At 37.4% G+C, this 228,933-nt stretch overlaps 16 protein-coding genes and 1 long non-coding RNA gene across 21 annotated transcripts; 10 read left to right on the plus strand and 7 right to left on the minus strand.

Moving 5' to 3' along the window:
• The first annotated feature begins 14,009 nt into the window (after positions 1-14,009).
• Positions 14,010-117,582, plus strand: LOC121732782 (thrombospondin type-1 domain-containing protein 7A-like). Its single transcript, XM_042122757.1, has 29 exons — positions 14,010-14,116; positions 59,568-59,658; positions 89,544-89,637; positions 91,525-91,632; positions 93,513-93,655; positions 95,007-95,132; positions 95,473-95,672; positions 102,978-103,083; positions 103,567-103,775; positions 104,184-104,379; positions 104,921-105,075; positions 105,657-105,769; positions 105,950-106,059; positions 106,481-106,663; positions 107,128-107,272; positions 107,534-107,632; positions 107,774-107,874; positions 108,125-108,305; positions 108,661-108,822; positions 109,109-109,253; positions 109,789-109,942; positions 110,246-110,334; positions 110,516-110,655; positions 111,744-111,867; positions 112,227-112,391; positions 112,814-112,965; positions 114,527-114,648; positions 115,692-115,782; positions 117,336-117,582. Exons 2-29 carry the CDS (start codon positions 59,568-59,570, stop codon positions 117,376-117,378), a joined length of 3,747 nt encoding a protein of 1,248 aa, XP_041978691.1. The 5' UTR covers positions 14,010-14,116; the 3' UTR covers positions 117,379-117,582.
• On the plus strand, positions 50,688-58,042 carry LOC121732733. Its single transcript, XM_042122687.1, has 3 exons — positions 50,688-52,038; positions 52,864-53,158; positions 57,199-58,042. Exons 1-3 carry the CDS (start codon positions 51,105-51,107, stop codon positions 57,902-57,904), a joined length of 1,935 nt encoding a protein of 644 aa, XP_041978621.1. The 5' UTR covers positions 50,688-51,104; the 3' UTR covers positions 57,905-58,042.
• Positions 117,583-121,018: 3,436 nt separating the features above from the next.
• LOC121732792 lies at positions 121,019-128,790 on the minus strand. Its single transcript, XM_042122770.1, has 9 exons — positions 128,746-128,790; positions 127,931-128,074; positions 127,129-127,200; positions 126,683-126,763; positions 125,810-125,936; positions 124,886-125,072; positions 124,200-124,373; positions 123,982-124,054; positions 121,019-121,299 (listed from the first exon to the last, which is right to left on the minus strand). Exons 2-9 carry the CDS (start codon positions 128,063-128,065, stop codon positions 121,138-121,140), a joined length of 1,011 nt encoding a protein of 336 aa, XP_041978704.1. The 5' UTR covers positions 128,066-128,074; positions 128,746-128,790; the 3' UTR covers positions 121,019-121,137.
• LOC121732788 (NADH-ubiquinone oxidoreductase 75 kDa subunit, mitochondrial-like) lies at positions 121,693-123,768 on the minus strand. Its single transcript, XM_042122765.1, has one exon. The coding sequence runs from the start codon at positions 123,619-123,621 to the stop codon at positions 121,693-121,695; it is 1,929 nt and encodes a 642-aa protein (XP_041978699.1). The 5' UTR covers positions 123,622-123,768.
• A 2,323-nt stretch (positions 128,791-131,113) lies between the features above and the next one.
• LOC121732781 (protein shuttle craft-like) lies at positions 131,114-143,982 on the plus strand. Its single transcript, XM_042122756.1, has 17 exons — positions 131,114-131,236; positions 131,334-133,190; positions 133,769-133,945; positions 134,252-134,471; positions 135,015-135,178; positions 135,466-135,670; positions 135,947-136,071; positions 136,670-136,791; positions 137,252-137,405; positions 137,723-137,919; positions 138,615-138,739; positions 139,609-139,794; positions 140,411-140,500; positions 141,209-141,407; positions 141,800-141,952; positions 142,305-142,441; positions 142,641-143,982. Exons 2-17 carry the CDS (start codon positions 131,480-131,482, stop codon positions 142,744-142,746), a joined length of 4,071 nt encoding a protein of 1,356 aa, XP_041978690.1. The 5' UTR covers positions 131,114-131,236; positions 131,334-131,479; the 3' UTR covers positions 142,747-143,982.
• Positions 143,983-146,403: 2,421 nt separating this feature from the next.
• On the minus strand, positions 146,404-149,927 carry LOC121732793. The gene is made up of 5 exons (XM_042122771.1): positions 149,816-149,927; positions 148,891-149,478; positions 147,377-147,460; positions 146,872-146,981; positions 146,404-146,619 (listed from the first exon to the last, which is right to left on the minus strand). Exons 1-5 carry the CDS (start codon positions 149,838-149,840, stop codon positions 146,431-146,433), a joined length of 996 nt encoding a protein of 331 aa, XP_041978705.1. The 5' UTR covers positions 149,841-149,927; the 3' UTR covers positions 146,404-146,430.
• A 490-nt stretch (positions 149,928-150,417) lies between these two features.
• LOC121732795 (serine/arginine-rich splicing factor 2-like) lies at positions 150,418-158,673 on the minus strand. Of its 4 annotated transcripts, XR_006036434.1 has the most exons (6): positions 158,389-158,673; positions 158,168-158,308; positions 155,380-155,553; positions 152,572-152,647; positions 151,094-151,185; positions 150,418-150,780 (listed from the first exon to the last, which is right to left on the minus strand). XR_006036434.1 is itself a non-coding variant. In XM_042122774.1 (4 exons), exons 1-3 carry the CDS (start codon positions 158,568-158,570, stop codon positions 155,385-155,387), a joined length of 492 nt encoding a protein of 163 aa, XP_041978708.1. In that variant the 5' UTR covers positions 158,571-158,673; the 3' UTR covers positions 151,807-152,647; positions 155,380-155,384. The 4 variants fall into 4 exon arrangements, 1 of the variants encoding a protein (XP_041978708.1); XR_006036435.1 differs by lacking the exon at positions 151,094-151,185; XR_006036433.1 differs by having other exon boundaries at positions 150,418-151,185.
• Positions 158,674-170,741: 12,068 nt separating this feature from the next.
• On the plus strand, positions 170,742-174,068 carry LOC121732794 (serine/arginine-rich splicing factor 2-like). Of its 2 annotated transcripts, XR_006036432.1 has the most exons (5): positions 170,742-171,074; positions 171,155-171,295; positions 171,655-171,836; positions 172,371-172,429; positions 173,484-174,068. XR_006036432.1 is itself a non-coding variant. In XM_042122772.1 (4 exons), exons 1-3 carry the CDS (start codon positions 170,893-170,895, stop codon positions 171,827-171,829), a joined length of 498 nt encoding a protein of 165 aa, XP_041978706.1. In that variant the 5' UTR covers positions 170,742-170,892; the 3' UTR covers positions 171,830-171,836; positions 172,371-172,733. The 2 variants fall into 2 exon arrangements, 1 of the variants encoding a protein (XP_041978706.1); XM_042122772.1 differs by lacking the exon at positions 173,484-174,068 and having other exon boundaries at positions 172,371-172,733.
• A 3,886-nt stretch (positions 174,069-177,954) lies between these two features.
• On the plus strand, positions 177,955-179,593 carry LOC121732798. Its single transcript, XR_006036436.1, has 2 exons — positions 177,955-178,988; positions 179,407-179,593. It is a non-coding gene; the product is annotated as an uncharacterized LOC121732798 (long non-coding RNA).
• Positions 179,594-182,833: 3,240 nt separating this feature from the next.
• LOC121732796 (protein C1orf194) lies at positions 182,834-183,699 on the plus strand. Its single transcript, XM_042122775.1, has 3 exons — positions 182,834-183,099; positions 183,231-183,399; positions 183,479-183,699. The coding sequence occupies exons 1-3, from the start codon at positions 182,918-182,920 to the stop codon at positions 183,617-183,619; spliced, it is 492 nt and encodes a 163-aa protein (XP_041978709.1). The 5' UTR covers positions 182,834-182,917; the 3' UTR covers positions 183,620-183,699.
• Positions 183,700-185,058: 1,359 nt separating this feature from the next.
• LOC121732790 (U3 small nucleolar RNA-interacting protein 2) lies at positions 185,059-186,520 on the plus strand. Its single transcript, XM_042122768.1, has one exon. The coding sequence runs from the start codon at positions 185,139-185,141 to the stop codon at positions 186,486-186,488; it is 1,350 nt and encodes a 449-aa protein (XP_041978702.1). The 5' UTR covers positions 185,059-185,138; the 3' UTR covers positions 186,489-186,520.
• A 161-nt stretch (positions 186,521-186,681) lies between these two features.
• On the minus strand, positions 186,682-187,279 carry LOC121732797 (INO80 complex subunit C). Its single transcript, XM_042122776.1, has 2 exons — positions 186,995-187,279; positions 186,682-186,912 (listed from the first exon to the last, which is right to left on the minus strand). Exons 1-2 carry the CDS (start codon positions 187,140-187,142, stop codon positions 186,713-186,715), a joined length of 348 nt encoding a protein of 115 aa, XP_041978710.1. The 5' UTR covers positions 187,143-187,279; the 3' UTR covers positions 186,682-186,712.
• Positions 187,280-189,104: 1,825 nt separating this feature from the next.
• LOC121732582 (ribosome biogenesis regulatory protein homolog) lies at positions 189,105-192,085 on the plus strand. The gene is made up of 5 exons (XM_042122513.1): positions 189,105-189,315; positions 189,451-189,729; positions 190,877-191,096; positions 191,389-191,651; positions 191,884-192,085. Exons 1-5 carry the CDS (start codon positions 189,167-189,169, stop codon positions 192,029-192,031), a joined length of 1,059 nt encoding a protein of 352 aa, XP_041978447.1. The 5' UTR covers positions 189,105-189,166; the 3' UTR covers positions 192,032-192,085.
• A 3,279-nt stretch (positions 192,086-195,364) lies between these two features.
• On the minus strand, positions 195,365-197,832 carry LOC121732346 (DNA fragmentation factor subunit beta). The gene is made up of 4 exons (XM_042122200.1): positions 197,576-197,832; positions 197,269-197,404; positions 196,563-196,751; positions 195,365-196,232 (listed from the first exon to the last, which is right to left on the minus strand). The coding sequence occupies exons 1-4, from the start codon at positions 197,678-197,680 to the stop codon at positions 195,589-195,591; spliced, it is 1,074 nt and encodes a 357-aa protein (XP_041978134.1). The 5' UTR covers positions 197,681-197,832; the 3' UTR covers positions 195,365-195,588.
• A 1,832-nt stretch (positions 197,833-199,664) lies between these two features.
• On the plus strand, positions 199,665-202,083 carry LOC121732347 (thymidylate kinase). Its single transcript, XM_042122201.1, has 6 exons — positions 199,665-199,909; positions 200,250-200,350; positions 200,446-200,593; positions 201,047-201,164; positions 201,427-201,513; positions 201,902-202,083. The coding sequence occupies exons 1-6, from the start codon at positions 199,831-199,833 to the stop codon at positions 201,999-202,001; spliced, it is 633 nt and encodes a 210-aa protein (XP_041978135.1). The 5' UTR covers positions 199,665-199,830; the 3' UTR covers positions 202,002-202,083.
• LOC121732345 (protein penguin) lies at positions 202,073-207,851 on the minus strand. Its single transcript, XM_042122199.1, has 8 exons — positions 207,268-207,851; positions 206,755-207,160; positions 206,389-206,516; positions 205,835-206,000; positions 205,171-205,353; positions 204,535-204,766; positions 203,645-203,838; positions 202,073-202,262 (listed from the first exon to the last, which is right to left on the minus strand). Exons 1-8 carry the CDS (start codon positions 207,654-207,656, stop codon positions 202,089-202,091), a joined length of 1,872 nt encoding a protein of 623 aa, XP_041978133.1. The 5' UTR covers positions 207,657-207,851; the 3' UTR covers positions 202,073-202,088.
• A 10,249-nt stretch (positions 207,852-218,100) lies between these two features.
• On the plus strand, positions 218,101-221,219 carry LOC121732518 (DNA excision repair protein ERCC-6-like). The gene is given in 2 exon segments (XM_042122433.1): positions 218,101-220,579; positions 220,582-221,219. Coding segments are annotated over 2 exon segments (2,997 nt in total). The 5' UTR covers positions 218,101-218,143; the 3' UTR covers positions 221,143-221,219.
• The last annotated feature ends 7,714 nt before the right edge of the window (positions 221,220-228,933 follow it).

Below are 228,933 nucleotides of genomic sequence, written 5' to 3' on the forward strand. Positions count from 1 at the left end.
AATAAAACTACCCTTTGTCCTTTTCCGACACTTAAAGTCATGAAAAAATCGACACTTTCACATTCATAATATGGAGTATGGATTTCAATAATAAAGTATGAGGAAAACGATTCCATATAACGTACATATTCGATCAGCAGATGTGTGTCAGGGGCGGGCAACTGTTGGCACGGCCGCTAATACGATGTAAATGACGGTTTTATAACTTGATTTGCAGTTTATTTAGCTTATGTAATATTCATCATGTTTTAGAAGTATTGTGAGAAGTTGGATCTGAGGATTTTCGAAGAGACTATCCTGTTATATTTATGGAGTTATGTATTTTTTTCACGATTCTTCAAAAATAAAGTCTACGAATTCAAAACTGAAAGATAAACTCATAACGATTCATAACTTGACGACATCTGTGGCTCAGTTGGTGGGCTGATGGTAGCTCAAGCCGGGGGTCGCGGGTTCGAATCCCGCCGACGGAACAAAAAGTTTTCAAAGTCATGGATGTCATGGAGTCATGGATGTGTATTAAATATGTGTATCATATAATAAAAATCTTAAATATAGTATAAAAATAATTATTAATATATTTCCGTTGTCTGGTACCCGTAACACAAGTCCTTCAGGTACTTACCACGGGGCCAGACTGACGTGGTGTGAAGCGTCCATAAATATTATTATTATATTATTATTACTAGCTGTTTGACCGAGCTTTGCTCGGTGTTCAATGAAAATGACGTTTTATAAAAATGATTCCTAGCTAGATCGATTTATCGCCCCCGAAACCCCCTATATACTAAATTTCATGAAAATCGTTGGAGCCGATTCCGAGATTCCAATTATAAATATATATATATATATATATACAAGAATTGCTCGTTTAAAGATATAAGATATGTTATACTTAGATTTAGGTCTACGGCCGCACCCAGAGACTAATTTTGATAACTTAACTATAATTTAATTAAAAGTTTGACAAAATATGTTTTGGGCTTAGGTAAATTTCTGTTCAACATAGCGGGCAACATCTATAATTATAAAACAAAAAAACGCTATAAATACGATTGAACGATAAAATATAATTGACAGAGTTTTTTCATCTTTAAAGCTCAAGCTCACTTAATTTCCATTTAAACTTGAAAGTACTCCGAAACCCATGCACCCATTCAGGCATTTAAATAATCAGTGGGTTTTGCAGTTCGTTTGTGATGCTAAACGGCACCCTTTGTCATGAAAACGCTTTTGTGAGAGTTCCAGCGAATTTATTTAGTAGCTAAGTCACCGAGTCTGAGTCACACTGAGTCAACTGAGTCATTGGGCTACTGATTCATGAGGTGAAGGTTGTGTCCTTGAGTTTAACATAATGGTAGTAAGCTTGGAAGTAAGCGTAACTATTGTTACCCGATTACGAATAAAAGAAAGGGATAATGATTTTGTGAATATATGATGTGTAATCTGTGAATATGCCAAAACTTTGCAAATTACAATAGGTTTTCTTAAATAGACTAAGTACAAAAAGCTGGTTATAGTTTTAAGTTTTTGATTATGTTTTTTTCTCATTATGGTCATGGGACAAGATGGTCTCCGGGTAAGGATAGGTCTTTGTAATAGATACACATATAAATACGAAAAAAAGGATTTCTTAATCGCACCTCTTAATTTTCCTTTAAAACTTTCAATCATTGAAAATGATAATTAGCTTACTTAAAATATTTGTGTAACTAAAAACTTTGATTAAACGAGTATTTGTAAAGCTAATAGGTACACCGTCTAGGCTAAGTTATTCAAAGTCAATTAGTTATTCTCCACAAACTAATCAACAAACTTTAAATGGGGATTTTTCTCTGCTATGCTACACCATAATTGATTTTGTCATAGGTTTCTAAAAGATATTTTTCTAATTTTATAAACATTTTACCTCGTGTTCACCGCAACTTTGTTATTTTTATAGCGCGGGAAGGACAAAAGATGGTTTTAGCCTCGGAAATATTACAACACAAAAATGTACGGTACATTTTTGTGTTGTAATATTTCCGAGGCTAAAACCATATTTTGTCCTTTCCTGGGACTAAAACCATGTCCATACTTTTCATCAAAATCGTTTCATTGGTAAAGACCTGGAAATGTACCATGTAACAAACATATAGACAGATACACTTTCGCATTTATAATATTTTTATGTATTTACTCTTTATTGCTACAGACAGCAATTTCCTTTCTTTTTCATTCATTCTACGCCAAAGAATTTACCGACAAAACGGCTTACGAATGCCAACATCTAGACTATCGACAAATACTAGAAGAGAAATAAAAGCTTCTATTTCTCTTCATTTTGTGAGATAAAATGCTCATTTGTTATAACAACAGCGCGGCAGGTATCCCGGGGAATTTATTTTGTCGGCGCTCACAAACTGCTCGTCAAAGGAGCGAGGCAGAACGCTTCAAAGCCTGCGTGCAACTACGAGTTTGAAAATCTCGAAATTGAATTTTAGTAAACGAAATTAGAAAGTTGAAGAAATACAGCAGTGACCTAAATGATGAGAGCGTTAAAGAGTTCAATTCATTCATTGAATGAAAGGTCCTTGTACGCAACTTTAAAACAAAAAATACTTGAGAGGTATCAAGGGACACCCGAATGGAACGAAGTTATTTCTTATGTTCAAAAAACCTGTATACATAATATATTTCACTAAAAGAAATATTGAAAACGCCATCTACTGACGCCCAGGAATACTAACGACGCGTCGGTTTATTCTCAAAAACCGCCATCTAGTTGACGCACACGAATAATATCAACGCCCTTTGCCCCTACCATGCAATAATAAAAAGCAATAATAAAAAAGTGTCTTTACAACTTTTTCAGTCTAGCCCAAGGTGAAATGCGCGATAAGGAACTAGGTTCCAAAACAAAACGTGTGGCACTCGGGGTGGTAAAGCGGCGGTTAAGCTATTGTATAGCATTTATTATCAACTTATACAATTATGATTCGCATAAGTCTAGTCACACAAACACCGTGCCGAAGTCTGGAAACGCCGCACCGCTCTGCCGGTCTGAGTGGTGGGTGTTAGGTTTTTTTCGTCACGCAAGTTCTTGATTCGGTCGCCGCGCTCAAAATCCGTGATAAAAGCTATCAAAATCGGTTCTTGTCTCTGGGAGGTTCAATATATTTATATTATTATAGATATTTATATTACGTTGTTGTCACTTCCGGCAAGGTACTTTTGGAACAGTTTACGCTGACTTCCAAATTTAGACGTGGGAGATCCATGCTTCGGCACGAATGAGCCGGCTCGACCGGAGAAATACCACGTTCTCACAGAAAACTGGCGTGAAACAGCGCTTGCGCTGTGTTTCGCCGAGTGAGTGAGTTTATCGGAGGCCCAATCCCCTACCCTATTCCCTTCCCTACCCTCCCCTCTTCCCTTCCCTTCCCATCCCTATCCTCCTCTATTACCCTATTCCCTCTTAAAAGGCCGGCAACGCACCTGCAGCTCTTCTGATGCTGCGAGTGTCCATGGGCGACGGAAGTTGCTTTCCATCAGGTGACCCGTTTGCTCGTTTGCCCCCTTATTTCATAAAAAAAAATCTATTTATAATAATCAGCTGTTGCTTAGAATGTAAGACACTCTCAGCGTCCAAAACAATTAGATCACCCAAGTGCTATAAGATTCTAGGATTAACAAAATACACCTCTCCTTTATGTCGGTATTTAGGACGTTAAAAATATTTTATAACATAATCGAGAACACCATAGTAGAGCTAGATAAAATCGCCATTCTATGCATCTAATTTCGCTGCAGACTGAAAAGGTCTAGAACGTTTCACAGAATAGTGGAAAATGGCGGAAAAAACTTGCTATCGGAGCCGAGGGAATTCCCATCGTACAGCTGATTACCATTACTGTCTGAGAGAATAGAATTCTTCAGTTTTAACTATTCATAAAATATTTCAACCTCTATTTATAATTAAATGGTGAAAAATATAGTAGGGTGAACATGACTAGCGATTGGACAGTACTAGTCATTGGACAGAGCACAAAAATACTAAATGCCGCACTCAGAGTGTAACATTAATTAGTTAAATGTAATTAATTCAAAATTTTGACATAAGCCCCATACATTATCTTTTTTTTTATGAAAGAAGGGGGCAAACGAGCAAACGGGTCACCTGATGGAAAGCAACTTCCGTCGCCCATGGACACTAGCAGCATCAGAAGAGCTGCAGGTGCGTTGCCGGCGTTTTAAGAGGAAATAGGGTAATAGGGGAGGGATGGGAAATTAAGGTTTCTTTCAAAACTACCTGTTTTTAAAAGCTTTTTCTTTAAAATCACGCGTTCTATTACTTTTAAAAAAGGCAGTTTTTAAAGCAACCTTATTATAATAAATATTGTGTTTTTGTGCTTTGTCAAATGAGCGGTACTGTCCAATCACTAGTCATTTACCCTTTGTTAATTAAAAGTATATAAATACATTATATATTTACCAACAGATAATAATAAAAGTCTCAACAAAGAATTCCCGAATTACGTAGCTCGCTACGAGACTCGTAGCCCGGCGTAGCTCGTCACGTAGCTCGTAGCAGCTCTACGTAGAAGTGGTTTACTGCAATTTCAACTCAATCTGACCTTTTACTATAGATATATAGAACCATAGATCTATTTATTGAATCCTATCTATAGAATCTATAGATATTATGATTCAATTTTTATTATGGGTTCCGTAACAAAAGGTTAAAAACGGCTGACTACACACATTTGCTATTTATTTGTCCATAAATGATTCACCATTTAAAAAAACCTAACCTAACTAATATGTATTTAGAAAATGTTTAATATAAAAAAGTATACCTTGTCTGACGGAATCGCAGTCATCTTTTTTATGCCACAGTTTCAAATTCTTAATTATTATTTATACGACGCAAGTACTTTAAAACAACAGAACCGTCAATTTACAGTTTTTGTCTAGACGTTTGAAAATAACTCTCTATTTCTTATTGTAGTTTCTTTCTTTATCAAGACGCTTAAAATAGTTTTTACAACTTTGAATAAAATACACTTTTATTTTAAAACGTTGGTATTTTTGTAATATTGAAACTTACATTAAGTTTGCAATAATATTGAACCATACATTTCGTTTGCAATAACAATGTTTAAACAGAGGAATTAAGTTACTGTAACAGCGAATACAGGGGAATGGGGATAATGAACTTACACGCGGCTGCCACGTGCCATTATTGTATTACGTGGAACACAGTTAAATGGCACAGCATTGTAATAAGATAAAATTAAGTTTAATACATTTTGTTTATCAAAAATGTTTTGGCTGCCAGACTGGCTATCGGTAGCGCAGGAGCGAGAACAGTGGAAGATCCTGGGGGAGGCCTTTGCCCAGCAGTGGGAAACTATAGGCTAATTAAGATAACTAGAGATCGCCCAATGGTCGAAATTCGACCTTAGTTTCAACAACCTTAGGACTACTACCTACATTTTGTAAAAAAAATATTGACTTTATCATATTTTTTCCAACTCTTGTCTCTGGGACTCAGCTGATCTCAGACTGGCCATGTAAGCATTGTATAATAGTATTTAAGATTCAATTAAAAAAACTATAATCCATTTTAAATTTGTCAACAGACTTCAACCATAAATAAAAGAGTATAATTCGTATGTATAAGCTTGTCACTCAAAAATCTGTCATTTTTCCTAGTGTGTGTGTTGTAGTGTTTGTAATCTTTTATTTGTTAAAAAAATGTATGATAAAATCATAATTTCAAAATAATATTAGCTCGATGCACTCCTTCACCATATAAACTATAACTGTGCAAAATTTCATTCGACTACGTTTCTCCATTTTTCGTCAAAAGGGATACAAAGTTTTTGGCTCACGTATTAATATATAGATAGATAGATTAAAAAAAATGTTTTGGTAGATAATGTTGTCGTGGTGCATGGGAAAAGCTGTCACTCAAAATGTTATGATAATTCACAATAAGTCACTGTAAAGCATTTGTGTACTAACCAACAATTTTTTTGTTGGATTTTTAATTCTAATTGACCTAAAGAACATAACTGCATTCATAACCCAATACGTATTTTTTGTGGGATAACACACACAGTACAGTAACAGCGTCCACTTAGGCCACACGCAATATAATCGTTGGATGATCTTGGCAGAAAGGTGTAGGACTGGTGTGGAAAAGCGATTGCTTAAGTTACAATTTACAAAGAAGAAAAAGAGAACTAACCCTAATGTCGGCCACGCACCGTAACATATCCTTGTATGTTTGTGATATTGACACTTATGCTAAGTACTGACATACGGTTTTGATCGATCAAGCAATAACGTCGAGCAAAACCCGCGGCTCGGGATTTCGTCCACACATTCAACATTGCTCGATAGTTTTATTCTAAATCGATATATTTAATTCCATCGAGCCGGCTCGATGCGAGCCTTCGAGCTGTGAGTATTGCGGTCCACACAGTAATTATTACTCGATTTGGAGTAAAACTATCGGGCAAAACCGCATGTTAGTACTTAACATAACATTCAGCGAAAATGCGCAATGGTAACAGCAGAGTAGATAAAACCAGGTTAAACAGCATACAGTATAAATGGATTAAGTCATATTATATTTTTATTTATTTTTTTTATTTTTTTATTTTTGGGAAAACTTACAGCTATTTACAACTCCAATAAGATACATATTACACAGCGATATGCCAATTAAAAGTTTCCACTAGTGTATAATAGGTTAGAACTTAAATGTAACATACTCAACATCAAATCATGACAAACACAATGATCTAAATTATTATGCAACATAATAAATTAAAAAAATTTTAACTAACAATAAGCAACAAAGCTAAACTAAACCTTATTAAAGCACAAGAAAAGGAATATAATATTATTATGAATTCGCAAGCGCTTACTCGTTATGCGTTTATACAGTCTATGGATATTATTGTTATACTCGCTGTGAATAAAACTACTTATATAGAAAGGCGTTTACTGAATAGAATTAAAATAGGCATCAGTCAAAAGTTTTCTGATTTTATTTGGTGTAAGGGAGGATATGTCTTCAAGCGGATTTGTATTCAATAATTTGTTAAATCGTGCACTCGACCTTAACACAAACGAATTCCTACGGTAATAGGTGTTGTAGGGTGGGACATATAGAGGCGTAAAATGACGAGCGTTTCTAAAGGGGATATTAATATTAAATCTACTGAGTAATTCGGGTGCATCTATTTTACTATTCAGTACTTTACTTAGGTAAGCAAGGTCACTAATGTTCCTTCGTAGGCACAGTGGAAGAAAATGGAATTTTTTACATCTGGCATCGTAGTTAGAAAGAAATTGATTACATTTAAACTGGAGATATCTAAGAAAGCGTTTTTGGATAGACTCTAATCTATCTATGTATATATTGTAAGCAGGGTTCCATAGCTCCGAACAATACTCCATGATACTGCGCACATAGGCACAATACAGGATCTTGACCACTTTAATAGATTTGAAATTTCTGCACGATCTAATTACAAATCCTAAGGCTTTCGAGGCCTTGTTAATAACGTAATCTATATGCTCATCAAAAATTAGTTTTGAATCTACAATAACTCCCAGATCCTTTGTAGATTTTTTGAATATAAGAGCCTTATTCTTAAGCTTGTAATTATACTTGATTAAATTTACTTTACGACTAAAGTTGATAGCAAAGCATTTAGATACGTTAAGGTCTAGCCTATTACGCACACAATATTCTTCAAATCTATTCAAGTCCTCTTGCAAAAGGCGGCAGTCATCAAAAGAGGTTATGTTTTTTAATATTTTGGTGTCGTCTGCATATAAAAAGAAATAAACATGGTGGAAGCAGGAAGAAATATCATTTATAAAAATAGCGAATAGCAAGGGCCCCAGTAAGGAACCTTGTGGGACACCAGAAGGTACAAACATCCACCTAGAAATGAAACCATTTATAGTAACGGCTTGAGACCTATTGCAAATATAAGATGTAAACCAGCGAAGGAGATTTCCATGTATACCTGCATTGGATAACTTCTGGAGCAATATACAATGATCTATACGATCAAAGGCCTTGCTAAAGTCGGTAAATATTAAGTCCACTTGTGCGCCTGAATCCATCCCCGAACTTACATGGTCATAAGTTAAGAGGAGATTTGAAGTTGTTGAGCGACCCTTCAGAAAACCATGCTGCTCTGGTATAAACCAGCCTTTGAGAGCAGTATAAACTTGTTGATGCACAATTCTCTCAAATAGTTTAGCAAATATACAGAGTTTTGATATTGGTCTGTAATTTTGAATATTGCCCTTGTCCCCTCCCTTGTGAATAGGTGTAATAAATGCTGACTTCCACATACTGGGCACATATCCTTCCATTAAGGATCTTGAATAAAGAATGGTAAGTGGGAGAACTAGGCTAGTGGCACACTCAACAATAAACAGGGGAGAAATATCATCGGGCCCCGCTCCTTTATGCAAATCTACTAACTTTAGCAATTTCAGTACCTCATCAGGATCAATCGTTATATCTCCCACGGAGTTCTGATGAACGGTATGTTCTTCAGTACATGTTTCATCAGGCGAACTAGTGGAATCAAGAAAATTTGCCTGGAAGTAAGTTGCAAACAAATTGCAAACTTCCTCACCTTCTTTTGTAACCTTACCTTCAAAGCGCATCGAAGAAGGAAACGTAGTAGAAGTTTTGCGAGTACTTTTTATAAAATTCCAAAAGAGTACAGGGTCATTAACTATCGAGTTCTCTGTATTACGAATATAAGACTCATAACACTTGTGCTCCATTGATTTGGCTCTACTCCTAAGCAGTGAGAAAGTAATGTAATCGCTATGATTTCCGTACATTTTAAATTTACGATGAAATTTGTGTTTCTCCCTGATGACTTTCTTTAGGGCAGAGTCATACCATGGCGGGTAACTGTTTGGGGAAATGACCTTATGTGGTATATGAGTGTTCCGAAGGAAGGAAGATATGATTTCTATAGACCTGATAGGTAGTTTTGTGTAACAAACGTCCATTCATTCAAACCTCGCAACTAAAAAATTTATAATAATAGTTTAGTAAAAAAAAAAAATGGCCATAAATGAGAAATAATGAAGTTTATCCAATCACATAATAATGAATGCAATGAACAATGAACAGTTTAAGCCGCACTGTAGTGTAGGGTGCTCCATCGTAACGAGCGCGCGAGGGCCCTACACCTACTGCAGCCCGATAATCGATATCGTGCATAGTGCTGCCACAATCGGTGATAATGCTATCGGAGAAGTTTATTCATAAGCAGATGACTGAGTAATTTGGTCGCGTTACGTCAAACTCAGCTGATAGATTACTACTAAGGATCGCACATTTATCAGATTCTTCGCACATTCTAGACTCTCTGGGAGAGCCATGCTTTGGCACGAATGGGCCGGCTCGACCGGAGAAATATCACGTTCTCACAGAAAACTGACGTGAAACAGCGCTTGCGCTGTGTTTCGCCAAGTGAGTGAGTTTACCGGAGGCCCAATCCTCTACCCTATTCCCTTCTCTACCCTCCCCTATTACCCTATTCCCTCTTAAAAGGCCGGCAACGCACCTGCAGCTCTTCTGATGCTGCGAATGTCCATAGGCGACGGAAGTTGTTTTCCATCAGGTGACCCTTTTGCTCGTTTGCCCCCTTATTTCATAAAAAAAAAACATTTATCAGCACGCACGCGGCGTGCGCGCCGCATTGTATAAAATGATACCGTACGCGCCACATTTCTTGATCTATGCGGCGCGTTCAGCCCGGACGGCGCGTATGGTGCTGACATACGTGCGATCAACTTAACACTGAATAAATGTAACCGGACCGAATGACGTTAGTCCACCACCTGCCTCTATAAGGTGTAGAGTTTTTGTAGACATCTGTACAGTTTTCATAGACACCAACAAAGCTTTCGTAGACACCTGTACAGTTTCCGTAGACACCTACACAGTTTTCGTAGACACCTATACATTTTTCGTAGGCACAGTTTATTTAATGAACAGTTTTGAGTCGCTCCGCATTGCATTATCTTGCATGTCATCACGTTGTAATGTTAACTGATCCCTAGACCAAACAGAATTAAAATTATGAAAGCTGCCCCATGTCTGTGCTGTTGAATATTTCATACATTCGCAAATTGTAGGAACGAGTGCTAAGAACTTGCCAAGAACTCATTACATGTTATAATGGGACAAAGTTTGAGCTGTCATACGGTCCTGCTGTAGGACTTCTAGGCTTTGTTACCTCGTAATAAGGCTTAAAATTGTCGGAACTGTCGGTGACCCGTGTACAATGGAATTAGTTTGAGCCGGAACATTGCTTTATGCTAAGCGTATGTAATGCTCTGTGAATACTGGTACAAGAGGTTTGATTTTTGAAGTGACTACGCGTTGATTTTTTGTAAAACCATACAGGCCACTGGCCAACTAGCACCATGAAACATGTATTACTCTCATTGATATAATAGTATTATGTACCATCGAGGAAATTGATTCCTAGGCAATAGACAGACCAACGTCATTTGGTCGGATCGTGTCAATTTAATGTTAATTGTGATCTGTCGGCTGGGTTTGACATAACGCGACCAAACTACGTAGGTAAGAACTAGGACCCACTTGCCTACGAATCAACTTCTCTGATAGTACTATCAGGGAAATTGATTCATAGGCAGATGGCGGATCTACGTAATTCGGTTGTATTATGTCAAACCCAGCCGACAGATTACGATTTACGACCAAATTTGAATTGACATAAACCAAATAAATGACATAGGTCCGTCAACTGTCTAGCAATGAATACATTTTTTCAATGGTACAATAATGAACCGTTAAAAACAAACTATACGGTTGCAAGCCGGAATTCATCCAGCATACATAATATTTGCCTCTCGGTAGAAAGAAAGAAAGAAGGATAATATATTATTTTTATCCTACATCGAGGCGGTCTAATCTCACATAATTTTATGAATTCTTGATCTGATGATGTGTCCTGATGCAAATTAAAGTTCACAACCTCGCTTTACTTAAAAAATAAATTTGCTTGTTAATTTACAGAATATTTTAACTAAGATACAGCACATAGTTACATTCTTTAGGAACATATTTATGGTTCATGTAGGTGACGTAAATGTACCCCGATTCGACTACTTCAATGCAACATTGATGCAGCAATTCGTTTCCCTTTAAAACTATAAAATTATAATTTGATGAAATGTCAACCCGTAATTGCCGCGCAATCTTGCGCTAGATTCATACTGGAATAATGTAAACGGGTAAGGGAAATGAACTACAATGCAATTCAGTCCATTCCAGTGCATTTATGTCCCCACACACTACCGAAGAAATCTCGCCCAGTGCGCTAGTAGTGCTAAAACCGGCACTACGACGTAGGTCGTAGGTATATAAAATACTTTAGCTGTTTAACAAAAATGCACTGGATCAAACAAAGAAAGTAGCTGCATCAACGTTTTGTGACATTATTAGAATCAGGATATTTCCGAGCAAGTAAGTAACTCATTAAAAAGCGAGTCCCGAACTATTTATTTCCGCGCATTCACTGAGACAGTTTCAGTCGGCTGATGTATGAATATGTAAACTTCCTGCAGAGCTAATGTGCTGTTCTGAAATATTGCGATTTCTTTTTACATACCTGTAAAAGACCGGCGTGCCTTTGACTAGATGATGGAAATTGAATTGAATTCATAGCCGTGCTTTTATTTAATCCTACGAATATTATTATTCGTAGATTTAATCAGTATATTTTATAGTGTGTTTATTTAAAAGTACTTACGACTGCACACAGTGATTTAATGATATTATTTAAGTTTAATTAAGATTTTAACACATATATATTAACTACCAAAATTTAAGACGTGAGTCGAAAAATCGAACAAGTAACATTTCGTAACATACGGACAATAACTCATTTTTTCTCTAATTATTTTAATAAAACTTGTAACTTATCTACTTCATAACCTAGCTATACATATCTATATATATAAAAATGGATTTTCAAATATGTTAGTCGCGCTAAAACTCGAAAACGGCTGAACGGATTGGGTTGATTTTGGTCCTAAAATATTCGTAGAAGTCCAGAAAAGGTTTTTAAGTGACACGAAATTCACCGGGACAGCTAGTAATCCATAGTTTTTCTATTTTAAATATTTTTTCCGGCCCTAAAGCCTCCATTTAACCCGTCGATCGTGGAAAAACGAGACACAATAGTTTATCTATTGGTATCGCGGCCGGATGTGGCCGCTTGGGGCTATAGCAAAAAAACGGGAAGTTTTTTCATGTTACTTACCTTATTCTTCGACTCACGTCTTGAATTGTAAATTATCTACCATATACTTCATGAAATTAAAGTAAGGTGGTCATTAAAAGGCTCTGAGTGCGGTTGTTACAAATTTTATTTCATTATTAAATGCGTCTCCGTGGTCTAGTGGTATAGAGCGTGGCTCTTGACTCGGAGGTCGCGGGTTCCATTCCCGCGTTGGAAACATGTTATTTCCAAGTTCGGTTAGGACAATGCAGGCTGATCACCTGATTGTCTGACAAGTAAGATGATCCATGCGTCGGATGGGCATGTAAAAAGTCGGTCCTGCGCCTGATCTCTCGCCGGTCGTGTCGGTTCCGTCCCACTGGGTTAGCATGCACAGTACACAAGAGAGTGCTCTTGTGTACTGTGCATATACCTGGGCACTATAAAATTACTCCTGCGTCACCGAAATCGGTGTGGGGAGCTATCTTATATATATCTTTAAACGAGCAATTCTTGTATGTATATATATATATATATATATATATATATATATATATATATATATATCGGCTCCAACGATTTTCATGAAATTTAGTATATAGGGGGTTTCGGGGGCGATAAATCGATCTAGCTAGGAATCATTTTCAGAAAATGTCTTTTTATTCGTGTTTTATCGATAATCGATAAACTGAAAAATATGACTCTTCCTGACATCTATTGGCGAATAATAATACTATTTTGTTAGCAACTAATTGTTTTAACGACCAGCAGATGGCGTTATTAAGTAACACTATACTTAATAACGCCATATAATACTGTATAAGGTACTCTATTTAGTAAGCGGTACTCTATGTTTACTATACAATTCCCTTACTGATCAATGATAATAATCAAACTAATGAAAATCCGAATCCCTCAGTTTTGAATAAATTCTACCTACAAATTTAGTTTCTCAAATTCAAATTACAAACAGATAAATCTCAATACAGAAGGGACTGTAAGGGCCAATCATTACGAAGGTACTCCACCTGTCATCGCAATGATCTGGATGGCCCTACGTTGTGAAACAACGGTCGAAAGGGCTAGCGGTTTCCGGAGAGCTCGCGCAATATCGAATCCGCCCGCCCTCGGCGAAGGGCAAAGATCATGTGCACAGACGCGACTGTTCTTATTTTATACCTACGTGTAAATGAAAATGCTAGTTCGTGATGTGAATTAACAATAAAACTATCATTAATCAAAGAATACTATAGATTAAACATGAATATCGTAAAAAACGAGATACAATAGCTTATCTATTGTTATCGCGGCCGGAAGTGGCCGCTTGGGGCTTCATGAATTAAAGTGCCTATTTAATATAAGTGGATGTGATATCTTGAATAAACAAGTTTCTAAAACACTTTGTTCAAAAGTACACAGTGTGTAAGAAGCTCAAAAGAGTAGAAAATAAAATTATTAATAATATTTTTTAGAAATTATAAATAAGATAAATATTTAGGACCAGAATCATCCAAATCGATCAAATTTTAGCGACTTTACCGATTTTACCGAATTCGAATTTTACCGAGACATAAATTATCCATGTTTATATATGTACAAGAAGAAGATTGTACCTAAATACCTCTTCTTTCAGCAATAGTGTCGCCTCTGCGCGAAGGCTTCTCTGACGCAGGGCGGCGCGGGGTTCGCTCAGCTTGGTCAGTGCCCCGCGCGTCGTCTCGCAGTTCGCACGTCTGAACGCCGAACTGATCTATGATATTGCACTTTGTTATATAAACATTAGCGTTTCCAGACGATGAAGGCCTAGAGGAGGATTCAAGGTAGGTAATAGATAATAATGTTAAAACAATCTGCGAAAGAAATTGTTTTTTTTTTCTAATTACTTACATAAACTGTTGCTGGTATCACAAAACACAATATCTTTATATTATGGCATTTAACGATTACATGAAATAATTGCTATTAAGATTTTGCGTCGTAAATGTTTAGTTCTTACTATGTTGTAGTGTTTGAATTAAATTTCAAATTCGATACTGATAAACATGTCGAATGGAAAGTGATTTATAGATTTCCGACGTAACATGTGAATTGAAACGCGAAAAATAATCTATTGTTTCAGTTAAAATATTTTGTTTTACTGAAATAATAAGGTAAACGTTTATTGTCAATTTGAATTTTTTTGGTACTAAATTGTATGTGTTTTTATTCATTTCATACGGAAATCAGCAACTAAATAAATAAGTACGAAGGATACTTATCTCTTATTTGACTTATTATGTTTATTTCGCAAAAAGAAAAGGAAATAATACATTTGTTTAATAATAAAAAATCTAGCCTAAGATAATAAATGCATTGCTGTGTGGCTTAATTTCTTAAATTGCTAGCTTAGTTTACAGTGGAAACGTACTGTCAAAGCCTAAACCCTACATTTTGCCATCGCCGTAATCGGGTAAAAAGGTTGTATTTTATTGCCGGCGGGCACGGGGCACGAAGCGGACTTGGGGCTATTTATATTCGATCGATTGCGGATGGGCGGCCGGGGACAGGAGTCTTTGTTACCAACAAATACGGGGTAGCACCACAACATTAATACATATTGCCCGCAAATTCGTTACAGGAATTTGTTTACAGGAACAATATAACTACGTACATGTTTTAACAAATTTTATTTTACTAGATAACGCCTGCAACCCCGTTGCGCCAAAATTCGTTTTTGGCGCGGAAACCGTAAATTTTTTCGGGATAAAAGGTATCCTATGTCCTTTCGCGAGACTCAAAGTATCTCTATACCCAATTTCAGCAAAATCGGTTCAGCCGTTTGGGCGTGAAGAGGTAACAGACAGGCAAACAGACACACTTTCGCATTCATAATATTAAGTAAGTATATTAGTAAATAGTAAGTATATTGTGCGCTCCTGGGATCTAAAATTTCATATCGTAATTAAAAGCTTAGCGGACTGTATTTTACGAGAGCACGACGTGATACTGCCTTGTTATGATCTCATCTGAAATCACAAGTATGCGTGTGGCGTTTCTGGAAGTCTAGCTACGTCTCTATCTAGTCTGCTGAATATATTTTTACTATACGAATTATACGATACGATAACAATTAAAATGTTGAATAATAAAAGTTAATCAAGGTAGTGGTATTTTATTTAACTAACGCCGTGATACTAAATAAATCATTTAAATAATCTGTAAACCTTTTTCAAGTTACCTATTTTACTATCATGAAGAGTTCTTGTTTTTCGTTTGTATGAACGTATTATAATGTTCTCTTCTATGTAAGCTTTTATTTAAAGAGAGTTGGTTTTACTTCAGCCTCGAGTATAATTATGTTAGTTATCAAGGTCTCTACATACAAACACGTTTGCGGTTTTTGGCGATTTTAAAGCAACTATTTCGCTTATATTAGACGCTTTCGCTTAGACAGAGCTATCGGATAAAAGACAAAATGGTCACTCCTTGCACCCATGAAAATTTACGACCACGACCGTAAAGTCTTATCATTTAGCTCGCCTCTCAGAAAAATGTCTTTCAAGGTTTAATGTCGTGAATTTAATTTTTACAGGAAATACGGGGTGGTTGGCTATTCTTTTACGACACTTTGCAGAATGAATACTCTTGAATTTTGACAGTTTTGTATGAATCCTATTTCAACATCATCGTAGCGTATAAATTACTGACCCGATGTTAAATTAAGTTGAATAATTGTATATGTCTTATTTGGTAAATAAATAAATAAATAAAAAATGTCGTTAATCAATTCGAAATAAGAGCTAGCTAACAAAGACTATCTCTAGACTCTAATATATATAAAATCCTCGTGTCACAGTGTTTAAGTGCGATTGATTGAATTTTTTTTTTTTTTTTTTTTTTTTTATCTATGGACGCTTCATTGAATTGAATTGACTCCTATATGGGGGACCTACGTAGTTTGGTCGCGTTATGTCAAACCCAGCTGACAGATCACAATTACCATTGAATTGACAGATCCGACCAAATGACGTTGGTCTGCCAATGGCCTAGGAATCAATTTCCTCGATGGTACATTCGTTAGGCATGAGAATAGGTTTTATCTACTTTTTATATTGGTATTAGAAATAATTTATATGGCAAAAACAATGTTTGCCGGGTCAGCTAGTAATGGGTATAGAAGGTTTATATTAAAAAGCATGCTCATAAAGGTTATACCGTCGTTTGTACCAAGCGCACATTAAGGGGAGGAGTTCGGATGATCAAGCCTTAATGCGATTACACCGGCTCTTGAGTTTTCACCAATTACCGATGCCTCGCCTTAACGAGCACAATATCGTTTGAAGCTCACCCACCAATTGATTTTCTATTTGTTATTATTTATGGGGAAATGAGCCGTTATCCATACTAATATTATAAATGCGAAAGTGTGTCTGTCTGTTTATCTGTCTGCAACCTCTTTGAACCGTTTTTATTGACATTTGGTATGGAGATATATATAGTCATGAAAGGACATAGGATAATTTCATTCCGAAAAATGCGGTTCTGCCCTAGTAGACAAGTGGCAAGCGATTATCGTAAACGCTAACAAAATGTATGCGATTTGACATAAGCCATCGCTTCGTTAGCGAATACAAATGTCAAATCCCATACATTTTCTGGCGTTGGCGTTAGCAGCCTACTCCAAAAATTTTTTATCATATGCGACGTTTGTCTTTTAAAGCCATACACCCGGTTTCTGAAAGGCTGATCAACACTAATATTAACTAATCGCCTGTTAAATCTCTTTTCAAGTAACAATTGGGTTGCTAGAAGCACGGTTAGTTAGTTTAATTTGATGAGCGCGTCAGTTGACGGTAGCTGTTCAATTTGACTCGAGAACGATATGTCAACCGCCATTTTGGGTTTCCGAAACGCTTGTCAAGCCGTGATCTTAGATTAAAAGTTTGTCAAAAGCTGTGTCAACTAATCGGTAATTGTGGGTGAATTAACTTGTGAATTCAATTTATTTTTTATGTGAATCTACATTTTTTCTTTGAAACTACGTTACTACAAGGTTCGTAAACACATTTATTATGAAGTTTTAATAAAAATTCGTAAGAAATACGTTGATTATGCAAATAAACTGTTTATTTGCAGTACTCGTTTTATTTGCAAAAAATGTATATTATAATCAATTTCATTTCTATAATGAAGAAGAATTTAGGATTCGATATCGTCTGAAAAATTGAAATTCGGAATTCTGACATAAGAACGAAAATAAACAAATCGCATGTCAAATCAAAATGATCACAGATTAGTTAATTTTCGTCTGATCAATGTTTCAAAAAGTATCAGATTTGAAATTCCCAGAACATTTTTGAAAGACAAATAGAAAATAAATAGCCCTGATAATGTTAGGGGGACGAATTAAAAAAAAAAAAAAAAAAAAAAAAACATTTTTGAAAGCAATGACAGTCTGCAATTCCTTCTTTTGACATTTAATTTGCATTTTTGATAGTTAATAGTGAAGCAATGAACGAAAACAAACAAATCACTAGTCAAATTAAAAATGATCATAGCTTAGTTAATTTTCGGCTAATCAATGTATCAGAAACTCAAACTGATTTGACATCCATGCAAAATTAACAGCAGTGTTAGTTGATCAGTGATTTGACAGACCTTTCAGAAACCGGGGGTCCGTCTAATAGAATAATTTTATCCCAGCCGCTAATTTCTGCTATTTTGTTAGTGATAAAAGGGTAAATTTATTCTTTTGTATTTTAAGTCTTAACAATGGTAGCAAGAAAGGTAACTTTTTTCTAAATGCCTAAAAAACATTTGTATAGAGGGATTTCCTTGCACGCACGAATTTGCAAAAAGTATTTTATAACGAAAAGATTTTTGAATTCTGAGGGGTTAGTGCGAGTTTTATTCGATCATACGCATCGAGCGCGGAAACGCGAATTTATATGGGATCAAAGCAGCGCCATCTACTGGCTAACGTGGATACTGCTTTGATCCCATATAAATTCGCGTTTACGCGCTCGATGCGTATGATCGAATAAAACTCGCACTAACCCCTCTGACCCAAAGCCAATCCATAAAATTAGGAACTGGGATAAGAACGTTCTGAATCTTATAAAAGATATTTAATTTAGTCGAGGGAATCGGATTTTGTTTGGAATTTTCTGGCCTCTCGGATCAGATTTTTGTGGATACCATTAATAAAAGATTGATTGAACATTTTGCGTACTTGTACTTGTATTGTAAAAAACTAAGTGATAATACTTTAGGGTGTGAATGTGTTCCTTATACAGAGTTCACTGTGATAGTAGCAGCGCTGAACGACCATTTGATTTCACTTTTTGTATGGGGAAACTCGTGACGCTCTTGCCCATACAAAAGTGAAAAAAAATGTCTTTCAGCGCTGCTACTTTCACAGTGAACTCTGTACAAGGAACACATTTACACCCTTAAGTGTTATCACTTAGTTTTGTTACACCCTGTACACATTTCATATTTTGGATATTTAGTTTTTTTCTACGAATAATAAAAACTATAGGTTACTACTAACTACTAACAACTACTAGGTTATTTTAGTATAAGTAAGTTGTTGTTACTTTTTGCTGCTAATAGTTTTGCTTTTTATAGTTTTATATTTAAAGTTTGTATATATAATATATCTGTATATTTTAGATAGTATTTTAGTGTTTACATTTCTATCATATATGGACAATAATATTATGTTAATTGATCTTAAATAAAACTTATCCTTTTTGCTGCTTTATAATTTATAATTATTGCAGAATAAATTTACTTATATTACAAAATACTCAATTGAAATAATAAATTGATTATTCATTTAATACATTTCATTTGTAACAAAAATCATTGTAATCATTTGATTGTGTACAAAAATAACTTTATTACAGTCATTAATTGTATTGGCTGGTAATCACTGATGACGTACGATTGAATATTTGGTTGATTTTCACGTTACTGCGCTGAATAATTTATGTTGAAACGTAACGACTCCATCGGCCTAATGATTCGAAATTACTGTTATAACAGTAATTTTCGCTTTATTAACATATCAATAGTACATTGCGTGGTTGAAATATAAAAATTATTGTGCTTTTAATTAGTTTTTTCCATAAACCTATAATACGACAGTATATATTAAGTCTTTGGTTTTTTCTACTATAATACAGCTTTGATCCAGTTAGGCTGCTATCAAAATAAACGTCAATAACGACATATTTTCTGGAGTTTCGATCAATTTAGAGAGCCTTTGACGTGACTTGGAAGAACTTTATATATCTTGGATGTTTTCGCACTATCGCTTAATCGTGTATTTAGTATACCAAAAGAGAATACTCATCTAGAATTTGTGTCTATAGACTATAGCTATAAGCTATGTATAAAGTAATCAGAAGTCAAGAGATTCCGATAAACTGTTCGTAATTTTTAAGGCGCTTGTGTCAGTGATTCATAATGTTCTTACTTTCTATTTATAATCCTTGATAGCATCAAAAAAACCGGCCAAGTGCGAGTCGGACTCGCGCACCGAGGGTTCCGTACAAACCTGCAAGGTTTACAAAGTTCGTCAATTAGATATGATATGAATTTCAACTTGATAGCTCTACGCGTTCATGAGGAAAAAAGTAATAAGTTTATATTTATTAAAAAATATATATTTTGTAATGTAACTAAAAATTTAAGGTTTTCGGAATTTTTCCTTTATGTGTGCTATAAAACGTTGCTTCATGCCAAATTTCAAGATTCTAGGTCGACTGGAAGTACCCTTTAGGTTTTGATTCCCTTGCGAGTACTTGCGAGTTTCAAAATATGCAGCTTAAATTGCTGTTTCTTTTGATTGCGTTGACATAGAAGTTTGATTTTGTTACAGCTTAAAGGTATTATAGACCTGAGTATTTGGTATGAATTTCAATTTAATACCTCTACGCGTTTATGAGGAAATGGGTAGTAAGTTTAAAATTATTAAAAAAAAATATATTATGTGATGTAACTAAAAATTTATGGTTTTCGTAATTTTTCCTTTATCTATGCTATAAGACGTTGCTTCGTACCAAATTTCAAGATTCTGAGTTCACGGGAAGCACCCTGTAGGTTTTGATTCCCTTGCAAGTGTCGAAAATTTGCGGCATAAACGGCTGTATCTTTTGATTGCGTTGGCTTAGAAGTTTGATTTTTTCACAGCTTCAAGGGACAGTAGACCTGAGTAATTGATATAAATTTCAGCTTCATACCTCCACGCGTTCCTGAGAAAAAGGGTCTTGACAGACGGACGGACGGACAGACGGACAACAAAGTGATCCTATAAGGGTTCCGTTTTTTCCTTTTGAGGTACGGAACCCTAAAAACCTTTCTCCTTTTAAAAATAATTGAGGCATTGTTAATTATAGATATTAGTTACTCGGTACAGATAAGAATTTTTCACCTTAACAATACATTAGGGTTAAAAGTTCAGGCCCCCAGTAATTACTCTAAATGTTTCAAAGGTTGTTTTATAATATTTGTGTTTTACTAAAATTGGTCTTAGTTGTGGTTCCAATATGGTTCTAATCTTTATTTCAAAATGCTCGATTTCTGGGGTTTTTTGAGCGGCGTTTATTCCTTCACTAGCGCTTTTAATTTCTACATTAACAGGTTGAGCTCTTGCTAAAAACCCTCAAAAAACAGGGCATTACTAGATGAACCGGTGAATACCGTATTGTTACGGTACATGGTATACGGACACGTGGTGCGCAAGTACATACTCGAACCTTCTAGAAAGGTCTAATGTTTGTTTACGCGTTTACCCTTTATTTGTTAGCGTGTTTGAATTTAGACCTTATGACTGAGTCCATAAGGTCTAAATTAAATTCAACTTACTGCACTTATCGCAAGGACGGCAGTTTTATTGTGGTACATGCCCGAGCCTCCTAGAAATTTCCCACGGTTGTTTACTTGTTTACGTGAATCGGGAAATTTCTGGAATTCGTCTCGCCATATAAAAAGAGCCGCAGGCAGGCCCGGGAATTCAGTTTGTTTCGAGCTTTCATCAAGGCGATTTCGGAGTGAACACAAGTGATCAATAGTGAGTGAACCAGTGAAACCTGTGACTTGGCTACGACCTAGGACAGTGATAGTGCTTAGTGATTGGACCTAGTGATTAGTGTTTGGACTTAGTGCTAAGTGTTGTGACCTAGTGTTTAGTGCAGTGTTAATAAAGTCTTCAAGAGAGTCACCAGGTCTTTCTCTCCAAATCCTCGAACCCTAGCACGTAACAGTATCAATGCCCTCCTAATATAAACCTTCCTTGAACGTACGAATATAATTATCAAGACCATAATAGCCAAATCGGTTCAGCCGTTCTCGTGTTTTAGTGAGACTAACAAAATTAAAAATTCGTTTTTATTTATTTATATTTTACTAAGCGATACTAGGGAGCGGTGCAGCGAAAATATAAAAACAAATAAAAATATGTAACACAAATATTAAGTGTTTCTCAGTCCTATCTAGATTATATTTATATCCCAAAACTACTTAGTTTTATGTAAATACAGCCGTCACAATCGATTATATTAAACGTAAACAAAAGAGTAGGTACTTCCTAATAACTAATTATAATAAAATAAACTCTTCCTATAAAACGAGGAACCGCAATAGGAATTTGCAAAACATAATTAATATGAAACAACAATGGAATAAGTAGAAGCTCTCCCTCGGATCAATACCACGACGGAGAAACTCTCCTCAATGGACGGAGTTTATAAATAGAACTTTGGTCGAAATTAAATAAGAATCGAATTACAGATGTGAAAGTTTCTGGGGATATTTGGTGCCTTTTCACTTTAAAAAACGACCTAATTGGATTGACTGTAGTACTCTATATATTATAAGCTACTTTTTATATTAAGTACGACAGTAGGTATTTACTATACTGCGTTTAGGAAATTTAATTGTGGTATAATCTTGAATTATCAGGTTCAGGTTGTGGCATATACCTAGTATATGCCACAACCAACATTTTGTTGTATAGGTCTTCCGGAAACTGATGGCAAATTTTGATCCTTGATCATTCGATAATTTTTTTATATAAATTGCATGTTTCACACACAGACTAAGCCGTTATAAGGAAAAAAAGGATCAAAATGTTTTATTCCAATTACCCCGGTATTGCTAGAGTCAATTTAATTACGGAAGACCTACACTTTACGGAAAAGCTATCAAGCCTATTGATTTGTGCTTCAACATAGTAATTTTTATTTATATGTAGATGTGTTACCATCAGTCAGTCAAGGTGTGACGACGCGAGCCCTCACAAGGCTCGGCTTTTAGCTTACTAGCTAAAAGCCGAGCCTTGTGAGGGTCGTTACAAGAATAGATTTTTGTGATTAAATTTTGTTATTTATTTAGATAATATACTTATTATCTAAATAAATAACAAAATTTAATCACAAAAATCTATTCTTGTAACGTTATTGCAAGGAAATACGTTAAAATTACCCTGCGATAAGGTTATGCAACCAAAGAAATATGCTCAACCAAAACGTTGAATTTGATGAACATCGAAATACAGAGCCTGCGAACACAGAGGCATTATCATCAGTTCGGTCGTTAGAGATTAGACCTGTCCATTAGTTATCAGACGTACAAACCATTCAGAATTATTTCACCTCTTACAGGACCTTATTACCTGCCGTGTAAGGATCATTACGACACACTCCGAGGGGATATATCCCTGAACAGAATAAGGGTAGCGTGACTAGTCACAATAGTTTGACGGATTAGTTTGTCCGTCTGATAATCCCGCTATTAGGACAGTCGATGGATAAAGTTCGTTATTATGTCTGGTTTTATATCACCCAGATGTTCTTCAAGTGTTGTTTTATATAGGCCACGCACAATATATAGATCGGTCGTCAAAACAGTGTTCTTCTTTTTTTTTTCAGTGTTCTTCATTTCTGACTACCCTACGATGTAAACACATACTGGTGATTGTTGTCGTAGTGTCATTAATGTTATGTCATAGTTTTAAATAGTTGCTGTTTCGTATATTTAATTTTACTTCTGGGAGCAATCACATAAAAAACTTGAGAAGTGTTAAGGGACACACGGATGAAACGAAGTTATTTCTTATGTACAAAAAACTCAACAAAAATAAAAGACAGATAGAGTGAGACAGACAGAGAAACACGCGCTACCGCACGGCTTACAACTATAGCAAATAGCACACACATAGGTCAAGATAGATACCGCATGTCCCGCGAAGTACATACACATACGGTATCTATCTTGATCTATGTCTGTCATCTGTGGCAAAAAGTGTCTTGGGTTTAATTTTTTCCGTCTAGCCCCTTTTCGCAACGCGCGCAAAACGAGTATTTATTATTTATATTTTATTCATATTTTATTTTAGTCTATTTAAATGTTTCAATGTAAGGGTCATATTGCATTTATTAGAGGACGCAATTTTATTTTTGGGATATGTGGGGGAGGTCAGTAGAAGCTTAACCTCAAGTTTGTGAGGTCGCCACCCTTGTCCCCCGGCCGCCATCTTGTAAAAACGGGTGACAACATTATTTTCGCGATATTTCGGAAAAAATACGTCTTACAAATAAAGTGCAAAATCATAAATTGTTGCAAATTACTTTGCCTACAAATATGTTTATATAACTTTTTACCCTAAATCAATAAGAAAAAAAGTGACAATTTATCTACATGTCCCAAAAATAAAATTGCGTCCTCTATTAAATGCAAAGATCATGTAACATTTCAATGGACTATTTTCACAAAGAAACATACCTACACTTGAAAATTTACCTACTCTCTATTAAGCTACAAAGGATTGTCCGGAGTCTAATGTGAGTAATACACGCACGTAATAATTATTGTAGAATTCAATAGGTACGTATTTTCCATGTACGTACTATATTTGAATATCTATATATTAATACGTGAGAGAAAGACATTGTAACCCTTTTTACGAAAAATGGGGAAACGTAGGTGCATGAAATTTTGCACAGTTATAGTTTATATGGAGAAGGAGTGCATCGAGCGAATATTATTTTAAAATTATGCTTTTATCATATATATTTTTAACAAATAAAACGTTACACACACTACAGCACTACTACTAAGGAAGATGACAGATTTTTGAGTGACAAGCCTATACTTACGAATTATACTCTTTTATTTATGGATGAAGTCTGTTGACAACAAGTTGACAAATTGAAAATGGATTATAGTTTTTTTATTGAATTTAAGATACTGTTAGACAATGCTTAAACGGCCAGTATGAGATCAGATGAATCCCAGAGACAAGAGTTGAAAAAATATATTATGACAAAGTCAATATTTTTTTACAAAAAGTTATAGTCCTAATGTCGTTGCAAGTAAGGTCGAATTTCGACCATTGGGCGATCTAGTGCACATGAATAACGCGATTTTCCGCCGCCTGGCAGCCATGTTCCCGTATCATTTTCGTATCAGAAAATGGCTGAAAACGTCCAATACTTTTCTCGTTAGTTTTACTCGGCGCGTCGATCAAGCGTCAATTTTCAAATATCGCTTATAGTGCTTCGCATATTAAATACTTTTTGATGGACTTTACAAGGGGAATTTTGTAGTTGGTTCTATATTCACTATTCAGCCATTTTGAATTTTCCTAGTATGCAGCGTATGTTACAATATTATGCCATATTTGATAGATAGGTAGCGTAGTTAAATTATTTGATTGTATGTTTTCACACTTTAATATTTGTTATAAGTTACATTGTACATTGTATAATAACAATTAATATTATACAATTAAATCGTTTTTCGCAACAAAAACTATCCGATGTCCTTTACGCCTGTACAGTATGTACAATGGCTGGGCGAGTGAATTAAACACAGATTACTGTATAACTGAACACTGTACTACTCTGGCGACGGCTGGTGAAGAAGTGATCATCAGACCGAAGTCGAGCGACCACTCCAAGCACCTCCCACTACCTAGTAGGCATCCATCTTTATTTATCAATACACTACAACGTCTATTAAAGTATTTCCATGCCAAATATTACCTAAATCTGTGAAGAGGTAACAGACACCCTGTCACATTTATAATATTAAGTAAGGATAATTCAAGACGATATATTATTGTATAGCTCAACAGAGGTGCGTATAATCCGATACGAGTCTCAATTAAATGTGTTGTGCAGTAAATATACAGGCTACAGCGCAATCAGCCACCAGCGTATCGCGTTGACAGCTGTGACTCATCAGTCATCTAACTCTAAAATACCAACTCTCTAGCTATGGTTTGGTTCTTGAGATAAGTTTTGAGACAGACAGACGAACGGACGGCGACGACAGAAAAGTTTTAATATTTTTTGTGTAAAAAGGTATCTGCTTTTTTCTTAGGTACGGAATTCTGACCAAAATTCGTAGAGCATTTTTCAGAGCATTGTGTAAAAACTAAAAAGGTATCTGCCATAATATTTAGCCGCGCGCGGTTATTTTACAACATTGTACGTCGAGATAAAACGCGTTGTCATAAAATGGCGCCCGCCTTCCACAAAAGGGGTGAGATAAAAAACTTAAAAAGGATTTTAATTAAAAATTCGTCCAAGTGCGATTCGTACTCATGCGCGAAGGGTTCCGCACTGATTGTTTATAGCGAGCAAAAGTGGTCAAACATTCCATATTTTTGTATGGGAACAACAGAAATACCTAAATTATTAATATAAAATGAAAATTTTAACTGTCTAGCTATTGCGGTACTTAAGATACATACAGACAGTCTAGTTTAGTAGTGTCCCGTTTTTACCCTTTGGGTACGGAAACCTAAAAACGGGCTTACCCATGATTTAATGCAAAATTTTTCAACTCGAAATTGCAGGCAAAACAATCTGCGACGCGAGAAACAATTGATTTATTTTGTTATCGCACTACTACTTAGTGGGCAAGTTTGCAAACTGAGTCGAAGTCAAAGTTATGTAGACTAGAGGTATTTGAACAGAACCTCCGAGGAATTTCTCTAAACAAACGATCCGAAATTGCTTGTGGAACCCTTTGTTATGTGAACGGTGTCTTTACGAATCGCTTCCATTTTGTTGAAGTTATTAATTTAAATTATATTTGGAGCAGTTATTTATGAATCTCATTGGATTAAAAATGTCTTAAAAAGAATTGCTCGCTCATCTTTATTTTTTTTATACATTCATATGGTATTCATATGCAACTAGTATACTAGAACACAATTTTTAACCGACTTTCAAAAAGGAGGAGGTTTCTCAATTCGAGCATATATATTGTTCTTTTTAACCGACTTCCAAAAAACGAGGAGGTTATATATATTCGGCTGTGGATATTTTTTTTGTTATTGGTTTACATTCATTTACATGCGATGGACAGGTACTTTATAGTTGGTAACGTAATTTTTTTGTTAAAAAATAATACCACACAGCTAAAGCCAAGCTATTTGACCACGCCTGAAAATAAAATTTTATAAACAAAGTAAATAGGTTGTAATCCATTATCGAAATTAATTTCAGAGTAAACCTTTGTAGCGTTCGTGACCCCAAATATTGAATCGATTAGGTTCCGTTCGTGTGCTGTGTCATGTATCAGTTATTGGTAAACGGTATCTATACGAGTACACGATAAATATAACCCCTAACTAAAAACAGGACCGCACTGTGTATACGTTAGAATTATGGAGTGTTTGGTCTTTAATAGTCCAAGAGCCCGTGAGGGCCAGACCTTCGTCTTTTTATAAAACCTGAAAGTTCTTCTGTGTATATCCCCAATACAGGTAAGAATGATCCCCACCCATGAAACCTGGGTAGTGGTGGCTTTGGCAGGTAATAGGTAGCAAAGGTGTAAAAAATTCCGCCTCAAATTTATCAATTTATAAAACTCAATTTCTTTATATTTTATTCATAATAATATTAAAACTCGCGTTGCTCATTGCCAGACACTTAGTATGGTTACAACCCCCTGCCGGACACCCCTAAACTATTATAATTTGTAATTATACTTACGTTATATTATAAAAGCTAAATTTTACATATGTTTTTTGGAGAACTATTTAATAATGTTTCCTTAGTAGCCGGACAGTTTCGAGGGTTCTATCGTCCTGCCAGACGTATTGAATGTGTACAATACTTGTGAGCGCGAGGAGCATATATAGCAACGGGTGCGAGTGAAATAGAGTGTTCGGTCTATTGCGATCCTTTAGTGCACATCTACTGTTGTTTACTCCGAATTATCTAGTAATCTTTTTTCTAATTTTTTGAGAAATTTGATTGAATAAAATTATTACAGTCTGAGCAATAAATTTTTAAAACAATATTCTGTAAAATTTTACAATAAAATATCAATCATATCAAAAATCTAGTAACTCAATTCATATTATTTCTAAATTTTATGAAGTTTATTATATTTAATTCAACTGAAATTTCAAAGTCATCAAAATCTTATTGTTTATTATACGGAAGAACAATTTTTTTGTTAATAAAAAATTTAGAGGAAAATGAATTTATTTAAATCAAATATTTAATCTTCTTCATTGTCATCGTAGTTGATATCTTCATTTTCGTCGTCACTGCTACTCCACTCCCTAGATTCATCGTTATCAACATCGTCTTCTTCGCCTGCTTCTGCAATAGTAAAATAAAACCAAGTTAATTTAATTTTAATTAGTTACAAATGAATGTGAAATAATTTAACATAATTATTATATACCTGATACGGTTTTAAGCGATTCACTGACATAATTCGGTAGCTGATCCCCTTCAAACCATTTAAACTGGTAGTGGTCATCTTCCAAAATCCAACCATTATTTACTGGTTCATATGTTGTTTTTTCAGAACTTAAAGGTTCAGAGCTGAAGTATTTTTTCATTAGACCTGTAAATGCTTTATAACATGTTCTGTGATAACCACTCTCTGTATATTCACTAGGTAAAATAATGTCTTTATATTTAAGTTTGTGTATTTTTCTTAATTTTAGAATATTCTGACATCTTTTTAAAGTCTCCTCAGAAAACATTATCATATCTTCACCACTTTTTTTGCAAACGAAGCAAACTACTTTCACTTCTTCTTCACTCATGATAACTTTCAATTACAACTAGATCACTTTTATTTTATGAATTACACAGAAAAATAATACAACTACAATAAACGTTCAATATACGTTTACTATCAGCATAACCGCTCACTGCATAATACACAATAAGCAGCTGATGCGCAGTAAAGGATCGCAATAGACCGAACACTCTATTTCACTCGCACCCGTTGCTGTATATGCTCCTCGCGCTCACAAGTATTGTACACATTCAATACGTCTGGCAGGACGATAGAACCCTCGAAACTGTCCGGCTACTAAGGAAACATTATTAAATAGTTCTCCAAAAAACATATGTAAAATTTAGCTTTTATAATATAACGTAAGTATAATTACAAATTATAATAGTTTAGGGGTGTCCGGCAGGGGGTTGTAACCATACTAAGTGTCTGGCAATGAGCAACGCGAGTTTTAATATTATTATGAATAAAATATAAAGAAATTGAGTTTTATAAATTGATAAATTTGAGGCGGAATTTTTTGCACCTTTGCTACCTATTACCTGCCAAAGCCACCACTACCCAGGTTTCATGGGTGGGGATCATTCTTACCTGTATTGGGGATATACACAGAAGAACTTTCAGGTTTTATAAAAAGACGAAGGTCTGGCCCTCACGGGCTCTTGCTCTATAATTTTTTATCGAATACATTAGGACTTAGGAGAGTAGCTTTACATATTATAAGTACACTAAACATACAGTATAAATTCTTTTTAACCTACAACGAAAACAGTGGGTTCGTCAAATCGTAGCAATTAATCTAGTGCAGGGGTCCGTCCGTAGGGTTCATCTTAGGACTTCAACATCTCCAGGATTTAATATCAATATCTATAGCTTGCACCAATATTTCACTCCAAACTTCAGAGAGATAATTAGCTACAAAAAATTGTTCTCATTGATATCTAAAAAATACCTTTGTAATTTCCGTCTTAATTACCTTTTTTTTTTTAATATAAAATGTGTGGACCGCGAAGGTCATTTCATGTCTTAAAACGGACCCCGAGCGAAGCAAATTGGTGACCCCTGATCTAGTGGGATGATTTTGAGCTATTTTTTTATTATCAAGAGTGTTCCCACAATTCATCATCACCTCACTCACTGCTGTGCACATTTTCGTACTAATTCAATGTTTTCAAGAATTGTTTTCGGTACCTTCCTACCGATAATATTTGTGTCTGGCACTTTTTTTGGGATTACATACTATACTAATCTCGCGTCAGAAAAAAGCCAACACAGCTGAAGAGGGCGACTAACCCAAAAAATCAGACATCGTCCTTCTCTCTTCACACTCACGCCCGTCTTTCATATGCCAGGTGAAAAAGGACGACGCGGATTTATCGCCAAATTAGTTTTTTCTCAATAACTCGATAAATATACAACATTTTAAAAATTCGCTAGGTCGATCTCTCAATGATAGAATATTATACAATGTGTTAAAATATTAACTTAACTTACTTCAATGCACGGTTATGGCAATAAATGAAAAATTCGTGAAAATGAATCTTTGTGATTTTTTCTATCGAGAAAATTTTAAGGTATCGTGCTTTTGCTCAGATCGAATTTTCGAAAATATAATGTAGTATCTAATTTTAGAAAATGAAACAATGCGGGACTTATTTTCAAGTATAAAAATGAATTATAAAATCGACACTTTAGGGTTAGTCGCCCGCTGAACCCACATGAAAATAACAATAATTTTCCTACTTTTAATTAACGCTGGCAAACCCTTCCCACCACCCGATCGATTAAAAAATTTTTGGGTGCATAAGAAGTACAGAGCAACTGTTTGGAAAAAAAATTAAGTCGCTGAACCTACATTTTTTCCCCACCCCGCTACACCCACACCCACGGCCCACGTCCTGCCAGCACCCAGATTATCAGAAAATGTTGTTCAGGGAAGTAGCACACGGAGTTTTAATGCAGCTGAAGCCACATGACCGATTTGGTCGCCAGCTGTCCGTCAATTATGATGTTTCACTGTTGGCTCAAATAAAAATGCGTTCATTCATTCGTAAAGGCATTACAAATAAATATTTTTCCATCGTTAATACACAGAGGGGAATATAGCCTACATACTTAATACATACAACTGATCATATATCAGGAAGTATTAAATTTAACGAGGAGCCAACGAGCTACGAACATTTCCGCTGACGCGATATTTACCTGAAACTGTATTCCGAAATTAACATCAGTTTTCCGAATCGAAACTCCACGAGCAATTTGAATGCCAATTTAACCTCGAATTTCCAGGAAGTGACTAAATGTTTAGATGTGGTTTCATTTTGTAATTATATATCTGTATTTTCTGAAGCTAATTGAAAAGTTAGTCGCTTTAGTAGCAAACTTGAAATTGGTCACGTCGATTGATTATTTTTGTAATGTAAATAATTAAATTCAGACCAAGAAGGGTCTGGCAAGCAGACTTAATATTCTTTTCTGGGTTTTTTGACACTAGTTTATTTATTTACATCGCGCGTTTGATTGGCTATCGTCAAAACATTAACTACGACAGTATATATTAAGTCTATGAACTAAGTATTGAAAAATTTGAAAACATACACTTCTGTCAAAAAACCCTGAAAAAACGGGCAATAATCTTGTAGTGTGGACATACCACACTATGCAATTTCATCTTCAATTTTCGTCATCATATTTTTAATAATAATCATTTATTTGCAAAGAATATTGTTTACGTTTTCAACTTTCGTTTGGCATATTCAATAATTGAATGCGTCAAAATCCACCCGCGCGCGCATTGGAAAGAAAAGTGTCATAGCGCGTCGCGGGCATGCCTCAACGCATGCCCTTGATGAACAAAAAAGGCACAGTGTGGACAAAGCTAATAGTTTGTAAAACAAAGTTCTTTCATCAAAATAGAAAAACAAAGATTGTCGACAACTATTACCTAAGTTTGCCGCTCTTCTGTTCACAATAACGGCCATTGAGAGTCTGCAGTGAATGCGCAGGGCAAATGACGTGCGGTCATGTCATCGACAATGGACACTGGACAACAGCGCGGCTCTCGGCCGGATTGCCCTCAACCAGATAATTATTGTTCACTCCTGACTTCGTATTGCTGTTTTTGAATAGCTCTAGCTTTTTCATTTTTGTAGCGAGCGTAATGTTTTATTTTTCCATTTTAAAAGTAACTTTCGAATTGTAGTCTAGTAAAATAGTTGATATAGCGTAGTTAAGTATGTTATATAAAAGTTGGCCCCTAGTATAATTTTCTAAATATGCCAATATTATGTGAGTCAAACAAAGTTCACTAGGTTGCTGCACTCTAACAGAACACTGCGCCTTACCGTACCATTTCTGCCAAGCAATCTTTAACTATATTTCTGTCAAATTTACATCGGGGCCATAACCTAGCCTTGCTCGTATCATTAGAAGAGTAAAAACATAATTTTCCCCGAATAGATATAATTATCAAAATAAAGTTCAATATTGCTTATCACCCGGCACCAGCCAATAGTGTAAAAACTGGGGAGCAGACAATTACGACCATTGATCAGATTACGGCCGCTAACTGCCTCTACGTCCAGCTCAGCAGCTAACGAAAGGAGAAAACTAGAAACATTTCCTTCGCAATTACCTCCGATACAATTAACCGTGAAGACGTTATTTATATGTGTATTGCTTTTTAGGGTTCCGTAGCCAAATGGCAAAAAACGGAACCCTTATAGATTCGTCATGTCTGTCTGTCTGTCCGTCTGTCCGTCCGTATCATGTCACAGCCACTTTTCTCCGAAACTATAAGAGCTATACTATTGAAACTTGGTAAGTAGATGTAGTCTGTGATCCGCATTAAGATTTTGATACAAAAATGGAAAAATTATTAAAAATTTTAGGTACAACTGAAACAAAAAAAAAATTCATCTAACCTATGCGTGTAGGGTATCTATGGATATGCCTTCAAAAATCATATCAATGAGGTTTTTAAAAACATATTTTTCTAACCTGAATAGTTTGCGAGAGAGACTCTTCCAAAGTGGTGAATGTGTGTCCCGCCCCTCTAACTTCTAAAGTAGGGCGTGATAAGTGTTAAAAAAAATATATGACGTACATGACTATAAAAACTACCAACGAAAATTGGTTTGAACGAGATCTAGCAAGTATTTTTATACGTCATAAATGGTAAACCTTAATTTAACTTTCATTAAATCAACTGAAATATAAAAATAAATCAAAAACCTTTTAATTTCATGAAAATAAACCTTATTGCTGTTGCGAAACCCTTCATACTTCATAGGCGAATTCAACTCGCACTTGGCCGATTTTATTTCGTATAAAACTAATGAGACGTTTTGGACGTAGGAGAGCCATGCTTCGGCACGAATGGGCAGGCTCGACCGGCTCACAGAACACATCGTTTTCTGTGAGCTCGACAGGCTCACAGAAAACGATAAATGAAATAGTTTTTTAAGCTATTGCATAGCTTTATCGCGGGCTTTGAGCACGGCAACCGAATCAGGAAATTCCGTAACGAAAAAACCTAACACCCCCCTCCACTTCGACTTACTCCCCGAGTGTCCACGTGTTTTTTCCTTCAAATGATCTCACTTCAAAGTAAGTTAAAGTTATTCCTGACTTATAAACAATACCATCTTTATTATTCTTGGTATGGATAGCTACGAAGGAAAATTACGATATTTTAGACCTAGCACGTAAACTTATCTTTGAGCCCTTTTGGACTTATCATAAGAGTAAGAGGTGCGGGCACATTTGTCAAATTAAACTGAAAAAAATACAATTAGAACATTTTAACGCAACAAAAAAGGATTCATTTTCAAGTATACAATAAAAAAATACAAACAAAACAAAATTAGAACAATAAAAACACTGCAGTGTTCTAATCAGCCCCTTGACCCGGCGCTGTGGGTCGAGACTGTAATTGTCACTGTAATCCGCGACGAGGTCAACAGCCGCAGTCCTCGTGGACGTGGAGAGCTCTCACTGTTCGCCACTTCACCCCTAAATTTATACTCCATTTAGGCGCATATTAGCTCACAAGCTACTCCTGCCTGAATAGTACTGAGCAGTTAGACAGTACAATCAGCAAAACCAGCAAAGGTATTGTTTTGTAAGGCATCGCAAGCGCAATGCCACTTAACAAGTAAGTGTCTAAACACACCATGTCGAAGTTCCGCGGCGGAAGTTCGGCATGATTACGTCAGCAATGTCAAACGCATACAATATAACGGACGGAATTTCGGCATGATGTGTCATCGTTAATGTAAAATACATTGCAGGCGGAATCATACCGAACTTCCGCCGCGGAACTTCGGCATGGTGTGTTTAGACACTAACAAGTTAGTTGAAAATGTATCGGATTAGACGAAACGCATTGGCGTTTCGTCTAATCCGATACATTTTCAACTTCGCTGCTGAAAGTATGTGAATAGAGATCTCCGTTTTAGACGTACAGATATAATTTAAAAAAAGTCTTACTTATTAGATGCTTAAAACATAAAATTCATCTGTCAATCAATCAGCCGTCCCTATACATTAATCTACAGTTAATATTAATAATATAGCAGCTGGATTAAAATATCTATATCACGTCTTTATGTTCATAATTCACAAAATCAATTCCCACTGCGTTAAATCTTCGAATTAATTTTCTGAGATTTTTTTTCTGATTATTATTTTCCTGAAAGACCTTACCATTTTTTTTATTAATTTCTCTACGGAATACTTATAACTTCGTAGTAGTCCCTCCGGCACCCCTGAAATTATATTATCAAGATGTTTGTTTCATGTAAAGGTTCATTGCTTTTAGTCATAAACAAGTAGAGATAGTTTATACTTTATAGTATACGCTAGTCTAGACTGAAATAAGTCTAGTATTTATTAACTCAATTATTTTAAAAATTTAAATTGCATACAGAAGTAAGATTCTGGATTACAATGCGTTTACCTATGTGGTTTTTGTTAGTGCAAATATTTTTGCACTTTTGGTTTCAAGTTACTAAATAAATAAATAGAAAATGTCTATATTCCCAATTTTATTACACTGTGTACATTAGCACAAAACTACATTATCGTCATAATCAAGCTATGCTATCTCCAATAACTTCTACATGATATAATATGTATATAACAAAGGATTTGCTTATTTAGCACTCGAAATATTGCCAGAAGTTTGTTACATCCCTCGAGAGTCGAGACTGTATGGCATCGATCGTGTAGTATCGCTCACTTCCGAACTTGAGCTCAATAACACTCTGTTACGATGGAGATAAGCGTCTGTTGGAATAGGAGTAAGATATTATGAATTATTTTATTTTGAATACTTACAGCTAATTTAAATTGCTAGAGATACAAGAGCTAATAACAATTTTTCACTAGTAGTAGTAGTCAAAATACGTTTATTGCGCGGGAACCGCACATTTTCCCGGGATAAATGGTATCTAATGTCGTTTCCAAATGTTAGCCAAATCGGTTCAGCGTGGTTTGGGCGTGAAGAGGCAATAGAAAAATAGACGGACACACACATTTCTACTTTTATATGTAAGTATAGATTTTGAATTAATAAATCCAGAATACTCACAGCTAATTAATTACGTCATAGTAAAAAAAGAAAGCAAAATGCATGTATACATATTACGCTTTTTATTGTACGGCCACGGAAACGGTAATCTAACAGCAAAAATTAAAAACTTGGTATACAAATTGTAAACAAAGATAATATGAGTTGTTCTTTGGAAAATTCTGTAAAAGAGAAAAATATTTCAGCTATCATACTTCTCTAAGATTACCAAGCTCTCAACCGCTTGAATACGGATTATAAGCTCAGGGCCGAGATATTATGCCGTGAAGGCCAGACATCTGTTGGAGCATCTTATGCATCTTATTTTCTTCATAAGGGGTCATCTATAAAGTATGTCACACCTAAAGGGGGTTGACGAAGTGTGACATGGTGTGACAAATAGGGGTTCCTAAGTTTTGTGACATCACTTCTATAAATTTAAAGAATTGAATAGCAACATTTCATGTATCGAAGTTTTAATTTTTAGATGAAAAATTGCAAAAATATGAAGTCACATTAGGAAGGGAGAGTCTTACAAATATGACCACCTCTGACAACTCCTTGTCACTTGTTGGGGAGGGGTCTAAAAATCATTAAAATCGTGTGACGTACTTTATGGATGATCCCTAACATGTGAGCTTGAAGGTTAGTATTGCATAACACCTAGGAGTCCCCGAACCCAACCCAAACCGCCTTGACACACTTGCGGGCACTCCAGCAGTGCAGATCCGACCTGACACCTAAAAATACGAGATGCACTTACTGTGTATATTGGCCCGCTTGCTTCAGTTTGTACCCCGATTCGGCTTAATGTAACATTGATGCTGTTTTTTGTTCGAACCAGTCAGTTTCTTATCCATACTAATATTATAAATGCGAAAGTGTGTCTGTCTGTTATCTCTTCACTCCCAAACCGCTGAACCGATAGATAGGATACTTTTTATTCTGAAATAAAAAGGGACGGTTCCCGCGCGATAAACGAATTTTGGCTTAACGGAGTTACGGGCGTCATCTAGTCAATAATAAAGTGTCTTTATTTTGACATAATTATCACGGGAATGCCATTTTGTGGTTCGACGTATAGCTTGACCGCTGTAAAGTCGACCCTCGTGGCATACTCGTAGCATACTAAATGTATGCTACGAATATGCTACGAGGGTCGACTTTACAGCGGTCAAGCTTTAGTATTAACAACGCCTGCGCTACGTTCATTCTACGCTAGTGCTACGCTTCATAGGTCTTGCTACGATGTAGATACATCGCGTGCTACTTTGTTGCTACGTGATAGCACATTCCTAAATAGTAACTATGTCGTCTACGGTTGTAGACGAGCCGTGTTGTTAGGTAATAAGACAAGAGTTTCAAAACTTTTTCAATGTTTTTTTTTTTTTTTTAATGAAATAAGGGGGCAAACGAGCAAACGGGTCACCTGATGGAAAGCAACTTCCATCGCCCATGGACACTCGCAGCTTCAGAAGAGCTGCAGGTGCGTTGCCGGCCTTTTAAGAGGGAATAGGGTAATAGGAGGGTAGGGAAGGGAATAGGGTAGGGGATTGAGCCTCCGGTAAACTCACTCACTCGGCGAAACACAGCGCAAGCGCTGTTTCACGCCTGTTTTCTGTGAGAACGTGGTATTTCTCCGGTCGAGCCGGCCCATTCGTGCCGAAGCATGGCTCTCCCACGTATAAATACAGTACAGTGTACACACACGAGACACGAGAATGAGTAGATAAAGAATGCGATAGTGTTAGTATTCGAAAGCTAATCAACTAAGGTCTAAGGTATTCCGCACTGCCAGTATAGTTTAAAGGTATTTTTTATCGTTATTGAAAAAAAATGTTTGTATGGATAGATTATGGATGTTTATTACTATTTCACAATATGAACCTACTATTGATGGAATTTAATAGTTTTGACTCTGAAACAAGCTTCCATTACATAGCTTAGTTCCATAACATACATTTTACTTCTTCTTAATTCATCGAGCCCCATACGCTCACCGGTGAACGAGACACAATAGAATATCTGTTATGTCTCGTTTTTCCACGATCGACGGGTTAATTTATCTCATAGTAAATATTTCATAGCCTAGTTACAAAACTTTCGCCATGAGATTATTGACTGGAAAACTTGGGCGAACTTTTCAATTTTCATATAAGTACTCTGTGGCAACGAACGACGGTAGTGACTGTGAATTAAATGACTTCATAATTTAATTTTAAGTCTTCAAGTTTGATCAAGTCTAGCCATTTATATCTTAAATATAAAATTCTCATGTCACAATGTTAGGCCGCGTTAGATAGCGTACTCCTCCGAAACGGCTTTACGGATTTTAACTGGGTACTTTTTATATTGATAAGTGCATTTGTTGAATAAATAATAGTAAATTATTACAACTCGAGACTGACGGCGACCATTGTTTGTGCGACGGGATAGCGATGGACGTTGCCATGGTTGCCATACTTATTTGGTCACTTCAATAAAATAATTGCTTTGCTTGTGTAATAATTAAAATAATTATTTTATATAAAATACAAGTAGTTCAACTTTTTTAAGCTTAGGCCAAACCTACGCGACCAGGCGACTGCGAAGCGAAGCGTCAAGTTGTCAAATGTGTGTTTTGTATAAATACAAATTTATTAAACCCTCGTGTATAAGCACTATTTTGGGATTAAATCAGCTTAATAAGTGTTAATCCAGAGAACAAATTTTTAAAACTAATTTGATACTATAGGGTTATAAATTGATGTGAAATATAATAATTATTATGTTTGAAAGACTACACCAACTTTAATACTAGACCTAACTCCATTAGAACAAAGTTTTAAAATTCTAGAACATGTTCAAAATGGCGGCCATTTTCAAGCGCACCGGGTGTCCGAGCAAACAGATTACGTGGCACTGACGGATGGCGACAAATACTTTAATGCTCGTTACTGAGTACAGCAAACAGTGGGATATTGCTAGAACCATTGTTCTAACAATGTGTAAACCGAAGACTTCGGAAGCGAGGATGTGGCACATAATATTTGATAGCAAAAATGGACCTGCCTGTGCTGCCCTTAAAATACGGCTTATATATGTTTTTGCGTTAGTCTGGTTTAAGTTTTGATCAATCTGTCTCTGTCTCTTTCTTTCTTCGTGTTTGTGTAAAAGATGGTAGGTATAATATAGTACTTTAAGATAAAAATATGCTACAAAGAAAACGTAACCATTCAAAAGTTGGGTCATTCCTTTTTCATATCAGGTATGTCATAATTTGAACATAGTACAGACTACTCATTATCTGGCTAGTATAAATCTAGATAGAATGCACATTTTTTTATAATTTCCCGAGTTCTAAAACCTCTGAGTAAACCTTCCGGGTCCTCGCATAAATGCGAAAAGGGACAGTTTTCAAATTACTATTTAACCGCTATATCCAGTTATCCACCCATGTCTTCAATTATGAGGTGCGTTGTAATTGAAGTCAAATTATAACATTAACATTTTTTGTTTTGGTTCGATCCTAACTAGCAAAAAAAAACCAACCAAATAACTCAGTTAGCGAGGTAGGAGTGTTACAACAATATTATGTAAGAATCTTTTATGAGTTTTTAATGCGTTTTTGTAGTCACACGTAAGTTTGAGGCTTTTGTACGCACGCACGGGGTATGAAAAACCCGGATGTGACCTAAAGCGACCCAAACTTAAAATATAACACATGACGCGGTTTGGAAACTCCTTAGGGTTTATATTCTCATAAATAATGTAAAAATATTATTTCTATTGCATGACATTTTGTACACTTTTGCAAGTTTTTGTTGTTATGAATGTTCCATGAGAAAAAAATATGCATAGGCAAATAGACCTACGCAATTCGATCATGTAATCACAAGCCCAGCCAACTTGGCCAAATAATTTTATATATTTAAACGAGTAGTTCTTGTATATATATTTATAATTGGAATCTCGGAATCGGCTCCAACGATTTTCATGAAACTTAGTATATAGGGGGTTTCGGGGGCAATAAATCGATCTAGATAGGAATCATTTTCAGAAAATGTCATTTACATCGAATACCAAGCAAAGCTCGGTCAAATAGCTAGTTTTATTAATATGTAACGCGAGCGAAGTAACTATAACTAAAATTTACTATAAAGCTAAGAAGTAAGAACCAATATATAAGAGAAGTGAAAATTAAAGTATACTTAGCTATAACTTTAAACTTTATCAAAACAATCATATCTGGATGGCTTGATGATTGACTATGGCTAAATAAGAGTGCAGTAGAGAAAAAATATATAGGTAATACTGTCCCGGCAAACGTTGTATTGCCATAATATAAAACATTTACTATTATTTATTTAACAAATGCACTTATCAATATAAAAAGTAGCCAGTAGCCGATTCTCTGACCTACTGAATATGCATATAAAATTTTGTGAAAATCAGTGAAGCCGTTTCGGAGGAGTACGGTAACTAACATTGTGACACGAGAATTTTATATATAAGATTATATTATAATCACTGCAAAAATAGAACGAAAAATTTGTTACAAAGATAATTATGAATAAGCTTTGTAACAAGTCATTAAACCATCATTAACTGTGTCCATTAGCGGGTTAATAAAGTGGATGTAAATATACAGGTATAAAGTACTTACTTACCTGATTAAAAATCGCGACCGAAGCCACCGAAGGGCTAAGAGGATTAGCGCGACTTCACCCCGCCTTTTAGTATTAAATTATGTCAACGGGTAAAAAACTGTATACTACCCGATGTTGCTATTCGAGATACGTCTTTGATAGAATGTTAATGTTACTTACGGCAGCTTTTAGAGTGGTTTAAGAATTACTTAATGTTAATTTAATACAGATTTAGATTACAACTCAAACTCTTTGTTAAATTAAAGCTAAGCAGTCATTAAATGACTTTGTATGCGACCGTACGTTATAATAATGATCTGCTCTTACTTTGGTGACTGCTGTATTTTCGTCATTCGTCAATGACTGCCCATGATCGTTGTCGACTATATATATTATGTTATATATAGCTTCGTAATTGAAAACGTGAGTGAATGAACACGATAAATAAAATATTTTTGTAACTTACAGACATTTACTCATCTTTTTCCTTATAATTTGAATAAACATTATAACTTATCTATTTCATCACCTGGCTAATATATCTGGCTACACATAAAATGCACAGTTTTTGATTTTCAAACCATTTTTCGGGCCCTAAAGCCTCCATTTATGCAAAAACGGCAATTTTTTTACTGTCAATTATCGTGTTCATCCACTAACGTCTTCAATTACGAGAATGGTGGCAATAATGGTTACTTATCAGTCATCATGGTCAAACGTCGGGAGGGGTCCTAAAATGCAAACATTTGATTGAATTCCATGGGTCTTAAAAGAATATTTACTAAGCTCAATTTATCAGGGCGAGCGAGCCCTAGTATATCCCACAATCGGTACATTTTCTGGTACACTTTACGGAAAAACTATCACGCCTATTGATTTGTGTTTTATTATAATATATGTAAATGTGTTATCATCAGTCAGTCAAGGTGTGAGGACGCGAGCGCTCACAAAACTCGGCTTTTAGCTAGTTAGTAGACTTTGTATCCTATCGTAAGCTTGATACTCGTGTGGCGGTACACACAATTCGCCTAACATTCCTGCATCGCGCTATTGAAGATCTCTGAGCGCGTCGGTATATAATTATATATACGACAGCTCAAATGTATCACGTGGGCTCCGGCCTGACCGAGCATCACCTCGCTCGGTCGGAAGATCTTCCTTTGCGGTCACCACGCTTCATATTCCCATACTCGATTATAAATGCTAATAAACTACGCATGTCATATATCCCTTTTAAGGCTTTAAATATACCAAATTCAAAACAAACCCTAATGAATAACCACATAGACAAGCGAAATACTAAATTAAATTTAAACTGAATATGAAATGTTAACGTAATAAACTCGTTGTTGATAAAACGGGAATATCAAAATTAGTAGATTGGTAGTGCTCACAAATTGAATTGTGCGCCATTTATAAAGCCCTCCCCCCTCCCCCCTCGGCCGCGCTAATTCAGTTATGGCGGCGCTGATGTTTCCGTGTGGCAACACAGTTTGCTTATCAACAACTAAACGTTTGTTGAATGTTTCCCGAGTATTGGGTATTTCGTTGTTGTTTTTTATAGATACGTACAGATCGCAGGTTATATTATATGCGTATGGAAAACATTATTATATTAGTTTTTAATCTAATATATAAAAAAATGAGGCAAATAAAAATGAATTCTCAACTTTGTTAGTCTCGCTAAAACTCGAGAACGTCTGAACCGATTTAGCTAATTTTATTTTTGAAACATTCCTGGATGTTCAGAGAATATTTGTACGTGAATAAATTAATATGTTAGGACATAGGAGCTACTATTTCATATTTTTCTACCGATGTTGCCTGATTATCTGTTATAATATTTTGGAGGGTTTTATATGAAAATTATTATAGACAACTTTAAGCACAAAAATAATTTCGTTAAAAGGCTCTTCATTAAGAAAATACATTTCTCTTAATTGAGAGCTACTTATTTGATACTTACATCAACTCGTTCATAAATCAAACAAAAATATCAATTACTGTAATTTAATAAAAACATAATAAAAATAAATATATGTTCTTTGTCACACCAGTCCAGACGGAAAGTAAACATAATTATCTGCATATTACTTTTTCATGTTTTATTATGAAAATCCGTCTCAGGGAAAACGGTGGAAAAGTAAAATAAGTCTTCGCGTTTTTCCCCCATTCCTTCTCCCGTTGCTTATTGTTTTGCCATCGAGTTGGAGTGGAATCGAGTACCATTGAAACTTCATTATCAGATATCCTTGGAAGGGACCGACATTAGAGACTGTTTGACGGTTTTTGTTCCGTTTATCGATAATCGATAATGTCATTATCGATATATTATGGACTAGATGACACTCGTAACTTCCTTGTACCAAAATTTATTTTTCCGCCTTTGTGGCGGAAAAATAAACTATCCTATGTCCTTTTCCCTCTCTCAAAGTATCTCTGTAACTATATCGGTTCAGCTGCATAAGCAGTCCAGTGAAGAAGTAACACTTTCGACTTTATCGCCCGTTCTGTTGCACTTGCACCAAAATTCATTCATCGAGAGGACGTACATTTTTCGGGGATGAAAATCGTCTATGTCCTTTAATGGGAGTTAAAGTATATCCACGCCAAATTTTAGCAATATCGGTTCTCCGGTATGGGCGTAAACAGTTTACAGACAGACAAACAGGCACACTTTCGCATTTATAATAGTAGTATGGGTAAGGATAATGATACACATGACAATAATTGCTTGTAAGTGTAAATTCCAAAACATCCTAAATCTTTTTAATATATCGACAAAAAGTCGACACATCACTTCGCTCTTCAAACCCCTTCAAAATACTTTACTATCTTGGTATGGAATATTAAAATGTGAAGTAATATTAAATCCGATATACGAGTAGAGCTAAGCTGAGTATTATTGAATTTCATTCAACGTTTAAATCACGTTCCCGCTAGCGATGGGCCATAATATATCGGTAATGCGATATTGATAGTCGATACAACGTTAAAACTAGATTTAGTACCTTAAAAGCTAACTTTAATGTACCATCGAGGAAGTTGATTCCTATGCAATTGACAGACCAACGTTATTTGGTCGAATATGTCAATTCAATGTTAATTGTGATCTGTCAGCTGGGTTTGACGTAACGCAACCAAACTACTTAGGTCCCCGATTTGCATAGGAATCAACTTCTCTGATAGTACCTTAAAAAACTTGGCCTTTCTTTAGCATATTATTTCAAACTATTGTGATTTGCTTACTAAATATTGTATGACGAGAATATAAAAAATTAATTGCCAAAGTATAATCATTAAATATATGTGACTACCGGGCAATCAAGAGCTGAGCGGAGCTGTGTTGCGGGGAATGTGTTATTGAGAACCATTAATAGCATCGCCACGCTGAGCGATGTCAAAGTCATGTCAATGAAGCAATTCTATTGGTTCTCAAAAACACATTCCTCGCAACACAGCTCCGCTCAGCTCTGGTTGTGCTAAGCTGCGTTGCGAGGAATGTGTTTTACAAGAACCAATTATAGAATCGTTGCGCTGAACGTGGTCAGGCAAATGAAGCGTTTCTATTGGTTCTCAAAAACACATTCCTTGTAACGGCTTAGGTTAGCTGCGGTGGAAAAGCAGCCTAAACAAGGAAATAAACGTTTTAAAATATATTATCTAAGATGCGGCTGCAAAATCTCGACGAATCAAAAGCGTCGACAATCCTGAAGACACTTTTATTTCGTCGACCGACCGTGACGAGATCAAAGTAATTAGACGAGTCAAAATATAGTCTGAGAGGTGGTGGCAAAATCGTCGACAAATTATAGCGGTGAATCGTGTCGGCACAATCAGCTTTAAAACGTGTACATTAATTACTAGCCGAGCCGCGCCGGGGCACCGACTAGCATTAATTAAAGGCAAACACTCACAACAATAGTCTGGAGCGCCGCTCAAAAAGTCAACATTCATTCTTTGAGCCATATTTACGGGTCAACGGACACTGGTTTATTAATTTTGGCACAGCCGAAAAAGTATTTTTGTCGCTGCCTTTTTAAAACCTTTTAGCGGTGACAAAACGTTATATTTTTTCTATTTCGCTGCTTTTTAAAGGATATTATAGGACGTCATTTCCGTAATTTCTTCTAATACCTTTTATTTGCTAATGGAACATTTCATCAATGCTTAGATATATTCTAAATATTATTCCATTTCCTATCCTCAATACTCAATAGTAAAGTTTTCAAACTCCGACTAAACAAACATCCGACGAGTTCGGAAGCCCACACTGACCCCGCTACATTATTAACTGAAATCAAACATGGCGGATCCGAAACAAATAAACTTGGATATTTCCAATAAGGTTACATAATTGCGTGAATCTCAGTGGTAATGGTAGTTTAATTAAAGTTGGTCGATGCGCTGCCAACTCCCGCGGCGCTCGATCATAATTGCGACTGCCAACTGTGCACGTATTACATTTACATATTCGCCGCCACCTCTTGTACTATAACGTAATTGTATGTTCGATAGAAGTCATTTACTACAATAATTACAATCTAGGTCTGCTACCATCCAGAGCTTTTCAGATTTTGCAGGAATGTCAGTCACATCCGCCTTCTGCCAATTAATTTCGCTGGTATATACAACGTACGACGGTACGAGTTCACAAATGGAAGTCATTTGAGAACAATATTATTTTGCATTGGAATTTTCCGTGGCTGTATCTGTACTCATTATAGAATTTATACTATTTCAAATTATCCTATAGTCCTATACTAACAAACAACAATGTTTATTCGTATTGTTTATGTATAAAATCATCCCACAGTTACCGGACGAAGTTTAAAATTATCATTTTACCCTTCCACGATAATTATACAAACAATCTGAAATGAGTTTGCGCTTCGTTATTAAGAGGGTGTAAGGGGGTAAACACTTCCCCCTACCAAGTATAAAATGCTGCTTCTACACTTTATTACACAGGTAATGCACAGGTATCACACAATATATTTTATAATGTGTGACGCATGTAAGTACTTTGTAAATTGCATTAGATAGTCTTGACTGCAGAGTTCAATATATAAGAAATAATTAATTTGGGCTAAGTAATTTGGAATTACTTAGCGATAAATTATCTGAATTTTTGGCGTGAAATTTAGGCGGCCCGACTGCGCGGTTCGGCCTATACTTATACCGCGAGATCACAAACGATTATTTTATTTTATTTTAAGATACATGGAAAACTTACAGCTATTGTTACAATGAAATTAAAAAAAAACGGAATACATAATAAGGAGCCAATTAGAAGTTTTCACTAATAGTAATAGTTTACAGTATATTGGCTTAAATATTTTATGAATACCTAGTACTACTGCAACACAATTTACACTTTAGACAAGAATATCAGTTATTTATTTAGTGTTATCTTATTTCTTACATTACAATACAGAAGAGATAAACATCAACAATCAATTATTTTCGATCGACAAAGTGCTTGCATAACGATCTTTTTAGAGCTGAAACATTATAATTGAAAATATCAAGATCCATATTGGAACAAATCGAGTTAAGTAGGTTGCTTGCACGATACATGAAGGAGTTCTGTCTGTAGTAGGTGTGGGTAGTGGGTAAGAAGATAGGGACATGACGACGGTAGGACTTAGTAGGAATTTTAAAAGACAACTTAGATAATAGGTTGGGATAAAAGACAAATCAGCAATATCACGACGGTCCTCTAGGGTAAGTAGGTGGTGTTTAGTATAGACAGACTTATAATTGGAACTACTAAACCGTTGATTAGTCTTAAAACACAGGTAACGTATAAATTATATTATTATTAGGCATGGAATAAGGGGGGTGTCCTGGGGGTCTGGACCCCCCCATTACTATCCATCTTACTATTCCAATTTCGACAATATTATATGTACCTCGCCGATTAAAATCGGTGTGGTACATGTGTAAAAAATTGATTTCCTAAACACGTTGCCTATTTGCTGTTGCGGAAATTCCAACTCGCACTTGGCCTCTTTTTTACGTTAGGGACCTCCCCCCTTTATCAAAGCTATACGCCATGTATATACGCCCGTGTATGTAGGTAACGATTTATTTAAATATACGAGGTCACGTTGTTATTTACATAAGATTGCTTGAGATCTCGCGGTATAGTGGCCAAACCGCTCGTTCGCGCGAGCGGATATAAATTAAGCCTTAGGTGGGATTTCACCAGTCACACTTTATAAAACTTCGTTTTATAAAACTTAGTTCTCACTGAACGCGGTCATGCGGCGACGTAAATCTCGTATTGTCTCACATGAATTTTACAAACTCCTTTTGCGCGATTAATAAATCTAAGTTTACGTGACGTCACACAGATGATTTAACATGTTTTCATCATTTTTGAGCCTCGTCACGTTAATTTAACAACAAAATAGCAAGAAACAATACAATATAACTCACGATACACATCTGTCCAAACTGTCATCCTGACATTTCTTTCGGCTATGACGTTTTTCCTTCTGCCATGATACTAAACTGTCAGGCTTCAGGACTTGAACGGGTTTTATGAAATAAACATTGGGCGTTCAGAAGAAAAAACTCGGATTTGTTATGAACACGTTCAGTTTATGTTGGCGAAATGCAATTCGATGTTATAATCGCATTTGTACGTTTTGAACCGGTTCAGGGTGCATTGAACGCATTCCATTTCTTTGGTGAAATCATCCCTTAGATAGATTCAACTGTTAAGTTTAATATATAAAAAATATATTGACACAATCTATCGGTTATAATTATTATTTGACTTATTTCCCAGATCTTTCTTTGTATCAATTAAGTTTTGCGAATCACTGAATTATTTGTTTTATTTTTATGTGTAACGATCCTACAACAAATTTATTTCCAAAAGGTCTTCCAAGGTCTGATGGTCGTCCCAAAACATTTTATTATTCAAAGTATTTTGAATATCCAATTAAAAGTTAAGAGTCTGGAAGGAAAGCGGATTAGGATTTTAGCGGAATTTTAAATTTAAATAATAAACAGCCTCTTATTCCTCGCTCTGTAATCTCTTAATCTGTAGTCTATTAAAGCTCTCCTCAGCAGATCCTGTATATTCTGACCCCCGTCAAACTTAGTAATTGACCGGACTACAAAGGTTCCCATTACTGATTAATTTCGGTTAGCCATCATAATATTAGGGTTTAAACTTTTGAAGATGCTGTTTCATAATGAATATTTTTGTAATAAATAATTTTCGTGTGAGCCACACTATATGCGCATTAATATTTTTACATATTTATTTTGTAAGCAGGAAAGTATTAACGGATTTAACATAACCTAACATAAAATGTAAATGATATTACCTTTTTCTTGTGACAAAATAAAGGTAGGCTTATGGAAATAGTTTTTTTTTATTTATCATGCAAATAGTAAACAGTAAACACACAAAGTTTTTAGCAGATAAGGATTTGACATTGTAACACAACACGTCGCTACTCGCTACGCATAACGCAGCACACTAAAATATATGATAGACTATTTATAAATCTGTGCTAGTTCTACCTACTTAATCATCGTGCTAGAAGCGTCTGCCTAACATGGCCTTGCTTTGAAATCTTTGCCTACACGGTAGTCCTAAAAAATCAACTTCAAACTCCATTAGCAAATTAAAAAAAATACATTAGAATTTTTATGCGATGAAAGTACAGCCTACGTCCATAAAATGTTAATTGGCTACGAGTTAATTGAAATAAGTTTACTGCTTACGTAACGACCGGCGCCATGATGGATTGTAACAATTTAAATAAAGAAGCATTTGAAGTAGCGGGGTCGGTGACCTCATTACCGGGGAACCCCCGGCGACCATGTGGAGCCTTTTAATTAATATCTCCTGGAATACGTTTTAATTACGAGTAAAAACTTTTTTGTGCTCCATTAATTTGGACTAGAGATCGCCCAATGCGTCAATCGCAAAAATGGTCGAAATTCGACCTCAAATAATATTTTTAGTATATGAAAAGTACAGTTTTCACAGAGCAGCAAGTACTGGCTCTGTGAAAACTATACTTTACAAATTTCAACGCTTTTTTATTGATATTCTATTGTCAAAATATTGACTTTATTTATTTTTTTGAGATAATTCCTGCGACAGGCTCAGATTAATAAAGTCAAATGATGACAGACTGGCCGTGTAATAATTTTCTAACAGTATGTAAGATACAATAAAAAAAACTAAATCTATTTTCAATTTGACAACAGACTTCAACCATAAATAAAAGAGTACAATGCGTATAGTCCGTCAAGAAAGTGAAGAAATTAAAAAGTGGCTACATCGTAGTGTCATCCCTTTTTCTTCGATTGATTTGAAAGGGATGACACTAAGATGTTGCCACTTTTTAATTTCTTCACTTTCTCGACAGCCTATATACAGTATAGTCTTGTCAATCAAAATCTCCTAGTATAGTGTGTGTGTTGTAGTGTGTGTAATGTTTTATTTGTTAAAAAAAATTATGATAAAAGCATAATTTTAAAATAATATTAGCTCGTTGCACTCCTTCACCATATAAACTATAACTGTGCAAAATTTCATTCAATACATGCATACTTTATGCACGTATTCGGTACACAATTTTGTGTAAATATAGAAGTGACAATTAATGTCAACGGCTTTATTTCGTAAATTTGATTGTTAGTGTTTCGTTTGCCATATTTTAGTGTGCGAAAAGGAACCAAATTCAAAACGGTTGAAATATGGGAGTTACGTTTCCTTAGTTTTTATTATTCGTACTTTATTAGAAGATTCACGTGTCTGTTAACGCAAAAAGTCTTGCAGAATTTATTTTATTATCCCGTGTAAAAAATGATGGATATCTACTCTATATCTCTGTAAAATTTCACACAAAACATTACTTTTGACTAGAAAGTCGTAGGTTCGATTCCTGCGTTGGAAACGTATTATTTCCAAGTTTGTTTAGGACAATGCAGGCTGATAACCTTATTGTCTGACAAGTAAGATGATCTATATGCGTGTAAAAAGTCAGTCCTGCGCGTGATCTCGTGCCAGGCATATCAGTCGTTCGTCCCTCTGGGTTACGAGAGTAAAGGAATAGAGAGTACTCTTGTGTACTGCGCACACACTTGGGCGCTATGAAATTCCTCCTGTGTAACTAGCCTGATTGATGATTCGAACTAGCAAAACCGGCCACCATCACCAAAACTGGTGTGGGATTACAATTTCATACTTAATAATTATTTAATCAAGATTAAGAATTTAAGCAACATATTATACAAAAATCTAAAGTATGTCTAAAAATACCTAGTTGTGTGTCGTATTTGTTCATAGAGTATTTATTGTACAACGCTAAGTTCTATACGCTAACGAACATAAAATAATATCTTTGTGTGTCACACCGCATGTTTGCGACACTTTTAGAACTAGGCTAGCTTTAATAATGTTGATTTTCCTGCATACAATGAACAAACGTATGTAGAGAAAATGGGGCGCGTCCGTAGGCATAAGGGAAAACTGTCAAGTACTACACAGGGCTAGCAATTACGTTGCCAACTTTTGAATAATGTACCTATGCGTCTTAGTTTTTATTGCGTGACATATTAATGTAGCTGATAAGGGTAAAAATGTTTCAGGGGAAGGAAGAAAGATTCGACGGACATTTTACATATTGTAGACAGGGGAGTGAAATTGGCGTTCGAAATTTAAAGATGTGCCGCGTTATCCATATAAGGACTTACTCTTGTCTCGCTCTTTTAATTGCTTGAATTTCGAACACTGTATGTACTATGTACTGTGTGCAAAAAAAGCAAAAAACGGCAAACAAGGTGTCTTTTGTTGTTACTTACAACCCAAAAACATGCTTGCAACAAACAATACAACCAAAAAAAGTATGTATGTAAGTGAGTATGTTTTTATTTCAGTGGGTCTCTATTTATTAGGTAGCATATAAGTAGTAGGTATAACTTGTATAGAATTGCGAAATAAAAAACGGAAAAAACATATTGTGAAGTAGCAGCAAACTTAAGTTAATAAAATAATATGTGAAGTGGCAACACCGCGCTTCCGCCCGGCGTAGGCGCCATCATCTGTGTCTTGCATTGACATTGACCTTTTCGTTTCCGCGCTCTGGCTGGTACTTGTGCCAGCCAGAGCGCCGCGTGTGAACTCTCTCTCTCTCTCTTTCCAAAAATATATTTTGTCAAGTTCCTAATTAATTATCTTTGTTATTGAATACAAATCGTTCTATAGGAATACCTTTTTCATTTAACGCCTTTACAAGGTTTCACACGCGGCGCTCTGGCTGGCACAAGTACCAGCCAGAGCGCCGCGTGTGAAACCTTGTAAAGTTTCACACGCGAGTTATACACGAAGGCGCGGCGTGGCGGAAGCAAGCACGCCATTTTGTTCAAATTCCACTATCTACTTCGAGGGCGTGGAGGCGACGGGCAATAAGCGGCGGAGGCCCATCACGTTGCCGACGATCACAACCGCACCAGTCCAGCTAAATGGAATAAAGTGGCGTGAAGAAAAGAGGTGCACCGGGACGCTGAGACACCGCGTGGCAACAAGCGGCGGAGGCCCACCACGCTGTGCAGGCGCATATCCACATCCACAACGCACGACTCGGAGGCATCGGGACGCTGAGACACCGCGTGGCAACAAGCGGCGGAGGCCCACCACGCTGTGCAGGCGCATATCCACATCCACAACGCATGACTCGGAGGCACCGGGACGCTGAGACACCGCGTGGCAACAAGCGGCGGAGGCCCATCACGCTGTGCAGGCGCATATCCACAGCCACAACGCACGACTCGGAGGCACCGGGACGCTGAGACACCGCGTGGCAACAAGCGGCGGAGGCCCACCACGCTGTGCAGGCGCACATCTACAACGTACGACTCGGAGGCACCAGGACACTGATACACCGCGTGGCAACAAGCGGCGGAGGCCCATCACGCAGTTAATTTGGTCAGTTTGTTCCATTTATTCCGATGTTCATTCACTTATCCATTCCATATACATATTCCAATCCTAACACCTAGAACTGAGTACTAGATTGGTTCAGTTTTGGATTTAAATACTGATAAACACGTTGCATATTTTGTGCCTAGTTTATGCACTAAGCACATATTGGTTCTACATTCTAATTAAAGGGTAAACAATACAAAATACCTTTCCATAATACAAAGTAGGTTACTTAGTTATTATTGAGTGGTTTAGCACAAATTTCAATATTGTTTCATTAAAATCATTGAGTATTTGTAAGCTCAATCTAATTTTATTATAAATATTGCATTAATTGCATTTCTTTGTCGAGACAGCGGCTGCAGTATAAAGTTTGCATGTCAATTGCTGTAACAAATATTATACACTGGGTAACTGCTAATTCCAGTTGTGTGGCATACGTGCGAGACTGCACCTTTGTGCGGAGTGAGACTGCAACAAGTCTACAAGCTTCGTGTTCATATCTTGCTGCTACATCGGGCACCTCATCAACATCGGTCATCGTCATCACTCGCATTTAAGTATTGTTTTGATTTTTGTTGGCTGCATTATTATTGGTTCCAAATATGTCAGTTTCATGTGAGGATTCTAGTAAGCTCACTGTGGAGGAAAATGAAAGGAAACTTATCAGGAAGCGAGGTATTTGTAAACAAAAATTAACACATTTTAAAAAATATTTAGAAACATTAGAGTCATCTCTTTCAGCTGTAAAGATTTGTGAGTTAAATTTGAGATTATCTAAAATAGAGGAATTGTACACAGAATTTGATCTCATCCAATCTGAAATCGAAATTATCTCCCAAATTCCAGAGCATCAGTTCACGGAGCGGGAGGAGTTCGAACTCACTTATTTCGAAACATTGGCAACTGCACGCGAGCTGAGCGGCCGCCATGCAGAGGCTAATGCTACGAGCAACACTACGGGCAGCGAGACGGGTACAGTACTTGCCGCACCAACAGGTCTGAAATTACCCACTATTAAGTTGCCTACATTTTCTGGTCAGTATCAAGATTGGCTTGAGTTTCATGACACATTTACCTCCCTTATACACAACAATAACACAATACCAAATATCAATAAGTTTCATTATTTGAGGGCTGCATTAAAGGATACAGCGGCTTTAGTTATACGTTCTCTTGAATTTTCCTCGGAAAACTATGAAGTTGCTTGGGACTTGCTGTGTGATAGGTTTAATAATGATCGAGTGTTAGTTAACAGTCACATCACTAATTTGTTTAATATGCAACCAATTTACAAGGAATCAGCCCAGGCTTTGCGGGGCATAATTGATAGTACTAATCGAAATCTCAGGGCTCTGAATACCCTGAAGCTGCCTACAGATCAGTGGGACATACTCATTATTCATTTTGTAGCTGCTAAATTGGACCCTAGCACAAATAGGGAATGGGAGGAAGAGAGAAACAAAATGAAAGTTCTTCCGACCCTTAAAGATTTTTATGAATTTTTGAAATCTCGTGCGGACATGCTGGAGGCTATGGGTGAGACAAACCTCAAACCTAAACAACATAAAACGTTTATTACCTCTCTGCAGCAGAGCAACGCTAATACTAGTACTAGTAGGTTTGCTTGTCCAGTATGTAAAAACAAGCACTCAATTTATAAATGTTTTAAATTTAAATCATTTTCCACTCCTATGCGAATTCAAAAGGCTAAACAATTAGATTTATGCATAAATTGTTTGCGTTCAGGACATAAAGAAAGGGATTGCAAATTAGGGCCATGTCGTATTTGCTCGCAACGACATAACTCGTTATTACATGGACAGCAGCCAAGTTCTACTTTGGATTCAGCTGCAAGTACCTCGTCCAGCGTAGTCCTCGCAGCGGCTGCACCACAGCCCGCTGCCCCTGCATCGTCGCTCGCACCCCCCGCATCTGTCTCGTCTCATAGTGACATAACGCTGTCGAATACAGGAGGTAAAGTTGTTTTGCTTTCGACGGCTCTGCTAAAGGTTAAAGACAAGTATGGGAAGGAACACCATGTGCGGGCTTTGCTTGACAATGGAAGCACGGCAAGCTTCATAACAGAAAGCTTATGCACTAAATTGCAATTGCCATTTTATTCTACTGCTGCGTCGGTAGAAGGATTAAATTATCAGTCTTCACGTATAACTAAACGTTGTGAAATAAATATTGCTTCACGCATGTATCCATACAATGCGAATGTCAGTTGTTTTATAGTCCCTCACATAACTCAAAACTTACCTACTATGATAATTGATGTCTCATCATTCCAAATCCCCTCTGAATTGAATTTAGCTGACCCGATGTTCCACACCCCTGAAAAAATCGAAATGCTGCTAGGTGCTGATATATTCTGGAATGTTTTATTGAACAACAACATTTCTTTGGGTAAGCACAAGCCCACACTTAGCGATACGAAGCTGGGATGGTTGGTCTCAGGTTCTGTACCGAGTTATCAAGGTATCCCTAAGCACTTCACCGTCCACTGCCATCATTTGTGTGAGAATCAACTCCACTTTGAGATGTCTAAATTTTTCGAGTCTGAAACAATTAATAGTCCTGAGAGTTTAACTCCTGAACAGAAACAGTGCGAACAAGATTTTGTTGCCAATACAAGGCGAGATAGTGAGGGCAGGTTTGTGGTAAAAATACCTTTTAAAGAGGATCCAGATACACTGGGTGACTCATACATTTCTGCTAGGGCTCAGTTCTTAGCAGTAGAACGAAAGATGGCGCGACAGCCGATTTTACAGGAAAGGTACAAAACCTTTATTAAAGAATACTATGACATGGGTCACATGAGTGAGGTAGGTCACGATATTACTAGGCCCACACAATATTTCATGCCTCATCATGCTGTGTGCAATGAGGAGAGCACTAGTACAAAACTAAGAGTTGTATTCAACGCTTCAAATCCCACATCAAATGGGAAATCCTTAAATGATTTACAAATGGTAGGGGCAACTGTCCAAGATGATTTATTCTCGATTCTAATCCGATTTAGATTGCATAAGTATGTTCTTTGTGGGGACATTGAAAAAATGTATAGGCAAATATTAATTTGTCCTTCGCAGCGTCATCTGCAACATATATTATGGCGTTTTAACACGAACGACCCAATAACAAAATATACCTTGAATACTGTCACATATGGCACAGCATCGGCTCCCTTCTTAGCCACAAGGTGCTTACGAAAGCTTGCTGAGGAGTGCAATGACCCTCAAGTTAGCAAAGCCATTGCGAATGATTTTTATATAGATGACTACATTTCGGGTGCTGACTCCATAAGTCAGACGGTAGATATAGCAAAGGGTGTAATAAAAGAATTAGAATCCGCAAAATTTAAACTAAGGAAATGGCGGTCTAATAGCCCGCAAATTTTAAATATAATTCAAGGTGCAATTGGAGCGAACGAATCAATCCAATTTCATGATAATAGTACAAAGGCTTTAGGCTTGCGTTGGGCATGTGATGATGATCAATTGTATTTCACAACTTCTGACATTTCACATAGTCAGTCCATGCCGACGAAGCGGACAATCTTGTCCACGCTAGCTCAGATTTTCGACCCTTTGGGGCTTATAAATCCATATATATTACAGGCAAAACTTATTTTAAAAAAGGTCTGGGAGTGTAAAATAGGCTGGGAGGACCCACTACCTCCAGAAATTCAATTAGAATGGTCAAAATTTCTTAAAGCGTTGCCAGACTTAAACAATTTTAAAATACCTAGACGTATGTTAGGGAATTCGGCAAAAATTGAACTTCATTCATTTTGTGATGCATCTGGTCAAGCGTACAGTGCATGCATATATGTTCGCACACTCTCTGGTGATCAGACATTCTCTGTTCATTTAGCTGCCGCTAAGAGTAGAGTTCAGTCAGCTCGAAAGACTACTATACCTCGGTTAGAGCTCTGTGGAGCTCTACTGTCGGCACGACTTACAAAAAAGGTGAATAAGGCGCTCAGTTTGTACAGGGTCATTGACCGGGTGGTATTCTGGTGTGACTCTACCATTGTTATTAGTTGGATTAAAACAGAGTCTTCAAAGCTTAAGGCTTATATTAGGAACAGAGTGGACGAGATAGCTGAATGTTCTGATCCTTTGTCATGGCGTTACGTGCCTACAGCTCTCAATCCAGCCGATATAGGGTGTAGAGGCCTCGATGCCACTCAGCTTCTGCACGAGCAGAGGTGGTGGTCCGGCCCGTCTTTCCTTAAATACGACGAGTCAACATGGCCAGAGAATCCTGTAAAAATAAAGGAAGAATTACTACCTGAGGTAAATAAAAGAAATTTAGCTTCGTCCATTCCTTGCGATGTCGCACTGTCATCTCAAGTAACTTCCAGCGTCTCTAGTGAGATGGGAAATTGGATAGAAAGGTTTTCAAATTTTTGCAAACTACAGAGAGTCATGGCATATATTCAGCGCTTCATATATAACTGCCGTCACTCACACAATAAATACACTGGACATCTAACAGTCAAGGAACTTGTGTCCTCTAATCAAACATTATGTAAATTAGCACAAATGGAAATATTTCCTAAAGAATATTCCACTTTATCAAAAAATAATAACTTACCTGCAAAAAATTGTTTACAGAATATGCGACCGTTTATGCATAATGACGGTCTGATACGCGTCGGAGGACGACTATCAAATTCGGAATATTGTTACGATACCAAGCACCCTATCATACTTCATGCTTCACACCATCTTACGAAATTAATCTTCCAACACTATCACATACTCACTATGCATGCGGGACCACAGCATTTATTATCCACTATTCGTCAAAAATACTGGCCAATCGCAGGTCGTAATCTAGCAAGAAAAACAGTTCATGATTGTATTAAGTGCTGTCGTTTCGCAGGTAGATCAATCCAACCAGTCATGGGTAACTTGCCAAAGGAACGTCTTTCTATGACGTATCCGTTCTTAAATGTAGCAGTCGATTACGCAGGCCCAATCTTGATTGCTGACAAGAAAGGTAGAGGGTGCAAATTAATTAAATCGTGGATTTGCGTTTTTGTTTGTCTGGCGGTAAAGGCTGTACACGTTGAGCTGGTGACAGACTTGTCAAAAGATGGCTTCCTCGCAGCGCTGCAGAGATTCGTTGCTCGTAGGGGAAAGCCCATCAGTATCTATTCCGATAACGGAACCAATTTTACTGCGGCTAGCAGGGATCTGGCTAGGTTCTTGAAGGCGAGTGGTGAGGAGATAGGTGTCTCGGCATCAGAGTTAGCGATTAACTTTAAATTTTCTCCCGCGTATTCACCACACTTTAACGGCTTAGCAGAAGCAGCAGTAAAGTCGATTAAGCATCATCTAAAAAGAGTTTTAACACTTACCAATTTAACATACGAAGAAATGTACACTCTATTAGTAGGGATAGAAGGCATACTCAATTCTAGGCCCATAACTCCTCTTTCTTCCGATCCCACTGACCTAATCCCACTTACACCGTCCCATTTCCTGATCGGAAGAACAATGACCAATATTCCAGAGCAAATAGATGATCAGAGGCCATTACACCTACAGACTAGATATGAAAGAATAAGCACATTAAAGGGCCACTTCTGGAAACGATTCTACAAAGAATACTTTGCTGAGCTGCAATGCCGCCAAAAATGGAAAGGTGATCACAGTCAACTTCATCTAGGCGAGATGGTGTTGGTCAAGGACGATCGATTGCCTCCGAACCGCTGGCTGCTTGGACGTGTGGTCCACCTCTACCCTGGCTCAGATGGCATCGCGCGAGTAGCAGACATCCAGACGACCTCAGGGACTCTACGGCGCGCCTACAACCGGCTCTGCCCGCTACCTGTTTTGGAATCTTCGCTTCCAACGGGGCCAGCATGTGAAGTAGCAGCAAACTTAAGTTAATAAAATAATATGTGAAGTGGCAACACCGCGCTTCCGCCCGGCGTAGGCGCCATCATCTGTGTCTTGCATTGACATTGACCTTTTCGTTTCCGCGCTCTGGCTGGTACTTGTGCCAGCCAGAGCGCCGCGTGTGAACTCTCTCTCTCTCTCTTTCCAAAAATATATTTTGTCAAGTTCCTAATTAATTATCTTTGTTATTGAATACAAATCGTTCTATAGGAATACCTTTTTCATTTAACGCCTTTACAAGGTAATGACGACTATCAAATTCGGAATATTGTTACGATACCAAGCACCCTATCATACTTCATGCTTCACACCATCTTACGAAATTAATCTTCCAACACTATCACATACTCACTATGCATGCGGGACCACAGCATTTATTATCCACTATTCGTCAAAAATACTGGCCAATCGCAGGTCGTAATCTAGCAAGAAAAACAGTTCATGATTGTATTAAGTGCTGTCGTTTCGCAGGTAGATCAATCCAACCAGTCATGGGTAACTTGCCAAAGGAACGTCTTTCTATGACGTATCCGTTCTTAAATGTAGCAGTCGATTACGCAGGCCCAATCTTGATTGCTGACAAGAAAGGTAGAGGGTGCAAATTAATTAAATCGTGGATTTGCGTTTTTGTTTGTCTGGCGGTAAAGGCTGTACACGTTGAGCTGGTGACAGACTTGTCAAAAGATGGCTTCCTCGCAGCGCTGCAGAGATTCGTTGCTCGTAGGGGAAAGCCCATCAGTATCTATTCCGATAACGGAACCAATTTTACTGCGGCTAGCAGGGATCTGGCTAGGTTCTTGAAGGCGAGTGGTGAGGAGATAGGTGTCTCGGCATCAGAGTTAGCGATTAACTTTAAATTTTCTCCCGCGTATTCACCACACTTTAACGGCTTAGCAGAAGCAGCAGTAAAGTCGATTAAGCATCATCTAAAAAGAGTTTTAACACTTACCAATTTAACATACGAAGAAATGTACACTCTATTAGTAGGGATAGAAGGCATACTCAATTCTAGGCCCATAACTCCTCTTTCTTCCGATCCCACTGACCTAATCCCACTTACACCGTCCCATTTCCTGATCGGAAGAACAATGACCAATATTCCAGAGCAAATAGATGATCAGAGGCCATTACACCTACAGACTAGATATGAAAGAATAAGCACATTAAAGGGCCACTTCTGGAAACGATTCTACAAAGAATACTTTGCTGAGCTGCAATGCCGCCAAAAATGGAAAGGTGATCACAGTCAACTTCATCTAGGCGAGATGGTGTTGGTCAAGGACGATCGATTGCCTCCGAACCGCTGGCTGCTTGGACGTGTGGTCCACCTCTACCCTGGCTCAGATGGCATCGCGCGAGTAGCAGACATCCAGACGACCTCAGGGACTCTACGGCGCGCCTACAACCGGCTCTGCCCGCTACCTGTTTTGGAATCTTCGCTTCCAACGGGGCCAGCATGTGAAGTAGCAGCAAACTTAAGTTAATAAAATAATATGTGAAGTGGCAACACCGCGCTTCCGCCCGGCGTAGGCGCCATCATCTGTGTCTTGCATTGACATTGACCTTTTCGTTTCCGCGCTCTGGCTGGTACTTGTGCCAGCCAGAGCGCCGCGTGTGAACTCTCTCTCTCTCTCTTTCCAAAAATATATTTTGTCAAGTTCCTAATTAATTATCTTTGTTATTGAATACAAATCGTTCTATAGGAATACCTTTTTCATTTAACGCCTTTACACATATAAAAGAAAAAATGATCTACGTTGAAAATCGAGCATTCTTCACATGAAGAAAAGCACAAAGGGGTATATTTTAAAAATAGAATCCGGTATTTATACGTCTGGCAACAATAGGCATCAAGTTCTCGGGACTCGCATAATAAATTCACTAACAAAGAGATGTACAAAGTTCTGAGTTTCCAGCATAGAAATTAATTTGAATGCGCTCTCTAGAAATTTCGAATTAGTGGAGCGCATTGTTCGCGTAGGCTGTTTGTATTGTTTGCTTTTGCTTTACTTAAGGTTATAACAGAAAAAGTTGATGGATATCCTTAATTTAAAAAATACAGATTTTAACTTTCGTCTAAATACTTTTGCCCCAAAAAATAAAAAAATAATAAAGTATTTTAGTTTATTTCGCTTTATTTTATTAATGACGAAGAGAGAGTTTTGCCGGGAATGTGAAAGAGTGATGTTGTGTTTTTATGTTATTTTCCTTAAATTGTGTTAACTGGGTTATTAATGTGTAACATAGGTAGGATATTAACCATTAGATAATTGATATAATATGCACAAGTATAGGAAAGTGATACAATCAGCAATATCCAAAAACGTGCTAACTATTTTGTGTTTCCTCCAAAACTCCGTCGACAGTTTCAGTAAAGCGTCTACCACTTTACTGAATCGACTGACTCGAATCCTTGACTGTATTGACTTTTACTTAGACTTTGACGAGACTTTGGACCTGACGATATAGAAAAACGACGCTGAAAATTATGAAGAAGATTGACTACCCTTGTATGTGGCAAAGTACACCCCCGGAGTCAGTCAAACCAAAAGCCAACAAAAAAAATGACGAAGATCAATACAGTAATTTCCAAAGTAAGCAGCTATAAAAATGAAACTTAAATACGGTTGATGGATTATTATCTACAAAGGGAGATTATATTGAGAACCTCTTCAATAGACATTGTACTGAACTAGATGTTTCAACGAGCTTAAAATGGCTTACATTCACATAAAAGTATTTAATTAGGTATTACAGTATAAGACTTCTCTACTTTCAACTTAATATTCATGGACTTATCTTAATTTATTTCAACATTAATATTATTTCTAAGAAGATATATTTAATCACTTTTTCACATTGTATGAAAGTATTAGACAGATGAAAAACATAATATTATTTCAAAATATTCACTTAAAAAATTGTGGTGGGTGCTAAAATGGGGTTTCTTTTACCTTTACTAAACGAGAGCAATATATTTAATCTTATACATAAACTTCTCAAAATTGGTTCGGCCGTATACTGAACCAATTTTGATAAAAAATATCTATCGAATTAACATGGCATAACAGTATTCATTGTCGGGGCAGCATATATTAAACTTTTATAAAAATCTTATTTTCTGACTTACACATTTTTTGTTTCAGAATGTCGAAGCTCTGGTTCCTTTTCGCGCTGGTGGTGGTCACCAGCGCCGACGAGGCCACAGACCCACAGGGCCTTGCAGAACCTGTCCCACGTAAGTGATAATAGACTCTATGGTGTATGGTGGAGTAGATATTACTGTACTTGCTGATTTTTGTCTTATGTGTATTCGTATACATATTATACATATTGTTGTTTTTTTTTAATTTAGTTGTGATGAATATTTTTGCCACTTTCATATATCAAATAAAGTGACCTTAATTAAAAAGACGAAAAAGAAAAAAAAGTATAATATTCGTAGCGGCGTAGCACGTACGCCGTAGCGCCGTAGCACCGCCGTAAACTGCTACGAGCTATATTAAAACTTCACAAACGTGAAGCTATGCAACTTTTTGCGTTCATTTTCAGAAGATTGGAAAATTCCAGTTCAGTTGTGTATGTGTGTGTATTGGGGGATATGTTTCATTTCAATGTCATGTAAAAATTAAAAATCTGCAATTCTTTCAGTTGAAATAATTGCAGAGTTGTTTTCTATATAAATACATATTACTAAAAATACTTTATTACAAAAAATACTACATTTACCCCTCTGCGCTTATCTGCAAAAACGTAAGTCACAAAGTCGTTGCCATACCTAAATATTCTATAGTAAACATACACACATCATCTACATTTATTTTTAAAGATAAAATTAAATAATTATAATTCTCCCAAACATACATATTATTAAAACAATAGTTACAATTACCCAAGGACAATTACAGAAAATGACTACGTAATACCACATTTAAATGAAGCCGTAAAATCTAGGACGAACACAATTACACAGATAGAATAATGGGCGTTCATTAAAATAATTACTGTGTGGCGTGGAAGGGCACTTAGCCCAGCAAGCCTCGGCTGAACAGGGCCCTACACGCCTCGACTGGGCCCTACAGGGCCCTTAGTAACGCGCGACGAGAGGATAACGCGAGGGATTTGTTTTTTAAACGCTGTCACTTTTGCTCTAAGGCTCAACTCACACTAGACAGAGTCGAAGCGACGCGTCATGTTTTTCAGCAAAGCACATTCATCTCTATTGTTCTATTATTTAAGTACAAATTCTGAGCGAAGAGCGAATGCGCGTCGACGCGTGCTGTAGTCCAAAAAAAATACTCCTCGCGAATCTACGACTCTGCCTCAGTGTAAGTTGAACCTAACATAATTGATATTTGCGAGAAAGAGATGGTGAATTGAGAATATACAAGTTGTTGTTCTTAGTTTTTTGCTCACGTAAAAGGATTGCTAGTATTTTGTTATTCTAAACAATTATAGAATCTCTGTTTTAACATAATATTTCTACCAGACGTTTTGACAGTGGCTTGTATCATTATAATAGCAGTAGTATATTACCAGTGCAGTAAATAGCCTTTTTTGCCGAGCAACTGCACCCTTGTTTTTTAACTGGCTTCCAAAAAGGAGAAGGTTTTAATAAAATGTTCGGCTGTAGATTTTTTTTACTACATCGGAAAACATCTCTGGGGCGCAGCGGGAAGTACTTATCGGGAGCAATTCGAAAAAATAAGAGTCTGCCTGGTCTGGCCAATCTTGCGCCCCCCCAGAGTCTACGCCCTGTGTCTGGGCACCGGTGGCACCACCTTATTTACGGCACTGTAATATTACTTACATTTTCTTTAACAGTTTCGGTGGTTTTGGAGCATGGAAGCGAAATATAGTAAATAGATTTAATTTTGTCCGCAACTTCTTTTGCCCAAAATATTTATTTCTTTTGTAACAAAAATATATTTGTCTTTACCTAAGACTCAAAAGTCAAAGTGTTTTCGCACCGTATAAATTAGTTCAGCGTTTACAACAAGACAAGCCGACGGAGAGACAACCTCGCATTAATTATTATTAATACTATAATAATTGTTATTACTAAAGTAAAAACTAATAAATAATTTACGTACCTCTAGTTTTAAACTTTAAACCATTAAAACCACCCAAAATTTCGTATTTGGGGTGTACGAAATAATTAAAGTTCTCGTATTTAAATGAGTAACTTCCGCTGCCCCGAGGCTGTTTCACACATCATCTACTTCACATAAATTACACACATGGTGCACCACTTCCAACCTTATTGCCATAGCAGTAAGATCGACTATAGCCTAAATACACAGTAGTGTATTTAGGCTTAAAACAAATGAAGTATTAATTGAATGTATATTGACTTTAGGAAATCATTCATATTTCTGTCTATAGAAAAATTGTTGTTTAACTCGTATAAATAGATATTCAATTTGAAATCAAAAATGGAATATGATTGGTTATATTCGAGATTTAAAAAAGCTATTTTTGATTGCTGTGAATGAACTGTAATAAAATTGAGGGTGTGAATCTTTTTTAGGGTTCCGTACCCAAAGGGTAAACACGGGAACCTATTACTGAGACTTCGATGTCTGTGTGTCTGTCTGTCTGTCTCCAGGCTGTGTCTCAAGAACCGATATAGCTAGACTTCTGAAATTTTCACAAATTGTTTATTTCTGTTACCGCTATAGCAACAAATACTAAAAATGGTGTAACAAAAATAAGTGATAATACTTTATCACTTATTTTTGTTACACCCTGATAGTGTAGTGCTGATACTTTCACAGTGAACTCTGTACAAGGAACACGTACACACCCTAAAGTATTATCACTTATATATAATACGGGATTTTTTTCGCCTTTTTTGCTCGGTATAATAATGGTAACATGTAGGCACTTGAAATTTTCACAAAATCTTCAATTATATGTTTACTTTAATAATTAATAATAAAATAAAAATAAATATTTAAGGGGGGCTCCCATACAAAAAAAACAATTTTTGGCCTATTTTTGCTCTATATCGGTAGGGAACCCTTTGTGTGCGAGTCCGACTCGCACTTGGCCGATTTTTTAAATTAAGTAATATTTTCCTTGAACTTCAATTATATTTGGTTGGCTTCCCCTGGCTTAATCTAAAATGTTTTCTGGGCACATTTTTATGAAATACTTGATGTTGCCCGTGGCTTAGTTGTATCGAAATTCGACGTACTCTCTAAGTTTTTTCCGGGACAAAAAATAACATATTATGTCCTTTAGTCGGTTATATGCCGACATAAAGTCCAAACGGCAAATTGAGGTACAAAATTTCATTTAAAATATTGAAATTTGTATGAAATTCACTAAATTCATTACCTCGGTTCGTCTGTTTGCTTATGGCTTCAAATAAAATTCACCTTTAATCGTGGACTAGTTACTGGTTCCATAATATAGACTATAGAGAGCTCAGTCGTTTGTAAACACAACTCATGGTATAGGGCAGGGATGTCGAACCAATGGCACGCGTTCCACTAGTGGCAGGTGACATAATATATAGAGCATGCTACTGGTCACAAAACTATAGTATCGAAATAATTATTTCACCAACAATGAAGATCATAGATTCACCTAAGCATAGTGAGCACCAAATTAGGCAAATTTTGAAATACGCACTGAATCACAAAAAAAAACTGAATGGCTACGTTTAATTTATGACTTTTTAGAAAAAGGCACTTTGGCACGAAAAGGTTCTCCATCCCTGGTGTAGGGTTATTCGTAATAATTTATCCATAAATCATAATAATCAATAAATTGGTAACTCACGATGATCGAGTATATTTATAAAAGCGCTCGGTTGGGTTCATTGATAGCATTCATTAAAATTCAAATCGCCTGGTTTATGCTAATAGGACCTTATTAACCGGAGGGTTTTATTAATACACATTAAACCTTAAAACTACTTAGATGAGATTTAAATTTGGAATATTACAATTTATATCATTTATACTTTGTTTACAAGAAAAATTATTACTATTGGTACATTTTATTCGCGATAATGTGACCATGAATTGAATTTTTTTATACTTTAATTTGCAACAATGAAGGCATGAAATTAAATGAACATCCAAAAAAAAATTAAAATATTATGTTAGAATTTAAATATCATTTATACATATACTATACACAAGAAAATTTACTATCAAGCTATCAATGTACATTTTAGTCGCGATAATGTAAACATAAACACGAATTGTTTTTTTATTATTATTATTAAAATTTAAATTGCAACAATAAAGGCATGTTTACATTTGACAGTTAGCTATTAGGATTGAAATATGGCTGTTATTAAAGTCGACTAGCCTGACGCAGGATTGTGACGTCATGAGAGTGATATTACAGCTTAATACAATGCGTGCAGTGACATTCTGCGACAGACACGAAGGTAATTAAGTTCTTAAATTAATAATTACAATTTAATAAAGAGTGAACAATAATTATAATATTTATACAAAGTCTTATAAACTCAAAATAAAACTAACTTTTTTGTTTTGCGCGCTGTGATCGAAATTATTTTGATGACAGCGCGTGAGGTAATAAATATCTATATATTTATAAGTTAGGAGGCCAACCTCCTAACTTTAATTCATGATGGACTTATATAAGTAATTACGTACAAACAGAGGAAAATATTCGTCTATAATCGCACGTAATCAACATCGATGGTACTAGAGGTATCAAAAAATCGATTCATAGGAAAATGGCGGACCTACGTAATATAGACGGATTTTGTCAAATACAACCTTTACTTTTCATCTAACTTTGTCTTGACTTAACCGGACCGTATACAGTAGGTCCACCATTTGCCAATAAATAAATTTCTCTGATGGTAAATGCTAAAAGCAGCTTCTTAACGGTAGCAATCGTGGTTATAAATAATGTCCTAACATGGAGAGATACGTTTAATATTGAAATCGTATTATTTTTGTCCCGAACACAATAATTCCATGGATTCTTCTCAAGTATAATATAGAGCGCTTATTATAAGAGTAATTTATAGAACCGGGGGGAGATAACAGACCATTTATTATGTCCATAACAATTCATAGATCGTTAAAACATGTTTTATGTTAATCGCGGTACCTTCATACCTGTGTTCTAATCCGCTTACTATGATCGGCTTACTACAGTTGTTTTCTTCTCCGTTTTCTCTGCGGAAAACAACACCTTCGCGTGAAGGCTCTACATTATACAAGAAAACTCCTTCGAAAGTGGCGCTTAGAAATCGGATATACGAGTGTATTGTAAATAAAACACTCATATTAAATTCATTCGATACGTTTTCATTCGTATTCTAAATGTACACAAATAATTGAAACTCGCCAGTTACATTACAATCTGTATTTACACAATGCCAAATACCTCTACCGTCTAATGTTTTTAGTCCGAACTCTAAAGATGCGACTTAATATTCTCTTGTGTATATATCTTAATTTAAGGGTCTGTTTTACCACTACCTGATAAGGTGCCGGATAGGCTATCCACAATTTATTTGACAGATGCTCCATACTATATCTGTTACAATTGACATAAAATGTATGTCTCTAATGTCTAATGTGAGCTATTCCTATCTTTAGTAGGGCAAAACCAGAGATAGATCAAATATTGGGAACGGCCGTAAGTTGTGGATAGCCTATCCGGCACTTATCAGGAAGTGGTGAATCAGGCCCTAAATCTTTATAATCTTTATTAAATTTAAGTTAACCAATAATTTTCTCTGATATGAAGGCCAACGTTAGGTTAATACATTTGTCATACCAATCTGTAACGATCCAATCAGCACTCGCCCGTATAAACCTTTTATCTATTATGTGTTATGTAGTTTATTCAATTACATAGTGCGGCTTCACGCCTAGAAATAGAAAAGAAAACATAGAATAGGGGAAAATTTACAGAAAAGCTTGACTTATAGCGATTATAAATTATTATCAAAAAAGTAAAAAATGATTGCTAATATAAAAAATGTAAAAACGTATAAAATATATTTCCACATACGGGAGCAATAAAAACAAAAAGCTGTTGTTTTATTCCTTAACATAAAGGGAAGTCGAGTAGAAAAGTTATAAAAATATAATTCCCAATAAAAATAGCACTTTCCTTTGTTCCCGAAAAAAGTGGTTCGTTTATTATTTACGTTCGGGATCACGGTAGTTCCCTTATGATATGGTACGAAATGATATTGTACGAAAAGATATCATATTTTAGGACATAGGTAAATTAAGTTGGTTTTCATATTGTACTATTATAAAAAACTTATGTAAATCTTTAGGACTAACAGCAAGATAAGGATAGTATTACATCCATCCTTATCCCCCATACGAAAAAATCCTTGTGGAAGAGAGTGAAAATAATTATATCGTAGTATACCTATTACAATCATTAATCGGAATGTCAAGGATTTAAAATAGTCTTGAATTTTAAATCCAGCCAGATAAATGATATTGGGAGTTTGCCAGGCTGTATTTTTGTTCAAGACAGAAACCAAGATAGATTAAAATAAGATTAATCTTTTGGATAATTATTATTTTTCCGGGAAATATTCCTTGAGATATTTACATTAGTAGAAGTTACTTTTATGTTTTGTAATGTATGTTTAGTTACATAAGAAATGTTTTACTTTGTTACAACCAAGTTACAACGAAAATTGATGTAGTCGACAAAACTGCCTAACAAAAAAACATCGAGAAGCTGATTAATTATCATTCTAATGCCTTTGAATGTGTAACCATTTAATAAAATAAAATAGTCTGTCAATAAATACCTTTTTTCACACTTCTCCAACAAAACATCCTGTAAATTAATTATGGAGTTTTGACAAATTGTTCAATATTGTAATTTTTACAGTCGAAGTGCTATTTTAGCCGCCATTACCGAGGTATCAGATGGCGGTAAGCTGTTGATCGTCACAATTAGACCTTCCCTCCGCCTGGTCCCCTGCTCCCCCTGTAACTCCCCCTTTAGGACTGTCAAAACAAAGCAAATTACTCCCATCGTGCATTAGGACAGAAATATGTACGGTCGTGTAACCGGCAACTTTAGATCTTATTACGATGGTGTTAAAGTCCAAAAGTGTTATCTTTGGCTCCCTACGTGCAAATATTTTCGTATTTCGTTTAAATGTTATTAAATGATATATTTTTTATTAAATCAATTTAATACTGAATTTCACTGGCATGGTAATGAGATAAACCGGATTTTTATTGGACTTGCACGGACATGACGGCTTCTGTTTTGATTGGCGATAGCTTAATGGCTGAAATCACTCTAATTTGCAAGTAAAATAACGAGTTTCAACTGAACTCTACGCATACTTTAAGCGACTAGCCTGTCAGAATAGTTCTAACTAAGCCTGATTTACACTAAGCCAGTAATTTAGTAGATCCGTATGTCATTTGGGCTAATTATGTGTCAACGTATTCCTATGATTACTAATTAATCTATTATATGTAAATAACCTCTTCCAGAGCTATTTTGTGTTTACTTTGTTGTCATTAGAATAAAGTACTTAACTAATTGAAAATGTACGAGTATACTGTATAATAAAACAAGTCTCTCTATTTATCTCTAGAGAATAAAAACCTAAACTATACACTGATTTAGATGTTTACCATAATATTCGAATTTCAAAAAAAGACATGAAAAAGAAAAGTACTACTTAGTAATAGTCTATAATTTAGATAACACAGTATATATTTTTCCGCGATCGCAAAAAAAATGGCATGCAAATGATTAGTATTTAAATAATAGCTACCTACTGCACATTTCATGCAGTGAATTATTCAGCAAAAAATAAGCGGTATATTTATGGCGCAGGCAGACAGGCTGAAAGTGACAGAGAAATAATGCCATGTGAAATAAGCGGAAGCGCGTCTGATAATGAAAACGGATGTGAGAGCCGGGGAGCGAGTATGTATAGTGTGTATACGGCTTCACAGCGTCATAGTAATATTTATGTAATTAAAATATATTCTTGTGCTCTAGTTATCCATACTAATATTTTAAATACGAAAGTGTGTCTATCTGTCTGTCCGTCTGTCGTTTCAAACCGCTGAACCGATTTTGCTGAAATTTGGCATGGAGATATTTTGAGTCCCGAGAAAGGACATAGGATAGTTTTTATCTCAAAAAAAGTACGGTTCCCCACGAGAAACGAATTTTGGTGCAACGGAGTTGCGGGCGTCATCTAGTCGAAAATATTTCTAACTAAGCTAGTGTTGTAAATGTAAAAGTTTGAAGTTTCAAAGCGTTTATGTTTATTATTTCTTTACACACAAATTTATGAATAGATTTTGATTAAAGTTTTGCTTAGTAGCGCCTAATTTAGGTTCTGAATTAACAAAACATGCAGAGTGCTTGATAAAACTTTCTACCAGGCCACGCACAGTAAAACTCTGGAATGAACTGTCGCCAGCAGTATTTCCAGACCACTACGACCTGCAACCATTCAAGAAGAGAGCGTATTCCCTCTTAAAAGGCTGGCAACGTACCCGCAACCCCATGGGCTACTATAGTTGCTTTTAATCAGGTGACCCGTTTGCTTGTTTGTACTGTAATTTTATAAAAAAAGAGCATTTTCTACTGCCCAGCAGTAGTAGCTAGAGCAAATGGTTTTTACACTAAGAAGTTAAATATGTATTTCCATACGCTATACACGACACTCGCCGAAAACAAAGTTACGGGACGCAGCTGTTCACTTTTCGCTTAATGTCACTTTTAAAAATGCAAACTTACTTTTTATTTTACAGCGATATAAACACTGTCTACTTCATCTTTTGTACTAGTAGTATTAGTTAAAAATTTTGCTGAAAGTATACGACTACATACAGTTACAGACTTTATTTTTAAAAAAGAATTACAATAATTCACTTACTTGAGAACTTTGACTAATAATAAGCAAACTTATTCTAGCGCAAGACACAGCTTATATATAACATAAATAATACTTATACTTACAGTTATTATAATTTGAACACATCTTTCTGCAATATAGGCCAAAGAACTTCGTTTAACACACGGCACATCACAGACCGGCGCGGCCGGCTTACTACACTGCACAACCTACCTATCTATATTTTGGTACTTCTGTTATACATTTCTGATATCTTCAGAGAACATAACAAAGTCCAAAATATTGTCTCAATACAAGTTTATAACTGTTCATTACATCGTTAGCAGTCAGTCCATTATTGGCACCTCAGATTTTAGTTCCAAAATACTAGGAATGCCGAGAATAGGAAGTTTTTAAGTATAACTTCTCAAAGTGTCAAAGTTGTTTTACTATTAGAGAGAGCTTAATAAGTTATATATTAGGGGGATTTTTTTCTAGTTCCGAAACGCATAAATACAAATTGCAAATATTTAAACTATGAAGAAAATAAAATACTGCAAAGATTCCTGAAATTATTTAATTAATAGCTTTGTCCACACTGTGCCTTTTTTTTATCAAGGGCATGCGTTATAGCGCAGTCAACAGCGAATTTGAGGCATGCCCGAGACGCATGCCCTCTGACCGTATCCAAAACTTCAAAAATGACAATGTTGGCGTTGCGTTCGTTGACGCATTCAAGTTGAATGAAAGAAAATGACGAAAATTGAAGACGAAAGCACATAATGTGGACATAGCTATTGGGAAAGATTCTTTCATTATTTCGAATCTTAACTGTTTGTATTTAAAAAATCGCAATTCTTTTTATAGATTGGCTAGTTTCATACAATAAATTCTAATGTTCTTACTGCTACGAATTTTTTATGAGGATTATGACCGGAATTTTGGTTGACCTAGATTTTTGTATTACGCACAACACTTAAAGGTAAAAGAGCGGTGTAACATGATAAGATCTAACAAGTTTTATGACGAATAAATAGAGTAAAACGACGGTTTATCAGAGTAATACCTTTTTTATCAAGAGCTCTACCAAATGTATAACCTAATTCTTTCAGGCCTATGCCGACAAATTACACTGAAAATTATCAGAGACATATGATTATTAAACTTAAACTTGAGTTTTACAGAAAATGTGCGGATAAATCACATATCATAAAAAATGCACTTTTTTTATGCTAAATCGTATGGTTCAAAAGCAATTGTATAAGTATAGAATATTTATTTTTACAGCTAAGCCTACCTTTAGAAGGTATTAAAAAGTACTTTTCCGGATAAAAACAAAAAGTGAAAACACTTATTTTAAGACCGATCCGGAAATAAAAACTTTTTAACGACCAGTCGTTAGAGAAAAGAGCAATAAAAGAATTGCTTCCGCCATTGAAATGGAAGCACTACAACATTCACAAGTTTCTAAAGCTTCGATTACATTTATCCTTTTTGCTTATTAGTAACAAGTGAAAGACGTTATCATGTAGACAGAGCTGAAACAAAAACTTTTTGAAATAAGCTGTCGCAATTTGGACCATACAATTAAATGAAAACACTTTTGCAGGTGACCCAATTTAAAATCTAAACCATTGTCGAATCCACAAACAAATATAAATATAATCGATTTAGCCTAAAGAAAGAAACTTTGATGTTAAGATATATAGAAAGTAAACAAGTAAAAATGAAGTACAAAACTATACTCATTTTACATGTTATACTACTCGAATATACAGCATGACTGGTGAGACATGTTCAATACTTAAGGAGAGTACTCTGTACTTGATTCTCATTATTATTATGTAATACAATTAGGTACTTAATTTTGACCAAATTTCCCTTTAAATAAATGACTCATGGACACTTAGTAAATTACTATGCGGCCGGCGCGGCGGCATGCACCCCGTGCTGCGCACTACCCATGTCATGTATACATTTACTCAGTGATCAATTGATTGAATTTTTTTTTTCAACTAATATAATTAATAGCCAAATATCACGTCCTCGAGTATTGAACATAATATCTCACCAGTCATGCTGTATAGCGCCACACTAAGGTCACAGTTTCTGATTGGTCGTTAAGTATAAAATTTGTATGAGCTACTAAGTTTTGCATCTTGGAGCGGGGAAATTTAAAGCCGCAAGTTTCATTAATAACAAAATGTATATTATATTCGTCTAGTAAATTGCTTTGAAGTTGGAATGTTCCTTTATTGTGCACTCAAATTGAATAACTGCATAAAACTATTTTATGTGTAGGGCTATAAAACCGTAAAGTTCTTGCAAAGTAGTTTCATCACTCATGTAGACGTGTCATTCGTTTTTATTTACTTTTCTGAACATAATGTGCGCTTTTATAATTCCGGACGTCACGTTATCGTGGACGCCGACTTCCAAAATAAAACGTTGGGTACGTTAAATGCCCTTTTGATTTTAGGCACCGCGGACGTTTTGTGCGGTTCAGAAGAGTGTAGACGTCATGATGTCCTCTAACGTGCACGTTAAAATGTTATCGTCGACAGAAATTCAAAATTATCTTCATATAATATATTTCCATACATTTTAGTTCCCTATGTTATCGTTTTACCGTGGACGTCCACGATATTACCACCACGGCCAAATTTATAAAAACGCACATTGTCAGAAGACTATTTACCTCTAATTACAACAACAATAATAATTTGTTACATACTATATTCTAGGTGAATAAAGTATTTTCCGGTAGTGAATAAACAATAATTCTAATCTGTGCCAAATATCATCAAATTCGGTTCAATAGTTCATATTCACAGTAAAATAAACAAACAACCTGTCTTTATCATAATATTGTCATACAAACGATTATGTACTTTGCATATTAACCCTATAACCCTACAAGCTTCATTGGGGTAAAACTGGCCTTGTTTACGATACGTTATACCCCGTACTCGGTATTGCACTACAAACAGAAAGGTCCTTCACAGACGATAAGTGAGTCGGCCCTAATGAAGGGAAACGCGAACAAAAGCGTTTTGATGTTCGCGCCCGTTTCCACACAAAACGGGAGAATTTTAACATATCTTCCTTTCGTGGAATTTAACTTCCCTTGGCCTCATTTGGTTTAAAACGAAGCTCATCACGGTTGGTTTTAGATTGTATCTTTTGTATTTGCATTTTTACTTTAACTTTCATTAAAACACTGCACGATTATATTTTATTTGGAACACAAAATAGAATACATCCCATATAGTACCATAAACAATGTAAAAACTTATTGTTAGACTATGTTCCTAAGTATGTGAACGTTACACAATATGATATTAATAATACCTCCCACATCGGTTTCGGTGACGGTGGCTGATTTCATTAAAACCAGGCCAGCTACGCAGGAGTATTTTTATAGTGCCCAAGTGTCCGTGCAGTACACAAGAGCACTCTCTATTCCTTTCACTCTCATAACCCAGTGGAACGGACGACCGAAACGACTGGCGAGAGATCCCTGCACCTGTGCAGGACCAACTTTACATGCCCATCCGACGCATGGATCATCTTACTTGTCTGACAATCAGATGACCGGCCTGCATTGTCCTAACCAAACTTGGAAATAACTTGTTTCCAATGCGGGAATCGAAATCACGACCTCCGAGAGTCGAGAGCGACGCTCTAAGCCACTGGACCACGGAGGCGTCACATGATATTAAGCAGCACTAATAACTAATAATATTCCTAAAAGAACACACTTAATGATAAAACCCTCTGAACAATAAAAAATACATTCTGTGTATGCAGACTACTTTAAGTTATAATGTGTTTTGTCGTTGTCTGTTAAGCCACTTTTTAACGTAACGGATACAAACTCGAATATTTACACTAGTAAGGACGTGTATAATTATTATGTTGCTGTTGAAGAAACTACAAATATTGATGATCAACATTTTTTGTAACTTTTAACGAGATGATGATAGTAGCATTAAATTACTTTTCGATTTATTTACAACACAAATAAAACCGCACCAAGCGATTGCCATTAAAAATCACTGTGCAAGAAAAACTTCGCCGAGCTTAAAAGAATTCTGCCTTTGAGCTTTAAGTAGATGCAGTTTTTAATTATATTGCAGGTTAATGCGTTAAGTTCTATTATTGGAATAGTTTTATTTAACTCAACTCAAACTCAAAAATTTGAAAAAGTTGTTTAACGTTGGAGCATCATGTTGTTTGATTATGTTGTTTGACTATGTTGTTTAATATGAGGGAGTACTATGTTGATTATTATGATTGTTGAATCAAGTATTTATCAATAATTTTAGTGGCCCCGTACGATTTTTTACGCCGGTTCTTCTCGCCGGTTTAGTTCCCGAATTGGTAGTAGATCAACAAGTAAGACAATTCTGAAAACATTTGTTTAATATGTTTTTAGAAGTAAATTATTACTAGTAATGAGTTTTTATACTTTGTAAGTATTTTATAGCGATAATTTTTGGAAAAGTAAAATGTCAGAGGCAGAATAAAATATCACACGAGTCGCAACCCTGGGTTTTGGACAAATATTTAATTTATTACCCTATATCATTATAATACTTTATAGAGGGTGTAACAACACTAAATAATAATACTTTAGGGTATGTATCTCCTTTAGAGTTCCCAGTATTGAGTTGACTGTGAAAAGCAGCGCTGACTGAGTAACAATTTTTTTAACTTTTGTATGGGAAAATCCGCGACTCAGGGGCGCTTCCCATACAAATCACAAAATAGTTGCTCTTTCAACGCTGCTACTTTCACAGTGAACTCTATAATATAGTTAAGGGACACATATAAGGCTGTATACTTATCATGTATACACCCTAAAGTATAGTTTTGTTACACCTTACCATCTTTGGTCGCTTTTATAATTTGCCCTTTGAAAAATCTATTACGACAATATTTATAAATTCTTCATTTTCAAACAATCTGAAATTGAAATCTAACATCTATCGTACGAACAAAATAATATTTTCCATGCATATTCCGCAAACAATGAAATATGTTATGCAATATATTCAATTATATTATTGTGTTTGGAATACAATAGATTTGCATAAAAATAACTATTTGATATGGATGGAATCGATTTTGTGTAACCACTTACATCGACCCGAAAACGTAGAGTAAGCCAGCTGGGGCTAACCAGACCCCATGTGTTATCAAGTGTCACTTGTCTAGTGCTAGTGCTAGCTAGTGTCAAGCTCACGTGGATAACATAGTATATTTGGCATCTTGAATAAGTACTTGACATTACAGAGAAAGAAATTGACATTACAGAGAAAGAAATTGACATTACAGAGAAAGAAATTGACATTACAGAGAAGAAATTCAATAAAGCAAATTACTATGCATCGCAATTCGCAATGCATAGTACGTCAAGATCTGATAGGACGTTTACATGTGTGTTTCCTTTTTATTTCGAGAGTTTGTTCATTGGTTTAAAGAGGTTCATCCCTTATAATTTAATATACAACCCAAAGTAGGTATACAACTATGTTATTAAAAATGTAATCTGCTTTTTGCCGCTCGCACAAAGCGATGAAATGAAGGAATCATTTAACCCTAAAACATCAACGCTGGCCGGCAAATGACCCGTTCGAACAAAAAGCGGGTCAAGCCACGATTTCATACACGACACATTTCACAAGGAGCCATCTCGAGTGGCCTGAAATACGAGGGTCGGGATATAAAACGAATTGGACCGGCCAACAATAGCTTGAAATATTGCTACGGGGCCGTTTAACAATTTTAAAAGTTTTCCACCAAATGCGTGGGGCTTTTATCTTTTATTTTACGTCAACTTTTTCGGTTTTAATCGAGATATTTTACTGGAAATGTTACCGAAAAGGTTTTACTGTTGTTGAAAATTAATATTGGTGTAGTTCCAGCTAAGTTCCTGCTTACACTTTAACCTCCATTGTAATAAAAATATTTACACAATGTAGTGTAACAAAGTCTTTGTATGTCGACTCTTATATTTTAATGTGCCAGATAAGCACGTATATAGCAATTCGATGTGCAAAATTATATAGATACGTGGCTTTTAACCATCATAACTAATTTAAATTATAGAGAACATACTGTAAACCGCTTAATCTTTGCACTCAAATACTATTATATAAAAACAAGCTGTCCCGGCAATGTTGTTTTGCCATATAAAGTATTTCGCCCATAATAATAATATTTTATTGAAGTGACTAAATAAGATGGCACCACACCACCACTGATTTTTACCAAATTTAACGGAGGAGTACGGTAACTAACATTGTGATACGAGAATTTTATATATATAGTATTTCCTGGAAACTGTGATCGAAGTAATAATATAAATAATATGTTCGACTAAAACATATTATTATTATAAATATGCTCAGCTTAGCCTGTCAGAACCCAGCAGCCGGGGCCATATTTAATCTTGACGTTTTACATGGAATCGAAGCTGAAATTGTAGACAGGAGGGCTCCGCGGGTACTTAATATTACGCCCCTCCTCGCCCCCCTCACCGCCCTCGACGGTGGGGAAGCGAGGGAGGAAAGTTGGGGTGGCGTTTGATACATGCTCATAATATTGTGACATAATTCATCCCAAGTTTGGATACATTATTTATCATTATTATTTAATACGTGGGAGAGCCATGCTTCGGCACGAATGGGCCGACTTGACCAGAGAAATACCACGTTCTCACAGAAAAAGTTCGCCGAGTGAGTGAGTTTACCGGAGGCCCAACTCCCTTCCCTGTCCTCCCCTATTCCCTTCCCTTCCCATCCCTATCCTCCCCTATTACCCTACTATTCCCTCTTAAAAGGCCGGCCTTCACCTGCAGCTCTTCTAATGCTGCGGGTGTCCATGGGCGACGGAAGTTGATTTCCATCAGGTGACCAGTTTGCTCGTTTATTTCATAAAAAAAAACATTATTGCTATTAATAGCAAACTTTCATTACATTCTACAGATTTTTGAGACAACGCTTGAAAAATATAGTAACAGAATACTAAATAGTTACAACGTAAATTAATTATAGTAGTTTAAGAGCCCAATCAATACAAATATAAGTACTGACATAAAATCATTCGACCTGCTTCTCTCCAAAACTCATTTATCGCGCGGTAGCCGTTAATTTTTTTGGAATAAAAAGTATCCTGTGTACTCATTTCAAAATGAGTTCAGTAATTTGAGCGTAAAGAAGTAACAGACAGGCAGTCAGACAGAAACACTTTCGCATTTGTAATATTTTATATTAGTATGTATTTAGAATAATTTATTATTATTGAAAATTAACTTCTATCTATAATAATATTATGTTACATACTGTGTAGTCTGTTGATGGTAAAATCTTCACAGTTATCTAATAAATATTCTCTAAATCAGTGGTCCTCAACCTTTTTTTCAAACGGGCCACAAACATGTTTTAGTCTTGGTGTCGCGGGCCGCAACAAAAATTTTTGGGGTAAAAAGTAACGTTCTTAAAAATGAATGATTTAAAAGTGGAACAAATTTCACGACGGGCGTGAATTTCAAAATGGTTTAAAATCATGGGGGCCATAAATAAAGTCCTGGCGGGCCGCAGGTTGAGGGTAGCTGCTCTAAAGGTTTTTTTTATGAACAAAGTTAATAAGAAATAATTTAGGCTCGTTAACTTATAAATGTGTAAATTCAATTTGCAAGTCGTTAAAGTAACGTTTATTTAATTTCGAGGCAAAAAAATATTCTTATTCCAGTTGAAACTTTCTATAAAGACACACAATGCCAAGATAAAAGAATACCAAGTGAAATTTCTTTAAGTGTTTTGTTTCATTAATTTTGATAATAATTTATAAGAAACTAATGGTATAACTTATGATACTTTTTCCGGAATAAAAATTTATCTTCCTCCTTTTTCGGGACTTCTTAACAAGTTGTATGTAATTCGGTCCGGAGGTTTGAGCATGAAGGTTACAGACAGACAGCCATGGACATCGTCATGACGATATCCGTTTATCGTGTGGAACCGCACATTCTCTTTGATCTTTTGATTCGTATTTATATGAAGTAAATGAATAAGATAGCGCCAAGCTTTTGAAATCAATTTGTTGCCGATATACAATAATTCTTCTAAGAAATTCAAGAACACTCACATAATTTATTTAATTATACTAGTATTGGATCCGACCGTAAAATCCTGCAGGAATCGTTTTTTTCGATCAAATATATTTTATAATAATCTTTAGAACATATAGAATGGATTAATGTTGGGTTGCCTTGTCAAAAGTAGCCGCAAGTACCTTTAATTAAGTTTAATGTTCATGAGATAAATGCATAAATTGGCATTTTTTCAGTAAATTTTACATCATTTGAAAGAAAATGACGTGACAAAATAAGGTATAAATGGTTGCCAGCTCTAAGTCGGCCGCAACCTAGGGTTGCCAGCCCGTAAACAGACATAGTTCTTCATCAAAATTGAAGCTTCGATTTTTTTAATAATTTTGGTACAAAATTAAAGTTTTACGCATTTTGTACATGAATATCCATGGTTACCAGTTGCACGATAGCCGCAAACTGGGGTTGCCATCACTTTTGTATATGACAAATGTTCGGGCCTACAATTATTATGCCTAGCTGGATTTTTGAGGACGTCGAGAACCCACAGGATTGCTATTTTTATTTAACAGGCGTTTTTATTTTTATGCGTAGTGTCCTGTCATTCCTCAATGTCATTCCTTCTTAGTTCTTACTTTTCTATTGAATTTCATTTTACTCAATTAGAAGTACTTGCGGCTACTTTTAACAAGGCAACCCAACATTGATCCATTCTATACGTTCTAAAGATTATTTTAAAATATATTTGATCGAAAAAAACGATTCCTGCAGAATTTTACGGTCGGATCTTAGGATATAAGTATAAGCCTACAATATTCTAACACATATAATAGACCTTTCCCAGTACTGAGCACAAATATCACACATAATTCTTAATAATTCGGGCTCAGAATCCGTCGCCCGGCAACCACAGAGAATGTGATACGTCATACGAGATATAGCGACTAGCGGCCTTTGTGAATACGACACATGTATCTGATATACTTATTGTATATCTGGTAATACCAGCTAATATACAGGAATACATAGATATGGTTTTATACTTATGCAACGTGACACCGTACACTTAATAATAAATATAATATATTTAACACTGCGATTATCAATTTAATTATCAGTACTTTACTTAGTGTAGTGACTTTATTTTTGTTACATAGCTGTACTTACGCTATGTAACAAAAATAAAGTATGAGAATTGCTTACGCTGGTTCTTTTCGTCGCTAGTTCACGACTCGGTGTTAGGCGCCGTAGTCACGATGTTCAAAAAGTGTATTTATAATACCTATTTTGAATAAAAACATATTTTATTCATACTTACCTCGTACAAGGTCTACTTTGTTAATAGACTGAGGCTAGGTTCGTTCCCTCTTCCGCTAGTTAGATTTTAATTTTAATAAATTTGTTATTATTTTAGTCAATGATATAATAATAAAAAACTCAAAGCAGATATGTTACTACCGCGCGCGTTGTGAAGCTTCAAATACGACCCAATTGGGCCGTCTTTTATTTAGTCTGTCTCTTTTATGTAAATGGCATTTCGAATCTTTTGTTTCACTTATCTGTCCAATTTGTCAATGTTGTTCGGAAGAGATTTAAGCCGGAAAATAGTATGAACGTAACAGATCTGTATAAGTAGAATATCATTGATTTTAGTCATCTTTTATTTATCTCTATAAATTTATTGTCCCTGTCCGGGCACAGGTGACAACTTGTCTTTGTCTGGCATATTCAAAACGCCACACAATAGATAAAGACAACGGACATTAAATTATTATGTGTTGCTGAGGAATATAATATATAAAAACTGTAATGTTTTGTTACGCTTTTTACATAACAGTTGGCCTCGATTTTGTAAACACTTTTTAATATTCGGTATTGTCAGGAATTCGGGACAAGGGTTTAACGGGAAAGTTTGGAAGGCTATACGGAAAAGTTTCAATCCCCATGACCGTGCGAAGTGGCGGCCATTTTTTCATGAAAACTAAGTTTTTTCCCAAAGGATACATTTTCTAGGTTAGTGTGTTAGATTATTTAGAATACACTCAGAATACTTAGAATACAATAGAAGAGAAAATGATTTATTTGATCAACTTTTTTAAACACAATATGTACTATCAGACAAGTTGATTCCTATGCAAATCGGGGACATAAGTGGTTTGGTTGCGCTACGTCAAACCCAGCTGACAGATCACAATTAACATTGAATTGACATATTCGACCAAATAACGTTGGTCTGTCAATTGCATAGGAATCAACTTCCTCGATGGTACAAGAAAAATATGTAAAATGGGCGGTCTTCCTGCTAAAGGCAGTTTCTTTGAGATAACCTTGCAGACTTCATATATGACTATACATTATTATTTACTGCCTTTTTATCTGTGTAATAAATTTTATTTTGATTTTTGTGGACAAGGTAGCAAGCCCACATCATCCTCAAAAAAAAATCTGTCAAAGTGGCAGACTGACCGAGTACACCAGTTCGTTCGGTCGGAAGTTCTTCCTTAGTTCTAACTTACTCTCCCACAAAAATTGAACAAAATAGACAATAGTCTAAGATATAACACTCGAGGCGACAACTGCCAGATCTAAAAAATTGCGTGCCACAAAACACTTCGTACAGGCGACAACACACAGTTTTATGTTTGAAACTTATCACCAAGTAACAAGGCCTGAAAGTGGTTATTTACATTTGTCGTCGACTGTACAGTATACAGCCTTATCTCTGTCTCATTCGTTTAAATTAACATACAAATGCATATGGGCGTGAAGTAACGTCGGCAAAACACTCTGATTGTCAGTTATTCTGTCCGCTGCCGTGGCGTGCTGAATTACTTGTGGAAAATTACAATTTAACACTATAGTGCTATTTAACATTACCATGTTAATTATGTAAATAAAATAAGGGGGCAAATGAGCAAACGGGTCACCTGATGGAAAGCAATTTCCGTCACCATGGACACTCGTAGCATTAGAAGAGCTGCAGGTGCGTTGCCTGCCTTTTAAGAGGGAATAGGGTAATAGGGGAGGGTAGGGAAGGGAATAGGGGAGAGTAGGGAAGGAAGTAGGGGCGGGTAGGGAAGGGAAAAGGGTAGGGGATTGGGCCTCCGGTAAACTCACTCACTCGGCGAAACACAGCGCAAGCGCTGTTTCACGCTTTGGTATTTCTCCGGTCGAGCCGGCCCATTCGTGCCGAAGCATGGCTCTCCCACATGTTTTTAAATTAAATGAATTAATGTCCAGTTTCCAAACTCTTGTGTCAGTAGTTTATTTATTTATTTATTCACCAACAGAATCACATTTAACAAAATACAAAATAACACAGCACAGTTTTTATGGATGAAATGTGTTCCAACAAAAGGTGAAATACAACATGAAATATTGTGAATGAAATGAGTATTATATTAATTAAACAATATTATGTTTAAAATATATAGTAGGAGACAAGGAAAAATAAAATTGAAAAAAGAAACAATAACTTCTTATAAACTAAATAAAAACATAGTTTTAACGCTATATAGTTTTAATATATAGTTTATATATTAAAAACATGACTTGTTTAGTAGTTAATAGTAATTTAACGTCAGCCAATTAGACATAAAAATGTTTAGAATATGACTAACAAATCGCTAAATGATAACGATTCCTTAATTATTTTTTTATTTCTAACCTTGCTTCCGCTAACGACATTACAGAAGGCAACTTGACTAAATGTCCCGTATGTTAATCTCACATTTCCATTAATTTCATTGAGACGAGCAGATCCGCTCTGAGCCGTATCAACAATCTAATGAGGTTTCAAGCTCATGCTCGTAGCATTACGTAGCACTTCCACGATTGCTACGCCGTAGCACTTCTACAGGAGCTACGGCGTAGCACATCTGTTAGTGCTACGCCGTAGCAATCATGACGTAGCCGAAAAGCGGTACCGATTTACTGGAAATAATAGTTTGTCGTTAAATGAAATGCTCCAGTTGATGGTTAAAATGGAATTTACATATAAATAGTAATGAATTTAAAAAATCAACTTGGAAATAACATGTTTCCAACGCGGCATTCGAACCCACGGCCTCCGGAGTCGAGAGAGACACCACTTAATAATACAATACAATACAATACAATAACACTTTATTGCACACCAAAAAAATACAAAATAAAATCATTTTACATATGACAGCATATACTGATGATGCACAAAAGGCGAACTTATTGCTAACAAGCAATCTCTTCCAGTCAACCTTTTGCTTATCGGATTGTCTAAAAGAGATTGCAAATATCGTGTAGGTGTACAAAACTAATAAACAGAGAAAAGTTTACTTAATTAACAATTAACTTGAAAAACAATAATAATAATAAAAGTAGCAACAAATTTATGTCTTATTTAAGAAATGGTGTCTTAACTTATTTTTAAAAATATTAATCGTATCAGCGCGACGAATTTCCAGTGGCAGTGAGTTCCAAAGTACTGCAGCACGAACAGTAAAGGATTTGGAAAATAGGGAAGAGGAATGGGAGGGGATTTCAAGGGTCAGATTGTTAGAAGAGCGTAACGATAGTTGGTGGGTGTCACGTAGGAAATTAAAGCGTTTTTTTAAGTATAAAGGTGTGGAAGGGTCAAACAGGATATTATAAAGGAGTGAAAGAGTGTGAGTGTCACGTCGGGATCGAATAGGAAGCCAGCAAAGCTTTCTGCGGAATTCCGAAACATGGTCATATTTCCGTAATCCAAAAATAAATCTAATGCAAACGTTTTGAAGTCTTTCCAGTTTATCTAGTAGCTCTTCTGTTAAATCGATAAAACAAACATCAGCATAGTCCAATATAGGTAACAGTATTGTGTGCGCCAGAGCAATCTTCGTAGAGATTGGCAGAAAGTTACCAAGTATACGGAGAGATGCATTAGCCCGAAAAACTTTACAGCTAAGAGCATCAATGTGAGGCTTCCATGATAAGTTAACGTCAAATGTGACTCCTAAATTTTTAACGCTATCCACAAAAGGAATCGGGGAGCCATCGAAGCTCAGTATGGGAAGTTCCTGCCAAATTATTCGGGAGCGAAGCTTTGGACTGCCAATAATAATAGCTTGGCTCTTGCTGGGGTTAACACTTATACCAAATGATTTGCACCAGCTGGCTAAGTAGTGGAGGTCTTTATTGACGCGATCAACAGCCTCCTTCAGATCCTCGATGAGAGAGTGCGTGTATACCTGGAGGTCGTCAGCATAAAGATGATAGGATGATGTTAAGCGGCAACTGATCGAATTAATAAATATGGCGAATAATAAAGGAGAGAGTACACCTCCCTGTGGTACACCAGCGAATAGGTCAATCCAAGAAGAAAAGCTGTCATCGCTGCGAATACGCTGTCTGCGGCCCCTTAGATAGCTGTCGAACCATTTTATAACACACGGAGAAACGTTTAGTATTTTCAAAGCGGCAAGTAATATGTCAACATCAACTGTTCCAAAAGCATTTGTGAAATCAAGAAGGGTTAGGATGGTTAAGAGACGTTTATCCATATTATTGCGTATGTCCTCTGATATATTTAGCAAGGCCGTGGTTGTGCTATGACCTGAACGAAAACCGGATTGATAGGGATTAAGGAGATTGTTAGTACATAGGAAACGGTTAAGTTGATTGTAAATTAAACGCTCGAAAACTTTGGACAGGAAGGGAAGGATGGATATAGGACGGAAGTCCGTAAAAACGGAAGGGTTAGACTTTTTTGGGATAAGAATAACATCTGCATCCTTCCACATAGAAGGGAAGGTGCAAGTACGGATGGAGGTATTAAAGATACAGGTTATCGGAAAAATTAAAGAGTCGAGGATTGGAATAATCATTTTTCGTCCAATGCTATCACAACCTGCGGCATCAGAATCAATAGATTTAATCGCACGCTTTGTATCGTCTATAGTAACGTCATTGAAGGTGAACATAGGGACATCGTGGACAGGTGTATTGGATAAAGACTGAAGTGTATTGCCCTTTGTTGCGCTGTCAAAGGAAGGAGGAGATGAAAAATGACGGATGGCTGCGTCAAGGTCCAGGTTGGTCAGTGGAGAGCTGGTGCTATTTTTACCTATACCAAGTGACCTCAGAAAACGCCAAACGCGTGAGGGATCTTTTTCTTCTATAACAGCCTTATGATAATATCGCCGCCGAGCATCCCTGCATGCTTTGTTGCAACGATTACGAATGAGACGATATGTTTCCTTATTTGCATCAGACGGTTCCTTCCTGAATTTAAGTCTTGCGTTATTTCGTTTTTGCTGCAAAGATTTGATCTCCTCCGTTAGCCAAGGCGCTGGGCGATGCCGAATTTTAATGGGTTGAACTGGAGCATGAGTGTCATACAACCGCATTATTGTGCTATTTAATAAGCTCACTTGCTGATCTACAGATTGAGCTGCTAGAAGTAAGGACCAGTCTACATGCTGTGCATCCTCCTGTAGCATTGCAAGATTAATCTTAGAAAAGTTACGTTGCATGACCATTTTTGATTTACGCTTGGGAGGGCATATGCAAAGAGACGCATAGATCAGATCATGGTAAGAGAAATCAATAGCATTGCATTGACCATGCTTTTCAATTGCACAAGAGGAAGAAACCAGTATAAGGTCAAGAAGTGAGGGTTCGCAATTGGGAAAGAAATGCGTAGCGGACGATGGTAAAATTTGCAGATTTGCTGCAGTGGCAATGGATCTAAGTCTTGACGCCCGCCAGTCATTTTTTATGAGGCATGTATTAAAATCGCCCATTATTAAGACTTTGTCGTATACAGGGATTAACTTGTCAGTAATGTTCTCTAACTCTGCAAAATAATTAATCTGAAGCGAGGGACTGTAAAACACTCCTAGAAGGGATTTGGTATTTGCAAGGGTGACTTCGATAAACAAGTACTCGGGTCCATTTTCGGGCTGTGGAGAAGTTAGAGCAACATTATAAGGTATGTTGGACTGCAGATAGATGGCAACACCACCGCCCGTTCTGCTAGAACGGTCATGTCGGATTAAGGTATACCCCGGCAGTGAAAACAATACGGATGGATGACACGACTTAAACCATGTTTCGGACACTAAAATAGCGTGTATATTTTGATTATAAAAGGAAGAGGCAAATTCATTATAGTGTCCTGGAATGCTTTGGGCATTAATATGAGTCACGTTAAACTTTTTGGAAAGATTTGCGAAAGTGGACGAAAGAGTTTCAGTAAGAGAGGGAATACTTTGGAAACTGTCGTTACTGGATAAACTCTGGAACTCTTCAGAACTGGATTCAAAGCTATCGCTCAGATTAATATTATTTGCTACTGCCATTGAGTAAATAATAATAAGTATAAAAAATAAAATAAAATACACAAAGAAAGCTACTAAGACTAAAACTATATTGTATTCTAAATTAATATAAAAATCTACTAAGTACATATTACCATCACCGACAAAAAGAAAAAGAATGATTTGGATGAAAACAAATAAAATCAAATAACAATAGTACAAACAAGAACATCACCAATACTAAAGCACCACAACTCAAAGGCAACTAAAAGCATAATAATTAAATAAAAATAAAAAATATTACAAAACAAAAAATAATAAAAATCAACCTTATTAGGTATAACACATTACTGTTGATCAATATAATATAAAGTACATAATATTAACTGATCAGGAATATTAATATTTAAATGAAGGCGTATGATCGTATCACAAACAACAGTATATATTAAGTCTATGCAAACAACCCTCAAGCCAATGCCATCGTGATTACCAACAAAAATAAAAAAAACTTCAAATGTCATGACTGGTCATGACAGTGATCGACTTGTCAGTTGTTGTCAGTGTCAAAACTCAAATGTCGTATACCTATTTCAATGTGTTGGAGCTTTCAAAATCAAAATAAAAGTTTTTAAACATACCTTGGGTAAATGGAAACACAAAAATTGGACTTAAGATGCAAACAGCTAGAGAGTATGATACTAATAATGTGATATATAACTAAAAGGCGTTATTTCTTCTGCTTTCTTGCACGAGTTACATTTGTCTTGTCAAGTGGGAGTTGTTTCGAAGTCGACGGTACAGCAATACCTGAGTTAGGGACTTGGTCGAGTTCAGTCAATTGCTCCACTCGATGCCGGTTTCCCTCGTGGTCAAGTACATAAATGTAGCCGTCACGGGACCATGTCTTTGAAATTCCAAACCGCTTTCTGGCTTCAAGAAAGACTGCATGACGAGGCTTGGTTAGATACTCGGACTGCGTAACACCAGAACCCTTCAACTTGGTTTTGGAAAACCAAACCCGATCACGAACAGTCTTATTTGAGAATTTTATTAGTAAGGGCCTGGGTTTACTACTCATACGTCCCAACCGATGGCATTGACTAATGCAGGAACTATCAAAGTTTGGTACCTGAAGTTTGGTGCTGATGAGGTCAACAGCCTTACCACTTGCATCTTCTGTCTTCTCTTCTGGCACTCCGTGAAAAAGAAGAGTCTTACGGCGCCTATACAATTCTTGGCGTTCGGCTTCCCTACCAAGTAACAGTATTTGCTGCTGGATGGTAGTCAAGGCAGAGAGTATGAATGTCCTGAATGATTTAAAATCTTCTGGAAGGGCTGGAGAGATCTGTGCTGTTGCTGATGCTTTCTGTAGTTCAGCTTGGAAGGAATCCATAGTTTTGTGGAAGGCTTCGGATAGAGAGTTAAGTGTCTCCTTAACTGACTCCATAATTTTGTAGTGAATTACCGGAACTTATAAAGGAATTTAGTGCCGGCGATGTGTAAATTAAAGAGGTTTGTAAATTGACATTAAATTTGATTTATATTTAATAAAAGAATATTTAATTTAAACTTAGATGTAAAATTGCGTATTCACTGTTTGGCACCTACCCTCACTCACTCACTCACTCAATAATAATAATACATCAATAAAATATATACATGATACTCGTATGAATTGTATAGTACAAGTAAGTTAGGTATAAAAGTGGAGATGAAGGTTTGAATTTCAGATTCAGTATAATTTGAAATGAAACTTGACATGCACATTACAGGGGTAATTCACAAGTGACGTCAGCGTGTTATCTCATTCCGGACGGAATTGGGACATTCCGGAACGGAGCAACTTCAGAGCGGAGTTAGAATACAGAAGTAACTTCAAGAATGCACGACACGTAACCTAAATTAACTTTATCTATAACGTAGCACCGTGTGGAATACAGATGATATTATAATTTATAATTGGGTAAAATAAAGTTTTTTAGGTTACGTCAAATTCATTTTAATACCTAACGAAAGAACACGGGAGAACAAAGGGAGTTACAGGGGACATGGGACATCTAGGTTATTACTTAATATGTTTGTCTGTTATTGACGACCTCTGTGGCTCAGTTAGTGGGCTGTTGCCGGGGGTCGCGGCTTCGAATCCCGCCGAGGTAATAAAAGTTTTCAAAGTTCCTGGGTCATGGATGGTGTATTAAATATGTGTATAATATAATAAAAATATATGTATAGCATAAAAGTATCAAATATATTTCCGTTGTCTGGTACCCGTAACACAAGTCCTTCAGGTCGGGGCCAGACTGACGTGGTGTGAAGCGTCAATAGATATTATTATTATTATTAAAACTTTTAGTTATCTCACTTAATTATTTTAAATAAAATAATGCATTTGTTGCTTTAGATTAAACACCAATTACTGCTATCCATTATTATTCTTAATCAAAATTTTGCTCGTCGTGCCATGAAGATGAAATTCATTTTATTGAGTTTTGTTTGTTATTTATAGCTTTTGGGCCAATATGATCAACTTTTTGTTCGACACCTTTATTACTTTCTACCAAAGATTCACATAAAATGGGAACGGGATATTCATATTAATTGATTTTTCACATGATATGGATATATTATATTACGTTAGTTTTAATAAAAAAAAACTCCGAAGGAGGACTTTTATCGCTCTGATTGTACATCGTATTATTAGTTATTACCAATATCTTTTGTTCACAACAAGTTGAAGATAAATAAGAAAGTAAATATTATCAACAAGCATTTTTCGACGGAAAAAATAAGAAGCAGCAATCTCTACAATTGTTATAGCACGTATGTTTGTGTCACGGAGTTTCCCTTACGTAACGTAATATTGGGGCGCCGCAAACCGCTGATTGTGTTACAGTATTCACAGTTATTTTACCTTAGAACTTGCGAAATTCGCTCTTATTTCGTTGGCATACGGTTTTAAGCTATCTCAGCTGGGGCCGGAAGGTGCACCTTCCGCTCCTATCATTTCAACACCAAATGACAGCGCCATATCTATAGGGAAGTATACTTGAACGGTTACTAGAGAATACGCTTGTAGATTTTGCTTGCAGCTTCATTGCGCAATATATATATATATAGTACGAGTAGATACTTCTAGTTTTCAGTTCTATTTTAAACAGCGTATTAACTTCATATAAAAGCTTGCTATCACGAATAAAAGGCTAAAACTGTACTTCCTAGTTCCCTCTACGTAATCCAAAGCCTAGAGAGACCAACTTTGTTTGTTTGTATGAGGACTTCCGGACTTAGTAGAAAACTAGTTTGATATAGCTCTCTCAGTGCAGTATAAACTTACATATACCGACTTGGAATATAATATTACGGTGGTTAGTACCCTTAAAATAAGAACTTAATTTTCTTTTTTAATACACGTTAAACAAGCCTAATTACTTTATAAAGTTCCACTTAAGAAAAAATATTTCATGCAACAATAATTTGTTAATGGTTGTAAACCTTTTCCTTAAATGAAAGAACCTTTGGATTAAAAAGTCTTCACTTAACTCAACACTCACATTATGTCGGTGGTAACTTAATTGATAATCATTTTTTAAATTAAGGATTAACCAACACAAATTATTAACATCATAAGCTCAAAGAGTAAGAATTCTTACTGTAATTAAGTTATTTGAGCATGACAAATATAACATCACAGACCCAAATAACTTGATTACAGGTAAAGAAAACATAAAAAGTGAATCATAATAATGAAGTTATCAGTTGTAATTAGTGAAAATTGGAAACGCCCGAATTGATTATGTACTTGTCCGGCTTCCGGCTTTCATCCACCTTCCAATTATATGATGAAACCATTCAATCTATAATTAAAAGTGATGTTTCAAAAGATGTAATGCCTTCTTTCACCTTGCCCATTATATTATCAGACAAATTGAGGCAGAGGACCTACGTTGTTTGGTCGGGTGGTGTTAATTTAATGTGGTCAGTGTATAATTTCTGTACTTTAACCGTTGATTGGCTTGAGTTGTCATTACCCGATTAAATTAAGTAGGTACGTGATCATTCTACAAGTGAAAATACTTAAATAATAGCTCCCACACCGGTTTCGGTGACGGTGGCCGGTTTCATTGAAACCAGGCCAGCTACGCAGGAGTAATTTTATAGTGCCCAAGTGTGTGCGCAGTACACAAGAGCACTCTCTATTCCTTTACTCTCATAACCCAGTGGGACGGAAGACCGACACGACCGGCGAGAGATCAGGCGCGGGACCGACTTTTTACATGCCCATCCGACGCATGGATCATTTTACTCGTCAGACAATCAGGTGATCAGCGTGCACTGTCCTAACCAAACTTGGAGATAACATGTTTCCAACGCGGGAATCGAACCCACGACCTCCGAATCAAGAGCCGCGCTCTATACCACTAGACCACGGAGGCGTGAAAATACTTTAGAGTGTATAATATATGTGTCCCTTATATGGGGTTAACTGTGAAACTAGCAAAATTTTTTTGTGATTTGTAGAGGCAGGTCCACGTCATGAATTTTTCTATACCAAGGTGGAAAAAAAAGTTACAAAGAGTAACAGCGCTGCTAATTTCACAGCGAACTCTATATAGGAAACCAATACACACTTTTAGTATTATCACTTAGTTTTGTTACACCATGTATAAAGCAACTTGTCTGATACGACTTATTTACTTTTAATGATAACAAAATTGAGAACTGTTTATTCTCTTTTTAAGAAAATGTTGTTCATTTCTTTCATTTACTTAATCTTGTTTACCAAAATGCTCTAATGACTTTGATCCTCTTAACGAATTTAATTAAAATCACTTGAGGAGATTAGGTGAAAATTATGCGTTCCAGGAAATAAGCGTTTGCCGTTACGGAGTACTCGTTAAGTCAAAACAGTTATTATATAAAAATAAAATTTTAGACTGTCTTAAGATTTGACGACCTCTGTGGCTCAGTGGTGAGCGCGTTGGTAGCTCAAGCCGGGGGTCGCGGTTCAAATCCCGCTGACGGAACAAAAAGTTTTCAATGTTCCCGGGTCTGGATGTGTATTAAATATGTGTATGATATAATAAAAATCTTAAATGTATGTATAGTATAAAAGTATTAAATATATTTCCGTTGTCTGGTACCGGTAACACAAGTCCTTCAGGTACTTAGCACGGGGCCAGACTGACGTGGTGTGAAGCGTCCATAGATATTAAGATAGAAGGACCTGTTGCGTAGTGTGATCCATACTTCCATACCATATACTTATACTATATAATATATACTATACTATAATATTATAAACGCGAAAGTGTGTCAGTCTGTCTGTCTGTCTGTCTGTTACCTCTTCACGCCCAAACCGCTGAACCGATTTTGCTGAAATTTAGTATGGAGATACTTTGAGTCCCGGGAAAGGACATCGGATACTTTTTATCCCGAAAAAATGTACGATTCCCGCGCATTAAACTAATTTTGGCGCAACGGCGTTGCGGGTGTCATCTAGTCTTTTAATAAAGTTACTTTAAAGATTATAATAATAATAATAATATCTATGGACGCTTCACACCACGTCAGTCTGGCCCCGTGGTAAGTACCTGAAGGACTTGTGTTACGGGTACCAGACAACGAAAATATATTTAATACTTGTATACTATTACGACTAAGGTCATACTTTTTATAGAACTCTATAGAATTTAATATTGATTCTGACTACCTTATTTTTACGCATGCTTTGTGCTTTGCAATGATAAAATTAAGGTTACCAATTTATTAAACGTATTTTAAATAAAAAAGGTGATTATTATAAACAAGATCATTGAGAAAATATTGTAAGTCTGTATGATTTCTACGTGCCGTACCTAACGTCGGCCATTTTGTTTCAGTGGCGGTGGCAAACGACAGCGAGTATACCGCGCACGTCGGCCGCTGGACAGAGTGCGTTGCCGGTGACCTCGACCATGTCAACTCCGTCGACAGGTAACTATATGTTGTACAATAAAAAAGCAGAAGTCTAGTTATAGTGAGAGTGAGTGTTCTTGAGATACAGCCTGGAGACAGACAGACAGACGTACAGACATCGAAGTCTTAGCAAAAGTGTCCCGTTTTTACCCTTTGGGTACCTTAAAAAGACTTTGATCAAAGCCACTCATTATATATCACAAATCTCCGTTGAGTCGTTGGACTCAGTGTTGTGATTAACGATGGAAATGGGAGGATAACGACGACGTCATATTATGCTTCGGTTGAAACAAACCAAGATTTTTTATTGCTTCTTTATAGAATCGTCGACCAAAATGTATGGAATTGACATAAGACGAGTCGAACATTAACGTCATATTAACGAACGCTTATGTCAATTCCATACATTTTGATCGGCGATTCTATAATGAAGCGAAAACGAAAAAGTTTCGGCTAAATGGCCTGATATATTATTATCTACTTTAACTTTCTATTTCATAAATACCCAGAGATCGCAGAAACCGATAAAGTATCTCGCACAACAATAAAATAAAGTGAAGAGTGGAAACATAGCTAGAAATTCCTGAAGTAAAAGTTCGACCGATCAATTCAATAGTTCATTCAAGCTTTGACTCTTACAGTTTTTGCATCGAATTGGATTCGTTGGCAAACTTAAAAAGAATAAGAATCGTTGATTTTCCTTTAAATTCAGTGGTTTTTAAGACTTTTAACAAGAACATTATTGTAAAGACGATCGATTAGTTTGCACTGAATAGGTTGCAATACTACTCGTACTTACTAGCCTGGTTTTAATTCAATGTTACTTAAAGTGTTCCCTCACCGCAAGCATTCACTTGTGATGTAACATTATAGATTAGTTTTTGAGCATTACGTTACACATCTAATGTAACATTAAAGATTCGACTTTGAGCAGTACTTTACAATACTATCTCCCAGACTAACGAGCATTCGCGTATAATGTAACATTCGATTTCGAGCATTCCATAGCTAGTTGATGTTACAAGTTGTATCAAGATATTACACACTTTATCATTGTATAATATATTGTTACGTGCTAGGGTTCGAAGGATTTGGAGAGAAAGACCTACTGACTCTCTTGAAGACTTTATTCACTAAGTCTAGTTCACACAAGCACACACTAGGTCACAACACTTAGCACTAAGTCCAAACACTAATCACTAGGTCCAATCACTAAGCACTATCGCTGCCCTAGGTCGTAGCCAAGTCGCAGGTTTCACTGGTTCACTCACTATTGATCACTTGTTGTCACTCCGAAGTCGCCTTGATGATCGCTCGAACCGAACTGAACTGCCGGGCCGTCTACCTGCGGCTTTTTATATGGCGAGGCGAATTCCAGAAAGTTCCCGATTCACGTAAACAAGTATGGAAACTTCCTAGGAGGCTCGAGCATGTACCACCTAGCGCCATCTAGTTTCGAGTAGGGGATTTATGTATAGTGTGTCCCTTGATCAGTTTCGCTAATTTGCCGCTAGATGGCTCTGTGTGTCCGTAACAATATTTAGTGTACAAGGTGCGTATTGTAATGCTTGGTTTTGTATCATTACAATTGTGCAGTGTAATGCTCGACTCTATAACGTTACATTACAAGCAAATGCTTCCGGTGAGAGGGCACCTTTAGATATATAGAGTACGGGAAAGTACATAAATAGTTTATCCCCGAGTTTTGGTTCCTATATACATCTATGTATTCTTAAATTCGTAACATTAATGAATATCGGATATGAAATGTATGGTAAATTTTTAATATGTTACGGTTACTTTACATACTCTATTCTCAAGTTTCCTGACAGCACTAAGCCCTTCGCAACATAAAGTGTGTGATGATTGATGAATATTCTGTGCTAAACGTGTGATGTGTTGCAGGCACACGCAGCAGCCCGACACGGACTCGCTGGTGCACACGCCGCGGCTCGGCCTGCAGCGCCGCCAGGTGCAGTGCAGACATAAGGATGGACGGTTCGTCGAGGCCATGTAAGTAACTAAAAATTTTAGTCAAAAAACGACGGTAAAAACTGTATTTCAATATCTTCCTGTTTATATTTTGTGTATGTACGAGTTATATAATATGTTGACTGCATCTACGATGATTTTATCGTAACGCTAAAAACACAAAACGGGAAAGATAAGTTTTTGTTGTGCACAAAATGTAATAGAAAATGTAATAGTAAAGTATATAAAAATAAGTCGGGTTTTCCTTCCTGACGCTATAACTCCAGAACGCACGAACCGATTTCCACGATTTTGCATTCGTTGGATAGGTCTCGGGCTCCGTGAGGTCTATAGAAAAAAATCAGAAAAAACTTCTAGAGAAAAGCAAGAAAACAGGGAAAATCCTTTTATGGCAAAACAACGTTTGCCGGGACAGCTAGTATTTAATAGATACGACAATATTATTGTTAATAAAATTTCTTGTCAATTAAAGAATCCAAAAGGATTTAATGTTTCTGTAGTCCTCGGAAAAAAGATTTCAGTTGGTCAAAAAGCCAGTTTATTATTTAGAACGATTATATTTGGCAGTGTAAAGAAAAATTGTAGTACGTAATCATATTTTAATTTTTACTCCTAATAATTACTTGTTAATACTTGCAAATCGTGAGTGATCCTTAACTCACAGCAACCCGTGGGATAAAAAGGTTTTGTGTTTACGCAAACAAACTTTTTAATCATATTAAAATGTAATTCCGTTGTTTGGTCACACGTACGTGTATCTCGGACCGCTGTAACTGGGTCAGTCATATTGATCGATTGACTGTGACAAGCTAATATCCGTTTACCGCCATTTTTCTCGTTATATTCCGCGAGTAAGATGTTGCGATTTACCTTTCTATTTTCAACGTTTAAATGGATGTTACTTCTAAGCGATTGCTTTTAAATGTTTGTTTACTTGGTATTTTCTTGACTTTATTTCAGTAGTGATGCAGTGCTTTCTTTACAACTTAGGTAAAGAAAAACTAGACGATATAATTTTGTTGCACTAAAATTTGTTTGCCTGCGAACCGTACATTTTTTCAGTTTTAAAACGTATGTCCTCTCGGGGGACTTGAAAGTGAAGCTGACAATTTTTGGCAAATTGATTATTTATAGGGACATAATATTATGAGGACATATTTCTACCATAAACAACCTAAGATGAAACGCAAAAACCACCCTTCAACTTTAACGATTTTAATTACATATTAAAGGGAAATTTTTGTATCATTTTTATACCCTCGGGCTAGAAAAACAAAAGCCATTGGCTTTGCAACTGCGTTGCAGCTGACGCCTCCGGTTTTGGGTCACGGCCGGCACGCGAGTTCTCTTTAACTTCGCCTAAACAATTTCGACTTTCGTTTTTAATTAGATGTTTTGCATATGCGGCTGGCCTTTGTTTATTGTCATCATCACAAACATCACTGTATTTTTTGACTATAATATGATGATGACATTATATAGCCAAGGCTACGGTATGGTTTTCAGTTATTGGTCAAGCTGCCTGACTTGTAAATATAATTTTTATACCTGTCGTTGACGAAGTATCGAACGCAAGTAAAATTTTAGCAAAGTTACAATGCAATAAACGTGACTATGATATTGTTATCATGCTATGTCACTTAGTTATGAATAGTACATGAAATCCTGTACATTTTCGTTTTCGAATAGCATCATCTTAATAAGCGATGTCAACGCATCTTAAAGTTCTGCATAAAACATGTGACTGGTGGTAATCGTTGACCTTAAGGCGATGTTTCGGCTCGTTTGCTGTTATTAAAGCAAAACATATTAAGGTCCAAAATTTTACAGAACAGAAGTAGATAGTTGTATTTATATTTTAATAAAACTCTTTAAAATACTTATAATAAACCTCTCCGCAGCTACTGTCCGGGTCTAGCGGACGTGGGCACGACGCGCGTGTGCGTGGTGCGCGAGGACTGCTCGCTGGGGGAGTGGTTGCCATGGCGACCGCGCTCCGACGGCGCCCTCGTGCGGACGCGCCGCCTGCGACGACTGCCGCAGGGTATGTCATTACAACATTTTTTTTCAACATTTCGTGGACTTCAAACCAGATGTACGTATAAGCGACTACTTTTCAGGAAGCGACAAAAACTTTAATAACTTTTTGTTTAATAATTCATCTCTACAACTGAAAATATGCATGTGTCTATGAAAGCACTTCCTTAATTACGTGAAATGATCTTTTGTACTTGAACTATTCTAAAACTAATATTGCACTTACATCTATTTCCTTTAAAAAAAAAATATACGTCCTTCTGACTTGACGCCCGCGATTTGTATTCACGCACTACATGAAAAAAGATTATTCAGACAAAAATACTTTACTAAACTATTAATTATTATAGTTACTGAACAAACAGTAATGTTGTAGATATAAAAGACACCAAATAAATAAATTTAAACTTATTTATTCATTTTAATAAAAAATTTGAAGTTCTGTTCTGATCCGTAACGATGCTACTCGGCAGCTCATGTTCTACGGTGAAGCGTACATACGTTTTACCGAGACCGAGAGTAGCTAAAGTTCTGAGTAGCTTGTAATATTTAGTGTAGCATGCAACATATTCTTCCACCTTTTTTTTTTACGTTGGTAAATGCTTGATGCATTCCCGATGGCCTGGGGGGCCGCCAGAATATGTGGGACTCCTCGGGTGCTGCGGCAAGGAGGAGCACCCTTGGTTACCCGCCAAAACCCAACGGTGCCTCCTCTCCGCGTGTCGCTGGGCCGCTGGACCCGTCTGAGGCGATAACTGCAGCAGCCCAGACAGTGGCATCTGCTCTGCCAGCAGAACCATCCGCGCGGCTTTGCTAATATTCCTCCACGTTGTCAAAAAATATGCCCTTAAGTTTTTCTTTAGTAACTTTATGCTTACAAACGCAACTAAGTATTCGTATGTACTAAGCGATTTTTTAACTTAAATAGCTATGTACTTGTAAGGCTCTCGTTATTTATTGTCATTGCGAGAAGCGATGTCCTTGGGCAGACAAGTTTGTGGCGCAATGCAAATCCTTAGCGTGTTCGCAATCTTACGGACTTTGCCTCATATATTTTAAGTTTTATCTTCATATTAAGTATTCAGTTTACAACCAGTATTCCCAAGGATCATGCAAAGGATTTTATGCAACGTTAAAATACCTACTTCAGACATTGAAGCCATGGAATATTATCTTATTAGAATAAAAATAGAAAAAAGAAGTTTTGGAGATGCCATACTGCATTTTCGGCTCTCACGTTATTTAAATACTTAAAGCTAATTGTATCTTATTAAGTCTAAAGATGGTCTACTCATCTACTGTGTATTTAAATACTGTCCTATTGCTGATTAGCTTAATTGACGTGGTTATGTTATCAGGCGGCGGCGCGGAGTGCGAGGTGGTGGAGGAGGTGCGGCCCGCGGTGCTGGAGGCGAGCGCGCACTGGACGCCCGGGCCCTGGGGGACCTGCAAGGTGTCAGTGGATCATCCAGCTGTTGCTACCAGTGAGTTGATGAAATAAATTCTGAGCTATTGCATAATAATTTGCTACACTCAACGGAAATCAGATCCAGAGGCGAAACAGAAATTTCGATATTCTAAAAATAAAAAGTGAAAAGCAAATACAATAATAAAAAATATACAGGGCGTAACAAAAATAAGTGATGACTTTTGCATGTGTAAATTTTTTTTTCACTTTTGTATGGAGAAACTTGGTCTTTCAGCACTGCTACTTTCACAGTGAAGTCTCTACAAGGAACACGTACACACCCTAAAGTATTATCACTTATTTTTGTTACACCCTATATATTCTGTGCGTTTAAATGTCTATTACTTTTTACGTAGCTAATGATGACGATGATGACGCCGACGACAACGACGCGATATACGAGGAGGACGATGACGACGGCGACGACGACAATGTCGCCAGCTGCGGCGGCGGCGTGCAGCGACGCGAGGCCACGTGCGTGCGCGCCGACGGCCGCGCGCTCCTGCCCGCACACTGTGCGCACGCGCCAATGCCGACCCTCGTGCAGCCGTGTGAGGTGAGGCGGGTGATGTGTGATGTATCTGGTATTCTATGCTGTCTCGTAGCATTGCTACGACGTAGCTCATGTTCTAAGACTCGTAGCACTGCTACGACGTAGCTCATGTTCTAAGACTCGTAGCACTGCTACGACGCTTATGTTCTACGTTGACTCGTAGTATTGCTACGACGTAGCTGATATTCTACGCTGACTGGTAGCTCTGCTACGACTTAGCGCATGATCTATATTCTATGCTGACACGTCGCACTGCTACGACGTATCCTATAATAATAATATCTATGGACGCTTCACACCACGTCAGTCTGGCCCCGTGATAAGTACCTGAAAGACTTGTGTTACGGGTACCAACGGATATATATTTGATACTTTTATACTATACATATTGTTACGGTACATGGTATACGGACACGTGGTGCGCAAGTACATACTCGAACCTTCTAAAAAGGTCCAATGTTTGTTTACGTGCTTACCCTTTATTTGTTAGCGTATTTGAATTTAGACCTTATGACTGAGTCCATAAGGTCTAAATTAAATTCAACTTACTGCACTTATCGCAAGGACGGCAGTTTTATTGTGGTACATGCCCGAGCTTCCTAGAAATTTCCCACGGTTGTTTACTTGTTTACGTGAATCGGGAAATTTCTGGAATTCGTCTCGCCATATAAAAAGAGCCGCAGGCAGGTCCGGAAGTCAGTTCGATCAGAGCGATCTTAAAGGCGACATCAAGTGATCAATAGTGAGTGAACCAGTGAAACCTGCGACTTGGCTACGACCTAGGACAGTGATAGTGCTTAGTGATTGGACCTAGTGATTAATATTTGGACTTAGTGCTAAGTGTTGTGACCTAGTGTTTAGTGCAGTGTTAATAAAGTCTTCAAGAGAGTCACCAGGTCTTTCTCTCCAAATCCTCGAACCCTAGCATGTAACAACTGGTGTCAGAAGTGCGATTTGGAGATGCCATTGACTCCGAGAGAGGACTTCAAGGGGAGTGTCAGGACAAGGGCGCAGCGAGCTGCTGCCATTGACTTCGAGAGAGGAGTTGCGGAGGCCACACCCACTGGGGACCAAGCTCCGCCCACTGAGGGACAGGCCCCACCCACTGGCCCCGCCCACATGGCTCCGCCCACTGGCCACGCCCACCAGGCTCCGCCCACTTTGGCTGAAGCCACGCCCGCTGACTCCGCCCACCGGGACACGCCCACTGGCCACGCCCCTCAGGCTCCGCCCACTTTGGACATGGACACGCCCACTGGCTCCGCCCACCGGGACACGCCCACTGGCCACGCCCCCCAGGCTCCGCCCACTTTGGGCATGGCCACGCCCACTGGCTCCGCCCACCAGGCCACGCCCACTAGCTCCGCCCACCGAGCTCCGTCTGCTCAACCCCTGCCTACTGGCTCCAGCCACCATGCATCGCCCGTAGCTTCTGCGGCCCCTCAAGTGGCTCCCCAATTACAAAGCCTAATTGAGTTAATTCAGGCTCTGCAAGAATCACAAGACCGCAAGTTCGGTGCTTTGCAAGAGGCACAAGACCGCAAGCTCGGTGCTTTGCAAGAGGCACAAGACCGTAAGCTCAGCGCGTTGCAAGAGTCACAAGAGTCACATGATCGCAAGCTCGGCGCTTTGCAAGAGTTACAAGAACGCAAGCTCGGCGCTTTGCAGGAGTCACAAGAGCAACAAAACGACCTCCAAGAAAAAGCGCTTTTGGCTATAAAGGATGTTAGTGACACGGTGACTAAGCTTCGTAAAGATGTCGACATAATGGACGAACGCGTTACCGGGTTAGGAGTGGATGTGGAAAATGTAAAAACCGGCCTCACTGAACTTCAGAAGAAAGTAGTGCGCCTGGAAACCACAGGAGTCGCGGCGTCTAGTGGAGCTTCCGTAGTGGTACAAGGACCAAGAGTTAAAGTGCCACCATACGACGGTACTACTTCTTGGAACGCTTATCGTCAGCAATTCCAGACGGTTGCTTCTGCCAACGGATGGACTGACGAACAATGCCTGACCGCTCTCACTGTCGCGCTCAGAGGGCAAGCCTTGTCAGTCCTGGAAGCACATACAGGAAATGGGTTCAAAGACCTGATGGAGGCCCTTGAATCCAGATACGGGGAGCGACACCTGGAGCACGTGTTCCGTGCTCAACTTCGTGACAGGGTCCAACGCTCAGGAGAGGGACTGCAACAATGGGCGTTGGAAATTGAAAAACTGGTCAAGAAGGCAAACCCAGGAGCCGATTCCAAGATGGTCGACACGAATATTGTGCAAGCATTTGTCGACGGAATCAAGGATCCGGAGGTCAGAGCTGAAGTGAGGCTACGTCACCACACCTCGCTTAAGGAAGCACTGGCACATGCTTTGGAGGTCGAGGCTGTCCGGCGTGACATACGGCAGACCTATAAGATCCGCGATGTCTCTAAAGAAGTCAAGGAGGTTAAGGCTCCTATAAAGAAAAGTTTTGGAGCCATGTGCTACAAGTGCGGCGAGAGGGGCCATCTTCAGCTCAACTGCCTACAGAAGGAGATTAAGGCTCCTACGAAGAGAAGTTCTGGAGCCATGTGCTACAAGTGCGGCGAGAGGGGCCATATTCAGCTCAACTGCCCGCAGAGGGAGACCCAGATGGCAAGGATGAAAACGCTCGAGGAACAAGTAGAGGAGCTGAAGAAGCAAGGAGCCGAAGAAGCAAGGAGCTTCGTCCCCTGCCCGGGAGCAGGGAAACGAATAAAAGCCAGGACTAAGGGGCGAGTGCTGGCTGACACGGAGGAAGCCCCAATAACGGTTGTCTCCCAAGCAAGTAGCGGGAATAGTCTGGTGATTCAGGGGACTATTAACGGGATGGACTGCAAAATGACTCTAGACACAGGAGCCTCTAGAACAATAGTGAACCCAAATTTGATAAAAGCCGCAAGGAGGCACAAGAGGAGAATTAACTGTCGGCTTCTTACCGCCTCCGGTCAGCCAATACCCGTCCTGGGAGAAATGTCAGTTACGATGAATGTGGGGGAGTCCTCATACCCTCATGACGTTATCGTGGCTGAGATTATGGATGATTGCATCTTGGGTTTGGATTTCATGAAGAAGCACAACTGCAGAATTAATGTCGCTGACGGAGTTTTCAAGTGTGGTGAAGAAGAAATTTTCATCCTTGGAGGCGCTTGCGGGAAAGTTGAATGTGTAAAGAAAGTCATAATACCTGGACGAGCGGAAGCTAGAGTGCTGGTGAAACTACCGCCAGCTGGAAAGAAGAAGTTAAATAGATGCGTGTTGATCGAAGACTTACCTACCAAGACATCAGCGCAAAAACTAATGACGGCGAGAACCCTTGTTAGTGGTAGCAGTAACGCTGTGGTCAGGGTTTTGAATCTTGGTGATCGCGAGATCTGCTTGAACAAAGGTGACGTCATTGGAAAGTGCGAGGAAGTTGTCTGGATGAGAAAGTGTAATTCGATCACAGGCTCAGACTCAGCAAACACCAGCAACTATGGAATAGTGACTGAGCTACTCGATGACTGCAAGAGTAATCTGACTTATTCGCAGAGCATGAAAGCTAAGAAGTTTTTACAACGCCACGCGAAAATCTTCTCCAGTCAGGAAGGCGACCTTGGAAGAACGTCGATGGTTCAGCACAGGATAGATACCGGAAGCGAGAACCCAATTCGTCAACGAGCAAGACGGATACCCATTGCAAAGGAAAAAGAAGTTGAAGGCCTTTTGGAGGACATGAGAAGGAATAAGATAATTGAACCGTCTGCAAGTCCGTGGTGCTCACCGGTTGTATTAGTGAAGAAGAAAGATGGCAGCACAAGATTTTGTGTGGACTACAGACGTCTCAATGATGTCACTAAGAAGGACAGCTATCCATTACCTCGAATCGACGACACTCTGGATACCTTGAGTGGCATGAAATGGTTCTCGACCCTGGACCTGAAATCTGGATACTGGCAGGTGGAAATTCATCCAAAAGACAAGGAGAAGACAGCGTTCTCCACCGGTAAAGGTCTATGGCAGTTTAACGTCATGCCCTTTGGATTGTGCAACGCACCTGCCACATTTGAGCGACTCATGGAGTGTGTACTGGCAGGCTTAGTTGGAGAGGCTTGCTTAGTCTATTTGGACGACGTCATCATTGTTGGCCGCGACTTCGAGGACCATTTGCGAAACTTAGAACGAGTTTTCGCCAAAATAGAGGGGGCCAAGTTAAAGTTGAATCCGAAAAAGTGTCGTTTATTCAGGAGTAAGGTGAACTATCTCGGCCATGTTATCTCCAGTGATGGAATTCAGACGGACCCGGAGAAACTAGAAGCAGTCCAAAATTGGCCAACCCCTAAGAACAAAACCGAAGTGCGGGCATTTCTCGGCCTGTGCTCCTACTACAGGCGTTTTGTTAAGGGATTCTCAGAGATAGCCAAGCCATTACATCGGCTGACAGAAGATAAACGACAGTTTATTTGGGACGAGACTTCCGAAGATTCTTTTCAGAAACTAAAGAAACATCTGTGTGAAACACCAATCCTGGGGTATCCACAACCTGAAGGTCAGTTTATTGTCGACACGGACGCAAGCAACACGGCCATTGGAGGGGTGTTATCTCAAAAACAGGGTGAAAGAGAAGTTGTAATTGCATATTTCAGCAAATCTTTATCTAAGCCAGAGAGAAACTACTGTGTGACAAGAAGAGAACTCTTGGCTGTCGTAAAGACGCTACAACATTTCAGCAAGTATCTCATTGGCAGACAGTTTTTACTGCGAACTGATCACGCAGCGTTGAAGTGGCTACTACAGTTCAAGAACCCAGAAGGTCAAGTAGCTCGATGGATTGAACAGCTCCAGGAGTATGACTTCAAGACCGAACACCGCAGCGGAAAGTCGCATGGGAATGCCGACGCACTCTCACGAAGGCCGTGTTCGGAAGACTGCAAACATTGTGTTAAGCAGGAATCTAATGAAGTAACATTAAAGTTAACGAAAACAAGTCCTTTGGGCCCATGGGAGAATGATGCTATGAGGGAGGCTCAAGAAACAGATGACGACCTTCGGCACATCATCACATGGAAGAAACGGCGTGATGAAAAACCAATCTGGAGTGAGGTAGCACCCACTGGCGCTGTCACTAAGGCGTACTGGGCGCAATGGGACAGTCTGATACTTCAAAACGGAATACTCTACCGGAAATGGGAGAAGACCAACGGCAGAGAGTTCCATCTTCAGATAGTTGTCCCAAGAACGAGAGTACCGGATGTTCTCCGTGAAATGCATGATGGCGTATCAGGAGGTCATCTAGGAGTAAAGAGGACGTTAACAAAAGTGCGAGAACGATTCTACTGGTTACATTGTCGAGACGATGTACAGGATTGGTGCCGCAAATGCACTACTTGCGCTGCAGTGAAGGGACCACAGACAAGGAGCCGTGGGAGCCTGCGCTTGTATAACGTTGGCGCACCGTGGGAACGAATCGCAGTTGACGTAGCTGGGCCATTTCCCGTGACGGAATCGGGAAACAAGTATTTTATGGTCGTCATGGATTACTTCACCAAATGGCCCGAAGTGTTCGCCATACCAAACCAAGAAGCTACAACAGTCGCTTCTAAATTAGTCGAAGAAGTGATATCTCGGTTTGGTGTGCCTCTGGAAATCCATTCTGATCAGGGCAGGAATTTCGAATCGCAGGTCTTCCAGGAAGTGTGCAGAATTTTGGGAATGCATAAAACGAGGACCACCGCGTACCATCCACAGTCTGATGGAATGGTTGAGAGATTTAACCAGACCCTTGAGAGGCATTTGGCGAAATTGGTAGATGACAAACAAAAGGACTGGGACAAGTATATACCGCTCTTCCTTCTGTCGTACCGTACCGCCGAGCATGAGAGCATAAAAGCTACCCCGGCGTATGTCAATTACGGTAGAGAACTGCGAGTACCAGTAGACCTCTTGACAGGAGGGTCACCGGAGGAACCGAAGACCGTACCAGATTATGTCTGCGATTTAAGGGAAAAGATGCGCTATATACACGCCATGGTTCGGGAAAATGGGTTACAGTCAAGTGAGAACATGAAGACCAGATACGACCGGAAATCGAATACAAGCGGTTTCGAAGAAGGGTCACTGGTGTGGCTGCATAACCCAACTCGCCGAAAAGGCAAATCTCCAAAGTTGCAGACCAAGTGGGACGGCCCATACAAAGTGGTTACCCGATTGAATGACGTGACTTACAGGATTCAAAAGCAACCAAGAGGGACATTCAAAGTGGTACACATAGACCGTCTGGCGCGTTACCATGGCAGTAACAATGATGCTCGGGACGAGCATCTCTAAGAGGGGAGTAGTGTTACGGTACATGGTATACGGACACGTGGTGCGCAAGTACATACTCGAACCTTCTAAAAAGGTCCAATGTTTGTTTACGTGCTTACCCTTTATTTGTTAGCGTATTTGAATTTAGACCTTATGACTGAGTCCATAAGGTCTAAATTAAATTCAACTTACTGCACTTATCGCAAGGACGGCAGTTTTATTGTGGTACATGCCCGAGCTTCCTAGAAATTTCCCACGGTTGTTTACTTGTTTACGTGAATCGGGAAATTTCTGGAATTCGTCTCGCCATATAAAAAGAGCCGCAGGCAGGTCCGGAAGTCAGTTCGATCAGAGCGATCTTAAAGGCGACATCAAGTGATCAATAGTGAGTGAACTAGTGAAACCTGCGACTTGGCTACGACCTAGGACAGTGATAGTGCTTAGTGATTGGACCTAGTGATTAATATTTGGACTTAGTGCTAAGTGTTGTGACCTAGTGTTTAGTGCAGTGTTAATAAAGTCTTCAAGAGAGTCACCAGGTCTTTCTCTCCAAATCCTCGAACCCTAGCACGTAACAATATATTTAAGATTTTTATTATATGATACACATATTTAATACACATCCATGACCCAGGAACTTTGAAACTTTTTGTTGCGTTGGCGGGATTCGAACCCGCAACCCCCGGTTTAAGCTACCGACAGCCCACCCACTGAGCCACAGAGGTCTTATGTTCTTCGGTAACCCGCAGAACTGGTGAACCGAGTGATGTTTGAAAATTGAAATAGATTGCAATAACAGCATTAGAAGCCTGATTTATCTGAACGTTTTGTTGCGAGTTTACGTTGACCAAAATATGTGATAATTTTCGTTGCGAGTCAAAGGGAAAGTGTGAACTGTGAATACACAGTTGACGCACACTAGTACAATATTTTATCTCACATATTGTGTTGTATAATATTTTGTATTTTGTTGTTTTAAAAGGTGTTCAACTTTATTATATCGTTATAAAGGTACCGTGTCCGCGAGACTGCGAGGTGGGTGAGTGGAGCGAGTGGGGCGCGTGCCAGCCCGCTGACGGGTGCCCGCTATACCCCGTACAACAGTTGACTACCACTGGTATGTTTGACAAAACGGTGTCAAAGTCCCTATATTACTTCTAAAATCATAATAAACAGCTTGGAATTGTAACCCTCTGCAATTCTATCAAGCAATTAGTAAGGCAAAGATAAATAAACTTGAATTCTTTAAACTATTAGCGAATAATATTATTTAGACAGCGGCTAACTTAGACAAGGTGTTTTTGATACTTTCGAAAACTCACTTGACAGACAGCATTACTTCAACATTGCTTTGAGTCTTGTTAAATTATGCTGTGTGTAAATATTTCAATTTTTTTTTACTTTAATACAATGGGAATATGCCAAAAAGTAAGATCCCACAGGCCGAAGCGAATAAGAAGACAGCCGTCGTTTTTCATTTCTTCATTTTATCTCAGAAACTTAGTTTCATCCTATCTCAGAAACTTTGATAGCGCGTTCTAGAATTGTGCACTGTTTGGTCCATTAATAGGGTTTGGCTCTAATTTCTTATTTATTTCAGGCTACAGCGTGCGTCGTCGTCGCGTGACGTCGGCAGCATCGGGCGGCGGCGCTCCGTGCCCCCCGCTAGAGGAGAAGCGCACGTGCTCCACGCCGCGCTGCGCCGCGTGGCGCGCGCTGCCGTGGGGCCCGTGCGTGCTGAGCCAGCCGCACGCTGCATGCGGACCCGGACGACGGACGCGTGAGCTGCGCTGTGTTGGACACGATGGGGTAAATAATTAATTTTCGTGGAGATTCTGTTAGCATCACCCTTATGTTGTAAGCATAAAGGTCCTGTTGTTATGAATTAACTCTGAACTTTTTATTTATGACTCCTATAGTTAGCGAATTATTCAAGCAAACTTGTTTTAACAGCAGACTAAGTATAAGTAAAGTTAATCAAATTATTTGCTTTACTTTATGTTGTATGACTTGCGCCATTAGTATACCGACGCTTCGCGACGCGACGAATCGTAAAAAAGCGGCAGAGAGATCTACTACGGGTAACAAGTTATTTTATTTTGTATCTTGTTATCGCTTTTGTAGATTTTTCGTGCCTTTAAGCATCGGTGTACTAACGAAATTATAGCGCAAAATATGAGAGATAAAAAAATTCAAGTTTCTATGCTGTCTACGCAGAAAGAAGCCCAGCGCGCGTGGTGCAACGGCAGCGGTGCTCCGCCGCGCAGCGAGCGGTGTCGGATCGCGTGCGCGGGCGACTGCGTGGTGTCGGCGTGGGGCGGCTGGTCGCCCTGCAGCGCCCCATGCGCCGCCCCCTCCCGCCCCCGACCCACCAGAACACGACGCAGACATATACTGGCACACGCCACGCCAAGTAAGTGAATACTAAAATATAGAATGATCTACGGAGGTGACTGTTAAAGAAAACTGACAATATAATTAAAAATACGTAAAAACGACAACATAAAAAACAAAAACTTGACTGCGTTTTGATATACCAAATGGCACTGTTGAGTTTAATGACAGAGAGATAAAATAAACGCCGAGCCCCGGATAAACTATTTATTGCCTTTACAAAACACAATTCATAAGTTCCTCATACGGAGGCTAGAAAGAGACTAAATATAAAACACATAACGAAAGTAGTTAACACGTAACACAAGTTAATAATGCCAGCATGCACTTATGTGTGGTCCCTACAGGCACTAACACAGTTACACGAATCTAACGGCAGCTCCCAAGGTAAAAACTGTCAAGCCGCTTAAGCTGCAAAGCAAGCGATAGCCAGCTTACATATAAACTCATACATACTGTCAAAACTCATGAGCCCCTTGACGCAATCGGAAAATGAAAAATAATGATTTAAGTCAATTGTATGCAAAAAAAAACCTTACAAACCATTTGGGTTCTAACAGACGGCTGGCCGTGTCCGTCAGAAGAGCAGCTGGTGCAGAACGAGACGTGCAACAATCACGCGTGCGCGTCGTACTCGTGGCTGGCGACGCCGTGGGGGCCGTGCGAGCGACGCAAGGACGACTACATGCCCGCCAACAACTATACCGACTTATTAGTGAGTGCTTAGTACAGTAGCATTAAGACAACAGATTGTATGGATGGTTTGACTGTGACGCATCGTGATGCCAACGGCTTGAAAGATAAGCTGCTTACAAGTAGCTTGCGACAAATTAATGTATTTAGACAAAAATATGTGATACTTTTTAATCAAAACTTAAGCTGACTTTGCATTTGGCATACGCGTTCCTCGGGCGTGTGTGTATCGACAGCAAGCGCGCGAAACGCGCTGCGCAAGTGTCGCGTGATGCTGTCGTGAATCGTGCGGCATCTGTGTAACGCCAAAACTAACGCCAGCTGCTCACACGCCCCAGAAACGCGCATGCCCAATGTGGAGAATGTCTCTTATACGTGGGAGAGCCATGCTTTGGCACGAATGAGCCGGCTCGACCGGAGAAATACCACGTTCTCACAGAAAACCGGCGTGAAACAACGCTTGCGCTGTGTTACATACTTAATGTTATTTTGTTGGCAGACTATATTGTAGTATGTAGTAGTTACTGTTTCATTTATTGATTTTATTGTATGTTTGTGGTAATAAATAAAGTAGAATATATTTTAAAGTGATTCCATCTTTAGGACACTGACCCTTACAACGAGAGCGACGACGAGGAGCCGTGCGTGGAGGAGGGCGAGATGACGCGCGATGTCATGTGCGTGCAGAACAACGCGGACGTCGTGCGCGAGGCGCTGTGAGTATTGCAGACCTAAAATTTACCCAAGGATTAAACCCTGTTGATACCGAATTTTAGTAAGAACAATGAGTTTGTAAACAACACGGTATTATTATACAAATGGCACGTCCAAAAAAACTAACACTATACAGGATTGAAAGTAAATGTTCCGAAACATGAAGATTTCTATCTGTGCAGCTGTGCGCCGCTGCGGCGGCCGTCGTCACGTCGCGCGTGCACCATCCGCTGCCGGCGCGGATGCCGCGTCGAGTCGTGGATGCCGTGGTCGCCCTGCCCCAATACTTGCGGTATTTATATTTTACAAGCTAATATTCAATAGCCGCTGACGTACCTATCTGTATGTTTCTTAATAACATCGTATATTCAGAAATTAATTTTGATAAACCAATTTTGATATATTTTTTTATTAGAAATCCAACTTGATAAAACGTTTTTAAGTATAATTCATCACCAACCAGCACACTTCCTCACATTAGGTGCCTGAAATATACATAATTTCGTTTTCTTTTTAAATTGGGAAAACTACTGCATCATTGGTAATCATCAGCCGAAATTCTATGATATCAATAATCGGATTCTATGGAGAATCTATGAACTTCTAAAGTACCAATAATAATTATTGGTTGTTACCTTATAACCCATATTTTTTCTATTTTAATACATAAGAAGTTTTCCTTGTATTCTAGTCTTATATAGTCTACCCTACAGATCCAGGCAAGCAAGTCCGCGTCCGTCAGGTGCGCGGCGGCCCCAACTGCGGACCGCTGCAGGAGGCGCGCGACTGCCCCGTGCCGCGGGCGTGCCGCGCGCGCGCCGCCTGGGCCGCCGGCGACTGGAGCACGTGCCGTCTGCCGCCGAGAGAGACGTGCGGCGTTGGGTATAGGACACGAAGTGAGTATTGAAACAAATTACAGCAACACAAATGTAAAACATTTGGTAGCCAATTATAACATAGTTGTATTGTGGCAATGCAAATCATACTAACAAAAGACGGTGGCAGCACAATACTCCTTTATAGCCTGTTGTTCCGTCAGACGACGCAAAACGTATCATAAAATATGTTTGCAAACTGCGACGACGACGGACCGCAACTGTAACAAAGCAATGTGGCTTCGCTCTAATATCGGCTAAGAATATAACTTAACATACATTTTTTGACGTAACGCAACCAAACTACTTATAGTTTGGTTGCGTTACGTCAAACCCAGCTGACAGATCACAATTAATATTGAATTGACATATTCGACCAAATAACGTTGGTCTGTCAATTGCATAGGAATCAACTTCCTCGATGGTACGATAGGCGAACATCATCATTTTTGGAAGTTGGTTATAAACTCACAACACTATTTCAGGCATCTGGTGCGGTTCGGACTCGCACCGCGTGGAGGCGGGCGCGTGCGCGGGGCAGCTCGTCCCGCCGAGCGTCGCGCCGTGCCGCGTGCCGTGCGGCACCATCGCGCCGCTCACGTGTGACGTCATATGTGCTGATCCACTCAAGTTAGTGTTTTTTTAATTCCCAATCTTGCAATAGTTGCCAAAACTAATAATTAAGTTATCCTTTATTTAACAGCAAATAATGTTCTGTTCTTAGATATATTTTTGACAATTTACACAAATAGAAAAAATCATCGGTACATTTGGCTTTACAAAATCAAAAGTGGACAGAGTTATTTTAGCATTATATATTTCTATTGATTAATATTTAATACTTCCAGAACTGGTCTTTTCTAGATTTCTAATAAATTATATTTATTTCAGATACTTGGACGCTTCGGAGCCAGATGTACCTGACTGTGTTTGTAAAGATGTGACTTTGGAACTTCTTCCAGCCGATTCCGACTGTATACTGCCTCAAGGGTTAGTTTTTTAGAAATTTTAGACCCTCTTACACCAATCAGGAATAATATAACATCATTTCCTCTATTTTATAAACACGAAAAACGTACAAGATAAATAAATATTGCAGACTCAACAAGTATTATTTTATTTATTTTTCAGAATGGAGTGTGGTGAAGGCAGACTGTTGAGAGCCGCGCGATGCTTGGTCAAAGACAAGGACGTTCCGATGGACGTTTGCAAGAAATATCATCCACTTACTGGTAAGAAATTGGAATAATTATACATAGTGTGTACAAATAGCATGCCGAAAATACGCGGCGTTATAACGTACAACCGAACGAAATTCGGCGAAAATGTTTTGTATAGCATTATACGCAACTGAATTTCAGCCGCGTAATTTCGGCCTAATGTGTTTAGACCCTAAAATAGGTGTAAAAAAGTTTTTGAACAACAATACGAACATAAGTTTATTACAGCGCAGTCATTATTCAATTGTGGCCCCTGTTATAGGGCCGCGACGCGTGCGAGAGGCCTCCACGGACGGTCTGTCGTACGACGAGGAGTTCAAGTCACTAGTGCGCGGCGCGTGCTCGGTGCGGTGCGCGCGCGACTGCGCCGTGGGGCCGTGGGCCGAGTGGGGGCCGTGCGCCGCCGAGCCCGGCTCGAGGGCTGCTTACCGGTTCAGGACCAGGTGAGAGTTTAGGCTATAGCAATCTTGTTTAATGAAATGGAACTTTTTGTGTTTTATTATGACCCAAATATGTGAAGTTAACTCGTGCCGTCGACAAGTGCCGTTCGTCTGTAAGAAGCCTTAGTGCTTACCCAGTTAAATAACGAAAATGTAAACTGTAAAGATATTGTAACGTATCTGACAAGGACAAAACGAACAATATCCATTGCTTTATAAATAAAACGTCTTTCTAAATAAAACGCAAATCTTTTAATTAGTAAGGAGATTTTTTTTTAAATAATAATCTCATTCTTAACATTTTATTAGTGCTTAATTCAACAATAAAACAACAATACAATTATAACTCATTTAACAGGGAAGTAATAGAAGAGGGTTCAGCCGGCGGTCGCGAGTGCGGCGCGACGCTACAGCGCGCGACGTGCGCCGTGCCCGAGCCGCGCTGGCGAGCGGGCGAGTGGGCGGTGTGCGCGCCGCGCCGTGCGCTGTGCGGACGCGCGATTATCAATAGGACCGTTGAGTGAGTTCCGAGGCTAATAGAACGAAATTAATGGTTTCTTCGTATAATATTTTATTAATATAATAACTAAGAAGAGAAGGAAAAAGACCTTGAAAAATGTATGGTTATTACTTATTAATAGCAAGATATGGGAGAAAACGCGGGGCTGCAGACTCATGCGTTGGTTCAACTATATCCGCAATATACTTGAATCCACCGTCTACTAAGTTCTGTCAGTAAGAAAGTGACTATACTATATAGTGAAGTCTTCTCTCTTACTAAATATGTTCAACATATACATACATAGATGCGTGGACGGGTCCGGAGCCCCGTTGTCGGAGGAGTCGTGCGCGGGCGCGGGCCCCCGGCCCGTGCACGAGGCGGCGTGCCGGGCGCCCTGCCCCGGAGACTGCGTCGTCAGCGCCTGGTCAGACTGGAGCCCCTGCGATCAGGTGCGGATATACGTTTATCCTTTAACAAAGTTAGTAAAAAAAGAAAAAAAAGAAGAGGAAAATCACACAAAAAATAGGAAATTAGGTAAAGAAAAAGTAAGTAACAGAACTTAGGTAAAGTGTTTTTTGCTTTATAGATTACGGAGTAGTTATGGTAAACAAAAATTGTTTTACATATTGACTGGTATGAAAGTTAGCTCCACAAGGAAGAAAACTTTATACGTTCTAAAAGTGTTAACTTTGTTAACCTATATTTAGAAATAAATATTTTTATTTCAATTTAATTTCATATAATATAATTATAATTTTTAACCGACTTCTTGCCCAGTCTTTTTAATTCTAAAAAAACCTACGGTTGATTTTGTGTGTAAATATATTATAATAGGTAAGTTAAATTATGTTTTAAATTTGACTCGATTTCCTACTTCCGATTACTACAACATATTTACTTCATCATATTTTTAAATGCTATACACTAATAAATAAATTAGGACAGGTTCCACATTGGTAAATAATTAACGTAATAACCCCTCAGACGAAGTGGGGCGGGCGTCGCGACCGCACCCGCGTGGTGCTGCGGCCGGCGGAGGAGGGCGGAGCGGCGTGCCCGCACCTGGTGGGGGCGGAGCCCTGCGCGCCGCACACCTACTCGTGGCACGTCGCGCCCTGGGACGACTGTCAGCCGCTCGGTGAGAAATAATGCTCAACTTGTTTTAGTTAGTACACAGCATAAAAAATGCGGTCATATTTTTAGTACTTAATACTTTTGTAAAGTTAATCCAAAATAAAGTTGTAAATGCGTAAGTATGTCACTCTATCTCAGCTATGTCTTTACGCTTGGCTATGGTGATATTTCAAGTCCCATAGAAAGGAGTTTTTTTTATCCCAGCAAAATAAGGTTTCAATGACAATGCAATTTGTTAATATTTAAAATACTTGTTCAACATAATATCATATTATATTATTACAAACTTTATTTATTTAATTGTCAGGTGGATCGCCGTGTGGTGAGGGAATCAAGAAAAGATCAGTCCGCTGTCTCCGCAGCGACGGCGTCTTCGTCGAGGACTCATTCTGCCCGGTACATACCTTTTTTACTTTGTTATCACCATAACGCTTGGTTGTTGAATATCATAAACCTCTGCATAATTTTTATTAAAATTTGGTATGAAAATTCTTTGAACCTCGGGAAAGAACATAGCATAGAATTCCTGCGTAAGAATGTTGGGGACAATATTTAGTTACACTAACACGTTGTCCAGAACGTGACGTCGTCGGAGGCGGCGGAGTCGTGGTGCTACGTGCCGTGCGGCGTGGACTGCGAGGTGGGGGAGTGGGGCGCCTGGGACGCGGCCGCCTGCAGCTGCGGCGACCCCACCGCCAGGCACATGCGCCGCATACGGTACTCTAGCATTCAAATACAACCACCTCACTGCTAACCCAATCCAACATAAAATACAAGCCTTCCATAGAACTGGAGTGCCATGTCGCATGCAAGGAATATTTGACAGTGCAGTATCGCGTTGCGACGTGTATAGTTAGGTTTAATACAGTCATAACTTAATACAGTCTCAAATACACCGAAGCAATACTGCAAACCATACTAGCACACCGCACGCTTCAAATGGCAATACGTTTTATGGCATCACTCTATTACAATTAAACTTTTTAATCGGGACTTAACGCGACTTATTTAAGGCTAGGTTATTCCAAATTCACGTTTCTAGAATGAGTAATTTTTAAAGAAAGCGTCATTAAAAAAAAACTGAAAAATATATACATGTATAGATACATCTTTTAACTAGTGACTTTTATGGTTAGAAACACAATACAGATAATTTTACTCGATAAAAAAATCCGAAACAACCTCGGTTTTAAAAACATTTTGAGTTTTATATAGCTTACAGGGACTCAATCAAAAAATAATTTGGATAGTTCGATTACTATTAAAATTTTACAGGGAAATGTACGGATGCATGTTTAGTTATTCTATTTTTAACTAAGTAAAAAGGTTTTTTCTCCTATTTCGCCCTATCATGGACGCGGCGAGCGTCGTAACCGCCACTGTACAAGGCGCGCTGATATGAATGTTATTTTAATGTCATTTACGTCGATATTCGCACTGACAGACATCGGCCTGCTAATTTAGGAATAACCTCCCCTTAAGTAGTAATGCTACTACGAGTTTGTACTCGTAGTAGCATTACTACTTAAATAAGTCGCGTTAAGTCCCGATTAAAAAGTTTAATTAAAATGCAACGCGAAAGTTTAAAATGTTATCACTCTATTACGTTTTTGACGCTTATTCAACGTTTACGGCATCGGTCTGCAAACAGCCTTAAACTATGTTACTATACAGTCATTTCATAATGCAACTCACGAAATCTTTTTCCAAAAAGACTAGACCCCCCAATTTATTAACGAAGCAAGGCTTGCTATGCAACTGATTAGATTGTAGCAAAGTACCTTATCATAATTTTGTACCCCCAGGCAACACCTGACCGCGGCGGTATGGCCGGGCCGCGCGTGCCCGCCCACCGAGCAGCGCGCGCCGTGCCCTCGCGAGCCCTGCCTCAGGCTCGTAGCTAGACCACTGCTGGGGTGCCTACTCAGGGTAAACAGTCATTATAAGTTTTTAACATTTGGCGCATGTTAAAACATAAAAAAAAGAAAATTTTGACTTTGAATTAAAGTTAAGCTCGAATTATATAAATAAGAAATGTCCACTTAATTTATTTTATTCTGGGTGATATAAAAAATATCATGATATTTAGCAAATAATTAATTTTACCCAGATTTGCGCAAATAGGCCATAAATTGGTGATTTTTAATCCCAAATGAAGGGGCAAATGTAGGAGTGACAGCTTAGTATGTTTCTTTAGAAACACCAAGGGGCTGCCGGTCGCGTTCTCATGTAACTCTTGTTTATTAATTACATATTTATGAAAAATGCCATTTATTTTTCGTTTGTAGACATCATCGGGCACACCAGCGCCTAACGCGTGCGGGTGGGGCGTGCGGGTGTCGAAGGCGCGGTGCGAGCTGAGCGCGGACGACGGTGCGGACGTGTACCTGCAGCCCTGGCGCTGCGCCGCCGCCCTGCCCGGCCGCATCGCCGCGCCGCCACCCCACGATCAGGTGAGAAACGGCTCATTTTTATTTTTTTCAATTTTATTTATTGATTTCATCAGGTGCACCGGTGCCAAACGTAAGCTAATCAACAACCAGTTTATAGTTAATTGACCTTAATGTGAAATGCTGCTCTATTTTTTTTCAAATCAGAGGGTTTCAATCTTGCGTATAAAAGTTTCCTTATTTTAATTAATTCTGCCTTGAACATAATTATGCTTCATGCAAACTTTACATTTGATAAATCGAATAATTGATTTAATACATTTGCGAGCAACAAGACACACGTCAGAGGGTGGCTACTGGCTGCCAAGTTCAAGCTCAAAGAACTGACACTTGGCAGGCAGCACCCGCAGTATTAGACCATTTGGCAGTACTTTTTTATCTATTATTTTATATATTTTACAACTCATGTCATTAATATTTGTCAGGAGGACGAGATCTGCGAGGTGGAGTGCGGGTGCCGCGCGGAGGTTGGGCAGGCGGGGCCGTGGGGGGCGTGGGGGCCGTGCCGCGGCGGCGCGCGCTCCCGCACCCGCCAGCTGCTCGTGCCACCGAGACAGGCTTGCAATACCTCGTCCAGGTAGGGGCTGTCATGCGATCTCAGTAGTAAGACATAGGTTACACGGTCAGTCATGGCATCAGTTCAGTCCATGAATCTGAGACTGACGCGAGAATGTTGACCGTAAAAGTACATAATAAAAAAATGATCAATCCGTGAACACTGCTAGGTAGATTCCTAGCGAATCCGTAGACGCTGCTAAGTCGGTTCGTAGCTTATCCGTAGACGCTGCTACGTGTTCGTAGCTTATCCGTAGACGCTGCTACGTGTTCGTAGCGAATCCGTAGACGCTGCTACGTGTTCGTAGCGAATCCGTAGACGCTGCTACGTGTTCGTAGCGAATCCGTAGACGCTGCTACGTGTTCGTAGCGAATCCGTAGACGCTGCTACGTGTTCGTAGCGAATCCGTAGACGCTGCTACGTGTTCGTAGCGAATCCGTAGACGCTGCTACGTGTTCGTAGCGAATCCGTAGACGCTGCTACGTGTTCGTAGCGAATCCGTAGACGCTGCTACGTGTTCGTAGCGAATCCGTAGACGCTGCTACGTGTTCGTAGCGAATCCGTAGACGCTGCTACGTGTTCGTAGCGAATCCGTAGACGCTGCTACGTGTTCGTAGCGAATCCGTAGACGCTGCTACGTGTTCGTAGCTTATCCGTAGACGCTGCTACGTGTTCGTAGCGAATCCGTAGACGCTGCTACGTGTTCGTAGCTTATCCGTAGACGCTGCTACGTGTTCGTAGCGAATCCGTAGACGCTGCTACGTAGGTTCGTAGCGAATCCGTAGCGGCATTGTAAAAGTTTTCGGTACAGAAACTAAATCAAAACGGACAAAGTTAATATAGTCTAAGCGATAAGTTGAGAATGGCGAAATATAGAGATAAGGGTCATTAAAATACGTGCGATAGCTCATTAGATTCGGGAAGACGTCTAGAAAAATGTATCGGAAGCGTGTATTAGCACACAAAAAATTGCAAAAGTTATAAGCAAATTAGGTTGCAAAAAAAAGGTATTATGTTTTTTATTAAAAACTCCGAAACTATTAACATTTAAGAAATTTAAAAAAAAGATTCTTAAAAAGAGGGAATTTCCATACAAAAATCCCAACTCCCGGAATTCCTTCTCTATTATTCATAATTTTAATTTAACGCTGAAAGTAAGCCTCCGCGCGGCATTTTTAGGTAGCGCGCATGGTTTCAAAACCGAGCACGTCACACTGATTATTTTTTTAAAGGCATTAAATATTAATTTAAAATTTTCAAAAACTTATGGTGTATTCCGAACACTTCAAAGAATTTGCTTCCGTTGGGAATTTAACTAAAAGTTAATTTTTCAACAAATTAGACAAATGTTAACTAACGAAATTTTTTTGAACCTTGACCCTTTTGAAACATGACCCTTATCTCTATATTTCGCCATTCTCAAGTTATCGCTTAGACTAATATAATTATATGCCTACTCTCTCAGTGATATATTTTCAAATACATAAAAATGTTTTTCAATCGATATCTAAACTTTCAAGCTAGCGTTGGGTCTGATTAACATTATCTATCGACAGTATATTATAAGTTTATGATGTAACAGATACGTGACGATCGAGTGGGCGAACTGCAGTGCGTCGGAGGGCCCCGAGCTGGTGGCGGTGGAGCCCCCGCGCCGCGCCTGGCTAGAGCGCGCCCCCACTGAATATCACGATGGATACATAGGTACGCCACTGACAAAGTGCTAACAGAAATTTATTGCTAAGCAGTAATTTTTACCTGTGTGTTTTGTTGTCCTCATGTTTTTCTTTCTCTTTGTTTTAATATAGTGTAATGTGTAGTTGTTTCTGAATAAATTTTAATGTTATGATTAATTTTCTCGTGATTTATCGGCTCATTCTAACATAACCCGATCAAATTGCGTCAGTCCACAATTAGCTTGTGAAACAATAATTTATCTGCTAGTACAATTAGTTGCAAGACTGTCATTGGTGTTTAGTTTTTAAATATTAACATGTACGAGAGATCTTAAAACAGTCAATATTTCCGTGTTTCAGCATAAAATATGTAAGTTTAAAAACATTTTTTTTTTACTCGGAGACTCGGAGATTAACTTTAAAAGTCCTGATAGACGTACGAACTTAAAGCACGAGGGTTTTAAGTTCGCGAACTTACTCGGCTCGCGTCGCTGACACACGAGAATCGCTCACACTGGATTACCATGCCCCCAGGCTCGCGGCTCGCGGCTCTTTGCTGACACACAGGCGATTAAGATCGTCGAGCCATAAGTCCGCGTACTTACTCGCACGTCTGTCACCCCCTTAATGCTTCAACCCTAAAGCGGTCACATGCGACCGCGATAACAATAGATAAGCTATTGTGTCTGGTTTTTCAATAGATAAGCTATTGTGTCATATTTAAGGAATATGAGCTAATTATCACTTTTTAGTAAATGTAAAGTATAGTTTTCATAGAACCAGTACTGGCTGCCAATAAGACTGGCAGCCAGTATTGGCTTGGTATATGCCGCGTGTGAACAGTTTTTCAAGCCAGGCCAAACTGTTTACACGCGGCATATACTGCTGCCAGTCTTATTGGCAGCCAGTACTGGCTCTGTGAAAGCTATGCTTTCCTGAGTACAACCGTAAGCTTATTTATATGTACTTTTTTTTTCTTTTTGATTCCTCTTTATTGCTTAACTCTCTATATGTATAATTATTAGGACCACAACGTTTCTATAATTGATTTGACCAAACCTTTTGTATTAGAGGGCAGCACGAGCGTGCTGGCGGTGGTGTGGACGGCGACCATCTTCCTCAGCCTGTACGGAGCGTTCATGGTCTACCGCGGTATTATAAGGTCAGTATAATATGGCTTGGTATTGCGTAGCCTATCGGTGAACATGGACATAACGACAAGATTTCTTCAATATTTTTTACAATAGAATTTATGTTTAATACTTAAATAGCTATATCGTGACCACCTTAATGTTGATAGTAGATATATGCTAAGTACTCACATTCGGTTTTGCTCGATCGAGCAATAACGTCGAGCAAAACCCGCGGCTCGGGATTTCGTCCACACATTCAGCATTGCTCGATAGTTTTATTCTAAATCAATATATTTAATTCTATCAAACCGGCTCGATGCCAGCCATCGAGCTGTGATTTTTGCGGTCCACACAATAATTATTATTACTCGATTTGGAGTAAAACTATCGAGCAAAACCGCATGTGAGTACTTAGCAATAGATAGTGTTGTTTAAATATACGCTCTGACTAATAACACGTTTAACACTGTGTTTTAGTTATTAAAATATTGAATTTTACCCGGCCTTGTATGCCAAATTTTTTTTATTTGCCCAAATATACCTACTCATAATATAATATGAGACCTACAGCTAAAGTGTATGTAAACTTTTCTGTAAAGTGTATGTATACTTGTATAGCTTGCACCACTTCATCATACGCACCAATCATACGCATACACACGAACAAACACACACACACCCATGCTTTCCCGCTAGACAGTATCATGTACTGAACCCAATACACTCGTGTTGTAGGGCTAGGACACCATAAACACTATCACACACACACACACACACACACACACACACACACACACACACACACACACACACACACACACACACACACACACACAGACACACACACACACAGACACACACACAGACACACACACACACACACACACACACACACACACACACACACACACACAGACACACACACCCATACACACACAGACACAGACACACAGACACACAGAAAAGACACACAGACACAGACACACAGACACAGACACACAGACACAGACACACAGACACAGACACACAGACACAGACACACAGACACAGACACACAGACACAGACACAGACACACAGACACAGACACACAGACACACAGACACAGACACACACACAGACACACACACACACACACACACACACACACACACACACACACACACACACACACACAGACACACACACACACACACACACACATATAATATTCCCATTTATCCTTAACTCTTGCCTATGTTTTTATATTTAATATAAAATATTTAAAAGTCTTTGTTTACTAAACCCAAAAACAAGATAGATTATTGATATAACATGGATATTGTTTTGTACTTTATTTTTACAACCGCCTCAACTCAACTGTGAGAATCACTGACACCGATATCACATTATAATAGTTTCGAAGTCAGAGATCAACCAATCTGTGCCATCCGAGTTTAAATCCTAAATCCTAATTTTTATACAAAATTCATACAAGCAAGATGTTTTTAGGATGTCAATAAACGTATTATTATTATTATTAATATTATTACTTCTTGTGTTTTTAATTTTTGCCTAAACCCTAATATTATTTATATTTTCCAGATGTCTAAGAAGCAGACGTTTGAAGTCGATCACCAAGGTGTAAGCCAGCGACATTCAGCCATGTTTTGTTGTTGTTTGATACGTCCCTGTTTTGTTGTTCCCGTTAACCTAAGGTTTGTTAATTTACTTAAGCTCTCCTAGGAAAGCGGTGCCGTTATATAGCGGCCGTTATACAGCGGTTAATAAAATTTTGCTTAGATCAAGATTTCTTACATAGCGGTTAAAAACCGGTTTGAAGGCCAGACAACAAAAGAAGGGTGTTTTAGTTCGTGTGCGTCTGTCCTTTACATCATAGCTCTTAATAATGCGAAACATCCATAATCTATGTCCACACTGTGCACATTTATCTTCAATTTTGGTCATCAACTTTCATATTGGCCCATTCAATAGTTGAATGCGTCAAGGAACGCAACGCCAATACTGTCATTTTTTATGTTTTGCCTTTTGGATACGGTCAGAGGGCATGCCTCGCGGGCATGCCTCGCGTGCGCTGTTGACTGCGCTATAACGCAAGCCCTTGACGAACAAAAAAAAGCACAGTGTGGACAAAGCTATAGACTGCTGTGTTATGGCCACTACTCTTACAGCAACGTAATATAAGAAAACCAAAGCTTTAGATGTATAACATCGTACATTCCGAATCATAAAACAAGTCACAACATTTTATATAATGGTAAAATTTATGTGAAATTTTATGACTCATGGTTAGGACTATAGTTAGTTGGTGATTTGCTTAGTTGTGTTAAAATATCGTTGCTAGATTTAGTTTCCTTGATTCATATCATTCATCATTTCTAAGTCATCATTTATAAGTTAAGTTTTTCTGTTATGTAATTCATATATACATTTTCACCAAATAAGTATTATAAGGATTTACTTTTCAATAGTTTCGGGACAAAAGAATAGCCGATTAGGTATACTGAGGTAACTAGTAACATCTAAAGCTGGCTTCATACGTTTTTGTCGCAAACAAACGCTTGCTCTATCGTAATATATTATTATAGAACAATTATTCTCATACTTTGGACCACTCAAAGCCTCCAGTCAGTGTCATAAACGCGCAGCTAGAGCTACGCAAATTGTATGACCGACAACCAACTTGTTTCACCACTTCCTGATAAGGCTAATAATCGTTCCTAAAGTGTGCTCAACCATAGTGTGGTATTTCGATGTTGTTTCGGCCGCTTGTTTGCGACAAACCCTGAAGCCGGCCACAGTCAACAGTCTGTCCGCAGAGTGCTTCCATGTTTTTACGACATATTTGATAATTTAGACGGTTTAGGAGTTACCTTGCGATTAGCCACTGAGTTGAAAGACTTTCGGATTGACAATATTTCTAGCTGTAGCTACATTCAAAAATCGATTAATTTATATTCCCTAATATAAATTTATCGATTTTTGTCGAAAAAAAAGGAAAGTATGTATTATCGCCGAATTTTTTGTAGGTTATTTTTGTTTTCTTAAAAGTAATATTGAAATATTGTCAATTTTAATTTGATTTGCTAAAGTAAAGTTTGTAGTGAAGCATTCGTGAGTCGAACCGACGAAATCGAGTGTAGGGCCGAAGGACGAAAAAAAAAAGTCCTTCTGAAGGCGTGCCATAACATTTTAATTTAATCATTAAACATAATTTTGTATAAGGGACATAATATTCACTAATATTATTGAGAATTTTTCAATGCTTTTGTTTCGCGTGAAATATTTTTACATTTAAAGTTGTCTGTCTAGTTCTTATGACAAAAAGTTAGCTGTAGAGTGTAGCCTGTATCTTACGTGATTACGGTGAAACTAAAACATTTACTTAAACCTGTATAACAAAGAATAAAGTCACATAATCTTACAATATTTCACGCGGGAGATGAGCTAAGGCCTTCAGGCTTAGAGCGAAAACTTACCAGTATAAGTTCATAGCGTGAAAATGTCTGTGCTAAGGAGGCAAGTTGTCTCTAGGCTTGTCGTCGAGAGTCTGAATGCGCCTTAACAATTAGGCAAACTGCCTAATCGTTGGCAGTCATCCTATTATTGGCATTGTGTTTAAAAGTACCAAATCAATAATAGGACTTTCTGTAGTATGAACTCTTATGCCAATAATTGGGTGTTTTACCTTAAATACGACTTGTTTTGACCCAACATTATTTGTGGAATTGTGTAGTAGCGTATATCTAGTACTGCCCGCGATACTAGGGCTCGTAGCGACCAAACGACGTGACACATCAGACCACATATCAGTCAAGCCCTCGGTGATCTCTGCAATCGACTTCGCCGTAGCGCGAGCTGTGGGGCCATATTAAACTGATCGGAATATTTATTCGTAGAGCGATTCACATCAAGCGGTTTTGATCTTTAAATCGGGAGCCTTATTTTCATGTTTCGAATGTCGCTTCACGCGAGAAACATCAAGAGTGTGGATGAGCCTGGAGCTCGAATCGAGTCATGAAAATAGACACCCAGATGCTTAACTTGTGTTGTAGCTAGCAAGACTCCTAATAACTTTCTAGATAATCCTTGTGTTAAGAGCACTCGTCAGTAGTTTATAATGCTTGATGTGAACGTCCTGTCGAGTCCATTGCAGACGATTCTCGCTTACGATATCATCAAAGACTTAGAGCTTTGGCGCACAAAATATTTTAATAGATAAGTACGTAAGGGCAAGTATTAATCCATTGAGTAACCGTATATAACTTTTTGTAGATTTTGCATAAGCTCATGTATTGTGTCCGATATGTGTAACTTCTTCTTTCTTCGTCCGATTCTAAATTATGTTGTAAATAACATTTTAAACTGTTTAATATGATGTTTTAAAGTCTATTTTTATGTACGGGTACTATTTATAAAGCTCGTTCCTTCGTGACAATATAAATATATCTTTTTATATTCTGATGCGACTGTCGGGATGGATTGGGCTGGATTTTAACTGAGATGAAACTGAGACTAGACGATAGTTTCCGACCAAAGATTGACTCTAAAAAATATTTAAAAAATATAAATAAAGCAACAATGTAGACTTGGATAAAAACTCATAAATTGAAATAAAATAGAAGAAATAGCATTAATTATTCTATTTTATTTCTAGTAGTTTTGTGCCTATATTCTAAAGTCACTCTATAACATTGACTACATATCACTAGAGGTTTTAACATATTATGCTAAGAACTAATACATCCCGATCGTCACTGATATACAGTTTATTTGAAAAAAAAAAATAGTTCTCGCTATTTTCAGCTTTTTCTGTCCTGTTCACTCTTTGTCTGTACTTTAGTACTTGAAGTGTATTCATCCATATTATTATAATTATCATTAAGTAAGCAAACCCTTGAGAAGCAACACGCATCTGAAGATATGGTTTCCTGCACGAGCACAGAAATATTCGTTGCATTGCGTAAACTATTCGCATCTGCGTTCACTGACCACCTGTACTTTACGCAATATAAAGAATATTTTTAAAGTACTCACTCTGTCATTTAGCTACAATATCATGGTAGAGGTCGTGTTGTTTTCAAGTGTTTGCATCGACTCTATTGATGTGAAACATGATAGTTATGAAATCGTGTTAGACAATACAATATTTGATATTTAATAAAATTTGATTGTGTTTTTGTATATTTTTGTTTTATTCAACACCTCATAATATCTTAATTTACCCAACTTTTAGTCGGCCGATAGTTTGACCCAATTTGGGGTTTCAGTACATTATTATTGGCTGATACAAATTTTTTATTGTGCGCACCTTCATACATCTTCGTACTGATATAATATACACGGTACTGATGAGTCTGCGGGGGCTCTTAATGCTTATTAGTTATTACATTTTATACAATTTAAATCTACCTACAACTTCTTCATATTGCAAGTCACTGAAACCTTTTCTAACAATATCGTTTATTCTGGCAGCTAGCAACTGTTTCCTTTTCTCTTTGAAGTCTTTCTCCGCTACTGCTAGACTTTCTATGTTATTCATGAGCACCTGTAGAAAAGTAAAATTATAAGTTAATGGCGTCACAATATGGCCTATGTATTTTAATTCAAATTTAAATACACCCTGAAATCACAATTAAATCACACTAATATTATAAAGGGGAAAGTTTCTGAGTTTGTATGTTTGTTTCTTCTTTACGACTAAGCGTTTGTAGCAATATTAATTAAATTTGGTAAGTATGGAGTTAGTGGATATCCTGGATTATCACATAGGCTACTTTTTACTGCAGTAAAATACCACAATTTATTTTTCCTAATAAACCGCGGGTAACATCGCGGGGCAACAGCTAATGTATAATAGATTTCTTAGTACACAGCTTATTTACGATACGGTACTTAAAAATGAAACAATAATATTGTTTGCGCATTCTTTTATTCATAATCATATTCTGGCAAATGCAGATCGTTCTAATTGCTTAGCAGCTTTATAAGCTTTTACCATTGTCGGTGAATTAGATGAGAAGATATCTGAACAGTAGTAATCTCTTAGCGTCTTCATTTCTACTTTAAGAGAACCAGGGGCGCACGATTCTAGCTTCTCACATGGAATTAAAGGCAGTAGTAAATCTGTGAACAACTTTGGTTGATATTTGTCTACGTTGAGAAGATTAGGACTGATCTCCGCGAGCCTCCTCCATAGTTCTGTCTCGTCGCTATATTTTAAGTCAACTCCGGTATATTCTGCAATCGCTCGTACGATCTTCCAATCGTGCCGAGCTTTCCCTGGCGGCGTGACTGCGCGCTGGGCTAGTTGCGACCGACCTTCCATATTCAGGAAGATCCCTCCAGCCTCCGTGTATGCGCTACCAGGCAGAACAAAAGACGCGAGATCGGAACATTTGTCCCCTTGAAATCCGATGTAGATTATCTTAACATGGTACCCGGGATCCCAAGTATGAAATATCTCATCTGCTCCTAGCGATATAACTACGACTGGGTTAATGCTTTCTAATGCCTTTAATGCTCCCGGCTTCCATCCACATTCTAGAGCTCCAGCGAAGCTCGCTTCTTTTGTGACGATGTTTATCACCTGCCAGTCTTCTTCTACTTGCAATGATGACGTCAAGGTCATTACTTGGTGCATAATCTGTGAGGCGTAAGATGTCCCGAGTTGATCCACACCTACGAATATCAACGGGTGCTTACTACCTTGGATATACTGCTGGGCACACGACAATGCCTCTAGATCTTCTCCCAAGTAATTGACAGGATAATTGTAATCACAGTTGGGACCGACAACGTATACGTCGCACTCGTTTTGTAAATACGCTTGTCTTATCCAGGCATTTAGTATCGGAGCTTCAAATCTTGGATTAGTGCCTACGAGCAAGATTTTATCGGCTTCTGCTGTATTTTTCATTTTGTTGTTCAAACAGAACCCTGCTCGTATGTCGACGTCCGCTAAGGAGTAACTGAAATCGCGTTCAACATACGTGTGTTCACAACCCAGTGCGTTCAATAAATCCTTCGTAGCTACCAGCGTCTCTACATTGGTATGGGGACCGGCGACTGCCATGATTCTTGTTGGATTGGTACAACACAGGACATTCCCAATCTGTCGCAAAACAACTTTCCAGTCGGCTTCAAACAAACTGTTACCACATCTATACATAGGTGTGACCAACCTCTGCATTTCAACGGAGTCGACGGCCCAACGTCCTTTGTCAGAAAGCCACTCCTGGTTCACTTCCTCGTTTTCTCGAGGCAGCACTCTTAGGACTCTATCACTTTTATGGTTCAATATTATATTGGTTCCTGTCGCGTCTGTAACGTCTATGGAACCAGTTCTTTTGACTTCCCAGGGTCTCGCCTTGAACATGTAAGGCTTGGACGTCAGCGCTCCCACGGGACATAAATCGATAACGTTACCAGATAGCTCGGAGAGGAATGATTTATCGACGTAAGTTCCGATCAGCATATCACCGCCGCGTCCAGTCGAACCCAGCACTTCCACCCCACACATCTGCGAGGCGAATCTTATGCAGCGGGTGCAGTGGATGCACCTAGTCATTTCTGTACGTATCAACGGACCTAAATCGCAACTTTCGACCGCCCTCTTTCCCTTGAAATGGATATCGGTGAAGCGTGTTCGATCGCTGCCGAACCTCATCGTCAGATCTTGCAAATCACATTCCCCGCCCTGGTCGCATATAGGACAGTCGAGAGGATGGTCTATCAGAATAAATTCCAGCACTCCCTCCTGAGCTTTCAGCGTCATGTCGGAGTTCGTTCGTATTTTCATTTTGTCTGCTACCGGAGTCGAGCACGCTATCTGCGGTTTGATCCAACCCTCTATCTCTACCAGGCACATCCTGCAGTTTCCGGCGATGGACAGGCGCTCGTGGTAGCAGAACGTCGGTATCGTTACACCTTCGCTGCGTAGCGCTTGAAGGACGGTGAAGTATTTTGGCACCGATGTTTGTTTGCCGTTTATAAAAATGTTAACACACTCATCAGTAGAAAAGTTTTTATTTGCGACTAAAGTTTTAATTATTTTTGACCACAGTCTTCTCGTAAGCATTTTTTTCATTTCAAATTACTTACCAATTGTTAACGTACTATACAAATTTTAAGCAATGCTTGTCAAAACTTTCATTTAAGTGATTGTCATGCTGCTGACAAGATATTTTACAAAAACTATGACGTGGCCTTTTTAAAAAGAGAAACTTACCTGATGGATAGACTTCACGAGCTGAACAAGAGTCTCTTTGAACTGCAAAAATATTTCTGTAGCCCTTTGGTACCTGCAACATTAAAAATATGATTGACTTTACCAGGCATTTTATTAGCCAATACATAGATAACAACCTAATATATTATATTTCAAGAGCATTAAAAACCGAAGCTGTGTAGCGTTTTCCACCGCCAAGTTACAGTTTAACACTTTACCTGTGGTCATGCATGGTGTCAGTGAAAGCGTAGTCTAGAGCGAGGCGGAGGGCGCGGGCGGCGCGGGGTGCGGCGGGGGTGGCCAGCACCCTCCGCGCGCCCCGCTCCCCACACCGCCCCCGCACCAGCAGCCCGCACGCCTCGGAGCAGGCTAGCGTACGTTCCCAACCACTCCTAAGCAAAAATAGGATCTGAGTAGCTGTGACTACCTTTTATTTTTATGGCAACTATAATGTAATAACTGCTGGATTGTGGACATCATTGAAAAGCAGTAATACTAGTCAAACTGCAGTGAAAAACTTGAGTCTTGAAGAGAAAATAAGCATTCACCTTAAAAGCCGTCATGATCCGTAAATACCGTTGTCGACATTTGGCTTCTAAAGTTTTACTGTGCGTATACTGTACTCAGAAGACTTCGGAAAAAACGTTAAGTAGAGTACCTTCCTTATTTTCCTGACGAAATGTTGCAGGAGTTAATAAAAGTCCAGACCATCTTTTGCAGCCTCTTTTTCTAAAGAACCAATGTATCACCAGGGCCGGATTTATATTTTTATGAGTATAGTCCACCTTAATTTTGCCGCCCCTATATGTACGCCATAGGATAGGACGCTGCCGCCCATAGGCCATGGCCTATACTGCCTATACATAAATTCAGGGCTCAGGGCTGGGTATTGCACTACACTCACCTGCCGACAGCCGCGTACTTCCACGCAGCGAGCGCGTCGTCGAACAACCTCAGCGCCGCGCGCGCGTACTCGCTGGCAGCGCGCAGTCTCGCGGTGGCCAGTGCAAGGCCGTCACGTAGCGACTGTGCGCGTGCTAGGTCTGACTCCAGCGATAACCCTGGACGCGTGCTCCCGGACCATATTCTCTCTATAATAGGTACAAAGAGACAATGTAGTCTATTAGTTACATTAAGATGGTAACATCAAACATGTAAAAGAGTAGGATACGCCACCCTGAAAGAACAATAAAAAGTTAAAAGTTAGAACAATACGATGATATATTAATATTAGGTATGTTCGAACTTCGAATCTTCCATCACGCATTTCTACTTACCACTTTTACTCACAAAAAATTCCTGAATATTATGTCATTAATGCTAGAGGCTCTGTAATAGGTTACCGAAATAATATATTTATTTTATGAAATAAAGGGGCAAACGAGCAAACGGGTCACCTGATGGAAAGCATTTTCCGTCGCCCATGGACACTCGCAGCATCAGAAGAGCTGCATGTGCGTTGCCGGCCTTTTAAGAGGGAATAGGGTAATAGAGGAGGGAAGGGATGGGAAGGGAAAGGAAGGGAATAAGGGAGGGTAGGAAAGGGAATAGGGTAGGGGATTGGGCCTCCGGTAAACTCACTCACTCGGCGAAACACAGCGCAAGCGCTGTTTCACGCCGGTTTTCTGTGAGAACGTGGTATTTCTCCGGTCGAGCCTGCCCATTCGTGCCGAAGCATGGCTCTCCCACGTTTTAAAAATAATTGTAATGTAAATGGTCAAGAATCATCAACTTTTCATGCTAAGTCACTCATTTTAATAGCAAAACGAATAATATCTAGCGCCATTAACGGTATTACTATACTGGCTAATAAGTAACACAATATTACCTAGCATATGCTGCAGCTGTCGGTACAGCGCTCGGACCCTCAACACCTGGGCGTGCAGCACTCGCCTCTCTTTCTGCAGCTCCGCCTCGCGCCTCCGTAGCCAGCCCTGCTCCAGGCGACGCATCTCCTACATCGAGGGGATTTTAGATTAAGTACCATCAGAGAAGTTGATTCACAGGCAAATGGCGGGCCTACGTAGTGTGGTCTAGCTAGGTCAATCCCAGCTGCCTTCAGATTACGACGGACATATTGTACCAAAATTGACATAATCCAACTAAATGACGTAGGTCCTTCAACTGCCTATGAATCTATTTCCTCGATGCTACAAATTAGATAGACATAATTTTTTATACGTCCATCAAGACGTCCATGCATAATATTTTATTGTCATAATTTTTTGGAGTGTCGATTCTGCCTGCCTAGCATACGCCAACGAGATATCTCACTCTCGAGATAATTAAAAACTACTCGTCTCATAATGTCAAAATCTCGACATTATCTCGACAAAACTCTATAAAAATGTATTATTTCGATGATAGATCTACGCGAAAAAAAATGTTTGTATGCTAGGGTCAATAGAGATGAAGAGACAAACCATCAAACGTCGAGAAAACATGTATAGATATCTCGTTGGCGTATGCTAGGCAGGCAGGTGTAGTTGATCCAGTGTATATTATAATGTATAGCTGAGCATATACAAGACCACAGTATAGCAATATGACATAGGGACTAATATTGCTATACTGTGACAAGACTGTCCTTGATTATGGGCATGTTGTACGCTTGTTTTTAATCGCGCGATACTGATAGGCATAGCATAGTGTTTTTCAAATAATTAAAAAAAAATAAGACTTTCATAAATATGGAACTTACCTTCCTATTAACGTTGGCAATAAAATCTTGGTTATCTAACGCTAGGATAGGTGTTTTGTACAAGTCGAGACTCACAAACATCTGAAAGAAAATTTTCCAACATAATAATCTTTTTTTCTTCTATGAATTGAGACTAGTATTTGCCATTAACCCATTATTACCCAAGCGGCAGCCGGCTGCTGCATAACAATTATTGAAAATCTATTGTCTCTGCGATACCCACGATGGAGGTGTCTGTTACTGCTGAATATTACTATCGTAGGAACTTTATGATGTCACTTATTTTATTTTATTTTTTATTTTTATTTATTTAGGAAAACTTACAGCTAGAATAACAAGTAGTTTTAAAATAACACAGGAAGGCCAATTACAAGTTTGCACACACATAAAATACGCTAGAGAAGTTAAACAAAGAAACAAACAGCAAACAAAGAATAGATGCTTACTTGATGCATCGTCTTTGCATATTCTTGTGGATTACTCATAGGCTTGGTCGTTTCTTCAAACTCTTTTAATTCCTGAAAGCACGAAAACTTAAATACAAAGAACGAGTGAGATAGAAAACATAATAAGTTAGGTAGGTAGTAATTTTTAAGCTAGCGTAAGCGGGCCCCTAGACGATCAATAATTTTACTGTGCAATATCACGTATTGCGCAATATTATTGACCATCTAGGGTTGATATTGAACATCGCGCGCCTTCAATCTAATTGTCAAAAAAATGTTCAATAAAATTGAACCGTGATATTGCACAATAAAATTGATCGCCTGGGGGTCCACTTCCTGGCTGACAGAAGACATTAACAACGCGATGGACATCCACAACAAAATTGTCGTGGATGTCTATTAGACATCCACGGCGACTTATAGGCGACAGTAGTAAAATTTCTATTCCAGGCTGATTTTGCTGACCACTCGCAGACCATCGGCGCCGACACCAAAATGTATGAATACGCGTTATGTTCAAAAACGATTCCTATACAATTTCATACATTTCCGGACATCAGCGATGCGTGTACAGTCTGCGAGACTATGGTGCGATTTAACCAAAGAAATTGAACGCGATAAGTGAATACTGAACCGGTTTTACGTATAAACGTGTTTATAACACCGAAATGCGAATTGCATTTCACCAACATAAACTAATCGCGTTCACAGCAAAACCGAGTTTTATCAACGCCCAATTTTCGAGATTTAAATTAGTCTTTTCATTCTGTCTGTTCTTTTAAAGCATTATTTAAAAAAACACCTGCTGAATGCTAGCCAGCTCGGCCGTGACCACGGCTAGCCTCTGCGCCGGATACTGTCTCTCGGCGCTAGACACCTCCTCCGTCAGTCTCGACAGAGCCGCCACCACCGTCTCCCGTCGTTGTGACTTGGACATGGCTGAGGGCTAAAATATAGGCTTAATTTCTTACTTAGACTGCTTGTAGTAGCACAATATCATGATTAAATTAATAGGCATAGTATTCGATAGTCAAATAAAACATTCAACAATCAACACTACGACCGGAGGCCCAATCCCCTACCCTATTCCCTTCCCTACCCTCCCCTATTCCCTTCCCTTCCCATCCCTACCCTCCCCTATTCCCTTCCCTTCCCTTCCCATCCCTACCCTCCCCTATTCCCTTCCCTTCCCTTCCCTTCCCATCCCTACCCTCCCCTATTGTCCATGGGCGACGGAAGTTGCTTTCCATCAGGTGACCCATTTGCTCGTTTGCAAATGGGTCACCATTTTTATTTCATAAAAAAAAAGTTGCTAAAGGCCGTCGCGTCGGCAGAAGAAATAAATGAATAAACGTTTAATTAGTAATCTGGACATTACACAAAGTTCTTTACATTTAAATTTTAAAACACCACACAATACAAGTAACACAAATAAAAGATTTAATATACATAATACACTTTTCATAAACAAAATAAATAATACTAGATCAAAACTAAACATACTGGCGGCAACGAAGAGATCGTTGAGAAGCTAGAGCCGCAGCCCATCACACTACGTCCTGGGAACTTTAGAGTATGAAGTGGCCGTGAGCCTAATGATGCTAACGTGATACTCACCTTGTGAATTGTGAACTATGAATACGAGAGAGCACGTGGTGGTACGAGGGACGATAATGCGTAAATCTATTTACCGACTGCTCTAAGAGGGTTATACTTCGAGTGTATGTAGATTGTGTTATAATCATAAAGTTAATATACCTAGCGGAATATACCTTTTCCGCTAATATACCTATTTCGCTAGGATAGGTATATTAACTTTATGGTTATAACTTAAATATTTTTTGTAAAGGGGAGACCCCTTAACAAACATGAAATTTAGGCCGGCCGCAAATTGTCCGAAATTGTCCGAGATTGGTCCCAAGTAGGGAATGCAATCCCGCAAGATAATTTCAATCCCGGTATTTGCGGAATTGAACCATCACAATCCCGCTGGATTTGCGGGATCCTGCAGGTTAATTTTAAACTTTTAAAATAAATCGTTATAATGATACTTGATATACCCCGTTTTATGCTCAGAAAGTCAAAGAAAACAAACTTTGTAGAATATTTTTTACAGGGGTATATTAATAAAAATAAAAGAAAACTATTTTTTTATATGTCTAGTGTCTAATCGTAATAATAATAGTTAAAAAAACTCATTATTATTATCTTATAATTAGGTTTTTTTTTTAATATAAATATAAAATTGAACTCAAAGAGTCCGCTACATACATACAGCCCAAACTTATAAAAGTATGTTAAAAAAGTTAAGGTATTAATTTTGTGTCGTCTGCCAAACGGCTCCGATATTCCACACTAGGTAGCCAGTAGCTGAAAAAGTTAGCTCTTTTTTTTTTATCTAGTTCCTCCCCCTAATATTATCAGGGCTTGTTAATTCACATAATACAATTTTTCCCAAATACTTATGAACTAATTATGAATAATTTAAAATTACCAATTATATTACAATGTTATACTTAATTACAAATAAAATTTCTAAAGTTAATACAATATCAATAGTAAAAACTCAATAAAACAGTGACACGATCCTAATATCATAGCTGTTAACTTATCAATAGAACCTAATTATTAGTATCACAGATTATAATATTGCTATTTCTCTTATAAACTACACCCACGATCGCCCTGCAAAAAGCTAGGAAGATGTCCTGCTTTTTCCCCCCCAGGATGGATGGCAGATTCTCACCCGTTATCGATGTGCCCAATTTTTGTTCAATATCGTATCTATTGCCAGTAAAAATTGGACACTCGAGTAGCAGGTGAGGAACCGTCTCCTCGACTCCGGGCTGACACAGACACGATGGATCCTCCTTCAGCTTGAATCTGTTCAAGTAGAAGGCTAATCCGCCGTGACCGGTCAGTATCTGCGAGGTGTAAAGTGTAATGTCTATCTTTTTGACTATTTTGTATGCAGCAGCAGCGCTTGGGAAAAAGAGCTTCGTGACTCCGGCCGTACCTCCCACTTCGTATCTCCCATCCCATCCCTCAATCGTATCCTCTCTTAAAATACGCTTGACGAAAGACACAGGACACAGATCGTAGTCGGGTCTCCTTCTCAACCCCAGGGCGGCTTCTTTGGCTAACTCGTCAACTCTCTCATTCCCCCTCAACCCAGCGTGCGCCTTTATGCAAAACAAGGAAATCTTCCGCCTCTGCAATGTAGCTTTTCGGAGAGCCGCCCTTGTTTGCACAGCTAGGGGATGAGGGGAATTAAGGGTGACCGCCTGAAGAGCCAACCTGGAGTCGCTCAGGATACCGACCTTCACCTCTCCACTCTTGCAGGCTATAGTTACAGCTCTTTGGAGCGCTAGAAGTTCGGCCTGGTAGACGGTGCAATACGGCGACAAAGCAAACTTGACGGCCTTTGTCTCGGCCTCACCCTTCCATACGGAGAGTACGGCCTCAACTTGGCCCTCAATCCTGCTGCCGTCCGTATAGATCCTATGGACGTGGCTGTTGACCACGTCAGCATACGATTCCTCATCTACCATCCCAAACCCCAGCTCTACCTGCTCTGCCGGATGTGGATCCTCAATCGCAAGAGCCATTCGTTCCAAAAAAGTTAGCTCAGCTTCCACGCTGGTTGGTACAATTGTCATTAAAAGTGAATCGAAGGTAAATAATTTTTTAGTGGGCTGCTAGTAGCCAGTTCACGCACCTCCGCCTTCACATTCCTGCATCGCGCTATCGAAGATTTCTAAGTGCGTCGGTATCACAGTATACAAATTACTCACGGAGGTCGGTATACTGCATAAAGTTAAAATATTAACTTTATGGTATACTGCGAGTTGCGACAACATTCACAATCCTGCATAAACCGGCGGATGGCAAAGACTATTTGAAAGCCAAAAAATGTATAAAAAGAAAAAAGTATAACTGTCAAATTAGTGTCAACCATCTCTGTCAACGTCATAGATTTCTACCACTGTCGGTTTGTCTTGTCATACAAACTTATTTTATTAAATTTTCATTTTTAGCTGTAATTTTCTTAGTTTTTTGTTACTGTAGAAGATTTTATTATATCTTTAAACTGCACAAATACGGAACCGTGAGTAAACCTTTTAAAAATCTGCCCAATCTTGCCACATGTTCAAAAAAGTCTGATCAATGTTTTACTTACGTTATCTTTTACTAAACATTTTCAGAGTGCATTAGGGTAAACCATCCCGAAGGGCCGTTGGTCCCGGCCTGGGCCTAGAAATCCTGGGACACCAGCAAGCGCTTGTAACTAGGACAAACAATATTTACATGACAAGTGAAATTTCACCATACCTTAAATTTTTCATGCAACATGTCTCAATGGAACAACTCGTATAGCTATAATGGTCAGCAGCAGCCGACCAATTCGTGGGATGGTGATGTAAACAGACAATACATGAATCAGGCTTACTACACAAATGAGCAATATGATACCAGCAACCAGTATGTCAGCTTTAATGATTTCATCTCCCAAATGCGAATTCCAAACATGCCTGCCGCTAACTCGACCAACTATAGTAACATCCAGTATCAAAATTATCCAAATGGTCAGTACACTAACATGACGAACTACCAAAGTGGACCATCACAACCATCTTCTCAGCTAGTTTATGGATACCAAACGAACACTGCCAATTTTTCGAATAATCCAGAAGTTTACCAAGATAATTTGCCAAGCCAATATAATGTGCCAGACCAGAATGGGTACACTAATGTAGTTTCAAAATCCAGGTTGACACCCACTGCTAGTGAATTTATACCTAAGAGTGCTATAAAAAGTACCGATGATAGCCAAGGACAAGAACATAAACCTGAACCGCAACCCTCCCAACCAGTAGGGCCAAAAGAAACATCAAATCGGAATCCAAGACCTTCCAGCTCCACGAACTGGCGAGAGAGACCGCAGAACTCTAACCAAGATGGTAGTGCACCTAGTGAAAACAGTCAAGTACAAAAAAGTGACAAATCTCAAAAACCCAGTGAATATAAAAATAAGCAGGAGGAAAGTAGCACATACTCTCAAAACCCTAATTTCAGAAAAGAACCAGTAAATAATCACAATGATTACAACAACAGAAGTAACAAAAATAAAAAGTCCTATGACAATTCTTCTACTTCTAAAACCAATTATCGTAATGAGCATACCAATCAAAAGACTAGCAACAATTTTAGAAACAAAAACAGAAACAATCCAGAGCCTAAAGGAAGTGATTTCAATAGTGAAAATACAGATAGTGAAAACAGGAACAATTCCAGAGGAAACAAAAATAGACAAACTCAGGACTATGAGTCTAGTTATAATAGTGAAAATAATAGTCAAAAGTCAAATACTTATTGGAATAAAAACAGAAGTAATCAGGATGGTAATAATTATGAGGGTGGACATGAGGGCAATGCAGATGACTATAGAAGTGATGCTAATCCTAGTAAAAGTAAGCAGACCCAAAACTCAGACTCAGGCTCTGAGGCTAGTTATCCTAATGAGTGCAATAGCCAAAGGACTAACAACTTTAGAAGTAAAAACAGGAGCAACCAAGGCCCTAACTATGACAGGTATAATGATGACGACACCGAATATAGAGACAGTCCAGAAACAAGCAGTAGACACTCCCAAAACCCAGGCTACGACTCTAGTTACCGTCATGAATACACAAATCAAAAGTATAGCAATAATTTTAGGAATAGAAACCGGAATCAGGAGTATAGTAGAAATTCTGGGTACTACAATGATGATGTGGATAATGAATATGATTACAATAGCCACAAGTCCAATAGATATAAGCAGGATATGGATACAGGGCGGACATACTATAATAATTCTAGACCAAAATCCACTCAGGATGTTCGGGCCAAGAATGACAACCCCAGAGGTAGAAATTGGGCTGGCAGTCAAAGAGTGAGGACAGATTATACAAAAGCAGAAGATGAGGAATTTGCTAGTTCATACATTTCATACAGGGAGGACAAGGAAAATAAAAGTCCAAAAGGAAAAGGGAAGGGAAAAAACTCCATGGCAATTACAGGTAAAGATTAAATAAATAATTTTTTTCTTTTACATGTCGAAAATCTGCAGATGACAATTAAAAAATAGTTATCATCTTTAATTACAAAATTCTTTATCTAAATTCTATATCAACATTCAAACATATTGTTTGTATATTTTTGGTTGAAAACACTGATTAGTGATTACGTAGAAGTGATTTTTAAATGTAAATACAGCCAGACAAGTTACTTGTTATAAATATTGAATTTTATTACTTCATTTATTTTCTTGATCTAATTTGATAAATTTGACAACATTTCAAAGTTTTTAAGCCTTAAATTAAAAATACCATTTCTTTAGTTTCTTCTCCTGTCTCGTGTCGCCTTATTTTAAGTCTACTTTCATATAAAAGAATAAAAAAGCCATGTTAATCTTTAACAATATATTTTAACAGTCACAAAAATTTAAAATCTTTTAAATAAAACTACTTAATATAGTTTTCATTGAATCCATTGAGTGGTAAAAAACATAGACAGCCTAAGGAACTATCATCTACCAAAATAATAATAATTAATCATTATTTTTTTTAAATCCTTTGTTACTGTTATATGCTTTCAGATGGCAAGGAATTGACACAAAGAGAGAGACTTAGTGAGCAATTAGACAAAGGAACATTGGAGTGTCTGGTTTGCTGCGAGCGTGTGAAGCAGATTGACCCCGTGTGGTACTGCGGCAACTGCTACCATGTGTTGCATCTGAGGTGCATCCGCAAGTGGGCCGTGAGCAGTATGGTTGGTGAGTCTGACCTGCCTTTTTAAATCTTTTTTAAATAAACATTTAAAAAACAATATTTTATGGTGTACAAATGTTTATAATGATGAAAGTTAAATTATATTTTAACTCAATTCTTAGTATGAAATTTAAAACTTGTAGCACCTTAAGTATTTTTATTGTGTTCATATTGATGATTTCTTCACAGTGTGAGTTTGCGAAACATGCCTTTCTTTCATACAATCTATGAATATGTGAAAGATAATAGTAAAGTCATTGACAATTTTAACAGCTTTATTCCTTGCACCTAATATTGTTTTCATCCTGTAGAAAGCAAATGGCGCTGCCCGGCGTGCCAGAATGTGAGCCAAGACATCCCCACCGAGTACCGCTGCATGTGTGGCGCGTTACGCAACCCCGAACACCAGCGCGGTGCCAGCGGTGCGCACACTTGCGGCAAAGCGTGCAAACGCACCCGCACTTGCCCGCATCCGTGCACGCTGTTATGCCATCCCGGGCCTTGCCCGCCTTGTCAGGCTACTGTTACCAAGTAAGTTTCATAGCAATAGCTACCGACTATTCGAGCGCCGCAAGACATGCAAGCGGGCGCAAATGACGGCATCCGTGCATACTGGTACCTGTCTATGCCTTGTCAACAGTCAAGCTAGTAGCTTGACAAAACGGTCTCCAAGTAAGCAAAATCTAGCAATGGATTAACATATTATTGCAGCTATTTGGCACACAAATCCATTGTGACTCACTCACTTCGAAATATTTTTCTAATAATAAAACTGGGTGTGATGCATAAATACACTTTATCGCAAACTATTATAAGCAAAATACCTCGTTCAATAAACTTCTTAAAATGTATGCTTATACTTATGAAACATAATTTTATAATCATATTTGGACAAAAATTATTGATTTATAAAATAATATTATCTTTGAACATTGTTTCCAATACTATGTTAATATTTGCGAGTTTATTACGCCAGTTTAGCTTCCGAACTGGTGGAATGTCAACACGTAAGACTTTCTAAAGTGTTCGAATTTGATCATAAATATTAATAATAATGTTTTTTTTTTTTTCTAGACAATGTGGGTGTGGCGCGGAGACTCGCACGGTGCTTTGCAGTAGCAAGCTGCCGCAAGTCTGCGGACGCGAGTGCGGACGCAAACTCGAGTGTAACGTGCACGCGTGCGCCAAGGAGTGCCATGAAGGACCTTGTGAAGCGTGCAAGGAGATTGTGACGCAAGGTTAGTGACGCAAGTTGGAAATTGTAGTACTAAATGTTAACCGCAACTTCGCTGCTCCAAAATTAGTTTACCGCGCGGAATGCGTTTGCGAGGTTTAAACTATTTTATATCCTCTCCTGGGACTCAAGTATCTTCATAGGGTCATATTTCAACGTGACGCTCGATGCAATTCAATCTATTTTTAAAAGACCCATTCAGAACTAACTTTACTACACAAGAAGTTCCAAATTTAAACGACACATCGCAACGTTTCAATGTCAATTAACCCTATGACGTTATTTATTCAGTATGCTTCTGTCCGGCTGCGGAGTCACGTACAGTACCGTGCACGGCGGAAAGCGGCGCGCGCACGCAGTGGTCGTGCGGCGCCGAGTGCGGGCGCGTGCTGGCGTGCGGCGCGCACGCGTGCCGTACGGCGTGTCACCCGCCGCCCTGCCCCGCCTGCCCGCTCCGTCCCGAAAATGTGCCCACGTGCCCCTGCGGGAACACCAAGTATGAATTTGAACCGAGCATATTAAAGCTTCTGTCACATGCAGGCTTAGCTTTCACACTAGTGAAAAAAAAAAATTGTATTAGAAAAACTGATGTAAAGAAATTAGATGTCTGCTAAGATTGAGGAATTTTAGTGACGTATTTCGTAATTAAAGTTTCCAAAACAATGTTACGCTGGTAAATTGTCATAGTCAATAATAGGTTACATAAACAAAGTCAAGTTAAATATGTCTTGTAAATATTGACTAAACATTAAAGAGCTTTACATTTTCCCAGGCTAAGCCCGAGTCAGCGCAAAACGTGCAGCGACCCGATCCCCCTGTGTGACAACATTTGCGCCAAGCCGCTTCCCTGCGGACCGCCCGGCGACAAACACTTCTGCAAGGAGAAGTGCCACGAAGGTAAATAAATGACGTCACCTTATTTACTTAGATTTGAAACTTAAGAAACTGAACATTACTAATTATTTTCCCCGCGTTCCATTTGATGTTAAAAACGATCAAAACGCTCAAAATGGGAGGCATTTTGAGCGTTTTGATCGTTTTTAACGTCAAATGGAACGCGGGGTTTGCTAGTAAATAAAGCCAATCTGGACCTATGGCATAGAAATGTGGAGCTCCGCAAGAAACTCAAACATAGAAAACCTGCAATGGTTCCAAAATAATGTGCTCAGAACTCTAACAAATGCGCCATAGTTTATCAGGAATTCAGTAATCCATGAACACCTGCAAATAGATACAATAAATGAAACAGTAAATTCATACACAACTAAATATAAGAGCAGACTTTAAAAACTTTAAGTACTTGCGCAAAATCTCCTCAATACTACAGGAGAAACTGTTCGCCTTAAAAGGAAACTTTTATACTTGGAATGTGATGTTCAAGGGAACATCATCCACTTACACCTATTAAAAGCGACCTCATCTGCAGATTATAGCTTCCATAAAGCTGATTGCTGATAGCAAAAACGGAAAAAAAATATTCTATTTTATGTTCTAGGACCGTGCCGCATTTGCCCGGACAAGACAGTACTGCAGTGCCGCTGCGGACACTCGAGCCGCGAGGTGCTATGCGCTGATCTTCCAGAAGCCAATGTCCTGTGCCAAAGGAAATGTAATAAAGTAAGTTTATAATATTATCCTGAAGAATATTATGTAACTAGCAACAGCTAAGTGGCATTTGTCAAGAATAATATGAAGTCAAGAATCCCCAATGTGGGGGAAGAGAAATATGTCGTAACTTGCAAATGGCCGCTTAATCGCTATTGGTTGTAGAAACTAGAATTAGTTCCAAGTACTCCCACTACTGCTATCAGCGCCAACATGGCGACTTTAAAACGTCAAATTTAGTTCTCTCCCCCGCATTGGGGGCGCTGATTTCGCTTCAAATAGGCACAAAAACCAGCAGTCATTTCAAAGGGTATCGTAAGTCCAGCGTACTTGTATAATGGAGGTCAGTGGTCTAAGCCCTCCCAAATGTGTTTATAAAATTAAAATGCATGTACTTTATAATAACATAAATTGAAAAAAAATAATTAATTTCATATAATATTGTGTATAATTCGCTACACTTTTTTCTCAGAAAATGTCGTGCGGTCGTCACCGGTGTCGCACGGTGTGCTGTGACGCGGCGACGCACCGTTGCACGCTCGTGTGCGGGCGTTCTCTGGCGTGCCAACTGCACCGCTGTGAGGAGTTCTGCCATACGGGACACTGTGCTCCCTGCCCTGTTGTCAGTAAGTATCGTTGTGTGGGTTGATAGATAGTTTTGTTATTATTTGGTGAGAGTTGTCTTTAAGTTGTATGGCATCGAAACAAGACCTAATAACTATGGTAACTAATTTGATGACATACAAATTGTAGTTACATAATTTCTTCACATTTTTTTACAGTATTTTATGTGTTATGAAAGGACAGTGAGTACAATCCTCGTCTGTCTACAACAAGATTAGAAGCGTGACTCTAATGATTTTTTTTAAATGTTAATTTAATAGATACCCCAGCCAATGCCTCTTTAATTAGTTAAATTATAGTTATACCCAATTGCGTGCAGGTTTCGAGGAGCTAACGTGCGCATGCGGCGCGGAGGCGGTACTCCCGCCTGTGCGGTGCGGGACGCGCGCGCCACTATGCTCCGCCCCCTGCCGCAAGCCCCGCCCCTGTGGACACCCGCCCCACCACTCCTGCCACTCCGGCGATTGCCCACCGTGTGTAGTGCTCACCACCAAGTCCTGTCATGGCCGCCATGAGGTATAATGACTTTTCGAGCGCTGCATAAAGCCATTTATCTATTGCTACCGACTACCGTCAACGTTAAATAGTCAGTTGTTCCCTAATCTGTAGAGTTTTTAAAATTCCTTTTATAGTGGATGCCAACCCCATAACAGGAATATGTGTGCGAAATTTCAAGTTTCTGGCTCTAAGCGTCAAGTTAATATTTGCCTCTTATTTAATTACACAGACAAAAAATAACGTAAATGGCAATGCGGTTATAAAAGAGTAGTGACTTTTCTAAGTATAAACCATACAAAAACAAACAAAATTCTCAATTTTATAAGTATGAAGCCCTTTCAAATAATTTCCCCCCGTTTTTTCCACATTTTCCTCTATTTCTTCGTTTGTATTAGTCTTAGCGTTATAAAATATAGCCTATAGCACTCCTCCATAAATGGGCTATCTAACACTGAAATAATTTTTCAAATCGGACTAGTAGTTCCTAAAATTAGCGCGTTCAAACAAACAAACAAACTCTGCCGCTTTATAATATTATTTTAATATAGATTGATTATTATTATTTTTTTTTATTTTATATTCAGAAGGCTTACAGACTAATAACTTAAATGGCTAATACAATAATTTAGATAAACAAATAGCTAATTACATTATTAGCTTTTTGTTTATCTAAATTATTGTATTAGTCATTATGTTATAAATGTATTTAACAGGAGCGTAAAACAATACCGTGTTCGCAAGAGGAGTTCTCGTGCGGTATGCCGTGCGGCAAACCCCTGCCGTGCGGTAAACACACCTGCATCAAAACCTGCCATAAGGGACCATGTGATGCCGGCAAGTAAGTAAAACGTTTTCAATCGTTTTATTTACAAGTTAGATAAGAAATAAGAAAGATAATTTCTTTACATAAGTATTTAAAGATAATTTATTTCACTTTTCAGATGTCAGCCAAAAACAAAAATTGTGTAAAATATTTTCATAATCATAACGCTCACTTATTGGTTAATATCTAGTTGCGACCATGTGTTTACCAATAACCTCGCCTTATAAATCGATTCCAAATATCAAACTAGCCTAACTTTAAGACTATACAGTGACAAGTTATTCAATATTCACACATTTTCTTCAACAGTTAATCACTAAAATATTACTTATTCGCGTGGGAGCCGTATATTTTTTCGGGATAAAAAGTATCGTAATATGTCCTTTCCCGGCACTCAAGTATCTCCATAGTCCATACCAAATTTCAGCAAAATCGGTTCAGCGGTTTGGTCGTGAAGAGGTAAATAAAAGACAGACAGACACACTTTCGCATTTATAATATTTGTATGGATAATGGTCCTGAATTTAATAAAACATTAAACATTTAGCCTGCGAAACCCTAAACCATCGGAACATTACTGAGAAGTTGGTAACAAAAGTTTATAAACATTAACGGCCGTTCCCAATATTTGATCTATCTCTGGTTTTGCCCTACTCGAGATAGGAATAACTCACAATTGACATAAAATATATGTCTCTAATGTCTAATGTGAGCTATTCCTATCTCTAGTAGGGCAAAACCAGAGATAGATCAAATATTGGGAACGGCCGTTAGAACCTCTTTCGTTGACTTTGATATATTCGAATTTGGAACAAGTGAAGTTCGCTGATTGAAATAAGTGGCTTATTGATAAAACCTTATGTCAGTGTGGATTTTACAAACAGGTGCACGCAGGCGTGCCGCGAGAAGCGTCCCGGGTGCGGTCACGAGTGCGCGGCGCCGTGCCACGCGGGCGCGGGCGGGGCGTGTCCCAGCGGTGCGCCGTGCCGCCGTCCCGTGCGCGCGACGTGCGCGTGCGGACGACGCTCCATGGATCGCGCGTGCACTGACAACGCGAGGGATTATGCCAAGTACGCCATTTTTCTCTGTACATTATTCTTTTACTAATAGAATTGTTTCCACAACGGATATGTTTTTTCACAACTGCTATTTTTGTCTGTCATGTGACATTTCAGTGTCTAAACATACTAGGCCGAAAATACGCGGCCATAGTTCGGCATGATTACGCCTGCAATGCGCTACGCATACAATATAACGTGACCTAATTTCGGCATGGTGTATCATCACTCATCAGTAATTTAAAATAGCTGATGAGTGATGACTGATGATACACCATGCCGAATTGCTGGCGTAATCATGCCGAACTTCGGCCACGTATTTTCGGCCTAGTGTGTTTAGAGTTTTAGATACTCAAACGTAAAGTAGCTTTATATAACTGCCGCACTCACTACTCATTGTGGATCATTAATTTCTTATATGTAATTAATTTGAAAATTTTACATAAGCCATACATTATCTGTCAAACTCTTCATTAAATTAAAAATTAATCATAATAAAATGTCTCTGGGTGCGATATGTAAATATGCACTTATTATGCAGTAAAAGAGCCACTGCCTCATTTTGTTTTTTCATATTTTCATTGGAAACTGTAAGTTAAATGATGTCTAATGAACATATTTATTTCAGACTAATGAGCACGCTAGCGGCTTCCAAAATGCAAGAAGGTGGTTCCGTAGACTTGAGCGACGTGCAGCGCCCCAGCAACATGCTAAAAACGTGAGTGGTCTGGTTATTGTTAAGATGAATTTAAATATTTTTAATGTTCTGAAAATTAGGGTCTACTGAACACAAAGTTACAAATTTTAAGCAACCTTCTTTTCGTCAAGCGGTTAGCAAACTCATAACTTTTAGTCAAGAATATTCAATCACGTTAAACTATAAACATTGAAATTATTTACAATTATATACTTTAAAAATTAAATCCCCTTACAGCTATTAGAGTTTCATCCTGCTTTCTTTTTCATATAAACGAAGAACGAGAGAAATTTATACATTACTAATTACTATACACACATATACATCTTATTTATTTATATCTTTAAACGAGCAATTCTTGTATATATACAATTGGAATCTCGGAATCGGCTTCAACGATTTTCATGAAATTTAGTATATAGGGGGTTTCGGGGGCGATAAATCGATAATCATAATCATAATCATCATTTATTTGCAAAGAATCTAGCTAGGAATCATTTTTAGAAAATGTCATTTTACATTATACAAGTATTAGCTGTAAATTGTGCAAGAATTTGCAAGTCGTAATAATGTTTCCTTCTAGTCTTAATAATACGTGGAGGACCTGATAGCTGGCTCCATAGAGGACTGGGCCTGGTTTAGGAATTGTAATCCCCATTTTTTTATCATTAATATCATGGAAATAAAAGATTTGTAATTTCGAATTCTTTTTTTTTTTCATCCATGTAGTCTAGAGTGCGACGAGGAGTGCTACGTGGAAGCGCGCAGCCGGCGCATGGCCCTCGCGCTGCAGATCCGCAATCCGGACGTGTCCGCTAAGCTGGCGCCGCGGTACGGCGACTCGCTGCGGGCGACCGCCGCGCGAGACCCCGCCTTCGCGCAGCACGTACACGACAAGCTAACGGACTTGGTGCAGCTAGCTAAAAAGGTTTGCCCACATTGTATCTTATAATTTATACTTATAAATAAGGCTGGAGTGAATGCGGCTCGTTGCATATGAGCTATTAACAGAACTAGTGATAATATAGTATATGGTGTGTACTGTGTATGTGTCCCTTACGTCTCATACCTACAATAGAGTTCAATATGAAACACACCCTAAATATTGTCTTTTTTGTATGAACACGGAGCAACGATTCAGACGTTCCAGTCACGAGCTATGCGTTATACAATTTAATATATGTCGCCAAAATAAGATCAAAATATACAGTCGTATATAAGCAATTTCTATTGTCATTTATACGTAAGTGGTAAAGAGTGACCGTCTGAAGTAGCGATGCATTTTTTTTTAATACATATTGATTTAATATTCTGTGACAGTCGAAGCAGAAGACGCGCGCACACTCGTTCCCGTCTATGAACCGTCAGAAGCGGCAGTTCATACACGAGATGTGCGAGCATTTCGGCTGCGAGAGCGTCGCGTACGACGCCGAGCCCAACCGCAACGTCGTCGCCACGGCCGACCGCGAGAAGGTGAGTGAGCGAGACGGAAAGTCCTCCGTCGCATTTGCGTGCGCGAGGGGCGTACGTGCACGTGACTCGCTTGTAAATGTATTCGTTGCGTTATGCCAAATCCCATACATTGTTGACATCTAACTTTCGAAACTAGCGAATACATTTTAACTAAGCACTAAGTTTACACTACAAAGTGGCATGTTAATGTGATGCATTTTAAATGTCCCCAGAACTAAACTTTACTTACTACACAAGCAAATACACATTGAATTGATAAACTTACCGCTCGTTGTTACTGTTTTTGCAAGCTATACGTTTTTCAAATAAAATAATCTTTTTTTTTAAAGAAAAAAATCGGTTTATATTGCAGTCGTGGCTGCCAGCTATGAGCGTGCTCGAAGTGTTAGCGCGCGAGGCGGGCAAGCGGCGCGTACCCGGGCCCGTACTTCGCGCGCCGCCCGCTCCCACCGCGACCGCACCGCAGGCCACGCCCACACAACCTAGCAAGTGAGTAGAGAGAGAGATAGGCACTGGGCTAACCAAACCTAGAATACAGTGGATTGAAATTTGGCCATGAAGTATTTAGTTAACTTCTACTTACATTCTATCCATCTGCCGCAACTTCTGTTTTTCGTTTCCGTGCAAATGAATAGCTGTCGTTTTTTACAAATAGATACACACAATCATTTATTTTTCGTAACTTCAGATCGACCGGTGGATGGGCGACTCTAACTTCCAGCAACGCGTGGGCAGCGCGGAGTCAACCGAAACAGGAAAATAAAATAGATTACTTCGATAACCCGCCCAACTAGATTGTACCGGTGCAAGGTCTAAAGGCACTACTATAAAAACCATAGACAGCAAAAATAAGTCGCATGTTTTTTTTTAACTGAAAATTAACAGTTTTTTTTTATCAAAGATAAAAGAAGTTAGTAGCTTCTAAAACCATAGACAACAGAGGTTTGACGGTTCTCTTCAAACCATAGATAACAGAGGTTTGCCATAGACAAAATTAAACTAAATACTAAGAAAGAACTCGTTTTAATAAAGTCTTATGTTGTCCAATAATAGAGTATCTATAGGTTTACAACAAGAGGAGAGGGTATTTAACTAGCATGTAAGTTAACGAAAATCAATTAAATATTTAATGGAATATCTTTAAAATTAAATGTTGTATTAGAAATTTGTAATACTTTATTAAATACTAAGTTCTAAGAAGGTTCCATAAATGTAACTAAAATGATTTCTACATATTTATTATCTGTGAACTATGCTGAAATACGATGGGAAAGGTTACTACTTAGTGCTACTACTACCTAGTGAAAAAATTGTGCTTTTGTCAAATATCTACTTGTTGGTCTAGTTATTATAATGTCCACAGCTTATGATTTCATTCTATAGGGCACAATATTTATTCAAATACCTAATTAAATAATAGCAAGATTAATTTGTGACAAAGGTTTTTAACACATGATATTTCTTATAAAAATAGAATTTGTAGATATAAGAAGCACACTCTGATTGTTATTAAAGATTTGTTATATTTTTTAGTGTGTTACACAGACTTACTGCTTAGACAATGGACTTACACAATGGATACTGCAGAATCGACTGACTCTTAGTAAGGTAGTCAGGTTTTTGTTTTTTAATAAGTAGGTTTTTTAATTAGCAAAGGATCCATTCTCTAAGTCTATACTTAAATTATTCGGTGCTGGCATCATGAATTATTGCTTTGTCTTTTGTATATTCGGTTCAAACTCAATGTTATCTATAGGTCAAAAAAATGCGATCAAATCATTTGGTAGCATTACAACACGATAACAGCTCAAAAGCTGATTAATATTTTAAGGTGGAATTGGTTGTATTGTTCTTTATAAAGTCTGGTCAATTTAATAAAATTTTGATGCAGTTTTAACCGACTTTCAAAAAAAGGGGAGGTCTATGTTTGGCTGTGGATTTTTTTTGTTTATCGAATTACGCAGAAAAACATTGTGGCTGTTGTTTCAGTGTGATGTTTATGGAATAATATATTTTGGGTCGCGGTATTACTTGACAATGTATTTTATGTTGGTAGGTAGATAAATACCAGTCATACAGACGAATTATCTATGGCCTTGGCTAAGTGACAAATAAAATAGAAAAAAATAATTTGACGTATCGCAAGCAAAGCACCATATCACTAACGCCGCGGCCGCACATGCGTCTATCGTCACGAAGCTTCGTGCTACGAGACGATACCATTGGACGATACACGCAGATCGTCCAATGGTATCATCTCAAGCACGAAGCCCTACGCAGATGCGGCCCGGGCATAAGTGTATAAACACACCATGCCGAAGATACTAACAGTGCAACAACGCTTTAAGTGAACGTGGGCGGGTCACTGCAGGTACGAGGGCTGCTATTTATGTATCCGGAATTAAAAAAAGAAACAAACATATATCATTTAATATGGTTTTATTGCTTTTCAAAATATTCGCCGCGATGATCGACACACTTTTGCATACGCTGGAACCAATTTTCATAGCACTTTTTCCATTCTGATTGAGGTATCTCCAAAACGTGCATTTTGAACGCATCAACAGCCTCTTCGCGGCTCGAAAAACGTTGACCACGTAATTTGTTCTTCGCGTATGGAAATAAAAAGAAATCGTTAGGTGCCAAATCAGGGCTGTACGGCGGATGACCAGTCAATTCGATCTTTTGACCCTCCAAAAACTGAGTTGTTTCAGCTGAGGTGTGACAGCTAGCATTGTCGTGATGTAATATGATTCTGCGTTGTCGGTTGTCCTTTCTTATTTCTTCAAAGACTTCTGGTAAACAAATGGTCGTATACCATTCAGAATTAACCGTTTTACGATTCTCTAATGGCACTGTAGCCACATGTCCATTAATTCCAAAAAAACAGGCGACCATTTGCTTCAAAGTACTTTTTGCACGAGTAACTTTTGTTGGTTTCGGCTCATCTTGGAACACCCACACCGTTGACTGTTGTTTAGTTTCGGGGTCATATGCATAGATCCAAGATTCATCACCTGTGTAGATATTATAAACGGCTTTTGACGTACCACGGTTGTATTTTTTTATCATTTTTTTGCACCAATCGACACGAGCCCGTTTTTGATCGATTGTCAAGTTGTGCGGAATCCAACGCGAACATATTTTTTTTACAGCCAAATGTTCGTGTAATATCTTATGTATGCTCGTCATACTTATGCCTAAGGACGCCTCTATCTCGCGATATGTAACATGACGATCACGCATTATTAGTTCCCGCACAGCATCTATATTTTGTGGGACAACAGCTGTTTTTGGGCGACCTTCTTTATTTTCATCCGTGAGCATAGACCGCCCACGATTAAACTCACTGTACCAGTGATAAACAGTGGTTTTTGATGGTGCTTCATCTCCAAAAGTTGCGGTGAGTTGAATAAAGAACTGTTGTTGATTTAGCCCACGCCGAAAATCGTAGTAAATCGTTGCACGAAAATGTTCACGCGTTAAATCCATGGCAAATGAAGACACGCAATTTTCAAAATGACGCCACAATGGAAAAATAATTGACAGTCACATGAAACAAAATGTATTCTTCAACCAAAGAGTTATATTTTCAAATGTTGTAATTACTTTTTAAATATTGTTCTTGTAAGTGGCCAGTTCCGGATACATAAATAGCAGCCCTCGTAAAGGAGAATTGTCAAAAAGGCGTTTCTGTATCATGGCGGCGTTAGTTCCTTTTTTCGCCACGTTCATTTGACCGCATCATAGCGTCGCGTTATGTCAAATCTCATACATTTTATTTTTAACTTCGCCGTCGAATGCAAGTTGTCTAAGTACAGAGGTCCACAGATAATATTCCGTTATACGCCTGAGGTCCACGCGATACGGCTGATGTGTGTTCATTTACAATTTTGATACATGTAAAGTAATGGATTGTAGATATTGTTAGCACAAATTATACTCAAGTGTAAGCTCACGTCAATAAAATTATATCATTACGTCGTCATAATACTAATATAAAACATTGAGATGTCCTAGTTCAAGATTGTTTTATTTTATACCTGTCTATAAATGACGTTTGTTTTTAGTAAACAATGCTAAAGTCCAAATGTAGGATACAGAGAAATTGACAACCTTAGAAGGCCACTTGTGTCTTCCACTCGCACAAAATATTGGTAAGTATCTCGTTTCCACATGCACTTTGTGTGAAACTTTAAATCGCAAATTCTGAAAAATATTGCTTTTTGAACCCTTAAAAATTTTGGTCGCGGTCCGCGATACCAAGACTAAAATGTGTTTGTGGCCCGTATAAAAAAAGATTGATTACCACTGACTTAAGCTATTATAATACACTAGACGCGCGTATTTCTTTTACGGCGACTGGGCTTATTAAAATAAATGTAATAAGTGAAGCCTCCATTGCTATAGTATTGGTCAAAGTTTTAATTAGCTTAAAAATAATAGCATTTTAAAAGTTTATTTTATTTAAAAAATATCTAATTTCTGTCAGCTACGTTGTCTAGCATGTCGTCGACGAGATGTGACAGTTTGAACAGATTGTGGATGAATCTCCTCAAACAGCGACACTTGCACAGGGATTTGCGCAGTACACGGCTAGACTTCAGCTCGTTTTGCCGATTCTCGTGGTCATAAGGGTTACTTCTATACGATGAAGCCGAATTAAACTGAAACAAAAAAATTCAATGTTTTCCAACCGGACTTTATTTAGTAGCCCGCGTGAAGTCAAACCAGTTGAGTCGTCGTGAAAGACGTGAAAATTTTTCCACTTTTAAATCATTACTTTGAAAAACGTTATTTTTTACCCATAAAAAAATTGTTGCGGCCCGCGACACTGAGCTTGTGGCACGTATAAAAAAGGTTGAGTACCACTGTTTTAGTCTCTTAAGATATTATTTTTAATTAAAATATTGACTTACCTCGATTAGGCGATTTATTCTTATTTGTGTGTGTTTTTTCTTCATTTCAGTGAGGAAGACATCGTCAGAGTTAAATTGAATTGGACACACGAATGGCTGCAAAATATCACCTAAAATTATGACCCTACAATAACTTTAGATTGACCATATTTTATAGCAACTTTGCAGTACTAGTCCGGACACGGAACACGTAGAAAATACCTACTGTAGGTACGTGACATGGAGAAAAACCGACTCGACAATGTTACCAATAATCGTAACACTGAATTTAAATTTAATTAAGCGTAGTCTAAACTTTAACATTGTGAACTGTAAAGTGTTAGCAATTGTTGACAAACCTTTTTAAAAATAAATAAACACCGATAGAGTAAGCGGCAAGAAATTTTGACCAAAGAGTATAATATAAACTACGTAACAACTAGACGCGGAGTTTCAAGTATAACGGTTTGATTACAAAAGCTTAGAACATCTTTATCATAATACCTAGTTTTTTAAGGATACTTACACATTCTACCGACCACCATTCGTAGCACGTCGACCACCAGGACCGCCGTCAGAAACTGCGAACTGTAGTCCACGTAACAGTTGCCTGCAAGACAATACGACTGAGGAGACAACTTGCAAGATCCCATGGTCAACAGGAACATGCTGTCACAGCATAATATATGTAATAATGTATACAATCTGTGTGATCATAGATTGTATACATATATTAACGGCTATCACTTAACAGTTTAACACTCAGCATGCACCTAAATAATTTCTATCTTCTGCATTCATTTTTCGTCTATGCATGACTCCTATGAGGAGTCTTTCAAATTGGTGGGAGGAGAGGTTAAGGGCGTTCGCTGCGTTGAACGTGTGTCCGGCGCGGGCGCCCGCACCGTGCGGACTGACCCGCCTCAACGCAGTGCTGCTCTATGGGATGACATAAAACAAGCACGCCTCGCGAGTCGCGGGTGGCCGCGCCGGGCGCACGCTTAACGCAGCGAACGCCCTAAGAAACAGGTAATTCTACCACTTCAAAGCAACTAATGAAATGAAATGTTTTTTTTGTGAGCATTCTTCAGACATAATCCATATTTATTATAAATTCGAAAGTGTGTCTGTCTGTATGTTAACTCTTCACGCCGAAACCACTGAACCGATTTTGCCGAAATTTTATATGGCGGTACTTTGGGTCCCGAGAAAGCACATAGAATATTTTTTATCCCGGAAACAGAAAATACGATACGAGAAAGAGCGTCATCTAGTCATGAATCATGATATACCTACCTTTCCCAGAGTGGGTCACGACTCACGATGCACAAAACGCTCCGTGCATCGTGACACCAGAGAAGGCGGGCCCAAGCTTCTATTTAAGTTTAAATAGAAGTTTTTGGCCCAAGCAAGCCCCAAGTGGGGCCTCTGTCGGCCTGCGGGGCGCGAAGCCCAAATGAGTGTGGTCTGACAAAGGTCGGACGGCCACTGCCGGAGTTGCGGTGGGTGTGTCGTGTCCGTGGCTTCGTCTTGGGTGGCGAGAGGAGCGTTGCAGAGTTTTCGTGGGTAGGGTCGCGGCCATGGGCGTACCGAGGAGGGGGCAGCTGCCCCCCCCTGGATCATGTTGACGTCCCTACTAAGTATATTATCTAGTACTTTTATCTATAAAAATTAAAAATTAAGAAAACTAATTTTTGCTATTTGTTAGCAATACAATATTTTTACAACTAAAAATTATTAATCTTTTATTCTTTATAAACACCTAGCTTATTAAAAATCTGATTTGCCCCCCCTGGCCCAGAACCTGGGTAATTTAGCCCCCCCCCCCCTGGCACCAGAACCTGGATAATTTCCCCCCCCCTGGCCCAGAACCTGGGTACGCCCATGGTCGCGGCACATACCATCTTTGCCGCGATGAGCCCCACATATCCGCAGCGGGAGTCCCCATCCACTTTTCACGCAGACAAATGCATTAAATGCGTTAATGCATTTCTCTGCGTGAAAAAAAAAGTTATGATATAGGTACCTAAGCATATTTACCGTGGTGTATGTTCATTATTTGGTGCGCATAGGACACTAATTTCGACCACGTCGACTTTATAGTATCTGCGTTTAAACCGTACTTGGATAATTTATATTTATTAGCTTCTACCGGCAGGTCACAGGAACCAAAACTCTCCTCAGACATCTCTCCATCGTAAAGTTCTAAGTCTTCAATATCTCTCATGATTTCGGCTTCGTCTAAATCCTTCGTTTTTAAATCGACGATGTCTCTAGTAACATCGTCAGTTAGATCATGGGATTTTAAGCTTTCTTTATTAAGGCTATTACGGAAGCCGGTCAGCTTGGTTTCCTTATCGCAAAGATCTATAAAGAAGTTGTCTAGACTTGTAGTTGTAAATTCTGACTTTTTGCTAAGTTGAGATTGACTGTGGCAAGAAGAGAATTGACCGCTCAGTCTCCTTTTGACCCTCCTCTCTGATAGTCCTTCCCGTAACAATTTGTCTACGGAGGATTTACTTTTCAACCGTCTAGCGGCATCTTCCTGGTCTCTTTGTAACGACTTGAGCTGCTCATACTTGTACCAGGACCGGACGCGGTCACATTTACCGTAGATTTTGTTTGAATCTAAAAAAAAGGTTCAAGTAACTTCTAGAAATTGGGGGCGGCTCCCCGCCCGCGTAAATTCAGTATCCTGTGGTAATCGTACATTTTCCTACGATGAGATGTATCCAGAGCAAGATTTCAACAAAATCGACTCAGTAATTTTGGATCGTCTATTCGATGCAAACAAACGAACTCTTTTACAATAGGTAAGTATAGATTTACCATCACCTGATGAAACCTGCTTGATGGAACCATCGCCTATTAATACAGATTACACTCGCAATATCGGAGGAGTCGCAAGTGCATTGCTGCCTTCCTTCTGTGTTAGCTTTCTATTACAAGTGTATAGAAGCCTTACCTGAAACGAGGTCAGTAACATCCATATTATCCTACCTACCTAATAATTTCCGAATTTAAGTTATTTTTTTTAGATTTGAGATGGAAATATGAAAACCATTTTAATTTGTTGGGTGGTCAACCATAGACAATCTGACATTAATCAATTAAAATGATTTTATCCGGTCTTATTTTCCTCTATGATTAATTTCCTGCCTGTTCCTGCCAGATTATGAGCTCTTAAATCCCCAGTCAGTCCTTATACTGACTGTATAAGGACGTAAAGTGAATGGATTTAAGAGCTCATAATAGGCCCCCCAGTTCCGTTTTAGGATTCCGTAGTCAACGAGGGCTTGCTGATTAGCGTGTATACACACGGCGCCGCAGCGGCAGCGTTTTCGCCGCCTCTGTGAAAAGAACCCATAGAAATACAAAGATGAGTTAAATGAGTATGCAGCGGCGCGGCCGCAGTGGCGGTGCAGGTGTCGCTGCGGTGCATGTGTAAACACGCTTAGAACCCTAAAACGGAATCCTAACCTTGTGTTAATAATGACAAATACAAACCCCCTAATGCTCCTAATTGATTACAATTGGTATCCGAAGGTAATATAAAAAGAAACAACATTTAATTTAAGTATACAAATTTATTCAAATCCTCATTAATTAAGTGAAATTATTGTTCTGGTGTGACGCATCTTCTTTCTTGATGTAGATTTAAGAAAAGGTTTCTCTTCTAAAATAAAATTTTCCGTCTATATCCTCGACATCATACTATCATAATGTGATGAACAGGACATAGACGAAAGCTTTGCCGAACAGAGATTTTTCCAATCCCCTTAGGTATAAAAATATAATTTCAATTTCCTGTTTTATCATTTGCGAAGTGACTTGAGTGAGTTTAAAAGTGGGAAACACAGGGTGTATCTGGAAACACGGCAAACAGCACAGGAAACTGCCACAGCAATCAGGCCAGCGAGCGCCACCGGCCTGACAAACAAATTTGTGTATTAGTGAACATATACAGAACAGTTTGGTTTCTTACTCACAATAAATGCTGATTTTTATAAGTGTTTAATACAAGAAAACTAAATCTACACTACAGAAATTTAGAACTACAAGTACTTATTCTACAGATGAAAAATTCGAAGTTTCTATTAGAGACTCTCAAAAATTTTGGAGTATTCCATGTTATTTCTGTACATTTTGGCCTGAGTAGAAGTCATGACCTTGAGGCTCGTCTTATGTTTTAATGAAACAAATGTTTACCATGTTTTCTGAAGTATTAAAAATGAATCCTAACTTATGCTCGGCCACAACAGCAAAAAGGTTGTCAGGAAACAGCCAAAACCCCTCCCCGCACACTCTGCCTCGCCCCACACTCCACTCCACACCCTGAGCATACCAACATTTCTATTAATACATTAAACTTGCATTTATTTTCGTCAGTCACACTCAACCAAATGAGACATCCAAGAGAAATCCAAGAGGCAAGAAAACATACAAAATATGCCTCATATAGTGTTTAGGGCGTTCGCTGCGTTAAGCGTGCGCCCGGCGCGGCCACCCGCGAGGCGTGATTGTTTCATGTCATCCCTAAGGGCCGGTTTACACGTATTAAGTAGATAAGTAGTAACTAAATTCTAATTGTCATCTAGTTTAGAACTTACTAAATTTTAACTTGCTACTTGCTAATAAATTTTGTGTTTACATGTAACAGTTGTACAGTTTAGAACTTACTAAATTTTAACTTGCTACTAAATTTTGTGTTTACATGTAATTAACAACTTAAAATTAAGTTAAAATTTAGTTAACTACTTATCAACTCAATACGTGTAAACCAGCCAATAGAGCAGTGCTGCGTTGAGAGGGTCAGCCGTCGCACGATTACTATAACGAGCGCACGCCGCGGGCGCCCGCGCCGGGCACACGCTCAACGCAGCGAACGCCGTCAGGATTTTGAAAGTTGATGTTATAATCATTTGATTGAATGCACTCTTACTTTAATTGGTTTACTTTTAATTTGCTCTGTTATAAATCAACATCAATCAGGAAAAAACAGTAATACTCAGATATTATAACAAAGCATTTACATTAGAAGAGTCGGCCAAAATATTTACCAGCGTGTCCTAGAGGGCGAGTCTGATACTAGACCTGTGAGTCTAGTTTTAATCACCTGAAATAATGTCTATACCCTAATCTAAGTGTAATTTATGAATGTCTCATAACTCAGTCAAAACTTAATACAGTTGACAAAGATTTCATTAATTTCTAATTACTTTTTAATTTCATCTACAAACCTACACACATAATGAGCTCAGTGTTATTCTCACTTTCGTTCATTAAACAAAACAAAATCTGAAAATTTTGTGTGATAGATGACTGAATGTTTTGTATTGAATGTTGCTATGAGTAAGGTGTAAAAAAAGTAACTAGAAGAAAGAAATACATTAAGACGTGTACTTTAATATAACAAATCTCCAGAAAAAATGAGAGTATGAAAAAACAATTTTACCATGAAGCCAATCAGTGAAATTGAAATGCAAACACAAAATGAATTACTTTACAGTTCAAGCAAGATAGTTCCCTTCGACCTTCCCCTAAGCTCTTCCACTAAGCTCTTAGATGCAAAAATAATTAGATTCTTATTTAATTAACATTTAGTCACAATATTTAGAAAAGAAACATGACCATAAGTAATTCCTAATTTACTAATAATTGTGAAAATAATACATCTATGTGATTAATTATTTAAAATTAACCTTACTTATAATCTAATACCTGAATAAGATGGGGAGACAGCTTGTCAGCTCAGCTCGATCATTTCAGGTTCGTAGGGTTCAGAAACCCAGTTGATCTGCAAAACAATATAAGCATAAGAAATAATTCCAAAATATCCAAAAACTCTGTTTCACTAGCACAAAAGCACAAAATCACCAAGGTTGCGAATTTCAAGATTAGTTTTATGGAAAAAAATAATGCAAGCTATAATTTTGATTCTTAGCTTATATTGTCGGAAAACTTATATTATATTAATAAACTTTGATAGGGCAGCGCACATAATTCTTTTTTTTTAACACTGCCTTTAATAGACATGTAGCAGAAAACTATTATTTCGGGAACGTTTTTCTAAGTAAAATAAAATTAACAAAAATAACACATAATAGGGAAGAACTCCATGTAGAACAAGTATATTAAAATATTCGGCCAAGTGCGAGTAAGACTCGCGCGCGAAGAGTTTCGTACCGTCAATCGTCATAGACGAAAAATAGCCAAAAATTGTGTTGTGGGGAGGCCCCCTTAAATTTTTATTTTATTTAAATATTATTATTAACTAGCTGTTGCCCGCGACTTCGTCCGCGTTACCATAGTAGTTCACATCCAAAGTATTATTTATTGTACAAAAATATTCAATATACAGAATTGACTTTCCTACGATTTTACTATATATAGATGTTCCGCGCGGCTTCGCTTGCGTAATTTAGGAATTTCACGCAACAGTACATTTTGCAGCAAAAAATAGCCTATGTCCCTTCACGTGGTCTATTCTTCATGTTTGCCAAATAACATAAAAATTAAAAAAAAAAATTGCTCCAGTAGTTCATAATATAATAAGCAATTCCATATAATTTCCCCCGTTTTTTCCACATTTTCATCTATTTCTTCGCTCCTATAAGTCTTAGCGTGATAAAATATAGCCTATAGCCTACCTCGATGAATGGGCTATCTAACATTGAAAGAATTTTTCAAATCGGATAAGCAGTTCCTGAGATTAGCGCGTTCAAATAGGCCCTTTCATATAATTTCTCCCGTTTTTTCCACATTTTCCTCTATTTCTTCGCTCTTAATAGTCTTAGCGTGATGAAATATAGCTTATAACCTTCTTCGATCAATGAGATATCTAACACTGAAAGAATTTTTCAAATCGGACCAGTAGTTCCTGAGATTAGCGCGTTCAAATAAGTCCTTTCAAATAAATTTCCCCCGTTTTTTCCTCTATTTCTTCGCTCCTATTATACTTAGCGTGATAAAATATAGCCTATAGCCTTCCTCGATAAATGGGCTATCCAATAGTAAAAGAATTTTTTAAATCGGACCAGTAGTTCCTGAGATTCGCGCGTTCAAACAAACAAACAAACTCTTCCCAATTATAATATTAAGTATAGATTATTGAGGTAGACATAACTAAGGCCATTATGAAAATGTCAAGTGCCTAGCTGTTGTCATTATTGATTACGAGCAAAAAAGGTAAAAAATAATAATGTTTGTTGTATGAGAAAAATAAATAAAAATAAAAATATTAATTTTATTTACCCGACTGCCAGGAGGGTTATTTGTTTTTAGTATTTGTTGTTATAGCGGCAACAGAAATACACAATCTGTGAAAATTTTAGAAGTCTAGCTATAGCAGTTATTGAGTTACAGCCTGTCTGTCTGACAGACAGACGGACAGACATCGAAGTCTCAGTAATAGGCTCCCGTTTTACTTTTTGGGTATGGAACCCTAAAAATTTATTTATTTTATTTATTTATTTAACAAAATTGTCAATTTAATATTTGGCACGAAAACGTATCTGTAGTCTGTATAACGTCAGTGCTGTTTGACAATTATTGACAATGGCCCCACCTGATCGTATGTCTCAAAAAGTTGTCATGCCCTAAGTTCCATTTAGCTTTAAAAACGGTCAAAACACTCAAAATTTTGATCGTTTTTAACGCTAAATGGAACGAGGGGATAGTATGTGTGACGTAACTGAATGCTGATTGGTGTTTTGAAATCTGTTCCGTATTAAGTTACTTTTAATTCATATTTTTTGTAAAAAAACAATATTTTATAAAATATTTATCTTTTTTATGAAATAATGGGGCAAACGAACAAATGGGTCACCTGATGGAAAGCAACTTCCGTCGCCCATGGACACTTGCAACATCAGAAGAGCTGCAGGTCGTTGCGGGCCTTTTAAGAGGGAAAAGGGGAAGACAAGGAAGGAAATAACCTATATTCAATTTCATTGAACAAATGCATATTTCTAGTTGAACTTGGCCTAGGAAACCGTATTTCACCCTTATCATCAAATAAAAGCTTATGATTGATAATTATTGCTGGTGCGGAACCCTTCATGGGCGAGTCCAACTCGCACTTGGCCGGTTTTTTATAATTAAAAATTAATATCTTTTAGTTACTTTTTAAAAATTAGATTCTGCATAAAAACTACAATATCTTAAGTAATTACAGGAATTAAATAGCTCAATTTTTACAATTATTTTGAAGTTTTTGTTGAAGATCATATAATAAGATACATTCCCGGGTAGACTTTCTATGCATGCATATTGATATATTTTAAAATGCACTTTATTTATAGATTACTTATATTGTTTGATGTACACTTAAAATAAGTTAGTTTAAGTAATTTAGTTACTTTTTCTAATTGAACTTAAGATTTGAGACGCAATTTTCTGGCAAAACCAATTCTGCACCTTGGTGATTTTGAGCCAGCTATATTGAAATTTTAAACCAACAATAATTGTTTAATAAACTTTTAAGACATAAATTAATCTGATTTCCAGCAAAGCAACTTATGTACTTACCATGTTTAGTGCCTGGAACGAGAACGGGAGCGGCTGCGGCTATGAGAGCGTCCCCTGGAACTCTTGGAGCCGGAGCGGGAGCGCGAGCGCGAGCCGGAGCGGCTGCGAGAGTACGAGCGCTTCCTGGACCGAGAACGGGTGCGGCGGCGCGAACGGGAGCGGGACCGAGAGTGGCTAAGACAAAATTAAAAAAAAATTCAACATTACTTATTAGTACGGGAGCCTTTAAGTAGTTTTAATCTTTTTTAAATATATGTAAGTATTTTAAAAAGATTAAAACAACTTCAAAATTGTACCTGATTGAGAATAATTAAAATTTCCTATCTCAAAAACTACTGAACCAATTTTGATAAAACTTGCAGTATTCTCTAAGATACCTAGTACTTACAACAAAAAAGAATTACATAAATCTGACTTGTAGTTCAAACATATGCGAATAAAAACATATAAACACAAACATATATCGCACCTTCGGTGCAACAAAGTCACAAATAGCCAAAACTGCAAAATTAAGCTAATTATGCCAAATTGTTTCTAAACCATGCCTGTACTTGGGGCAACAAAGACATTCGCGAAAGTTTCTCGAAATTATACTAGATGGCGCAAGTGCCTTTGTGGTTATTGGCGGTTATTCCATTGCGTTTTGGGCCGACAAAGTTTCATTAGTCAGTAGTGTCCCCGCGCCCGCAAGTATTTGACGAACGTTGGACCTACAGCCACACAAAGGTATTTATGACCATTTTTATTCTTATATGTTGGAGCAACAAAAACGTATCTGTTATTAACACCTCAATATTTTTTAAAAAATTACAATAATTTTGGAGCTACAACGGCATTTCTTTAATAACCGTTTTTGTTGATCCAAAATTATTATATTATTTAACTATACAAATTGGATCTACAAAGTCATAAACTATAATAATGCTGTAAAGGTTCAATATTATTATTTAAAACTTGGTTATAAAGGACTTGTGACTTTTTGATTCCAATTTTTTGTATCATGTGTACTATCTGTTTAGTTTAAAAATAAAATTGAGACTTTGTTACCCCATAGGTTCATTTATGATAATTTTTTTATCAAAGTTGCAAGTAAACCGCATATTTTTTATTTATTAATAATTTGATGACGATAGTGATGATCAGCTATGTTATTTTCTGAAAGGCTGTATGATGAGCTCGTCACCGAATCTACAATCATGTACCCAATGGATTTCCAACTTTATAATATACATTCTAGAACATAAACTTGAAGATCCACGCTGGACCGAAAGAGTTTCGTCTTCAATTTTAATTGATCTAATTAAGGGTTGATCAATTAGATTAACTATAAAATTGAAGACAATTCACAATTTCTTTACTGTTGTTACTGACTTCAGGCTTTTGCATTATAAAAATGTAATTTATTAATAATATTTTTATTCTAGATGGATCTGACTATGAACCACCGCAAAAAAGGTACAAAAGAATGTTATTCCGACAATCCGTAGTATATCCAGCTCTAGCAGTGATTCCTTCGATTCTAACGGCGATTCTTCCAGCTCAAATGGCGGTACATCCAGCTCAAGTTCATCTAGCTCTCATCTGGCAGTCGTTCCAAGCACTCTAAATCTACATTTCGCTGCAAACGTCTTTCTAATGTGCCAATAATTGTGTATCATAATGCAGTCTGTGAGAATATACCAAGTACTGAACAAGGAAGTATTGTTACAAAGTCTAAAAAAGAACCAGAAACCCGAGTCAATGGCAAAAAAACCAGAGAAAGTATTTAAAAAAACAAGCATAATGGTCAAGCATAATAACTTCCCACACCGCTTTCGGTGACGGTGGCCGGTTTCATTGAAGCCAGGCCAGTTACGCAGGATTAATTTTATAGTGCCCAAGTATGTGCGCAGTACACAAGAGCACTCTCTATTCCGTTTACTCTCATAACCCAGTAGGACAGACGACCGACACTACTGGTGAGAGATCTGGCGCAGGACCGACTTTTTACACGCCCATTCGACTCATGGATCATCTTAATTGTCTGACAATCAGGTAATCAGCCTGCATTGTTAGTTGTAACCAAACTTGGAAATAACACGTTTCCAACGCGGGATTCGAATCCACGACCTTCGAGTCAAGAGCTGCGCTCTTTACCACTAGACCACGGAGGCGTCAGAATGCAACTCAAAGTATTAAAATGATGCCATTTACTGTTGTGAATGTCATTAGAATTTAATTGTTTTGCGTTACCTTTTATTAGTAGTTGATTTTAGAGAAGAAAATATACGATTATGTTTGATTAAGACACTTTATTTCATTTAAAACATACCTCGCTTAAGTCATTAAACTTAATAACTCCTGGAGCAACAAAGGCATAATTAAGGACACTTTTTTTTGTTATGTCTTTTATTAGATTTTTTTTGTTAATTAAGTAGAAGATTTTTACTTAGAACTATAGCCAACTAAATATAGAATTAATTATTTAAAGATATCAAACCTACTATGAATTGTTATCCTTAAATGTAGAAAAACATGCGGAAAAAAAATTAAAACCCTTGTCCTGCACAATTTGAAAATGAGCTGTTGTGACTTTGTTGTACCGAAGGTGCGATATGTACTTACATACATACACTTTTGAAATTTTGCACATGTGTTCAGATGTTGATATAGACTAACATAATATATAAACGAAAACTGGGCAGTTCTGGAAATATAATATACATACGCGTCGAATTCATAACCTCATTTTTTTGAAGTCGGTTATAAATAACCTTAAAAATATACTATAATGCAAATGATTTCCTACCTTCTGCGGCGGTCGTGGCGGCTTCTGTGAGGTGATGACGGTCGGCCATATCGCGCCATCTGCACGCGAAGCTCCCTTCCGTCCAACATCCTACCATCCAAAGTATCCAATGCCACCTCCGCTTGACGCTTCTCAAAGAACCTGTCATGGATATAATGTTATTACAAATGCTCCATATACAAAAACGTTTGCTTCTGTTGTAAAAAGTGAGTAATCTTTACCTTACGAAAGCGAATCCTCTACTTTCACGGGTGTATCTATCCCGTGGTATATAAATATCACCAACATCACCACATCTTTCGAAAACGCGTCTTAAGTCTTCAGGTGTGGTTCTATACGTTAGATTATCCACTTTTAATGATACCATGCCATCAATTCGTGGCGGAGGGCGACCGTAGCTCATCTTGAATTACTTTATTTTTGTAGATTTTAAACAAAACTATCCTCACACAAAAGCAAATGGATTTGTAAACAAAATGGCAGCCGCCAGTCGTGAGTCGTCACTCGCTAGTCATGAGTAGTGTTGTCGTGTTGCCGATCGATAATAATTAGTCTATCGATAAAATATTAAAAACATCTCAGTCGTACGATATTATAATTCATGTTTTCGACGGTAAAATTACAATCCTCTTTTTTAATACTTTTAAAGTATGACTATATTTTGCAATGTCATGAAAAAGACGGGTAACAAAAGCAGTTATTACAGCAGCACAGAAGCACTGCAACTTATAAAAACGTTTGTTTAGATATGCCAAATAGTATTACTATTTGGCAAGTGTTATTTTATATTTATTATTTTCAATTATCTCAATATTTAAAAATGATTTTGGTTTATTATCGATAAGCCGGAGTTTAATTGGACGGCACTAGCCATGAGTCAATGACTTTTCAAGACGTCAAGAAAAGTAACCGGAAATAACGGTCTAGTACGATTCTTTTGTCTATGGTGAAGTAAACCTATAAGTAGGAACAGACGCTCCGATTTGGTCGGTCTGATTTGGTCGGTGCCGACCAAATCGGAGCGTCTGTTCCTACTATAAAAGACGTTATTGTTTGTTTATTTGATAGGACCGTGCAGAAACTATAGAGGGCGTCGTAATTCGACAGCAGCGACACGATGCGAGTAAAAGAAGTAACTTGTGAGTGACTTTGGCTTCGCATTCTCTTTGACCCCGGCTAGTTTATAAGTGTTTTTATATGTTTTAGACTATAAAATGATTTAATACTTACACTCCCAAGTTGCCACATGCGGCCGCGAGAACAACAACAGATTTCCAAGAATCCGCGATCGAAGGATTAAAGTAAAAGACTAGATGACGCCCGCAACTCCGTTGCGCCAAAAATCATTTATCGCGCGAGAACCGTACATTTTCCCGGAATAAAAAGTATCCTATGTCCTTTCCCGGGGCTCAAAGTAAATCCATACCAAATTTCAGCAAAATTGGTTTAGCGGTTTGGGCGTGAAGTGCTAACAGACAGACACACGTTCGCATTTATAATATTGAGTATGGATGAGTTTTTAACCGTAAACAAAGAACGAAAGCGTGAATAAAAACGTTTAAAGCTTATCTAGTTATCTAAGAAAATATCTGAAAAAGTAATTAGTAGCATTCATCAGCATAGAAAGTAAAAACTTGATAAATATTGCAATAAAATAATGAAGATGCAAAAAATACTTATAATAATTACTGAAAATGCTTGTGGATTAATAAAATAAAACAAGTTCACTAAAATAAATGCTTTTATTTCATCAACCTTCTGCAATTCGCTCGATACCATCTTTACAACTTTTGTCTGTCACTATTTTTAACTAGTGTACCTCATCAGTGCAAACACTATATAAGTATTCTTTAAATAATACACAAAGACCTTTAAGATATTAGAAAGAAAGGAGGAACTTATTTCTGCTTACGACAATCGTTTTATTTATTCGAGTCTATCTTTTCACAACACAATAACAACAGTTGCTAGGATACATCAGAATAATAGACAATAGTTCAAAACTATATATGCGACCTTCTTAACATTCCCTCTCCTCTGAAGCAACTGTTCGTTATCTGTATATTCCAGCTAGCTTGCACAGCTCCGAAAGCCTCGGCTTGAATAGCGGCTTTGTCAAAAAGTCTGCTAGTTGATCATTTGTATCAACCAAAGAGAATATAATCACTACGTGGTATCAACCTTCTCAACTCTTATGTCCTTTTCTAGGACACACTGCCTTATGAAAAAATGTCTCAGCTTTATGTGCTTTGTGCGCTGGTGCGTTTCATAAGGTGGATCATAAGCCAATCTTATGGCGGATTCGTTATCTATGTACAATGGCGTGCTCTCTACCAGAGTGTTAGCCTGCATAAATTTGACGATCCGTCTAATCCAAATAATCTCTCTGGCGGCTTCGCTAGCTGCTATTATTTCTGCCTCTGTAGACGATATAGCGACAGTAGTCTGACGTTTACTTTGCCATCCTATAGCACCATTGGCGTTGAGGCAAATCATGCCGCTGGTGGAGCGTCCAGTCGATTGATCACCACCGTGATCAGCATCACTGTAGCATTCTATGCCTTGGCCCGCAGTGGAAGACTTGTACGTGATACCGTACTCTATGGTGCCTTTAACATAGCGTAGGATTCGCTTTACTCTCGCTACGTCTTCTGGTGTTGGGCTATCTAGCTTGCGTGACACTATTCCAACCGCATAGGCAATATCTGGTCTAGTGCCAACCATCAAGTATGAGAGTGCTCCAACTACTTGTCTATATGGAAAGTCATGATAATCATTTTGATCTTTTGAAGCTGGCACGCTGTCTTTTACGATCGGGGTTACTGCGGCTTTGCAATCCTGCATTCCAAACCGTTGTAAAAGCTTCTTTGCGTAACTTTTCTGATCAATTTTGATTGAGCCATCTGATTTCCGGTTTATTTCTAAACCTAAGAAATAGGAACCGTTACTCGTCGTGATTTTAAATCTTTGCCGCATTTCGTTCAGAAACACCTCAGTTTCTATTGAACTCGCTGAAGCTATTAATCCATCATCAACGTATAACGCTATCAGTAGCTTTCTCTTTCCCTCTCCTCTTTTAAACAAGCAGGGGTCGCTCTGACTCTGTTTGAAACCAAGTTTGAGGATGTGTTCAGTAATGGTGGAGTTCCAGCATCGCGGAGCTTGTTTAAGTCCATAAAGACTCCTTTTAAGCTTGCAAACCTTACCATCATTGTTTGAGTATCCTTCAGGAGGCTTCATATAAATCTCCTCTTTTAATGTGCCATACAGAAAGGCGGTTGAGACATCAAACTGGGATAGAGACAGGTTTTCTTGTGCAGCTACACTTAGTAGTGCTCTTATGGTGCTTGTTTTTGCAACAGGGCTGAAGGTTTCATAATAATCCAAACCTTTTTTCTGTGAAAAACCTCTAATTACAAGTCGGGCTTTATATTTATCAATCGACCCATCTGGATTCGTCTTGATCTTAAAAATCCACTTGCTTGAGATTGCTTTTCTGCCTTTAGGTAAATCTACCATCTCCCATGTCTCATTTTCTTTCAGAGAATTAATCTCATTATCCATTGCCTTTTTCCACTCATTTGAATCCTTACATGTTATTGCTTCCTTAAATGTGTTCGGCTCTATCAGTTGTTCATCGTTAATTGAATTCATACAAACGGTGCAGACAAAGTCTTGATATTTAGCCGGTGGCTTAAGATTTGATCGCTCTCTTAGCATCATCCTACCTTCAGCTTCAACCTCAGATGCAGTCAGTGGGGTGTCTGCCCTTGACTCACTTGCATCGTTGACTTCATAGTCTGCTTCGATGTCATCGTGAACATCTTCATCAAAGGATTGTTCCGTCTCAGGAAATGTCTGTTCTGCCATAGCCATGTCATCTTCAAAAGCAGCTCCATTCTCTGCACGCGATGGTTCAGCAGCACGCTCTACTTGCTGAGAGGGCGGTGCTATACCTTCATCGTGGCTTGTCAATGGCTGCTGGTTTTCTATGACGGCCGGTCTAAAACTTTCAATTTCACGAGGTATGACGAAGTCAAATGTGGTGTCAGGTCTTTTATCAGCAGTACTGTTCGGTGTGGCTATGGGCTCGTCAGATTCTTCTGGATGACCGATTAGAGGATTCTCATCAAAAATCACATCTCTCGAACGAATCAATTTGAAGGTGCTGCTGTCCCATATACGGTAGCCATCATCAGCATCATAGCCGATAAGTATACCCTTCTGTGCCTTCTTGTCTAACTTCTTTCGTCTTTGTTTCGGAACATGTGGATAACAGTGGGATCCTATTATTCTTAAGTGGTGTATTCTGGGCTTCTTCTGGTGCCATAGCTCATACGGTGATCTATCACCTACAGTGGTAGGACCTGTCCTGTTTAAAATGTACACCACTGCAGATACCATTTCAGCCCATAATGCAGGAGGAATTTCAGCATGTGCGTACATTAGACTTCGTGCCATTTCCACAACTGTCCTGTTGTCCCTTTCAGTTGGGTTCTGTTGTGGCGTATAGGGCATAGTCAATCGTTGTACAATTCCTTCCTTCTTGAGAGTAGCTTGTACTTTCGCGTTGACAAACTCTCCGCCATTGTCGCTCAGTAGTTCTTTAATAACAACTCCAGATGCTTTGACTTCAGCGAGCATGAGCAGCAACTTTGCGTGTACTTCAGCTTTCTGTTTCATAAAATATACAAATCTGTACTTAGTATATGCATCTTTGAAGAGGACGAAGTATCGTAAGTTTGTGATAGAATATGGGAAGGGCCCGCATACGTCTGCATATACCAGTTCTCCGGGTTTTGTCGCTTTATCTCTGGTCCCAAACTTTAGACGGTGGGATTTTCCATAGATGCATCCTTCACAGAGTTCTTTAGTTGCTGGTACTTTTATGGCAAATTCCTTCTCTATCACTTTCTTAACGTGACTCTTATTTTGATGTCCAAATCTTTCGTGATATAGCTGTAACAGATTAGAGGTTCTGGACACATGATTAACTCGTACAGTTGGTTGTAGACATCTTAAATTTAGTTTATATAGTCCTCCAAACTTGCTGCGAGTACCAATCAGTTTCAGCTGTCCATCAATCTTTATTGTGCATTTTTGTGTGGTAGACTCAAAAACGCTTTTGTCCGAAATATCATGGGTGGCGAGGACTGAGAATAAATTCTTGCTAATGCCGGGTACGTACCATACATTTTTTAGTAATATTGATACTGGTTTACCGTTTATATCAGCCTCTGCGAGAATATTTCCGATGCCCAGGGCTTCAATACATTGGCCATTCGCGCCAGTCACTGTATGACGGCTCTCGAAATATTTAAAGGTCAGGAAGAAGTCACTCCGATTGGTCACGTGACTGGTCGCCCCATTATCAACGTACCAATTTAAATCCTTCTTATCACCAAAATCTGGCTGTATTGACATTGCCTCTGCGGTCTTGGATTCCTTGGGAGGTTTTGGAGGTTTTCCATCCTGGATCCACCGCTTGCAAGTTTTTACCCTGTGACCCTTATCCTTGCAGTAGTTGCATTTGAGATCTTTGAAATTATTCTTTTTCTTATCACCCCTCTTGGTTTTCGCGTACAATGCTTCTGCAGATGTGTCGTCAGTAACTTGCGTGTCTGTCTGACGCAACACTCTCTCATGTGCGCATAGCTGACTTGTCAGATTCTTGACTGAGCGTTCCTTCTTTGAAATCAATAGCCAACTGGCCCTAAATCCAAGATATTCAGGAGGTAATGTGTCTAATATTTTACATACAAGGAGAATTTCTGGTAATTTTGCCTCGTTCTGTAGTTCTAAACACAATTCACTCCAGATGTTCTTTAAAATTGACACATGTGTAATTATGTCATGATCTGGGTCCTTTTTGTAGCTGAAGAATTTCAGGCATAGGTCGTATGTCTTGTCTACACACGTACCTCCATAGATGCGCTCAAGTTCATCCCACATGTCTTTAGCAGCATCAAATCGCAGAAACTTTTGCAAAACATCATCGGACATGTTTGTCGTTAGCAAAATTAAAATGGCGCTGTTCAAATTTTCAAAACTTTGAAGTTCATTTTCATATCTAGCCTTTTCATCGCTAGTTGCCGTAAGCGCCAAGGATGGTCTTATTTTCTTACCTTCGAGGATATCTAAGCCACCCGGCATTGCTTTGAGGACAATGAAAATTTTGAACCTCCATGTTTTGTAATTCTTGGAATCTAATTTTCCAATTTGAATCTTGCTCGCATTTAATGCTTGTTCCATTATTATAACCACGTTCTGCTACCACTTTAAGATATTAGAAAGAAAGGAGGAACTTATTTCTGCTTACGACAATCGTTTTATTTATTCGAGTCTATCTTTTCACAACACAATAACAACAGTTGCTAGGATACATCAGAATAATAGACAATAGTTCAAAACTATATATGCGACCTTCTTAACAAAGACTGCACTTTTAATAGTTTTCCTACTTGAAGAATCATCCTTTTGAGAACCAACACTTTGACAAGATGGTTCAAGATAAACACTATTACGGAGTCACTGATGAAATACGCAAACCAGATATGTTACCACCGCGCGCGTTGTGAAGCTTCAAATACGGCCCAATTAGGCGGTCTGTTGTTTAGTCTGCATCGAGCGCAGTCACGCACGTGCCGCGTTTTGTCTTACCTAAATAAGTTGAAAATGACGTCGTGCGTGTTTCGAAAACGTACCAATTATGACTCGAAAGTAAACAAAACACATGGAATCTCTTACCACATGTCTTGATTGCAATAAATACCTCGATTATTTACATTTTCAATTACTTTTTGGAACAATCTCGAAAAATCGAATTTTCGTCATAGCTCAGGCGAAGAAAGAGACAGCGATACGATTCAACGTTTAAAAATAGAACCGTCTCTTTTATGTAAATGGTTTTTCGACTTTCGTATCTTTTGTTTCAGTTATCTGTCAAATTTGTCAATGTCTGCAATTTTGAATTTGAAAATTGTTCGGAGGAGATTTAAGCCGAAAAATAGTATGGACGTAACATATATGTTTATGTAGAATATCATTGTACGGAGTACTATTATTATATTATATTCTGTGCCTCAGTGTTGAATTCCTGGCAAGACTTCTCCAAATTATCCTTACTTTTGATGCAACTTGTTGCATTCTATTTGATGTATTTGAAATTATTTTTTAAAAGAGTTTTTTTTTATTTTCTTCTCCAGGAAAAATTGTAGGTAGGTATATTATATGCCGGGTGTACAGGATTTTCCGATCTTGGCCAATTAAATGAGCGGTGCATAGGTATGTAAAATTTAGATGGAACTTGGAAGCCAGTTTGGATGTTTACTGAAAGAAGCAACGTTTATAGGTTAGGTTCATATTGTGTTCATCAAAAATGAATTTACGTTTATAATCTACAAAATTCAGTGTTTCTACAAGTCTACACATAACATTTATGGAACTTTTTAAATGCTTACGTATGTTTTTACCGGATTTTATCCATTTCTTTCGTTTTTCAATAAGCCAAGGCATGTGAATACTTTTTACAGGAAAATAGTAAAATTAGGGTGACCATATTTAAATTACAGATCCTGCCAAATTTGGTCAAAAAACTGCCAAATCCTGCCAAAGCCTGTAGTAAAAAATGCCCAAATACTTACTGCCATCTTTATTTACTGTTGTTTTAAAGTAAGAAAAGTAAAAATACACGTATAATATATTGCATTTTTTATAAGATTAAACATTCGCATCGTCTTCTTCCATTTCTTTATCTTTATACATAGATTTGTTCATGCGATTCAAAATTTATTATGTAGGTTTGAAGGAAAATTTGCAATCACTATGCTCACCATTCATGCAACATAGATGCAACATGTTTGCATATAAAATCGGCCAAATGCGCGTCGGGCTCGCTTACGAAGGGTTCCGTACCGTTACAGAGAGAAATCAGAAAGTACTTAGGCAAAAAATTGTGTTTTTTATGGGATGAAATATTTATTTTATTAAAAAAAATATTATTAATATTTAAATTACAAATATAATTAAGAATTTTGCGAAAATTTAAACCCCCTTACTAGTAAAAGCTGTATAAGCTTTGAATAGTTATACAGTGTTTTGTCTTCTTCAATCCAATTAAAAATGTCACTTGTGTAACAGGAACAAAACACTGTATAACTATTCATAGCTTATATTTATTAGTAAGGGGGTATGTGTTTGGCTGTTGCCATCATTGATTACGAGCAAAAAAATCACGTTTGTCGTATGGGAGCACCCTTGAATATTACTTTTATTTTGATTTTAGTATTTGTTGCTCCGGTTGCTTGGTTTAGCGGCACCGGAAATACACAATCTGTGAAAATTTCAGAACTCTAGCTATAGCGGTTCTTGAGATACAGCCTGGAGACAGACAGACGGACAGAAAGGTGGACAGACAGACATCGAAGTCTCATTAACAGGGTCCCGTTTTTACCCTTTGGGTACGGAACCCTAAAAACGGTTCCGAGTTTTTGTATTGATTTGGGAGAACATTCTTTCGCATGCGGCATGAAGCGTTGGTAAGCATCACAATCCCTTTGAAACATTTAAAATTATACCGTCTATTAGAATTTCACATTCTGCCTATTGCATTTGCACCCCAAAAATTATCTAGGTACACTTAAAACAGAATTTGAAAGAAAGAAAGAAAATAAATTTATTTGGTAATATTAATTTGAATTACTACCACCAGATTCTAATAAATCACTGACTTCTTTGATGCAAAAGTAACATTTATTTTTCATACCCCAATCCTGCCAAAACCTGCCAAGTTTTTAAAACGTCAACCGATCATGCCACAGGCCAAAATAAGACGCCAATCCTGCCAAAATGGCAGGAACCTGCCACATATGGTCACCCTGAGTAAAATTTTAGATCGTTCGATTTGCCTTTATTTTCTTGTATGTATTAGAACATCCGGGAATACAACAATGCTTGAAAATACTCAAACTTCTCAAGAAATTTGAGTATTTTCAAGAATTATTTCAGTTTATTTTTCTTGTATACGTATTAGAACATCCGGGAATACAACATCACTGAAATAATTCTTGATAATACTCAAATTTCTTGAGAAGTTTGAGTATTTTCAAGCATTGTTGTATTCCCGGATGTTCTAATACATACAAGAAAATAAAGGCAAATCGAACGATCTAAAATTTTACTATTTTCCTGTCAAAAGTATTCACATGCCTTGGCTTATTGAAAAACGAAAGAAATGGATAAAATCCGGTAAAAACATACGTAAGCATTTAAAAAGTTCCATAAATGTTATGTGTAGACTTGTAAAAACACTGAATTTTGTAGATTATAAACGTAAATTCATTTTTGATGAACACAATATGAACCTAACCTATAACCGTTGCTTCTTTCAGTAAACATCCAAACTGGCTTCCATCTAAATTTATATAGGTACATACATAAGCACCGCTCTTTTAATTGGCATAAATTTGCATCAAAAGTAAGTATAATTTTGAGAAGTCCTGCCAGGAATTCAACACTGAGGATAGTATTGAAGTTGAACCATCTTGTGGTGGAACCATCAAAGTGTTAGTTTCTCAAAAGGATGATTCTTCAAGTAGGAAAAAGAGTTCAATCTTTGTGTGTTATTTAAAGAATACTTATATAGTGTTTGTACTGATGAGGTACACTAGTTAAAAATAGTGACAGACAAAAGTTGTAAAGATGGTATCGAGCGAATCGCAGAAGGTTGATGAAATAAAGGCATTTATTTTAGTGAACTTGTTTTATTTTATTAATCCTTCGATCGCGGATTCTTGGAAATCTGTTGTTGTTCTCGCGGCCGCATGTGGCAACTTGGGAGTGTAAGTAGGTATTAAATAATTTTAGTCTAAAAAATAAAAATAAAACACTTATAAACTAGCCGGGGTCAAAGAGAATGCGAAGCCAAAGTCACTCACAAGTCACAAGTCACTTCTTTAAAAAGGCCCATTCACGGTAGGACTGCACGGCAGTCCTGCAGTGCTCGCATCGTGTCGCTAGTCGCTACACGCTGCTGTCTGCTGCTGTCGTCTGTCGAATTACGACGCTCTCTATAGTTTCTGCACGGTCCCTATACTGCCGATCCACACTCGCGCGCAACAGCGCGCCGTGAACCGCGGCGCGGATCGCGCATTCTGCCAAATTTACTGATCCACACTCGCAAAGTTCGCGACATGTTCGCAATGTTGTCACTTTTTAATTTCTTCACTTTCTTGACGCACTATAGTTTGCGCTCTTGAGCCGTATTTAACTTACTTTATATTATAAACTAGATGTCCCGCGCGGCTTCGCTCGCGTAAATTATTAGGAATATTACGGAAATCGTACATTTTTTCGCAACAAAATAGCTTATCTCTCTTCACGTAGTCACAGATATACTGTGCCAAATAAAATACAAAATTGCTTTAGTAGTTCGTGAGATAAACCCTTGCTAATAATTTTCCGTTTTAACCACATTTCCTCTGTTTCTTCGGTCCTATTAGTTTGCGTGATAAAATAGCCTATAGCCTTCTTTGATAAATAAGCTATCTAACACTAATATATTTTTTATAGGACCAATAGTTCCTGTGATTAACGTGTTCAATCAAACAAATAAATATTTTTTAAATCGCTTGACAAAATCGAATCTTTGTCTAAATGACTATGAAAAGCACCAATGGGTCATAATAGGCTCATAATCATGGGATGCATATAACTTTATAAGGTACTTGCGACCCGCCCCGGCTTCGCACGGGTATAAAATATAAATAGCCACTGAAAAAATGATTAAAATTGATTCAGCAGTTTTGATTTATACTCATTATAGCGGTCGCCCGCGGCTCCGCCCGGTGCAAAAAGCATACCCAGGATTAAGGCTCGGTCAGCAAAATGATTGCCAGGTCAATTCACAGACTCCGACACTAACATCGACGACGACGCAGTCATTATACCTACGCAGGCTGCACACTGCACAGATTGTCTTCCTCCCGCACGCGCACGCTCGCCTTGGTGACGCGCCCACTATCGTAATATTTTAATTTCACCATAACTTCTAAACCAAACGTCCAATTTTAATCATTCAAAGACCAAATATTATCTACATATAATGTACTTAGAGATGAAATAATTTTTTTTTCGATAAGGATTATTAGCATGAGTAAAATAAATGCGTTTAAAATATGTAGTCCAAAAAAATTAAGATTTTTAAATAAAATAATGGTTGTTGTGCCTCACTTGACATAGGTATAGTGTGTCGCGGACATTTTTGTAGATAATTATAAGATCTTCATTTACTTAGAACATTGTATGGATATCTTTTATAGTTTAGGCAGCGTACGCAAAATAAGTAAATTTTCTGGTTGATTTTTTACACCTTGCGTCCGAAAATCCCAAATATCTTACGGAACCCTATTTTTTTCCAAAATGAAATTTAGCCTATGTTCAGCAGAGTTAATGTAGGATTCCAATGGTAAAATAATCAAATCGGTCCAGTAGTTTCGGAGCCTATTCAAGACAAACAAACAATCAAATCTTTCCACTTTATAATAGTAGTGTAGATAATGTGGTAGTGATGATGAATGTAATTTGCATAGTAGCATATGCTTTCCGTTCTTAAAGCAATGCAAAGGAGTTCTCTCAGCACCTTCCCAATCTAATCATGGTATACCTTGGTGCAAAATCTTACTTGTTGATTGCATATGCTTAGACTACTTCCCACGAAACCGAAGTCACCACATGTTTCCATATAAATTTTAAGGAGTTCCCTCGATTAGTCATGGCTCCCAGCATCAGATCACCACTTTTGTGAGTAAAGTACCAAATTGGGATGACACTCTGTACGCCAAAAGAAAAATTTTGAAAATCGGTTCACAAACGGCGGAGTAATCGTTGAATATAAAAAAAACGAACATAACACCTCCCCCATTTTGAAAGTCAGTTAAAATTGTAGCCTATGTGTTATTTTGATGTATAAGCTATATTATTGTAAAGTTTCATTAAGATACATTCTGTAGTTTTTGCGTGAAAGAGTAACAAACATCCATACATCCATACATCCAAACAAAGTTTCGTCTTTATAATATTATAAAGTAAATAAAGTAATAAAGTATATAAAGTATAAAGTAATAAAGTATATAAAGTAAAAAGTAATAAAGTATAAAGTAGGATTAATTATATTCTGTTCACTAAACAATGCTGGCATGTCTTGAATGGCAAAAGCCCTTATTAAAATATAAAGATTTAAAAAAATCTCTTTGTCGCGGGACAGAAAACCGACAACAATCGGGGAACGGGCTGCGAAGTGCGAAACATATGCGAATCGGATCTCTCACTCATGCTTCGCAGGAATTTCGCGGCGCCGCGGCGTCGCGCAAGTTTCGGGCGCGAGTGGGGATGCGGTCGGGGAACCAGTCAACCAACCGCGAAGTGCGAAAAATATGCGAACCGGATCCACACTCACGTTTCGCGGAAAATCCGCGGCGTCGCGCGCGGTTCACGCGCGGGTGGGGATGGGGCCATAGAGTATAGACTTTATCTATGATTTAATACTTTATCTATGGTGGAGACTGTGGACTGACGTTTGTGACGCTTATTCATCCGCATTTGGATTTCTGTAGAAAATTCCACCGCCTGTTGGCGCCATATTGCTTCTTTTTAGATAATAAGTAGTTTCTTGGTGAATATTCGGTGTGATCGTTTCTGTTTGAGTGAAGTTAAAGTAATTCGTGAAAATGAGTTACGGTCGGCCACCGCCGCGCATCGATGGCATGGTGTCATTGAAAGTTGATAATCTCACGTATAGAACAACTCCAGAAGAATTGCGCCGTGTTTTCGAAAGATGTGGCGAGGTTGGAGATATTTATATTCCCAGAGATCGGTACACCCGGGAAAGTAGGGGATTTGCCTTCGTCAGGTACGTGAGTTTTGTCATTGCTCATTTTGTAGGTTAATGTTTTAAACCGACCTATCTACAATGTAGCGTGTTGTTTTTAGGTTTTTCGATAGACGTGATGCTGAAGAAGCTCTGGACTCCATAGATGGGCGCATGCTGGACGGCAGGGAGTTGCGCGTGCAGATGGCGCGCTACGGTCGACCTTCGTCACCGTACAGAAGCCGTTATGACAGACGCAGGAGGTACGTATCATATCCAGTGATATACCAGCCTTTTAGGCTGCCTTCACATTAAGTTGCGAGTAGTGCAGCCAGCGGCAGCCGCGCGACTTACAGTATATTTTAAATATTTTCACTTATCCACTTGTTAACAAAACTTCCTACTTCCTGCTTGTGAACCAATTTAAATGCCTCCTTTCCGTGGAATAAAGAAATACAATGGTATGTTAATTTGGTTGAGTTTCAGTTTTCTCCACATTTGTCAAAATTAATTACGTAGCAGTTTACGCCACTGATAGCAATGTACTGAATGTGCATGTAATAGAAAAGGTGATGGTCCCAACTATGCAACACATGTTTATGCTGTACACTGTATGTTTTAGCTATTCCCGTTCACGGTCTCGTTCACGTCGTCGATCCAGGTCGCGCTCGCGCAGGCGGTCGTACAGCCGCAGCAAGTCCCGCTCCCGCTCTCGGTCCAGGTCTCGCTCCGACTCCAAGAGCTCCCGCGGACGCTCTCGCAGCCGCAGCCACTCTCGTTCCCGCTCCAGACACTAAACTGATGGTGAGATTTACATTATTATTACACTGCACAGGTCTGCTATGTAAAAGATGTTTTTGGTAATTCCATGTCTTGTATTATGGTTTCTTTTAATTAATGTATCAATAGGCAATGAGTTCTAGAAATAATATTTGAATCTCAGCCTCATAAGTCCATGCTATTTAAATTATTTTTTAAACATTACCAGCTGTTTTCATAAGACAGGAAATAATCTGGTATACCTATGTTATGTAATAGCTACATAGGTTATCAGCTGCCCTTCATCAATTTCTCCAATACTACAATGTTATACCACCCCTTAATTCATGAAGCCCTAAGCGGCCGCGATAACAATAGATAAGCTATTGTGTCTTGTTATTCCACGATCGATGGGTTAAGTATAATTTATTAAGTTGCTGACAATGGCTTAATACCTCGATCGTGGAGAAACCAGACACAATAGCTTATCTATTGTTATTGCGGCCGCATATGGCTGCTTGGGAGTTGAAGCACTAAATATGTATAATTTTAATAAGTATCATGTAAAACTGCTTGCAGGTTACTGTGGTGTAACACTGTGTAGCTGACAGACCATGAGACACGGAGCAGCCTCCCAGGTACTACAATTAAGTAATACACAGTCACACCATTACATTGACTCGACATTATCAAAGCTAGATAGTAATGCATGTGTTAATATTTGTACAACTTCAATGTGTGATGCAACAATTCTGTGGACACTATGTAGAGACATATGGAATTGAAGTATTAGATATAGACAACTTTTTTGTTAAAACATTAGTGTCAGTTAACATAATTTTATGATAAGATGCGTCCCAACATTATTAACATTGCAATTCAAAGTTAAAATTACTATGTACAAAGATATATTATATTAATCATTCACAGGTGTTATGAAACATGTACCATCGAGGAAGTTTATTCCTATGCAATTGACAGACCAACGTTATTTGGTCTTCTTCTTCTTCTTTTGGCGTAAGCCTCCCCATTTAGGAGTTGCCAGCATCAGTCGAATATGACAATTCAATGTTAATTGTGATCTGTCGGCTGGGTTTGACGTAACGCAACCAAACTACTTGGGTCCCCAATTTGCATAGGAATCAACTTCTCTGATAGTACATAATATATTTTTGTATAAGTAAAATTCGATTTTGAATTGCTATCTTAAAAATGCTGAGCCGTGTCTTTGTGCGAGCTGACCCCTTGGATGTAATGAGATTAAACTTAACTTTATTCTGTAAAATCTTTACCTAGGTCCCCACTATGAGGAATACAATTACAGGTTTTTTAACAGAAGAACATGAAAGGGATTTTAAGCTAAATTGGGCTTATTTCAACCTCTATGTGGTAAATAATATTTAATGTCTCCAAAATTATTGTAATTAAAATCCTTACCCTAGTACCTATCGAGCTGTAGACTCCTAAAACCCAAATAAACAACCTTTTTTCTATACTTGTGAGTTCACAGTATACATGTAAATAAAATAAAAGCATAATAAAGCTTTCAAAACTACATAGTATTTTAGTGGTTATTTATAAGGCAAGTGTTTAACTATGTATTAATGAGTTTGATTACTACATCCCTAGTAATGAGTACACGTTTTGAAGGAATGTAAAACTGAACATTAACGGTGATGTTGGTATGCTCAGGGCGTGGTGGAGCGAGGCGTTGCAGGGAGGGGGTTTGCTGACAACTGCTGAATTGCTGTTGTTGCTGCATAAAGTTATGAGTAACTTTTTATTTTTATTGTACCAAGATATGCCAATAGACCCAAATGTTTTTATGAGTGAAGGTTGTGAATTTCATACTCTTTGATATATTATGTGACAAGATAAGTAAACCTGTTATATAGGAAATTAATACATTAATTTGTTTGCCAGGCCGGTGCTGCTCGCTGGCCTGATTGCTGTGGCAGTTTCCTGTGCTGTGTGCTGTGATTTGCAGATACGCCCCCTAGGTTTCTAAAACATATGAAACTCCCTCCCTGCCTAAATGATGCAGTCTTCTATGGGACATTACGGATGTGTATGTGTAATTCCTATTTTTTTCTAGATCTCTTTTAAAGAAAAGGTTTATGCTTTTTTTTCCTCTTAATTTAATTATTAACTAACAACTCGAACACTTTTGAAACCTTCTCTTTAAATATTGACAAGATTGGAGAGACATCAAACCATGGCCATCACCCACGACTTTAAGTTTATTAATATTATTTCTTAATAAAATGTAAATAAAAATATTGATTTTTATTTATTTCTAGGATAACTAACGCATCTTTAAGTTGATACTTTAACTTTGAATGTAGGGGCCGCTCGGAAGATTAGCGTCCCAGCTCCCATATAGAGGCGAAATCTACATGAATACCGTTATAATTATTAATTAGTTACTGCACGCTCAAAAAAATAAACAGGTATTTTGATATCGTCATTACGGCGCATTTTTGACTGCGTGATGCATCATAATTTTCATAATTAATCATAATAATTATAGTACATGGTAAAGCCTACCACGGCTACTAAAATATATTCACCCACTCAACTCTCCTCGACCCATTTTCTGTAATGGATTGCAAGTTGTTTATTTTCTCCCAATCACCTGCACTTGCACTATAATAATCAAAGTGAATGCAGATTTTTGATTAATGCGAGTGCAGGTGATAAAGTGATTAGGATAAATTAAAGGACTGGCACTAATCAGTCGCTGTCCACAGTACACACTCCTGATTATTAATTAGGTAGGTACCTGCACTTATCACATCAAAGTTCAAACTAATCAAAGTGAATACAGGCCTGAGAAAGGAGAAGAGTCGTCTACATCTGCTCCACTGTTTTCCCCGCGTTCCACTTCCATTCAGCGTTAAAAACGCTCAAAATATGAGGCAATTTTTCTGTATGGTTGGGCGTTTTGAATTTTGATCGTTTATCCCCGCGTTCCATTGAGCGTTAAAAATCGGCCAAGTGCGAGTTGGACTCGAGCACGAAGGGTTGTACCATTAAAAAACAAAATTAGGTAAAAAATGTGTTTTTTTGTATGGAAGCCCACCATGAAATATGATAATGTAATACGCAGATATGATCAAATGATCATACCTATATATTGGATCCTATATAATATGATCATAGAATTTATTTACTTTTTTTTTTGCAGATTCCTACGCAGAATATACGTTCAGACATAGGTCGCCGATAACTATGAATTGCAACCAAATATTTGGTCAGTTTGGTGCCAATAAATTACATTATCCAATATCATTGACTCATGATCTCGGATCCAATATATATGATAATCTAATATCCACCTAAGCTAGTACGTACTGACAGTTTACGATTTGTAATTTTCAGCCAAGGACGTTTTCAACGTCCTTTTTTTTTTTTTTTTTTTTTCTTCTATTTTGGCAACTTGACACAAAGGATGCGTATTGTGCCACAGACAGGGTAAAAAGGTAAGGAACGGCGGAAGGAATAAAAGGAAACGGAATTTGGAAGAAAGTTAATTAAATCAGTGTGGTAAATAATTAAATTCTACAATAAACTAAATGACATATAACTTATTCTAAATATTAATATTATTTAATGTTAAGTAATTAGATATACAATTATATACATATTTATCATTGGAAGCAAGTAGTATATTTACAGAAGTAGGAAATGGAATAGGGATTAAAGATAGTTTATTATACAGTTGGGAATGATCGTGGAGGGAACACGATAGGATAATGTGGTTTAAGTCACCTACTTCTCCACAGTCACATAAATCATCATCTTTAACGCCAATTCTCCTAAGATGCGTTGGAATGCACATATGACCCAGTCTCATCCGAATAATTGATGTTGTTATATTTTTAGAGAGGAATATTTTAGAAAACCAGGGCTTAGTAGGGATCTCTGATTGAATTTTACGATACTGTATAGCTTTTGTTTGGCTACTCAAGGCCCACGACTTATTCCAAGATTTCAATAGGGAACTCCGTGCCAGAGCAGCCAAATCATGCGCATAATTATTAAAAGGGAACAAATCACCACTGAAAACAGCCTCTTTTGCCAATTTGTCGGCAATTTCATTGCCAACAATTCCGCAATGGCTCGGTATCCATATAAATGTTATTGAAAAGCCTTGAAGTTTACATTGATATAGAAGGTTTCTAACTTGGACAATAATTGGATAGCAATTTTTTGATTTAAAAGGAAATTTAATTAGGGATTGTAGAGAGCTTAAAGAATCTGTAAATATTAGTGTCTCTTTAAGCCTGCCAAGTAAAATATACTCAACAGCCTTAAAAAGGCCGTAACACTCTCCTGTAAAAACAGATGTTTCAGGCGGAAACTTTACTTTTTGAACAATATTATATTGTAAATGGTAGACACCAACTCCAACACAACTATCTGTAGTATCCTTAGATGCATCTGTATACATGTGGTGGTAACCCTGCCAATTGTTATTCGTGATGTACTTAAATATATTGTTAGCAAAATATGTATCTGTTTTTTGAATGCCAATGTCAAGTCTAATATCTGGCACAAGCGTTAGAGCTTCATATACTGAATCAAATAATGGAAAAGTTTGAGAACGAAAAGTGGGGGCGTCAATTACTAAGAATTTACGATAACTAGTAAGAAGTAAGGGATGAGATTTATGATGCCAGTATTTATTATTACTATGACACAGTTGAAATAAAGTTCTAAGTTTTGGAATTAAGGGATGATTTTTAAATTGATAACAACGAACAAAATATTTATCCGCCAGATATTGTCGACGGAGTTGAAGAGGAGGTTCGCAACATTCCAACTGAAGTGCGTTTATTGGAGATGATCTCATAGCTCCGCAGATTATACGCAAGGCTTTCGCTTGTATTTTGTCCATTTTTTGTAAACCAGTTACGCTACACGGCTCCAAAAGAAAAGTGCCATAATCTAGGACGCTCCTAATTATTGCATTATAAATTAATTTCATAGTAAATGGATGTGATCCCCACCAGACACCAGATAAACACCTTAACATATTTAGAAGCCGCTCACATTTGGAACAGATGTAATCGATATGTGCGTTGCCATTTAATTTTCCATCTAAATATAGCCCTAAAAATTTGACTTTGTCTTTAACGGGAATTGGCACTCCATCATAAATAATAGTAATAGGAGGAGGCATACGCATACGGGTAAATAAGACGACGGAACTTTTATTGATAGACAAGTCTAAGCCATGCTTGTCCATCCAAGATTTTAACTGTTTCAAAGCGCTAATAAGATCTCTACATGCAATATTTATCGAACTATTGATTACATAAATAGCCTTGTCATCTGCATATTGAAGTAATTTTATGATACTTAAATCTAGACAATTTTCTAAGTCGGATGTGTATATATCGTAAAGTAGTGGACTTAAGACTGACCCCTGAGGAATGCCTTTTCGAACAGTTCTAGTTTCCAAAGAGTTATTTAAAATTATTATTCTTTCTATTAAAATATTAATAATGAAATTTACTAAAATTAAAGGCAAACCAAATTGAATTAGCTTTTCCTTTAGGATACTTATAATAATATTATCATATGCAGAATTTATATCCAAAAAAGATGCAACAACAGATTTATTTTCTGTGAATGCTGTGCGTATATCTGTGGTTAATATGGCAATATTATCTATGGTACCTCTACCTTTGCGGAATCCAAACTGTGTATTCGAAAGGAGGTTATGTTTTTCTACAAACCATTCTAGTCTGTTTTTAGCTAAATGTTCCGCAATCTTTAATAAAACAGAGGATAGAACAATGGGGCGATATGATGTAGCCAAATATGGGGGTTTGTTGGGTTTTGGTACTGGAATAACTTTTTGTTTTCTCCATGAAGTGGGTAAATTACCAGTTATTAAAATTTGGTTTATTAACTTGAGGTAGTATTGTAAAATTTCCTCATCAGCATGTTGAAAGAAAGAATATGGAATGCCATCTAATCCGGGAGAAGAATCTTTTAAGTTTTGTACTACCCCTTTTAACTCTTCTATTGTAAAAAGCGAATTTAGGTCTTCAAAATTTACATTTTGTAAAGGAGGAGGAGGTTCAGTAGAAATAGTGGGAGGAGCCAAATTATCTAGAAACTCAGAAGCTAAAGAGTCAGATATAGGGTGAGATGGGATAGTGAATGCAGATCTATACCGTCTTATGTTTTTCCATACTATAGTAGGATGAATACCGGGATTTAATGATAAGCAAAAATTTCTCCAACTAAGTAACTTCTTTTTCCTGAATAATTTCTTAGTATCCTTAACGCAATCAAGATATAGCTGATAGTTGGCTATGTTTGGATTTGTATTATACTGTTTTTCAATCTCTTTCCTATTCTTAATGGCAACTGTGCATTCTTGATCCCACCAAGGTGGAGATGGTGTATGATGACGTGAAGTATTTTTTTTTGGAAATGATTCATCAGCAGCTTTTATAAAGGCTGCAGTCAAAGCCTCAGCACATAGTGACTCATTTTCTGATGATATTTCAGGAAGAAAAGATAACTGATTCCTGAGTGAAGTTTGAAATTTATCCCAGTTAGAATTATTGTTAATATGATACTTTATTGATTCAGACTGATTCGATTTACTTTTATCTTTACCTGGAAATGATAGAATTATAGGAAAGTGATCACTTCCATGACTTGACTGTAACACATTCCAATGAAAAACAGATGATAGATTTGGTGAACATATTGACAAATCTGGTGCACTACAACCTTCATGAGGAGCAGTGCGCCGAGTAGGTTGGCCGGAATTGAGAATACACAGTTTATTATAATCTATTAAATCTAAAACTTCGTAACCCCATTGATTGTCTTTGTGACTCCCCCATGACTGATGCTGTGCATTGAAGTCTCCTAGAATTACTACTGGTTGTGGTAATTGGCTAATAATACTTTTTATTTCAGAGAAGATGCAATATGAAGGATGAGGTATATACAGTGAAACAAAACATATGTTATTTACAGATGCAGCAATGATTGAAAAATCAGAGTGATGTGATGGAAGAGGAATGTGATGAAATGATTGAGGGTGTTTGATGAGCATGGCTGTACCACCATACCCATCTGATCTGTCTTCCCTGAGACAAGTGTAGCCAGAAATCCTGAAAAGTGATTCCGGCTTGAGCCATGTCTCTTGTAAGGAAAGAACAATAGGTTTGTATTTATTAATTAAAAAAATAATTTCGTGTTTTTTACTAACCACACTGCGGCAATTCCACTGGACTACGTTGTCCATTGTTGGAAGTGGTATTAATTTGTGATTCAGTGGTGAATATGGCAGCGTTGGACGGTGATAAAGATGATAATGATGTAATCAGTTTGTTTAATGCTAAAATTGTTTCTTGTATCGAATCCATGTTAATACCGGGAGCTGGATATGCAGATCCATTATCTCCTAATGGAGGATTATAATCTTTTATTAAGCTATTATGTGTTTGTCTGTCATACCCATTTTGTTGTTTCTGTGGCAATTTTGGTTGTTTGAAAACAGTTTTTTTATATGACCGTTGTATTAAATTCAAATTCTGTTTATTATTATTGTTGTTGAAAAATGATTTTTGTGTATTTACAGGTGATGATGATGAAGAAGTAGATGATATTAACACGTCAGAATATAATTTTGAAATGGGAGGATGTAACTTAGAAGCTTCTGAGTAGGATAGACAATTGTGAGCCATTGACTCCTTAATTGATTTTTGGCGTTGGAATTCTGGGCATTTTTTATCAGTTGCAATGTGCGAACCGTGGCAAATACAACAGTAAATAGACTCCTCTTCAACTGAGCAACTATCACCAGCATGCCCTTGGCCACACCTAAAGCATCTAGGAGTTGACCGACATTGGTTTTTCACATGTCCGTATCTACAGCAATTGAAGCACTGTATTGTAGGGAATATATATAAGTCTACAGGAAGTGCATTATAGCACATGAAGACTCTCTTTGGTAGCGTCTGTCCGTCAAATGTTATTACCACAGATTCGGTGTTAATAAATTGAGCGGTTCCATTCACTATTGTTTTTTTCTTTAACCTCCTAATTTTTAGTATTTCACCACATCCAATTGGTAAAGTAATATTATTTATAACATCATCATCGGACCAATCAGCAGGTATGCCTCTAACTAATCCTATCCTACTAACCTGAAATGATGGAATAAAAGATTTAAATTGTTCTGAATTGAATTGAGGGTTACTTATAAAACTATTGGCTTCACTATATGAAGAAAAGGCTACAGATAATCGGTTTCTGGCTATTTTCTTAATACTACCATCTACAATATTTTTAATGTTATTTGTTTTCAAGTAATGGCCAAACACTATAGGGTGAAAGTTTATGTTTTCATTAGGTGACTTTGGTACCTTTTGTATATGGACAATATACGGAGAGGAGTCTGTATCTTTATACAGCATCCTACCGACCCGTGAATCTAAGCCCTGGGATTTTTGAGTTGTATTCACATTAGGTTGAGTTTCAAGGATAATGTCTTGTTTAGGAATATTGTGGTTTTCGGTATCGCTAAGACACATGCAATTGATATCAGGCTTGGCCTTTTTCGGGTCTTTTTTTATTTTTTTCTGGCACTTTTTGCAACGCTTCCTAGGAATCGCTGGACGTTTTCTGGTATTAACAGAGCATGAGGTGTCGGTGTCCATGCTCGAATCGTTCGATATCGTAACATAATGACCAACGGGGGGACCAGGTCCCCCCGGGTCGGGCTCCTCCATAATATTCTTATGAACTAAATATATAAATAAAAACTTACCAAATAAAATTAATATATACAAAAACTAAGAAAATTAAAACTAAAACTACACTATTTAATTAACTAATTATAGATAAAAAAATAATTTTAAAATTTTCCGAAAAAATACCGCGTCCGCCCTTTGCGAGTTCCCGCGCTTTTTCTTCAACGTCCTTGTTTTCAGCCATTTACCTGATCATTTTTTTTTTTGGTTACGATAAGTCACGTACTTTGAACGCTCGTTGCTTCATAACGCAACCGAATATTTGGTCAGTTTTTACGCTACTGATATGAGAACAACTAGTACGGTACTTACCTAATATAACTTACTCAGCCATTTACCTTATCATTTTTTTTTGGTCATGATAACTGGGTTTTCATGCGCCCTATACAGAGAACGCAACTACTCTACGCAGGCAGACCGACATATTTGGCATCAGAGAGTTGCTCTTTATCTTCTCAATTTCATACGTGGGAGAGCCATGCTTCGGCACGAATGGGCCGGCTCGACCGGATAAATACCACGTTCTCACAGAAAACCGGCGTGAAACAGCGCTAGCGCTGTGTTTCGCCGAGTGAGTGAGTTTACCGGAGGCCCAATCCCCTACCCTATTCCTTCCCTACCCTCCCCTATTCCCTCTTAAAAAGGCAGGCAACGCACCTTCAGCTCTTCTGATGCTGCGAGTGTCCATGGGCGACGGAAGTTGCTTTCCATCAGGTGACCCGTTTGCTCGTTTGCCCCCTTATTTCATAAAAAAAAAAAAATCTAAAATAAGTCATTTTGGATATCGTTACCAAAAATGTCGTGACCTCCTAATCTATATGGTAGCCCCATATTATTATTTTAATTTATTTTGTTTTTAGTATTTGTTGTTAAAGCGGCAACAGATATGACACAATCTGTGAAATTTTCAAAAATCTAGCTATAGCGGTTCTTGAAATACAGCCAGCTGACAGACAGACGGACAGACAGTCATCGAAGTCTTAGTATTAGCATAGAGTAATCTATACTAATATTATAATTCTGCAGCTACTTAATTGTTTTACGCTCCTGTTAAATACATTTATAACAATCTATCAATCTATATTAATATTATAAAGCGGCAGAGTTTGTTTGAACGCGCTAATCTCAGGAACTACTGGTCCGATTTGAAAAATTCTTTCAGTGTTAGATAGCCCATTTATCGAGGAAGGCTATAGGCTATATTTTATCATGCTAAGACTAATAGAAACGAAAAAATAGAGGAAAATGTGGGAAAAAACGGGGGGAAATTATTTGAAAGGGCTTATTTGAACGCGCTAATCTCAGGAACTACTGGTCCGATTTGAAAAATTCTTTCAGTGTTAGATAGCCCGTTGATCGAGGAAGGCTATATTTTATCACGCTAAAACTAATAGGAGCGAAGAAATAGTGGAAAATGTGTAAAAAACGGGGAAAATTATATGAAAGGGCTTATTTGAACTCGCTAATCTCAGGAACTACTGGTCCGATTTAAAAAAATCTTTCAGTGTTAGGTAGCTCATTTGTTGAGGAAGGTTATAGGTTATATTTTTATCACGCTAAGACTAATAAGAGCGAAGAAATAGAGAAAAGTGTGGAAAAAACGGGGGGAAATTATTTGAAAGGGCTTATTTGAACGCGCTAATCTCAGGAACTACTGGTCCGATTTGAAAAATTCTTTTAGTGTTAGATAGCCTATTTATCGAGGAAGGCCACAGGCTATATTTTATTATTCTACGACTAATAGGAGAGAAGAAATAGAGGAAAATGTGGAAAAAACGGAAATTAAATGAAATTGCTTATTAACTTAAGATTCTTAAGAACTACTGGAGCAATTTTTATGTTATTTGGCAAACATGAAGAATAGACCACGTTAAGGTACATAGGCTATTTTTTTGCGGAAAAATGTACGGTCGCGTGAAATTCCTAAATTACGCAAGCGAAGCCGCGCGGAACATCTATATATAATAATTTCGTAGGAAAGTCTATGCTGTACACACGGACGTAAAAAAAGTACTTTTTTTACGTCCGTGGCTGTACATTGAATATTTTTGTACAATAAATAATACTTGGGACGTGATCTACTATACTAACGCGGACGAAGTCGCGGGTAACAGCTAGTAATTAATAATAGGGTCTCGTTTTTACCCTTTGGGTACGGAACCCTAAAAACGATCAAAATGCTCGAAATAGAAGGCATTTTGAGCGTTTTAACGATAAATGGAACGCAGGGTTTGTCGTGTCGTTGCTATGGATACAAAATCTATTTTTGCAATAATTTGTGGCATTTCGTAATGTGGTAAATGTGCGACCTAGGGACTTATTCAAAATTTATTCGATATGACTAAGAAGAAGCAAGTAAGAAATAAAGGGCTACTACCCCAATTAGAAAAAGAAGGCACCTTAGATAAAGAAATTGTTCTTTCTACTAGAGAAAAGCTCGGTGTTCCCGTAGGATCCAGGCTGTTCTCACATCATACATTAGCAAGCTACAGGAAACTAAGTTTCTATCACCCATTTGAGTAAGTATTTGACTGTTTTTAAGCTCAAACGTAGTCTTCGTATCGTTTTGAAAAAAAACTTGAATTTACGTAGAGCAAAGAGGATATAAATTACGTAACAGCATAGAAGAAAATAACTTTTGGTTTTACAGTTTACCGCAAGATAGTTTGGATATCATTTTATCAGCTACATACAACCATTCCATTGAAAGTTTTCCTGATAAAGTGGACGTTAATTTACAACCAGATACTGTCGGATGTGAAACGTGGCGAAAATTACGAAATACTCTAGATAAAACTCCTCCAGCTTCTATACCAATGGTAAATATTATTAAATTTTGGTAGGTGGGTACCTCGTATTTTGCAGATCAATATCGTCTTTATTTCAAATATTTTCCAGGGCCACACAATGAGACGTGGTGGCATAACTGAACGTAGATCTCCATTCAGTGTGAAGTTAATGAATTCTGGGGTACATTCATCGCAAACTAATCCTGGCTATAGTCGACAACCAGCGGGTGGTGCAATATTCTTCTACTAGGAAATCCTGTAATCGGTCTACTAATTTTTAAAATATTTTCTATAGCTTTCCACAATAAAACCACATTTATGCCTAAAGTACCTACATCTTATTTTTCTATCGACAGTCTTGGTACTAAATGGACTTTAACTTTTAAGTTAAAAGTTAATCTGAATAAATATTACGGTCGACAGTCATGCAGCATGCTCCTAATTCCTATCGTAGTTCGTACCATTACGTATAATTCTCCTTGGTTCGTACTTATGGAATAAGGATGCAGGCCTGGACTTACAGACACAGGTGACAGGTGTTCCTGCCCGCTTAGCATCCTTTGCTTCCCCTGGCCGTATGCGGCCCGCCGCGCCTGGACTGTAGTATTTAGTGGGCAGTGGCCTACGCATAAATATAGAATGTGAGCGCAGAGCGCGAACCTTGCTAGATCTGTGGGCCTACGTGAAGTTTAATACTATTTTGAAAATTCACGTCCACCAGTAAAAAAGGTAAAGTCGTGAAAAATTTCCACTTTCAAATCGCTAATTACGAAGAACATTGTTAATTTAACCATAAAAAAATTTGGTTGCTGCCCGCGACGCCCAGACCAAAATATGTTTGTGGCCTATATAAAAAAAAAGCTTGAGTCTCACTGCAATGGGTCATATTATTATCTAATATGTAACAGGGTGCAATTAAACTTCCTTCCAAATTTTGATTGTTAAAAATAAAAATACACGTATTTTTTCTTTTATAATCACTCGGTACTAAAATAGCTTCCGAAAGTTATCCTAAAAAACACTACAATGGACACGCCGTGTCTCCCGCGCGTGATGTGACCCCGCGAAAAACAAAGTCACATAACACGTCTTGTCAAAGCTCAAGAGTCAAGACGTGGACACAGTATAGCAATATTAATATCATATTGCTATACTGTGACGTGGAGTTTTGCCGGGAATGTGAAAGAGAGAGAGAAGAAAGAGCGATGTGTTTTTACTTTTTGTATTATTTTCCAAAATTGTGTTAACTGCATGTTATCTGGGTTTTTTTATGGGTAATTTTGGTAGGACAGGGCTTCCCAAACTGTGCGTCGCGACGCCCCGGGGTGTCACGACACTGTCCCAGGGGCGGCGCAAGTCAACACAAAGTGATGCAATATCCAGAAACGAGCTATTTCGTGTTCCCTCAAAACTCCATCGAAAGTTTCGGTAAAGCGCACAGGTAAAGCGTCTACCACTTTACTGAATCGACCGACTTGACTTCTTGACTGTATAGAATTTTACTAAGACTTTAACTAGGCTTTAGACCTGACAATAATATAGAAAAATGCTGAAAATTGTATAATGTATATATTATTTAAAGAATATTGTTTTCCCGCCATAATATACTCGACACTGGCCATGGTTAAATAGCCGAAGTGCCATAATAAGAAAAAAAAAACTCATTACTCAAGTGTCAAACGTCAAAAACACGCCAACTGCCAAATCAACGTGCCCTTTTTCTGAATTTTGCAGTTTTAATTTTTATTTAGAGTATATTTTTAACAACTATGTCATCATCGTTCTTTTTAAAAGGTAAATCAAGGAAAATTCACAAAAGAAAAGGTGACAAAATAAACAAGGTAAAGCCAAAAAAAGTCAGCGCTCCTAACCTAGAAAACGGACATGAATCTTCTTCAGACAGCGATTTAGATTTAAAGAAGTTCTCCGATGCCGAGGCTTCCGAGAGCGACCATGAAACAGCGGAAGAGAAGAAGCTCAGATTAGCAAAAAAATATTTGGAAGAAATAGAAAAAGAGGAGGCAAAACGCGCAGAATTGAAAGAAGTCGATGCGATTGAAAAACGTCTGCAGAAAGATTACTTAGAACAAAAAGGTAAACTACGTGTTGAAGTCGCAGACGGTTATACCGCTCCTCATACTGATGACATCCGGCTAGTCAAAGCAAAAGAGCACAGACTTACATTGACATGCCTGTGCATTAGCTATGATGGAGAGTATGTATTCACGGGCTGCAAGAGTGGCACTATTGTCAAGTGGGGAGTTCGCGAAAAAAGAAAACTAGGCTCTCTCACTTATAAAAGTCATTCCAATTTCCTCAAAGGAGCCATTACCTCCATTGCTATATCATCGGACTCCAAGTACTTAGCTACCGCAGATCACTCAAATAATGTGCAAATTTGGGATCCGCACACTTTAAAACATGTTCACACATTCAAAGGTCATAAGGACATTATCATTGGATTAGTTTTTAGAAGAAACACCCATGACTTGTATTCTGCCGGCAAAGATAGATCGGTTAAGATATGGTCTTTAGATGAAATGGCATATGTTGAAACCCTATTTGGTCATCAATGTCCTATAACATCTATCGATGCACTGACAAGAGAAAGAGCCATCACTACAGGTGGAAGAGATACAACGGTGAGGATATGGAAAATTGTTGAAGAGTCTCAGCTTATCTTCAATGGGCCAGAAGGTAGTATCGATGTGGTCAAGCTGTTGGATGAGGAGCATTTTATCTCTGGCAGTGATAATGGTTCTATTTGTCTATGGAGTGTGTTAAAGAAGAAACCTCTATGGACTGCCACAGAGGCACACGGCAAGGAAAACGATGTTCCACGATGGATAACCAGTCTGGCGACCTTGATCAACTCAGATATGTTTGCTTCAGGGTCCTACGATAACAATATTAGATTGTGGAAAGTATGTGATTCATACAAAAAGTTTATTCCAATGTTTAGTATAGAAGTCGTTGGTTTTGTTAACTGTATGCAGTTTACCACAGATGGCAAGCAATTGTACGCAGCAGTGGGTCAGGAACATAAAAGTGGAAGATGGTTTAAGCTAAGTAGCTCAAAGAATGGTCTATTAATTGTTAATTTTCCAATTAAGTTATGATTATTGTAATAAAAATATTTTCTTATATTTAATTGGTTCTTATTATTTAAATGCATTATAATTGTATAATTATTATTATTTAATATGCAACATTGAGATATAATATACAAGCTTTAAAATTAGTGATTATAGGGACCTCGCTAGATAAAAAATTTTCTTTGATAGGAACCACTGTAAGGAAACCACATAAAAATATATTTACACAATAATCATATTTAATTTTATTATCCAACTAAAGTGCTAGCTCCTCTTAACTGAAGATATCCGGCTGTTATATCCATTGGCAAGCTCCGTACTGTCGCAAATTCCTCGGCATTACTATAGTAAAGTTTTGAATGTCTGTCCATATAGGGTGCGGGCAATCCCGATATATCAGAATATTTCTTTGTTGGTTTGAATGTAGGCGGAGCATTTATTGAATAATCTATAAAAAAACCCATGAAAATTGGAATCAATAAAGAAAATGACAAAAAAACTGTTTGATATAAAGTTAAAGCATTACTTACACAGAATAGAATCATTTGGCCAAGGCAAAGCGCGTTCTGCAGTCAATATTTGCTTGAGTGATCTCCACATTCGCTTCTTACATCCACTTTTTACTACAAATTTATTTTCTATCTTAAAGCAATAACTTTTTTCTTGTTCTCCAGACATACTGTTGTTGTTGAAAATATAAACTTCTCGTATGGACAAGTTGAATAGGAATGTATTAGAGATTTCGATTAATAAACATCATGTAACCGAATTGTAAAGTCAATGTAATTAAAAACACATTTTTTAAATTAAAAACACCTCAAAATAAAAACACAACCAAGTCTTCTGTCTTCTTTTCCCTCTTTTGCACCATTTGCACCACAGAATACAAATTACTAACTAGTCGCCACTCGCCAGTCGGGCGAAAATCGAAATGCGATTAAATATGTAGCCTTATTGTTTTTTTTTTGAGAGTTTGTAATATAGAATTACCGAAAATGATACATATTTGTCCCATTAAGTTTATAATATTCTTATTACGATATGGCAAAAATATAGTCAACATTGCGAGAACTTGATACTTGATTGCGAGTTGCGACTCTTGCGAGTTGCGACTTGCGAGTCGTGTCGTAAAGCTGCGCGTCCACTGGATCGGAATCGGAGCGTACGGAGTAGACGGAGCGTCGCGTCGGCATTTACGAAATGCCGATGGGGTGCGTCCACTGCATTCGGATTCAGGGCTTGTGCCACGAAACCATTTTGAGACTCAAACAAACGAACGATAATGCCGGATCCTACTCTAACAGAGTACGTGAAATGATGTTGTTAGAGCAGGACGCGGCATTCTCGTCCGATTGTTTGAGTCTCAAAACCGTTTCGTAGTAGGCCTACAGCATTGGCAATTTAGTTATTCTTATTTCTTAGTCCGTCATAGCCTGCTAACGTGCATATTAAGGACTATGGAGGATAGTGACGACTTTCATTAATTATTTGCCCAATTTCATCCCAAATATTGTCTCTCCTTAGTTGGTTAAGACCACGGAATATATCGTGGTTATGATATAGTCTGTTCACTAGGAAATGTCCAGATTCCACTCGAGAAAGGATAATGTTTTGCTATTGTTTGTTGAATTGCCGATAGTAAAACCAGTTTGCCGCCGACCACGTACATACTCGGAACGACTGACCTTGATCCTTCTTATATGCATTTTCTACCTACGAGCGCTTCAAGAAAAGTTAAACCTTTTTTAATCAGTAATATTTGTTATACCTTACGAGTAAGTCGAGTGTTAGGAATCAATCCTTTTTTAGTATAATAAGCGAAGTTTTATTAAAGTTTTATTTACATGATAATTTCATCAAGTATCAACACTGCTGGATTGCTCTAACTCTTAAGTGGCGGGAATCCGAATGCGGAATGCCGAATGACGCGTTCACTGCGGATGACGTCGTCGGCATAAATACCGGTCTCAGGCGCAGAAATGCCAATCCAGTCACCCAGTGGACGCAGTACCATAGAAATCAATACAAAGCAACAAATTCGTACGTAGTGCGTACGCTCCGATTCCGATCCAGTGGACGCGCAGCGTAGGTCGTAACTTTTGGAATGGTGGTGGATGTTGATGTTTTGGATTGTAAAGTTCTTCATATTTTCCACTAAAGTAATTAAAATATCGTCATTCATCGTGAATAAGTATTTATGTATAGCCGTTGCGTCGTTGCAAGCACGTCAGAAGTCAGAACTTGAAACCTTCGGAATCCGAATGCGGAATGACGCGTTCACTGCGGATGACGTCGTCGGCATAAATACCGGTCTCAGGCGCAGAAATGCCGATCCAGTCACCCAGTGGACGCAGTACCATTGAAATCATTACAAAGCAACAAATTCGTACGCTCCGATTCCGATCCAGTGGACGCGCAGCTTTAAAGTCGTAACTTTTTGATTATCAGAAGGAAGTGAACTTCATGTCTTCAAAGTTAGTTTTCGCCTTTCGGACGTCTACATTAAGAAAAAATAATGAAATGCACGTGGATGTCACGGGTCAAAAACGTCAAACTAAAATCCTGCGTGTACTTCTACAAATATATACTAGTAATCTGTGCGTGTACTAGTAATCTGTGATCCAATATATACTAGTAATCTGTGCTGTGATCTTTGCTGCGTGTTTTGCAGGTTATGTTTTATTAAAATTAAATTATTAACCATGGAAATTGTAAATGAAATTCTTGAAAGGGAGCAAAAGAAGGCAGAAAAATATAAGCCAATTACTGTCGAAAAACATTTAGAGTTAGACTTAGACATTGGCACCCTTCTTGCTTCGGATACAAATGACTTGGATTCAAAAAATATAAAGTAAGTAAACAGATTTAATATTTTCAACTTAGGTAAATCATTTAACTTTCAAATATCTGTAGATATTTTTCTTAAGAAATCTATTTTTCGATAAAGCAATGCATCAGTGTTATAACTTTTTATTTCACAACACAGGTCAGACAAAAGCAGAGATGAATATTTACAATCACTGGCACGTGACAATACCCAGCTATTACTCAATAAAGTCTGGGAGCTGCCCACAGAGAGGATAGATGAAGCTATAGTTGTAAGATTACCAGAACCCAAAACGGTGCTGCCTCGGTCCAAACCTGTACCAATTCCAAAACCACTCACAAAATGGCAAGAATTTGCTAAAGCGAAGGGCATAACGAAGAAAAAGAAGGACAAATTAGAATGGGATGAACAGTTGCAAAAATGGGTGCCATTATATGGGTAAGACTGAGAAGTTTAAGTATATAATTTATATATTTGCTAGATGAAGCTCACATTTCCGTTGCGCCAAATCGTTTATCGCGGGGAACCGCACATTTTTGCATACAAAATATTCTATGTCATTTTTTGGGACTAAAAGTATCTCAATTAAATAATTATACACTTTCCTCGCACTTACAGTAGACCCTCGCTTATCCGGCGCCCCTTGTAATCCAACATGCCAATCACAGGTTAATTTAGGTACATAAATATTAATTTGCCCAATCTTTATTTACAATTTAAAAAAATACATACTTTTTTTTTATTACAATGCATGCAATAGTTACGGTTACAGCTCGCTGATAAGTACCTAGCTTTAGGATAATGATTTGTAGTTCAGATAAAACCTTAAAAAATTGATTTTAAGGTATTGTATCTGTAAAAATCCAAAAAATGTATGCATTTGTCAGATTAACGCGGGTCTACTGTATTTCACTTTATGTCACCTGATGATAATTTTATCAAAACCGTTCTTGTAAATAATAACTTTCTAATAAATTTAATATAATAAAGTGGAATAAGTGACGGAAAGTGTATAAATATTTAATTGAACATGCATTTGCACCAAGCGGTTACAGTACATGCAATATCATAATAAAAGTATCTCCATACCATATTAGTTCATCAATATGAGTGGGAACAGGTAACAGACAGACAGATAGATAGATACAGTATGGAAGTATGGATATATATATTTGTATATATAGTTAAAAAATAATTGTTTACTGTGCAGTAAACTGTTTTCTTTCTTGAACACCTCTGTGGTATAGAGCGCGGCTCTTGACTCGGAGGTTGTGGGTTTGATTCCCGCGTTGGGAACATGTTTGGTTAGGACAATGCAGGCTGATCACCTGATTGTCTGACAAGTAAGATGATCCATGCGTCGGATAGGCATGTAAAAAGTGGGTCCTGTGCCTGATCTCTTGCAGGTCATGTCAGTCTTCTGTCCTACTGGTTTATGAGAGTAAAGGAATAAGGAATAGATCTTGTGTACTGTGCACACACTTGGGCACTATAAAATTACTCCTGCGTAGCTGGCCTGGTTTCAATGAAACCGGCCACCATTGCTGAAACTGGCGTGGGAGCTATCATGTTTTCTTTCCACTAGGTTCAAGAAAGCTGCTGCTGAGAAACAAAAGGACTGGTTGATTGAAGTGCCACAAAATGTTGATCCCATGACTGATATGTATGAAAAGAAGGCGTCTGAGAAATCAGAAAAAGTTGCTAAAAATGAACTACAAAGGCTTAAGAACATAGCAAGAGCAAAGAAGGTTAAGATACCACGAGTGGGGCTGCCTGTCACATCTGATAAAGCTTCTGCTACTCAGGTTAGATTACATATTACAATTTGAATTTATTATTACATATTATTTTTTAAACTATATTCCATAATATATTATGCAAATTATATAGCCTGGGTTGTTATTGTAAAACTAACACATAGTTTATTCAAGGTGTATCAGTAAGTTAGGTACTATAATGAAACACACACACAGTGTGATATTACCCATCCTTTTGGTAAGACAAAAAGAAGTAAGAGTAAAAAGCAATATTGTTTTTGTGCCTTATAATTTAGCCACCATGTTTTATGTATTTTGATTTATTCCTTCTTTTTTACAGCTTTCTACAGCAGCGTCTGTAGCAAAGGCGTCTACAGCGTCGCTTGGCAAATTCCAAGATAAACTACCAAAGGAAAAGGAGGCAAGAGGCAAAGGTGTTCATGAACTCATCCCGGGCAAGGAGAGGAAACGTAAACTGCCTATACCCACACCACAAGCTGAAAAAGAACAAAATCTTAATCTTATAGACAAAATTCTAAGTAAAAGACCCAAAATAGACATGGACAAAGCCGTAGCCAGACATATTAATGAGGAACAAGTACAGTAAGTACATTATTGTCATCTTACCTGTTAAGCTACTTCTAATGTCTTGGGTATAAAACACTATATAAGGGAAATTTCTGAATATTGTGTAGATCTCATTAGTAAGGTTTATAGATTTTAGTAGCATACGCAGCAATCATGCTTATTGGTTTTATTTTTGTATTCGTATTTGTTATTTCAGTCACTTTTACTGAATGATTATGATATAAACATCCACAACTTTTAATTTCAGGAGGTCAGAAGAGAAGAAATCAACGAAACCGAGCAAGGGTAAGGGGAAAGGTAAAGGAAATGCCACTAACTTCTCTGCAAAGAAACCTAAGGGAGGTAAAGGACAGAGGAACCCTGGCAAAAAGAATGCCGGACGGAAAAGGCGATAGTTTCAAGTAAATAAGCACATCTTTAATATTATACAATAAACAATACAGTTATTACTAGGATTTTCATTGGATTAAATTTTTACATAAAATAACTTTCCTTTAAAGAGTAGGTATTTTATATGTCTATGTAGTTAAAAAAAAATACTTAATAAAATATAGGTTAAAGAAAAAAGGTTGTGTTAAAGACAATACTTAGTTTCGTCATTCCAAAGCAGAAAATATATTTTAAAATTAAAACCATAGTGCATAGGCACAAGCAATATCAATAAATATATAGGATATCACAAGAATATTATACATTACAAACCTAGTTTACATCAACAATTATTAAAATCAATAATTATAAAAAAGAATTGAGTATGGTAAACTGCGAATAATAAAAATTATATTAACTAATAGGAAACGTAACTCCCATAATTCAACCATTTTGAATTTGGTTCGTTTTTGCACACTAAAATATGGCAATAGCAACGAAACACTAACACGAAATAAAGCCGTTGACATTGTCACTTCTATTTACTTACACAAAATTGTGTACCAAATACATGCATAAAGTATGCATGTATTCGGGTCACATTTTGTAGAATCGTAGACAAATTTTTTGACACAGTTACTCTTCCTTAGTTTTTATTATTCGTAGATGGTAAAGTAACAAACTATATTACTAATGGGAAATATAACATTGCTATGATACCAGAGATAATTATAATAATAATAATATCTATGGACGCTTCACACCACATCAGTCTGGCCCCACGCTAAGTACCTAAAGGACTTGTTTTACAGGTACCAGACAACGGAAATATTATATTTAATACTCTTATACTATACATATATTCAAGATTTTTATTATAACATACACATTTAATACACATCCAGACCCGGGAACATTGAAAACTTTTTGTTCCGTCGGCGGGATTCGAACCCGCGACCCCCGGCTTGAACTACCAACGCGCTCACCACTGAGCCACAGAGATCGTCGAGAGATGATGCTATGTTTTTTCTATGGCAATGAGTAATGACAGACAAGTGACAACATATTATCAGAAACAGTAACTTGCGAAGGAAAGAAACTTGTTCTGATATATTTTACTTGCAGCTTTAATAATTTATATCTATCATATAAGTACTTATGTTCAACAGTAAACATTAAGCTAGTAAAAAAAACACATCTACACAACAGATTACATACAGAATACAGATCTATCATTGACACATTTTCTACTTACTACTTAATAGGTGACAAGGCAACAGCATTAAATTTTTAAATATTGTTGTAAACAATCTACTATTCCTATGTGTATATAATTGTTCGTCTAATGGACAACATTAATCTAGTTATGATTACAAGCAAATCACATTACTTTGGAAGCATCTAAATTCTAAAAGGTGACTCATTATATATCTTGCCTGTATGTGTTAAATACCCCCAAGATATTTAAGGACTCACATAGAACTGACTACATAAAACATTTTATTGAGTCACAATATGGACCTCAAAAATCTAGTTCAACAGTCCAAGGACCCATACATAATATTATATTTGATACAAAATAAACACACTACATTACTACTATAAATTTGGCATCATTTTTACACGACTATGTCTTGCACGTTTAGATTGATCACCAAAGAAAAGGTTTCTTTCTACATGTATAGTCACTTTTTTTTTTAGTTTTCTTTCACATTTCTACTGTAGGTACTACCTGCAGAAGAGTTATATTTCTAGAGTGTTTGATAGTATATATTACTGCAATTTCTTCACGTTAGAGGCAGCAACAGTATATTATACAGTTAACAAGGTTTTGTTCGATGTTTGACAATGTTTCTGTCAATATTCTGATAAGTTGTGTGTATTATATTATGTAAGATTTTGGTAAGATTGTTTACTGTATGAGTTAGTAGCGCCCTCTGATTCGGATCAGAGGGCGCTACTAATTCATACAGTATTTTACCTTTGCTATTGTGAATTTCTTCGGCACATTCTAAAATTGTACTTAAGCTTCAGTACCATAACAATTGTTTTAGTCTTGATAGTGGCTGGGTGCGTCAGTGTAGTCAAGTTTTTTCGATTCACTACTAACCTAACAAGTATAACATCTATAATACCCTTATCCTTGTGCCATTTAATATGACTCTAATAGCCATCTACTTAATATTATTATTAAGTAATAATTATTTATTTACTTAATAGACTAGTTATATGATTAATTATCTTACAATATAATTAGTACATGGAGCAGGAATGTAACTTATAATAATATTTTTACTTAAATAAAAGATAAAAAATAATTGCAGCCATAACAAATCTATATTAGCCAATAATGCAAAAATCAGACTTCATAGAATAAATGTTCAGATCATGATTATCTATAAAACAAAATTTATTATTTTAAATAAAACCTTGTAATAAAAAAATAAAGGGTGTTTTCTTAAATATAACATAATTTTAGTTTAAAAAAACGCCCTTATGCCCTTTTAAAAACTTACAGGTACAAACATAAATCTTAGTACAGTTGATACAGTGTTTCTGTATCTGTATCCATATCATAAGCAATATTAAGACCATATTTTAGACATTGAGGAATATTGATATCATTTTCCTAAAGAGAAAAATAATCTTATCTTGCCAATCCATATTCGACCAGCCAGAGCTTGATAATTATAAAACATAATATGTATTTAAATAAATTATAAATATCCAGCTCTAGATTTCAATCACAAATGATAAAAGATTTTTTACACAATGCACAGTAATCACAATAAAAACTAATAAAATGCATTCTCTTTACCAGCAAGATTTTTGTAAATATAGATCTTCGTTTATAAATTATAGTTCAGAGTTTCTCAATTTCATTCCAAAAATATTTTCATTTTAAAATATACATTTTCTATGGCTACCTATATGACCCTGTATTTCTTTTATTAAAATGAGGTTCAATGGTACATTGTAATGTGAATTTTTCATAAGATATTATCTGAGAAACATTCCAAAACTTTACATAAAAACATATACACAACCAGTCATAAAATAGGATACTGGAAAATATTCCCTCTAACTAGTATAAAAATAATTGTAATAACAATGACTTAAGTTTTTAACAACTAACAGATTATTCTTACACATATTTACTCTACTAAGGGTAAGGAGATCAATTAAGGAATAGAAAAATTGTTTTTATCTATCAAATAGAGTTCATAACAATTTAAGTTTGTAAATAATCACTACATTTTAAGGCTCACTACTTGATATAATATTAATTACGACAAATTTGGTGACTGCTCGCCAAATTCTGTAAATTATGCAATTTATCTTCTGAATTCTTTAGATATGAGATAAGCAAATATTAAATAAGATTTTATTATTGACTTGTAGTCAAGTAGAACAGAAAATGGATACAACAAAAAATATATTCTTTGAATGTAGGCAAAACATTGTTGTATAAATCCATCTTGATAGAAAAATATAGTCTTTAGTAAAAAAGCTAAAATACATATTATTCGAGAATTAATTAATTAATTAATTAGGTATGAAGATTAAAACTGTGTCCTTAAAGTTAGTTATGGTACTGAATACTTTTTCTGCTATTGCACTTCTGGCATAAAGTGTAAACTGCAGAATCGGCTCCATGTTTGCTTTTATCATGGCAAACAATGTGCACCAATTTTAAGTTTTGTCTCGTAAATATTTGTATATAATATCTGTCAATTTCAATAAAACCTTGATGGAAATCACCCTGGCACGTAACACATTTAATGTCACCCTGTAGGATGCATTGCACGGAAGTTAGAATTTTCGGTACAATTGACCTCGAAAGCTCAACCTTGTGATCCAAATTCCAAGTTTGGAACAGGATTCGCTCTTCTCGACTGCGATATGGATTGATGATGTGATCAGCAAACTTGCAAGTGTTATCGTCCCAGAGACCACCGCACTCAAAGAGACCATTGCTCTTACACATCCGCTCACTCTCTTTAACTTTCCTATTGAAGTAAGTATCATTGTATTTGTTCTGTTCTAGAATTTTTCTCAGATCTAGTAGAAACATATCAATGAGTGTCTTGCCTTTACCATTTTTGGAGCAGGTGTAAATTTCAGATTTCTGCAATGCTGTTTTTGTTTTATAATAGTAACCTCTCATTCTTTCCTTTACGCGTTTGGACATACATTGCTCCTTTGTTTTCTCCGATGGCTCCAAACCTGAAAAGGCAAGAATAATAATTTGAGTAAGAATTTTTATACAAACAAAATTATATAGTATAGGAGCCCTAGAACAATTTTTTTATTGCTATCAAGCTAATTTTTTGTGAGTAGCTTCATTTTGATGAGACGAACAACATTTTTATTTGCGAAAAATCTCGAAAGTGCTAGCTAACAGAGATAGAAAGGTCCTAAAATATTGACTGTTTTATTTGTAGGACAATGTTACTCTTAAATTATATAACTATTAATCTATCAATACTTATACAAAAAATTCAGCAGTATTTTTATATATGCCATATACATGCTAATTAATACTGAAAAATATACCTGCAAACCAGTCAGGATCCTGTGTCCGTTCACTCAACATTGTTCTAGCATCATCTGCTGCCGCAATGTATCTTTGAAATACTTTAAACTTTTCCTTTATGTTCGTTGTAAGAAAGTTTTTTGCAGCCATCCCAGTGTCTATATAATCCTTTTTTGTGGACCGTATCATTTCATAATAGTAATCAAAGTCTGAAATTAAATTTTTACTTAATTTTAATTATTGTGTAAGCTGCCAATCCAAATGATTTTAACAGTAAAATTTTAACGCAGGGTCATGTCTTTCATATCTGGAAGTAATCAATTTAAAACATAAGATGTTTTTATGATCATAATTATAATAATTCTAGCTTCTAATTAAAAATTATTGGTTTGGTTATTTAGCTGTGCGATTATGTAAAGAATGGCAAATAAGTATATTCATTTAAACCAGTGTTTTTCAAACTTATTTATGACGCGACCCCCCTGACATGACAAAATATTTCACGACCCCCCATTGGCTTTTTTTATCATGTATGTATTTTTGAAGATTTCTTTCTGTTAAATTGCATCCTTAATCTTTATTTTTCTTTAAATAAAATAGTCCTTTTAACATTTGGCGACCCCCCTATAGAAGCTTCGCGACCCCCCTGGGGGTCGGGACCCACAATTTGAAAAACACTGATTTAAATAAACGAGAAATTTAAGTACAATCCCACATAAGACATACCTGTAACCATATTTTCAGTGGCCTGCAGCAATATAAAAAGAGTTTGAGGGGGTAATGTGTGAAGGTAATCATCATCATCAACAAGTGTCCCATCCTCAGCCACATAAAGGCGACATTCTGCGCAACTGACATTGAACTAAAAACATGGAAACACAATTAGGTCACGTTCACCGAATACGGGCCAAGGTAACGCGTCCTTGACATCTTCCCGACGTAAAGCAATTACAATAACAAAGAAGAGTGTGCCTTCGGAAATCAATAAGTATCACGTCTTCTACTACATTTTTACATAAAGCCTAAAACTTACACCAAACTTCTGGCAGGATTTCGATATTAGTTCTTGTAAATTTTCTGCCGCTACACCAATTTTCTTTTTCCTTTTCACGTCGGTCACTTTGTAGCCTTTCTTCATTGTTTATAGGTACTTAAATATACGTACTTTGCAATTTTAGACAAATACTAAAGTAATTCCATTCGCTTTATTCACAAAGACAACTACGGAAAATAAAAGTAAACTCATGAAAAGCGCTGAAATGAATACCGAATACGGTGGTCGGTGAAAAGTGAAAAACTGACAAAAAAACTGAAAAATATGTAAACAAATGTCATTGTCAATTGTCAACTGTCATTGCATTGAGTTGAGGAGGCGTTCCTTAAATGCCTGATAGACGTACGAACAAGTACGCGGGTTTTGAGTTCGCGAACTTACTCGACTCGCGTTGGTGACACACGAGAATTGCTCACACTGGATTACCATGCCCCCAGGTTTGCGGCTCGCGGCTCTTTGCTGACACACAGGCGATTATGATCATCGAGCCATAATTCCGTGACGCGTACTTACCTACTCGCACGTCTGCCCCCCTTTTACTAAAATTATCTAGATTCTAGACTCTTTACGGGCAAGCCGCATTGTGCGTTCTGACGTCGTCTCGGCAGCCAATAAAAAATCAAAGGTCCAAGTTGGTTGGTTGGACCCTGTTTCTTTTGGTTGAACCGTCCACACACAGAATACAAATTGCTCACGTCCAACACCATCCATCCCACCATCATTTTAATATTTTTTAATGGGTACCTACCTACCTTAAACTGACAGTGACCATCTGCTGACTGGTGTGACTGCAGGCCTCAGTTGGCTGCAGCCTACAGCGGCCAGCGCATAACGGCGCGATCCAAATTACAATGCTCCGTAAAACATTGGGCCTCCGGTAAACCCACTCACTCGGCGAAAAACAGCGCAAGCGCTGTTTCACGCCGGTTTTCTGTGAGAACGTGGTATTTCTCCGATCGAGCCGGCCCATTCGTGCCGAAGCATGGCTCTCCCACGTGTGTGTAAGCAGTCTTACTTGGCCACGGAATATATAACACTACAGGAAAGGGCATATGGGCGTGGCCCGCGTGCCATAGTTATGTCCAGCTGGACATAACTTAACTCGCACGCAAAAGGAAATTCGTGAGTACGGATTTAAACCTTACGTTAGTTGACGGAAGGTGTAAAATTGGTGTAAAAAAGGTGGCTGTCAAGCGCCATCTAGCGTTGAATAACTGAACTCGGTAGTCAGAGCCGGTATTGCTAAATTTAAATTCTTCTTTATTTCAAAAGGGTTAGGGTTGTTTTTACGACATTGTATTTAAAAAAGAAATCTCTATGTGATTGGTTATTTCTTTTGTGTGCGTAAAATGTTACTGTGTGAGTTTGGCGACAGCAGTTTCAATGACTTGCTATGCCCCTTCCTTTAGTGTTATATATTCCGTGTACTTGGCGTTTACCCTGCAGATCCCAAAATAAGCAAAGACCTATATTAAACCTAAAAATAAATCACTAAAATAACATAAAACTGATATTATCTATAATAGGCAATCTAGGCATTAGGACTATTTTTGGAACGAAGTTCCTTGTCTGTTTTTTCCCATAAAGTTAATATACCTAGCGGAATAGAGAAACAAAGGCCTGAGCAAGAGAGATGTCACTATCATTAACACTGCGTGGTAAAAAGAGACGTGTGATACATGACAGCAGCACTCTTTTTTGACGTCCAGTCGGCACGTGCTGCACGTTGACAATATTAACTTTATGGTTTTTTCCTTATTGGTAACTGAAAGACCCATATACTTAATATATGAAAGACCTATCAAAAATAGAAACATCGGTGAAAGAATGACTCTGATAGCCAACTCAGTGCCGAAACTGCTTAAAAATTCACCAATTCACATGCAGCTATTCTTTTTGCTATTGACTATTTGTTGCATTTGGAAAAAAATTAACGTCTAAAACCGCGTACGCGTCGCGGTGACTCGTGTCACGTGTGTCAACTGTCACGCAGCGCGCCAAAACAATGATGGAAAAAGACGCCAAAATCAGATAAAAGTTATAAAAGTAATCTGTGGTTTTAACTTTCATGACGTTATTTACACTTACTTGGTTATCGCTTTTGTTTAAATTAAATTAGTATATTTCTATTTAAATTAAGGTAAATTGCAAGTTAGTTGGAAGATTTCTGAAACAGTTTTAATTTTATATTATTGAAGGAAGTCATAGCAATATAATATTTGGTATTTATTATAATGCTTACAAAACGGGGTGCTTTAATTGTTATTGAAGGTGTCGACAGAACGGGAAAAACTACGCAATGTAAATTACTCGGTAAGAAAACACAGTTTCGGTTACATTTGTAGAAACATTATTGTGTAGAGAAAACTACAGCAATTGCCAATCAATCAACCATCGGGCTATGGCCTATCCGGCGAAATATTTTAACAAGGTTTCCTAACTTTTCTTAAAAAACCTTTGATTTTATGTGTTTAGCTGACTGAAATATCTTGCAGGTAAATAATTCTATGTGAGCCCAGAAACCAACCAGAAACTAAAAAATTTAGTACCTATTGCTGTGTTTAATATTTTTTAAATATTACAGTTCATAATTTCAAAACCTTTTCAAAACCTATACACCCAGATAATTATCCTTATTTAAAATCTTTTTTAGTTGAAAATTTAAAAAAGATGGCAATCGACGCCCAGTACATGAATTTTCCAGACAGGACTACAGAAATTGGGAAAGTTATTGATGCATATCTAAAGTCCAAGGTAAGATAATATTATATTAAAAAAAGTTTGCCAAAAATTTTTTGTGATATTTTAAAAATAACCACATGAGTCAAATTGTATTAATTTTGTTCTAGAATAATCTATCAGATGAAGCAATTCATCTGTTATTTTCTGCAAATCGTTGGGAGAAGTCAAGTCACATACGGAAACTCCTGGACCATGGTATATCTATAGTTATGGATAGATACTGCTACTCGGGTGTTGTTTTCTCATCAGCAAAAGGTAATATACCTTAAAATAAATAGATAAAAAATATGTTTTTTATTTCAAGACATGCTATTGTTCACTAAACAAGCTTTTATATAGTTTTTTATTATATTTGCCTCAATTGATGTAGACCAGGGGTCACCAAATGGCGGACGACGATCCGCATCTGGACCGCCAACCCATTGTGTGCGGACCAAGCATTTTCGAAGATGAACTTCGTTAAAAATAGAAATTCGGTCTCGACTTACTGATGAACATCTTCAGGATTTAATGTCACTAGCTTGCACCAATTCAGTCCAAACGGGCAACATACCTTTGTAATTTTCGTAATTACTTTTGTTTAATAAATATTATTTTTTTAAATGTGTGGACCGCGAAGGTCTTTTAATTTCTTAAAATGGACCCCAAGCGAAACTAATTGGCGACCCCTGATGTAGACTGTAGAGTGTATAAAGACATTTTTTCCAGGACTAGACTTGAACTGGTGCAAAACAAGTGACACGGGGCTACCACAACCTGACAAAGTATTTTTCTTAAATATGCCCTTAGAGAAAGTTCAAGAAAGAAATGGATTTGGAAATGAAAGGTTTTTTTTTATTTTACAGACTATATTACATAATTTTTTTAACTTAATTTCATAATCATTTAATAATTACCTCTTGCTGTTCTTTTATTTAATAATTTACTTTGCTGTCCTTATTAAGATGTTAATGTAACATCTGCACAATTAAAGTGCAGATGTTTTGGATATATTATTTATTTTCAATATGATATGAAAATCTTGTTATAATAAATAATATACTATTTCTCTCTTTATGTATCAAACAAAACCATACTTTTTCTTTTAGATATGAAAATACAGATTTCCAGAAAAAAGTAATGCAGATGTATATGAAATTAAAAGATGATAGCTGGGATATAGTCGATGCAAGCAGGTCGGTTTAAAATACATATTTTTATTTTATTTGTAAGGAACACTTACAGCTCATTTAATTTAAGATAATAGCATGATGAAGTTACAATTTAGAATTATAAGTCTTCGCAAGTGAAATATTGTATAATACATACTGTAATTGAGTATCCTTAAGGTAACACTAGACCAAAGATGCAGAAGATTTTTAGCATAATTCAGACAATTTTTATCACTTGTTTTAAGAAAATCATAGCACAAAATAAACATTGAATATTGAAATTGTAAGTTGTAACTTCTTCATAAACTAGCTATAAAAAGTGTGTCCCCTTCAACTTCCTAGGAATCCATTTCCTCAATGGTACATATATATTTTTTGCATGACAGCAACTAAGTACACTATATATTTTCAGAACAAAAGAAGCAGTGCAAGACTACTTATTAAACAGTATAGTCGAAGTTGTAAAAAATGTTGGGAACAAACCAGTGAATAAGATTGTATGGACTGATTAATTATGACATTTATTTAATTACAATTATTAGTGATAGTATGTGAATTAGAAATAATGTGAAATAAAATAATATTATATTTTTATCTATTTATTTTTTTACCAATTGCAAAAGTAACTTTGCCCCCTCGGATGTTTGCTGTTTCAAAATATTTGAGGCTGGTTTTATCTTAGTTTTGAGTTTCTTGACAACATCTTCATTGTTGTTTTCTATGAGTTTAACTAAGAAGAAACAACCTCTGTTAGTCTTGATCCATTGTTGTAGCTGTAAAAAAGGCAAAGTAAGAAATACTACACGACAAATCAAAATCTATAATGGGCATTGTCCAAAAAAATCACATGTACTTTTTATATTTTTTTTCGTTAAAATAGGGTATTTTAAGAATATACATTAAATTATTTTGAAATTCATTGGCTAGTTTTTTCTCAATAAAGTTTTAAAGTTTCGCTCTGACGTCATCATCGGCGGCCAATAATTGACCTCTGCAGTATGTTTTTTCCTTTCAATCTTATTTATAATGGCTGGTTCGTCAAATGCAAGTTCTCATTATGTGAAAGCTGATACGAGAAGCTTACCAAAAGTTCGAAACGTAATGTTTGTCGAATTTATTGCTAATTTAACGCCATTGAAGGTCAAACAAAGGTTAAACATATTTGTTCAAAAATATAAGTAACTAATGGGTATTTTTTTCTTTTATACACAGAAAAACGATCCCTGACCTTATTCCTCGAAATGTTTTTGTAATGAGCAAAATTAAAAAAAAATGGACAATCCCCATTGGCTGGCACTAAAAAAGAATAAAAATTTGCCAAACAAAGATTTCCATACAAATTATAGAAAAAATAGCCATAGCATACATTTTACAGAAATTTAAATTGAAAAATATACAGAAAAGAATTTATTTATTGCAATTTGTTAATGATCTAGCACAGCTATCCCCAACCCGCGGCCCGCGGACCGCATGTGGCCCGCGTGATGTTAAACCTCTTGAAATTCACGCCCATCGGCAAAATAATGTATAACGTCGTCGTGAAAGTCGTGATTTTTTTTACTTTTTGAAGAACATAATTTTTTACCCTATAAAATTGTTGTTGCGGCCCGCGACACTAAGACCAAAAGATGTTTGTGGCCAGTATGAAAAAAAGGTTGGGGACCACTGATCTAGCAGCATTTAGCTGATATGACCATATCACACAGTGTTGTAATTCATACACTCGTTATTAATTTATTTTGGAGGTATTATCTGTCATCAACCATTTTTACAGAAAAATTTATATCCTATATATTTAAACGAGCAATTCTTGTATATACATATACACACACATATATATATATATATATATATATATATATATATATATATATATATATATATATATATATACACATAAATCGTTGGAGTCGATTCCGATATACATCGAAATATTTATTTTCATGAAATTTAGTATATAGGGGGTTTCGGGGGCAATAAATCGATCTAGCTAGGAATCATTTCTAGAAAATGTCATTTTCATCGGATACCGAGCAAAGGATATTCGGTCAAACAGCTAGTAATATATTAATGAAACTCGTTGAATTGGCAGTGGTCCTATCTAATTCAAAATAACGAATGTTATAGAAGTTGAAAGAAATGTAAAAATACTTACAGTGTCATCTTCAATCTCACATATCTTTTCACCTAGAGACACTGAGGAGGTTTTATCCATGACGGCGAACTTCTTTAAGCACATGTGGATACCAGCATCTTCAATGGCAAGTATTTTCTTACCATTAGTCTCAACTGTCCAGTCAGGTTTGCAGATCACTTTTGCTAGTGCAGTTACAATTTCTTCTGAAGTTTCTGTAAGTAAAATAATTATAATATTCACATTTTCTATTAAATATTAGTCAAGTATAATAAATACGAATGTGTGTCTGTATGTCTGCAGAACCAAATTTATTAAGAAAGAAAGATAGGTCGTGAGAGAAATTCGGCATTATTCTTGTTTAATTATGTATGAAGACTTGTGACAACATGATACAAGCAGTCATCAACAATGCACTAGCAAAATAAAATTTCTAAAAGTTAAATAGTTTTTTTCAAATATTGGTTTCTATCTTTAAACGAGCAATTCTTGTGTATATATATATATATATATATATATATATATATATATATATATATAATTGGAATCTCGGAATCGGCTCCAACGATTTTCATGAAACTTAGTATATAGGGGGTTTCGGGGGCGATAAATCGATCTAGCTAGGAAGCATTTTTAGAAAATGTCATTTAATTCGTGTTTTATCGAATACCGAGCAAAGCGAATCGGTCAAACAGCTAGTATATATAAAACTCAAAGGTGACTGACTGACATGGTGATCTATCAACGCACAGCCCAAGCACACACTGGACAGATCAGGCTAAAATTTTGCATGCAGGTAGATGTTGTGACGTAGGCATCCGCTAAGAAAGGATTTTGATAAATTCCAATATAATAATACTTCTTAAAGCGAGCGAAGCCGCGGGCAAAAGCTCGTTATTTATATATCTTACCTATAGACAATATAGCTACTGTCAATAGCATAGTAACTTTATTCTCCAGCCAAAACTCAGGGTTGGCTTGTATATCTTTCAACAGAGCTGGTATGATAGCTTCCCGCAATTCAGACACCCTCAGCTCCGAAGTCTTCTTTGATGTACCATTTTTTGCACCTTCTTCTAGGAAGCTGGTTAAGCTGGGGTGAAAAGCCGATGGATCCTTTGGTTTAACTAACCAATGCAACACCTGAAAAAATGTGCATTTATCAAAACTATATACTATAGTAATAAACTAATATAACAATAAATTATTTATCCAATAACCATTACAAAAAAATTCTACTGTTTTCAAGGGGTATGAAGATTTTGGCGGACCTACTGTCCGCTATTGTGTTTTTTGCGTTCACGAATATTTTTGTATTGATGTTAGCATCTATTTTTGAAAAAAAGATTTGTGAATGCGGAAAAACACATTGGCGGACAGTAGGTCGGCCAGGCTCCATATAAAAATCTTCATACCCCTTTGTATACAGTACTCAATATCCTATCTGGTGAAGTTAGATAAAGCACAATGCATAAAAATTATGCACTGTAATATAATATCCCCTAGTAATATATTAACACTAATAATTATAATAATCAATAGCTTACCATTTTACCACAATGGTCCTTGGTCTGGAGCACCTCTTTCAAATTATTCACCAGCACTGACACAATAGCTTTCTTCACCAGAACCGTATCGTCGACTGAATCAAATATGGCTAACAGCAGCCTGTACCCTGTTTTGTGTTGGCTCAATGGCACAACATGCTTCTTTACCACTTTCATAATAGTCTGTAAAACAATAAATAATTATACCAAGAATTTATTTTTCAAAGTTCAGGATGTTAATAATATTTTGTATAATTCCCTCTCTCCATCCTATCTGCTCGATAGATTTAATTTTTCCCTCCCTCCTGAAATCCCGTGTAGATCCAGTGTCAGAACAAACCTCTCTCTCCCATCCCACCATTCCAATTTCTACTTCTATTCCTTTATCGTGCACGCAGTCAGATTATGGAACTGGCTTCCCCCAAAGACAGAGACAGGATAGGTAGGTTGTTGTGTTGTCAGAAATTATATTTAAAAACGAAAATATGGTATTGCAAATAAAAAATGGATACTGAGAAGAGGCTAGTTACTATGGTACTGCAATACCAGCTCTGCCGGCCTCGCCGCGCTGCTGCCGACCTCTGCCATTCCGGTGTGGGCCGGCCCTTAAAGACTGTTGTAAATTCTTTAGAAAATAATAATAAGATTCTCAAACTATTATTACCTTCTTATCTTTATTGGTCCCTTGCCATACACACATGCAAGCTGCATTGACTCCGGCTAGAGAGTTGCTGAGAGGAACAATCAGAGGTGACAGTGTAGTGATCAGCTCTGCTCTATCCTCAGCACTGCATTCTCTGATGTAGTCGTACAAGACCAGTTGAAACAATCTGGAATAAGAGTAATTGTTATTCAAAAATATGCTTACTAATAGTTGTTTTGCAACATCAAATTAAATAAATTTTATTCAAGAGTTAATTTTTTACAAAATTCTATCTGAATGTTGAAACTATGGTGCCTACCACCGGTTTGGGAACTAGCCCAGCAAAAAGAACCAGTGTAAGAAATGGCCCTGTCCATCTTTTACCAAAAAGATGGACTTCCATCTTAAAAAGAGTACATACTCTTTTAAAAAAATTATATAACAATATTAATATGAATTATAGCTATTATCAAAATCATTGTTTTATATTAGTTATAAATTAAATATTAGTTGAGCGAAACTGTTTAAAAATATCAGTGTGAGACCGCCACTTTTTATAAGATAAAAGTACTTACTCTGCATCATGTAAATTCTTATCGAGAATCCGTTGTATGTTTGCTTTGCATGACTGTAATATTGCCGACTTCATTTCAGGGCAGTCTTTGTAGGCATCACTTAGTGTTTTTATTTTCTCATCCTTTGTCTGTTTTAGAAAAAAAAAGTTTTTTTATTAATTTTTTGGTTGCATAATTCAAACTATAGCATAAAAATTACTGTGAATTAAAATTATATTTATAATACAACAGGTAATTAACACATTTAGTGCCAAAGTACCAATATCTGTTAAAGGTTTGAATATCTTGTTATAAATTACTCATAAGCATATCAGATAGTGATGAAATTGGGTTTGAATCGTTTAAAATGAGAAATGATAAACTTACATTCTTATACATGTCACCATAAAATTCTTGTTGCATATGCAGCTTTTCTTTCTTTGTAGCAAATTCTTTGAATGCATAATCGAGAATTGGGGCACTTATAGTGTGAGATGCCAATGAGACTATGTGGCCAAAGAACATCTTGATGATTTGATGACGTACATTGTCTGTGCCATACTTTAAAGACCGCCTGACAGTGTGGTGAGCGTATTTCAACTGCATCATCTGCACCATCATATCCAATAGCTCTTCAATCACTTCTATCTTGAGATCTGGAGGGCCATGCTTAAGAAGAACTTGAATTACTCTACTTAAGTCATGGGTCAGAGCTATTGCTTTATATTTTCCCTTTATTAGTGCATGTAACTCCTTACAACAGTTCGTGCGGAAATCTAGTTTCAATGTTTGCCTGAAAAGTTAGACAAGTTAATAATCTGATATTAGAGTAGTAAGAGAGGTTAAACTTTAATAACAATTAGAAATGTTCATAAAGTTTAAGACACAATAATGTTTTACCTGGGTATTTGAGCTGCCAATAATTTAGCTTTATGTGATACTTCATAGACTTCTGGAGTAATTTTGGCGATACGGCGCTCCTTTCTGAGGTTTTTCTTTTCTTTTTTCATTTCAGACCACTTGGGCTTTTCTGTAGGGCCGTCCTTTTTGGGTTTTTTGTCAGTCTTAAAACTTGGCTTACCCGGTTTAGTAAATTTTTTTGCACCCTTGGCTTGGAAATTTTTACCTGAATCGGGCTTGTTAAACTTGAACTTTTTATCTTTGGGTTTTGCATCGCCGGCTGACTTTTTTCCATTTTCTGCGTTATTTGGTGTGGCGAATTGTACCTTCTTTTTCTTTTTGTGCGTGGAAGATTCATTTTCCGAGCTTTTTCTTTTCGTAAGTTCCATAATATTTATGTTTACAACGAGGTTATGTTCGAAACAATACCTATAAAATTTTGGGTAGTAATAGTAATCACTTTGACTTTAGATAGTAGATAATGAAAGAACTAGTTCAACAATAAAAGGGATTTGTAATTCATTATACAATAATTCTTTTCTTAATACGAAAAGATTTATTTCAAACGTTCTAAAAGCATGGTCACAGAAAATGACATTGACAGTTGACACCAGTTGACACTTTTTTTCTTATTATGGAACTTCGGCTATATAACCATGGCCAGTGTCAAGTATCATCTGTTACATTGCACGGGTTGGGGATGTGTATCAGTCATAAATCAATCGATCAATATCTGAGGGTCAATTGCCGTTTGTTTGGAAGTCTGCATATATAACTCCCATTCATAAAAAAGGTGCTAAAAATAAAGTTGAAAACTACAGACCTATTTCCAAACTTTGTTTATTGGCTAAAGTGTTTGAGCGCATAGTTTATAATCAGCTGTATGACTTTCTCCAACCTTGGTTTGACCCGCAACAGCACGGATTTCTTAAAGGCAGATCCACTACATCTAACCTTCTTACTTTAGTTGACTTTCTAACCGAACATATGGATAATGGTAACCAGGTTGATGTTGTCTACACAGATTTCAGCAAGGCCTTTGACAGGATTGATCACCGCATACTGCTCCAAAAACTATTTGAGTTAGGCATAAGGGGGGGTCTATTGAGATGGTTTTCTTCGTATGTGGAGAACAGGGTTCAGTCAGTGGTTCTGAATGGATTTATGTCAGCCTGGTTACCTATCCCATCCGGAGTTCCCCAAGGCTCTCTTTTAGGGCCCCTTCTGTTCATTTTATTTTTACACGATATTGGCAAATGCTTCAAGCACACAAAATACCTAATGTTTGCCGACGACCTGAAGATTTATCGTCCGATCAAAACCATATCAGATGCACACCTACTCCAAGAAGACATTTCCAGCCTTGCGAATTACTGCCTACTTAATAACCTCGAACTCAATATACCTAAATGTAATATAATATCCTTCACCCGTAAAAATTAGCTTCTATTTCACAACTATTTTATCTGTAACCTGTATTTAGCTCGCACTTCAGTCGTTAGGGACCTTGGAATACTCTTGGACAGCAAGCTCACGTTTGAACCACATATCGACCATATTGTCGGCAAATCTGTTAAGGCTATGGGATTCATCGTCCGCAACTCCAGTGACTTCACCAAAATGAAGACACTAAAAATCCTCTATTCCGCCTATGTCCGCAGTCACCTAGAGTACGCTGGCCAGGTTTGGAACCCTAATTTTGCAATTCACTCAAGTAGAATCGAAAAAATTCAAAAAAAGTTCACAAGGCACCTTAGTTATAAATTTGGAATCCCAAACCTTGGTTATGCGGAGCGCTGTAGTCGCTTTCATCTTCCTCCACTTTCAACCAGAAGGGACATCGCCGACATCCGCTTCTTGTTAAAATTAGCCCAAGCAAAATTAAATTGTCCCGATCTCCTAACCAAACTAAACCTAAATATACCACCACGCCACTGTCGCATAAGAAATATTCTGCACATACCTCACGCGCGTACCTCTTACAGGTAAAATTCATTCTTTTTGAGGTCAATGAGACTGTTTAATGAGCTCGCTAAGTCGGAACCCACTATCGATCTTTTCACAAGTAGCCTAGCTTCTATAAATACCGCGATTCTAGGCAGACACCCAGACATAATAATATGATAAATATGTTATATAACATTATTATTATTATTTTTCATCTCCTGTGTTATCATAGTTTGTACTTTGAACGCATTATATGGATAAGGACATACCTACAATTATAGTCAATGGAAAAATTAAGCAATACGCATATTAAGCAAATAATTATTATTTATTATAAATAGTCTTACTGTCACTAATTTGTTAAAATTGTTGTTTGTTGTTATTTATATTATTAATTGTATGTTTTATCTTACACCAATTACCTACTCTAAAGTAACTGTTATCTGTGGAGGCTTGTAATTGGCTTTTTTGTTAACTATCTTTTAAGCTTAATATAATATTGTTAGCTGTAAGCCACCCAAATAAAATAAAATAAAATAAAAAATAAAATAAACCTATAATGCTAAAGACCAACAAAGAGTGCGCGAGAGAAGAAAATCCTTTATGGAATTATAACAAGATGAAAAGAGAGAGGCAGTCTAATGAAAATTGTAACCACTTTTATTTGACAGGTCGTCAAAAGTCGTCAGTCGTTTTTATGCCCTTTCGGTATTTCCAATATATTGTTCAATTTGTTTGTTATTTTTAATAAATATTATTATATTTAAAAATTATGACTTGTGCTGTAAGTGTCTGCAGTGTAAATCATAAGAATAATCCTGAAAAATACACATTTTACAGGTAATTAATCTTTATGTCCTAATTGCTATGATAAGTATGTTTATTTTTGCTATATTCTGTCTTTAGTTCTCTATTTCAAATAAAATGTTGTGAATCCTCCCTTTTATGAAAGTAAAAGTTTTGCGTAACTAAAGGTACTATTGTTCCTATATTACACAAATTTTGAAGAAAAATTTTTCATCAAAATTTTTTACATATACGCATGCTTATCGATATTTTACAATAACATAAATCTAAAATAAAAATCATTTAAGTACCTTTATATTTATCACCTTAAGCCCGGCCGTACATTTTCCGAAATTTCTGATCAGAAAAATTCGGACACCCGGCGGAACGCACTCTGTTCATACATTTTGTTGTAGACCCATCATATTAAAAGAATTTATGACGTGTCAAAATGTATGAGCGGGGCGGGGTGTCCGAATTTTTGTGATCAGAAATTCGGATAATGTGCGGCCGGACTAAAAAGGACATAATATTATCTTATTTTATTTTAACTAATATAGTATAGTATAATATAGCTAATATAATATAGAGTGACTCTAAAACTAGAGGAAGGTTTATATTTATATATCATAATCATTTGTTTTACAGATTCCCTCAAGATCCTCTAATAATAGGAAAATGGATGAAATTAATTGGGCGTGTCGGTGGAATCCCAAGAATAATTCAACAATATGTAGCAAACATTTCTATCTTCACTTTATTTGTACCAGTAAGTTTGACATACTGTTGCACTTGTTACTGAAGCAATTATTAAAAATAAGCAATTACAAGCAAATATTGCTTTTTAGTTCATTTGAGATTATACTTAAATGAACTAAAAAGTATTAAATAATCCTTATTCTGTACTCAATCTTCATAATTTTGAAGTCGGTCCCAGTCCTAAGTATATAAGTTGCAGTTATACCTACTCTGTCAGAGAACTGGCGATTAGGTTAGCTGGTACCGATTGCAAAATAATGAAGATTGAGAACAGAATTAATACTGAGTACAGAATAAGAATTATTTAATACTTTTTAGTTCATTTAAGTATAATATTAGTATTGTCATTACCTTGGAAGTCTGTTTTAATTTTTTGTTTAAAAATAATAATTTTACCCTTTTTAGCTGTCCTTAAGGTTTTCTATACTTACAGTTGGTGTTTTAAAAAATCAAAATCAAAATTGCTTTATTTCTGAACAAATATAAAATAAAATATATTTTCAGAATACATGGTGCCTACCACCGGTTCGGGAACTAAGCCGATGAGAAGAACCGGCGTAAGAAACTCGCACGGGGCCCACCTTTTACCAAAAAAAGTGAGAGAAAAAATAATCTTTTAAAATAAAATTTACAATGCTGTAACTAAAATATATACAATGTAAACATAGATAGATACATTGACCTTATGATTTCATAAACGTCATTATGTGGCTTTGGCACAAAACGTTCTTTGACTACTTTTTTAAATTTATTAATCGAAAGTTCCCATTTGAATATCAAGGAGTCACCTCGATTTCTCATGGTTTCCATCACCAGACCACCACTTTTGTGAACATGATACCTACTCGGAACAATACAATGTACAACAAAAGAAAAATTTTGAAAATCGGTTTATAAACGGCGGAGTAATCGTTGAACATACATAAAAAATATATCCACAGCCGAACGTCTAGACTCCTCCTGTTTGGAAGTCGGTTAAAAATAATTGTTATAAAAAATATTATGATATTTTATGATATGTATTTAATTTAAGAATAAAATATAATATACTTTGTGTGTTGTTTACTTTCAACGTTTACTTTCAATGTAAGGGCTGATTTACCAGATAGATTTTACCTGAGTAATAAATAAGTAACTTTATAATGTTTTATGTATATATTATTTACCCCTATAAGAACCTCATGTCATAACAGATCCGACGATTAAAAAATCATTCCAAAAGAAAACGTGTATCTACTTTTCAATTGTCACCTTTTTAGGGTTCCGTACCTCAAAAGGAAAAAACGGAACCCTTATAGGATCACTTTGTTGTCCGTCTGTCCGTCCGTCCGTCTGTCAAGACCCTTTTTCTCAGGAACGCGTGGAGGTATGAAGCTGAAATTTGTTATCAATTACTCAGGTCTACTGTCCCTTGAAGCTGTGAAAAAATCAAACTTCTAAGCCAACGCAATCAAAAGATACAGCCGTTTATGCCGCAAATTTTCGACACTTGCAAGGGAATCAAAACCTACAGGGTGCTTCCCGTGAACTCAGAATCTTGAAATTTGGTGCGAAGCAACGTCTTATAGCATAGATAAAGGAAAAATTACGAAAACCATAAATTTTTAGTTACATCACATAATATATATTTTTTTAATAATTTTAAACTTACTACCCATTTCCTCATAAACGCGTAAAGGTATTAAATTGAAATTCATACCAAATACTCAGGTCTATAATACCTTTAAGCTGTAACAAAATCAAACTTCTATGTCAACGCAATCAAAAGAAACAGCAATTTAAGCTGCATATTTTGAAACTCGCAAGTACTCGCAAGGGAATCAAAACCTAAAGGGTACTTCCAGTCGACCTAGAATCTTGAAATTTGGCATGAAGCAACGTTTTATAGCACACATAAAGGAAAAATTCCGAAAACCTTAAATTTTTAGTTACATTACAAAATATATATTTTTTAATAAATATAAACTTATTACTTTTTTCCTCATGAACGCGTAGAGCTATCAAGTTGAAATTCATATCAAATACTTAGATCTAATTGCCTTTAACAAGTGGAAAAATACCATAGTTATGACTCGATTGTCGTAATGAACGAACTTTGTAAACCTTGCAGGTTTGTACGGAACCCTCGGTGCGCGAGTCCGACTCGCACTTGGCCGCCTTTTTATTTCCCATTAAAATGTATGATACCTAATTTGAAATACAAATCTGTCAAAGTTGCATAATATTATTTATTTCTTATAGAAACTGAGGTAAAATAACTCGAACGGACTATACTATCGATAGCAAAATACTATACTATCGATAGTAAAATAAACATCACTAGCACACGCACACATTGACAGATCGAAAATGGTCACGCATTTTCGGGTTGTCAGGTGGTCTATACGACAGTATATATTAAGTCTATGTACTCAGTTAAGCACCCACCACCAACCACTGCCACCCGGCAAGAGCGCCGAGCTTACCCACTAAAACCACCTGCGGCTCGCTTTCAGCCGTATAAAGGAAGGAATAGGATGTGCCGGATCTTAATTTTTAACAAACACAGGACTCCCTCCACGACCGACCGGTCTACCTCAGAAGGGACCAGACTTCCACCAAAATGAGGGAACGCTTCGGAAACATTACGCTCTCATTTGCGTAACGTCACACTGGTAGTCTGGTACACAAAACACAAATCTAGTTGGGCTGTTGACACGTCACATGCCGCGGCGGTGCCACTCTATTACTCATCCTTGTACAATAATAATTGTGTTTCTATTTACCAGAAACTTAAAACCTATTTTAAAACACGTTCTTATTTCAAAATTACTTATAACTAATCAAACCAATACTAATGTCATAGGTCGACAACAAGTCTACAATTTCCAAAACACTAACAAATTTTTCAAAACATTTTGTTTACTTATCAAGTTTTATAAAATGATTTCTGAAGCCATTATTTCAACTGAAAATAAAACATGCATTGTAAAGAACGAGGCAAAAGAAATTTCTAGTAGAAAAAGTAATTTACCTAATGAAGTTTCTGAAAACTATGAATTAAGCTCCTTTAAAAATCAAAAGAACTGGAAGAAATCTTTAAGTGGTTTCTTTAGAAACCAATTAAGATCTTCAAAATCAATCAACGTGAGTAAAATCGATATTTTATAATTTCCTAGGCTGGGCTGCCTTCGAATTAAGTCGCGAGTAGTGCGGCAGCGGCGCGACTTCTATACTAAAACCCATTGGAGCCAGGCGCAATGTTAACTGCATATATTTGCATTTTGTTACTGTAAGGCGTAAGCGGAATTGTGGTAAATACTTGCAGTTATCTAAGCGATGCTGCAATTTCCAAACTTTTATCTTTAAAGGTTCAGGAGTTCTGCAGTGCCTTCTTATCAAGAGACACCTTTTCTTGGATTTGCACTTATTTGTAACATAATATTATGTTTAAGTTACTAGAAACAACTCCTTTAACCGCCATTTGATTAATAAATTTCAAGGATTTACCTCGACTGCTCATATTATATCCCATCATCAGATCACCACTTTTGTAATTATCATACAAAATTTAGATTATATCCTATACAACAACACAAGAATTTTCAAAATCGGTCCACATACAGCGAAATAATCATCAAAAACATTAGCTTCGATGCAAAATATCATGAAAAGTACTAATAATTGCGTCATAATGTGATGACCCATGGTATAATTATGGTTATGATGATGATGATTAATCAAATTGATATATTAGCTTTCAATTGTTTAAACAATGCCAAAATCTCCGAACCTGTATCTATAAGGTTTCAAAAGTTCTGTTGGGTACCTTCGGATCCAGGGTTAAACCTGGAGCAAAATTTTTTGGTAGCATTTACCTCAAATGCTTCAGAATAAATCGAAATCACTATATGTTTCTATACAAATTTCAAGGAGTCCCCTCAATTCCCCATGGATCCCATTATCAGATCACCACATTTGTGAACATATGTACCAAATTCGAGCTAAACCCTATACAACACAAAAAGAATTTTGAAAATCGGATCATAAACGGCTGAGTAATCGTTGAACATACAAAAAAAAAAGATACATACAGCCCTAGCCGGCCGAACGTATTACCTCCTCCTTTTGGGAAGTCGGTCAAAAACGTGCCGTATGGACTGGCTCTTAGGGCCTGATTAGTGGTTAAGTACCGATAAACATGGCCAAGCGCACTGGGCCTGTAGACAAGTGGCAAAACGCTAACGCTAACGCAAGCGCTACAAAATGTATGCGATTTGACATAAGTCATCGCTTCGCTAGCGAATACTAATGTCAAATCCATACATTTTGTAGCGCTAGCGTTAGCGTTAGCGTAAGAACTATATATTATAGTCTTTACTACGGCTACAAGAGCGATCGGACGCTATTAATGCTTACGAGTTTTATACCTATTACCTAAACGTACAATCCCAGTTCGCTCGCTCATATTTTGTTTTTATTATTTTTACCTCCGTTATACTATTGTGAGATACTCATATTATTATGTTAAAAATCATGAATTCGTAGTCTAGGATTTTCTTAATCTGCCCCCCTGTATAAAATCCTGGCTACGCCCATGGATACCATTGGACGATATACGCAGATCGTCCAATGGTATCATCTCAAGAACGAAGCACTACGCATGTGCGGCCGCATATGCGTAGTGTTTCGCGCTAAAACCGATACTATTGGACGATCTGCGTGTATCGTCCAATAGTATCGTCTCGTAGCACGAAGCTTCGGACGATGGACGCAGGTGCGGCCGGGCCGTAATATACGCGTCGCACCGCTGCAATGGAGGGTTGCTTTGTATCACGACTGCGGTCTCACCTAACTTGTAATATTAATGTGTTTAATACTGCAAAAATTCATTTCATTTTAGGGAGACAATTCAGCTAGAAGTAAAAATGATTATGATTTAAAAGAAGTAACTACGGAGCAGAAATGGCAATCGTTGGGAAAAATATTTAGACGCCAAAGCTTCATTGAACAACACCCTCATACGGAGAGAGAGTCAAATTCTCAAAAACGTTTAGTAGTTCGATCAGTTCTATCCAGTTACTTTAGAAAATATAAAGTCAGGGAGAATACAAACGAAAAGAGTTAGTTCATGTGTTTTGTTATTTGAAAGAGTCGATTAGACTATCAATTTTTTAAATATTGAATAAATTTGATAATATTGACAATCATATTTTTAATATTGTAATTATTTAATCACTAGGTCCTAGGGCCGCCCTAGGGGCTAGAATCTAGCACCCTTTTTGTGGCACCCGGGCTTCACGGGGCGCACTATGCCCTAGGCACTCGGAGCGCTCGCATCCAGTCGCGAATCGCGATGCAAACACGACAAAAACATGATACTACGCGATACAAACATGATACAAAACGCACTGCAAACGCGATTCAGTAACGAGTAACGACTAACTAATCCATACTAATATTATAAATGCGAAAGTATCTCTGTCTGTCTGTCTGTCTCGCTTTCACGCCAAAACTACTGAACCGATTGCAATGAAATTTTGTACACAGTTATTCTAGAGTCTGAGAAAGGACATAGGCTACATTTTGATGTGGGAATATATCTTATTTCCATGAAAATATCGATGAAAATGAATTCGCATTGCGCGTGGCCAGCGCTCATCCCGGGGGTCCTGGGTTCGAGTCCCGCAGGCGGAACAAAAAGTTTTCAATGTTCCTGGGTCTTGGATTTGTGTTAAAATAATATTTCAAAAATCTTAAATATATTTTATGTATAATACTAGCTGTTGCCCGCGACTTCGTCCGCGTGGACTTTAGTTTATAGCGCGCGGTGTCAACAAAATTTGTGTCAAATTTAAAAACTTTTTAAAACCCTGGTAACTGGAGTGGTACCCCTCTTAGGGCCGCGCTACACCGGAATGGCAGCGCTGAAAGTGCTCGCCTCGCCGCTGCCATTCCGGTGTAGCGCGGTCCTAAGAGGGGTACCAGTTACCAGGGTTTTAAAAAGTTTTTAAATTTGACACAAATTTTGTTGACACCGCGCGCTATAAACTAAAGTCCACGCGGACGAAGTCGCGGGCAACAGCTAGTAAGTAATAACTAAACGAAAATTAAAGGCGCATTATTATCGGTTGATAATATCGCATGCGTTATTGCGATATCCGTTTTCACTTTTGAGTACATATTTTTAACCCCGACAAAAAAGAGGGGTGTTATAAGTTTGACGTGTCTGTCTGTCTGTCTGTCTGTTTGTCTGTGTGTGTATCTGTCCACGTATTATAACACGGAGAATATTATAAGGAGCGTAGCCCGTTGGATCAGAGGCGCTTTGCACACGACGGGGCGGGGCGGACCGGTCAATTTCGCCGCGAACGATAGCACAAAGGGAATCCTACAATATGTATTACCAACGCACACCAAGGGCAAAAAGACCGCTCCGCAGGTCCCCGCCCCCCGGCGGGCTCTGGCGGTGCGGCATGACCGTGGCTGCCCGCCGTGGATTACACAAACCAGTTAACATGCAGTAACGCAGGCGGCGCGGCGGCGCGAGGTGGCACTGGTGGCAGCTAGCTCTATTCTCTCTATCTCCACTAGTCGTGTGCTTTGTGTACCACCTCGCCCCGTCGTCTGCAAAACAACAGAGTCCGTCCGGCAGCCAGCGCACGGTGCACGTGCTGACAATACAATCATTTACTATACAAAGCATAAATTAATAATATTTGAACAAAGATACTGAGCACTGAACTACTGAGTACTGACCATGTCATTCTCATTAGACGTCATTTTTCCTATAATATATACTGGTCACCAGACACGTCTAGTTTAATTTTATGCATACTGCATACTGAATTGACTACTTATTTTTACAAAAGGTAACGTTATCAAAGAATATATATTTACCGTTAAAAATCCTATTTACCGTTATAACATTTACCGGTATTAATTCCAATTTTCACCGTTATTTCTAGTATCGGGTAAATTTTCATACCGTTATCTATGCCCTTGAAGCAATAACGTTATGAAAAAATACCGGTATTTGAAGCCCTGCTTGGCCTTTAGTCTTTACGCCTGACGGTCCTTTCCTTTACCTTAAAAAAAGTTGCCAGAATGGCAGTTCCAGTTGGTTCCAGTATTTAATAAAGTACTCTGTGGGCAGTTCAACCTATTATCTGTGGACCTGTCACCTGTGATTGTCCTTGTCACTTGTCAGTAAAAAAAAAAACAAGGAAATATGTTGGGGGGAGGCTTACGCCAAAAGAAGAAGAAGAAATATGTTGGAAGTACCTATTTCAAAATATTGCGAAATATATTTTGTATTGAAAATTATAAAATATTATAATAAATAATATGAAGGAATGAATATGATAAAAGTAAATGAACAAGGATATAATAATTTTGCATAAACATGACGGATGTTTTTATTAGTAAATACCTTGAAACTCAACTCGCACTTGCAAAACAAAAACAAGACACAAAATGTTCTAAACAGAAATCCGTGACTTCTAAAAGTAAGACAGTAGCTGATAAAATTTCAAAGAAGCAAGGAAAATATTTATATAAGTCTAAACTAAAGGAATCTGAGAAAGACATTTGCTATAACTCTCGAACATCCACTGAAAGGTTAGATGGAGGAATCTTGCCTCTTGAAAAAGAAGAGGAATCCACAAACTTCGAACCTAAATGCTCCCGCACGAAATTAAATTTAGCAAAAGCATCTAAAAAGAAAGTAAAACCTCTGTTGAGATCATCAAAGGAATCTGATAATGATGAATGTACCACTTCAAATTCCGGTCAAGAACCTTCAGATATGAACGACACAGATGAGGAATACCTGCCTTCTGAAGTTGAAGATGAAGGAGAAACATATCACTTCTCAGTTGCATCATCTTCTCGAACAAAAGCTAAGCTAAATAAAATAATTGATGATGGTGATATAAATACTTACAATGACAGAATTAAGGTTTGGAAAGCGAATGTGGCTGCTGCAGCATTGGGGAAGGACATAAAAGGTACTTTATCTGCAGACATACAATACATAATGGAGGGCAAAAAGGGTTTCAACAAAAATCATGAATTACAAAATGGCTTTTGCGTTCCAAACTATATATGGAAGCAGCTATATAAATATCAAAGGGTTGGAGTCAAGTGGTTATGGGAATTACACCAAGTAGAATCTGGGGGGCTGTTAGGTGATGAAATGGGTCTCGGAAAAACTGTTCAAATTATTGCATTTCTGTCTGGTTTGTGCAAAACTAATAGTGGGTGTTGGGGAGGCCTCGGACCCTCTATTATCGTAGCTCCAGCGACAGTAATCTATCAGTGGGTATCTCATTTCCACTTCTGGTATCCTGAACATCGAGTTGCTGTACTCCATCACTCTGGATCTCATTCTGGTGGCCACAATAAATTAATAAGAGACTTACATTCCTCGCATGGTATTTTATTGATAACATATGCTGGAATTGTAAAGTATCACAAGGAATTAATACCGAGAAAATGGCATTACATTATTTTAGATGAAGGCCATAAAATTAGAAACCCAGATACACAGGTCAGTAAACTGATTAAACAATTTAATACTCCTCATAAAATTTTAATTACTGGATCTCCCATGCAGAATAGCTTGCAAGAATTATGGTCACTTTTTGATTTTATGAGACCAGGGCTTCTAGGGTCTCATGCAGCATTCATGGAACATTTTGCCTTGCCCATAACACAGGGAGGTTATGCCAATGCCACTGAATACCAGGAAGCTACAGCTTTAGAGATCGCTAAGGCTCTCAAAAATATTATAACTCCATACATGCTGAGAAGAACTAAAGCTGAAGTCCAGGAGCATATTCATTTACCTGAAAAAAATGAGCAAGTCCTTTTCTGTGCACTGTCAAAAGAGCAGAGAGATTTGTACATGGGCTATTTAATGAGTGGCACGGTTCGTAGTATTCTCGATAAGGAGAACAAGTATGGGGATCCACTCAGGGCCAGGGTTTTGGTTGCTCTATCTACTCTAAGAAAGATATGTAACCACCCTGACCTATATTTGTATGAAGCCCAGGAGGAAACTGAAGAAATTGATGAAGAAACTTTTGGCAACTTTAAGAGAGCTGGGAAAATGAGTGTAGTAAACTCACTGTTAAAGATATGGCAAAAGCAAGGCCACAGATGTTTGATTTTCTCACAATCGAGAGCTATGCTTTGTTTGCTTGAGAATTATTTACAGCAGCAAAATTTCAAATATTTAAAAATGGATGGTACTGTAAATGTAGGACAAAGGCAAAATTTAATCAAAACATTTAATGAGGATTCAGATTATCTTGTTTTCCTTTCTACGACGAGAGTTGGTGGACTGGGTGTGAATTTAACAGGAGCAGATAGAGTTATAATATACGACCCAGATTGGAATCCAGCTACAGATAATCAAGCTAAAGAAAGAGCTTGGAGGATCGGCCAGCACAGAAATGTTACAGTTTATAGACTGTTGTCAGCTGGCACAATTGAAGAAAAAATATATCAAAGGCAAATATTTAAAAACTTTTTGAGTAATAAAATTCTGATTGATCCTAATCAAAAGAATGTACTTACAACTAGCACTCTACAAGGCCTGTTTACACTGGAAGATTTGAATTGTGATGGTGACACAGAGACTGCTTCACTCTTTAAGCACACTAAAGTAAATATCACAAAGAAAAAGGATACAGCTGAACTATCATATTCTAAAAAGAAGTTGGAACTTATGAAAAAAATGGCAAAAGAAATTAGCAATAAAATAAAGAAAGATTTTCAAAAACAATCTGAGGTACCTGAAGAAGATCCAAGAGAAAAGTACAAAAAGAAAAGGGAGGACAGGACTTGTTGAATCCCAAAGTGGTTGAGGAACCTGAAGTTAACATAGTTCATGATCAAGTAACTACAACTTCATTTGAAAATGCTCTCTCAGAAATCGATATAGTTAATCAACATGTTAAACATGATTATGAAGAAAATTTACTCAAGGAGGTTTTAGATAATCAAGAAAACCAAGTTACTGAGGAAGAGCCACAAACTGATACTATAATAAATGAAGAAGCAAAAAATGATTTGAATGCCAATGAAGGCAATAATCTTAAAAGTAAAAATAAAAGTGAGAATTCCAGAAAACGGAAACATTCTGAAAGTGAAACTGAAATTGATAATGTTGTTGCAGTTAAGAAGGTAAAGAAGAAAAAGAAAGAGAAGACAAAAGAACTTAATGATGATGATTATGTGTTAAGTAAGCTATTTGCTAAATCAACAGTTAAGAATGCTTTGCATCACGATGTGGTTGTTGGATTAGCTGAAAAGGAAAAGAAACTTAAGATGAAAGAAGAAGCAGAAAGAAGAGCAAAGAAAGCCATCAGAGCAATAAGATTTTGTACACTGGATTGAAGGCTTAAGCTTACAAATAAGTTACTACTATGTAGTATTTAATGTACTTATTAATATTTAATAATTCTAAGGGCCTGTTTCACCACTTCCTGATAAAGTGCCTAAGAGGCTATTCACAACTTTTTTGACAGATTCTCCATACTTGATCTGTCAAGTTAATCGGTGGATAGCCTTATCAGGAAGTGGTGAAACAGGCCCTAAGTATAAGTAAATAAGTTTAAGTAAATAATGTAATAAATATTTTTGTTAACTTTTTTTTTCTTACATTGCATGTGTTTTTTTCTATCTGCATGCACGGTCAGAGTTCAGACCGATAGCAGACGTTCATGGGCGTACCCAGGTTCTGGGCCAGGGGGGGCAAATCAGAGAGTTTTCATTTTTATTTTGTAGATAAAAGTATTAAATAATATACTTGGTAGGGACGTCAGTCATGATCCAGGGGGGGCATGCCTCCCCCCCCCCCTCCCCCCTCGGTACTTTAAAATAATAAGTCTTGCCGATGTCAGAGACTTCGATAGCGCGATGCAAGGGTACTCAGGATTATGCGCTGTTTGGTCCGCTAAATAATAATAATTATCCCATCAAAAACATCCTGTAAAAAAACCAAGTCTCGCTACTCAGTTTTTATACCGTAAAAATTTATGAGATCCATGCAATACCAAGTCGGTAAATTTATTCAGTTCCTACCTAGGGGACCTGCTGTCTCAAGTTATTACGTAAGTTATTATCATATCAATATTAAAAATCTTTTACGTTTTAAATAAATAGATCGACTTGGACATCGCATGATTAGATTGTTTAGTATAACACTATACAGTATCACACAGCACTATAACGGTCTACGAGCCTGCATCAATCGCATGGAGCGCAATACACTACAACAATCTAATAATATTATAATTGTATGTATAAATTGTGAGATACATTGTGTTTTCATGTATATATATATATATATATATATATATATATATATATATATATATATATATATATATATATATATATATATATATATATATATATATATATATATTTCCACCCCGGAGTTGATATTACGTCCTACATGGCGGTTTTTACCGATGATATTGCGTCCGACTGACTTGTTGCATCCTGTATACGGACGCAAGATTGACTATCTCTCAAATTCAGCCAGAAGTAGTGTTAAGGTTAGTACAATGGCTGGGTGAAATATTGGCATGGACGTTGTTTTGTCACCGGAGTGCTTTTCGGCGTATTTCTTAGTTCCGCTATTTGGCGCGCGAATTTTGGAGGTCGCTACTGTGTGCCGTATATCGGTGGCGTATATTCGATACTTTGTTTACGTATAGCACGCCGATAATGTGGATTCCTGTATATAATAAAGTTTTTATCAATTCTAATATGCGATTTAATTACGTCCCACAAAACGACATCGTCCCAGAGGAAACGCGGGGGTGACAGAGGCGAGGGGGCGGAGTTCGCACGCGACATGCAAGGGCATGTTTTTGTTTATATTTTTTGCCGGCCAGCGCGGACGTAATGACGCTTGTGGTATAAATATTGTGTAGTGGGGCGAATATTTGAGAGAGACTAAATTCATGTCTTCAAAGTTGGGTCCACAACGCCTTCGTAAATTTGATGTAACATTACACATTTCAATGTCTAATTAACTTACAAAAATGCTGCTAAAACTATTTGAAAGTAGAGTTATTATTTCAAAAGTTATTATAAAAAAAAGTACCACATTATGAAATTTTTGCGTGTCGTTTCGATACTGCCGCTCACAATTTATTATTTATAAAAAAAAATGAGCTAGAAAGGATTAAAAATTTAATGTTAATTTGAAGATAAAGAAGAGAAGAATCCGATACCAACAAATAACACATCAACTTACAATAAATAACTAAAAATTATATTTTTAAAATGTTCATAAAATTCGCGTCATTGTCCTGCGCATTGTTTGTTTTGAATGCCTTGCCGATATACTCAACGTGACGGGTTGAAACCTATTTTGCGATAAAATCTGCTGGCTCACTTTATTTGATCGCAGTGCTTTGGTGTGGATAGAGGTCTTCGTTTTATGCTCTCTCTCTCTCTTTGAAATACGTTCTACAAAAATTTCCAAATAAGACGTCATTTACATTTCTCGATGTGTGCCAACATTTGTCTGTTTTTCACTACTTTTTTTATACCAAGTTATAAAGGCCCGCAACATTTCTAAGTTCTTAATAATTTTCTTTATATCAATACTTAATTATAAACGAATTTAGTGAATTCCTCATTTTCCTGAACGTCTTTTTCCTGAATAGCCCTAAAAACATAATGACGATCATTCAGAATAATGATCAAATCTGTAACTGTATTTCAGGAAAACAGGAACAAATATATCGAATCGATGCAATGTCGATATTACAATTAGGTAGTTATTTGACACATTTTCGAAAAATAGTAGTAGAATAGTAAGAAAAGTAGTAAAAATGTTATCTACACTTCAATATTATAAAGCAGGAGAGGTTGTTTGTTTGTTTGAACGCGTTAATCTCAGGAACTACTAGTCCGATTTGAAAAATTCTTTCAGTGTTAGATAGCCCATTTATCGAGGAGGGCTATACGCAATATTTTATCACGCTAAGAAAAATAGGAGCGAAGATATAGAAGAATAGAGGAAAATGTGGAAAAAACGGAGGGAAATTATTTGAAAGGGCTTATTTGAACGCGCTTATCTCAGGAACTACTGGTCCGATTTGAAAAATTCTTTCAGTGTTAGATTGTCGTGTCAATGGTTGTCGTGATTGATGTAGATCGTTTTTTTTTTAAAAGAAGTGATTTTAAAAACTATTTTAAAGACAAAATAAAATGGCCTTGGCCGTCGACCCATTTTGTAATACAAAAAAAATGTTTTAATTGTGGTGCAACGACCAAGAATCAATATTATTACAAATCATTTTGTTCTACCTATGAAACGAAAGAACATAAAATCGCTATATAAATCTTCATTTTTCTGGTGCAGCATATTTATTTACAAATAAATATGCAATTTACGATCATTATCCTGACGTCCAGTGTCCTGTTTGTTGTTGAACTGTTTATATACTTACCTGTCTAAAAGTATTTTGGATCGATTGTATTAACTACTATGTCCCTACCTACATACCTACGTATATGATTTTCTTTGATAAGTACTTACCTATTGTATATTTTAAACAAAAGCCCATCAGTGACTGAGTTTAGACTGCGAATTGGGTTGGGACTAATGTATTTTTAAATATCTATACTTACTAATATTGTAGAGACGAAATATTTAATCGTTTGCTTATTACTATTTAACTTACGAGTTACGAGACTACTGAACCAATTTAAATAATTCTTTCGCTATTAGAAAGCCACGGTAATGATAAAATAGCCCAAACAAGTGCATCGAAACTCAACGTCAAGTGGTTACCGGGTCATGGGCTAGGCTGTACACTGTACAGTGTTCTGAGATTTTTTTTAAATCTTGACTTGGTGACTTTCTTCATTCATAAATCGACACCCTTGACAAGATTTATAGTAACTGTGATGGCATACTAATAATAATAATAATGTACTTTTATTCAGCTCGATAACATAAAAACCTTAATCTAGACAATTACAACATGCAAATTATTTTATTTTCAATGGTTTTTTATATTAGAATGTTAAGATCGCAACCGGCAGCTTAGCTAGGTTACAGTATAACCTGTGTTAAAGCCACCGGACCCTTTCCCAACTACTGATCGCATATCGCTGATTTTACATTTCAGGCAATTAAAATTAGATTACAAATTAAATCAATGTTTAAAATTAATCAAACTTGATACAATAAACGGGGGCGGTGGTTACTCGCGTCCGTAGGAATTACCTTTTACTACCCTACACGTGTCCCCCGGGTGGTGCTAAACGAGTAACAACGCCGAGTCTCAAGCGGCGGATATGATAACCTGACTCCTAGGCAGTAGTGGCCTTGAGGACTAAATACCCTCAAAAAGTCTAGCACGGAAAGCAACGGGAAACTACCGCGACTATAATCCCAAGAAAACCACCATAATTAAGAACGCCACCAGAGATAATATGATGTCATGCGACCCGACTAACGCTCGGCGCCAGCTTAGTTCCGGGCCGACTGGTGTGAAATTGGCTACCGGCTGCAGGTCAGTTAACCAGCAGGCTGCTTGCAGAAACTCTGCTACTGTTGGAAACATAACATCTTACTCTAGCAAACTAACACCCAAGGGAAGGGCAATAACAATAGGAACCTGGAATGTCCGTGGACTTTTAAGGCCAGGAAAAACCGAAGTTGTTGAAGCGGAGATGGAGCGCTATAATCTGGCTATACTAGGATTGAGTGAGACCCATGTCAAAGATAACGGATACCACATCACACCTGAAGGAAATATGGTAATCTACTCTGACAGGCAAGACAATAGTTTTAGTGGTGTGGGCTTCATAGTTGCTAGCTGGCTACGAGACAAGGTATTGGGGTATAATACCATCAACAATAGAATTATATCCTTAAAAATTTCAGCCCATCCACACCCAATTAACTTTGTACAGGTCTATGCGCCGACCACTGTAGCCACCGAAGAAGAGATGGAGGAATTTTACCACGAGCTAGAATTAACCTGCAAAGCGTTACCAAAGAAGGAATGTACTATCATCCTGGGAGACTTTAATGCTAAGATAGGGCACACTGATAATGATCAACACCTAAGGAATGTTATTAGGGAATACGGCTTAGGAGCCCGCAACAGTCGAGGTGAGATGTTGTTAGAGTTTTGCATTGAAAAAGGACTATTCGTAACTAACACGGCATATAAACAACATCCAAGACGCTTATGGACATGGCGATCGCCAACAGGTCATAAAAATCAGATTGACTTCATATTAATCAGCAGCAGATGGAAGTCGTGCATAACTCTCTCAAAGACTTTTCCGGGTGCAGATTGTGGCAGCGACCATCAGCTGTTAATAGCTCAATACAGAGTCCGCCTCAAAGTAGTTTCAAAGCCTCCACCATCCAAAAATATTCTTCTAACACAAGAAGCGAAAGCTTTTGAGGACACACTACAAACTTGACTGGACAGTGAAACGTATTGCCCATTTGACTCAGCCAATACATCATGGAATCAGCTTAAGGCCGCATTAGAAGAGACAACTAGAACAATCACAAATGGACGGAAAGTAAAACACCCTAGATCTGAGTGGATGACCACTTGGGAGGCAATCGCACAAAGAAAGGCTCTAAAGACTGGAGGAATTCGTTCAAAGGAAGAACAGCAGCGATACTCTGAACTTGACTCACTAGTACAGCGTCTCTGTAGACATGACAAGAATGCATATATCAATTCCATATGTAGAGATATACAAACACACTCTGATACCCTACATCCAAGAGACATGTTCCAAAAGGTGAAAATTCTCACACGGGAACGAAAATCAAAATCTTGGAACATAGAAGATGAAAAGGGTAACCTGATTTTAGACAAGAAACAAGTGATGACAAGATGGAGGAACTACTGCCAAGACCTGTACAAATATGACGCTGATGAACCTGACACTAGATTAGATTTTACAGATAAAGAACCCGACATCGTTCTCCATGAAGTAGAAGCAGCTATAAATAAGCTCAAAACAAAAGCTTGCGGTGGAGATGGTATACAGGAACAAGTGCTTAAGAGCTTGGGTAAGTCTGGAATCAGAGTAATGCATTCAATATGTCTTAAAGTATGGAGAACAGGACAGTGGCCAGACGATTGGACAGAATCTCTCGTGATACCACTACATAAGAAAGGGTCGACTAAAAAGTGTGGAAATTATCGGACCATCTCACTAATTTCACACGCCAGTAAGATTCTTCTCCATGTTATAAACAACAGATTGGCACACTATATAACTAGACAGATATCCAAAGAGCAGGTGGGATTCGTAAAGGGCAGGGGTACCCGGGAACAAATCCTAAACATCCGTCAGCTGATAGAAAAGAGCAGAGAATTCAATGTCCCAATAGTACTCTGTTTTGTGGATTACGCTAAGGCCTTTGACTGCATCGTCTGGTCCAAAATGCTGGAGGTGATGAGAGAGTTGGGCGTCCCCGATCATCTCATATTTTTGGTACAAAACCTCTATCTGGAAGGTCGATCAAGGGTGCGATTAGACAATGATCTGTCAGAGCCGTTTGCTACAGAGCGTGGTGTCAGACAGGGTTGCATCCTCTCTCCACAGCTGTTCAACCTCGTAGGCGAATATATAATGCGTCGAGTGTTGGAAGATTGGGAGGATGGTATTAAAATTAACGGATACCTTCTCAACAACCTAAGGTTCGCTGACGACACCACGCTTATAAGTACTTGCGAAGTGAAACTTGCTGAACTTCAAGCGCGGCTCGAAAAGATTAGTCGAGACTTTGGCCTCCAAATCAATCGCAATAAAACCAAACTGATGTACGTCGATAAGCTGAACCAAATACAAAAGACATCCTTACTACAAGATCTCCAACCCGTAGAGGAGTTTGTCTACCTGCGATCGTTGATTAGCAACAATGGTAACTGCGAGAGGCTCAGTCCGACGGGCTCAGATGGCTAAATCTGCGGTTGGGCGCTTAGAAAAGATATGGAAGAATAAGAACATCTATCGTAGCACAAAAATAACACTAATGCGTTCCCTAATCTTTTCAATATTTTTATATGCCTCCGAGACATGGACACTAAAAGCACGTACTCGAGCTAAGATTGACGCTTTTGAAATGTGGTGCTGGCGTAAAATGCTCGGCATCCCTTGGACCGCACACCAGACCAACACGTCTATACTTCAGCAACTCAAAATTACCACCCGCCTGTCCACGCTTTGTCTACAACGATCACTTGCCTTTTTTGGCCACATAGCCCGCCGGGAGCCTAATAATCTTGAGAGTCTCATACTAGCTGGGCAATTAGAGGGGAAAAGAGGCAGAGGCAGAGTGGCTACACGATGGACAGACGCGATTGTCAAGGCTGCTGACTGCACGTTCCAGGAGGCATTTCATCAGGCCAAAAATAGAGACAAGTGGAGAGCCCTATCCCAAAAAGCAAATTTTGGTGGTCACGTCCCTCAGCCATGAGGATACGACTAGGAAGAAGAAGATACAATAAACAATACAAAAAACGATCGAAACGATCTACATCAATCACGACAACCATGATTGACTATGACTGTCACAGCACAGAACGCAACGTCGCGTCGTGTTTGTTTACGCGCGCGCGTTAACCTACTACTTACGAAAAAATTTATTATTATTGTGAACTTGTATTTTAATCAAATACCGTCCTCTTTTTGTACAAAACAAATGAACAGAAATAATAGGTACTATTATAGATAATAACCATAATTTAAATTTACAAACAAAGTATATACTTATATTGTTGTGTAATTTTTGTGTAGTTGTGTAAATTTTTGAGATTTTGGACTGATTTATCTTATTTTTGATAGGTGCGTTAATAATTTTTTAAGCGTTTTTATTTTTCTTTTCGACGCCTAAAGGGCCTTTTTTGAGACTTTGTGCTGATAGGTATGTCTGATATGTGATTCTTCAGGTTATTATTTTTCTAAGCATTTTTGTTTTATTTTTTTAACGCCTAAACGGCTAATAACGAATTTCAATTTGTTAAATTTTATCAACTTGTCACGTGGGCAGAGCCACGATTGAAAACTAGTATTGCTTACATACACAAGTTAATTATAGTCAATGTCACAGTAAATTAGCCTCTCAACTGGTCGTTCTTAAAATTGTTAATTTCTTAAATTACTTTTATGTTCCTA

The sequence above is a fragment of the Aricia agestis genome, chromosome 12 (genome assembly GCF_905147365.1).
Source record: "Aricia agestis chromosome 12, ilAriAges1.1, whole genome shotgun sequence".
In the NCBI taxonomy this organism is placed as follows: domain Eukaryota; kingdom Metazoa; phylum Arthropoda; class Insecta; order Lepidoptera; family Lycaenidae; genus Aricia; species Aricia agestis.

Bases quoted from the DNA above. Each gene is read 5' to 3' on its own strand.
- LOC121732733 (XM_042122687.1), top strand. From the start codon at position 51,105: ATGTCAGTTTCATGTGAGGATTCTAGTAAGCTCACTGTGGAGGAAAAT. The intron at 52,039-52,863 runs GTGAGACAAACC...AAATGCTGCTAG, and splicing joins GGACATGCTGGAGGCTATGG to GTGCTGATATATTCTGGAAT. The intron at 53,159-57,198 runs GTTTGTGGTAAA...TACTGCGGCTAG, and splicing joins AGGCGAGATAGTGAGGGCAG to CAGGGATCTGGCTAGGTTCT.
- LOC121732782 (XM_042122757.1), top strand. From the start codon at position 59,568: ATGTCGAAGCTCTGGTTCCTTTTCGCGCTGGTGGTGGTCACCAGCGCC. The intron at 105,770-105,949 runs GTGAGTATTGCA...CTATCTGTGCAG, and splicing joins GACGTCGTGCGCGAGGCGCT to CTGTGCGCCGCTGCGGCGGC. The intron at 108,823-109,108 runs GTGAGTTCCGAG...ATACATACATAG, and splicing joins ATTATCAATAGGACCGTTGA to ATGCGTGGACGGGTCCGGAG.
- LOC121732788 (XM_042122765.1), bottom strand. From the start codon at position 123,621: ATGTGCCTGGTAGAGATAGAGGGTTGGATCAAACCGCAGATAGCGTGC.
- LOC121732792 (XM_042122770.1), bottom strand. From the start codon at position 128,065: ATGTCCAAGTCACAACGACGGGAGACGGTGGTGGCGGCTCTGTCGAGA. The intron at 124,374-124,885 runs GTGAGTGTAGTG...ATTTTTGCTTAG, and splicing joins AAGTACGCGGCTGTCGGCAG to GAGTGGTTGGGAACGTACGC. The intron at 124,055-124,199 runs GTAAAGTGTTAA...TTAATGTTGCAG, and splicing joins GACACCATGCATGACCACAG to GTACCAAAGGGCTACAGAAA.
- LOC121732781 (XM_042122756.1), top strand. From the start codon at position 131,480: ATGTCTCAATGGAACAACTCGTATAGCTATAATGGTCAGCAGCAGCCG. The intron at 138,740-139,608 runs GTAAGTAAAACG...TTTTACAAACAG, and splicing joins GGACCATGTGATGCCGGCAA to GTGCACGCAGGCGTGCCGCG. The intron at 139,795-140,410 runs GTACGCCATTTT...TATTTATTTCAG, and splicing joins AACGCGAGGGATTATGCCAA to ACTAATGAGCACGCTAGCGG.
- LOC121732793 (XM_042122771.1), bottom strand. From the start codon at position 149,840: ATGGATGTTACTGACCTCGTTTCAG. The intron at 147,461-148,890 runs GTAAATATGCTT...ATTGTCTTGCAG, and splicing joins AATAATGAACATACACCACG to GCAACTGTTACGTGGACTAC. The intron at 146,982-147,376 runs GTAAGTATCCTT...TCATAATTTTAG, and splicing joins AATGGTGGTCGGTAGAATGT to GTGATATTTTGCAGCCATTC.
- LOC121732795 (XM_042122774.1), bottom strand. From the start codon at position 158,570: ATGAGCTACGGTCGCCCTCCGCCACGAATTGATGGCATGGTATCATTA. The intron at 158,309-158,388 runs GTAAAGATTACT...TATCCATGACAG, and splicing joins AGAGGATTCGCTTTCGTAAG to GTTCTTTGAGAAGCGTCAAG. The intron at 155,554-158,167 runs GTAGGAAATCAT...ATTTTGTCTTAG, and splicing joins CGCCACGACCGCCGCAGAAG to CCACTCTCGGTCCCGCTCCC.
- LOC121732794 (XM_042122772.1), top strand. From the start codon at position 170,893: ATGAGTTACGGTCGGCCACCGCCGCGCATCGATGGCATGGTGTCATTG. The intron at 171,075-171,154 runs GTACGTGAGTTT...TGTTGTTTTTAG, and splicing joins AGGGGATTTGCCTTCGTCAG to GTTTTTCGATAGACGTGATG. The intron at 171,296-171,654 runs GTACGTATCATA...TGTATGTTTTAG, and splicing joins CGTTATGACAGACGCAGGAG to CTATTCCCGTTCACGGTCTC.
- LOC121732796 (XM_042122775.1), top strand. From the start codon at position 182,918: ATGACTAAGAAGAAGCAAGTAAGAAATAAAGGGCTACTACCCCAATTA. The intron at 183,100-183,230 runs GTAAGTATTTGA...TTGGTTTTACAG, and splicing joins AGTTTCTATCACCCATTTGA to TTTACCGCAAGATAGTTTGG. The intron at 183,400-183,478 runs GTAAATATTATT...AATATTTTCCAG, and splicing joins CTCCAGCTTCTATACCAATG to GGCCACACAATGAGACGTGG.
- LOC121732790 (XM_042122768.1), top strand. From the start codon at position 185,139: ATGTCATCATCGTTCTTTTTAAAAGGTAAATCAAGGAAAATTCACAAA.
- LOC121732797 (XM_042122776.1), bottom strand. From the start codon at position 187,142: ATGTCTGGAGAACAAGAAAAAAGTTATTGCTTTAAGATAGAAAATAAA. The intron at 186,913-186,994 runs GTAAGTAATGCT...GTTTTTTTATAG, and splicing joins GCCAAATGATTCTATTCTGT to ATTATTCAATAAATGCTCCG.
- LOC121732582 (XM_042122513.1), top strand. From the start codon at position 189,167: ATGGAAATTGTAAATGAAATTCTTGAAAGGGAGCAAAAGAAGGCAGAA. The intron at 189,316-189,450 runs GTAAGTAAACAG...TTCACAACACAG, and splicing joins TTGGATTCAAAAAATATAAA to GTCAGACAAAAGCAGAGATG. The intron at 191,097-191,388 runs GTTAGATTACAT...TCTTTTTTACAG, and splicing joins ATAAAGCTTCTGCTACTCAG to CTTTCTACAGCAGCGTCTGT.
- LOC121732346 (XM_042122200.1), bottom strand. From the start codon at position 197,680: ATGAAGAAAGGCTACAAAGTGACCGACGTGAAAAGGAAAAAGAAAATT. The intron at 197,405-197,575 runs GTAAGTTTTAGG...CCATGTTTTTAG, and splicing joins AATCCTGCCAGAAGTTTGGT to TTCAATGTCAGTTGCGCAGA. The intron at 196,752-197,268 runs GTATGTCTTATG...ATTTAATTTCAG, and splicing joins CACTGAAAATATGGTTACAG to ACTTTGATTACTATTATGAA.
- LOC121732347 (XM_042122201.1), top strand. From the start codon at position 199,831: ATGCTTACAAAACGGGGTGCTTTAATTGTTATTGAAGGTGTCGACAGA. The intron at 200,351-200,445 runs GTAAGATAATAT...ATTTTGTTCTAG, and splicing joins ATGCATATCTAAAGTCCAAG to AATAATCTATCAGATGAAGC. The intron at 200,594-201,046 runs GTAATATACCTT...CATTTTTTCCAG, and splicing joins TGTTTTCTCATCAGCAAAAG to GACTAGACTTGAACTGGTGC.
- LOC121732345 (XM_042122199.1), bottom strand. From the start codon at position 207,656: ATGGAACTTACGAAAAGAAAAAGCTCGGAAAATGAATCTTCCACGCAC. The intron at 207,161-207,267 runs GTAAAACATTAT...CTAACTTTTCAG, and splicing joins TTGGCAGCTCAAATACCCAG to GCAAACATTGAAACTAGATT. The intron at 203,839-204,534 runs GTAAGATATATA...TTTTACTTACAG, and splicing joins AGTAGCTATATTGTCTATAG to AAACTTCAGAAGAAATTGTA.